The sequence below is a fragment of the Diuraphis noxia genome, unplaced genomic scaffold (assembly GCF_037042655.1).
Source record: "Diuraphis noxia isolate RWA-SAM2 unplaced genomic scaffold, SU_Dnox_SAM2 contig0003, whole genome shotgun sequence".
Taxonomy (NCBI): domain Eukaryota; kingdom Metazoa; phylum Arthropoda; class Insecta; order Hemiptera; family Aphididae; genus Diuraphis; species Diuraphis noxia.
The window spans coordinates 72,307,118-72,569,762 of record NW_028301713.1 but is presented as its reverse complement, the minus strand read 5'-3'; the positions used below and the strand labels follow the sequence as shown (position 1 = coordinate 72,569,762).

Below are 262,645 nucleotides of genomic sequence, written 5' to 3'. Positions count from 1 at the left end.
CTATAAAATTCTATATAGAATTCTATATTTCAACAAAATTGGTAATGTTATTTAAAGATCTTAGAGACGTATATGAAATTGATAAAAATAGTGGAACCAGCAGTGGCGGTTATAAGGGGGGGGGGGGCGATAGGTGGATCGCCCCCCCCCTGGTCCGTGTTTTTTTATAATAAATTATTGAAAGAAGTATTAATCTTGGTACTATTTTTTTGTGTTTCTAATTTATAGAAATAATATCAGCAATTTGTAAAGTTGTATTGCGCAATATAGTACGGTATATTTTTAAATAATTGTAGTACTTAGTATAGTACATTTTATTAATTTTTGTTATCATAGTATAATATGTACGACTACCTACGTAATATGTTATTCGGAAAGTTGCGTGCCATTGTTTATATATATATATATGGCTGCTAGGAATAATCTCAATAATGTAATAGATTTCCCATTCTGATATTACGATAATTTTAAGAGGACGCTACACCCGTATGTGTTGTCTCCGTCTTACAAGTGCGTAACATTGCAAAAACTGTTTCGCGCGGTAAAGAACCGAGAAAGATACAGTTATAACTAAGAAACGATATGCTCGACACATAAAAAGGAGAATTTTGACTGTGTAATATCGTTTTTATTTTTTCGATATCATTTATACAAAAAAAATTCTTATTGTTGTATAATATATTAATTTTGTGTTTTTTAAGCATGCATAACTTTTTTGTAGTTCGGATATCGAAAAAATAAAAACGATATTGCACAGACACAATCCTCCTTTTTATGTGGTGAAAATTTCGTTTCTTAGTTATAAGTTATAACTATATCTTTCTCGGTTCCTTCCCGCGCGAAATAGTTTTTGCAATGTTACGCACTTGTAAGACGGAGACAACACATGCGGGTGTAGCGTCCTCTTAATATAAATCTAAAAATATAATAAACGCTATATTATACTCATAAACTCACATATATTATTACACGTTTTGCTAAACAAAAAAAAAAGACATAATATGCTTGTATTGTAGATTTTTATTATTAAAATGGTTGATTAACTGTGCATCTGTGACTATACTTTTTTTTATTTAATTGTAAGTACAAGGTGAACCTATTTTGGATTATTTCAAAATATTGGGGAAAAATTCCAACGACTTATTACTGTCCTATGATTTTTATAATTTCCGCCCCCCCCCCTTAAAAGTCAGTTATAACCGCCACTGGGAACCAGTAGGTCTCTTTTAAAAATTACTGACAGTCATATGAACCCCAGCTCGTTTCAATTAATGTCGTGTAAATTGGCTATGCAGCTCTTTAGTAATTTGATGGCCACCGCTATGGAAACTTGCATAATGTCTAAACAACTGAAATCGAATACCTACTGCTTCTAATACACTTGATATGATTAAAGAGTTAAATAATTTATTAGACGTTTTGAATAGTAAATCATTATTCGACAAGAATCCTTACAAATGTGCAATATCCGAAGAGCGTCCTCAAGAATTGGAGTATTTACTCAAAACAAAATCTTGGATCGAAAACTTAAAAAAAGTGAAAACCAAATGTAGGCAAGACGATAGACCTCCGTGCTTTGGTGGGCCCTTGTGGACCATAAATTAAATCAAAATGCTCTATAACCAACAAAAAATTCAAGGATATACTTACCTTCTGACAAATCGATTGACGTCTGATGTTATTGAAAATACATTTTCAGTTTTTAGACAAAGAGGAGGATACAATCGGTAAATATTTTCATTTTTTAACAAATAAATTTAATTTCTGTACTATGTAATTATATGAACGTAACTTTTTTAGAAATCCAACAGCTCGTGTGTTTCGGACGACATTTCGTATGAATGTTAAAATAAATCTTATGAAACCGTCTATACATTCGAACTGTGAAGCAGATGTTGACACTCATTTATTAAACAATCATAACCGTGATGAAGCAGTCCAACATAATATTGAAAAACTTAATGAAAGTTCAGATTATGCTTCCTCTGAATCGAGTGTATCGTTGTCATCTACATCATTCACTGGGGAAAGTGATAATGGTTGTACACCTAACGTAACACTAGAACAATGTTCAAATATATATTTTTCAGGTTACTTGGGTAAAAAATGTGTAGAAAAATTTAAGTGTAGGTTATGTGAAAATGTCATGTTAAAAGAAACTAACGATGAGCAGTTTAATGAAAAAGAGTTCTTAATATTTTGTAAAAATTATGATTCGCAAAGTTCAAATTTATTTTTAAGAAGACCCACTGATTTATTTGAAAAGTTTATTTTCCACGCTCAAAAAATTATAAAAAAAATGATTGAAAAAATGCCTCACAAAAAAAATATTTCTAAATGTATACATCAAAAAATTAAAAATTTAACGGCAACTATAAGTTTTCGTACACACTGTGAGCCTCATACTGATTTTGTTATTCGACATTTAATTATGTGTAGACTTCTAAGAGACTTTAATTGGAACTCCAGAAATATAAAAAAAATAAGGTCTGAAAAATCGAAACATAAATTAAAAATTTTAAGTAACGAATAATCTTAATATTAAATATATAAGGTCATATTATATTAATCATTATAATTTTATAAGTATATACTATACATATAGTATATAAGTATCATAAGCTTATGACTTAAGATATTGTTTATTATATTATATTATTATATATAATTATAATATAATATAATTTATACTAATACATAATGTATTTATGGAAAGTGATAATATTATATTTGTTTGTTCGAAAAAAATATTACCTATAATCTGTGTATTTTACACATTACACATTTTATCTAACTTTATAATTAACTATGAATCATTTAAAAGAATAAAACAATATAGATAAACCAACTCGTGTGACACGTATAAATGTTTGAATCATTTATTTTATGTGTCATTTAATCCAACTTTTAATTGTTCTTAGAACGTAAGTACTTACACCTTTTCAATAACAGTCAAAGGGTCATACCCCCCCCCCCTGAAATATTCCCTGTACTGTTCAATAGTATAAACTATAAACTATTTATAAAAAAAAAGTAGTATAGCGATATTTAGTATATTTATTTCCAATGCGGTGAAATCTCATAATATGTGGTCAAAAAATAATTAAACATGAAAATATAAATTGTAATCTTGAAAAATAAATTAGACAAAGCGGTTTTTATTATCGTAATATCGCCCGATCGTCGGCAATGTGTTGCGCGGGCCGCGGGGCAGTGTTGTTAGCGGGGCAGTGCGGCGCGCGGGGCAGTTAGATGCTTTATTATTATTTCCTTCGATAATAAAAATAATATACATTGTTGCGCTATCTATTTACACGGCGGTGAATTATTTCATCGGTTTCCATATCGTGCATTGACATGAGCTATCTATGTATACTTAATCAATGACGTCACGAACTTAAGATATCCTAGCCCGTGGTTTACGGTCCTCCTTCCGTAATAGCAACTACAACTACTACTAACGTGTGCTGCCACAATATTTATAAGCGGTACAAGACTAGAGTGTAAGTTGTAGACGTTGTAGTGTAATAGTTGTACTGTTGACTGTTGTAGTACAAGTGTACAACTCCCAAGTTCTGACGTCGATCGCATAATTTGTACTCCGAGTAGACGGTCTTCCGCGTCACAGATCATAATGCGACATTGGCCGTTGACCCGTGGAAGCTACGTACAACCGGCAATAGACGGCCGTTAGGCCATTGACATTTTACACGGCCGACTACTATTTCTATATTATTATTATTACTATTTTTAAACCGTACCACTTCTACGACAATGACGTTTTTAATATTATATTTATTAATGCAGAGCGTTTCTATGAATTTTATAGATTTCTCCAACAAGAGGGATAAAGTTAACGTGACCATACGTCCCGCTGTTCTCTAAAATGTCCCGCTTTCAGAACAGTCGACTTGTGGTTGGTATTTATTGATCACATATTACAATCATACATTTATACTGTACCTATACAGTTTACAGTATATGTATATACCTATATATTTTACATACACTGTAAAACACTAAAACCCATAGCCCATAGATTGTTGAATGTTGGGAGTCTATTATGGTTAATATATTATCTGCGTTTTTCTGTTGTCATTTTTTATGAATCGTGGAAAAAAAGTCCAGAAATAAAACCTAACGGAAAAAAAGGCCCAAAAAATAAACACACCAAGAAAAAAAAGCATAACAATAACAAATATAGGCAATTTTATATACGAATTACGGATACTCAAATACCTAAAAAATTGTAGGTACATTAAATAGTCATATAATTTTAATAATAGTCACAGCAGGTCAATCGACGAAAAACATAACAATAATATAATACTATAAATATTTTGTTGGGTATATAGTGTAATATGATATTAAATATAGGAACAATTGCAGTTAAGCTCCCAAGCGATGTTTTCGATTTTTTAGTTTTGATTTTTGACTTCAGTATCCCGTTCAATCAGAAAGTGAATCTAGTTGGTACTTTGGGGAGTCAAAAGTAAAAAATTTTTAATACTTTTCTAAATAATCGAGAAAAACAAACTAAAAATTAAGGGAAAACGGGAAATTTTACGCAAAATCAGTTTTCGACAAAATCGATTTAGGTTTTTGATGTAACTTTAAAACAAATGACCATAGATACATGAAATTTCCACCGAATGTTTATATAAGTATATTCTATCCACCGTTCAATTTTCAAAAATTTTCGACTTAAGTTGAACTATTCATAGGCATTTGAAATTTTCGATCATTATTAGTTTTTTTTAAATTAATATCGATAAAAATTTATTTGTTAGGCAGAAAAGCTTGAGAATTTAATACAAGGCTCTTAACATATTGTTACAATAGCAGTTGAAAAATAAAAGAAATTCATAGTCACAATTTTTTTTTATAAGCATTCAAAGTTTGAATTTTGACAAAATACGTAAAAATCACGAAAATTCATAAATTATTTTATGCTAGAAATTCATTAACAATTTTCCTTTTATATCTAAGATTTGAAAATTTAATATAAGGCTCCTATCATATTTTTACAATAGCAGGTGAAAAATAAAATAAAAATATAGTCAGAATTCTAATTTACAAGCATTCAAATTTTGAATTTTGACAATATACGTAAAAAGGTGGATAAGTCATGGATGGTCGCTCTGCTGTACAGTAGGTCAGTAGATTACAAGTGGGTTACTGTAATGGATGGAATTAAATTTTAATCCAATGATATTATATCAATGTATACGAAAAACGATTCTGAGCGAAGACGGTTTATCTGTCTAGGATATATATAATATATTATAGATTATTAAACATTTTCAAATCTTAGGTATAAAAGGAAAATTTTTTATGAATTTTTAGCCTAAAATAATTTATGCATTTTCAAAATTTTTACGTATGTTGTCAAAATTCGAACTTTGAATGCTTGTAAAAAAAAATTGGGAATATGAATTTATTTTATTTTTCAACTTCTATTGTTAAAATGTGTTAGAAGCTTTGTATCAAATTTTCAAGATTTTCTACCGAACAAATAATTTTTTATCGATATTTATAGAAAAAAAATTAAAAAAGCTAAAAAAATAAAATGTCAGTAAACAGCTTTAAAACAAATCTAAATATTTTGAAAATTTCAAGTATCTGCTGTAATTTGTTTTAGAGTTACACCAAAATAAGGAAATCGCTAAAAGTGAAAATCCAATGTTGTAAAAATTTAAATTTCAAATGCTCATAAAAATGTAATTTGAATTTTCGGTGGAATTTTTTTTGTGATAAAGATTGAAAAACTTGTAAGGAATCTTGTATTAAATTTTTAAATCTTAGATTTAAAAAGAACATTTTTTATGAATTTCTACCTTAAAATAATTTGTGAATTTTCGTGATTTTTACGTATTTTGTCAAAATTCAAACTTTGAATGCTTATAAAAAAAAATTGTGACTATGAATTTATTTTATTTTTCAACTGCTATTGTAACAATATGTTAAGAGCCTTGTATTAAATTCTCAAGCTTTTCTGCCTAACAAATAAATTTTTATTGATATTAATTTTAAAAAAACTAATAATGATCGAAAATTTCAAATGCCTATGAATAGTTCAACTTAAGTCGAAAATTTTTGAAAATTGAACGGTGGATAGAATATACTTATATAAACATTCGGTGGAAATTTCATGTATCTATGGTCATTTGTTTTAAAGTTACATCAAAAACCTAAATCGATTTTGTCGAAAAATGAGTGTGCGTAAAATTTCCCGTTTTTCCCTTAATTTTTAGTTTGTTTTTCTCGATAATTTAGAAAAATATTAATAATTTTTCACTTTTGACCCCCCAAAGTACTAACTAGATTCACTTTCTGATCGAACGAGGTACTGAAGTCAAAAATCAAAGCACTTTTAATGAGAAAACATGAAAATTCATAAATTATTTTATGCTAGAAATTCATTAAAAATTTTCCTTTTATATCTAAGAATTTAAAATTTTATATAAGGCTCCTAACATATTTTTATAATAGCAGGTGAAAAATAAAAGAAATATATTGGCACAATTTTTTTTTACAAGCATTCAAAGTTTGAATTTTGACAACATATGTAAAAATCACGAAAATTACGAAAATTCGCAAATTATTTTAAGCTAGATATACATAAAAAAAGTTCTTTTTAAATCTAAGATTTGAAAATTTTTAATAATCTATAATATATCCTAGATAGATATAGTTAAACCGTTTCCTCCTAGAATCGTTTTTCGTATACAATGATATAATAGCATTGGATTCAAATTTAATTCCATCCATTACAGTAACCCACTTGTAACCTACTGTACAGCAGAGCGACATCCACTTTCCCGCTTTTTTTTTCAAGTAAAGTAACATAAATAGTATAATTTTTCACTTTTCACAATTTTAATTTTTCGCGTGTCAATGAAATTGGACAAACATGATACTCTTGACACGCGTGCTGTGTGTTCGCCACCATGGTGTATGTTAAGTGTGAATATTTGAAAATTCACATAACTCATTTAAAAATTAAAATATCGTAAAAAACCAACACGAGAACACAGATAATGTTCCTATCAAAAAGTTTGATAATGGGTCAATTCACTCTAATATCAAAACTAACAGCACAATATTAAATCTAGCGAATGAAGATTTGCTATGTGGTACGTGTGTAAGACGGAGACGACACATGCGGGTGTAGCGTCCTCTTATAGGTATTGGACATTAGTGCTGTTATGAAATAGAGTCAATAGAGACAAACATTTTATGGAAAAATTGAGTTTAAAATAATGGCAAATGAAAACATTTACTTAATAATTTTCTTTTTCTATTTGGATTTTGGCCATTTTGGGTTTTCACTAAATTTCAATCTGTACAGTTTTCATAAGAATTTTGAAAATGATATCTAGTCGTTTGTTGATGACATAAGTTATTTTAATATTTTAATTTTAAAATAGCAAATTATTTGCTAATTTTTAAATGCTCATAACTCGCTTTAAAATTAAAATATTTAGAAGAAAACCCTATTTCATCGACTAGATAATATTCCAACTACTAAATTTAATAAGTCAATTCACTATTAAATTTAAATTAAAAATATAATGGACTACAGAGTTAAATGAATTATTCAAAACGTACAATATCCTATGTTATACGTTTGTTAGATGGGGGAAACACGGGTATTGCGTCCTCTAAATTAGAAATTATATCTGCACATAATTGCACCAGGAGATATATTTCTTACTGCTTGTGTATAGTAAGTAAGATGGGGCTCATGTTCCAATTTCAAAATCGAAAATATGTAATTGATGATAAAACTACGATGTGTAAGGTTCAAGCTATTTATTTTATGCTTGTTTTGATTCAACACATGAGCCAATATACTGTATACAACTCTAGCAACTTAAATGGTGTGCTATAATAACTGCAGTATTTATAAATCACTTATAAAGTACCATGTATAATACGCTCAAAATTCCCATCATATTATTGAAATATTATTTAATGTTTATACATTTGGAAACATATCGTTATTTTGTCTGCAGTTTTGTCGTTTTTAGTGGTCTATTGACTATTATTAAACCATAATCATTCGCAATTGTGTTATAAGTCACCCTGATAAGAACTGTCCGCAACGTTTATCGAAAGCACAACGCGTGTGGCAGTGTGGCTTTCATTTTTTTTATATGCCGCCAAAGAAACGGAATGGTTAAAAAATATCTTATTAGTTCTTTTAAGTGCAAAAACCTTTGATGAAGCTGTCGTCTTTTTTATTTTTAACCCGTGCATACGAATTGTGTAAACCCAAGCCCAACGGCCAACACGAAATCCTGAAACTGAACTTATTTTAATGAACAGTAATCATTTTGTTTTATTATTTCGAATTTCGATTTACGTATTTTTGAAAATGAATTATTTAATATTTTGTATCACCTAATCCTGTCACAGCAAGGTCCAGCAGCTGCAAGTCACGTTAAACATTTTATGAATATGGTTTTTTACTATTACGCATTATTTTAGCATATTACATGAAATACACAATATATATATATTCGCATATATAAAATCGCATTATACAGTTAATATTTGATACAAATTTTGAATACACGTCCTAGATAGCCCATCTGGAGGAACCAGGGAAGTAATAGCATAATATTTTAATACTTGCATCTGATACTATTTATTATTATTCTATAGCACTTATATTAAGTATAAGAGTATTGAGACAATCATATATTGAGCCACAGAAGTTTTTATTTTTTTTTTAATTCAACACGACTTTAACCAACTAACAAAAGTGTTTTTATCTCCTTCATATTTACGTTATTAATTTGTTACTATAAGTAATAACTAATAAAGTAATAACACTATAACACGCAGTAATAATAGTAATAACGTAAATATAAATAATTGTAATAACTATTAACTTTAACTTATTACAATATAGGGCTCCCTAATTGAAATAATATGAAGCAAAAATTGAAACAAAACAGTGTAGGTAAATCATAGAAAATATTTTATTGTGTGTGCTCTATATGTATTATACACAGTATAATATATTATAGTAGGTATTTAATAATTATGTTACCAATTACTCAATAGTTATAAATTATGATATGTTACTATTATCTGTATTGACCACTAAATAGCAACATGGTAAAAAACAAAATCGAAACATTTTTACTCCCCCAAAACGTGATAACAGACACAAAAAAAACACACATCATTATAAAATCAATTCATGCCTCGCTCCGCTCAGAATCTAAAAATATACATTATAATAAGACTGTAAAAACTGCGAAAATAAATTTGTTGATAAGTATAGTTTTTTTTTTAAATCAAAGGTTACTCATCTGTATCCTATTATTCCTATACATATTTAAATAATAAATTAAAAAAAAAAAATACACATATCTAATATACCTAATACCCTAATTCTAATATCTTAAAGTTAAATTTATTTTGATTGTAACTATCTGTAAAAATATGTAAATAAACAATAATGTGTAGTTATACTTTTAGACATGGGTTAAAGTGGGGGGGTTGGACGCAGGAGGACTCAGTCCCCTTACCTCTGACGGCGGTTAAAAAGCGTCCCCTTTAACAAATTAGGATTTTATACATTAGACATCATACATAAAATTATATAATATGGAACGCTTAAAACTATATGGAGACATTAGTCCCCTCTGTAATATTTTCCCACTTTAACCTTTGCTTTTAGATTCTGAGCGGAGCGAGGAATGTACCTACTGATTTTACCATCATGGTGTGTGTTTTTTTTTTTGTGTCTGTCATCACGTTTCGGGCAGTAAAAATGCTTCGATTTTCGACTTCGGTACCTTGTTAGCTCAGAAAGTGAATCTAGTTGGTATTTCGGGAGGTCAAAAGTAAAAATTCTCAATATTTTTTTAAGTAATCGGGATAAACACAGGGGCATCATGCCGTAATTTAAGGTTTTTTTTCAGGTGTGCGAAGTTTCAAGCAGGCCATTTGAAATTTCACCAGGCCATATAAAAATAGATATACATACGTATATGTATAGTATCCTGCATTCAATTATTTCCATACATTATAGACCGGTTATTACAATTTGATTTTAATCATATAAATAATAGTTCATTTTGTGGCTCGTGCATTATTTTAGGCTTCAGCAAGGCGCAGGCCAATTGTAACATTCTAAAAGTAAGGGGTGCAACCGCACACCCTGACCCCCCCCCCCCCCCCCCCAAATAATACCCCTGGATAAACAAACTAAAAATTAAGGAAAAATCGGGATTTATTATAGTAGTTTCCAGCTATATTAAGAAGGATTAAAATATTTAGGACCAAGACTTGTATTTTATAGAATAAATATTAAAACTAAAGTAGTATAAACATATTTTTCTTCTTTTTTTTTTTAAGCAGTAAAATAACGACATCTCTACAACTACGATCTCGTGGAACTGTTAAAAGAGAAAGGTTCTGGTCGCCAGTATGCCTAGATTTCCTTTATTGTAGTTAATAGGATTTTGTTCGTAGGTAGTTAAAACTATTATATATTATTTAAAATAATACTTAATATAATGTAGGTATGGGTTTTTCTCTTACGTAAAGTTGGAATACTGTTATCAGACTTAATGTATTTCCATTACATTTTCGTATATTTTTACTTTAAATGAAGTGTATTTGAATGTATTTGATATTAGTGAAATTGTACTCATCTGCAGTGACATCAGTATATATATATAACTACTTAGTACTTCATCAATGTATACTGTATATACTTTTAGGGAAACTTAAACTGTTCTCGTGACCAGATTGTCCAGATTCTAATTTGTGCTTAATTGTATTTATAATACTAATTATAGGGCCTCTTTATAATATACAAGGTGAAAGGTGCTCCACAATTATAACTCTATGACACATATACACACGGAGCTTTAAAAATACTAGTTAGTCGACTTGGGTACTATTATTGTCACCAATAAAACAGCTTCCATCCTCATCTAAGGCCTGGTTTTTCATTCATCCAGTTATCCACCAGATACGTATCCGTCAGATTAACTTATCTGGCGGATAATCTTTCAGATAAAGTGATTCCGGAAGAAAATATTTATGCTGTATAATATTGATAAGGAACAATATTTTTATAATAATAATAATATGTTCTCTAAATCGTGATAATATTTATTAGTTATATCTTGGATCATATTCTATGGACGGAGCCATACCCAATTTCAACTTTGTAAACATTTGAAGCACATTTTTACACAGAATTATAGGTGAAGAAGTTTTGACCAACCGACCGTTTTTCATTCCCACATAAAATGACTGGTTTTGTCCACCAAGGACCAATATTGTTTATTTCATCAATCGTACTTCAAATATCGAGACATGGTTCCATACATCCAGCGCGACGGTAGTGGCGCGAAGCTAAGTAAAAAAAAAGCGAAGCGGTCACTACCGTAGTATATTACACGAGCCAGAGTTTGCCCATTGAATGTGTGTAAATTTGCCCGTTTTCTTTAGCCAGGGCTACAGACCTAATGAATGAACGGATTGGTCTGTGTGTGATATCAATAGATCGGGCATGATTTGTAGATTATACCTTTGTCATTTTCGAAAAAATTGGTTGAATAATAACGAATATATTAGCAAAAAAATCAAGTATTTTTGAAGCAAAAAGATATTGTGCTTGACCGTTTTTAGTTATTACGTTTCACGCAGCAGCGCACGAGACCGTATTACCCCCTCTATTCCGTATACATTTTCGTCGCGGTCGTACACTGGGCAGTGGGCAGCGGTTGCGACTTGCGGACTTGCGGACTTGCGGTTCCCGCCGTTGCCCGTGTCTTTGCTTATCGTATTCGTGATTTCTGTTATCGACATTCATCATGAAAAAATAAAAAATTTTTATTAAAATTATTTTGTCATGACATTCATATTTTTGGCGACGTTCGATGTAGATGCGTATAGCCGCCGCCGCCGCGCCGGTAGAAAAACTACGTTTTATTTGTCATCTCATTTTATTTGTTGTAATTGTAGTAGGCCATACTACCAGCTATACTACTATATTATTTATTTATATTATAATTTGTGATTCTTTATTTCTAAAATGGTTTCTAAAACATATAAACAGAAGTTACGAAAAAGGAGAAATTATTGAGAAAAAAAAATGACAAATACATTGTGTATGGATGAATGTTTAATTAAGATAATAAATAAATGGCTACGATGTAATTACACTGCAATACATTTTGAACGATGGCCTCGAGGGGTTAAAAATGTCATATTATAATAATGGAAAAAAAAAATTAGAGTGTATTAAACAAACAAACATAATAATAAAATAAATTAATAAAAACATAAAAAATTACATATTACATGCCAGTACATAAAAATATGTTATAAAAAAACTACTGATTTCCCAACAAAAACACTTCGTCGACTCTGTGTAAAAAATTGCTAAGTAAAAAAAAACTAGTAATCTATAAGACTTAAACATTATAAAGCTGTGATATCAAGAATAAATGCTAAGTAAATTAAATTTTAAATTAATTGATTCTATCTCAATCATTTATTTACTTGGCTAGAATTTATATATTTCGACGAATAAACATGTCTATTCATAACTGGACTATTTAAAAAATTTCCATGACAAATGATACTAAATTTGTTTTATAAAAAAGTCTTAGTTATTAATTTATAAAGAAAATAAATTCTAGCCAAGTAAATAAATGATTAAGATAGAATCAATTAATTTAAAATTTAATTTACTTGGCATTTATTCTTGATACCACAGCTTTATAATGTTTAAGTCTTATAGATGACTAGTTTTTTTTTACTTAGCAATTTTTTACACGGAGTCGACGAAGTGTTTTTGTTGGGATAGACATAATATAGAATATGGACTGCGCGTTTAGCCCTTATCATGTCAGCAATAATAAACATGGGTAGAAGGTAAATAATCATGGAAAAATTGTTCATCTCAACATTTTTCATCCATGATACGGAATTAATAGTTACCACGAGAGTTGCCGCGTTTTTTTGTTTTAAATTTTTCGATTTTTTGATTCCAGTTATAATAGCGTAATATTATCATAGACATAATATAGATCATAATCTTTATTACATGTATGAATATTATTATCTGTTATAATATTATATCATAGAATACATAATAAAGCATAATATTTTATATTATTAATTCAAGTTTTATTAGTTTATTTGTTTTGACTTTTGGTTGTTGATATTTTGTAAAACAGTGGTAAAATGGTAAATATATGTTCTATTAAAAGCTGTAGAAACATTGGTAAGGATGATGTGCATATGCATAAGTAAGTTAAAAAAGCGGGTAAGTCATGTATGTCGCTCTGCTGTACAGTAGGTTACAAGTGGGTTACTGTAATGGATGGAATTAAATTTGAATCCAATGATATTATATCATTGTATACGAAAAACGATTCTGAGCGAAGACGATTTATCTGTCTAGGATATATTATAGATTATTAAAAATTTTCAAATCTTAGATTTAAAAAGAAAATTTTTTATGAATTTCTAGTTTGAAAGGATTTGCGAATTTTCTTGATTTTTACATATGTTGTCAAAATTCAAACTTTGAATGCTTGTAAAAAAAAAATTGTGACTACGCATTTCTTTTATTTTTCAATTTCTATTGTAAAAATATATTATGAGCCTTGTATTAAATTTTCAAATCTTAGATATACAAGGAAAATTTTTTATGAATTTCTAGCTTAAAATAATTTCTGAATTTTCGTGATTTTTACATAATATGTTGTCAAAACTCAAACTTTAAATGCTTATAAAAAAAAATTGTGACTACAATGTGTATATATTTCTTTTATTTTTCAATTGCTATTGTTAAAATATATAATGAGCCTTGTATTAAATTTTCAAATCTTAGAATTAAAAAGAAAAACTTTTATGAATTTCAATCTAAGATAATTTGAACATTGCCGTAATTGTTCGTATTTAGTCAAAATTTAAACTTTAAATGCTTAAAAAAAAAAATCGTGCATAAGAATTTTTAATATTTTTTAACAGCAATTGTTAAAATGTGTTAGAAGCCTTGTATTAAATTTTCAAGCTTTTCTATCGAACAAATACATTTTTATCGATATTTATAGAAAAAAAAACTAAAAAAGTTGAAAAATTAAAATGTCAGTAAACAGCTCAAAACAAATCTAAATATTTTGAAAATTTTATCAAATATATAAAATGCCTATATAAACATTCAGTCAAAATTTCGAGTATCTGCGGTAATTTGTTTTAGAGTTACACCAAAATAAGGAAATCGCTAAAAGTGAAAATCCAATGTTGTAAAAATTTAAATTTCAAATGCTCATAAAAATGTAATTTGAATTTTCGGAGGAATTTTTATTTGTGATAAAGATTGAAAAACTTGTAAGGAATCTTGTATTAAATTTTTAAATCATAGATTTAAAAAGAACATTTTTTATGAATTTCTACCTTAAAATAATTTGTGAATTTTCGTGATTTTTACGTATTTTGTCAAAATTCAAACTTTGAATGCTTATAAAAAAAAATTGTGACTATGAATTTCTTTTATTTTTCAACTGCTATTGTAACAATATGTTAAGAGCCTTGTATTAAATTCTCAAGCTTTTCTGCCTAACAAATACATTTTTATTGATATTAATTTAAAAAAAACTAATAATGATCGAAAATTTCAAATGCCTATGAATAGTTCAACTTAAGTCGAAAATTTTTGAAAATTGAACGGTGGATAGAATATACTTATATAAACATTCGGTGGAAATTTCATGTATCTATGGTCATTTGTTCTCAAGTTACATCAAAAACCTAAATCGATTTTGTCGAAAAATGAGTGTGCGTAAAATTTCCCGTTTTCCCTTAATTTTTAGTTTGTTTTTCTCGATGATTTAGAAAAATATTAATAATTTTTCACTTTTGACCCCCCAAAGTACCAACTAGATTCACTTTCTGATCGAACAAGGTACTGAAGTCAAAAATCGAAGAATTTTTACCGCCCCAAAACGTGATGACAGACACAACAAAAAAAGAAAAAAAACACACATCATGGTAAAATCAATACATTCATCGCTCCGCTTAGAATCTAAAATTATAGAATTTTAATAACTTTTATATTTTTAATACGTTGAACTATTTGACATATTATGTTTTTAAGATTTCCGAGTAATGAACAAATTGCAGTGATATGGACTAACACAATTAAAAATATACAACCATCGTACATGCCTTTAATTTTTTTTTGATTCTTAAATAAATAAATAATAAATATTTAAATAATTAAGGTATATATTTTACATTTTACATGTCTATTGTTTTATCAGTTATCACTTGTATTTACACAAAATAATACCTTGGAATAAAAACAGTAAAAATGTCTTATCCATGCTATTTTACCTTCTCCGGTCTTGTTATTTAGGCTGAATTTATTGATGGCCATGGGGGAGGAACGCGTAGTCCATATTCTATATTATGTCTATGGTTCCATACTCCAGGGGCGGACTGGGAGGTTGTCGGCCCAGTGGGAAATACAACTTAGTGCCCCTAAATATTTTACTATATCAGTTGTGATTTTGTAAACAATATGAATGTTTTATTGACTAAATATATTACAATTTACAAGTTTATTGTTCGACGACCGGCCCAAATTTCATAATTTAGACCGGCCGAGGGGGATATTTCCCCCTAGCCCCCCTGGCCAGTCCGCCCCTGCCATATTCCGTAGACTATAGACATATTATAATATAATCTAAAGGCTAAAAGATTTATATAATCGTGATCATTGAACTATATTATACTTATAATAACTGGAACGCTCACGTCAAGTCGCAGCCCGTATGATTAATGTAAATAAGACCGAACGAGTGTTATTATTAGAAAGAGATAGCGAATATATACTTTAGGCCTAGACACGATGTAGATAAGATAAGTGACACCGCTCTTGTTCTTTCAATGGTACAATATTGACGCAAAAAACGAGGCAGTTTGGCAGTTCAGAATTCATCACCAGAGTACGCTGCTACTATTAGCACGAAGGCCGACTTTTATACGAGTCGTAATGTAGATTATTTATATTTTATATTTAAATTTTATTTATTTGTTATTCAAATGTCAATAATAATGTGCATGCCAATATAATATATTTTATGTTATATTGTATAGATTATTAAAATACACAATTGTTTGGGAATCGTGTACCAATTATTATGTAAAAATTGTAATAATATATGGTATTCAGCCATATCGTACAAATATATTGGTTTAAATAAAATGTATGATATTTACATATTCATTTATTACTTGATACATATATGTACAAAAATGGAATTAGTAAATAGGTACAATTTAGTACAAGGTATAAGGTACTGATACTAGTTCAAACTGCTAATAAAATCTCAAATATACTGCTATACTACCTACTAACCCAAGTCCCGAGTAGGTACACCCAAATATCCAAACAAAAAATCTTAATTATATTTATGTAGGTACCCATATAATATATAAGAAAAAAAAAATTTAATATTAAGTATGATGTAGAGAAGATAGATCTACAATAGAGAATTGAATACATTATCAATTAAAATAATAATCCAGCGACACGATAGTGTCGCGAGCTAAGTAAAAAAAAAAGGAAGGCGAAGCACTCGACCGTGTATATCTACAGAAACCTAAACATTCCCATTTAATACGTGTTAATATTTTGGTATTCTTTATTAAAGGCTGTAGGTCTAATAAATGAACCAAATAGTTAGAATGAGATATCAATCGATCGAGAAAATCATAGGCTACGTGCTTTTATAATTTTAAATAGAATCGGTTGAATAGTATTTTAGTTATGATCAAAAAACTGTGGATATTTAAGTGATCATTTTATATTACTTTCGCCGCCGGCTGCCGTATTAAACGCGTCATGTTGACGGGACGAGTGAGGGGATTCTTGTGACGGCGGCGTGTGTCTCCCACTACTATTGCTTCTCCCCACCGCTAGACACATACAACACACTAACACGCGAACATGGTCCACAATCGCTTATCAGTTATCGGTATCGGTGCATTCAGTTTTCGTAATTTCGATTTTCGTTCTTTCGTCTCGCGTCCTGCGTACGAGCTTGTTGTCGGCGTTATTGTCTCGTGTCCATAATATTATTATTCAATGCACGTGGTATCACCAAACCTAACCGTATCGACTATCTATCATTTTCCATTGAGCATTTTATTGTTAAATAATATATAGTCGTTATAATAATAATAATTATTATAACAGTCTTTATTATAATACTTTATTGTGACTGTCTTCATATTTGTGTCGAATTGTGTCTACATTAAAAATGGTAACTTAACTCCAAAAGGCGCGAGATATGAGGGAAAAAAATATCAGGAGTCTACTCAATCTAAAATTGTAGTTGAAAGTTATAATAGTACTACTATTAAACAGTGCAGTATTAACACGGTACATGAAGTACCACTAAAAAGAAAGAATCCAAAATCCAAACAGTTATTTCCATTTTATTAAATATTGAAAAATGTACCAATAGATCAATTGGTAAATTAAAAATGCCCCTGGTTCAAGGTAGGTGTACTGCAGATAGAGTATTAAAATGGGTGCTGAAGTATAGGAAACAAAATGTACTTTTGTACAGAACGATATATTTAAACATCTTAAAAAAATTATAAATAAGACATTACATCATAATAATGGGAAAAAAAAATAAAAAATATCTTGACCCTAATAAAAACTAATGATATCTCAACAAAAACACTACGTCAACTCCGTGTAAAAAAACGCTAAGTAAAAAAAAAAAAAAATATATAAATGTAATAAAATGTGTGATATAAGGTGGAATCTAAGTAAATAGTTTAATGAATAAAATGTATGTATAAATAATTAATTCAAATTTAATAAAAATTGGTTATTTATATTAATTTATAATATGAATTATTTTAACTCAAATTGATCCAATTTTGGTTTACTTGGCCGGAAGATTCAGTCTAAAAAATGTATAGCCAAGTACTAATAGTTTATGTAATAAATAATGAAAGCACCATTACAATAAATAAATTGTTTCCGGCTAAGTAAACCAAAATTGGATCAATTTGAGTTAAAATAATTCATATTATAAATTAATATAAATAACCAATTTTTATTAAATTTGAATTAATTATTTATACATACATTTTATTCATTAAACTATTTACTTAGATTCCACCTTATATCACACATTTTATTACATTTATATATTTTTTTTTTTTTTTACTTAGCGTTTTTTTACACGGAGTTGACGTAGTGTTTTTGTTGAGATATAATATACCTACATAATAATAATTAATAATACTTATAAATTGATAATATTCTATTTTTAATTCTCATTTAGGTACCTAATTAGTTATATTTACTTGTACCATCTAAAGAACTTTATGAAATTATTTACCAATTAATATAATAATATATGATAAATATAAATACGCAAACAATTTACATAGATTTAATATATTATGTATTTGTATATTACCTACCTAATTAATAATTATTATTATTAGTTTTAGCTCGAAGATGCTATTTGATTAATTATTGCAAAAACTAAAATAGGTACAAAAATAATTATTATTTTTAATATTAGATGAGCTAAAGGCAGACAAATTTAATATAAAATTACTCGGGTGTGATGAACATGCAAATGCATTAACCAAAAAATAATAATATTTTATTTACATTTCAGAATGTATTTTGAATGTGAAAAAAAATAAACTAAGCACTAAGCAGTCTAAACTCGTATAACAATTTAACATAATATAATTGTTAAAATATAATACTTTTAAAATTAAATTTTCTTCATAAAATCTATATTAAATTGTACATAATTGAAAAGAATAATTACTTACAATAAATTTTTACTTGGTTAATATCCTAAATTCTTAACTAATAGTATCGGAAACGACAAAAATGTATATAAAACCGGCCTTCAGGCGAATGGTGGCGCTACCTACCATAATTTGCGTCCGGAATATGTCTAGATTACATTAATATAATTGATCATTGATCATTTTTTAATATATTAATTTAAATAATAACTGTCCAATTCAATACTTGATATAGTGTTACTTTTTATACAAATGTTAAAAAACATGTCATTAGTCATTATTATTTGTCATCTCCATCTTACAAATACATAAAATACCAGCAAATTGTATGTTCTTAATAATTCACTAAACTCTGTTATACATAATGTTATTCTATTTAAAAGTAAGATTATAATGTAATGGATGTCATATTTTTAATTTTTTATTTTAATGCGAGTTATAAGCATTACAATTTCAATGATCTCAGAATTCGTTTTAAATTAAAGTATAAAAAAAAACTAAGAGATTCCTGAGATTATATATTCTTATTTTCCTCAATTATCTAATGATAACAATAATAATTTATTCGACAAAAAAAAAATAGCATACATACTAATTAGATACAATATACATACATAGTAATAAATTAGATTAAATTAGAATCAAAAAAATAATGATAATAATAATAAATATTTTAAATATTTTATCCCGCCAAATGTAGAACCAATGAGAAAGCTGTATTTTCATATGGGTTTTATTTCGTGTGCAGAATGGTAATATGCTACAAGTGGTGTCACCTTATCTTCTCTACATCATGGGCCTAGAATAGATCATAAAATACGCGATGTTAGTGATAACGTTATTACCGTCATTCCAAAGACATTGTAACAACTCGAAATCCAAACAAACATTTCACCCATAAGAAATATACAGTGAATAATTTGGACATTATTTGATTAATTAAAATATGTATATTTTAGCTACAATTTTAAGTGCATAATGTTCATCGTAGAAAGGGGAATTATAAGGTTAATTAATTCAAACTTAGTTATTGTAATTTCAAATTGCCTAAAGAAATTAATTTGGCTAGAAAAAATGTAATTACAAACTATATTACTATTTATTATTATATATATTTTTAACATTATGATGTACATTTTTGATTATACTGCAATTAGTGCAATTGTATATTGTAAACTGCATTTTGCATGTTATTAAATTATTTCTAGTTTTCAAAAATTATTAGATTATTTCAGTAAATTAAACATTCCTCAACTATTGTCTAAAGCCTTTTCATTTTTACTAAACTGTTATAATTACCTATTTTTATTCAAAAATATCTTATTGTATTTTATTATTTATACAAAGATTAATATGGGTTATTGTTGGACTGTTGGATGTAATCATCACAACCAAAGAGTGTACATTTTTGAACTCCCTAAAGATACAAAAACTCGTAACAAGTGGTTAAAATTACTGAGGTCAGTATTTTCTTCATATTTATAATACGTGTTACAAAATAATAATATATTCCAAATGGTACCTTATCTATACTTAATGTAAACAATTATAGGCGAAGTGACCAACCTGGTCGTGGATGCAGGCGCGTACTGGCCCACCGGCATACCGGGAAACTCCCGGTAGGCCCTCTAAAATATTTTAAGAGCTGGGCCCCCTATCAATTAAGTACTAGTATAAGTTTTATTTAGTAATTTTGTTGTTTTTAGCAATTTTAATTGAATAATTTTGAAAAGAGAAAATAACATAAAATGACAAATATCAATTTTGTTAGTAAGTTACTAATAATGCAATTTATTTTTGGTATACTAACTTTCAGATCATTCATTACTAATGCGTATGTCCGTCGCATATTTTTTTCTTTAGAATAACTCTTATGATTTATGAAAATAAACAGACAAAACAATATGTATATTATGTAGGTAATTCACTATACAGTAAACACCGACGCGCGACGTCCGACTGGTTTTGTTGATAATAAAGTTATTTTTAAATTGGTTTGATTTATATTTACTATCGTCAATAATATTAAACGTATTTTATTTCATTTATTTAAATTTCGTCATCAAGTGATCGTCGTTGTCGTTCGTATTACCATTGATTATAAATAGTATTTATAATCAATGGTATTACCTACCTACCTACTTATTTCCTACATATTCGCAAGGCTGGGCATTAACGCGTTAATAAGTTAAAGTTAAGTTAATTTAACTTTTTAACTTAATAAGTTATTTTTTTTTTATGTTTACTAACTTAATTAATAACTTTAGGAGCTTTTGAATTAACTTTTAATTAACTTGAGTTAATTTTACATTTAAACAAGTTAAGTTAATTTAATTTAATTTTGTGAACTATTGTAGGAATACAAATTGCTGGTAGGTACACATTTTATAAGGTTATAAGTATATGCTAACAAAATGTGTACTGTTAGCTTTTGCACACATAAAATAGTAATAGTTCTTTGGTCTAATAACATGAAAAATTTTAGGTACCGATTATTTTAATTTTATCTATAAGCAAACAAGAAACTTTTTTTAACTTAACTTGAGTTAAAAAGTTAATATTAAATTTTGGTTAACTCTTAACTTAATTCAATTGATGGAACATTTTGAATTAACTTTTAACAATTAACTTGATTTAGATTTTAATTTAACTTAACTTAACTGAGTTAAAAAAAATCATTAACTTGCCCAGCCTTGCATATTCGACAGATTATTTTGAAGACGATAACTTTGTGTGTAAAAAAGAAGAAAATTGTATGAAATGTTTATTGTGTGTGGCAAATATAATACACAAATAATACAATATTATGTATTCGTTAAAATACAAGGAGCTTTTTAAAGTATATTTATTTTTATTTACCATTCCATCAGTGCCGTAGAAACCGCGGTGCGGGCGGTTCATTGCACCGGGGCCCCGCGTTGCAATTATTTCTAATATGAGGCCCATACTTAAATAAAATAATATAAGAATTAAGAATCTATACTAATAACAATTTTCTTAATAAGATCATAATATAATGATAATGCCGTTCACATTTTGTTATTTTAGTATAATATAGCACCACCAGGCGCCAGGCTTCAAATTAGCACTCCCAGTTCCCATATAATAACATGTAGTAATATAATTATTTTTAAATGTTTTGAATACATAATATATTATGTAGGTACAGTATACTTGCTTAATAGCTTAAATAAATAAAGAGTAGCGGTTACATTAACATTTATACAATTTCAACTTTATTATTAGTTATTAATATTTGTCTATACAAAGTATTGAAGAAAAATTGATTAACATTTTAATTAATTATATTAGTATTATACTATTATAATTAAAAAAGTCAGAATATAAATAAGTGCAAAATTTAAAATTATTGCAATGCAGTTTATTATATTATAAGTGGAGTTGTGAACTGTGGGGGGGCTAAGCCTCCCACGAATCTGTGTACCATCAATTATATCAGCACCCCCTACATTCACACCAAATGTGCGCCTTTAAAGGGGTCACAGACTAAATTTGCACTGGGGCCCATCTATTTCTAGCTACGGCACTGCATTCCATTAACAATTAACACAAGTAACGTGCGAACGCTCATTTTCAAAATTAAAAATAATCAAAACTCGATTAAGAAGCTGTATAAACCAAGAAAACTTAGAAGCTCTGTTTTTAATGAATTGTGAAAGAGAATTATTATTAGACATATCGCCAGACGCAGTTATTGATTTCATGTGTGAAAAAAGCAGTAAAATGCTAAGGTTATTAAAAGTATGTTTTTTCTAATTTTATCCATTGTTTTTAAAAAGTATAAGTTAAGTTAAAATATGAATTAAATTGTTTCTTACTAGTTTAACAACAAACTTATTTTATGTTTTAATTGTATTAATCCAAGAAATAAAAACTGTTTATTTCTAATTATTATGTTTTTCTTTATTTTTACTTTGATCTGTTAAAAAAATGAATATAAAATATTATGGGCCCCACTTAAACATTTCCCGGTACAAAAAAAGGAGCCAGTACGCGCCTGCGTGGATGTGTTGTTTGTAGTTGTCATTTTAAAAATGGAATTCGAATTAACGTACCTGAGTTGCAAGAGCACTTAAAAAAGGCGTTTAATAATGATTTTCCACCACCCTCCAAAAAAATACAAAGAACCAAAAAAGTACCTCTACCGTCCATACCTATAGATATTCATCATGCGAGATTAATACACAAATTGCATTAGATGTTGATAGGTACCAATGCAATAAACTTTGTTATTTAAGGATATTAATTTTATTATTATAATATTATGTTCTAGGATATAATGTACATCATAATGTTAAAAATATACATAATAATATTATAGTTTGTAATTCACTTTTTTCCCGCCAAATTAATGTCTTTAGTAAATTTAAAATTTCATAAGAACTAAGTTTAAATTAATTAACCTTATAATTCCCTTTTCTACGATGAACATTATGTACTTAAAATTGAGGCTAAAATACACATATTTCAATTAATTAATGTACAAATTATTCACTGTATATTTCTTATGGGTGAAATGTTTGTTTGGGTTTCGAGTTGTTACAATGTCTTTGGAATGACGGTAATGACGTTATCACTAACATCGTGTATATGATGTTTGTTCATTGATATGATCATCACAGAATACGAGCGGATCACTGCAGCCTGCTAGTTCCAAGTTACGTACGCGCATGCGCACGCGCACCAATTCCTATTATCAACATATCTTATCAATAACTGATAAGCACTTCGAAATTTTACAACTGTCAAATGCACAATCCGATATTATTTCAATAATTATTTACAATTTATAAATAATATTATTACAGTTTTACAATAATATGTCTCATATTATTTATTTATTATTATCATTAATTAGTAAACAAGGTAGTCGTCAATAGTTAATCTGGTCATACTAATATAAAATAATATTAATATAAAATATTATTGTAACATTATTTATAATTTATTATACTTGTATGATAGATCTTCAAATTAAAAAAACCACTGGAAAAATGTATAATGAATCAAAAATAAGTTTGAGAGTTGCTATTGATAAAGCTTTACCTCATAATAATATATTAACTAAGGTGTTATAATTAAATGTTAATTCATAGGCATTTCAACATTAATAATGTCTTTTCTATTTATCATATAGGTATCATTATTTATTATTATTATAGTACTGTATAATAATGTGAAAATTACAAAATAATCTAGTATAATGTATAATATTTATGAAATTATTAAAAAAAACATAACACAGCAAAGATAATTTTTTCAGAATGTACAGACTTCTATTTATAAAATATTAAATTATAACAAAACTTCCAGCTATCAGTAGCTAATAACAAATAATAGAATAAAGATAAAGTTCAACTTGTTTTATGGATAATCTAATATTTTCATATATGAAAGATATTAGATTATTAGATTAAATTACGCAAAATCCAAATATAATATCAGCCATATAGTTTGTTTTGCAGTTGTGTGTACAATAGTGTTTCTTACAGTTTCAAATATTATATAAAAATGTCAGAAATAAACTTAAATAAACGAAAACGAAACGATGAAAAGGAGAAATGCTCTTTGTGCGATAGTATGTTTAGTAATATAGGTAATAGGAATAAACATATGCAAAAAGCCCACGGTGTGGATAATAGAAATAAATAATAATGTCCGTTTGGTGAAATGTCCTTTATGCGAAGCAGACTTTAAAACTCTCACAAATGTATGTGAACACATTTCCAACGAACATAATGTACAATTAATAAAAGAAACTACAGCGTTTGACTCTCTCCATGGTATTTATATTAATTTTGTAACTTATTAGTAATTACTATATATAATACAAAAAGGGATTTTTAAATTTTAAGCATACTCTCCACATTTTAAACCAAAAGGGTTTGCATAAGGATTTTTTTCTACAAAATACATACCATTGCAAATATATTAACTCGATTTACTCAGAATCTAGAATGAGAAGAGTATGCTTAAAAACTCACCTATATTGTCATTTTATATTGTATTATATAAAACTATTTATCTTATAGAATTTAAAACATGGAAAAGAAATATTGAAAAAGAGGATCTGTCTTTCTTTGTTGTTCAAAGGGTGGTTGGAAACAAAACGTATTACGTTTGTCACAGATCAGGTTCTTCCCGAACAACAGGTTCAGGAAAGAGAATGAAATGGTCACAAACATTCAAAACTGGTAAGATTTGTCCTGCTGGAATGAAGACAACTAATGTTGATGGTCACATAACAGTAGAATTTAGAAGAACCCATGTTGGCCATACATTAAATATGAAGTTTTATATTATTACCTGTAGTACCTATATATTATTAGTATGACCAGATTAACTATTGACGACTACCTTATTTACTAATTAATGATAATAATTAATAAATAATATGAGACATATTATTGTAAAACTGTAATAATATTATTTATAAATTGTAAATAATTATTAAAATAATATCGGATTGTGCATTTGACAGTTGTAAAATTTCGAAGTGCTTATCAGTTATTGATAAGATATGTTGATAATAGGAATTGGTGCGCGTGCGCATGCGCGTACGTAACTTGGAACTAGCTGCAGTGATCCGCTCGTCACAGAATGATATGGATAATAAACTAGATTGCTAACTTGTATAAATTGACAAGCAATCCGGGAGACGCCAATTTTCCGCCATGTTGCTTGTGGGCTATGGTATTTTATCAATTCTTATCGTTGTGATAATACCATAACATTTTATTGCACAGAACCTAACCTTTGTTCTGTGATTATTCTATGATAATACTAAAGATATAAAATAATTAATATTATTATTATTATTATGGTTCATGAACTCAGAAATATTTACAATTATTATTCAAAATTCAATATTCATACATCATTATTCATTATTATATTTGATTTACCCATAAAAAAAAAACTTTGAACTATATAATAAGCATTATAATACACAGGTAATATTTATCGATTTCCGATGAACAAAATATGTATAACTACAAGTTATTAAACAAAATTGACTTATGTAACTTTGTCTTTTGTTGACTTAACCTTTCAGAATAGAAGAACTTAAAATTGTGCTGTAAGAGTGTATACGAATATTTAAATACATACGAATTACTAGATTTATAATATTTATCTTGTGTGGACGTGAATGCACATCAATGTCTTCAAAACATTTATTTGTTTCAGCAAGAATATTACTGAACCATTACCATTATTTTTTGGTCCATATTTTTAATAAGTAATTGTCTTTTGTCAATAATTATACACCTAAAGTATTGTTCAGTTAGTTTGACAATTTTGATAACACTTTCAGATGCTAGTTGAAAACCTCGGTTTTTTTTATTTATTAAGTTATTAAATGCTTTTTTATTTTTTGACAATAGTCATGGTCATTTATGTTATTTGATACATCAAATCTTACACCACTTATTTTTTATACAATCATATTTTAATTAATTATATATAATTATACATGATATATTATGTATAATTCATTTTTCAATATATATTTTTAAAATATTATATTTATGATTGGATTTTAAATACCCGCCAAATGATATATTAGATGGGTATCACGTTAATCATATTCTATGATAACATTACAGAGCCCACAACCAAGACCAACATGACTTTTTTTGGCGTCGACTGTTATCACTAGTTAGCAATCTATATAGTTTATTATCTATATCTGTGATGATCATAGAATATTCTATGATATTATCTAAAGCTTAGGATATTTCTATCTCTGTCTTTATTGACAATACGCCGTATTGTATTAAATTTTCATTGCTTACCGGCTGGCAGATTGTAATCGACGAACGTTTTTTGAATCGTGTTTGTAGTATAATTTATAGTAATTTTTATATTATATAGACCATAGGTACCTACAATTCAGGAAACAATTAAACTTTGGTTAATTTTTGCAATGTTTTAATTGTTCCAGTATATAAGTGGTATAAAGAATGATTTATATTTCACAAATCACTAAATCAGTATGAATGTTAATTGTGATTGATTATTTCGTAATTTTATTATTGTACTATACTGAAAATAAAGTAACTTTTATAAAATTTAAATTGTTTATTATATTACATGAGAAATGTCAGGATCAATATACAATTCCCTATCCCCCCTGACATTTTTATATACGAGCATAAATTATTTTTCAACATACAATATCCATGAGTCATGACTAAATGTTAAACAATTCAATCTGTAATTTTAAAATTTTAATCATAAACCTAAATTACCATATTCTCCCCAACTCCCCTTCACCACCAAACGGCAAACACTAGTTGAAAATTAATTTTTTTCAAATGATTTCTTCCTCCACGCGCAGACACACACAAAATAAAAATTCTGGTTGTGCCACTTATATTAACTGTCCGTTCATTCAGTAAATCTAAACTTTGATTGAAAAAATATTTCCCTTTTCTTAAGATTTTTATGATAAAATTAATTATAAAATTTAATACAGTTTCTTGAAAACTAATAAATATTGAATGGAAAAGTAAATTTATCATAGTTATTTCATTTTTAAGACCATTGTGTTCCATTATGTTTGCGTATACTATGTTTTTAAGATAAATAAATAAGTAAATTATTAAAATACATACATCAACAACAGATTTTTATTGCTAAAAAAATATAAATTGGTGGCCAATTATCCGGCCAAAATAGCGAAACAATAACCGCGAATTAATAATGCCGAAAATATACGATTAGGCATCTAGTGACAAATTATATGTTACACCTTTTACAAAGTTATTATTATCATTAGTATTTAGTATTATAATTTGTAATTAACAAATTAGGTCTTTTAGCAGTTTTTTTTTGCTACACACCATTTTTCTAACCAACGAAAATATTAAAAACATAAAATACAAGCCACGAACTGCAGCTGAACTACAACTGTATGAGTGTATTAACTTGTCATGGCTCAAAATATAATAAAAATCTTATCTCGGTATATTTCCAATATGAAAATAGTTATAATAGTAATATTAAGATAATAAGATACCACATTGACGATAACCCGATATGTCCGTGGGTAGTGGGTATTGGGTGTCTGGGTATAGTGTACCAGAAATCCTAGGTAAAAATAAGTTTTATTAAGTTATATAATAAATTTTATGTTTTGAAGTTTATCGAAGTACCATATTAAAATTTAAAGTATTTGAAAAAGAAATTATAAAAGTGTGCAGTTTCGCTATTATGCATAATTGCTTATTTTAAAATTCGCTATTATCAATTTGCAATTTTTACATTCGTGGTAATTGTTTCGCCATTTTGGCCTAGATTCCAATTAATCTGAATTGGTTAATTTCTGAATGCAGGTAAGATTCAATGCTTATAAATCAAAATATGTATTTACATATTATGAATAAAGAATAAATATTTCGTAGTTCAATTAAATAATCAAGCATCAAGCCACATAAATAGTATTTACAATTAGTTATGTATTACTGTATTAGATTTTGACAATGACAAAGCAATGACCTAGAAAAATAAAATACGTTGGCACCATTTGTAAACAAAGAGAAACACTTAATATATTTACTATCTCTTTTTAACATTCTTGTTCGGGCAACACTGCGTGGTAACGGTTAACGTTCCAGGCTTCCAGCACACTAGACTTCCACACTCCATACTACAACCAGTACAACCATACTACCTATTTAGTACAGAACATAGATAAGTAAATGTATATGTCTGTCGTGCGTTCCAGTAACGACGATCGTGATTTGTACAAAATAATGTTATCACCAATATCACCTATCGTATCAATTTATTTTGTAAACAGTCGCCTCTTAGATAACGATTGACGTATTTTTTTTTAGAAACGTTGTCTAGGTATCTAGTAATTTTTATGTATTTGTGGATAACTAAAATACCTATGTTTTATGACTTGACTGTGAACATCACAGATTTAAATATTTAATAAAACCGACTTTAAATTGGCCTATACAACCCGTGTTCATGTATTTCATTGAAGCCAACAATCCTCCATTTTAATTAAGGCTAGAACTCCATATCAAATATTATCTATATTGAAAACAAATCACCATTTTTTTTGTTTTTAGTTATAATTTCATATTTAGATATTCATCTAAATCAAAAATTAAATAAAACGTAAAACAGGTCATCGTCAGTTTTTATAATTGTAGGTACCTATTCATATAAGATATTGTATACAATATGTTCTACATAAATTAATCATATTAAATTTAAATTATGGAAATGGATTGAAAATCTACTAAGTTAAAGCAAATTTATTTGTTGACTTCGTAGGAATGATAGTTATTTTAGCAAAACATGAATCGTATGATCTAATTAAACTCGATTGGAACGCGAATTTTTTTTATGACATTCTGTAAACATCTAATAGTAAGTGAAACTTTCTAAAAAACATTAATTGCGTAGGTAGCTAGAAGATAGGTAATTTAACTTGTTTTCAAAAATAAATGCAATAATTTGTTCATAAAACAACAGGTTGGTACACGAATTGAGTCCAGCCTTATCCAAACGACACGAACTGCGTCAATAGAAATCTTAACGATAAATCATCTAAACTTATGTATAGAGCAATGGGGCTTTATCCAGACATTCCGACAATTACGACTTATGATTTAATCTTAATGTGTACAATTTATACATCACGCTAGATCATCCTCAATTCAAAACTGCCAGACAATTTACCTGGTTTACATAATGTTTTATTGATAGAAAATATACTAACTAATCAAGATAACAATTTTACATTAAAGTACGAAAATGAAAATTATAAAGTATCTTTATTACTTATTAGTTATTAGTATTTTATAAACTATTTACAATTTAAATTAAAAAGTTTATTCAATATTTTACAACTTTTAAAAGTCGTAAAAAATAAAAATGATTACCACTGGTTAAAAGTTTATAATAGTATGTTATACTCAACATAGTAATACACCCAAATATATTTCAATTCATTCATGTTTTATAAATGTAAGAAAAGAAACCAATCAAACAATGTATTATTCGTGTAATTAAAAAAAGAGATGGTACGCGAAAAAGACAAAGTATGAAAATATCCAACTAATCCGTCTTGATTATAATGTTACTAAGGTATATCGTTTTACCAGTATTTTGATTTCTAATTTCATATTTACATTTTTTTTTTTTTTATAATTTATAATCTTATTACATTCATATAATTAAATTCACTTATAATTGCATAAGGCACATATCAATGAAAAAAGTTATTTTTATTAGCCTACCGATCAGTGGCATATCCAGCCCACCATAAGGTGGAAGAGGTGGAGGGCGAATATTAAAACCAACTTAAAATTTGTTAAGATTCTTTTTTCTAAGTATTTCTTCTTCAATAAACACCGCTTACGGGGAGGTGTCCATAAAAAGGTACCGCGGAAGCAAGTTTGGGAATCATTAAAATATAAGGTTCCTCGTAATAGTTGCAACATTTGTTCATTATAACATATTTTTTTTAATTATATAGGTAGACGCATTCGTTTTACAAGGATATCTAAGTATACTATGTTCAAATTTTAAAGATATTTTTCATTACGTAAATGAGTTAATTACTTTTTCCGTGAGCTGCATATTGATAAAATAACGTAGAAAATAAGTAATAACTATTATAATACATTTATATGCATAATACATATACATTTTATTTCATACAGTACATACATTACATCTACGATTATGATTTTAAAAGTTCAGATTTGAAGTTAATATGCTAAAAGAAAAGAAAATAATTCCAAAGAGGTTGTAAAGTTAAGCTATATGAATTACAAAAATGTAGATTAAAGCATAAAATATAATATGACGTACTGTTGTTGTCTGTCGAATACTATGGTATTCGTATTTCATTTTGTAAGAAATTACTTTGATTTGACAGTCAACAATAACATAAATGTCAGTAATTTTTACTCAAAATGGATATTGAGACCATGAAAATAGCATGAAAAATAAATAAGTATAAATTAAATCAAATTGATATCTTTCTACGTTAGTAGAATAGTATTTTAATTATTAGTGCTTAAAATATTTTCTAAAATGCATCACATTTAATTATATTTTGTTTTTCAAATGGCTGTATAATTGATCAATTGGGTATACAAAGTTGTGTTATTAAATTATACTATATCCTTACATAATTGTTTGTTACGTTGGTAACAACTATATTAAATGAAATACGTCACGACTAGATAAGACTATCATAGTATCATATTATTATCATTGCATGTGTGGTTCACAACTCCATGAGTTTCTACTAAAAAGCTTTCAAATGAATTTTTGATGTTTTAAAAATTATCAATTGAATCAAGTAAAAAATTGTTGTTTTTTAATTATGAATAAAGACATTGATATGTGATGTTAGCTGTCAACAATTCAAAATAGATTTTATGTGACGTAATATTTTTGATCTAATAAATTAGTGTAGGTATTGATAAGGTAAGGTATTTTTTAATATTACATTATTATTGTTATTTTTAACATTTTGTAGATAATCTAAGTTCTCTTCCTTCTCATATTTACCCATAGGTACTTTGAACTTATGCGCTAAAATTCAGAATTCTTGATATTTGTTAATAATTATCTGATCAGATAAACACAGTAATATTGAAAAAGGCAAAAATTTGAAATTTTTTTGTTTATTTTCAATAAAATTTAATTTGAATTATATACCGTTGGTTCATTGTTCAAATTATATAAATAATTTATGCATATTAGGAATAATTTTACCATGACTCGACTTATTATCGTAGTGATTTCCGATTGTACTTCTTTGTTCAACATAATATTATCATAGATCCTCTATTATCTCATTATTATCGTAATTAGTTATGTTGGTAGTATGATATTATTTTAACATCCTTGAAGATTATATGGAATCATAGATAATAAAAGAATGGATAGGCCATTCCTATATTAACATAGGGGTTTACGGGCCGGAATGTGGATGAGAGACAGATTGCTTTTTATATAGTGCTCTCACTTCATTAAGGGGTATTATCATTTATTTTATAGCAATTTTGATATTTTTATACTGATAAAAACCTTTGTAACCTCATTATTCATGTCTGTGCGATAAGGCCTGATGGCCTATTCATTCTTTTATTATCTATGTATGGAATAAGGAGACCAAACTCACACGACCGTCTCATGGATAATATAAGAATTGATATGCTATAGAGGACCCACTAAGATGGATAATGTATTATATATTATCCATCTCGGTGGAAGGACTCGACTTTATCACACGGGCTTTAAATGAACTATTATTTAAGATTACATTACTCATTAACATACATAAGATAACAAACGACTTCTTTTGCTAGTGAGAGACCACTTTCTCTCTTATACGTTAAAGATCACTACCCATATCGGTGCATGAATGTAGCCACGAGGAATATAACTTTTCGTTCCAAGAACATGAGCTACTAGCTGTGCTATCTATTCGCGATCATCGCAAACGTCCCGTAATGAACCGCACAAATAAACGGCCACAGGCTGCGCTGCAATCGCTAAAGTAGCTTTGTAGTATAATTATGTTTTAACTTTTCGGATTGTATGTACATGCATTATTTTTAACCATAACTCCATTTAAATTCAAATTTTATTGTTTGTACATTACGCATTTTTACATAAAGTACATATTATGTGTATAGTCATTTCATAAACAGTCCTTTTTTTACACTGTATTTAGTTATTTCATACCAATACTCTGTTAAAAATGAGATTGGTACACGGTGGTGACTGGTTTTCGCCGGCGGCGCGCAGATCATCTCAAGCTGTGTCGCGGAACAAAACCACGTCCGTGCGCAGTACGAAGCACCTGTACTTATCTCATTTTGAACAGACTATAATATATATCTGTGTACACAGTAAGATTGAGCTTGATGCTATTCGATGCACCATACATTTATGCTGTCACATCCTTGTTTCTTAAGAATTTTAATGAAATATATATGTATGTACAAGTATAAATGAGTAGTCGTACAAGCTATATAATTTAAAAAGGACCAGGGTTCAAAAAAATGCATATATATTTTCCTAAAAAACGTAAGGAAATGAATAATCATTATACTACATGGGTTAAAGTAGCAACATAGCGACTGCAGCACAGCCTGTGGCCGTTGAATTGTGTGACTCATTCAAGACGTTATCAGAAGCGGAGTTTGGTTTCCTTCACGTACCTACCTAGATAAAATGAATCACGATTAAAAACATGCGTTGTCCAAGAAATCTTGAATAGTGTCTCCGAAGTAAATTGCTGTAAATAGCTGTAAATTACCTACTAGTACTCAAATGTTAAAGTGACTATAAATGCAGTTATTATTTAAATATAAACTGTAATCGCGTGATAGTCGATATATGACATATAATCGCTATTGTGGCAATTTCCAGCTGTTTATAACGATTTATTTCGAAGATACTTTTCAAGTATGGAAATTATAGGTCGATTTAGGCTATTATTAGGTGCATGTAAGAATAAATGCTTGCAAAGGCGAATCTAGCGCTACTAATATTCATCTCCTAGTTTATAAAATGAATACAAATAGCGCAAGATTTGCACTTACATGCACTTTTCAGCTATTTAATATTGATTATAGAGATTCATTTCAGTAGATACTTTTTATGTATGGGAATCATGGGTCGATAGGCAATCATACTATCTACTGTCGTAGAATAGACTGGAAACGAACTAGCGGACGAGTGATAGGAGCCGGGCAGCTTAAGCTTTTGAGTAGATCTATGCAGGGAGAAATGCACGCAAGTAAGAATCTAGCGCTACCTATACTCATCAACTAGCTTATAAAATGAATATAGATAGCGCTAGATTCGCACTTGCAGCATACATTTCCCCGCGTGTAATTTTGATTATAACCTTAAGTGATCCGGTGATTAGGCTTTTTATTTCCACTTTTCAGTCTATTCAATCTTAGTTCGTGGTTTCTTTATTCTAGTCTGTAATGATAACATCACAATTATACAATTTATTTGTGTTTATAAAAAGTTTCCTTGTACACACTGTATAAATGTATAGATGTTTTTCGGTGTAACCCATTTACTATAATATTACCAATCGTATTTTGTTGAAATAATTGAATAATTAATTCAATTTTATTTTTTAATAACTGATTTAAATAACTAATTAAACTTATTTGTCAACCCATAGATAATAGAAGCATGAATAGGCTATGTAACCTTATTACACGGAAATTAATTCGTAAATTATTTGAGGTTACAAGAGGCAATAGATAGATGACATCATCATAATTTCAAATTTTTTTTGGAACATAACATAACAAACTTCCTCTTGTGGGAGTGAGAGACTTACTCTCTTCCCCATTAAAGGCCGTGTCTTCTTGTGTTGTGTGTATTAACATGGCTTATCCATTCTTCTATTATCTAATTATCAAACAAATACAATTAAATATCATTATTATTATTATATATGTATATTTATTTTCGATATTATTTCTGTACATTATAATCACAGTGTGGAATCAGACGATATTATGTTTAATTTTTAATTCATTATTATGTGTTATATTCATTATGCAGGTGATTATTTTAAGTGGGTACATTAATTATCTCGAAAATTATTTATTTATTTCAAAATATTTTTTTACATGGTTTCAAGTTGTTAAAAAACCAACGTTTTTATTAAAAAATTATATTTTTAAATATTTTTTATCCTTATCATTTTTAAGTTTTTTACTTTTTTGAATGACAACATAGAGTTTTAATTTCATATTCCAAAGCAGAATATTTTTCTTAGTATTTTGTTTCATAAAAATCGAATTTAGGACGAGTAGTTTATGAGTTATATGTATTTAAAGTTTAGACAAGCGGAATAGTGGACAAACATTTTGCGGGGTAACCATACTACTCCACTCTACCAATCTAAACTTTAAATACTTATAACTCAAAAACTACTTGCCATAAATTTGATTTTTATGAACCAAAATACTTAGAAAAATATTCTACTTTGGAATATGAAATTAAAACTCTATGTTGTCATTAAAAGTAAAAAACTTAAAAAATTATACCGATAAAAAATATTTTAAAATAATTTTTTAAATAAAAACGTTTGTTTTTTAACAACTTGAAGCCATGTAAAAAAATATTTTGGAAAAAGTAAATACTTTTCGAGATAATTAGTGTACCTCCTTAAAAGAAACACCCTGTATTTACCAAAAGGGTATTATATCTGTTGATTTATAAAAATAAATAAATCAATTAACCGTTTTCATATTTGTAATAAAATTAATTTCTATTTCAATTAATTTTGTAAAAGAGTTTTACTTAAATTATTTATTTATATTATTAAATACATTTTTTCTCCATATAACATTTAATTAATTATTAATTGTATCATTACTTTTGTTCAATTTTTAACATGGAACCAGTTAATAAAATAAGTATTCAAGTCCTTGGAAAAAAAACAGGGTAAACCTAAGCTTAAAAACTAAACCATAAGTATTTTTATCACAATGATATTAAATTATTTATTTTGTCCAGTACAAATTTTATTATATTACAGATATTTATTTTATTTACCCAATTTATACATATTATAATTACACATATAATGTAGAAATAACTACAAGCAGTATAATCACTAATTCAGAAATAGAAATTATACATCCTCTATATCTGTCGTTACACAATAATATGTAACTGAGTACATGATAGGATACAAATTATAATTTATAAATATACTTATAATTGATTTAACATTTAGAAAAATACTATTAGAACCCAGATCTAACAATTAACTAAATTATTCATATTTTATTTATTTGTTATAATTTATGTTTTAAATCATACAGTTTATATACCTGGTTTTTTCCATACTTTGAAATTTTCACTATTCATCTGCAAACAATTTTTAATTTTAGATGAAGTTAGTTGATTTATCTAAGTATCTAACTATTTTTATTATAAAAACACCTTTGTGCTAACCACAGTTTATGCCCAATATGGTAGCATTTAAAACTTTCTTGAACAGTAGTGCTTGTTTTAATTTTTTTTTTTTTATTGCCTTGATTTATTGCCTAGAACATCACCATAGAAAAATTGCGTTCAGCAGTATCGATTTTGTTTGTTTGATTGACTTTTCTAAAATTCTAAGGAAGGTTAGAACATGATTTGAATTTATAGTTAATGTGAGTTTTACTTTTTATGTTTTACAAAAGTACACTTATTAAAAATTTGATTAAAAGTTAAAAATATCATGAAAACCCACAAATGTTAACAAATATAATATTCTTACCTTTATCTTTGATTATATTTTGGTCCATTCATTTTTATATTAAAGCCAACAAAACAAAATTAGTTTTGTTGAATGTTTGAACCCAAGTTTCCTATAATGTACGTCAGGAGGACAGTACAGTAAACTACATGTATCTCACATAATATTAAATAGTAGGCACCTAGTTTATATTTTTTTTATTATAAAAAATGATTAAGTTTTTATTTATCCAATTCAATTTAAACACTTGCATCACATTTTATATACTATGATGATAATTTATGCCTATAAATTTATATTTCACAGTTTAAAACTAATACCAATATTATAATAATATACGAACCAGGTGTTATACCTTATAATAAAATCCAATATCCGATAATATGATAAATCAAATTAAATTTTTTTTGTTATTAGAATTATGGTGCCTATATCAGAAATATTAAGATAGTATTAAAATTGATTTATATAAGTTATATTATTTATATTCATTTTTATTTAATCGTTCATAATTTTTTTTTTTCAGTAAAGTATTTTTGAAGAATCTAAAATGTTAAATCTACGTATATAAAGAAATAATAAACAATTCAATTTGAATATGAATATAGTGTGTTTATGTAGATATTGTATTGCGATAGAATAACTATTATGGTTTATATCAGCGTATAAATTAGTTAACAGGTAAAAAAAAAAATTTAACTATATTTTTATCTTGTAACTTATAAAAAAATAAGATTTGTAAAAGCTATAATATATAAATAATGATTTAAAATCAAAATATGTAAATTAATATAGAATAAAAATTATTCTAAAAGAAAAAATTATGACAAAAAGAAAAAGACCTCAAGAAAAATCTCGTGAAATAACCAAAAATATTAAACTAAGTACAAGGAATAGTTATAATGTGATGCATGAACACAATTACTTTTATGATGTTGATAAAAAAAAATGCCGATGGCCTGATGAAAATGAATATTCAAATCATACTGAAATAATAACAGATAATCATGATGAATGTGATTCTATACCAGATTGGTGTATAGGTGAAAGTTCAAGTGATGAAGAGGATGATACTAAAGATATGCTTCTTTCTCATATATTAAAAAAAGAATTTGAAAAATACTTATTAAATGAGGTAAGATTTTATTAAATAATGTAATGTTTTAGATTACCTATCATAGTTATTGTTTATAATTTCTAAATTCCAGTACAAAAATAAGAATTGCACAAATGGTTTGTTTCCGTTTAATGAAGAAAAAATGTGTAACGAATCAAATAATATAAATAATCATGATTTGTCAAATGTCTCAAATGATTCAAGTAATATAATTAATTAAAATAATTTAATTAACTGTAGAAAACAATGTAAAATAATGCAAATAATTCCAACTTTTATACAAAATATAAATTTAAAAACTTAAATCCTTTTTCTAGGCACAGAATTTCAAGTTAATTTAAGTGATCAATCATGTATGACGCATATTGTTGAGAACAATTGTACACATGAAGAATTATTACCAAATGCTTCAATGAATATAAAAGCAAGAAAAGATTTATGTGATAATAATTTGCAAAATTATTTATTGAGCTCATCATTACATTTAAGCAATTCACTGTTAGTGATAAAAGCATGTCCTTCATTTAATAATGCTGATTTAACAAAAACAGATACACCTACAAACAATGTAATTATAAAATATAAACATATTTACTTATACATAGGTATTATTTATAACTACTGTTCTGTAGTATAGTATAGTAACTAGTCTAAGCAATGGTATACCATGGGCTTAGTGGTGCTGAGTTCCAAAATTTTACCTATGACATTAGACACCTCTACGTTAATGTTTTACATTCACCTATTTCTTAAACTTACCCTACCAAACATAAAACGCTAAGAATAGTTTTTATGTAATGATATCCACTTCTAGTTCAAAATTAACTATAATGTCTAATAATATTATCATAAAATATTTAGAATGACAAAGGCGACTTTCTTACCTAAAACAATTGTCATAGTTTATATTTTGGTGCCACTGGGTAGGCTCAAGGGTATGATTGAGAAGTCGCCCCAAGAGCCAAATTCTGAGTCCCATTCAGGGGTGCTTGTACTTGAGGTTCAAACTTTCAAAGTTCTTAACCCCGATGATGAATTTATATTTTACTATATGTTAAATTAACAATTTTATAGTTTATCATATTGTATTTATTAGGTAATAAAAATAAGTATCATAAATACTATTTTGGCTCCATACCATCAGTTGCACCTTAAATATAACTACTATTTAAATGGCCTAATCTGAAGTGCAGCTTGGATTTTATTATGTTATTTATATCATAGTTTATTTGCAAAATAAAAGTATTTAATTTTTCATAGCCTTTGTTCACTATAGATCTTAATCTGTGCCTGCTCACAATTTAAAACTTGAAAAAAGGATCAGTGATCTTTGTGCGTTGTTATATGGATAAACAATTTTATTAGTTAAATCTTAAAATCTTAAAATGTATAATATGTTATTTATTTTTTGAATTTTTCTCATATTATCCATGTATCTATTATCTAATAAAATCTGTGTTACTAGCTACCAAAAGTCATTTTTTTAAATAATCCTTCTATAAGTATTATATAAACACATAATATACCTACCTAGTTTATTGTTTTTTATTATTATTTAGTGTTTATTGTATATTATTTTATACATAATTATAATTATAAATATTTATTGCATGCACATTTTAGGTGTGTCCACCATTACATTGGATTCATTTAATATATTTAACTATAAAAAACTCTCCTACAGAGAATGTAACTTGTTATGATATACAACGTTCAGTCAGGTATTTTATTTTATTCAACTATTTTCTTTTGATATTAAATAATGTACATTATTATTTTTAGACGTTGGTTCCCCTATTATTGTTTAAGATCATATGTCAAATTTATTGGTGTAATATTAAGTCATATAAATCATAACTGTCAAAAATATTTTCACTGTAATTCATTTACAACTATTATACACCAAGATGATACATGGACAATTAATAGTATCTATATAAATACTTTGGAAGAAAGTTTAATGAAAACTGTAGAAACTTATGAAGATGAAATAAAATCAGCAATGATCCATCCTGGTGATTATATTGATCTATTGTGATATTAATACATTGTATGAGAAATGGGCAAACCATTTTTATTTGAGAGCCAATAAGTGTAAAATAAAATTTGGCTTATAATATTATTATGTTTATTAAATACTTATACAATATATGCTTTATATACACATAGTAATTGTTACTCTTTTTATTTAAGATAATATTTTATTTTATTATAATTTCAGAAGTTTGCCCATTCCTTTACTTTATAATATATTAAATTTTAAGTACTAGAATTTGATCAGAGGTACCAAAGTAAAAATTTTACTTAAGGTAACCCAAATATTTTTTATTGCATATACTGTATAGTGTATTTATTAAGTGAAAAATATGATGTATAATTACCTTGTATTTAATTTCAGATCAATTATCAGCAATACTTAATGGATATGGTGTACTTTATTTGGGGTGTGGCCAAAATGCTATTAAAAAATAACATTTTTTGATATAAAAATTATTTCAATTATAATTTAATACACAAAGAATTAATTTGATTATAATCCTGAAGCTACTTCTAAATGTTCCATGAAACTGTATTAAATTTAAAATTCTAAATATTTTTAAAATAGATTATATGTATAGATCTATAGTATGAAATATATGGCTGCCTAGTTATTAATAAAATACATTCTATATTTTATCTAAGACCTAAATCATGATTTATTATTGAACACAAATTTAAAACAACCATATTACAGTTACCTATTCAGTAAACTGAAGAGGTACTCTCGAAACAGCTTCTTTGGGGAAAATCAACTTTCTCTTTTTTTTCCTTTGTTTTACTCTTTGGTATTCTATTATAATATTCTATTATCTGTATTACTTTGAATTATATAGATCTAAAAAAATCATTTCAACTTAAATGTTCAAATTTAGAACATTATTTTTATATACTGTTCAATTAAAATATCAATACTTTATTATTTGTATTAGCAGTATACCAGTAACTATGCAATATGTCACATTTACATATAACTTGTGTTCAATTTTAAAGGTAACAAGAAATATTTTGAACGCATTACCTCTAGTTATCTTTCTACTAATTTTTACACGCTAGGTTAAAAGTTATTAGCAATTAGAGTAGCTCTTTAAAACCAACTGAAATTATTTGTATTCAATTAATTTGATATTGTAGTAAATACACTAATATAATTAATATAAGAATAGGTATAACACAGTATGTTTTATTCTTCTTGTGTTCATACTTATCATAAATTACGTCTATCTAGTCAATACATAAAACTCTTATTATAATCAAAGATATTGTTTGATATAAGAATTTAATTAGATATTTATTTTAACTGTGTAAAATTAAGGTAATACATTTTTTTATTAAGTCAAATTGTTTAATATTTAATATATTTTGACTGATTATGCATGTAATAACTATTATAAAATCGAGATTTTCATTTAGCATTGTAAAAGTTTTTACATTTTACTCTTATCTAAAACAATAGTTCGTTAAATTAAATTGGTATAATTTGTATAAAATAAATATATATATTTTTTGTAACTACCTAGTGCTAGAATGTTTTTTCTAATTAATAACATCATTTTGCATACCAATTTAATATATTTTTTATAATTATGGACTCAATCCATAGACCTATAAACTAGGTTATCTGAATCTGGAACCCAGTATGTTATTAAAATATATATATACCTAGATATATGAACTAAGTACTTTTCTAATAAAATATATGTTTAATAGTCTAAATTCAGTATCTAAGTAAAAATAAATGTTGAGTAATTTTTTTAAAATTGTTTGATCTATAGTTAGGCATACAGTTTAAATTTAAACCAATACCAATTACCTCCAGCAATGGTCTATGAACTATGACTGAAAAATGTATATAATAGTTTATGATTTGCCTAATAAATAACCCCGGAAAAAATAACCCCGAAAAAAAAACCCCCGAAAAATAACCACGGAAAAAATAACCCTATAATAAAAATGATTTGTAAGTAATAAAGTATAAATTTGTAAAACAATGTCAATAATATATAAATAAAAAATTCTCATTATAAACGTGGAATACAATACAATTTGTCAATTTATATAATATAATAATTTGGTAGTAAAGTATAAATTTGTAAAACAATGTCAATAATATACAAATAAAAAATTCTCATTATAAACTTATATTATGGGTTTATTTTTTCCGTGGTTATTTTTTCGCGTGGTTATTTTTTCGGGGGTTTTTTTCGGGGTCTAAATTTCCGGGGTTATTTTTTCCGTGGTTATTTTTTCGCGGTACCAATAGTTTATATAGATAGCCCAATAATAGAAAGATTGATGAGCATACTCTTCATCAATATTACTACTATTACTTCAAGGTTAATTATTTATTTCGTAACTATTATAGCTGAAAATTAGTTTCTAATCAATTGAACAATTTAGTAGATATTATAATAGGTTTCATATTTTTAAATACAAAAGGTACTATTATAATTTTAAAATTCATGGACATATAAATATAATAGATAGGTAGGTACCAATATATAATATTATGTTTATGGTAAAATTACATATGAGAATTTAAAGGTCATAAATATAATATTTAACCGCTGAACGATATTGGTTAATCAACCTTCAGAGAAATCATTTTTAAGAAAAGAGTTAATCGCTAGAAGAAGTAGAAGTCCTATCTCCTACATGTTGTAAGAAACAATAACCGTGTAAGGTGCAACTGCATGGAATTAAAACGGGCGTCAACGTTCTCTTATCACATAACACGCTCGACGATTATCCTCATTTCACCCACCTGCACTTAATCCAATGTATTACATCCATGCCAAAGTCCCCGTCCTTATTTACAAACGATCCTAAATATTTAAAGCTATCGACTTCACTTATCACATCACCATATATTGTCATTGTTTTCTTATCATCCTTTCAACTTCTTGGTCTCTTCCTCCAAATTCATACTCTATATGCTCTGTTTTATTTCTACTAATCCACAATTCTTTTTCTTCAAGGGCTAACCTATTATTAAAATTTTCTAGATTCTCTCCTACCAAAACTATATCATCAGTAAACAACATACACAATGGTATCTCGCCTTGTAACTTCATCACCACAGCTAGAGAACAAGTAGGGCCTTAGAGCTGACCTCTGACACTAGTACTCGATCCTTCGTACATAACTGAATCAAATCTATGTACATTTTTGAGATACCTTTTCTCATAAATGCCCTCTTTAAAACTTGGCACTCTGTCATACGTCATTTCTAAATCTATAAACACCATTAATAGCTTTTTATTCTTTTCTCTCATCTCTTTTTCTTACTTGCTACTACTCTCTGAATATCCTTATCCCACCACCATGTTTCCTTGTTTTCTGGCAAACTACTTTTAGTTTCACCAACAAGCTCTTTTGCTATATTCTTAAACAAAAGTCGCTATCCTTTTCCAAATATCATATGATGATGCAAAATCCAAAACTTTTTCTCCCGTCTTATGCTTCTCGCCAAAATCATGCCCTCCATGCATTCTTTCATACTTTACCTACTATTTACGTGTCCATTCATATTTCATATTACCATCAGTCACAGCATCTTCATATCCTGGTATTCCTTGCACAACTTCATCCATCTCTCTCCAAAACTCTTCTTTTTCACTTTATTCAGGCTATTGGTGCCTACGGACTTATTACGTTTAATACCTTGTGAGGATACCAACTTTACCGCAATAATTATTCATCACTTTCCCTTCCTACGCAGAAGGCAGACTACCTCAATTTTCATCTCCTCGACCAATATTACTCCAACATCACTTTTAATACTAGTATAGTATTATCTGAATATATTATCTTATACTCTTCTCCTATTTCTTTTGTTTTCTCTCCTTTCCTCTTACATTTCTGAACACGACAAATATTAACTTTCCTCCTCTTCAACACTTCTCTCTGTTAACGTTCCAAAATTCTATGTGCCTATCTCACTTTATACCTACCTCTCTTACGACATACATGGATTCAGATTTAACCTAGAGCGTAATGACGATGTATCTACACCGTTGACATTATCCGTGTTGGGTAGACCTGAACACATAACTGGTGAAACAGCTACCACACTTCAACATCCAGGCCTCTTCCACCTACGATATTTCCTCTCACTTGTCTCCCCAACGCTCATCTGGGATGGGACAAATCACCTATATGTTTCGATAAGAACTCTTCATCCTGTTTGACATAAATTTAACATCGGCTGTCAACCTGACGCAAACTCATAAGTCACCTCTTACGGTTGGTTGAGGAATTGTGGAAGTATTTTGATTCTCTTCCACAGGGAGATTATATTACAATATATATCTTTTATCCATGTTTACCATGTTTCCTCATCAGGCGTGAACGGCTGGACCAATTAAGGTATTTGGAGAGGTTGTTTTTAAATGGTTGCCATTGATTACAAAAAAATATTAGCTTTAGTAATTATTAATATATTATTATTTAGTTTATATTTTGCTGGACAGATGGCGCCACTGTAATTTAATCATCACCACATCATATTCCTCTAATCCTGTAACTGTTAATTTTTTCTCTCATTGGATCCATCTCCCGAGTTGATATCTTCGTACATTTCCAATGCATTATTCGTGAATATTGGACTGTTGCCCATGATAAAATTTAACTTCGTAGAGTTTTTATCGTCAATGAAACTAGAGTTGAACATATTTATTTACGGGTGATTAGTCCTAATCACCTATCATGTTATTTTTCAAAGCGTCAGGATCCCCTCAGCCATTTTTGTAGAAGATCCTGAAATATTGCATGTAAGTATACTATTTAGTTGATTTATGATATTTGAAATCACTGAAAGCTCCGATCTGGTGATTAAGTGTTTGTGAGTGAGCCACGTTATGTATATGGAGCAGCCTGTGCGTAGTCGATTTAAGACAACTTTCTGTCATTTGGGTAATGAAAAGGTTGGCCAAGTATGGATAATGTTTTTGATTTCGTTCAGTTTAGTACGTAGTGTTGCTCACATGCCTTGTCATTGGTTTAGAATTAAGGGTTGATTATTTTTTTTTTAATTTTGGTATGTGTGTAAACGAATTTAGAGCGAGTCAGGAAACGAAATGGCTTGTTTGAAGTAGATATCGGCCAATTCTTTCCCTGAATTCCGACTTGACTTGTTATCCAGATTAAGAGGATATTTTTTGAATTTTGTCTGAAAGAAGATATTTGATTTTAAATTTTTCTGGATGAGTTATTGGGCTGATGGAGTTTTCCATGTTAATAAGATCGCTTAAGGAATCGATGAGTATGATAGCTTTTTTACTTTGATTTAGTTTTATGATATTAAGGGAATGCGATATAAGCGAGAACTTTGGCCGTAAAAATTGAGTAAATTCAATGTAGAAAGTGCATGACTGTCTATTTCTATTTATACTGTTCGTATTTAGGAATGATTCATCATAGTTATTGTCGGAGTTATTAGTGAAGAAAAATTTTTCGAGAAAATTGGCAACTTCAACTGGATTGATATATAACGTGTTGTCGTTTAAGATATGGGTGTTTTTCTTTGATGAGACTCCGTAGGGTACTGTTTTGTTACAGACCGAAGTGGGGTCACTTTTGGATCCTATAGATAAGATGAATTTCTGCCATGAGTTTAATTTGTTTTTTTTTTAACTAAAAAACGATTTGTTGCGTGTAGCTGTTTGAGTCTTATGTGTTCATCAGTATTGATGGTTTTTGAAATATTTTTATAGAGCTGTTCTTGTTTTGGATATATATCTTTATTTTGAGGTTCTACCAGGGACTTTTGAACTTTTTGTTGTGGCTTTTGATTTACCTACTAATGTATTGGCCGCGTTTGTTACAGTGGCGGTCCTTGACCAATTCCGGGGGGGGGGGCGATCCACCCCCCACCGTAGAACCGCCACTGGTTTGTTATGAATTCTGTTATATGGGTAACATCGTTTTCGATAGATTAGTCTAAAGAAGGTGGATTTGTACAATTCTACAAGTTGTAAAAATACGTTCCGATTATTTGTGTACTCTAGTTTCAGTTTTATAAAATTTTATCGCATTATCAGGTTGATATCCGATCGGTAGGATGGATAAAAAGCATTTTACAAACGAGCATAAATTGTTTACCGCGCGGGAACGCTGATATTTTTTTTTTACATACAGTTACTCATTCTATTATTATAAGTTATAATGAATAATTATCACTTTGGTACTACACAAACATTAACAAGACCTAATGTATGTGATTTAAAAATTGCCCTATTCGAACTCCTTAACATTGGTAACACAGTAGGTTAAATTAATTTTTTTCCGAAAATATTCCATTTGAAAATATCATAGCGTCTATACAATAAAATATTATACTTTTAAAAAGGTTCAAGTACCCATGAATAATATTTTTAAATTAAAACAAAATATTAGATTTTTGGGTTACAATACGAAATACACTTGGAAAACTTTATTTTAAATTTTCAATCCTTAACCATTAAAATTTAAAATCTTATAAACATTTGAATAATTGTTAACTGCAATATAATTTGTAAATTTACAATTTGATAAATTTTTTTAACATTTGAACTTTAAATGCTCATAAAATAAAACCGTGCCTATGTATTTGTATTATTTTTAAACTGATAATGTAACAGTATGAACCAGGCACGCCCGCAGAGATGTAGCTCACTAGGTGCAAATATTTTTAATATCAATATAAGATGTGGGGGGCGAAGCCCCCCCCCCCTAAAACTCATTACATGGCATATATTATTTATCATCAATAATGGGTATAACAAAATATATTTAAAACATAACTCATTTTATTTATTACTTCTAATAAAATATAAAAATTAATGTAAACAATAATATACAATAGTCAATACTCAATACCTATTAATCATTGAAAAGCAATGCTAACCGCCTAGAACTCAATCCAAACTTTTCAATAATACTTTCTAATTGCTGTTCAAAAAATTCTTTATTTTCGTACCTTTGTCGATGAATATTAATCAGACCTAAACTACTTAATCTCTCATTGCCCATTCTGCTTCTCAGCCATGTCTTTAAACGACGTAATGTGCTAAAAATATAATGACAATTTATTTTTCAACAATAATATTATACCGAATAAAAAATACATATATAAATAATAGTGTACCACAGAATAGATGTCAGATACCGAAATTCATAATAATATTATTAATGACCAAAATAAATGTATTAATAGACGCGTGGTTAGACGTGACTGTACTCAGTACTAAAATGCGGCAGACGGTGATATCTCAGAAAAGCCAGATGCCAGAATAGCTAATAAGTATTACTATATTGGGAATAATCATGGGCATAAATTAAAAATTTACAGAGAAGGAATTTTTATATTTTATTATTTATTTGAAAAATCCAAATTTGCACTTGCACCACCTGCCCCCCCTCCGGGCGTGCCTGGTATGAACTATGGGTGTAACCACTGTAACCATAGCGGCTCGTGTATTGACTATTGGCACGAAGACCAAACAACCGGGATGCCGGGTGCTTGTCTGCGACGAAACGGTATCGGTGTTCGGATGTGTATTAAATAGTGACGCAGTAGAGCATTCATCGCTATTCGCTGTGCACATATTTTGTACAGTATAAAAATCAAAACACGTAACCGTCGTTATACAGGAAATGATAACACATTCGTTTTGTGCACAGTGCACAAATTAAATAACTTGTTTTCAGCGAATTATTTTCGCATTATAGTAAGTTAATTAGATTCTGAACGAAGTGATGAATGTATTGATATTACAATGATGTGTGTGTTTTTTTTTTTTTTTTGTGTCTGTGTACAGCATAACTAGTCGAAATAATGCTTCGATTTCAAACTTTGGGGATGGTTTCCGATGTAAAATTGAAGATCCTTGGTGCATTATAGAGGTCAAAAGTAAACATTTTCCAACAATTTTCAAAAAAATCAATCGAGAAAAACAAAAAAAAAAATGACAGAAAAACGGGAATTTTTACGCAAAACCAGTTTTCGACCAAATCGATTTTTTTATATGGTTGTAATTCAAAAACTTATCACTGTAAATACTTGATATTTTCACCAAATTTTTATGTTAGTGTTATCTATATACAGTTTAATTTTCAAAATTTTTTGACTTTTTTTGAGTTATATATAGACAACTGAAATTTTCAATTTTTTTTGAAGTGCCAGTAAAAAAATGTTGGACGACCAAAAAAACTTGAAAATGTAATACAAGGTTCCTTTTGAGTTGTTCTTATCGTAGCTAAAAAAAATTAAAAATCGTAAGTCACAATTTTTTTTTAATAAGCCTTATCAGTTCAAAATTTTACGAAATCTGTCGAAAACGCGAAAATTTGCAAGTAATTTTGAAGTTGAAAAATCATAAAATTACTTACGTTTATAACTAAGGATTAAAAATACAACACTAAGTTTTCCATAAGTTTTCCTTCAAGTAGCTACAGAGAAAACTCGAAGCGTTATTATAGGAAAAATTTTAAGTGCGTTTGAATTTTAAATTTTTACGAAATAGCGTAACGATAACGATTTATCCTCAAACGATTTTAAATATTTGTTATTATTCAAAAATTATAAGTCGCAGATACTTGAAAATTTTATCAGTTATTTAGATTGGCATTTTCTTTACATGATTTAATTTTCAAAATATTTTGACTTTTTTTGAGATATTTATAGACGACTGAAATTTTCAATTTGTCTGAAAATTTTTTTTTGAAATGTCGATAAAAATTTTTTGGCCCTATCAAAATACTTGAAAATTTAATACAAAGTTCCTGATAAGTTTAAGTGATTAAAAATTATAAGAATACATAGGCACGATTTTTTTTTATTAGCATTTGAAGTTCAAATATTGACTTATAAATACGTAAAAATTACGGCAATTTTCAAATTATCTTAGATCGAAATTCATAAAAGTTTTTCTTTTTAATTCTCAGATTTGAGAATTTAATACAAGGCTCATAATATAGTTTTACAATAGCAGTTGAAAAATAAAATAAATGTATAGCCACAATTTTTTTTTTACATGTATTCAAATTTTAATTTTGACAACATACGTAAAAATCACGAAAATTCGCAAATTATTATAAGCTAGAAATTATTATAAGCTTTTCTTTTTAAATTTAAGATTTGAAAATTTAATACAAGATTCCTTTCAAATTTGTTAATCTTTAATCACAAAAAAAATGTCCACCGGAAATTCAAATTAAATTTTTATTAGCATTTGAATTTCAAATATTGACAAAAATTTGTCAAAACCATGAATATTTGCAAATTATTTTGTAGTTCAAAATTCATAATATTGTTTGTATTTATATCTAAGGTCATAAAATTGAACTCCAAGTTTTCCACAAGTTTTGCTTCAAATAGCTATAGAGGAGATTTGAAGCGTCATTATAGGAAAAATGTTTTGAGCGTTTGAGTTTTAAATTTTTATGAAATCGCGTAATGATAACGATTTATCCTCAGACCAGGTATTCGTGTATATAAGGTATTATGAATTATGATAACTACACTAATTGATTATCCATGCCATATGCAAAATGCGTCTTAATTGAAAAATAAAATATTTGTTTCAAAATAGAATATATGACAATATTTAAATCTAATATTATATCCTAGACTGACAAATCATCTCCGTTCAGAATCGTTTTTCGTATACAATGATACCTATCATTGCATTCAAATTTAATCCCATCCATTACAGTAACCTACAGTACAGCAGAGCGACATCCACGACTTACCCGCTTTTTTTACTCGAATTTGTATATTATATTCCGATTATCAGCTGATAATGTTACTCGATCTTTATCATACATTTAAAACAAAATAAAAGGTAATTAAAGTAAATAGCCAAAATTTTTAAAAAACTATTTAATACAATTTATAAATATACATATATGTTATCGGAAATGTTGACAGTTCCTAGGAAATTATGTCAATTCCTAATAACTGAAAGAAATTATATCAATGCCTTGTCCATGTTATCATTTCCTAACGATATTAGACAAAGATGCCATAGGTATATATTTTTTTAGGTATTTTAATTTAATTTGTCATAATTATTAATTACCCTGTTATTACCCTAACACAGGGGTCGCCAACCAGTCGATCGCGATCGACTGGTCGATCTTTTTAGGAATATAGGTCAATCGTTATAAAAATTAATTTTACCACTATCGGTCGATCGCGTAATAAATGATCGGATAATGTAATTTTTTTACCATTCCTTGTGTATTATCAATATATTAAATTATTATTATTATTATTATTATCATCATGAAGAAACAACAAATATTTATTCTTTGGAGCTTAGACCTTTTTTTTTTTTGCTCATAAAACAAATCTCTTCCTAAAGACCTAAATTCTCCTAGATGTCGATCACCTGGGGCTAAAAATTTCAAATGTAGCTCACTTGTTTGAAAAGGTTGGCGGCCCTTGTTAGGGTCTAACAAATAATCAATGATCAATAATCAATAAAAAATCAAGTTTTGTCAACTATATTTATTTTAATCACTTTAATTTGTGTAATCCTTTTTGTTTTCACATGACAAACCTCTGTAACATTTAGAATTGCAAATTCTAAATGCAGATCTGCAAGCACACCTGTCCTGTTGGCTGTTTGTCTTACATTTTGTCTTATATTGACATCTGATGTCACATCCTTATGCCCCTGAAACACTATTTAGAGTAGCCTAACCTGGACAGATAGGGACACTTTTAATTAAACACGTAAATGCATGGTACGATAAACATATTATGCGATAGCCATGCCATTTTCCAACCAACCATTTTATCGATATCAGTCATTACCCACCTGATATTTATAGAACACGGACAATATTGACAGTAGTGGCAGTATAATGGTTTTTAGCATCTCACCATTGCGAGTTAGTTAATAGTTATCGTTATAACATTGATTACTTATTACTTAATCAATGGTTATAATATTTACATTGTAAGGCGGGTCCACATGACCTTCAACATCATAATCACAAATGCTTTCGTGTAAGAAACCAATACGAGATAACTGGGGCCGGATGTTTATGCACTTCAAACTACTGTAATATTAATGCATTTATGATCTACAAAATAACGAAGTATGCAATCAAAATATACACTAAAAATTATAAAATATGCATTTTTAGCCAATAAAAACACAAAAATATGCAAAATAAAAATTGTATTATTTGATTCAGTAAAACATGAATTAAATTTGTACCTAGGTTAGCATTAAATTGGATAAATAGAAAATATTCAATTTCATTAACATCCGATCCCTAGTGATAACATTAATGTGACAATAAAATTGTCTAATAAATAACGGAAATGATGACGATTCCTAGGCAATAATATCATTTCCTTCCGCTATTAGGAATTGTCATCATTTCCTAAATTGTCAACATTTCTGGTAACATATTTATAATATGTTATTGGTTTTTTTTTTTTTTTTGGATGTGCACTACTTCATTAAAAACCCACGAGACGACTTTGAACTTTGTACTAAAGGGATTCGGCATTATGATTTTTTGTTTTTGCCTAATTCATGCGATATCGGATTTTAGATAATATTATGTTCTTTGCCAAAATTATCGGTTAATCTAATGAAACGATAAGAATTCTAAAAATAAATTTAAATTTGTCGTCAAGAACTCAAGACTGTCTGAGAACGACTATTCTTTATATTTGATATTGTCTCCTAAATTTCTAAAACCATTAAACCTTATAAAAAAACGTAATCAAAATATTGTCATATTTTAAGTTTTGAAGAAGTATAAATAAAAACTCAGAATGTGAGAAAGGCGATTACAAATAGACTTGTCAAATTCAATTCTGTTTTCAGAATTCTTACCATTTCATCACTTCACTATATCAAATTTAAAAATTTAAAAATAAAGCGGGTAAGTCGGTAGTGTGGATGTCGCTCTGCTGTACTGTAGGTTACTGTAATGGATGGGATTAAATTTGAATGCAATGATAGGTATCATTGTATACGAAAAACGATTCTGAACGGAGATGATTTGTCAGTCTAGGATATATTATATTTAAATATTGTCATATATTCTATTTTGAAACAAATATTTTATTTTTCAATTAAGACGCATTTTGCATAAGGCACGGTTAATCAATTAGTATAGTTATCATAATTCATAATACCTTATATTATCATAGATATGAATACCTGGTTTGAGCATAAATCGTAATCATTACGCGATTTCATAAAAATTTAAAACTCAAACGCTCAAAACATTTTTCCTATAATGACGCTTCAAATCTCCTCTATAGCTATTTGAAGCAAAACTTGTGGAAAACTTGGAGTTCAATTTTATAACCTTAGATATAAATACAAACAATATTATGAATTTTGAACTACAAAATAATTTGCAAATATTCATGGTTTTGACGAATTTTTGTCAATATTTTAAATTCAAATGCTAATAAAAATTTAAATTGAATTTCCGGTGGACATTTTTTTTGTGATAAAGATTGACAAATTTGTAAGGAATCTTGTATTAAATTTTCAAATCTTAGATTTAAAAATAATTTTTTTTATGAATTTCTAGCTTAAAACAATTTGCGAATTTTTGTGATTATTACGTATTATGTCAAAATTCAAAATTTTAATGCTTGTAAAAAAAAAATCGTGACTATGAATTAGTCTTTTATTTTTCAACTGCTATTGTAACAATATATTAAGAGCCTTGTATTAAATCTTCAATATTTTCTACCCAAAAAATAAATGTTTATCGATATTAATTTTAAAAAACTAATAATGATCGAAAATTGCATATACCTAGGTATGAATAGTATAACATAAGTCAAAAATTTTTGAAAATTTCATGGCGGATAGAATTTAATTATAAAAATATTCGGTGAAAATTTCATGTATCAATAGTCATTTGTTTTAAAGTTACATTAATAATAAAAATCGATTTTGTCGAAAACTGATTGTGCGTAAAATTTCCCGTTTTCCCTTAATTTTTAGTTTGTTTATCCCGATTATTTAGAAAAATATATAAGAATTTTTTACTTTTTACCACCAAAGTACCAACTAGATTCACTTTCTGATCGAATAAGGTATTGAAGTCAAAAATCACTTTTACTGCCCCAAAACGAGATGACAGACACAAAAAAAAAAAGCGGGTAAGTCGTGGATGTCGCTCTGCTGTACTGTAGGTTACTGTAATGGATGGGATTAAATTTGAATGCAATGATAGGTATCATTGTATACGAAAAACGATTCTGAACGGAGATGATTTGTCAGTCTAGGATATATTATATTTAAATATTGTCATATATTCTATTTTGAAACAAATATTTTATTTTTCAATTAAGACGCATTTTGCATAAGGCACGGTTAATCAATTAGTATAGTTATCATAATTCATAATCATTACGCGATTTCATAAAAATTTAAAACTCAAACGCTCAAAACATTTTTCCTATAATGACGCTTCAAATTTTCTCTATAGCTATTTGAAGCAAAACTTATGAAAAACTTGGTGTTAAATTTTATAACCTTAGGTATAAATACAAACAATATTATGAATTTTGAACTACAAAATAATTTGCAAATATTCATGGTTTTGACGAATTTTTGTCAATATTTGAAATTCAAATGTTCATAAAAATGTAATTTGAATTGCCGGTGGACATTTTTTTTTGTGATAAATATAGCATGGACTTTCATGCACTAAAAAATCATCAAATATGCATTTAAAAATATGCACTTATGCATCAAAAAATTAAAAATATGCGGTTAAATATGCCCTTAAAAAAATTAATTTTATTATTATTCTATATAAGTTTTAACTAGATTTATATTATTATTTATTAAATTGATTTGGAATCTGTTTGGAATGATTGATGAATGATTTGATGAATGTTCTTTTTAATTATTATTCTGCACCTAATAAAACAAAAAAGGTATTTTAAAATAATTGATGAATTATTCTCAAATATTTACCTTACCTAAATTAGAATTGCACTGAATTATTAACATTTCTTTGATATTTTCAAATAGCAGAGAACGTCTTTTATCCGTCAGCAGGTTCTTATATTGCGAAAAACTTCGTTCGACGTCCACTGACGTGTCTGACGTGATCGGTGCATATTTGAAGTAAACCATTTCACTAGCATTCAAATCTCCTAATTCATCAATGTTTTCCTCAGTGCCATTTAAAATATTTGAAATTATACGAAGCGTATTGAAACCTTTGTTTTTTTCTATTACTTTTTTAAGTTTTTCCACTACTGATTTTATGCTCTTCGATTGTGTATCAATTATGTTCATATCGTCTATAATTTTGTTTAAAATGTTAATTGAATCGACTAGTTTTAATCCACGTTTTTCAAGCTGGGTAATCGATTTAGATATAATTCCAAAGTTCGCTGTAATACAAACCAAGTTTGCGTCTAATTGTTGGTCATCCAAAACACGAAACTTTAATACACACGCGGTAAATGTTCTAGAACTAATGCGAATCTAATCTACCCACTGACTGTAGACACTTGATACTATCGTGTTTATACCACGTACCTACTATTCGTAAAATACAAAAATAGACATAATAAATACCTACTGACCATTATTATTATTTCAAGATAACGTTTATCTTTATGAATTATGAGTGTATAACAATTGTTAACCTTAGTTCATGAAAAATATTCACCAAAGCGCTTGGTTTTCGACAAACCATCAAAATATGCACTAAAAGCTTAAAATATGCTCTTATAATCAAAAATATGCCCCTTAATCCAAAAAATGTCCAAATATGCTAAAATATGCACTAAAAACTTTGAGTATTTCATCATAAACGTTATGAAATGTATTTTTTATTTAACAAGCATACAATAAAGTTAACCAGAAAAAATATGCAAATGCATGAATGTCCTTGCTCTAGTGATAAAGATTGAAAAACTTGTAAGGAGCCTTGTATTAAATTTTCAAATCTTAGGTATAAAAGGAAAAATTTTTATGAATTTCTAGGATAAAATAATGTACGGAATTTTTGTGATTTTTACGTATGTTGTCAAAATTAAAATTTGAGTAGGTACCTACATGTAAAAAAAAATTGTGGCTATACATTTATTTTATTTTTCAACTGCTATTGTAAAAATATATTATGATATTATGAGCCTTGTATTAAATTCTCAAATCTTAGAATTAAAAAGAAAAACTTTTATGAATTTCGATCTAAGATAATTTGAAAATTGCCGTAATTTTTATGTATTAAGTCAATATTTGAACTTCAAATCCTAATAAAAAAAAAAATCGTGCCTATGTATTTTTATAATTTTTTAATCACTATAAGAATAACTTATGAGGAACTTTGCATTAAATTTTCAAGTATTTTGATAGGGCCATAAAAATTTTATCGACACTTCAAAAAAAAAATTTTCAGAAAAATTGAAAATTTCAGTTGTTTATAAATACTTCAAAAAGTCAAAATATTTTGAAAATTAAATCATTTAAAGAAAATGCCAATCTAAATAACTGGTAAAAATTTTCAAGTATCTATGACTTATATTTTTTGAATAATAACAAATGTTTAAAATCGTTTGAGGATAAATCGTTATCGTTACACTATTTCGTAAAAATTTAAAATTCAAACGCATTTAAAATTTTTCCTATAATGATGCTCCGAGTTTTCTCTATAGCTACTTGAAGGAAAACTTAGTTTTGTATTTTTAATCCTTAGTTATAAACGCAAACATTTTTATGATTTTTCAACTTAAAACTAATTTGCAAATATTCATGGTTTTGACGAATTTTTGCTAATATTTGAACTTAAAATACTAATGAAAAAAAATTGTGCCTATGTATTCTTATAATTTTTTAATCACTATAAGAATAACTTAAGAGGAACTTTGTATTAAATTTTCAAGTATTTTGATAGGGCCAAAAAATTTTTATCGACACTTCAAAAAAAAAATGCAATTATGACCTAAAAAATGTAATTAATGAAGTAAAAAAATTCTTTCAAAATGTGAAAAATTTAATTAATGACGTATATTATTATTTATTACTAATAAGTATCATATACTACATAAATACAAGTATATTAGTATACTATATAGGTAACCAGTATAGCCAGTGACGCCAATGTATTTTTGTAACACCCATGACAATTTTATTTTGAGTCAATAAACCAACCCACCCACCCTCCAGACCCACTTACAAAACAATATAGAAGACTAGAAGAGTTAATGATCTATTATTCCATTCTGTGGTCTCTATTTTTCTTAACATTATAACCACCCACCCATTTAATTACCTAACATTTGTCATAGGCAAAACCTATACTTTCGACGCCCATAGGCGCAATTTCAATTTTTTTCTTAGGGGGGCTTGTGAAAATGTACAACAATGGCTTGTGGGGGGCAAAGCCCCCCACACCCCCCTAGGCCTTTTAATTATCTTGTGTCACAAAATACTTATTATAATAATCTCATTATTATTTAATCACTTACACCGGTTTCAAATTTCAAGCATGGGTGTGATTTATAATTAATAACATAATAATAAATGTATTTATTTATTTTAAATATATATATCAGTAAGTCATAATTTAACACACTGCTGTACATTTTTTTTAATATTAAAACAAATTATAACTGTAACCTTTTGTTAGTCTTAGCATACTCAATTAATATATCCTCAGATTTAAGCTGATTTGATACTTCCCTTTCAATGTTTATTATTGCCAAACTAGAAAATCGCTCTTGATCCATTGATGTACGCAGCCAATTTTTAATTCTTCTCATAGTGGAGAAAGAACGCTCGCATGTGGCTGAACTAACAGGAATAGTAAGAGCCACTTTCAACAAAGTGTATAAATTTGGATAAATTTTGAAATTTCATGTCCTTGATTTTTTTTTTTTTTTGGGGGGGGGGGGGGGGGCTAAAGCGCTAAGCCCCCCCTGATTTGCGCCTATGTCGACGCCCCCGAGTGGTCCGAGTATAGCCACTAGCCAGTACAGGTTAGAAACACCACTACACTATTTTAGTCACTATAGAGTATAGACTATAGTTTATTATTTAATAACCGCTAATCACACGCGTTCCCATCTTCAGAAACGCGGAGATTTTTATCGCGAAATAAAGTACGTTTAAATTCGATGTGTATGTGTGTGTGCGTATTACTAAAATTAACACGCAACATAAATTTATAATACATTTCTCGTTAAACGTTCCCACGGACTTTGGAGACTAAAATTAAAGGGGACGCATAATAATATAATAATTTTCGCGTAAATAAGAAGCGGTACTTTGCCCCTCCACTTTAACCATTGAGTAAATTCCACTTTTGATATTATAATATTACCTTATCACACACAGATGTCTATTGACAATCGAGTTTCACGATCACTAAACTCTGACTATAATTCAGCTTCTTACGTACACTATTTAAACACGCTCGACAATTGAAAGGTACCTATAAGTTATAGGCTATAACACTTTATTAACAATTTCGTCCAACAGTGTCACAGTGACCGCATCAAGCGATCACCACTGAAGAACTCCCGTTTTACTAGTACTAGCTATTCCTAATTCCTATTATATAATATGTATTATCGTTTAACCTAGTTCTATTTTGCTTCATGTGATGTTAAAACCTTACTGTACTGTCAACTAAATATTGTTACTTATTACATATACGTTTATTTAACCAAGTTAACAGTTTTACTATTAATAATGTTTTTTCTTATATTAGGTATATATTATGTATTATGTAACAGTAGTTAATTCTGTAACCAAAAAGTCATAGAAAAATATATAAAAACAGATTTTTTTGTAGTTACTTCAAGTTTAAATTCAGACGAATTAGGTACATTACATTATTTAAATAACCAATAATAAGTAACGATTTTAGTTAGGCATGTAATTGTTGTAGTTGAAAAACGTTATTCGTGGATACTTGAAACTTAATATATTAATAACATTACGTACAAATATTTGTATGCAAATAATATTAATTCAACCTATTGGTTAAATTAGTAATATTAATAATATAAATATGATATAGGTAGGTAAAATGTCCTAGGCCGACAAACTGTTTCCACTAAAAATCGTTTTTCGTATACATGCAATTATATTATATTATTGAATTCAAATTGTACATCATCCATTCCAGTGATCCACATGACCACATGCAACATACAACAGAGCGTCACCCGCTGCTTTTTAGAGTTACTGTTATAATAATAAACGAAATTGATTTCATCGAAATTCATCAGGTTTTACGCAATAACCTTAGTTTTTTTAACGCTTTTGAAAAGTTTTTACCTTTGACATGATAGGACAACTATTGTCCAACATATATATCATTATTCATTATATTGCATATTGTATCATTGTGTATTAGAATTCAATATTTATCTTTTATACTCACTTATCAAAAGCAAGACAATTAAATTACTATAAAAAGTTAATTTATTAATCATTGTCATAGGTAAGTTAACACAAAATTTATTGTAAAATGGTATACTTATGACGAGTTGCATAAACAATCTATACACATTTATTTAGTTAATAGTGAGCCAATGGTCTTTAAACATGTTTTAGTAGCCTAGGATGGGTCCATTAAATAAATTAATGCTTCTTGGGACTCAGTATTAGTATTTTAAAGAAAGCGTACAAGTTAGTGTTAAACAATGATGTATAAAAGATAACAAACAACAGAAACATTAACTGTTAAGAATAATAATATAATTATGTACTTACCTTAGCATTGCATTTTGATTAGTAGTTTATACACATGTTTCAGATTTCATAAGTGCAGTATAAAGCTAAGGCGTTTATTTTATCCATAGAGAATACTGGGTTGAAAAAAATAAGTTTATATTTTTCTAGTTCTATATAGATTCACTACTGGTGAATGATGATGTGTGTCATTGTTTTTAAAATACCTACTGATGATAAATTAAAAAATGTTTATTAGTCAAATAAAATAAACCAGAGTTTAAGAATAATAAGAATACACTTTATTAGAACTAACAGGTTCTGTAAAATGTATGTAACTATTGTCATCCCTAATAGTTGATACATTTTCATTTAACACTAATTGAAACTGCACCTAATTTTGTCAATTTTCCAAAATAGTGTAACAGTTGATAAAACGTAATTAGACGACTTATTCAATATCCATATACTTACATTCAACTATTTTATGTTATTAGATTTGTAATATACGAATAAGTGAGACCTAACTACCTACCAATAAATATTTATTAACATTTTGGATAAAATTAAGTCAAGGAAAGTTTAAATTAAGTTCTAAAAATAAAATGATCATTAGGAGTGCCAATGTCACTTAAATATTCTATATAATAAATTCAATTTTTAAATATAAAATGTGTATTATTATAATATAAATATATACAATATTATTTACATACTATGAATAAAAAACAAATAGCAATTTTTACTACTACAATTTGGAGATAACTACCTTTTTAGAAATTTTTTATTGTTCCTTTTTAGTTTCTTGCTCAGTTGTCTGACCATCTCCACTTTGATTTTGATTGCCACTACTTTCTTGTTCACGTTTAGCAGCCATCTTCTTATAGGCAACTTCAAACATTTTCAATGAGGCTTGTTGTAATTTTTGTGTACTAGCTTTTAATTCTTCAGGATCTTGTTCACTTGCCTGTGCTTGTGCAATTTTTTCTCTAACTTCTTTTATTAGTTCACGAATATTGGTAGCATCTTCTTCAGGTATATGTACTTGGTATTCTGTTAATTTGCTTTCGGTATCATTAACAATAGAATCAGCTTGATTGAGGGCTTCAACACGATCTTTTTTAACTTGGTCTTGTTGGGCATATTGTTCAGCGTTCTTTACCATATTTTCTATTTCGTCCTTACTTAGACCACCAGATGATTGGATCGATATTTGTTGTTCACGACCAGTACCTTTGTCGCGGGCAGAAACATGAACTATACCGTTAGCATCAATATCAAATGTGACCTCTATTTGTGGAACACCTCTCGGTGCAGGTGGGATTCCAACCAATGAAAACTGACCAAGGAGCTTATTATCAGCAGCGATTGCTCTTTCTCCTTGGAATACTTTAATTTCTACCTGAGTCTGAGAGTCAGCAGCTGTAGAGAAAACTTGGCTTTTCTTGGTTGGAATGGTTGTATTACGTGAAATGAGGCTAGTGAAAACTCCTCCCATCGTTTCAATACCAAGAGATAATGGAGTGACATCGAGCAAAAGAACATCAGTTACACTTCCAGACAACACTCCACCTTGAATTGCAGCTCCAACAGCAACAGCTTCATCTGGATTTACTGCTTTACTAGGCTGTTTTCCAAATATTTCTTGTACCAATGACTGTACCTTTGGCATTCGAGTCATTCCACCAACCAACAATACGTCAGAAATATCAGAAAGTTTTATTTCAGCATCCTTAACAGCTTTTTGACATGGCCCTGTTGTTCTTTTAATCAAATCACCAACTAATCCTTCAAATTTGGCTCTTGTTAATTTTAAGTTTAAATGCTTTGGGCCAGAGCTATCAACTGTTATGTATGGTAAATTTATGTCAGTTTGAAGAGAAGAAGATAATTCAACTTTTGCCTTTTCAGCTGCCTCTTTTACACGTTGCATAGCCATAACATCTTTATTTAAATCCACACCTTGCTCTTTTTTGAATTCAGTTACTAAATAATTAACTAATAAATTATCAAAATCTTCACCACCAAGCAATGTGTCTCCATTAGTCGATTTGACCTCAAACACACCTTTTTGGATTTCCAAAATAGAAACATCAAAAGTTCCACCACCTAAATCATAAACAGCAATAAGTTTATCACTATCTTTCTCCATGCCATAGGCTAACGCAGCAGCAGTAGGTTCATTAATAACACGCAAGACATTAAGTCCTGCAATTTGTCCAGCGTCCTTTGTAGCTTGTCTCTGAGAATCATTGAAATATGCTGGAACAGTGATTACGGCATTTTTAACATTTGTTCCTAAGAAAGAGTCTGCTGTTTCTTTCATTTTAATTAAGACAAATGCTCCAATTTGACTAGGAGAATACATCTTGCCATCTGAACCTTGCACCCAAGCATCTCCATTAGTAGCTTTCACAATTTTAAAAGTCAAGTTTTTTAAGTCCTTTTGTATTTCAGGGTCGTCATAACGCCGACCAATTAGTCTTTTAGTAGCATAAAATGTATTTTGGGTGTTAGTTACAGCTTGTCTTTTAGCAGGAGTACCAGCTAACCTTTCTCCGTCTTTAGTGAAAGCCACAACTGAAGGTGTAGTTCTCGATCCTTCAGAGTTTTCAATTACTCTGGGTTGTTTTCCTTCCATAACAGCCACACAAGAGTTGGTTGTGCCAAGATCAATTCCAATAACATGACCTTGAACACCCTTAGATGATGATTGTCGAGTTTGAAATGGGCTAAGACATAAAGCTTTAGATATTATATCTTGTTTAACAAGGAGAGACTGCTCTGCAGCTCGACGTGCAACATATTTAGCGGCGCTCAACATTGTGATGTGATTTAAGTTCTACAGTTATCTGTAAAATAATAAGTTAAACAATAACATTAATTGAAAAATTCATGTATATGCTTCATAAAATAAATACAAAGACACAATTATAAAAATATTCAATAGAAAAAATGTTTTGGGAAAGAAAAATTAGTAAATTTAGGTGTGGGTTATTAAATAACTTGTAACACCTGAATAATTTTGTTCATTAAAAATGGTTATATAGAACATAATTTATATACATAATATTTTAAAGATAATCTCATCATGAATGAAAAATTAAATGGTAATATTTAAACAATTTTATATTCATATTGTTTATAACATATTATATTATTTTAAGTGTAATCAAATGACATCAGAAAAAATAGCAGCCAGTTGATATTTCATCACAAATGAAAATTTCAAACGGTAATTCCAATAGTATCATCATTGCCATTAAAATTATATCCATACAAAATAATTATTATTATAAGGGTTACATCAAGCTACACAGATAATTTTTAATAATGCTAAAATTGACATCAGATATAAATATAGCAGCCAGTTGATATTTCATCACAAATGAAAATTTCAAACGGTAATTCCAACAGTATCATCATTGTGAAAATATAATAAATCAGTTGCATGTAATATGATCATTTTCCATTGAAAATCAGATATAAATATAGCAGCCAGTTGATATTTCATCACAAATGAAAATTTCAAACGGTAATTCCAACAGTATCATCATTTTTGTTAAAACAGCGTTAATATAAAATTATAGTTTTTATGGACATTAAATCTAACTACAAAGATAATTTTTAACAATACTAAAACTGACATCAGATATAAATATAGCAGCCAGTTGATAATTCATCACAAATGAAAATTTCAAACGGTAATTCCAACAATATCATCATTGTGAAAATATAATAAATCAGTTGCATGTAATATGATCATTTTCCATTGAAAATCAGATATAAATATAGCAGCCAGTTGATATTTCATCACAAATGAAAATTTCAAACGGTAATTCCAACAATATCATCATTGTGAAAATATAATAAATCAGTTGCATGTAATATGATCATTTTCTATTAAAAATCAGATATAAATATAGCAGCCAGTTGATATTTCATCACAAATGAAAATTTCAAACGGTAATTCCAACAGTATCATCATTTTTGTTAAAACAGCGTTAATATAAAATTATAGTTTTTATGGACATTAAATCTAACTACAAAGATAATTTTTAACAATACTAAAACTGACATCAGATATAAATATAGCAGCCAGTTGATAATTCATCACAAATGAAAATTTCAAACGGTAATTCCAACAATATCATCATTGTGAAAATATAATAAATCAGTTGCATGTAATATGATCATTTTCCATTGAAAATCAGATATAAATATAGCAGCCAGTTGATATTTCATCACAAATGAAAATTTCAAACGGTAATTCCAACAATATCATCATTGTGAAAATATAATAAATCAGTTGCATGTAATATGATCATTTTCTATTAAAAATCAGATATAAATATAGCAGCCAGTTGATATTTCATCACAAATGAAAATTTCAAACGGTAATTCCAACAGTATCATCATTTTTGTTAAAACAGCGTTAATATAAAATTATAGTTTTTATGGACATTAAATCTAACTACAAAGATAATTTTTAACAATACTAAAACTGACATCAGATATAAATATAGCAGCCAGTTGATATTTCATCACAAATGAAAATTTCAAACGGTAATTCCAACAGTATCATCATTTCTGTTAAAACAGCGTTAATATAAAATTATAGTTATTATGGGCATTAAATCTAACTACAAAGATAATTTTTAACAATACTAAAACTGACATCAGATATAAATATAGCAGCCAGTTGATATTTCATCACAAATGAAAACTTCCAACAGTATCATCATTGTAGTTAAAATTGTCATATTAAATAATTTTTTCTATAGGCACAATATACAATATAAAGCTATACAGGGTATTTTTTAACAATACTGAAATTGACATAAACTGTAATTACAGCAGCCAATTGAAATGTCTAACAGCAATTCCAGCAGTTTCATTATTTTAATTAATTATGTTTTAAAATATATTTAATAGAATTGTTATGTAATAGAAATCAGGTATAAATAGCAGCCAGTTGATATTTCATCATAAATGAAAATTTCAAACGGTAATTCCAACAATATCATCATTTTAAAAATGTACTGGTGTTTCATGATGTGTTTTTGCAATAATTTCCAAATAAAAATCTGATACTATACCAGTCGCCTAAAATTTTAAGTTAAATATTTTTAAGGTAATTCCAGCTGTTATTATCAATAAGTCATGTAATTATATTTTTAATTGTATAGCAATGATATCAACTATTCGTACATATAAAATACACAATGCTTATTTTTCAGTCAACTTATATTAAAGGTTAATATATTTTAATTTCAGATATAAAATGTTTATCGTAGGTATTAAATTTTGGAACTTGGACTGTGTTTAATTGATTTACAACATATTCTATTATATACCTGAATAAAAAACATATAATTTAATAATAATTCAGTAGTAAGGCTTGATACAATGGTGAATAAAGAAGTAGGGAAAAATCACTTTTATAATAGATTTACTCCTAAAAACAATAAAATTACAAAATAAGTATATTACTTCAGACCACGTGACTTGATTAAGATGTGTTGGTTTTCAGTTATCAGTTAGGAGTAAGTACTAACAGTAGTTATCTAATTAAAGTTTGAATATTTTCAATAATTTGAACTCAAATTGTTGATAGGTACCTAAGTTTTCAATGTGTTAATACATTGTATACCAGAACAAAACTAATGTTGAGTTACATTGTACTATCAGTTAACATTTTTTGAATTAATAGTGAGCTTATGGTCCTTTAAACACTATTAAGTGGTCCACAATTGGTCATTAGACAAATAAATTTTTTATGCATCTCGGTATAAGTATTCTTCATATTGAAGTAATTATCATCATTATTAGGACAGAGGACTTGAAGCATTTGCAGATTTGTTTTATAGTTACAAAAATAGCAGAATACGATACAAACACATTTCCTGTTTTCACAAAGCTAGTTTTGAAATTTTATTGTGCATATAAATGCATAATTTGCGGTTTTTTGGTTTTTTAAGTCATATTTAACTTAAATCGAGTTTTTACACTGTAACATTTAACTTCAAACAATACAATCAAAAATTTTGGAGAAAAATTTATTTATTTTTTATTTTTGTCGTATAATATGGTTTTTGACTGTCCACAGGGACACATTTTTCATAGAAGCAATATTGATTTAACATCATACACACTATACCTATGACGTCACCACCACAGCTTTGTGCGCACCACGCGGGCTTTTATTCGGTTAGGATTTATTTATAAACCGTTTCTAGACATGACAATAATCCCGACAACAATCAATATTTTAGTATTTAGTCTCAGTCAGTTCTGCGGAATGTACATTTGTGTTTAAAAAAATGTTAAGAGCATATTATGCGGTTTTAAAGTGCACAAGTTATTTCAAATAAAATTAGTTAACAAGTACTTTGAATTTTATCATAATTATATTTAATAGTTAAGACATATTAATAACTACTATTTATTTTTAAATCTTAACAAACCTAAACTAAATTTAATAAACATAGATCTTTACATAAAATAAAAATAAATATATTAAAAATGTAAGTATAGCAAAATAATTCTAGACTAAATAAATAGGTTTAAAACACAAGTCCTCTTGAGTAATTAGTATTAAGCTGAGTAAATTAGATTTCTAAATCTTTCCCAAACAATACATATTTTTATTTAGTGTTAAGTTTAACAGATTGATAAAAAACAAATGTCACTCAACATGATTAAACCACATAATAAGGAAGAAAAATATTTTAGAACAAAATATACGAAAAAAAATTATAAAATATATAATATATATTCAATATTCTAGTGAAACTAAAAAAATAATTAAATTAAAAAAAAAAACTGAATTGTGTATATATATAAAAAAAAAATGATATATTTTAGATTAAAGAATGCCATTTCAAATGTACCGAGTATAGTATGTAATAATTGATGAACTATTAAACATTATATTTTTTTTTTAACATAAAACTTAATACACATTGGGATGGTTCAGGAATAACATTTTTATTTTCAACAGCCAATTTTAGAACTTCTAAACATCTACCAACATCTTTTCGTAGTTGGAAATTTTTATCTTCACTTTTAATTAATCCATGTTTTTCTAACAATAAATTTGTTAAGTCCACAAATTTTAATTCTCTGGTAGCATTAGTATAAGCTGTTTTATACAACTCAAAAGATTTATCCAATGTTAATTTATCACTTTCATTTTGATAATGACCAGCAATATCCATTAGTTGATCAACCACCTCTTCTAAACTAACATTATCCGTAGAATTTTTTACCAACTTAGTCTCGCCAACAGTCATTTCTTTCATTATATCAGCAGTTTTATCTGCATAAGAAGTAGAAATATCTTCATCTTCAGTATCTGTTGAACTTTCTTCAGCTTCTTCGTTTTCATTTTCTTCATCAGAAGAACATTCACCTTCATCACCACTGAATGATCCTAATGTTTTATCTTTGTTGGATTCTTTCAATGTATTTGAGATAATATCAATAGTTTCTATTCCAAATCTATTACCATTAATATTATACACTTTTAAGTTTACCTTGTCACATAGTGCTTTTGTTAGAATCATTCCACTTTCACCATTGATTTCATTATAACTTACATCCAAATTTTCAAGGGATTCATGAACATTTAAAGCTTCTGCTATGGCTAAAGCACCTTTAGATTTTATCAAACAATCAGCAATATTCAAATGTTTCAGATTTTTTAATTTTGGCAGAACATTGGCTAATGCCTCTGCCCCTAGTACAGTTAGTAAATTATCTTGAACATCCAAAACTTTTAAATTTGGATTTTGTAGTAAGCTTTCAGATAATGCTAATATTCCTTTGCAATAAATTCCATTTTGAGGAATTGTTATTTCTTCCATGGTTTTAACAAGACTAAAGAATTGAGACAAAGCTATGATACCTTCATTTTCTAACCGGTTTCTACCAGCTACTAGTACTTTAAGTTTAAATGGAGTACCAGCTGCAACACTAGCATGATGATTATCAATCAATGCTTTTGCAAGCATTTTTGCTCCACTAATCCCTAATCCATTATTCATTAAACGTAATGTTTGTAATTCATAACACACAGGTGAATTCAATAGCTTAACTAATCCTTTCATACCAATAGGTCCAAAAGCATTATTGCTTAAATCAAGTTCAGATAAACGTACATTTGCTGATAATAAACCAGCTGATAAATGTTCCAGAACTATTGGAATTTCAGATTTTAGTCGTCCAGTAAACATATCTTGCCATAATGCATGTTTAAGATGAGACCCGTGTTTAGCAATAGCAAGACCAATTTCTTTAGCAGCATCAATTCCTAAAGTGTTTCCTTGGAGATTGAGAAAAACCAGACTCTGACATTTTTCAATTGCTGAAACTATAGTTTTGGCATCTTCAGCAGAATTGAGTGAAAGAGATTGATCAGCAAAACTTAAGCCCATGTCTTCCATCTTTTAATTAGATTTGAGTTGAACAAAATGAAAAGATTTGTTGTCAACTAATGGATTTTGATTGTAGTTTTTATAAATCTGAAACGTACCAATGTCCTAAGTTGGTCGTTTGTACATTTAAACAATAATGCAAAAAGCTAATAACTAGGGCTAGGATTTGTATGTAAATACCGAGGTAAATACATATTTTTAGTAAAACATGATAAATTCATTTCACGTAATTTGCAATAAAATAAGACATATTTTATTTTACAGATTTGTAAATGTATAATAATGTATATAGGAAATAAGTAGGTAAAAATAAATATTAATAACTTGATTTTAGTTTATCTTATCTGATTCTGTCCGATAACCATATCTTAATGATCTTAGATTATATTTTATGTTTAACAATGTGACAAAATATATTTCCGAATTTACAAAAGTACCTATCAGACTACTAGTTCTTGTAGTCACGTGTTTATGAAAACATCTTCACCTAACATACATTTAATTTTGAAAATTTAAAACAATAGGTACATAGTTAGTTATTGTTTCAGTTTAAATTGATTAAACATCAATTGTATTTCAATTTAACAACATATTTATTTATTTTTTACCACAAATTATTATATTTTTTAAATTAAATTAATTAGAAATAAAAAAACAATAAATTGTATTATTCAAAAATTATTAATAATCTTATTTTAATTTGAGAATTTTAACATATTTTTAAAAATTTTCTTAGTAGGTACATATTATTTTTAATTTTACACTACATATTTTGGCAATTTTAATTACATATATATGTACATATTTTGGTTTTTTATTACATATAAATCCCAGCCCTACAAATAACCTAAAATTTTATTGAATGTGCTAATAAGATTTAAGCTGATTGTGAGTAAACAAAATAATCGATTACTTATAAATCACTAGGTACTTGAAAATAGAAATTGCAGGTACAAGCAGATAGAAATATAAAAAAGGCCAAAACCTTAATAAAGAAATACTAGATGCAATAGCTTACCCGAATCAGTAATTAAGTTATCGAGTATATACCTACTAAATTATACAAATATTAATAAAATGAGTATAACAAATATAACTTAATTGTGAGAAAAAGATTTTAAAAATATTTCATAATAATCTTATAATATTAAATAATAGATCAGCCAACAAATAGTTACACTAATATATACCTAGATTTTAGTTCTATTAAAATATTTTACACTTTTATAACATTTGAAATGTACCTAGAGTTATTACATATTTAATTTCTATCCTAAATAGTAATTTTTTTGGTATAATACCTAAGTTGGTATTGCATTTATAATTTTTAAGTTAATTCAATATTATTGTAACAATAAAATAAAATTGTCGTTTTTTTTTTGTGCAGGTAGATATCTAATTAATTCACATACGAAAAATCAAAAAAAAATCAGTTGGTATATTATCATCATTCAAATTTGATAACACAAATACAAAATATAGGTACAGAGGTAGTATGTTCTAGTACAATGTTATTAATATAGGTCTATTACCACACACTATTTTATTTATTTATTAGTTATGTGAATTTAATTTTTCCTAGATTTTAATAATGTGAGGATGAATTTCAAATATTTTAGTTTCATGAGAATATGACTGCAAGTACCTACTCAATGGGTTTTAATTATTTACTTTTTTTAAATTATAGAAATAGGTAAAAAGTCTATGAATGATTCATAAAACCTTGGTAGTAAATAATTTGTAAGTACCTAATAAAAAAAACTGACAATGCAGTTAAATGAGGACATGATATATTATATGAAACACACGAGTATTTATTAACGTTAAGTACCAAGCTAAAATGTGAAAAAAGTAATGAACAAAAAACAAAAATTATTTTGTGAAATTGAATAACTATTACTACAATTATTGTTTATTGCATAAGAGAAATAAGTAAAATATGTAAGTAATAATTAATATTTATTAATATGTTTCCATTAAGTTGTATAATTGAATTCAAGTGGAGTTGACAACAATCAGGTATAAATTAAAAACGGCGAAATTCACAAATTGTCTAAGTGAACATAAAAATTCTAACCTCAATTCATCAAAAAATTAAGATCGTATCATTCGTCACAACATACCCAATAGAAATATGAATTTGGTAAGGACTATTATAACACTAACGTTTAAGGAAGGTTGCACAATGTTCTTTACCTATTAAAATTAGTATGGTATCTGATAAAGAATAAGAACGTGGTGCGGCTTCTCGTGCACCGGCATGGAGGCCGGTACGAGAGCGTACGTAACTTAATGGAGCGCATTCCGAGTCAGTCTGCATGAAACACTATGATAATAAATGAAATTGATTTCCATTAGATTCAGTACAAACTTTGGTAACGATGAAATAACACTACCCAACATTTTCATTCTACCAATGGCTTATCTGGCTAACACGAGAACGTTCAATCAAAAATCTAAGAGTGTTTTTTTTCGTATAAATATGTTATTTTCATCGATTGAGTAAAGCTCACCTTAAGTAGACACCTTGAGAACCGTCGAGAAACTGGAATTCTGAAAATTTTTTGTGATGACGCCTCAGGAATTTTCTAGATGTGCTAACAGATACAGAATGCAAGCGGTAGCTCAACGCGGTTTCACGGAAATGAGTAAATGACAATCACTGTAGCCAGCGCTCGTGTCGACCACAGGCAAAGGGGCGACGTTATGCGTTATGTTCGCAAGTGGTGCAATAGGGTAATTATGATGATGAGGAAGTGGTAGGGTCAGGGGACCGGCTGTTGAGTGTGACCAACCTGCAGCTGTCCGAAAAACGTTTGGTAAGCACTGACTGACTGTCTAGACCACGAAAATTTTAGAAACATTATTTGCCCAGCCTGTCATCATCACGATAACCGAATAACGATATTATAATTATTATTAATATTGTACATATTTTAGAATTTGTACTCATAGACCTATTAAATTAACAAAAGTTGGTTTATTACACTACTTTATTAGTGTTTATGATTTTTATTAATTATGAATATTTATATTCTGTGCTATGATTATTTGACGTTGGATTGTATTTACAAACAATATTATTACTCAAAATTAATGTATAATATTCTGTTATAACAAATATGGTGGCACTGTTCTTGTCGGCGATCATCAATTCCGGGTTTTTTTTTTAGCGTCTCTGATCTATGTATAATTCCATATTCCATAATCTATTAAGTAATAATCTATAAGCGATTAACGTCCGCTGTACGCGTCCAAGCGTCTTCCTAAATCTTTTACATTATTTTGCTTTACCAAAATGTTATTGATACTCAGTTTTTCTAGCATAGTTGGTAAAATATGAATTGTATTTTTCGTTAGAAAAATATCGCGGTTTTAATCGAAACTTAATTTTTTGATGTTTATTATTTAATTTGTAAATATTACATTAAATTAATCAGCTGTTCTTTAACGTTTTTGTCGAGGACCATCGGTCACACTTGTGCTTTGATAAAACTTTCATTATACAAATATACAATTTGTAATTTGTATACACAATATTTTGTTGGCTAATAGGTACTCTTGTTCTTTTAGTGATTGTCTGTTTATTAATTAGAAATTAGAACTGTAGTATCCTCATTTTGAATTTGATTCAATTAGTTAAATTACTATAAAAAATCTAGAATCATGTACCTATTTTATAGTTTATTTTTTTTATCTTTTTAAATTGTAGGTTAAAAACTTGGAGATTCCCGATATATTTTATAATTGGTTAGCTCACAAAAACATGACTGAACAAGTAGAAGTTAAAGGTAAGTGACTGCACCAAACAATTTAAATATTTAACAAATTGATCTCTATTATGTATTATAGAATTAGTGACATAGTCATACATTGTACTTCTGTTTTATTGAAAAAGTATGCCTAAAATTATTGATTATTTAAATTTGATGTTTGGCTTCTAACCTAATAGGTATATTCGTTCTGTCTAGTAGAAACAATAAAAAGTTTTCTATACATTTATATCGTGAAAAATAAAATTAATATAACATGTCCAGGTCATTATGATTTATTTTTATCTTATAAGTATTTTTATCAAAATATTTTCTCTTTACTCAATTATATTAATGTATTATTTCTAAAAGCCCTATTTTTATGGTCTATCTATGACCATATCTAGTAAGTTTTAATTAATTTGTTGTAAAATGGTATAACTTTTTAATAGCATAATTCTTAATTTTAGATAGTGAAACAGTTTTTTAATTATTTTAAATAATTAATAGGTATATAAGCTTATAATAATTTTTATTTATTCACTTAACTTATGTATTCCTGAAATAATATTTTAATACATATTTGTTTTAAGACATAACCTTTTAACTTTAGATTCTAGAGAAACTAAATTTATTACCTCTGTGATGTTAATCAAACTAGTTATTTAAAATCTAAAAAAAGAACTTTATTTTGAAAATTATTAATTAGGTATTAGTACAATATAAAAGAAGCAATTTCATCCAAATAAAATATGGATTTAAAAAAGTTTATTATTTTACCTAATTAACATTTTTGTTCAAATAACAATATATGTGACTATTTTGTTATGTGCACTAGTGATTAAAATGATTGTATTTAATGTACGTCTTATCAATATTAGAGGTACCTACTTAATGTTAAATGGGTACTTAATATTGTAATTGTTAAGATAAATTATAAATTACGTAAAAGTAGTAGTTCTACCTACACAATTGTTTTTAAATGGTAATTAAAATATATTTTATGTAGGTATATCAATTATTTGAATTAATAATAACATAGGTATTCAATTTATTTATTAATATTTAATATGTTTGTATAATAATAATAATAATATTAAAGTTAAAACACAATAATTAAAGACGTAAGTGTCATCGGTGGGTGGCTTCTTCATTTAAAATGTCATTACATTGTCATTGTCATTAGCTCATACTCTTATTGTGCCCATTGTGTATTTATTAATAAAGTAAAAAAAAAAAATATGTTTGTTTAGATTTTGTATTTGTTTATATGCTGTAACTATATTTGAGGCTTAGGGCTATGTAAAAAATATATAACTAATAATTATTTAAATTGTAAATATTTCAGAAAACCTATTAACAAATGATCATGATACACCAGAAAGAGTGGTTAAGCCTTCTTCATCAATACCAAGATATCAACAAAAATCAGGTAAAAATATAAACTATTGAACAAAATATTGAATAAGTTCTTTCTTTTGTTTATTATAGTGCCTATTAGGTATGATTGTTGAACTCATTTAAATATTAAGTAAATAGATAACTTACATCATTGATGAAATTATTTATTTATTGAAAAATGACAATGAATTTTGTTTAATATAACCAAAATTATAATAAATTATAAAATATATAGGTACACACTTATTAATCATCTTTGTCAATCCTGGTTTATAGTGATTATCCATGCACCCTTATTGGATGCCTTAGAAATCATTTCATCACTAATCACTATTTCTTATATTCTAATTGTAGCCTATAGGCTTCCTATATAATTTTTACTTTGTAAATACCCTTGACTACCCTATGATTATTTATAATAATATAATATTAATAAATATTATATTAATAATAAAAATAAATAATATAATAATAATAATACCCTATATTCAAGCAAAACACTATATTTATGTTTATGTCAATATCTTTATTTTATTGATTCTTTTCCATAGAGCTCTTTACTCAGATATTATTCCCAATACCTATTTATTTGTTATTCTCCATAATATCAGCTTAACATATCCTGAACTTTATTCTGTAACGCCAGTGGCTAGCTATATTTAAAAAACTAAATTTATTTTTGGTGTTCTTTCTTGCATTTCATTGTTATATAAAGTGTAAAACTCCCAAAATAAGTTTTTGGATTTTTTTTTCTAACATGTAGACTAATATTTCTTGAAGTAAAACTTCCTAATTTCTATTTTAATATGCTATTTAAGCTTGACACAATTGTTTATTTATTTCATTTTTACTTCGACCATCCATATCCCATACTTATGATATTTTCCAAATATACAAACATGCTCTATTATTAGGTTTCCTCGTAGATGTATTCTTCTCCCTAACATTATTTTTTATGCTATACTAAAAACTTAAATCATAAACTTTGTTTTTTTCATAATTTCCATACAAAAAATAACATAATTAAAAACAAAAAATTGGTTTTGCATAAGTTTAATGTATAATATATTATAACCTATTTTTCAAACAATATAACTAAGTCAGTACTTTTATGTAAGATTTTAAAAACAATTGACTTATAATTATTATTTAAATAATGATAACCTAACATATAATACTTAAGTATTTCAAATATATTTTATATTATTGTTTTAAATTTTTTGTTACTACTTAGTGAATTAAAATAAAAATGTTTACAATTTTAAATGTTTATATAATTATTATTTTTACTATTTTGTAGACAGCCAGACAAGCAGTCCAATGTTCTTACGCCCGTCATTATTGCCATCTTCATCATCATTTTCTTTTGAGATAGGTCAAAGAAAACCGGATACTCCAAGACCTACTTCTAAGTCTTTCTGTTTAAATCCATCTAGATTAAGTTTAAGCACATCCACATCCACTTGTAAGTTGGTCATTATTTTTAAATGATAGATTTGGTAAATTATTTATTTATTTTAGTATGACTCAAAAAGAAAAATAGGAACAACAAACCAATAAAATCTTAATCTAATTTAATATATAGTTTAATTATAAATTAGTTACTGCCTGTTTGGTAATTTCAATATCTGGTGATGCCTGCCAAAATTGTTAGATTTCCAAATGCAGGTCTTTTTTATCCAATCCACAGTGTTCATGGTTGGAAGAACCAGCAGTCACGTTTTTTGGTATCACAGAGTTTACATTTACATTAGGCTGTTGCATCTTCCTTTTCCTTACTAAAACCAATCAACTTTATCCAATTTTTTTGACAGATTCATTGCTGATTGCTGGTTGGGATGTTTGGTTATTCATATTCCGCTCAAATTTCTAAATTGTAGTTTAGTTTAATAATATACTTCTAAGTAAATGTTTAAATGGCGTCAAAATGACTCAATTAGTTTATATATATATCTATATGACCATGTCAAATAGATGCATAAAAAATATAATAAGTGGTATAAGAAATTTACTTTTTTAAAACAGGTTGGTACTAGGTCAATAATAAAAATAATTAATCTTTTCTTAAATTTATAATTGAGAACATTATCAATGTTCTAACCTTTTTTTGAATTATAATATAAATTTTAAAATTATTTTGTCAATAATATTAATCTAGAGTTGTAGATAACTGCTGAATTTCTTTTGCTTCCCAGTTCCTATTATACATTTTCTTTTAGATTTTACCAAAATAACATAATTATAAAGATTATAGACAAATTTTAACATTAGACAGCTAATAAATTTTGAGTATTGATAAACAAATTTTAGATAATGTTATATATTAATGAGTATTTCATTATTTCATAAAATATAGCAAAATCTTCAAGTTCTTCCAATCAAAAAGATACAGAAACAGAAGAAACACAGACTAAAAAAGAGGTGCCTATTCCATCACCGCCAGCTGTGTTTGGTGCTGTTATTACCAAAAGTCGCACACAAAAACCTGATGAAATTTCATTAGCTAGTGGTTTTATATTTGGTCAAAATCTTCATGAACGTGTAGAATTAAATAAAGAAGCTGATTCAACTTCCGAAGATGATAAAAAACCTAACGATACTCAAGAAGCTGAAGTTTCATCATCTTCAAATGTTATTTCCCCTTCATTTGGCAATCTTAAAAATGAAGAACCTGAAGAAGTATAATTATTATATAAATATTTTTAATTGTATACTATTTGAACTATTATATTTTTATTTTTAGAATGGCAGACTAGATGAAACTGTAGAAGAATCTAAAAGAAGGTTAGTGGAAGCTGCTAAAGAATACGAAGAATCACGTGCAACTAAACGAAAATATGATGAAGTTGATTGTATGACTGGAGAAGAAAATGATGTCAACGTATTCCAGCTAAATATATGTAAATTATATGTGTATGATAATGCTAAATCTAACTGGGTGGAAAAAGGACGTGGACAATTACGTGTAAATGATATGGACGGAGGGCAGTCATCAAGAGTAGTTATGCGAAACAATGGAAACCTTAAAGTTATTTTGAATACTAAAGTAATATATATAATTAATTAAAATTGTTATGTATTATGATTATTTATTTTTTATTATTTATTTCATTAGATCTGGGCGGACATGAAAGTTGAAAAAGTTACTGAAAAAAGTGTTAGGCTCACTGCATTTGAAGAAGATTCAATTAAAGTATTTCTTATTCTTGGACCTGCAAAAAGTATTGATGAATTTATACATGTATTATTGACGCGTGTAGAAAGACATAAAGAAGCAGATAGAAAAAGAGATGCAACTACTAGTAAAGATGATGATTCATTAGAGGGTACACTTGTTTAATATGCTGATAATATTTTTTATCATAAATGTCAATATAAATTATATTTATGGTGAAAAATATTGTATTTCAGTTTTTTCCACAAAATATAATGTGTTGTATTTATAAAATTATATTTAAGAATAATTCATTTATAAGCAATCATCAATTTCTCGTATACCAGAAAAAAAATACACTAAAAACATTGTTAATGACTTAAATGATATTATTTATTTTTTGTTTTGTTTGCTCAAGTTTCAATTAGTTGAAACTTTAAATCAGTTGTTTAATGTGGTATAAAATGTATTTTACTAGTGTAAATCAAGTTCAACATAGATTTTGTACATATTTTTTGACTTTTGTTGATTAAAATACATTTTATATTTACTCTATCCATAATAAGAAAGCACCAGGCGACAGATGGTAACCGGTCGAAATTCGCGCATGCATGCAGGACCACAGGCCCTGTATGCTTTGCGGCAATTGTGTTGTTGTTGACTGCCGATAAATAGCCACCAATCACAGGGCCATTATACTCAGCTATAGCTGGAGTTCTGGACCATCGTCTTGCGTTTCATTCCGATACTATATAGAGATGCATTCTTATTTTGGATAGAGTATAAAGCTCTAGTCATCTAGATGTCAAAATAAAAAGTAATGTTTATATTTAACATTATATTTGGTTTATTATGTATTTATCAAACATACCAATTATATATTTAATAAGGTATGGCTATTATTGCTGAAGCTATTAATATTAATAAAATAAAAGATTATTCAGCTGACAAACTGTCCTAACTCGGTTAACATGGCTTAATTAAAATGAACATATTGGTATGATTGAAAAAATATTTGTAATAGTTATTTATATTCAATTAACTTGATTAATGACTAAAGAATGTTGTTAAAGTAAGTACATCATACTCTTATATAAATCAAATCGCATACATTGAGTATTTTATAATGTGTAAGAAATTGAAAAGTAAAATTTAGGAAGCCTTATAAAATATCAACAAATTAAAAACAATAATGTTATAACATTTATAATCTTAATTTTAATCAAAATTAATTGGTTATGATTTTTTTAAATTTTTAATAAGCTATTTTTAAAAAGATTAATTAATTAATAATGTTAATTTTTATAAAATAACTGTCGAAATTACTTCTTAGTTGTACAATAAAAGTATCAGATTATGTCTATAAAATGTAATATGGTACTAAATCTTATGAATAATTCATATTATTTTTGTAAATTGATGTTTGAAATGGTGATCATCATAATATAGGCTCACCACATTCTTACCATAAGAGTAACCTAACCTATCCAATTTTATGGTAGGAATAAGTTTAATGACATATGATAATTTTAATTAGCTTGTTACTTTATTAATCAACTCTTACTCTTTTAATATGATATAAAATGTACTTTACAAGTGCAGATTCAGATTTAAATATTGATTTTGTTCAAATTATATGACATTTGTTTATTAGTCAGGAACACACTTTTCCAAATTTTAAAGTTGTAACTAGTTGCTTTAATTTTTAATGAGTTCTGCCAAGTTTGAAAAGAGCTGCTTGATGATGTGTATCTCAAAAGTTGGCTAAAAAGCTAATTTGAGAGTATGTTACTTTCACATGAGCTGTTTCCGTCTTCCAAAAGAATAACATAACAAAATATACATTCTGAATAGTACATATTATAATTCTTTTAATTTTAAAGTGAGGTTATGGGCAGAACTCTTTAAAATTAAAACAAAAAAAAACCTATGAGAATATTGAGAATCACTATCGATAATATTATTAATAGAAAATTGATTATTAATATGTTAATTCACTCAAATAACAAACAACATGGTTAAATGGATACTCAGAACATACATTTTACAATTTTATTTGTTACATTTGTGTGATAGACAATATTTGAAGGTGTAGTATCCTTTTAAGTCATTTATGGGGCATAGAGAAATACTTTTTTATGTTGCAATCTAACAGTTAAATTGAAAAAATTTAATTTTTTTGATTCAGTTTTTAATTCACTTAATAAGGAGGAAAAAATCCTATGTTTTAAAAATATGGGATTTAGTCTGTATGTAGAATGACTAGATTTTTTAAAATTAATCATTATAATTATTAATTTAGTTAGATTTTAAATGAAATACATTATTTACCTTAACTGTTGAATAAAATGTACAGTCGTTGAACATTGTGACTGCATATCAAATGGAATTTTTCCATCAACCTGAATATTATTATTGATCTTCATGGACATATACTATAATGATGATTATTAATTATTATAAATTGATTTCACTAATGTATTATTGGGTTGAGTGCTTATCACAGAAATACTTGAAGTACAAGTTTTAACATCATTGGCACCTGGTTAATGGTTTAGTAGCTATCTGGATAAATTTTTACCTAAAACATTAGAACAAATATTTTATTGATCATTATATAATAAAATTTAGATAGATAACATATATATCTTGGCATATTGCTCTCGATACTATGAATATGATGTACAGAATAGATTCTTATTCAAGCAATCTCGTTCATTCATCATTAATAAAATACTTTACCTCAAAATGGGACGAACAAATAGGATAGTTATATTTAGTGAGTTTATTGGCGAGTAAATTATTTTTTTAAGAACAAAATTAATTAGCCACTTTCCTTATCATCGTGACCTTATATACTAGTATGACTAGTATAACAAAATAATCAAATTAATATCATATTTTTTATAAATGTTATAATTAAAAGTTAAAATTAATTTACTACTATTGTGTATGTTTAATTGTCTATCTAAACGCCGTTTATTTGTAAATTCTGTTTAAGGCCTAGGATATTATATATTTGAATTTACGAATATTTCAATTATTGTAAAAATGTTATTCATTTTTAAATAGTCTACTGTGGTATACCTGCTATGTGTACTTACCTATATTGTTCATCTGTTTGGTTTCATAACGATATTATACACAGTTGTATGGTGTAATATTTATCAGTGTTGAAATTGGAATTCAACTCGTTGGCCGTTACGAATACAGGACAAAAAAAGACGATCAGTCATAATCGCACTCATAACATTATTGTCGAACTGGTTTATAAATATATCATATATTGTTACAAATATTTTTAATTTGTACTATTTCATATTGTTATTGTACTTACGTAAAAAAACACTTATATGTACTTAATAATATACTTGCACGCATATTCTACGAACTTATGGCATCGACCCTATGTAACCGTTATGGACGATACATGGGAGTACTTACTGGTAGAATTACATTATTTCATTATACCTGTACAATTGTACACATATTATAATAAGTAATAACACTACACGTCAAGAATATTATGCTTTGCGCTTGATTACTTGAAACGATATTGTGAAGAAAAAAAAAGGGGCCACGCGTGGATGTATAGCGTGTAGTGTATACGCGGGTAACGCTGCAAGCTGTCGCCGGCATGCATCATGCCATCATGTCTTCCATCGGGTCACACCACAAGGTGGGGGTGCCAAAGGGACGGGGGAGGGGCAGGCGAAGTAGCCATCGGTGTCGCAGTCAAAACAACGGGCGCGAAATTCGGCCGGCGCGCACTCCAGTCATGATGCGACCGCGGTTCATCCGAGAATTTCTATTTTTAAAACGCGCGCGACCGACCACCACACGGCTGACGTCGTCGTCGTCGCCGCCGCCGTCGTTGTGCACGCGTGTCTCGTTTTTCGTAATTATTTTATAATATTCCTATTGTTGTTATAATCGTGCTGTGCATAATGTGTAACCACAACTGACCACAACAACAACAATAATTAACATTATAATAGTCGGCCAGCAAAAGGACGTAGGTACCTACTACTACGTAATTGAATATAATTAATTTTAATAGTCTATTAAACTGCACAGTTCGCTAGTTATAAAAATCCACCGTCGTCGGCGGTCCGCGTAATAATAATAATCACATTTTAAAATAAAAAAATCCGCTGGTCCCTTCCACGTCCATCCACCCACCCCATAGACATTGCGGGACCGAAAATAATCAGCCATAGATTTAAAATCGTGACCTATAAACAGACGCGGTCTCATCGACTTGGGCACGCGCTACTTCAATAATATATCGCTTATATCGTTTGGATACCTTTAAGTAATAATAACTGACATTTTTTTTTTTAAATTGATTTTAGCATCGTAATATTAATTTATTAATACCAAATATTATTATAGGTAGACCGGAAAGGTACCGGAGAGAAGTTAGAAACGTTTTAGGTACCTGCCTATATACATTACGTGGCGCAGGTGGTCGACCGCGTGCGCTAAAATACAAAATAGAGACGCCGGGCGGGCACATCGGTTCGCAGCTGATGAGGGCCGGAAAACCGTCGGTAGTCGCAGAATGAGAATACAACACGCCGACATCACGATGATGTTCACCGGCAACAGGAAGAGGAGTTGTAGCAACAACTCGCAAAAACGGCAGACGTCGGACAACCGGTCCCGCAGCAACCACCGTTCCGAGGTAATACATCAAAACTAATGTAATATATTATATTAATCCCTAAAACGCCGACAACAATGATAAATAGACATATTTTTGTGTAATATGTCAGAGTGAGGGAGAAGGGTATGCGTAATGGAGATTATGTGGTTTTCAATTTCTACGATTTGAAGATTTTTGAAGCCAATAGTTTGTTTCGCGGTATTTTTCAGAAGTAAATTATTCGTACCTATATATATACACGCTTATTATTCATAGACTGACGTCACAATGACAACTTTTAGCTTTAGACCTACAACTATACTTGAGTTGTTCTGATATGGTATCATTGGTATCACGAGATGTACTACCACAAATTCGACTACCATAATATTGTTTAAGTCGTATAATCCATAACGCAATGGTTACCTATATTAATCCATGTGTAATCATAAAAATGTGTGAAACACACCACCACTGACACATCCGGCGTCGCAACTAGAATTCTATATAGGTAAAGGCTCCAGATATAGATGACTCTGTATGGCTATTATACCATATATTGTGTTTGCATTACTAGGTGCTGGATTCTTACGAAAACGAGACACGTAGAAAAACATTTGAAATAAATGTTCGCGGAGCACAATGAAATTCAAAAGTTATGATATCTGCAGTTCTCAATATTATATTACTAAATAAAATTGTAAAAAATAAAATAAATAAATGTTAAAATGAAATTTTCTCACGATCAGTTAAATCATAGCACAAAATTTTCTTGGTAGCATGAGGCCCCAAGTTCGCATTAATGAGGCTTTTAAAGGGGATTGATTGACCCTGTGGTTTTTGCGGCTCTACAGGTTTGCACGGCGTGGTGCGGCGGGCGGACCTATCGTTTGATGTATATTTTTTTATAACGTCGGTTTTACTTTATTATTTCACGTGAAAAATTAATACGATATTTTAATTATAATAATAATAATATGACGACGCGGCGCGCACACCGCCGATGAAAATATTCGGACGATCCTCGGATGAGCCGGTGGACAAAAATAGAACGAAGACGAACGGACGGATATACTGCCGCACCCACCTCGCCTGCACTGTTCGGCACCGCACCTACGTATATTACTACACAATAATAAAGCAGTGGCGGTGCAGTCGCTGCCACCGGCGAACGCGTCATGTTATAAAATATGGGAAACTGTTCAGAAGGGACCTTTAAGAAGTTGAAATGCGCGGTTACCGCTATTAATGACGGACGACGCCCGTTGTTCCGCCCCCATCACCGTTTACTATAATATTACTATAATAATATTTTGATAGTCATATTATTATATTCAATGTTGTGCCTATAGTATTGGTGTCGCTACTGCAGCAGATGAGCAGATTATAATATTATTTCGTATCTAAATAATTGCCATGAAGTTATTACCTATCCCTATATTATAAATTATATTTTATCCTTTCGACTTTCAACGCTTAAGTTGTTTTTTTTTTTGACAATTATTTGAATTATTAAGATATAAAATAACTGTACATTTTACCCTATAAAACATTGTGTTATTTATTACTTATTCCTTAACTAATTATAATTATGTTTTGACTAACTTATAGAGCAGAGGCCGAAGTAAAATTCCACAAGGGTTACTTCCTACAAATTACAATTTAGCTGATGGAGATTTAGCAGATAGTTGTAAGTATATAGTATAATGAATATAATATATACCTATATAATACTGAGTATTATATAATTTTTACTAAACAAAGATTTTATTTTTCCGGTTTGTTAGTTTGAACTAAAGAAGATTTCTTTAAAATAAAAAATGATTTTTTTTTTTTGATAGTATCTAATGTATTTAAGTAAATATTTATTTAAAATCTTAATATTGGGTTTAATATTATGTCTATTATTTACATTAAAATAAATGTTTATCGTTGTAAATAGTAATTAACTATTTAATAGTCTTTAGAATTTATAGGTATAACTAAATTCTATACTTTTGTATTTACTAATACTTCACTGGATTTGTTTATTGGCTCGATTTTATAGACTAAAGCCTAAAGGAATTATGCCAAAACCTATAGCCAATCCACTTTGTTATAGACATTAGTATTATAATTAGTTATAGGCAATAAATCTTAAAAATTATTAATTCATTTTGCGATTCCGAGCTAGAGTTTCTAAAATCAGAATTTAAATAATATTAGCTAGGTATAGACGTATAGTTACAAAAACTTCTTTAGTCACTATTCTTCAATATTTTTCGTAATGAATACTGAAAGACAGTGAAAGTATATTTTGAAAAGTTTTTTTTTTTATTACGTGAAATTGAAAATTGTGGAAGATTTTTGTTTTAAGAAATATTAGTCTAATACTAGAAATATTGTATTCCAATTTATATTATTTATAATGTCAGGAACTGCGTCTTTCATGGATTGATATAAATATATTATATTATGTTAGGTACGTTGAGCGCTTAAAAATTTGACCATGTGAAATTATCGTAATTCTTTAGTGAATCATGTTAATATTATTAAAGTAAATGGGAAATGTTGATAATAATATATTTATGAATTATAATTATGATAATTATGATGTTATGTGTCATGAAAAAATTATTAATTACATTTATAGCATAAAATATATTCTAGAGACAAGTAACATATAACCGGAGGACTCACTTCTCCACTGACCACTACTATAAACGCAAATAGTGCTGGAGAAGGGGTGGGTTCAAAATCCTGCTTGAATTTGTATCAACTTTAATTTCCAACAATAAAATAGTTCTCGAATATAAGTATCTTACTCAGATTAGTTTAATTTTGTGCCAAGTAGTGCATAATTTATTCGCAAATCAAAACATCCGCCCCCTAAAGAGACAATTGCCTCTGAGATTACTCTTTGCCACGCCACTGATTTATAGTTTATACTATTCTGCATGACTGCACGAGTAAGGGTTCGTCAGTGGTCAGTCTACAGTCTACACTTACGTCCGCGAAAACTGGTTGTTCTCTTGTGGGTTGGAGTATAATTATTTATTGTTATAATATTGCTATTACAAGTCCGATCGCAACATTAAACGTTGTGCTGTTGTGCACATCTCGTGGGACTATTATTGTTGTATAATAAGACAACAGTAAATTAGTCACAACTCACAAGTATACTCCTCAAATAAGTTATGATTTAATAACTATAATTTATAATAATAAATTATTTTGAATTTTAAAAAAATTACTCACCATTTATGTTTCAATTATTAATATTATTTGGGAATAACGTGATCATCTGGTTTATAACCATATAATTACCTATCTGGCCTATTATGAGAATAACGTTTTCTTTCGTTATTATTACTAATTACTAATTACACTAGAGTTTAATATTAACTTATTTGTATAATTATAATATAATGATAATTGTTAAGGTCAGCACTTCATCAGTTTTTTAAAAAAATATTTCAAATAAATATTTAATTAATTGATTAATTTATGCATAATATATTGACACAGCTAATTTAAGATAATTAGAAGTAATTAATACTTTTTAAACTATTTATTGCTAGTATATATTTTTATAGATTTAAAATACTCAATTACGATTGTTTGTGTTTTTATAGTACAACAACGAGTTGATATAGCTAGGGGCCATGCGATTACTAGAAGACGTGGTGCGATTAAACACCAAAAAGTACACATCGTAAAAGGACATAAGTTTTTAGCTAAATTTTTCAGACAACCGACGTTTTGTGCCTTTTGCAAAGATTTTCTATGGTAAGAAATGGAAAATAAGATTTACCTTTATATATTGTATGGATAATATGTAAAATATAAAATCGAATACAAATCTTCCTTTAAGAAATTTATCATTTGTCATTTTAATATGTTATAGGGGCTTTGGAAAACAAGGATATCAATGTCAATGTAAGCACCAACATTTATATATTGTATATAGAACATAATAATGATAGTTTAACTTTGTCTATAGAGTTAATAAATTATTAAAATATAAGATAATATATTTCATTAAATATATTAAATAATTTTTTTCTAGCTTGTCAAACAGCTGTACATAAAAAATGTCACGACAAACTCCTCATACAATGTCCAGGCACCGGACGAGATACAGAAAGTACAGTGGTGAGTCAATAAAACTACAAATGAAATAGGCTATTATTGTTCATTTGTTAGAAGACACTAATAAAATTAATAATTATAAAATATTACAAAAGGTAGGTGTCTTGTAAAATGGTTAAATTACAGAAAATATTAGTTTTAGTTTTGATGAGATGATTCCAATAGAAAAAAAATTCTAAAAATTATCTTGTTTAGTATAGGTAGACATATTTATTTAACACTAAGCACGTGTTTACGATTTTGTCGTACTTATGAAATGACTATGGTCCATGACTAATGAAAAAACAAAGTAATAAAATATATAATATATCAACACGACAACACATGGCTAAAAGTTGTTAAATATCAGCAACAAATTACGTTTAGACTTTTATCGTTTATTTATCAAACATACATCTTGAATATATATAAATGGACATATCCTAGTAAATTAATTGAAATATAAATGTGTTACAGTTAAGTAATGTTATTAAAATGAGTATTATTTCCATCTATAAATCTTATATGTTATATGAGTTAATTTCTTTTTTTAATTATTAATAATTAATACATTATATTATTATACACCTATAATGACGCTCGTAACGACTGTAAGATAATGTCTTAGCCTCTTAGGAATAACTCTCGGTTGTTGGGAAGCAAAATCAGTAAAGATTTTGTTATAATTAAATATTAATTTATGTTTCTTGTTACTTTTTTATTTTTTCTCTAAATGCATTTCATTATTTAAATGCACAAATTATATCATTCAATGATGATACGCAGGTTAGTTTCTAAGGTTCTAACCCCCTGAAATATCTGTCTTTTACTGAGAAATTCTTATTTTCTATCTTAATCAATATTAAATACACTGAGTAGATTAATATTGTTGGTCATTTTTAATACATATAAAATAAATTGTAAAGTGACAATAACATAATTGTTTGAAGAATGTTGTTTTCAGATACCAGTTTCATAAACGCAGTCAAATTTTCTTGGTTTAATCTTGGTGTAACTGTATTTGTTCTTGACTCTACAACATTTTCAAAAAGTTTTTTTTTTTAAGTACATTTTTGTTTATTATTTTAATTTAAAATGTATAAGCTATGAATACAGTATGATGATTATTGATTCGAATATCGAAAATACGAGAGATATGAGTGGTGAGCATCAGCTAAACCTAATTGGCGGGCATCAACTAAACCAGTATGCCAGTTTTGAAAAAGCTCTTTCAGCTAAACAGTTTGAACTTGGTTTAGTTAAATACATTTTTTTGTTTTTATTTGTCTTGATTGACTGTATGTCTGTATATATTATTAAGTACTACTGTACTAGTCTATAGTGTTTAATATATTGTATAGGTATAAGGTATTTACTATGTACTTAAAATTTATTAGCTTATAACTATATTATAAATTGTGACAAATTTCGTTAGCAATAATCATAATTCATAGATTTTTTTATATGATTTATGAAATATTTTAGCCCATAACGAAATAAATAATGGAAAAAACTGAGGCGCCTTTAATAAATTTCAACTATGAGGTCCGGAGGCTACGACCTCCATGGACCCTTTCTTAATCCAGACATTGGAAAACTTGTGTGTCGTACCAATGATGAGCACTATCAATTTATCTTTCTATCTTCTCTAGATAAAAATAATTCAAAGTGTCTTTTTATCATATATTTAAATAAAATGGTTATCTGAGATGAAATAATATATATAAATAATATTTTTTGAAAAGATTTTTGATTTGATTTTTTCTTAACATTATTTTAATGTTCTTTTAGTTCTTTTTATGTATACTTTTTAAGTGTGTTTTAATGTGGTTGTTTGTAGTATATAGTCCATTATCTGTAAATAACGATGGATAATTGCATTAAAACACGTGTATTTTCTAGAGAAAAAATTTAAATTGTATTGTATTATATTCTATATAATATATTGTTATACTTATAGCAAGACTGTTAGGTATCTAATTTTATTTAGATAAACTTTGCTATCTTTTATGTTATATTAACTAGAAATTTTTTAATAAATTATAACTTAACTAGATAATTTTTGGGTTGTCTTTGTACCAAACAGTAAAATTTAACAGTTGTATATGTAGTCATAGGTACAAATAGGGGAGACTTTAGGAGGTATTAGCAATCCTAATTTTAAAATTATCACCCTTAATTAATGTTCGTGTTTATGTATCAAAAACTTCTTCTTACAAAAAAAAAAAACTAAACTAAAATTAGAAAATAGCTTAAGCACTTTTAGATTTCTTATTGAAATTGAGCCTACATGTATTTGGCGATGACTGATTGGTGAAATCGTACATTATAATATTACCTCCATGACTATATTGGATCTCAAATGTCCAATGTTCATGAGTTTTCGTTAAATATTAATGTGATGCACGCGTACCATTGTAGATACTGATGATAATTTTTTCGTCATAAAGCTGTTACTTTCTTCTTGTTAGTCGTTTGTGCTCATCATTTATGTAAAATGTGTTATACTTTGATGTATACAGAGTGTAACAGAAAGACCTGACAAAAAAAATATATATATACTAATTCATCGTATATGACAAAAATTGTTAACATTTTATGATAAGTAAATAATTTAGGAAATATACTCATGTCAGCAAATTTTCAAAAAATGTATTGTGTTCCAAATTAATTTAACCTAAAAGAATATTGAATTTAAAAAAAATAAACTACTTGACTTAGAAAAATTTTTTACCATCAAAACTGCTCTTATAATAAGATTCACAATAATTAGGCTATTTTGAATTTATCCAAACAATTTTTTTATTTTCAGTATTGAGAAATAAAAAAATAAAAAAAAGTATGATACATGTAGCGCTGGGGTCTCTTAATCAACAAAAAATAAAATAAATAAAAAATATTATTTTGAATTTGAACAAAAGCTATTCCAAAAGTCAGTTCTATCTGTTACACCTTGTATACCTATACCGTATAGTTACCTAATGGATAATAATATCTAATATTATATGTATACATATTATCAATTTCATAATTTATTATGAAAATCATTATTTATTTATTTCAAAATAATTCAATTATAATACAAAAGCCGATACGTATACCAACTGACCTATGTTCATTGTTCGTATCTGGTGTATGGAATTATATCGATGTATTATTACTTGTATAATGTAATAATTAATTAGTAATTGTCTGTATTTATAAGCTTACAACGTGCTTATAGTTCAATCTAATTAGTAACAGAATATACCTTGAACGTATCATTGATTTTAAAGACAGTTTATTGATCAATAGTCATTATTCATTATTCACTGACTGAGTTTTCGGTTAGTGAGTTACTCAATGCTGTAGGCGTTTAGAGGTTTGGTAGTTTGGTTAGTTGTGCCAATAAGTAAATAGATCAATTTATAACCAATAATCAACTTTAAATTTTAAAATTGAATCATATTTATGGCTCTGAAAGGTGATTACTGATACAATTTTTTTTTTAATACCTATTACTGTAAAATCAACACATTCATTGCTTCGTTCAGAATTTAAAAAATCGAAGAAAAATGTAATTAAATCAGTATCATGTAGGAACAAATGATAAAATCATTCAACGGAATTACAATTTACAATAAACGATAAAAATGTTTAGAAAATATAAATGGATGAATTACATAATAAAACATTTCAGCAAGTGACAATAAGCTACGCGTTTTAACATAATTTAGTTGGAACCTATAAATAATCATACATTATGATTTATGAATTTTAATTTTAAATCTTATTATATTTGATACTCTATTTTAAATTATAAATTATTTTTTAAATTAAATTTAATTAAATATATGACATCACTGTTAACAAAAAAAAATTCACAAAGGTAATATCGTATTTTTTTCTACTCTACTCGTATGTATATTTCGTTTGATCTTATTGTTTCAATTTTAAATCTGAAGATGAGATAAATTACCCGAACTTATGTAAATGAAATGGATAATTTTTTAAGCACCTTGATCAAAACTGTTGTAGTATGGTATACATAGTGGCTAAAATAAAATCCCATGTAGATCTCACGAGTTATATAAAATACAAATTTACTGATATTGTTAATTCTTTAGCCATATCAACCGAGAGTTGTATTGTACGTCATCAAAAAACCCCCAATATGAACAATCTATATAGTCTTTATTAAAGTTTGTTATCGATGGTAGTATAAATTTTAATTTATATTTTTGTCATTTGTCATGAGCGATATACGCTTTTCTGCTACCTTATATACGCAATGTAGTATTTAATGTTGAAGGGGAGGTGGCAAATACTTCAGGTGCTAAATTTAGAGACTGGAAAAATTAATCATCTGCCTAGTGACCAAAACACATGCGTGGTGATTGTGATTATGTAAAAAATTTTTTGGTGAGGCTGCAACTTATATTGATTTTGAGTGTACCTTGTTAATTGTAATTGTGTTAATCACTTTTGTGTTTGTGTTTAATTCAAATAAAATTATAAACCATTATATCCCTACAAAAATGATAAAACGATTCTGAGCGGAGATAGCATTGGCCAGCCTTTAATTATTTTCATCATTCAATTTATTAAACACCTATGTTCATATTTTTATTAAAAATGTATTTTTCTACTATTAATATAATATGCTGATATGATAGGTTGAATTTGAATAATTTTTGACAAAATGTCCTAGTAAAATGGTGTACCTAGTATCTACAACTGCTACAAATTTGAAAATAAAACTAAAAAAAATTCAACTTTACTTATCAAAAGTATAATTGTGATACTATTACCGCACTAGAGTAGTAGAGTACGAACAGTGATTTTACTGTTGTAAAACGCTTAGGCCGAAAACCACGATGATTTTACATAATCAACATAATTCTATATAATCAACATATAGTTTACCTAACCTTGTTAAGTAGAATTTAAAACTAGGAACTCGAATATTTTAGAAACATATGGTGAAATTTGATGAAAAATTAAAAAGTAACAATGAATCTAAGTAAATAGTATATAATAATATTGACTATATGATTCGGTACCAATTAAAATGTCATATTCACTTATAATTTGTTAGGTAAGTACCTAAAGTAAAATAGTGTATATAGTATATATAAATAATTTATTAGAAAACAAATAAAAAAGGTGCTTCAGCATTTTATCATTTTATCATTTTAGTTTTTTTTTTTTGTAAGGAGAAGTTTCTGATACATAAACGCGAACATTATTTGAGGGTGTTAATTTTAAAATTGGGGGTACTAATACAGTAATACCCCCTATAAACCCCCTCCTATTGCGCTTATGCCTAACAATAATTTATATATAATGAGACAATAAATGAAATGGGAATAGGTACGGCTAGTAATGCATAGTTTGTTTATTAGAAAACGTATTTAATTATTTTCACGGTGTTCATGCAGCTTGCATTAGATTTGAAAGTTATAAAATATTCATGATTTTTGATTAGTTATACTTTATAGATGTTTACTTCAATAATTATTTTTACAATAGAAATATTTTCTATAAAATATGATTGAATTTAAATTGCTGATAAACGGGCAATAACATTAATTTATATAACCAACGTCTAACTACATCAACGAGGGCCTTTTATTTTTTTCCCCTATTTGAACTGACAACGTGGTGGGGATCTACTATTTTTCTAATACTTGCATCACTACACCGTCATTGTTTATTAAATAATGATAAATTATAAATTATAACAAACATACATGGACTCGCAAGCGAACATGAGACATATGACACTTTAAATGACGCTTGCAGGGAGGGACTGCTACGCTGTTACAATTGAGAACCGTATACCAGCTAATAGTTATAAAATAAACATTACCTACCTAATAAAAACAAGGTAGTTTTTTTTGTGAAAATTATTTTTGATAGGAATTAGATAAACCATAAATGTATTTATTAATTATAAATAAATATTATAACATGATAATTGATATCTACATAATATTATATAGTAGCTAGGTATTTATAGTTAATACTATTAACTATTTGATTAAATTATAACCAACTTATTAAAATTAATTCAGCTCCATTTTGTGGATAAAATTAATATTTCTGATGCAAGTATTATTATTTTTTTTTTTGATTTTAAGATTTAAGATGAAACATTTTATGGTCCAGTAGTACCGTATAAAACTTGTCTAGTCGATTTAGATTAAGCTATGTATATTATTTGTTTTTATCTATAATAGTTAATTTTATATTATATTGCTTTACAGTATTTAAGAGAACGATTCAAAATAGATGTACCACATCGCTTCAAAGGATATAACTTCATGTCACCAACATTTTGTGATCACTGTGGTTCACTTTTGTACGGGTTGTTCAAACAAGGTCTCAAATGCGAAGGTATGACTTATTTATATTGATACACCTAAACACAGTACATACGTTATTATGAGTAAAACACACGATTAAAACATATGTTTGTTTTAATGTAACATTTAATATTCATCTGGTGGCTAGCTCGATTCATGGGAAAGATGTCGCTGTAGGTATGAAATATTTTTGTGGCAAATATCCAATCGAAAACGAAGTTCATTTGAATTTATTTTACTTAATATTATGCATTATTACAATTATTATGTCAAAGGCATTTATGTTTATTGTTTCGAAATAAATCAATGGATAAGGAAATATTGAAATAATTTACGACATGGTTCAATGTGTTTCCTATGTAAATAAACGCCACAAGAATTAGTATTATTGTTGTTGATTATCACTCGAAATTTAATTGCGAAAACAGTCCGCGTTCCGATGTGCCAAGAAAATGTTTTTATAATCAATCCGGACTAAGTCATTTTTAGCTTGACGTTTCGCCAAAACTTAATTTTTTCAAAAGCTATTCTGTACTTTATACTATGTCGATTAAAGATTATATATAATAATGATGATTTCAAACAAAAAATACAATCGTTTTTTAATCACCATCTTCTGACATATTTTACACTGGGATGTTATTACTATTATGTTTATTGGAAGATACCCAATCTGTCAATTCACCATAGCATAAATCTGACTACATTACGCTATTTTTTTTCAAGTCTATATGGTATTTGGCATAAACTAACATTCCTTATCGCCAAATTTCAAAGTTCACGTTGTTTAGGTAAACGAATTCAAAAGTATTTTGTTTGTAATGGACAAAACCGTATTGTACACTTAATAATAATAACATGTTCCTGGTAAAATTTTTCGGATTAGTTTATTATATTTATGTATAAGTAAATACTTATAAGTATAATATTTAGTATTTTAATGAAGGTATACCGTCAACTGCTTCATGGAACTTTAATATTTAAAAATATAAATTAAAATGTTCATTGTAGATAATCAAAAACTGAACTTAAATGAGTTATTGAAATTTAAGCGCACTATCATGTGCACTACGTAGTTGTACCATAGTTTATCGCAGTTGCCAAATTTAATCTATCAAAAATGTCATATGTATTAATAAGTATCCATTTTATTATGTTTGGTCCGCTTTTTAGACAATCTGGTGTTTTCAGGTTGGCGCTTTGGCAAAAAATGTTACACTTAAATCTTGTAATAATGCTTGGCCATGATGATAATTTTTTTTCATAGTACTATTGATTTTTGACCTTGATATAGTTTACAACGTGGGTGTAAAGTTTCGAGTAATTTACATTGCAATTGGGTACTTCTAATGATCCTTTTTTAAGTATGATGTGAACACATAAAGTTTGGTGTTCTAAAAAGTTAAATTTCTATGTCTACACATAAGTTGACCTTGATGTAAACTAGGTGAGACTAACTATTTTTGCACGGTGCAATGTTTCATCAATTTTTTTCAAATAGTCTTTAAGCCGTTGACGTGTGATGACTGCTGAGTGACGAGGTTTAATTTTAAATTTCTTAGTGATAGTAATATTGTTGTTGCCCATGAATAAGTTTTAAAATTATTTAAACAAATTGAAAATTGTGAAAAAAAAATTACAACATCCATAAACGGAATAACTGAAAAAATCATCGAAAAACCTTTACACCAATTTTGGGAAAAAAACAGAATGCGTGAAATTTGAAGATGAGTACCTACCTAAGGTTTATTGAAACTAATTTTTGTCATTTCAGAAATGTGTTTGTGTGTAAGCATTTCGTGTTTTAAATTTCTTTTGGCAGCCGTCCAAGCCGTTTAATTCGCTTTCGGAGCTTGCCAAACGTGCCAAGACATCAGCTCAGCCGTACGTTTGGTCGGGAAGCGCCTGTAGTCTTCAGCGCGCATTAATGTCGCATCAGTATCGTGTTCAAAATGTGCTTGTTATTATTTTTGAAAATCATCAAAGCCCGTAACTAATTCGGTCAGTACAAAACCCATATGCCGACTAATCGTAATAATGCATTTTTGATTAGAACTTAGCGTACATACTAATTATTTGCACAATTTGCACGATGCCGTTTTTTTCCGACTACGGCAATTACATGCACGGGTCGACTCCGTTCTCTTCGCAATATTACAGTCAGCTGCTGCCCTACCCTGGGTCCAATCCCGGTGGCCGGTCTGCATTCCGCGCGCATGCGGTCCGTAGTAACTACAACTCGATGGCGGTCGAACAGACACTGAGGGCCATACGCAGAGGCCCGGGCGCGTTGGCCGCCCGACACTACGCCCGACCGGTGCACGTAAACACATCGGAGATCGACGTTACGTCGCCCCGGCGGCCGCGGCCGACGGCCACGACTGAAACGGCTGTGGACAATAACGTCGGCGGCGGCGGCGGCGGCGGTGGCGGCAGCGTCATACACCGTGGCCGCACCGTGGTCCGGTTGCACACGAACAAAAACAATAACAACAATAAGAGGTCAGTTAAACCGCCCGAGAACCAGACGGCGCCGGCGGTCACCGTGACCGCGAGTTCGGCGCTGCAGTACGAGGAAGGGCTGGCGAAAAAGGGCACCATAAAGCGACACACGTCCGCGGGCGTCAAGGTGCCGGTGAACGATGACCGCCGACCGTCCGTCACCGATGAGATATTGCGCGAGCAGGAGGCGCTGTTCGACACAATGATCATGGAGGAGATGGAAGGGCAGGAGAAGAGGGTGCGGCGCAAGAGTTATCCAGTGGACATGGGTGGTGGTGGTGGTAGTGATGGTGGTGCAGGTGGTGTTGGGGGTGGTAAACAACCGCACAGGACCAGGGAAACGAGAAAAAAATCGGTGGCCGCGGCAATGATGTATAGCGAACACCCGGACAAACCGGCTAAGAACAAGACCGCGGGCACCAACTGGAAGCTGAACTACGACGTGATCATCGAAGAGAGCGGCATCGAACCGGTAAGTTTTACGTTCAAGCTGAACAATACGACGAAGAAAGAAAGCGACGGTCGAAGCGGCGATAACGGTAAGCTAGACGCTAACCATAACGTAGTCATCAGCAGATCGCATGATAACGATAATAAACGTGATCAAAAAAACAACAGCACCGAAAAGCATGCAAAAACTGTAATTAATAAAAATCAGTGTAATAATGATGATTCGGAAGGTGGTGTAGTAGGTGTGCCCATGAAGAAGACGAAAGTAGTGAAAAAGAAAATAATCGTCAAGAAGAAAGTGGTCAAGAAGAAGGAAAAAGAGGAGGACGCCGAAATCCAGCAGGACAAGCAGGAACTGCAGAAGAAAAAAACCCCTTCACCGCCGAAAAAAGGCGGTTCGACGAACGCTGGCGCAGCGTCCGCGGTTATAACACCGTTTGTACGCGCGTCCTTTGGCAAGACGTTCATATCGCCGTCACAAGTGAGCAGCACGAAGAGTAAGTTCGAAAAGCCAAAGCCCAAAATCAACCTGGAAACGCCACCACCGCCACCAACGGCCCCGAAAACGCCGCCCGCCGCCGACAGCGGATCGTCGTCTGACGAATCGTCCGATGAAGATGACACGTCTTCGTCGTCGTCGTCGTCAACGTCGTTGTGCAGCGGAAGCAGTGGCAGCACGTTCTACGACTCGGACGATTACGGTGACAAAAGAGTTGCATGCAGTAATTCTTCGTTCGATTCTGGTTTGCCATCCTCGCCCGTGCCCGCACAAGATCCCATAGGTAGAAATACAATAACACTAACACTGCATAATATATTAATAATATTAGATATTATATTATGTACTTCTACTGCTAAGTACTACTACTACTATTACTACTATTAATAATACTATATACTCAGTAATCAGTGTTGTAAAGGACAATTTGAAAATGTATTTAAAATACATATCGAATATTTATTTGTTGATGTATTTCAATAATACCCCCCCCCCTCCAACGAAAAAAATTCTGTTTGCTTATTCAAATATTATTATTTTTTATTTAGTCATTATTACACTATATAAATTATTAATTAATATAATTATTATTGGAAATATTTATCCGTTATCAGACAATATTTCTATGGAATAGCATTTTGATTTTTCAACATTATAAAATCGATAGTTGCATATTCAGCTGAAATCACAATTCTTAGTAAGCATTACACGAAATTTTTACCAAGAAATATAAATTTGAATAATCGACACAGATGTTATAAGTATATAAACTATATATTATTTAATTATTATACTCTATATCTGTGCCAATTAATGATAACAATAATCAATGAATTCATTAGAAATTAATTTTATTTGATACCATGCATAGATCAGTATTTTCAATACTTGATTATAAAAGTATTAAAATGCATTTACTCAAATACTTTAAAACACTGTTATACTACCTAAACTACGCGTATTATAATCGACTGCAGCATGCATGTTTTTTTTTGTTTGGTTTTTTCCGCAAATACGCTTCCCTAAACCGCGCGTATCGTAACCTCATTTGTGTAGATAAAACGAGCTAGCCACCGGGTGAAAATCCGACTGCCCGCAAAGTATATATTATATAATAAATTAAATATATATATTTTTGACATAATAATATACCGCGTGTCCTCAAAAAAGGGTGCATTATATTTATTTTTCAGTAATTACTGCAGTATACTTATTTTTAAATTCTGTTTGCGGGACATGAGACTTAACTGTCGGATCATAAATTCCGATACCTACATAATTTACAAATTTTTACTTGCTTACTTTTTTCGTACTCAGCACATGCGCAACAGCTTAACTTTTTCTGTGCACCCTGTTTTCGTGACACACGATATTATGTTATGTCGAATCTAAAACAATCCCCCTAAGTTGTACCACAACAACAATATAATAAATATACCTATTATATACTGTGTTATACGATATAATAATACGTATAGGACTGTGTTTAAATTTAATTTTTGATGTACCGGTTGGTCTGTAATATCAAAGAGGGTCGTCTGTGGGGGTTTGTGTGTGTATTGTGGATTAGATTGTGACGTCAACTGCCATAGGAAATGCGAGAAGCTGATGCCAAACCTCTGCGGCGTCAATCAAAAGTTGGTAGTCGAAGCACTAGCTACACTTAAACGAGGTAACCCCAACCAGATACCTATGTATAATCTATTATATTATATCTTATACTATAATATTCCCTGCAGTGAGGAGAAAACTAATACATTTTTTGGTGATTTTTTTTATCTCTCTTGTCCGCGTATTCTTAAATTACAGAAGCATGCGTACTTTTCATTGGCTGTATTTATTTAAAAGCAGTTTCAGTTTGCAAACACACACACACAAAAACATAACAGCGCAATTATATAGCGTTTATATAATATACAGAGTGATTCTTTTAACCCAAGGTACTCATTATATAATTAAAAACATTAATATTTTCCCTCATAATGTATTGTCCTCAGGGACGATGTCATCATATTACATTAAAAAATCGCTCTGTATACATTTAGACATTTAGGTATCTACATCCATTTTTTAATCATAATAACATTTTCAAAACTAGAAATAAATGTGAGAACAAATTTATGTAGTGTTAAATTACTAATGGGTTTTGTTTGTTTTTTTTTTAAAAATACATTGTAACTTTTGTTTTAAATTTTTTTATCCTAAGATTGTGATTTAGTACGATGCACGCCGTTGTATAATGTTTATTATGTGATTATTAGTATTACTATTAGTATTTTGAGTCACAGTCCAAACAAAAACAATCGTGTTTGATCCAAACACAAATGTGTGCGTTCTTTGACGTATTACCAAACTAGACTGCTGGACTTAAATAATCCGTGAAAATAACTTATTTATATATAAAATTGTGCATTAGTCTATGGCGGAAGGATAGTGTCATAAATTGTTCCGAAATCAGTGCCGACGTCGTTGCGGGCGTTGATATTTTTTTTTGGCATTTGTCCTCCTGAGTCTCGACGCTACTCTGTGTGTTATAAATATAAAAATTGTTTTAGATGTGCACCTTCGTGTTTCTCTCGAGTTTCCGTGTTCTTATAAAGTTGCAATTTTCACCTAAAAATAACATGCTTCTTTTAAAAATATTCAACTAATATTGTCTATATCTATCAACTATGTAGAATGTATAGGACGTAGGTAATTATACCAACTATAACTTATACTACCTTAGCCAATAATTTGTGTTTTAATTTTAACGACATTCACAAAATATATACTTGAAGTACATACTATAAGATAGTATTTAAAATAAAATTAGTACCTAATGCTTTAATACAGTGGTTATTATCTTAACGTGCTTAATTAAAAATATCATATTATGTTGATTCGTTTCTTTTAATTGCTTAACTTGCTAATATTATCATAAATGTATTGATAAGGATTTACAATATTTTATAACAAAAAGGATCCAAAATGGTATAAATAAATTTAAAAAAAAAGTATTAAACATTGTAAGTTGATATGAGCTCAAACTGTTTATCTTGGCGGACCACTTTTAAACTATAATTATCGTTCTAGTTAATTTTACTAAAATCTTTGTGACAATCGCATCATAGTTATGTATAAAAGTTTTACAGTTTATCCAGAATTTTTAGACGCGAACATTATATTTTATAACTTATCCGGTAATTACAATGTTCATTCTTCGCTACGAACCTATTAGGTACATAAATACGTAATATACATTCAGACTAAATTTTCTCGTTTCGTCTCTTGCAATTGGTAATTTTAACAACCTTAGCTATCTTTTTGAGTTTTTCTAGAACGGTTCTATGATGAAATAGGTAGAATATATTGTTCTAAAAATAAAAATAATAAAAATTGTTAAAAACGCCCATTACACAAACTTTTGTGGACGTCTCTAATAATTATTTATCGTTATACTTACACGAGTACGAATTACTTCAAATATAGGAATGGTGTGGGGAGAGGGGGTGGAATTCAAACATGACGGAGGCTATAGGTATACGTTATACGCAAATTCGTAATCAAATATAAAATCAATATAATATGCAACACTTTAACAATCGTTTTAACCATATGGCTTTTTTGATTCCAAATACTAAATAGTATTAGTATTTTGTATTTACTTCATAATAATAATAGTAATAATAATATATTATGAGAAACTCCGACTTATGTTGCACTGTTGTTTTTTGTTGCGTCACGTGTGGACTTAGACTCATCGTCGTCGTCGGACGCGGCCACCAATTCATATCAGATCGGCGGCGCTGGAAATGCGGACGGGGCCGAACGATCCCTTCGTTCCTACAGTTATCGGCACCACTCGAGGCCTAAACGTGTAGTGCCGCCGGCCACCAGCATACCGCGGTTCCGAAAGTATGCAGTTGACGACTTTAACTTCTTAAAAGTGCTCGGAAAAGGCAGCTTTGGAAAGGTACGGATGAGTGACGGGATAAATCATAAAATGTGTGTCATCATGTTTCTCGTGCGTTGCTATTACCTGCTATATCGCCATATACTTACCAATAATAATAATAATAATAATAATAATAATAATAATGACGATGATAATATGCGTTTTCAACGTGCGAACAACGTTTTATTAAAAATAGTAATAAAAATAGAGTGAGTCTGATAGTCTGCAGTTATCGATTCTGGTCTGGGACGTGAAAACGTGTGCAAAACGTAAAAGCTCTAGGACAGATGTTACAGAAAGATAACGTCTGCAAGATCGATATTATTGTAGTCACCGGAGCAATAATTTTAAGACGGAAGTGTGCAAAATCTTACTAAAACAATTCAAGGTTCTGTTGAAAACCTGTACAAACATTTTATCAAACCGAAAACAAATCTTTGTATTAATTACACCTATAAGATAGGTATGTGAATTATAAATATTTAATATATAGTATACTATGTACTACTAATTAAATAATTCTAAAAATCAATAAAATAATTATACACAAAATGTTAATAAAGGATTTAAGGATGGTACTTGGTAGGTACATTATATTTCCTTACAATTAATGCATAAACATATTTTGATTTTTTTTTAAAGTTTACATTTTTAAATTGGGGATGAGGAGGGATTTAATAATGGATCAATAATAATCAAATAACTCTAATGCAATGTTAACTCTGATATGAGACTAGCTGTCCCGTACGGTTTACTATTTCTACATATTAATTACAGTGAAATACTACATCTAATACATTATTATATTATTTATATTGTTCAAGTACGGATAATATATTAATATGTAGGTAGTAGGTATTTGGTATAGTAATCTTATCTATTTCGATGAGATTGGAAAATTTGGAATCCGAAATCGATTTTAAGCTTGGAAAGTTGGAACATAACTCATATTCGACATATTCATATTATATAGGGTTGCACAGACTTGATTCCAAGGTCACGCATTAAAAATAGAAACCCACAGAAACTTTTTAATGCTATTAAGAACATGCATTTTTTTTAATTTTAATAATAATTATTGTAGTGAAAATTTATCAAAAACTCAATTTAAAAAATCTATGTGTATGTAATATGTATAGGTAAACAAACTCGTATACTATTATACTAATAATAGTCAACTCGTCATTTTTGAGAGATTATTTACATTTCCAGTGAACTACTCCAACACATTCGGTTATTCGTTTTAGATGAAAAAACAATTGTTTTGTTGTTTCGGTTCAATGGCTTTCAACTCTAATTTATCGTTGGATTTGTGCTTTTAACAATCAATTTTTTATGTTGGTAGTAATAATTTTAAGTATAGCTTCAAAAACTCAGCACTTTAGAATAAAGTTTGATACAATTATCCACACCATGCAGAATACCTCAAACGAAAAAGTATGGAAAACTAACACATTCTATTATGGGCCTTATTTATTTATAAAATTTATTAAGAGCTTTCAGCGAAAGCTTCGGGGATGCCTGGACGCCCTTGTTGAAATCCATATATTATGTACCATTCTATATAACTGTCTTTATTTTTGTTCTTTAATATGTGTGTATGTTTGAAGTAATTTAATCTATATTATATTTAGTGTATAATGTTTGATGAATTTGCGCTTGTAGTGGTACCTAATTATAATAGTAATGCCAAATAATTAATTTGATCTATACCTACACTGCAGGTACTGATATTGTCGTAAACACGTAATATCTGTCATTTAGGTATTACTGGCCGAACTCAAAGGTACTGATTACTATTATGCGGTAAAATGCCTGAAAAAAGACGTAGTACTTGAGGATGACGATGTCGAATGTACACTCATCGAACGCAAAGTCCTCGCACTAGGAACAAATCATCCTTACTTGTGTCATTTGTTTTGCACCTTTCAGACCGAGGTAGGTGCATTATGCTTTAAATATTATGATATAGCCAATTTACCTGTCACAATTGGTAGTTCACAAAGGTTTTTCCTTTTTTTTCGTTTTATACCTAATGTGTGGACAAATATATTTTAACTTTAATTTTTAAATAAAAAAAAAAAAAAAATAAACCTTAATTTTGGTTCATCGTTCTACCGTTTTATGCAATTTTTACATATTTGAAATATTTACGTTTTTATAGTAAGCAGCCATTTTTATTAATTTAAAATTCAGTATCTAGTATCTACTTATATTATTTTGTGAAATAATTGAACACGATTAATACAAACAATTGTTATGTGTCAATAATGTACAATAATCAAATACATTTAAAAATTTTCATTTAAATGTATGTGTCATATTGCCTCATAATATAATAATATACCTGTTATAACTAATAAATAATATTATATTAAGACGTCAGCGCACTATTTGTTTTTCTCTAAGACCTGGCAATATGGCAACATTTTCAGTAACAAATATTGTGATTTTGGCTTTAATATCAAGAGTGAATTGAACTATTATCAGTCTTTAAGTTAAAAACACCATCTATCTAAATGTGCGTTGGTTTTTTACAATGTATAATGTATCAATGTGTATACAAGTTATGAGTTTGTAAAATAATATCATTTAAAAGTGCACTGCTCATTTAGTCATCTAGGTACGTTAAGAAAATTTAAATATCGCATTACAGCCAACGCATGCTAACACAAATAATGATCTTAATTTTAAATTTAACAAATAATAAATATTTAAAAAAAAAAAAATGTATAATAAGTCAATTTACTCATTTTAATATTAAAGCAAGAATGATTTTTTTAAAAACAAATTGCTTACCTATGTGGCTATGTAGTGCATGAGAGAGAAAATAAATATCTACAGGTACCTTGGTGGTACGCAAGTGCACTGAAATAGTGTAATACATATATTGGTGTTATATCTAGTGTTGAGTCGTTAAGATTCACACCAGACATATGTATGATTAAAAGTGGCTTTTCACTCAGTTTTGTTTAATTTCTTAGAGGTATTGTTTAAACATTAAAATAAAATCATCTATCAAATTTTGTTAAAATATTTCAGTGGTTTGTGTTCAACGCAATGTGACAATGTAGGTATTATAACTTATTAGTTATAAGTTTATTACTTAATACTCATAACAATAAGTATTATTTAAAAATGTTATCTTAGAACAAATTATTTTTTCTACAAATCAACAATTAAATCTGGTTTAAATATATGATTATATTAAACATTACCGAACGTCAATCAAAGAAGTCAATTAAATAGGTAGGTTGCAGAAATGCAGTTTCTGGGGTTTATTTTTTGAACATTTGCCAATTCTTAACAAAACGAAGATAAATTGTTTTTTAATGTAGCATGACCACAACCAAGGAATAATTTAAAAAATGTCGCCTTAAAAATGGCGCTCGTCGTTTACACTGTAAAATAAACAATTATTACGAAAGAAACACATTTTATATTAATTATTATACATTATACGTGGGTACTAAAAATAAAAAATAATATTCTTATATTAATACCTATTCATTATTTGTCGCGTACTCTTAGTTATTAATTTAATTTTGAATTATAAGAATATTATATAGGTATTTACAAAAATTAAATTGTCCACACAGTCTCATTTGTTCTTTGTCATGGAGTATCTGAATGGCGGCGATTTGATGTTCCACATACAACAGTCTGGACGATTTGACGAAGGCCGATCTCGATTTTATGCATCTGAAATAGTGTCAGGTCTAAAGTTCCTGCACAAAAAAGGCATCGTGTACAGGTGAGCACCTAGTCGCCAAGACATTAACATTAATAATTAGTGTTAAAATGGCGGGGAGGTGGCTGGCTAAATCCAGTGGCCAAAGGAGTGTATGTTGAATACTGACAGTATAATAAATTTACGAAATGGAAAAGACCAACACATCACGTTTTCAGGCGAAATAATTGACAGACTTTTATGTGGTATCGCTTTAAATTTTTATAGGTACCCAATAGTTTTACCATAATAAAAAAATGTATTTAAATTGCTAGTTTCTCAATAGTTGCCTATATCAATCCCCTTAAAAAGTTGTTGCTGTTTTTTAATCATAATGATCGAATCGCAGGGATTTGAAGTTGGACAACATATTGTTAGATTTCAACGGTCACGTACGTATCGCTGATTTTGGAATGTGTAAACTTCAGATATACTTGGACAAAACGGCGGATACATTTTGTGGCACGCCCGATTACATGGCGCCAGAGGTGAGACAACATTGTTTGTACATATTGCGTGGAAGGTATAACTGAGTTCAATCGCATATCCTCGCTGTTGATTTACTGTATAGATAATCAAAGGCCAGAAATACAATCAAAGTGTAGACTGGTGGTCTTTTGGCATTCTGCTGTACGAGATGTTGGTTGGCAAATCGCCATTCAGTGGTTGTGACGAGGACGCCCTGTTTTGGTCTATATGCAACGAACAACCTCAGTATCCAAGATACTTGTCGGTCGATTCTAAATCTGTTCTGGTAGCTGTAAGTTATCTTGACTAGGTTTTCCATGTTTTCAAACTATTAATTCATTGCGTTAATGTTTGGACATATAGTTACTAGATAAAGACGCAACTAAACGATTAGGGTCTTTAGAAGCTAACCATTCGGCCGAGGATGTGATCAGACATCCATTTTTCAGTTCAATGGACTGGTGTAAATTGGAGAGACGAGAGTTAGAACCTCCATACATGCCTAGAGTTGTAAGTACCAAGGATAATTAATTTTGTCAGTCAAAATTGTTTTCTTTAAGTGTAATACAATTTTTTTTTCTATTCAAGTATCATCCTTTGGACACTCATTATTTTGACAAGCACTTCACAAAAGAGAAACCGAGACTGACACCTGTTGATAAAACTATACTTCAGTCGATGGATCAGTCTCAATTTGATGGATTTACCTATACCAATCCAAATGTCACAGATTCATGAGTCATTATGCTACTCATTATTTTGTATAAATATATAAATATAACCACATCTTATAATTTTTGTATTTGATAAATTCTTATTCTTATTTTTATTTATTTATTTTTTTGTGTATAACTAAGCTCAGTCAGTACAAATAAGATTGATAGAAAATGTTTAAAATGTGATACATAAACATAATAATATTGTCACCACTTTTTAATTTGTATTTATTTTTTATTTTTATAACTATTGAGAATCACTGGACGAAGAACTGCTACTATCTGTTGACATAACTTCAACATCTTCCGCAACATCTTTAGAATGATTTCTAGTGTCTATGACTCCACTACTAACTCCCAAGTGCATATCACCGGTTGAATGCCAAGCAAATTGATTTTGCTGAGAGGTTTGACGATCTAAAAATTAAATGTTTTTTTAATAATTTAAAACAAATAACTAAAATATTTAAATTAAAAAAGGTACGTTTAAATGTAATTAAAATTTTGTAGTCCTAAAAAAAATGAATAGCAAACTAACAGACTTTCCAAACATTAATTGAGTTTACTAGACTATTATACATATGTCATATACAGTATACACATATATATATATATATATATATTAATTTAAGAATGTAAATATTATTTTTCAAATAAATAATTGTATATAGTATTTAAATTAAAAATATTGAATTTTTTATTTGAAAGGAAGTATTTTTTTTTAATCAAAATACTTTTCAATTTACAAATATGTTTATAGTTTGACGATTAACATAGACAAATTATAAAACATAGCATTAAGTTACAAAACTCTTTTAGGGTCGACATAAATAGTGTGTAATTTTACAAGACAGTAATATTGTGAATACACAAGTCAGTTGTATATATAAAAGTATATCACCATAAATCTAAAAACAATTATGAATTCATAATGTTCTGAATCAAATAGTATCAATATTAAGTTTAATATTAATACAAATACATTGCAAATAAATTACATTTAAAAATCTATTTAATCAGTACATAAGGCCATAAGTAAAAATAAAAAAACTAATGTTTGAGATGTTGATATTCCTCAATTCATAAAAGTTTCATATATATTCATATCACACACAACTATGAATATCGAAACAATATTGGTTATGGATAAAACTATGAATATATATTTAATTAATAATATGAGTTAATGATATAATTTTTTTTTTTTTTATGGTTAAGGCTTCGACAACTGAGGTCATTAGCCTGGGGAACTGTAGGGGAAGGAACTGTAAGGTTTTAACTCGTGGGTATTTGGCAGAATTTTGAATGGGCACCCGTGGTTTCTGCCATGCCCGGTTGGGGGCCGGCAGCCTCTCTCCAGACATCGCGAAATGCCCAAAGAGCGATGTCGCCCGTGACCAAGATTCGAACCGGCGACTGCGTGCGTCGCAATCGATGCCTTAGTCCGCTCGGCCACTCCACCCCCAATGATATAATCACTTCAATCATTGAACTTGATTTGATGAATTTGATTTCTAGAAAACTCACTGTTTATAGTTTATGACCTTATTATTGTATAAGTAGTGCTTGTTAGATATTCAGAAAAAAAATTGTTCTAAGATATCTAACTTGGATCAGAATGATGTTTTTTTTATTTAATTAAACTTTAAAATACATCTAATTTCTTGTCAGGTGGCACTGCTGGGAGCCTTCCTTTTCTGTAATTAATGTTATTTTTTTTTCTTTTTCTTTTTAAGTCACCACACTTATTATACACTGAATGTATAGATTGTAAATACACTTTTATCTTTAATAAAAAAATAAAATAATAAAATAAAAATACATCTAATCACATTATACTTCACTACAATTTGCAAAATAAGTTAATACCTACTCCAGTGGTTATTACTTACAATGATTTTAAATTGGTTACATTTTTTATGGATTCACAGTGATAGAATTGATAAACTAACATTGCTTATCGAAATATTAGCAATACTTATCAATAGTATATTTAATATATAATAATAGTTATCATTAAAAAGTGCAGACGAAAACTGCAAATAAAACAAAAAATATAAAAAATATAAACTATGAAATGAAATTATAAACACTAAGGATATCTGTCATTTTAATTCAACAACAAACGTAAAAATAAAAAAACAAATTATAATGTAGAATCCTTCTATATATTATATTCAACTAGAGGATCAATTGAAGTATTTTTTTAAATGCACTAAATACATAATATAATTAGTAAAATTAACTATCCATAGAGCAAAAGTTGGTAGAAAGTCTATGTGGAAAATAAATCATTCAAAACCTAGCGTAGATAATAAATAGAAAGATAAGGTAACTGTTTTTAATTAATATAAAACATAATAACAAATTACAACTGTTTGTGTTGAGATTTTGTAATGCATGTTATATTTAGCTTGGATTTTTTATTTAATTGTTTTATATTTATTGTAATTTAATATATACAAAACTAATTAAATTTAAGCTACATTTTATATGAATTAGAGAATATTCTAATTACAATGGGTTTATTTTGAAAAAACATTGATAAGTATCATAAGTGCCTATTAAAGAACATTTTGCATCTCAAGCAAAATTATTCAAAAAAATAATTTTTAATTAACTTCTACTAATATACCTATTTGATTATTTGATCGCACCATATCAGCCAGACCTTGTGGCTGCATTATATGTCCATTAAGTGGTAGATCACTTAATCTTCCCAAATAACCCATTCGCATTTCAATATCTGAAATATAGGGAAAAAATTTGAGAAAAATAAACATAATATTACAAATTACAAGATATTGGTTATATTACCGGTAGGATAAGGCCTGCGTGCATCACCCGGTTGCCATGTAAGTGGTGCACACACTGCATTAGAAGCACTTATTCTGTGCGCATATTTTATGAGATCTTCTGAAGATACAGGATGTTTACTTGCTTTATTGATGGATTGTAATTTTTGTTTTGCTTGAAATAAAGCTGTTGCCTAAAAAGATAAATCAATGTTAATATTTTAGGTCAAGATAAAAGATAATTACAGTATAATTACTAGTATATTTTCTGCTTCTTTGAAATGTTTTTGCATTTGTGTAATATGTTGGTCTTGTGTTTCTATTTCTTCCTTAATAGCATTTACTTTTTTTTCTACTTCTGCTTGGTGTTCTGCAACTTTTAAAGTAGCCTTTATTTCATTATCTGTGGCTACAAGCTGCTCTGTAAGGAGTAACTGATGTTGAACATTAATTTTTTGTTGTCGCCCAGCACTCAAGTTTTCAATCAGCTCTCTATATAATTTTAAATAAAAGGTTATTATAAATTTCATTTTTGAATAAATATTTCTACAATTTTAGAGGATATTTACCAAAGGATAAGTACCCAAGCAATATAATAAATTAAACATTATTCACACCAATCACTGTTATAAACTTCTCTGAGTAGTTGATATTTTGCATATAACTTACAGAATATGATTAACATTTAACTATATTAAACATTGTCATATAACATGGTATATTTTTTTTATCTGTGTAAACTAGTGTTAGTAGTTTTACACAAAATACAACATACAATCTAGCAAATAATTGTCTAGGTTTATTTGAATATCTCGGAACCAACTAATCATGCTGGATATTTATTTCTAATTCAAGAATCATTTCAGTAATAATTTATATAAAAGAAAATGTTGATATTAACAGTTGTAATTTGAATTTACATAGATTAGGTGAGTACAAAAAATCTGTATGTAATTCATTTCATTTGGAATACAAATAATCATACAAATACAGAATACAAATAAATTACTGAAAAGAGTACATTTAATATTACCTGCTTAAAAGTTCGAAGTCATCAAGCAAACCAAGTAGTTTATCCCGGGTGCTTGTGTTGGCTGACATCTTTCAATAATACTATAGGTGCTTAATTGAACATAAAAGGGTTCCAATTAAAATAGCACCTTTCCAGTTAGCAGTTTTTATCATCGAAACTGTTAATATAGCATTCGATTTTTAATACGGTTTAATATTTATGGATACAAAGAAGAATTATAATTTTTTTTATTATGTAATTATATACTAAATCAAATGCTTATACCTATTAAATTATATTAATAAATAATAACAGTATTTATAAAAATAATAATATTTATTATTTTTATCATCATAATTGAGAGTCCTTATGTTATTGCTTTTATCATTTATTCCATGGTTAGGTTAGGTTGGATACCATGATTGCAGATTGAAAGCTGTGGTGTTGCCATGACTATTAGTGCAATAATTATGGTCGAAAAGAGTGAATTTAATGTATTTCTGAGTTCAGAGGTGATCAAATTTGCTACATCCTACATTTTTATAAACAGATGTAAGATACAGAATAGATTAAATTTAACTAATTTAAGACTTAAGTTCAAGACTGAAGTAAATTCTTGCATTGATTATTCGGACATGCATAGTCTGTGATACTATAATCGTTTTGTGGTGATACATAATATTATTATTGATTATACCAGGTATATACCAGATGTTGTATGTGGTTGTATAGAATTCTGGAATATTCGATGGTAGTGTGTGTGGTGTGTGCATCGTTGTTTTGTTATTATTTTTGTGAATTCCATCTACTCACTAGTCTACTGTAGTAAGGTGTTAACACTGTCAACAGTAAAATAAAATAAAAAGGAGTAGTTTTGTATTTGTATGTTATTCTGTGGTTGTATCTATTCATTTTCATTCTATTCTGTGGTTGTATTGCCGCATAGGACGATTGAGTGCTTAATATTATAATATTATATAGAAGAATGAACCAATAACCGTTGATATAAGCTACTTTTGTTTTAAACTTTTACAATTTACAGTTGTGGATTGTCACTTAGTCAGTATTCACTGTAGACATTCAGCTTCAGTAATCAGTAATCAGTAATAGTCACTATTCAGTAGTTGGCCACCGTCTGTAATTTCGTTTCACTGCCGTGGACCACGAATTTCAAACATTAAAATTAAAGTACTGTTCACGTTAGAAAATTTGTCACCGTCCATAATTTGTGCCATCGTTCTCGAACGTTTCGTTTATAAATTTTCAGTGACCAAAAACCGTCCAAGTAAGTTGCTACCATTTAAAAGCCTCATACATTTTAGAACGTACACTTGGTTGACTTCGTTTGTTAAGTTTCAAAGTCAGTACTTTGTGTAATTTTTCTCTGTCCAGTCTGTCCACATCTTAACTCTATGTTATGTAAAGATTATACACCAGGATCAAAATTAAAGGAGAGTCTTCAGTTCAGATTTGAATTGTTAACCAATTGAAGATTGACCCACCCCTTACACCACCCAAGTGGCCTATATCATAAAATAATGTTATGTGATTTTATCCCTCATAATATTGTTATACCGACCTAAAAAATGTAATATTTTTCTTCCATAAACATCCACCTGCTCATGTTTAAGGTGTTGTCTGAGCAACACTTGCACCCTATGTTACATGCCAATGCCCCACTCAGTAACACATTTGTTATGTTTAGAATGAGTTTTAATTTTATAAAATAACTCATTGTTTCTACGTTATTATGTCATTGGTTGCATCTTCAAAGACTAAAAATCCAAAAATTAACTTGGAGCAGTTAGGGTTTTTATTGTAAATAAAACTACAGTACTTATTTTTTTTAATTCCTAAATCAACCGGTTACAGTTTGATTTAAATCTAATTGTAAAGTAGCTAATGTAATTATTTAAAAAAAAGGTAAACTATAAAATATGTAACCAGATTGTTGCTTATCAGCGTAAGACGATTGTGGTAATGGTGTTTTATTACAAAAATAATTTTGTGGTTCAAGCAAATTTGCTTTATTAGTCTGGCCTTATTAATAACTAATATAATTTTTAAATCCTTCATCCTTCTTCATATCTATTTGGTATATTAATAGAATTTCTAATAAGCATCAGTGGAGGTAATAAAAATACCTTATTTTTTCTGTGTAATTTACTGGTATTGCAACTGAAGTGGGAACAACAACATATTAATCCGTAATATAATTTTAGTTTATGCTTCCACCAACTTATTACTAACCTACTCAATCATAAATTATTAAAGGTATATAATATAATATAACTAAACTGATCTGTTAATAAGATATATGAATTAAATCCTAAATAAGTATAAAAATTTTAATTATATTGATTTGTTATGAGGAAATTAAACCTTTGTTATTAGATAGATTTGATCTGTAAATAAAAATAAAAATAATCATTTATTGTTTTCATTACTTAGGTAATTAGGTTATAATATTATACTAGGTAATAGTGTGGGGTTTTAGTTTAGTGCATTTATTTTTGAGTTTAAATTTTATAAATTATTACTATCTATTTATTTACAGAATGAAAACAGACAAAATTAAAATTGAATCTTCCGATGAATTAAAAAATCCTTATGTTCGTCTGGAGCGTTGCAGTTTAGAAGAAATTAATGGTTACAAGTCAGTATGATTTTAATAGTACTTTTAATTTCATTATTTGTAGTTACTAACTTTGTCTTTTACAAACATTCAATAAGTATAATAGGTATATGTTAATATTTTAAAATAAAATATTTACGATCATCTTGTCGTATGCACTCCACCTCTCAATATCAATGATTGTATTTTATGCACACACTTTAAGAGGACGTGATATTCGCATGTGTTGTCTTTGTCTAACAAGTGTGTTACATACCAAATTTTATGCTCAGCAGATCACATTTAGCTCCGTTAGTTTAATTTTTAGAGTGAATTGACCACTCATCAAAATTAAAGGTAATATTATCTTCTAGGGATTTTCATAGGCTTTTTATTATATTTTAATTTTAAAGTAAGTCATGAGTATTTAAAGATACACAAACAATTTACAATTTTAAAACTCTCATAATTTGCTTAAAAATTAAAATACAGTAAAAAGCCTCTAAACATGATCTGCTAAGCATAAAATTTGCTAAGTTATGCACTTGTTAGACGGAGACAACACATGCGGGTTCCACGTCCACTTAAGAATAGAAAGTTTGTGGAGCTCTGATACTAAAAATTGTAAAAATATATGTACTTCTTCTGATATGCATTTAAAGTATAATAAATAGGTATAACATATATATTATTGAAAAATTGTAAAAAGGCATGCATTCAACGTATTTTTAAGGTATATGGCACTAATATTTTAATGCTTTTAATAAATAATAGTTTTATCAAAACAATGCATTAATTAAAATTTAATTATTAAATGATAAACATTTTAATTCTCAGCAGATATTATTGCATTGCTCAATTAATGATTTAAATAAGTTAGCGATTAAGATAGTAATCAAACCTTATCTATTTTTATTAATTAGTTGAATTACCTATAATAACTTATTTGTATGATTGAAACTAATTAATATTTTTACTATAATAAATGTGATTTTCAATTTGTAGAGTCTTGAAAATCATAAATAAACTCTATAAATGTAAAACATCCTAAAATATACCCTGGAAGTGCAAAAATATACTAAATTTATATTCAGCATTCATAGGTTATGAAGCAAATTTCGATGTAAACTAGCTATTTTTTTTACCAACCAACAAAAATATGCAAATGCAATAATGCATACATGTGTTGGCCTTATTTTATAATATAAAATAAAATAATATTTTAATAACAATAAATAACTCAAAAGTAGCTAATATTACTTATGTACAAAAATATTGTATTAATTGATACATATTTTTGTTAGTTACATAACTATAATTTAGTAAATCATTTTACTTATGTAAGTAATATTAATATAAGGTATGGATTCAATAATTATTATTGTTAAAATTTTTTTTTAGCTTTTGTTAATCCTCATGAAATACCTGTTTCATGTATTATATTTTATTACACTGGTAGTATTTTCAACTATTTACTAATTTTTATGTGTATATTTTCATTCATGTAGACTGAAACCAGAAAGAAATGCTTACTATTTGATTGAATCTGGATCAGAAGAATCAAACAAAGGAGAAAGTGATGATAATATGGTATCACTTAACTTAGTGACATTAATAGGTGATGGGGAAAAATTGTACCGTTCCTATGTCTTGCTTGAACGATTATCTCCTCACGATATTCAACATTTATTGTAAGAAAATATATTTATAACTTGTAATAATTAGAACTAAAATGATTAAACATTTTTATACAGTTGACTATGTAACATTAGTTTGCTTGTAGTACTGAATAGCTTCATTATTTTCTATTTTTCTAATACTCTAGAATTTAGATAAATATATCTTCATTTTTATTGAATGTAAACTCAATTTATTTGACTTAATACTTAACCTAAATAAATATAGCTAGGTATTAGTGAGAATTAATTTAATTTATATCATTATAATATAAAATATTGTTATAATATATATATTTACAATGTAACCAAAAAGTGGAAATACTTTGATATATCATAGTACTATTGTATTATTATCAAAGTGTTTCTATTAGTTAATAATATCTTTCAAGTGCTCTTATTATTATTTGTATACATTGCTATTCATTAATTTATTTTTAATATTTGTTTTTTACAACTGAAATTAATTTTTATAAAACTTATATTGATCAGTAAACTGTTAAAATGCAGGTATACCTACTAAAAATTGATAAACACCGTTAAGAATAAAATAATTATATTTTAAAATATAATTGTTTTTTTAATAAGTAAAAATGCAGAGAAAAAAAGTACAAACCACTTTTAAAAAAAAATCAGTTTTATAACTTATTAAATATAAGCAGAAAACATATTTTAATTAATGTTTTGTAATAATCAGGTCTGGTTATTTACAATATGTATTTATGTATTTTGTTTTGTCAGCAGACATACTTAAATAATTTAAGTTAGTTCAATTGTAAACCATTGCTCATTAATACAATATTATATAAAACAAATAATGTGCCATAATCCAATTTAAAGTGTAAAAATCAGAATATTTTTTTAATTATGAGCCAGTAAATAAGATTTATGAATAGGTTTCATAGTTATCTAAAGAAATTTGTAAAAATGTCTAGCAAAGCTGGGCAATTTGACCAGTATTTAATATAGTATATTGTTCTTAATAGTTTTATTTTGTATGAAATAATTTACAAGATAAATAAATATGATTACTAACAAATAATATTTTTTTTCTAGGAATAAAAAGAATTAACTATACATATTCTTTCAATGGGACTTGAAAATGATAATAAATTTGTAAGTGCAATATATTGTTTAAGAATGTAGTTATAGGAATGTTATTAAAATTACTAAATCATTATTATAAATTTTCTCAATTATTATTATTATTAAGAATAGTTTCAAAGGTCTATCTAAAAATAATGGAAAAGATAAACCTATTTAGCCTTAAATTATACTCAAATGTTTATAGATAATAATCATGTTTGTTTATTGAGGTATATTGTTAGATTCCAAGTGGAGTGAGGGAGATATAGGTTTTACAGCGGGATATTTAATTATTATTTTTAAATATAATTTTGGTAGTATAAAAACATAAAAAGTTGTATTCAACATTCATTTTGATGAGAAAATCATTACTCAGAATCGTTCTTCAAATACAATTATATATTATCATGTTTGGTTACCTGTAATTATACTTAATATATTTTAATTTTTGATTTCAGTTGTATGGTATGGATTTAAGTTCTGAACGAAATTCAATTGAAGAACAAATATATTCCCCTGTTAAACATTACTTACATCGATGTATCAGTTAATTCTCCATCTTAATTTAAAGGATCAAATGGAATTTTTTGTGTTGATAAAATTAATCTCTCATGACATTTAATATTTTTCTGTAATGTGAGTTTTTTCTCACTTTGTATTTTGATTTTAATATGTTGCTAAATTTTTTCATCAAGGATTAATTCTGTCATTCTTTTTTTTGTGAATGTATCATATAACTGCCGGATTTTATTCCGGTTCAAATTAATAATTATCAATTATGTGTATGTGTATTTTAACATCAATGGACAAAGATTTGAAGCCTAGGTTGATGATATTCTAATTTATATTGAACCAATAAAATTAGTATTAAACTAGTTTAAAATGTTAAATTTGTTTATGTATTTGATTAATTATTATTGAAATTGATGTTTGATTTTTTTTTTTTTGATAATATTTACAAAGATTTCTTATAAGTATATTCAAACACTAAAAAATAAGATTTTGTTGGTAATGTTTCTCTAATAATATACTGCTAATATAAATTTTTTCTTGTACACAGTAAATTATTATATTAAATTATTAATTAATTATTATTCTAATATTTTAAATCAAATGACTTAAGAGTTGGCATTTATATAAAATAGTATTGATAGAAGTCATAATCATCTTAAGAATTGAAATTCATTAACAATGCATAATATATATTAAAAGGACTAACGACCAGTTTCATAATTTTCAAAATAGATTATCAGTTTGAGAAAATAATCTAAGTTCAAAATATCAGTTATTTGTTTATGGCGATACTTGATAATATTCCATAAATATAAAAAATTAAATTATTAGATAACTAAAATAATGATCCGAGTATTAAATTTATTTTTATTGTTTCATCATTTATTACCTGGTTATTAGCTCATATCAAATCCACATTATGTTAAATTATACATTTAAATTCTAATAAAATGACTATCTTTAAATGAATTGCTGTTACTTGAAGATCAAGTTAAGGTGACCTTTGCTGTAGAAGAATTGGTAATCAATAATTATCATTTTATTATCAATCATAACTTTAATTTCATTATAGATTCATTCTATATTAATTATGTTTGTGTAGATCTAAGATAACAAACTAAAACTAAATAATTGGTAATATTAATTGATTGCTGGTGCGGGTAACTCCCAGTTATAAAATTAATAATTTGTCACTATTTAATATACTCAACATTACATTTTAGAATTAAAAAATTACAATGTGCATACTGCATAAGTAGATAATCGATATATCACATTAAATTTATTATTAAATTGATTTATTGTATTACTACTATTATCAAGATTTTTATTTTATTATTGCTTTGGAAAACCATAGAATTACACTGATAACATTTTTTAAAGCAATAGTTTTGCTTGAGTATTAGATTAATGTCACTGATTAGATTAGGTCTTAGATAGAAATTGTTGTGTACCTATTAGAATTTTTATTGTGTTTGTAGTTACTAGAAATTTTGTAATTACAACATGATATTATATTGAATAACTTACTTTAATTTTCAATATTACATGTGAAATTTGTATTTTCAAACCATTATTTTGCTTTTTATTTTCCATTTTTATGTTAGGTTAATAAACAATACTGTATAACCTTCAGTGCTCGACTTGACAAAATTAAAGTAGGGAGAGTCTGTTAACTTTTAAAAAAAGAGCGTCCCCACCACTTGTCAAATGTTACAAAGCCGTGGGGGCTATGCCACACCCCCTTATACACCTCTTTGAATCATATAGGAAATATTTATGAATAATTAAATTTAAAAAAAAAAAATTATGTAAATATTATATTGTATATTATATTTTTAACTTATAAAATCAAATATAACAAACTCAAGAACAATTGAAACAAAACAAAAAAAAAAACTATTTATTTATATATGTTAACACTTAACACGTACATTTTGATAAAAATTAAAAATTCAGAATGATGGTAATGATGGCATGATTTAGCGTCCCATGCGTTACCCTTAAAAATAAAAGTAGGGGTACGCTGAAATTTCTGAATAATTAGTTAGGGTACTCCGTTCCCCTGCGCCCCCCCCCCCCCCAAGTCGAGCACTGATAACCTTTCTAACTATTTTCTAAATAATAAATAAATATCAATGTAATAATTGAAAGAAGTATTTATTTAGTTAATTAATTAATTTTAATGTTATAAAAATTAAAATAATACATTTTAATCTTACGTTGTCTATTGTTTTTTTTTAGTAAATCTGAATGTCACTCTTTTGGCATTATTGCATTAATAGTTTTCACCCAAACAATCATAGATAATCAGTTTTATCTTTTATGTGAGTTGTGTAAAAGAATATTTTGATTAGGATTGTTATAAACATAAGTTTTATTTTTATGTAGGTACATAATATAATCATCTTATAATACATAACATAATATTGGATCGAAGTATAGAAAAATCTTAGATTTTCAACTTTTTTTGTTATCTAAAATATTTAATTAAATCTTTCACAAAAATATGAATAATTAGAGAGCGTTATACATGTATCTGTTGCCTCCGTCTTACAAGTGCGTAACATAGCAAATTTACGGTTAGCGGATCACGTTTGATTCCGTTAGTTTAAAAATTAGAGTAAATTGACCTATAATAAAACTTTATGGTAAGAACATTATCTGTGTTTGTATGTGGGTTTTCACGATAACTTAATTTTTAAATTTTAAGTGAGTTATGAGCATTTTTAATTTACGCTTTTTATATGCGCGTAACTTGGTACAAAATTGAAGTATCGTAAAAAATCTCACACACAAACACAGATAATGTTATCAACAATTCAACATCAAGTTTCACAATTGGTCGATTCACTCTGATTTTTAAACTAACGGAGCTAAACGTGATCTGCTGAGCGTAAATTTGGAATTTTATGCACTAGCTAGTAAGACGGAAACAACAAACGGTTGTGCAGCGTCCTAATAAGAACAGTCGAGGAAGTAAATATATTGTAAAAAAAGCAAATAGGTAAGGATGACAAATTAAACAGAGTGTAGACGCCGTGGAGGTACTTAGATTAAAAAAAAAAAACACGAGTATTAAAATTGAATATCAGTGTGTCTGTAGTCCTGTAGGTTTCTACACCATTTTCGCTTGTGTCGTTCGGGTGGATTTCCAGGGATATCCGAGGAAGAGATATTATCGTGCATGGTGCATGAGTGGGTTTCTGTGGTTTTTAAAAGGCCAAGGCGATTATGGATCTTTTGTAGTGTATTTTAGCCACGTCTGCAACAAAGTGTATGGAGAGATCGTGATGGATTGTGTGATTGGAAACAATGGAAAAGTAATAATGTGGCGCTTTGGTGATTTTTCTTTGAGTTTTGGATTGATAGGTTTGTATTCTATTGATGTTAGTAGGTTTTGCTGAACTCCAGAGCTGTATACTATAGACCCATATCATAGGCACAAATAATGTTTGAAATCTGGGGGGGGGGCTGAAGCTGTAGCTCAGATCAGGATACTGAATAGGTAGGTACTCTTATGATGCTTTTAAATTAAATAATGTGTATAATGTAGTAAAATAATTTTTTTTTTGGGGGGGGGCTATAGAAATTCTTAGGGGGCTAATCCCCCTAAGTCCCCCCTATTTGCGTCTCTGAACCATATTGATTTAAGTAGCATTTTGTATATTAGGAGCTCGTTGTTCAGATGAATATGTTTAGAGGTCAGTAGGTGTCGCAGCTGGCGGCTACGATCATTGAGCGTTATAAACGTTTGGAGTGTATATGAGGAGAATATATTGACGTTTTGAGAGTAGAGTAGAGGTTGATTATTGAGGAAAAGTTGTAGACGGTTTCTGGGACGTAGGTAGTGTGAAGGTAGAGCGGAGCGATTTCGTTTGGTATAATTTCAGGTGATCAGGTCCCATTCTGTGTACTATGAGGTTAGTAAGCCAAGATGGATTTGTATGCTATGTCAGAGTGGCATGCAAGTAGTGCTTTGTCGTCCGCAAAGTCGGCTACTATTGTGTTTTGACCTAACCTTGTTGGTTGGTCGGCGGTGTAGATGTTAAAAAGGAGTGGTGCAATTATTACTGCATTTGCGGGACCTCAGCTTCTATTTTAGAAATATTTGAAAAGGGGATTTTTAACATTAACATTTTTCTGGTCAAAAAGTCAATCTTGTTGGTATTTTTTTTAAATAATTGGGATAAAAATTAATTTTATTGTTTAATTGTGTTGTAATCAAAAACTAATTACTAGATATCGATAAGCAGTGGCGTAGCCAAGAATTGTGTATGGGGGCTAAGTCTCACAAAATAATAGAAAAAATACAAATACAATATTTTTTTTATTTACTCAATTTAACTATTTACAATTATGTGTATAGGTATACATTTTAAAATTTATTTTCTTATTGTTGTATTAAATTATTGTTAGTGCAGAAAATTAATATTTAATCCTGAAAAAATTCTAAGGTTGACACAGTCAATGGGGAGGGCTATAGCCCTCTCAGCCCTCCCCTGGCTATGCCACTATCAATAGGTACTTGAAATTTTCATCAAATGTTTTTAGAATATTTTTCTATTCATGCCATAAATTTCAAAATATTTAATTATATTTGAACATTAAGTCATGTGAAATTATTTTTTTATATAATAATATTATTTCGGTCAAAAATATTAATGAAATATCAGCTCAATTTTTTATAAGCATTTGAAGTTCAAACACTAATCATCAAAATCACATACATTTGTAGCAGTTAAATAGTGTATTAAATGTTCAATATTTATAAGCCTTGTCAACTTAATACAAGGTTCCTTAGTTTCAGTTGATGATGGAATCAAAAAAATCTAAAAAAAAATACATACCTAATTAATTTTTTTTATTGACATTTTAAGTCTAACCAGGACGAATTATGTCTCAACATAATCAAAACGTCATGTCTCTTCTTGGAGAAGGGGGGTAATATAATGTATATAGTGATAAATATATATATATATAGATAAATAGATCACATGATCTCTCTACTGTCCTCTTGTGATACGCATTGACAAAGACCTTAAGGTCGTTTCAATGAACAAATACAGAGAAAAAAAATCATATGCGAAATATGTGGCTAAGCCCCCCCCCTCCCCAAAAAATAGAATAAAAATCTAGGACATACAATTTTAAAATGCTATATTATAAATGTCTGCTTATCTTTTAATATATTTAGCCCCCCTCCCCCCTCAAGTCTAAAGTTGAAATTACGCCTACGCCACCCATTCAAATTGGTTAATGTCTGTTGTACAAATATAGGTACCACTTATTATTACTTTTGATCATAAGCATAGATACTTATTGTACCTATAACCATCATCGAAATAATTAGATAAAAATGATAGGTACCATCCTTGCAAGTTGCAATTTACGCAACTTATTGGAGCGCACCACTTGGGCTAAACCGATTTTTGCACGATATTGTACCATACCTATATATGTTTATTTATTTTTTCGTTTCGGAAAATTCGTTTGAAACGTGGCCAAAATAACGGAGAAAAAAATAGTGTTCATCTGTAAGTCACTGCGCCGGCGGGTATCGACGATACCGATCATCTAAAATCGCAAGACTCGAGATAAAAAAAAAAAAACCCGAGTGACCCACAGCCGACTACTGCTTGCAAAAGTATTACGGACAAATCTCGGCAATTTATCTCGGTTTAGGCGAGAAGAGCGTTAACGACGGTGCGATTTATATATTGTATACAGTGGTTTTATGGTCAATCGCCGTCGAGACCGCAGTGACAAATGGGTGGGACGACACTAAAAATCGATTTGAATGATAAATTCAACAAGAAACGGTGGTATATATATATAGGGGTAGACACTTACACAAAAAGCGAACAACCATGATTAGCCGTGCAAAGGCAGACAACACTGAGTATTACTTGAAGTGTAGGTACAGTTTATTATATAATATATATAGACACACGTTTAAATGTTTACAAACTATAAGGTATTACCAGGTACTTCTAGTAATACTCAGAAAAAACCTCCTTATAACGGACCCCACGTATCTTGCAACATTCCAACCCGATAACACTATGAGGATGTAAAAATAAAAATTCTGTTCTTTTAAAAACAACTTGGAAAAACAAAAAATATAATTCGACAGAATATATTTTATTATATTGTTATAATTCAAAAATAAATAATTTTAGAGACTAGAAATGTTCACAAAATATTCATATATATTAGTATCTACTTGATATAACATCATTTTCAAAACAATTTGACTCTTTTTGTAAAATTGATAGAAATTCGTAATTCTTTCTTCTGGACATCAGACATATTTTTGTTTTTAGGTAAAAAAAAAAATTGAGGTTTCTTATAAGATGTTCTTAGCACATTGAAAATAAAAAAAGATTATTTTTACAGGCGTCAATGTACAAATGTTAACGAAATTGATTACAATGGTAATACATTTTCAAATTATTTTGTTGTTAAAAACTCTTTGATATAAAATTCTGTAATAAGTTAATTTATTGGAAATCAAAAAAAAAAAAAAAAAAAAAAATGGTGTAACATCACAACAATTGTTGAAGTTAACATTTTTACAACATTGGATATTCAATCGTTTAGTTGTATAGGTATAATAATAATTTAACCTCAACTGATTTTTATCATTTAGTTATTATTAAAAAATTACAATTGGGCAAATTGTCTATATTAAAATATTTTTTTTAAATATTTAGACACATTTTAAGCTATTTGCTTCAAATTTCATGACATTCATTTTATGTTTTCATAAAACTTCATTTTCATTATAAATATTAAAATATCTATAACATTGTTGGCCTTCTTTAATATTGTAGTCTAACTACAGTATATGTATATTATTTGACTGATTTTAGAAGTAGATATTTTTTTATTTTTTTTTACTAAACAAAATATGCCCTTGGCGACATAGGCCTAGAAGTAGATATTGTAGTGTAGGTAATTGGTAGAAAGTAGTATCCAGTAATTTTAATAATATATTAGATTCATTGTACAGTAAAAAATTTTATAATTGACGTACATTTCGAGCCCCCCCCCCCTCAACCAGTATGAACATTTCTCCAGCTCCCCTTATATATTTTTGAATTTACGGTTAAACCAGAATCTCACAAATTCTGAAATTAGTCTCACAAATTCACACTAATGGCACACTAAAGTTTAACAAAAAAAAAAATTCAAAAAATCATACTTGGGGGGCTGACGAAATGTACGTTTATAATTGTATTAAAGTTTTAAATCCTACAAGAATTATACCAGGGGATTCTTTTATCATTGAACACTCATTATTTCAAAAATTATTAATGTTTTAGAAAATATTATTTTACATAGTTTCAAGTTGTTCAAAAACCAACGTTTTATAAAAAAAAATTATTTTAAAATATTTTTTATCCTTATAATTTTTTAATTGTTTTACTTTTTTGAATGACAACATAGAGTTTTAATTTCATATTCTAAAGCAGAATATTTTTCTAAGTATTTTGATTCATAAAAATCGAATTTAGGACGAGAAGTTTATGAGTTATAAGTATTTAAAGTTTAGACAAGCGGAGTAGTGGACAAACATTTTGCTGGGTAAACTACTCGTCCTAAATTTAATTTTTATGAATCAAAATACTTAGAAAAATATTCTGCTTTGGAATATGAAATTAAAACTCTATGTTGTCATTCAAAAAAGTAAAAAAATGATAAGGATTAAAAATATTTTAAAATAAATTTTTTTAATAAAACCGTTGGTTTTTGAACAACTTGAAACTATGTAAAAAAATATTTTGAAAAACATTAGTAATTTTTGAAATAATGATTGTTCAATGATAAAAGAGTCACCCGGTATATAATAACATAGGTATTATTAGTTTATAAATAATTTAATATTATCGCCGAACGGATAGGTACCTAAATAAAATTACAGTCAGCACGGTGCAATGGTACATTCTATATTTTTACGTATGCGAAAAAAAAAATTCAGAAAGAACAAAATACATTTATTTAACGAAGTTTGACTAATAACACTTACAAATCGAATATTTAATAATTAACTATTATTAAAAATTCTCAAAATATCATAGGTTCTGATACGATTGAAACTGTTAAAGATCATAATTGATCTAATGGAAATATATGAAATGTAAGAAGTAGACACCTGAGTACATTTTGATAAAAAAAATCATGGTATGTGCAACATTTAATATGATTAAGTAAATTGTGTAGAACAAAACTTGAATTGCAGTCAATTTAATAACGGTAGTGTAATAAATTAAGTTATTAAGCAGAACTTCAAAATAAAATATAAACACTGCAAAATAATATAGTTGTCAATGTAAATACAACCCAATATAATTTAAATTTTGTCACCCAATGGCGTATGTCACCGAGGATATATTTCGTGTAAAAAAAAAAAATAATTTATAAAAATTATAAAAATGTAAAAATTACTCAACAAGGCGACACCAGTGAATTTCCTTCAACATCAAAATCTATTATTAGGTATTCAAAAAAACAATTAAGGGCCACCCGACGAAGGATTAATAATGACCTATACTTTAAGTCGAACAAAAGCTGCCACATTAAACATAAAATCTTATTAAAATCGGTTGAGTAGTTTCATTAGCATTGGTATTTTTTTATTATATCATGTTATCTGACTTAAATGAAAATATAAACAGCATAATATTTATAAATACATCACTAGGTATCCAAAAATATATTATCTGCATAACAATTAAAATATTCATTTGACAATTTAACGCCTACGCGGACCGTTACGTTATTTCTATAGTGCGGTTTGTATTAGTAAATAAATCAATAAACGTATAGATCTTTAAAATATTTTAGCATTAAAAAACCTGTTGTTATTGCGCTTGAAGAATTAACTATTTAAAAATTGTATATTGAATATACTTTCATACAAAAAACTTTTTAAATTTGTACATCACAAGTAAATTATTAGGATTTTAATTGTAGTTTATTGGAGTAAAAAATGTATGCGATAAATACTACTTAGGTACGGTTTTAAAAAATCAATACATCAACAACTAAATCGATATAATCTTAAGTGCAAATCTTTAATCAGCGTGTACCTATAATAATATACTAATTTTGTTATTGTTTACACATAAATTTATAACAACTAATAAGGATGTGGGTGCTACCTGGTGGTATACTACTCGCATATACTTTCTAATACACCATCACGGCATTTAAGTTACATTATAATATAATTATTCTGATAAAAATATAATTAATATAAAATAATAACACGTGTTGTCTTGATCACTTGCCGTAATGATTTGTCTGGAGTTTGTTGTCGCCGTCGTCATATATGGAGCAAACTAGGAGAAATTCAAAATGTCGTGTAATTTATTATTTAATTTGAATATACTTTAAACGAGGGTTCACGCCCCATGTCAGAGATTGTAAGTTTATAGCACACTTAAGGAGTTCGGGTTTAAGTATTCAATCTTACGGTCTGACGGCTCCAAGACGGGCGAGAGATACCTCTCAAAAGCGTAACAATGTTTGCGAACGCAATTTCAAAGAGTTTGTCGGCGTATATGATGACAAAAAGGTTGACCTCGCCTATATGGTTCGCATCAGTGGACGATCAACGCTTTTTTTACTAAGTTGAAATCATAATTTAAATATATATACATCGTATTTTGTGATATAATGGTGTATCATCGCTACCTACGATATTATTATAACCGATGGCTATAATAATAATATGTGTCGTCTGAAAATGTCACGTGTGTACTGACTATTGGTATACAACGAGGGATATGTGTGAGTTATTGTAAAAAAAAATACTTTTTTGTAAAATTCGTTGTATTTATGCCTCATTTTTTTGTTCTAAAATTCATAGCTACTTAAAGTAACTTTACATATTAATATATTATATTATATATCAACACTGTTAAACGTGTAAAACATTTTTAAAATATTCACATGCATTTTGTGTGGGGGGGAGGGTGAAGGTGGCTACAATCCACCATCCACCTAATCTGCCAACCTGATATATTATATTTTCCTATTATATGAATACATATTTATATAATATAGGTACGTTTTAGAATTAAAAGTTTAACTGGTTAATCATGAAATATTACATACTATAATATAATGATTTCAGATAATATAACACATTAAATACGAAGCGGGATATTGGTCGTCATATTTTTCAAGCTTTATGTGAGTAAGGGTATCGGATAGAGACAAATCATCAAACTCACTGATAAATTATGGACCGAGATGATACCTAAAGCGTCGTGCTGGTGGCGATCTTTCAGGTAATTGGATCGGGATGTGCGTGTTTATGTGCAATATATAATATTTGAAGTACAGTTATGATGATATTATATATTACACTATAGTCGCGTTATAGTTGTAGTTTAATATTACAAATTATTTTATATTTGAGATTTAGTTTTAAACATTTATTTTTTATTTTTGATCAGTTTGCTCTTCTGAATCGCGATAATATCAAAACACGGCATAGTCGTCAATATCTGGTGGATCAACACGCGTAAGCAAGTTTAGTTCATTTCGATGACGAGACAGGCGTGAACACTTCGTAATCGGCCACGGTGAAATTGTAGTCGCCCATCAGTGAGTTGGTCGACGCGTTTTCACCGTCGTACGAGTGCGGCAGGTTGCTGTAGCTGTCCATATTTGCGTTGCAATTGTTGGCGATCAGCAAGTCGGCGCCGGCCCCGAATATCGGACCTATCCTGTAATCGTATGTGGTTTATTTCAATAAAATTATTATTGTACTTTACGATAATACCTAGTATAAAATACCGATTGATAAAGAAAACTCGGAGGAAAAACTTTCCAAGCATAGGTATTTGTTAAATAAGAATTTATTTTGTGAAGTATGAAAAACTAAACCTTCTAAAAAAATCATTTATTGGTTTTTAATAATTATTTTATGATTGGAACAAAAAAAATATATTTACCAGTTTTTAATTAGAAATAACATGAATTATGTTTCACACACGAAATAAAATGTCAAATAGTTTAAAAAACAAAGATATTTAAATAGTTACCTATATCAGTTTAGATATCAATACGTTATATAATAATTAGTTTTAATCAAAAACCGCATAAATGCATGCCATTTTACACATTTTTAAATGTCAATGTTTTAATCTCTTCGCTGCACGATATGGTACGCGGTCTGCTTCTACATAATGTTATAAATATTAAAGTAAAATTTATTGTTCACCAACATTTTTATCATCACTCATTTCTCTTTCCACCCCTTCTCATTTATTTATTTTTTATCATTATTACTTTGGACAGGAAATTATAATTTTTTAAGTGTAGGGTAAAGAGTTTTGAATGCAATACAATCAGTAGGTATAGAAATTAAATTTGTATACTTACTCTTGATGGTAGCAAATAGCGTACGGTTTTTTAACAATATCGTATTTTATCGGTGGGGTGTCTTGAGTGGTGCTGAGCGAAAATAGGAAGCTCTTATCGGACACCATGTAAGCACCCTTAGTGTGACTCTTACCCCACGGCACGTCGCTGTATCCTCCGCACAGCCAGCCATTCACACCCTGTATATGGAAATAAAAAAAATCCATTTAAAACTCGTTAAGGACGATGATTCCGGGTTGCACCTATGTGTGTGTAAATGTAAGATTTTAAAATACACATGTATAATTATTGTATATAAATATGTATTAATGATTTCCGTGTACATTTAATTCATACATCATTCGAACCACTCGATGTCATAAAGATTTTAAAAACGACAAACTAAATCTGAGGTAATGGTTATGCTATAGCTATCAGTGGCGTGGCGAACTCGAATATTTTCAGAGGCAAGTATATTTTGCGATACCCACCCACCCATCAACCATAATTTTGTCTCTCAATTGGAAATAGAGTGGGGGGGGGGTGATTGCTTTTCACAGACAGTTGTACTTATAAGGTAGGTATTATTACCAACTAATGGTTAGTAACCACTGCCTACTGGATACTAGCTTTCGTTTATATCTATATTAGACAGTATTAAAATATCATTTTATGTGTTATTATCCTAAATTCGTTATTATGAATTTAAATTATTTCCCATCCACCCAGTGTCACCCATCACCCACCAAAAAAAAAAAACTGAGAGGCGGCCGCATCTCGATTACCCCCATCGCCACGCCACTGATAGCTATTTTATATTAAATTATTATGATATACATAGCAAGTGTACAAAATAAGGTTAAGTGATATTCTATAGAATATTTTTTCCAGGCATAGTGCATACACTATTAAACAGTGATTTTTATTGAAATACAAAAATCCAAGTGACACGCTCATATTTTATATAAGTACCTAATATTTAAACGCGAACGTTTTTAATGGACCGGTTATTACTGCGGGGAAATTTTTTTATAAAAACGAATTCCTCCAGTAGAACATGCACGGAGAATCTACTACCTATTCTACTATAATATAAAATGTAGTTATTCGCATGGATCTTAAAAATTTTATCGAGTGAACACAAATAATCAAATGTATTTCGTTGTTATTGATTTTGACCACATGACGCACAAATGACGTGTTAATTATTATCAAAGAAAAAGTAGGGTAATTTATGTTATTGATATTTTTATTTAATTGATAAATTTTAATTTTCCCTTGTTTATTTCAAAGACCATATCACGTATTTTTTTGTTTTGTTTTGAATTTTACAGATCAAACAAAAAAACTAACGCGCAATAAAAACTTGTAAAGATCAAGAGACCATCAATTGCATAAAGCAACGGGGTGCACCCGTTATGACGAGGGTGTAGACATTTAAAGGGAGAATAATTTAAAGGTTTTTGTTTGTCTGTTGGATTGTGATGACGTTTATAATAACTAATAACATAATGAAGCCGCCAATTTGCGCATATGATTTGCATTTGCGTAATTACAATGAATACAATATTTCGACGAACTTTTATAATGACTATTTTATTCGGAGGTGTATTAAAATAATTTCTATGCGTGAAAAATTTGAACAGTTAAAATATTTGTTCTTGTGAGAACAATAAGGAAAATTAGACTAAACATTTTCAAAGGCCCATAAATTACACTTCTTGATCAAAATATTATTTTATAGTTGGTCAATTTTTGTAATTTATTTTAATTTCTAGAGGTTATTCAATGTGAAAAGCAAAGCTAATATATTAATTATAGGTATAATTAATATGCATCGAATAAAAAGTTCAGAATAATTTGCATTAGTAGGTATCTGTATGTATAACAGAATAATTATAAATAAATTGATATTGAGAATATGGTTAAATAATATAATTTACCAATACTAAAACGTAGGTAGGAGACACGCCATCACAGTGCTTGTGAAACGATTCGGCGGAAAACCCGTCGGTGGATGCTCTGTAGATCAACCTCCAACACTGTTTCACACTGCCATACCACTGATTTAATACGCGTTGCAGGTGGGTTTTATCCTAAAAATACCACATGGTATAATAATTAATAATACAAGTGTACTTTGTAAGTGATATTAGTAAGGTGGTGGGATAGTTTGACCATTGATTTTAAAATCAATGATGTGACATACTGTTTTTAAGACACGTATGTGACAATAAAAATTGTTTATTATAATTTCATTTTTAGGTAGAAATTACAAGCGACAGCTTTAGTACTGACACAAACTCACTTGACTTAAAATATGAGACCCCGAAAAGAACTTGAGCATGACTCGTGGTTGAAGACGATGGTCATCCGATATCTCTTTGAACTTGTTTGGTAACGCTGCGAAACGGTACCGTTCAAGAGACATTTCTATTGGCACGGCACCCGTTGGTTCCACTTCTTCGGCAAATACCTGAGAGTCTGTAAGTCGTCAATAAGAACGTAAAAACAATCATTTGTGAAATGAATTTCAACCACTGTAAATTACAATGGTCGATTATCACAATATCAGCAACGCTTACGAGTTACGATGTAGTATATTGTATAATATGTCAAGAGCTGTGAAGTTAAATCAGACTTACTGATAACGTTAAATAATACGCGAAGATAGCTTTACTTATATTTAATCGTATATTTGTTTAAATCTATCATATAAAATCATGTGCATAATAGTTTGCTCCAACAAACCTCGAAGAAAAAATGATAATATTATTCAACGTGCATGACCGAACAGATTACCTATATAATAAAGCACATCGAATATCGATATCGTGCTAGTATAATAACATTAATAACGCCAAGACAGGACTAACGTGCAATGTCTAGTCGAAATAATTTAATATTATTTTAATAGTTAGTATTATTATGATATTGTGAAAAGAAATAAGAAAACGTTTCACCTATCAATAATAATCTGACGTGATTAATGACTCCGGATAAATGTTGGCACACCCTGGCCCGTTCCTCTTCGGTCCAGTGAGCTGTCCGCTGCACCACACCAGCGTGAAATTTCGCCCAGTTCACCACGGCTCGCCATACGTCCTCCTCTTCGAGCGCTAACTGTAAGAAAATCACACACACATGATAACATCAGTCACCTACTTACAAGTGACCCGAAGCTAATTGTTGGATACTATTTTGTAAAAGGTTAAAAAAAATAATAGTATGTATTATAGTTGTATAAGTAGCCTAGCTTACACAATCTGATGATATGAGTTTGATCAGCGATTCCTTGGGTAGGTTCAGGAACGAATTGGTTTTCACGCATTTTGCTGCGTTTTCGCCCACAAACGAAACACATCGATCAACGAAAGACTTTGCGCCCTTTCCACCTGCTAACATTTCATCATAAGTATACCAACTGAACCTTGTACTTTATAGTCTACAGTGCCTCTATACATTATACATGACAGCGTATGGTACACCAAAAGTAGCAAAGTTTAGTTTGTAATTATTGAGAATTGTTAGTTTGAATATTTTATATCTATAATTGATGAATTTCAAGAAATTAATCAATAGTTAAAAATCTGATAGTTGTATCACTAATATTATATCACTATAGTCTATAATATTATAACATTTATAATGTAGATATATGTATAATATCATTTATTTTATGATATAAAACTAGACTATATTTTAAAAAAGATAAAAAGTTTTCAATACTTTATAATATTATTATATCTAATACTGTTGGGATGATATTCATACGATATGATACCATAATCAAAGTCTGACCATTAGCCAAAGGCCAATTCTATTTTTTTTGCTTATTAATATGCAAGGATTAGGTACATAAACAAACATAATCAGTTAAAGTTAAATATGTTTGTTTTTAATAAACAGCATACTTAAAAAAATATAATTTTTTGCTTCAATTGAGTTTGATTACATTTTAAACATTTTAACATAAATTAGTAAGATGTAGCTTTGACTACTTATTTACGGTTTTGCAGAAACACGCATATACATTTAACATCTGTGTATAATATATGAAAGCCTATGGAAAAATCGTGAGACATATATAGGTATATTTACTGGAAGCTCTGTCTTGTATGTCCATCGCTGCAGCCAAAAATGTGCAAGCATTCAGCACGGACATAGTTGAAGTTACGTGCTCTTCACAAATGTTTTGCAGGTCTTCTACACCCAGTTCTTGAGCCAGCGTGAGCATTTCGAAAACTCCGCCATCTTGCAACACGATCTATATAAATGTAACATGCCAACGATGATCAAACACGACGGAAAACAAATCATTATGATAATAATAATACATCGACACATCGTATTCGAGTGGTGCACATCAATGCCAAACACATTGCTTGGTTAGCCCCAGCAGAAATAAAGATAAGTTTTTGGATTTTACGTTTAGCGTGTGGATGACAAGTTTTGTTTATAAAATATATACAGCAAGCATTTACAGCTGAGGACACTCGATGCACCACTTGAGTATGGCGAGACAGGTGTACTCGAAATTACATTACAGTTTGGTTAAAACATTTTTACACTCTTTTGTTTAGCAACAGACATTTAAAAGTAGGAGTGATTTTTGCAAATATTTGACAAATGTAATCTATTTATTTGCTCAAGTCACGAGAAACCAGAGTAGAGGACATACACTTTTTAATCTAACATTATAAATTCGAAGCTTGAGAGGTATTTAAGCATTTATTATGGCAATAACATGACTTAGCTATATAATAACGGCTAACGAGTGAATTTGATCGATATTTTTAAATAAACACAAAAATAACACGGTTTTGCCACTTTAGTTGTTTACTGTCAATAATAAATAATAGGTAATAAAAACACACATATTATATTATGTATGTTACAAAAAGTTTATATATATATTATATATATGGTATGAATCCACATTCATGAATTCAGAAATTAATTTTTTTTTCAATCGTAGAAATTTCAAATGTCAATGTTCAATGAACTGGGTTTTAGCATGATATTTATTGATGTGTTTTTAAGAGAAGTGAATATATTAATAAAAAAAAAAATAATAATAATAAAAATTTGAAATTTTGACAGCTATTTGAAATTTGCATACAATTGCTTTGGTTAAAATCGTAAATCGTTGATACTCGGCTGGCATATGCTCGTATCATAATATACGAATATAAAGTACACCTTATTATTATTTATTTCCGAACAATGAACTAAACATCAAGCACAGTGAACTTTCACATCTAGAGCGGAAAAAAATGTGTATAATTTTTCATGGGTATAAGCTTGAACTTGTGACAGTATACCATGCAGTCGTAAATCACTATGGTACCGGAATAATAATTATGAGGGTTAAAGCATACTTTTTGGGGCCCTGGAAGTTCCACTACAACGTAATAAATAAACACGATTATAATTTTAATGAAAGTATAAATTTATTACTTTACTGGGCCACTGTAGCTGTATATGCGTGTATTATATACACTCGTTTTTCGTAAATAAATATTGTTTAGGTAAATATTAGAATACGTTCTCCGCATATAAATCGGACAAAACAAATAATATTTAAATCTAAAAAAAATCTTACACGTTTTTTATACCAGAAGTCTGTGACTAGGTTAATATACCTAGTGGTTAGATACCAACCCAAGGTTTTTATTCTTAAATTTTTATGTACGCACCTTTTCGTGTGCTCAACGTTTCGCAAAGGAAGAAGCGATTATCCCCATTTCAAACGCGTAAGTGAAGGGGTACCTTCGTTACATTCGTAGTTTAAAAATTAATTATCGAAAATCAATTATCTGGAGATATTTTTTTTTTGCTTTCTGTGATAAGAGCCGATACTATAAGGTTTCTAATAATAGCCAGGTATAGCCTTAGCGAAGAAGCGTTATATTTTTCTTGGGTGTGAGTTTATGTTATGTTTATAATTATTGTATAAGTACGCGTTTTATTAATGAACAATTTTTAGATTTAATTTCTCAGTATCTCGAGGTGAAGGGTGAACAGTAAATTAAGTGTGTTAACCTTATAATACAAATGAAATTGGAGTAAAAATGTTGCATTGAGTCAGCATCTAGTTGCTAACATCAATGTATTTGCGGAACACTTGGCATGTCGTGAAAATTTGAATTTTTCTATGTAGACCCATACAAAAATATTATTAAAAACAATTTTGAGTTATTGATAAATATAAAATATTTATCTTAATTGGTCCGTGACTTTCAGTAGCTATAGATAATAACAATGCATGTGCCATCCGAAAAATAGGTTTGGGAACCACTGCTAGATACATATTTTCCACTCTAAAAGCGAAAAAATATATACAAAAAAAGAAAGTTATGTTTTAAGTCGAAAATATTGCGTATAGAAAGTTTTCAAAAAAAATTTAAAATACACGCACACGTCAAGATAATACTAATTAAAAACGTCCATCTAGATTTTTACTATTATTTTTATTATAGGTAGGTTATAGGTTAGGAACACAATGTAGTGGCATTAAACATTATGCTCGACGTAGTTATATATTATGTAGTCTTATATCACACGTACCTTGCCCGTGTAAACATAATTGATGAACTGTTTGAAAGTCTCACCCTGGAACTGTGGCAACCGGATGGGAGTTGGCGTCCCGGGAGCGGAAGGCGATACGGAACAACCGGGTATGCGACATATCTCACTCCGCTTCACAGACTGGAAGCTTTTGCACCTGTAACGGCATATTTTATATCAATAAATACTCTAAGTTAAATATAATTACATATAAATTGATTATGGGTAATATGGTAGTTAAATAGATTAATAATTCTAACGCTAAAAAATGTTTTTTTTTTTTTTTAAAATAGGCACTATCATAGGTTAGGTTAGTAACTATAGTAAGTAAGTAGTATACTAGTAAGTAGTATACTTATTATTATAAATAACCTATAATTACTTTTACTTCAACAGAATTTGTATAAAATTTAAGCTTTAAAAATAATATAACTCTAAGGATTAGTGATAATTGATAAACAAAATTACGAACGTCTTAGGTTTAATCAGAGTTAGGTACGATAGATTATCGACTATTATAGTGCTTTATTCTTTCTTATTAAATACACAACATAACAGTTATATGGTTGAATTTATCGATATTTTTTTTATATTTGATGGAAAATGGAAATTAACCTTTCTTATGGAAGAAAAATGTACATAATTTTTGGTGGAAAATAATTCCACCGCCATAGTAATTGGAGCATACTGTCATAATAAATGTCTACCATTGAACCATAAACGCTTATTATAAGTATACAATAAAACAGATATAATACAGTAAATTTAAGGTTTATTAGATTATTTATAAGAAGGGCATTTTTTTTTAATAATAAAAAAAATACAAATCACTTTTAATCATTTTCTAACTAAAAAAAAAACATCAATAACTATTCACGAGTACCTTTATACAGCTTTTAGCGAGTTAAAAAAGCAAATAATTTATGTAAGAATACGAAAAAATGAATTTTTTTTATTGAAGTAAATTTACAATCTATACATAATTTTTTTACATTGAGTAGGTTTGATAAGTGACAAATAAAAGTAATTAACATCATTGATTATAGAATAGATCTATTCTATAATCAATGTTAACATGAATCGTGTGATTAGGGAGTATACCCAGTGGTAAGACGCTATAAAGTGACAGTAATAACAATTATAATTTTTTAATTCTTAAAGGTGTTACCTAACATCCAGCACTTATTCAGCTCGCTTACTGAAAAATAATGTCTATACATCATTGCCTTTTAAGTTTACGGCGTGGGTTACCAAGAAGTGTGTTCGTTGATAATTTAGAGATTAAAATGAATAATTTTAAATTTTAATTATTAGTAAGTGACAATGAAAAATTTATATTTTTAGTTGTATAATACATTTATATAAGTATAGGTATTGTTATTTATTTGAATTTTATTGTTTAAAAACAATTTTTATTTATTGTAAAAATGTAATTTACCTTTTTAATAGATATACAAGGGAAGTATGGAAACCAGTTAGTGGTAAACATTTTATTCTTAAAGGAATCGAATAAATAACATGCAAATATATATTCTAAGTACACAATTAGTAAGTACTATAATTTTTAAATTTGGAGGATGACAATGATGATTATGTACATATAAAAAAATGATCTAGTTGTCTCGAATATTATAGTATTTTATAATAATAATTTTTGGTCAGTATGGATTTAAGAATATTTAGAACTAAATGTGTATTAAATATCAATTATTGTATATCAATGCATCATTTTTATTTTAATAAGGTATTCAATCAAACGATTTAATTACTTAATTCATATTTGCTTGATACTACTATTGTTGGTTTGCATATTTTTCAATGGGACTCATAATAATATACTTATTTATATCTACACATACTACAAGCAATTGATGTTAACAGCGAATCGAATGAATACGGATCGACGAAATATTATATATGGGAGATAGGAATAAACATAATAATTATTTTTCATTTTCTTATATATATATAATATATATAATGTATAGTGTACACACATACACACACGGATGTATTATACTCTAACTTATTATTGTTTAGGTACATGGACACTCGAAGAGGCGTAAGGGCGTAAAAATTAACCCAGGCGGTTTATATATGTATTATATGTATACGAATAAGTATAGTGGTGTGTATGCGTGTAAGAGCGGAAACTCACCGAGCTTGGAGAACCCAAGTGGTAAATGAATGGCTCTTTGCATGGTGCGCTGTGTTTCACTAAAAGCAATATTTCACAGGCTTATACACACACACACCCACGCGTGTTGGCTTGTTCTTATAGTGTGGTATACATACTATATACATATATACATACATAATACATATATATATATATATATATGGCCGGGTCGGGTCGGGACCATTCATCATTTAAAACGTTCGAAATACACGACCGTAATCCGACTAGAAGCTGCAGCAGCACCGAGGACACCCTGGCCCGGAGCCCGCGAGCACATCGGAAAATGCCCACTTCTAACCCTTTCCTCGGGGCACACTCACTCGTCCCGCGAACACGCATCACCGCCAAACCAACGACGAAGACGAGGTGGCTACCGCGTGCTCATCTGTCGCCGGGGTTGAGTTATTATTATTACTATACATATATCTATGTTAATGTTATAATATTATTATTGTTATCATAAGTATACAAATGTATTCCGGGACGTTATATTTATGTCGGGTTTTCGTTGTGCGATCGTGTTTTTATATTCTTTATTACAATTTATACACACTTTTCGTGATGACAAAAAAGAAAGAATACCAAAAAAACAAAAAACAAATGCTCTACTCTTGAAAAGAAAAAATTACAATTGTCTACGAAATTAGAACTCTTGATTTTCGAAACGCGCGTTCACCTATATACAAAACAACTATATCTACTATTTTTGTGCGTACCTATGTATGTGCAGTGACCTTAACTACTAGGCTATTATTATTATATCTATTATATGTATTTATAACATGGGATATGACATGTGTGATTTAATGCATAATACTCGTATATACATTACATGTGCTCGTGTATAAAACGGAAAAATATTTTCTTGTACATAATGTATGTATATATACGTATAACATATTATATTTTGTGTAATGTGTATAGTGTGTATAAAATGTCGTTTTTTTACGCGTAACACAGCATCAGTGCTCTACTTTACATAAACACATTCGTACACACACATACGCGTGTACGCATAATGCCGACGGGCCGTGAGTTTTTCTTTACGATCTAAGTAGCAGGTCGAAGGGGTTGCCATGTGTGCGTGTGTGTGGGCGCGCGTGCCTAGGCATGTATGCCCGAGAACAAAAAGATCCTTATTATAACTTATTCCTTTGACTTTGACGGGAGCCGCGTCATTATCATTGAAAAGAGGTATTAAAAAACTTGCGATTTTTTACAAGAGCCCCGAGGGAAATATATATATATGAATATCTGCGTGTGCAGTGTGCGGGTGTGCGTGTAATGATACTCAGTGGAGCTTTTGTTCCCCGCTCTTTGCGTAAAAATCTTTTGATCTCTCAAAGGTGACAGTGCACTTCGCCCCGGTCGGGTGCGTATTTCGAAAATAATCAGACTTGGTTCAATTAGCTAGTGGTCTTGAAATTGCTACCAACAACGTTAATTATCGTATATAGACGTCGCATAAAAATAAAAATAAATAAATGAAACGACGCACAACCCTTTTGTGCGAGTGGTACACTTTGTTGACATCGGTATTGTAAGTAGGCGCGTTTGTCTTCGTTTGATTTTAAAGTAGGTTTTTCAATCTTTTTTCTATGCCGCTTTTGTACGCACTTGTGTTATAAAAAATGTATAGCACACATTGTTACAATATATCAAACAAACTAATCTATTGACTAATAGTAAACTGTGTACAACCTTTGACAGGCATTTTAAAAAATATAACAAATCCATTGTTTTAGAATATTTTAATTTTAGATACTGAGCGAGACTGAAATAGGAAATTATTTATCTTACAGTGATGTGTGAATTATGTCTGATGGAATATCACTCTTTACATCAGTATAAAAAGCTTATTTTAAAGTACGAGTATATTACGGAACTATACCAAACATAGTGTTAATGTCATCTACCTCTTTCGATTGAAAATTAAATGCGTTTTTTATATTATTAAATATTTGTAAGAATTTTTGAAATTTAAATCTTATACCTACAAATTTTAATTAATAAGGTATATTTTTTTAAATTAAAGATTTTCAAAGATAAAGATAAATTTATCAAAGTAAAAATTTTTAAATCAGTATTGTGAATTTTATATATAATAGATTATATTCTATAGATTTATACTTATAATAAATTCTTGGCGTGGTTCGATTGTGGTATGCTAATCACATTAAACATCTACTGTTGTTACTAAACTGTAATAATTCTTCTACATGGGGTATTAAGTTTAATTATTATTTAAAATGGTTTTTGTCGATTATAATGATGAGACATTTAGTAAAATGTTATTTACTGCTTTATTCAAAATCTTTGCAAAGTAATTTTTTTTATAAGGATTTAAAAAAATATCGTTTCATAGGCTCACAACCACTATATTTTTTGCGCATGTATCTTGTTCGTCATTATTTTATATTATATTTTAACGCCAATGATAATTATTTATGCTTTCTGGTCCATACTATATTTTTCTTGTACCTACATAAGAATTACAACCAATAATGTACTTGGAAATACGATTTCCTTTCGACATTCCCTCCGAGTTGGATGTGTGCCGAGAAAATTAAACTCGATAGTTGAATTATTAGATGTACGCATTTACGGTAGAAAAAACATCATATTTGTTGATTAAACACTCGCTGTTGACGTTTTGAATTACGCTCGTATTTTATTCAACGCCGGTAATCTAAATCCTTGTAGTTGAAGCACACTGGTGACGGCGGTGGTGGCGCAGCGGAAAGGTAAACTTCACTAATCACTTTTTATTGCCATTCGGTGGGTTTATTTATTTTAATCAAATCATTTGTCACACTCATTTCCGCGGAGCGGTGTCTCGACGAGCGTTACGTTACGGTGCGCAGAGACTATAATATAAACGACCTGCCCATTTTCTCTCATTGTCTCGGATTTATCACTGTCGAAATAAACGAGGATCGAGTACAAAAGAGAAGCAGAAATCGCAAACGAGTTTGTTGGCTACGATTTTTTCCCTGGTTACATGGTGTATATTTGTATTTCCATTGTTTATCATCTGGCGACTGGCACGTTGGTTTTTACAGACGTTGGAAAGACAAACAAATACCTATAAGTATTTGATGTTATACGGTTTCCGACAATCCTACACGCACGACTCCCGATCGATTGATTATAACACGAGGATAAAAAAGTGTTGCGCTCACTGATATTATTAAATAGGTACTCTCATCAAACTAAATAAACGTAAAATGCCAAAGCACTCATTGCTTATTGTCGTATACGCAAATGTGCTATAAGGACCAATATAATTTTTTTGTCTTAAGCCGCGTCTGTTTTTGCAATTCATTCAAATCAAAACGATTTTTTTGTTCAAAATCTTTAGAAAAAGTAATCAGTCAAATTATCTATCAGAAACCATTCCGAAAGTTTAATAATTCTATGAAACTTCATAACGATAAAGATGGATAGATATTAAAAACATATCATTGTAAAATCAATACATTAAGAGGACGACATATAAAAAATGTTTTGCGTGGGATAGAATTACTCAGAATGCTGTTTAAGCGAAGTAATCAAACTTTCACACTATCAAGAATAGGCCATTGACTGTGCAGTATCATTTTTATTTTTGGATATCACTAATATGAAAAAACTTCTTATTGTTTAAAAATACATTATTTCAAACATAAGTAACTAAAAACTCAACACAGTGTAGTTCCTTCCTTTCCTCTTAATGACCCAGAATCTAAAAGGATGGTTATAATTTTGAAAAGAATTAAGTTGATAACGTTATATGACATAACTTATAGAAGAAATATAGGTACTAAAATCTAATTATTTGAAAATATGATCCTTCAATTATTAAACTTGAAATTCTAATAATCATAATAAATTCATTATTAAAGTAAAAATAGGAATGAACATGTACCTATAGTGAATAACTTATTGTACAACGTATGCGCCTAATCTATAACAATTAACATTATGTATCATGTGGGCAGCGATCGGAGAATTTTTTACGTTTGATTTACATTTTAGATTCTGAGCGGAGCGAGGAATGTATTGATTTCACCATGATGTGAGTGTGTTTTTTTGTGTTTGTTATCATGTTTTGGTGTAGTAAAAGTGCTTCGATTTTCGACTTCAGTACCTCATTCGATTAGAAAGTGAATCTAGTCGGTAATTTGAGGGATCAAAAGTAAATATTCTCAATATTTTTCTAAATAATCGGGATAAACAAACTAAAAATTAAGGAAAAAACGGGGATTTTTATTTATAACTTCAAAACAAATGACAAATTTCTCCAAATGTTTATATAAGTATATTCTCTTCACCATGCAATGTTCAAAAAATTTCGGCTCAAGTTGAACTATTTATAGGCATATGAAATTAGTTTTTTTTAGATTAGTATCGATAACAATTTATTTGTTGGGTAGAAAAGTTTGAAAATTTAATACAATAAGGCTCCTAGTATATTTTTACATTATCAGTTGAAAAATAAAAGAAATATGTAGCCACAATTTTTTTTTATAAGCATTCAAAGTTTAACAACATACGTAAAAATAATGAAAATTTGCAAATTATTTTAAGTTAGAAATTCATAAAAAAATTTCTTTTTAAATCTAAGATTTGAAAATTTTTAATAATCTATAATATATCCTAGAAAGATAAATCGTCTCCGTTCAGAATCGTTTTTCGTATACCACCACAGTGTTCAATTAAAAACCTTTTTGAGTTTAGCGAATAGGAACTTACAATATCTATCTTATTAAATTTAAAAGTCATTGCAATAATAAATACACCACAATAAAAATCTATATTTTGATATGTTATTCGATTTTTGAGAATCGCTGACCCTCAATAGTACCTTTGCAGTATATTGTTTGAATTTATTCTGAAATGTTTATAACATTCTGAATTAGAATAAAAAGTTGTTATGATATAATTATAAAAGATGTATGTAAAAAAAATAAAACACAAAATATTATATCCATAACCCAATACTACCTATAATAAAATTAAAATAGCGATTAGTTGTTATGATTATACCTAATAAGAACAGTTAAATTAAGCCGATGAATAATAGTCAAAATGGGTAGTATCCTATATTCAAAGATGATTATTTAATGCAACTTAAAATAACTATTACCGTTGGATACATCTCTTTTATGAAAAGATATAGGAGTTAAGAGAAAGAAGGATAGATTTGCTACATGATAGCATCCCATTCCTTTTCTATCGTTTAGATGCTACGATCCTATTATGGCGAAAGTACATAATTAACCATTATGTTAATACGTTATACGTATGGATATATAATAACATAAGAATAGGGTACATGAGTAGTAAAATATTACTTAGATATTTTATTGAATACATATTATAATTATAATTACATCAATATTAAAGGTATTACTTATTAGTGATTATGATATTATGCATTTACTTATATTGTATAATTAAGCGTTATTATTGTGTTTGGTATTTTTTTATCATTCAAATAAATAAATCTAGAGTATAATATCTGCGCATCTCAAACAAAAATAAATTATTGATAAATCGTAAATAATAATAAAAAAAAATCGAGATAAGTTCTCAGAGCCTCTAGATTCATGTGAAACCAGCCACATTACAATGATATCGAGAATATCATACTAAGCCGATTACATCAAAGAAAATTTAATTAATTCCATACAAAATGCAATTCAACAGAAAAAGCTCTACATAACAAAATTGAAAAAATATTCAACAAACCACTTCTACTTCAAGATAATATGTTACATTTATCATCATCATCTGAAGATATGACCTAAATACAAGTAATTCAATAATATTTATATAGGATGACCTCGTAGGTACTTATTATTTTAAAAAACAATTATTCAAACAAATAATAATGGGCAATCATAAAAAATATGTACATAATAATATATTATGTCACCTGAAAATTGACTTTTTGATCCACGAGATATTGCTTTTTCACCACTACATAATATATTTGTCTTATTTATTTCTCATGAACACCTCATATAAACAAATATTTATTAATGTAGGTAATAATTTTCTTAACGAAATAAACATAAATGGTTAATTCAGTTATGTATTTTAATATAATTAAGTAACTGTAACTGCGAATAGTAACCACTTACAATTTACAACTCATTATAAGTAACCGGTCCATCCCCATACATTTTTAAAAAATATATTTTATTTATAACTTATAACTTATACTAGTATATAAGTGATACAGCTATCGGTTAATATCATGCGTGATTTATTTATTTGTTCATTTATTGAAATCCGAGGGACGGGACGTAATATTAAATACATTGACTGGATATGAAAATATAAAAATCAGTATCTGCAATTCCGAGGTTAGGTATATTTGCGTCAGCGTTTCCGGACTTTACACCGTATTTGCTCGAATGGGAGGAAATTATAAATTTCCCCGTGTGTAAATATTGAATCGCGACTTGTTCCGACGGAAAAATATTTCCACAAACGCAAAACACACACACATAATATATGTATATACATATATATATGTGTGTATATATATATAAGTACGGTGTTTTTCACGCACGCACAATTTATTCGACGTGTTTGCTTTTACGCTGCAGCGTATACAGGGGTTAGATTTGTCAACCCTCTAGCAGGCGGAGTATAATATACAATATTATAGTCAACGGACCAAATGGGTTTTTTGCTTTAGACGTTGTTGCCGGTGATTTTTTTTTTTTTTGATTTTATTCTGCCTGGCAAGAACCAGCGAAAATGAGTATGTCGTCTTGAACGGAAATCGGTTTTCCACAGGAAAAAAAACCAATTCGGTCTAGCGGTATATTATATTACGTACACGGGTTACAACCCGTAATACGAGGTAATGGGAATCGATGAAGTACTACTATAGTACGACATAATAATATATTGGTTTTGACAACCGTCATCTTTTCCGAGGCGCACTACTGTTACACCACGGAATGCAGAGATCGACAAGTCGATATATTATACTATTATATTCTACATGATATGTACCTAACCTAATTACGTTTTGTTATTATGGTAGGTACACAGATTCTTTTTTTGATAAAAAAGTTTGAAATATGAGGACATTTGAAGCAGTATACATATAGGTAGGCAGCAAGTACGTTACTAACGCTTTATATATGTCGTAACCACTTCGTGAAATCGATTTTTTCACGAAAAGATGACCATTTCGTGAAATGGAAACAGTGAAACACGTGTTTTACACTTTTGTGAAATTCAAAAATATTTCACGAAATGGTCAATCAATTTTAACATCGTATATTATTTTTTTTCACAAAGTTGTCGTTCACTTAGTGTACTGAAACACAACATTTAACAACTTATTCTACCCTTGTAAATTTAACTTAAATAGTTATATATAGTAATAAAGTTTATTTATATAATTAATATTAATTTATTAACTATATTGTGAACATTATTTATTTATTAGAGCAGGAAAATAAATTATGACAACGAGTGTTACATTTTAGACTACCTTCAAATCAAACACATCTTTTGGTTTGACAAGCACTTTTATACTAACAACTTAATGGAAACGTCAAGTTTGATTATATCCATATTAACCTCGTCAAATAATACAATAAATATTTCAATAATATCTAAATTATTCTATACGACTATTATACTTCAATTACTAGACTATCTGAAATGTGTAGATGATATTTATTGGTTTTTATAAAAGTCATAATCATAATGATGATCATAAAGAATTAACCTTGCATGAAACTGTCCAAATTGTATTTGGAGGTCAGGAATTTTTAAGTTGTTCGTATAAAAGTGTTTGTCAAGGCAAAAGATGTGTTTGTTTTAAAGATATATAGTCTAAAATGTAACAGTCATCGTCACAATTCATTTTCCTGCTGTATTTAATAAAAAATGTTCACAATACGGTTAATAAATTAATATGATATAAATAAACTTTATTACTATACATAATTATTATTATTTAAGTTAAATCTATAAGGGTAGAAAGGTAGAATAAGTTGTTAAATATTGTATTTTAGTACACAAAGTGAACGACCACTTAGTGAAAAAAATTGCACGATGTTAAATTTGAGTGACCATTTCGTGAAATATTTTTGAATTTCCCAAAGTGTAAAAAACGTGTTTCCGTTTCACGAAATGGTCATCTTTTCATGAAAAGATTGATTTCACGAAGTGGCTACGATATATATATATGTAGTTGAAATTAAAGACACGTATGAAGCAACATAATATATGATAATATATGATTCAAGAAAAACATAGAAAATAAAGTGGTAATCCAATTGCCTATTAAATTGTTCACACAACTTCACGATAGATAAAACCTAAGACTATGATCCGAATAAATACTAAAATAATGAACTTTTAAATATTTACTAACCTATAACTTTTATTACTAAATTGAAATTTTTCTCATTAAATGATATGTATATATGTATATAATTATATAAACTTACAATATTAATAACATTATTATACCTATTAACTATAAGATATACATACATTTTGCTTAAAAATACTCAAATTTTTAATATCATAATAATACAGTATTAATTATATGTAAACATAGAAAATTAGAAAATAATATATAATAATATTTTTTAATGTATTGTACTTTATTGCCAAGTATATCAATTCCGTATAAATTTCAAAGCCTGTATTATATTATAACCTACTTCTTTGAAAGGCGTAGTGCCATAATATATTTCGTTGATTAAAAAATTACATTTTGTATTTTTGATTAAGTTTAAGTTATAATTTATAACATAAATTACATGCGTGACTGAGAAGACGTACAAAACATATTATTATTTACATCATCTCATTCATTGCCTTATTCGGATAATTGTCACTATAAATATTGTACTGGTACGTTAGTGACCAACAGAAATACGAATAGGAAATTTTTGGTGGGGCTGTGCTAACATTAATTTTCTTAGAATTACATATTTTTGATACTTAATATATATTTTAGAAACACTTTTCGCGGGGAGGGTGTGTTGTTGATATAGCCTCGTAATGACGCCACGTCTAACCAGTCCTTGACGGACCACTTTGGGAACCATTTCATTACATACAAATTATTATACAATATTACACAAATTAAGTAAATGATAAATCCATTAAAGCTATTTTTTATTTCATAAATATATTGAACAATAAGTAAATGTGATGTGTATTCAAAAAAACATAATTTGCAATGAAGAATATTATCGAATAGGATTTTTGGAGGAACTTCGATTAATAAAAGATAAGTACGTTTTATATTTTTTGATTTAAGCTTTTTAAACAATTAATTGTATATGTAAGTACTTAATATAATTACTAGTTTGCCACTTATTATAGTTTTGTTAAATAAAATAAGTATTGTACAGATATGTCTGTTTCTGATGAATATTGTACACTTGTAATTTGTTAAATTTGTTTTAGATAACACTTACCTTGTCATTAAGATAATTCGATGGGCATAAACGGGTACTTCCTCCCGACCAATAAGGAAGACAATATCAGCTGATTCATGATCGTCGGCCAATTTTTGTAGGTCCTCTAGCAGCTGTGGCACCCCGACGAACGTCTTGTCCGAGAAATGTGCTGCTGCCACTCTTGTGCCCATGTTAACGTATTATTCCGTTAAAATACCCTGCTAAGTCCGTTTCGACGCCATTCGATCGTTCGATCCAGTGAATACTAAAAAACCATTAAGATTAGTCTAGAGTTTTTTTTTTGACCCAACGCAGCGGGGTTCCTTACAAATAAGTAGATCTGAAAAATGCATTAAACCTTTTTTGTAACGTTTAAATACGTGTAAAATATTTCAGAATTCTGGTAAAATGTTTTCCATAGTAAATTGTATAGGTCTTAGACAAAATTGTTCAGTGATAATAATATACAGTAATATTATACTTGTGAACCTCGAGTTTTCTGAATAATGTTAGAGATTTTACACTGTGGTTACATAAAATCGAACTAAATAAGTACAGTTTACTCACGAAGAAAAATATTACATCGACTATCTCGAAAAACTTCCGTAAATTGAAGTAGCTTAATATCAGATGGATATTCTATTCTCATCCGATTTACCAAAATACCATTCTATAACGACGGAGGAATAAAACATGATACATTTAATACATTTAAGCGCTATAATTTCATTCGAGGGCTGCCGAGTTAGGTTACACGTTGCTCGGCTTAACGCTATACATTTCCGAGATTTATGACCAGATGCGAATATGAATATGATGAAAACATAGTACGCCGTTGACGTGTTCATCTGTTATCGATCTGAAAAATTCGTAAATATGCGATAAAAATATAGAAAACCAGAAAAAGGAAGATCTCGAATATACAATGGGAAGGCGGAAAAACGTTTGCCACCAATTTACTCGATTATAAATTGACAACAATGAATTAATTTAATATTATTGTTACAATAACACCTACAATATTGTATAATGTTCGACGATCGGCATAATTATGTTGCTATTCATCGGAATGGTTTCAGCCCCGTCTTAGGGCATCGAAACGTTTTCGTTGTTATCAGTAGGTACTTATTATAATTTTCATAATATATCTATAGCTATATTAATATTGTTGGTTCAGTGCATACATGTTGTATATGAAATATCGTCTAAAAACGTTGTTACTTAGATCGAATGGCGCGTTTAGAAAACAAAAATTGTGCTGTTTATATACGTAAAATAATATTATACCGTAATATCACTCACCAAAATCGGAGAATACCGCGCACGTTGTGGAGTAGTCGGCACGCGAATGACGAAAACTGTTCGTTTAGAGCGACCAGTGACGACGCGCGTGGTACGAGAGTGCCGGACGCCGGTTTTACTGCCCGCTCGGTTGCTCCGACGTCGGATCCGAAAAAAATAACGTAATATTTCTTCTTCTTCTTCTTCTTCTTCTTCTTACTATTATTATTATTATTATTATTATTATTATTACTATGTCTTACAACCGGTCTTGCAGTGTAGCCTTACGACGGGATCTCCACCGGTCGCGTGATTTCCGAAAACACCGTATTTCGTTTATACTATAGATCCCCTACCGGCCATAGTGGCGTCGAATTTGAAAACTCTGAGTTACTCTTATTCTTACTCTATGGTTAATCTCCGTCTACCGCCAATTTGACGATAATATAATAATAATAATAATATGATATTATTATATATTAATATGCACCGCGATGCCGATGCTCCTTTGCCATAAGCGATGCTCTGGTCGTGCACATGCAATTTACTCGTATAATATCGCAACAATATTAGTGGATAATAATATTATTATGGTCGATTGGTCGGGACGCGGTCTGCAAAACGGACGAAAAAACCTCGTTCGGGATATTTTGCGAACACGGCCGACGGTCGGACATCACTGTGCGGTGCGGTGGGGCCGGAGCCCAATCCGGTTTTGTTGTCGTCCGCCGCCGGAACAATAAACGCAGCCCCGGGGAGATGATGATGGTAATAATAATAATATAAGCCATTAACCGTCGTTGGAATGTTTGGGTCTCTCGGCCGCGTAATACATAATATAATATACTTACAGGTTATATGTGCGTGTGTCTCGTTTTTATGTATGTATATATAGTAGTACGTATATATGTCTTATATACAGCGAGTATACTTAATATATAGTAATAATATTACATAACATGTGCGCGTGCATAATTCATATTTCATTATTATTACAGGTCACGCGAGTGATTTACACTTGACACTTATATACTCGCATACGGGATTGCCAATTTAACTGGCTCACACTAATTTTCCTGATTTTCCAATTCAAATTTTGTATTTAAAAAAAAAACCTAATTTTTTTGTTTGGTACCTATCTCTTCATTTCAAGTTTTTATTTTTTTTTTAAATTTACAAATCCATATTACCTATATTTAATTCCTGGAGCAAAATATAAATAATTAATAATCAAAAACTATTTTAACCAATATTTAAAGTCAAAGAAATTTTTAGAGAATTATTCTAATTTCGATTGTGAATTAAAAATATATAAGTTGTAAAGCAATTCAGAACACTTAAAAATTAATATGATAAGAATCATAAAACTGATCTGCTGTACAATAGGTGTCAACTATCGAGTGTATCTTGTAATTGAGTACCTATATCAATTATCATTGTATATTTGGATGTATTGTGTAAAAATTCAACTTATGGATGTTCGAGTTAATGAGGTTTCGCTGTATTTTGTTGAATTTAAATTCAACATGTCTACAACTTTAACCCGAGTCTTGTATAATTAACCATTAACGGTTGACTTCTATATCTCACGTTAGAAGCTTTTCACTCACACATTTTTATAATCATCTAACAACATAATCACGTACATTATACTCATTGTGTTAATGGTGCATATTATTGTGTATTCCAAATAAAAAAAAATTAAATTACACGGATTGGCAAACTGAATGCCGAGTTAAATAATATAAATATGTGTTTAAATGTTTTGTATAGATATACGAGTATAATATATTAAATACCTAAATCGTACATGTATATGTGCAGATAATAGTTATAGTGTAATATAATAAATACGAGTATTCGAGTATAGTTTACTATAATAAAGTTGTTCTTCGTTTAAACATCACGAGAGTTGGTGTGTATAGGTATATATAATATTTTGGGTCCCCGAGACGATGGCGACTGTACCGGAAACCACACCGGACCGGTCGTACCGAATAAAGTTTAAGCGGAAGCTTCCTCGCACGCCCTTTTACAGCAGGCCTCGGGATTAATAATGCTGCGGTATGGTATGATGTATATATATATGCGAAAACGGTGACTCCACCACCCCCGTTCGCTGTAATTAGACGGGCAAAGTTCTACGCTAAGGTCCTCGTATAGTATATATACATCAAAACGCCCCCGTTCGTAGATTTATGTTCTGCTCGTAAACCTTCCCTCCCCATACCAGCCTACCACAGTCCATCCCAGTCTATCGCAACTCGTCGTCGCTACCCTCTATCAGGCCGTGGTGTAGTATAAGACACGACTGCATAAAAGACCCTTTTGTTCGACTACCGATCATTTCGTCAAAATTGTAGTCTTAATACACATTGTTTTCTTTTTTGTTCATTAACAGAAGATTTCCAACAATATTTAATTATCATTATTATAATTGAATTAAAGGCGACTTAATTGCATATATTATGCACAAAATTGGCGTGAACAATCGACCATTAAAATTATGAATAGGTACCTAAAAAAAACTAATTTGAAAATCACTTTATTGGATAATATGTTTCGATTGAACACTATTATTGAGTGGATATAGAAGCCTCTTTAATGTATGGTGGCATGTCGATGTGTTGGTATATCTACCTATTTAGTAGGTCCTATTATAATTTATAAGCTCAACGCAATAGAAAACATATTTGACAAAACTAAAACCATTAGGTTTCATTATCAAAATGTTTTTGTTATTTAATCATGAAAACAATAATATTATTATTATAATATTATTTAAATAATTAAAATAACCTTAGTCATTATTACTATTTGTCTATTTACACATTTTGTAATTTTTAATTGAAGAAAAAGTAAACTAGTTTATAATATATTCGTATATATTATAACATGTCTAGTAAACTTGTACTTCTTGTTATATATTTTTAGCAATTTTATATTTCATATTTCGGATTTAAATGCTCGTACGCATACATTCGAGTCCAATGATAATAACTAATGAATAATGATTGATATCGTTTGGAAAAAATATTTTATTCTGTTACTTATACGCACCAAGGTAGATTTTCATATAAGTGTATTGCTTAGCGATGATCAAAGAGATGAACTTTACGTTTTTACGGCCAAATTTCATTATAAATAGCTTTTATCGTTTCGACTGTGAACGCAAAATCTTATATAGGGTCTAATATCCAATCAGTTTAATAATGCCAATTCTATAATGGAAATTGTGCATGTATGGATAATTGATACTATATTAACACGATAACGTTATCAACATTTTGATTCTTGACAATGTTTATAAACTATATATAAACTAAAACATTGATAGTAGGTACATTACTCCACAGATAGTTATACAATTCTATATTACAGTAGGAACAGGAACAAAGGTACCACAGTGACGTATTGCTGTGCCTTATGGTATTTCATTGCGTATTTTAAATGATGTTTTTTGTATTCAAGTATCGGTGAATACTAAGGGAGTAGTGTAGTAGTAACGTAATTTAGTAGAGTAGTAGTGTAGTAATGTAATCGACATGTAAAAACGTATTTTATCAAATAGGTATATAACCAAAAACTATATAATAATGTAAGTATTTTAGATTTACATTCAATAGATAAAAAAAAAAAAAAAACAAAAATAAATATAGTACTGTATACACTTATGTTTTTCAGCTTTAATATTTTATCACTCGAATCGGTGTTATAATCAGTTCATTACAAAATAATTCATACTACCTATATGACACAAATAAAAAAATTTAAAATTATATGATAAATATGAAAATAATATGATTCAAACTTATAATTTGTAACTCAACGGTTAAAAAGGTTAGTAGTAAATTTACTCGTATAAATAATTTTTGAAAATTTCCAATGAATATCTGATTTATTAATTCTCAAAATGGCATAGTCATACAGTATTAAATAATAGTATGACTCGTACTATTATTTAAACATCTCGATCGATTTTTACCAATTTTTTCTCATCATATAAAGTGTCCGTCGTGGTACATAATTCAAACAATAAATATAGTACAAAGTGTCCGTTTATCAATAATTGTGTTGTTTTTTTTAGGAGGGGGGGATTGATTTCGTTCGATGCGAATTCATAGAGATAATAAAACATTGTAATGCCCATTCAGGAATTTGAACCTTGACCATCGTTATTATATTTATTCGTTTCCGTGAACTTGGATGAGCGTGTAATACATTTTAATAGTTGTGGAATACGATTGGAGGAAACCATTAGAAATCGATAACTACATTAACATCGAAATAATAAATTAAGATTTTGAGAGATTTTAAGTGGTTAATTATGATAAATTAATAATGGCATAAACATAATAATTATTCCACAGCACTACAACAGTATAGCATTACGCCATTACATAAATGTTATATCCCATAAATTACCTACCTACATATTTTGGCTATATCATTACTTCTAATCTTGATACAATCGCTTATTTACGATTTAATTATATATGTATCTAAGAATTATTTCCTATACACATTTTAACCGAATTTTATATTTCTATTTATTAATATCAATTAGCTTAAAAAAATATTCTATATTTACATTGTACTATCATGTTTGTATTGAGTATTCTAATTATTAAGCTATTATAGTTATGTGCCTATTTACTGTAGAAGCTAATCATAATAATAATAAAAATATTAATTAAAAGTGATATGGCGTAATATTTTATAAAGTGGAAAAAGAGGGACTTTAAGTTAGCTGATTATATTTTAGTACTACATTTATTATGTTATAGTACTATAGTGCATTACCTATGTGGTAAGGCAATTTAATCGCAATCTGCCGTTTTATCAGTTATCACTGTCGGATGCTCTAAGGAACAGTTTTTTTTTCGAGATCATTTGTCAACCTAATTTTATGTTATTCGTAAAATAACACAACGCATAATATTGGGTTTATTACAATATACATGATGACGAATTTGTGGTTTTTGTTGCTGTCGTTGCTGATCTTTTGCATAGCTATGGTAGCGTATGGGACAGATTTCATACGAACTCCGACTAGGAATCAGCTGCAAATATCACCCACAAATTTTAACATGGGTTTTGAAGGTAAAAATACTATCAATAATTATTTATTAAATTCACGAAAAAACAGTATTGCAAAAACAACTGTCGACGCCATGAACAAAAATTGGATACGGAAACTTTCAACGCAAAAAGTTAAGGGATCAAATAAGATAATCGAGAACGGTGAAAACATTCAAAATCGTTTCGTAAATGATACCTTTCTAATTAAAAACGTTCAAATGGTTTTGATAAGACCCAAGTTGAGGCAGTGTCCAGAAGGAATGGTTCGAGACAATAGAGGAAAATGTGCTCTTAAGTTTTCGGATGGTTGAAAATATGGTACCTATCTGCATATACAATAAAAATATTAATAAAAAATTATTAATTATAAATAGGAAACTGTAATCTATTTACATCTAAAACAAATTAATTTTTTTTTTGTAAATTTTCTATCGAAATCGTTAAAATGTCTAGCAACTCATTCAATTATAATAAAACCCGATTCCATACTGAACATTTTTGGATATTTTTATTTGTACATGATGTACTGAATAAGCGATGAATATAAAATAACGATGAAATAATTTATTTATATTAAAAAATAACGATGAATATCGTTGATACCACAAATTCACTGTCTACATTTTTTTACTTAATCAATAGTTGGTATCTAATTTAAAATATGATAAAAACGTGAATCTTATATATTTTAATTTTAATTCGTAATCATTATGAATTTGGATAAGGTATAATATAGAGTTTTAATGTTTTATTGTTTTCGATCATATTCATAGTATGATATTATAATCTTGCGTGTAAATAACATTAAAATGATTGTGCGCATTACTGCAGAAGTGTAAACAATTTGTTCAACACTATTGAAGTTGTTATAAGTCAAAAAAATAACGTGGTACAGTAGTAAAAAGTCATTTTTATTTGATCTAAATAGATAAAATGATAAAATTTCAACGCTTTATATTAATATAATAATATATTGTGTTAAATTAAATTCTGTTTTAATTATATTCTGATTTGTTATTATATTTTCAGGAATATATTTGATAAATTGAACATTTTTTAGGTAGATATTGAGTGGATATAAACATTTTTATAGGATATAGCTATATATAGTGGTATAGCTGTAAAACTCTACGCGATCTATAATTATATTTGCTGTGTAGTCTGTGTTCATGATATTATATCGTACGTTGACTTTGGGCAGCGGAAATCGGACAAAATCGTCTACAAATAATATGAAATAATTAGACACATAGGTACTAAAAAAAATTTCTTAATCTCATGTTATCACCGTACCCACCTATATTTTAAATTAGTATCAATGGTATAATTATTGTATAGTTATTGTATAATATTTTGTTGCAATTAGTCTATAAAAAGGAGGGAGACCGCGTTCTCTACTGCGTATATTGTACATTCATTAGCTGGTTCAAATACTTATGCGCAGTATAGTAGCATTAATTTTAAATCAGTCTTGTTTTTGATCGCCACATAGTGAATATTATGTAAAAGTAGCTGGTTAACAAATATCGCACATCACAGTATTATTGTGATAATGAAATTATCAATTTTTTTATTGTTGCTGACTTTCGTAGTTACCTCATTATACGCGAGACACGTGCATCAAACGTCGACTAATAGAAGTCCCAATTACAAACACCAAAATCGGATCAATAGTACCACAAAAATCAACATTACCACTTTGGTCAATCCTGTAGGACGAAATTCCAAGCCGTTTCCTGCCTGCAATACAACGAAAACATGTATAAGATCAAACAGCACTGCCACAAATGGCAAAAAATTTCATACGAGTAGTACAACACAGAAGTATACTGGTACTAAGTCAAACGGTGTTGATTCTATAACCAAGAAAGTTGTGATCGTAGATGACCATACAACAACCGAATCAGATCGAATTCATTCAAGATTTTTTATAAATCCTCCAGTTAAGATTAAGGAATCTGATTGTACGGATGGACTAACCAGATCCGTTAACGGAAACTGTGTTTTCAAGTTTTCAGATGATTGAAATGGTATTAATTTAATAAATTAGCTTGATTGGATTACTTATATGTCTTATATGTTTGCAGTATTATTATTTAAATGCATTTTTTAAACATTTTAATTACAAAATTAAATTATTATGAAAGCTATAAATGCTTAAATGTTATTTGTGATTATTTGTCTTAATTTTCTAAATAGATAATAATTATTACAATAAAGCAGAAAAAAAATGTAGTCAAAAATATTGATTACCTAAATATACAGTTACATAAAATCTATTTTTTTTTTTCAAGATATGATTATTTAATTTTGGTCAAAATTGTTTTAACCAATTAAATATGTTTATATACACTATACACCTATATAAAGTTTTTATTTAATTTTGTAGTTTTCCCTTAAAAAAAAATAAGTAGTTTAATTTTTAGTTACAAATGCATATTAGTTTATAAGTCTGTATAAATAAATTCATTGATGAAATTTAATACATATACATACATTAGTATAATATAATTTATAAAATCAAAATTGTTGGCCTTTCTAAGAGAAGTGGACTTATATGATAATATTACAAAAAAAAAAAAAAAAAATGGTGTATGATATCATTTACAACTCACACTTAACAAAATATGTAACCCTTTTTTCTCCATTATTAGTAAGATAAAATGACTATTAATAATATGTATACCTTTTCATAATTTATCATGCCAAATAACCAAATAACTAATAACTTTTGTTGTTGTTGATGTTATTAAGTTTAATAAAAAAATTTTTATAAATATATTAATTTGTCATATTTTTTTAGTTTGTACGCATAAATCAACATTATTAGTTGTTACTGTTTGAAATATAAATTTATGATTGCAAACAGTATTGTCCAAATCAAAAATTCGAAAATGTAAAGTATTCATCTTATATTTGCATATTAATATAATATCATGTACTTTGAAGAATTATTTTGTGTGGGTACTTTTATTTATGGAAAAAGAAAAAAGTTGATATATGTTTTTGCTTGTATTTAGTACAATATGCTGCATAGCGCCATAGTCTACAATAAATTAAAAAACAAAAACATACAATTTAGCAGTTCTAGCTATTTCAGGTATGTATATTTTACATTATATATTTTGTATGTATTATTTTCTATAATTTATTCAATTATAATAATAGGGAAATTGACAAGACTAATACGTTTATTTAAAATCTAAGAAAACAATTGTTATATCGCTCAAAATGGCAATGTGAACAGTGATATCTGTAATATTTTGTAAACTTAAATAAATTCTAATATCTTCTTACAAATTTAAATTTTGTTACGTATTATTACAACGAATGAAAGAGGTGTTGTATTCATTACATTTTTTAATCTTAGTACCACATATTAATATTAATTTATGATGACTACATGAAAATTTATCATTTTTGCTACTATTTTTTTTTTCAAAACTAAAAATTCAATTCATTACCTATTTCTTCGGGATATAAGTAATATAGTTTTTATTTTTATGACAACATTATTAATCATAGCCTATCAGTAAAATAAAACAACACCAAAACAAAATATTAAAAATATTATTTACTGTATATTATTTAGGACTTACATAATTATAGTATACTTATTACTAAATATTATTTTTCTCAATGTTTTTTCAGATTTCTTTTCACATGAAAAAACAAAACATCTTCAACAATAAATAACTCAAATAAGTAATAGTTGAGTATACATCATTTAAAAAATAAAATATATTATTAAACAAAATATAACAATAAGTACATAATCAGTGAGATAGTAAAGAAATTTAACTAAATAGTATAAGTAAAAATAATTTTTATCATACAAAAAAATCTTAGAAAGGGACTATTTTGTGTAAGTTTGATCAATCTGTCACATCCAAGCATAAATAAAATATATAAGATATATACTACATAATACAAAATGAATTTTGACGGATCTATGATGAAAATATAAGCATATAAATACATTTTAAAGATTTGTATTTCATATGTACATAAAAAAACGAATGTGTGTAAAATACTATTGTACAACCAATAAATGTTCGCACTAAGTTCATTACTGGTTGAAATATAGAGATACAATAGGGATTATTGATCTGAATGGACTTGGTTGTTTGTTCTATCCGACCAAGGTGAACTTGGAACTTTAATAATATAGACTTTGATCAGTGGAAACTGTTAAAATCAATAACAAATATTAAAGAGATAATGTGTTAAGGTCAGAATAATAATGGAGATAAACTTTTATAATGATAATTTATATTAAAATACAGTTATTAGTGATCAGTGTATGTTAATGTGATAAGAACATATTAAAAATCTCCAGATATGAGGCACGTACACAATGAAGCTAAAGATGTTTAGATAGCGAGTTCTGTGCGATTTGTGTACCTAGGTATTCACAGTTGTGAGAATTTTAAAACAATCTTGTGTTCGATACCAATTCTTTTATAATCACTGAACACAAATAATCTATAAATCACAAATAGCAGTCTTTCAAAGCTCGGTCAGGAATTTTATCATCGTGGTCGAGTGTAAACAGTACAAGTAGAAAAAACACACAAAGTATGCCGGACGTAAATGGCGAGGCGATTACATATTAGCATGTTTCACATTCCGAATATACCATACAATCGTGTTATTTTCACTGACGGATTGGTTAATTTTTGCTTAAGTTCTGCTGAAATCATACTATGTTGAATATAGTTGTACTATTGCTCAGTACAACATTTATCAAGATAAAAGCATTCATAGTTGTAAAATGAGAGTAACAAGAACCAGAATCATTCAAGTGTTCAGCGTATCATTAAAGTATTTTTAGTGTACAAGTGCGTTATTTTAAAATTTTAGAGAATTTATGCATTTTTATATGCCATTTTCTTGGTATTTTTTTTCTTTGGGTATATAACTCGTAGACGTTTATTTTCACATTGACAAGTAAGCTTACATAACAACGTAGAAATCAATTAGTTGCCCCGTTGGAATGACTAAGTATAGTGATTAGTGACTTCAAAGACGAATGTTTCTGCGTTTTAGAAAACAATATTTTAGATAAACATGTTAAAATATAGCTTATTAGTTGTACTCTTATTTAATTGTTAGTAAAAATTATTGATTAATAATATTATTAGTACATTTTTTTTTTATCGAAAGAATATAATACATTATCTTATATTATTATTTTAATATTTAAATAGCTGAAGTGCCTTCGCTGGTTGGTTCTTCCCTCGAGACACTCAAGCTAATACATATATATAATTTTAGAAAAATAACATCATTTATGCTTATTGTACTTTTTTTTTATATACAGATTGTATAAAATCTAAATAAAAAGTAAAAAAAATAAATATTTAAATATAATTAACGTAACGTAAATTTGATAATTCTTATACCTATAGTTTATCATTATACCACTGACAGTAATTATTGATAATCAGCGTATAAGACTGAATTAAGAGAACCAAACTCTTGAGCTTTACGGTCTCAGCTCAAAATGTATATTATATTCATGAAAAAAATAATTTTAGTATGTTTAAAATGTGAACTTTGATAACATTTACATTAACTATTTTTAGTTAGATACATTTTTCATTTTTAAATCACATTTTAGAAACATTTATTTTAGCATAATAACAAAACCATCATATATATTGCATCCAATGTTATAGTTTTTAAATAGATATTTTATTATTATATTATAATAGTTAGTTAAAATTAATAATAATATATATATTTATAAATATTATGTTATGAACAATTTTTTCAGATTATATAATTATATAACACAAAATATATTAATTACTGTATAAGGCAAAGAGTGTTTAAAAAGAATAATAATTTAATATATCATATTTTCTACTGCTGCAATTAAAAAAATATCTAATTTTGTTTTCAAATATATCTAACTCTAAAAATATTTAATTGAAAAAAAATAATTTTAATTATAATAATATTCTGATATTTTGACGTTAGATATTGTTGTACACGATATTTTATCCCAATATCCTTGCATATATTATATACATATATGTACAGTGAAACCTCACTAAACGGACATCTCCAAATAGTGGATATTTTTTCGGGACCGGGGACATTTTCACTATTATTATACAGGAAAATCCCTAAATACCGGACACTCTAAATAACAGACGCTTTTATGGTGATTTCATTTTGATTTTGATAATTCTAAAATATAGAATAATCATGGAATGGCTTTACAAATATCTATCTATATATTATGGTTTTAACTTAATCTAATTTGTCCATCATCGCGTCGCTTAAACTTTTTTCTAGTTTATGTGCTGTGAAGTATTTTACATTACTATTTCTTACTCGTATTTAGTTGTTTTGGTGATTCCATTATATACGAACGTATTGCCTCCAACGTAGTTAAATTAGAAAATGCCTTGATACACGAAATTACTATGCATCAAGGTCTAAACAAGTTAAAGTAACTGAATTTTTCATAAAATTTTTCATAATAATATTTACAATTAATATTGGCATTAAAATAATAGAAATATAGAAATATCATTAATCATAAATATTATATAAATAATAAAATATGTTGTAAATATGTAATTATTAATTTATCTGAGTTATTTCCGAGAATTTACTCCCCCCCTTCCCTGAATAGCGGACATCTCTAAATAACAGACAAAATTACGGCGACCGAGAGTATTCGGTATTTAGAGGTTTCACTATATATATATATATATAGATTATTAGAATATTAACAACAACAATTTATTCTTAATAATAATAAAGCTAGAGCTGTTCGATTATTTCGATTAATCGATTATTACGATCATAATTATTTTTCTCATCGATTATTTTACAGTTTGTACAAATTCGATTAATCGCCAAATATTCCCGTATCTCATATTGAGACCCAACAAAATTCCACGACTGTCACCATCTCAACGATAACTTTTGTGACGTCTATGACAAATACCACTACGGTATAACACTTACGCCCACAAACACCACCTTAACAACGTCTACCAAGAGAACGGTCAACAACACCATTGCGACAACGCCTATCAAGGAAACGGTAACAAGGACGATGTCTATTGAGGGAACGATCGCGCCACAGGCGGTGATAATCTCCAACGTAGACATGGTAATCAAAAACCAAATCTTCGAAAATAAATTTTTGTTTGATGGATAAATCCTTATATATATAAGACAAAACGTCAAACTGGTAAAGTTCAATGTCCGAAGGGATACGTTTTAATTTCTTGCAGAGATTGTTAACTATTTTCGTTAGGCAAATATTATTGACGCGTAGTTACATCACTGATAAATTTTGAGTTTAAAATAATAGGCAGCGTGATTAACTAAGCTGCATATGCGCCACTTTTTTTAACTTTATATTCAGCTATTTAAAATATGATTTTTAGAATTTTTTAATACATTCAATGACCATATTTTTTAATTCTTAAGATTTTTGTATTACTTTAGGATTGTAATGAAGGGGTACAAAATTTTGTAAATGAGAACTCCTCTTATTTTTTATGTTTATTATTAAGCGTATAGTTCTTCTGAATATTTTGATTCACTTAATTCAATCGTTTTTTGAGTATTTAGAATGTATAATGTACTTAGAAAATTGATAGTTATTTGAAAATGGTTTTAAAAAATTATAAAATATATGTTGTAATAATTAATCTATAGTATCTATGTATTAAACTCGGACAATTTTTGAACTGAAGTATCGACATACTATAATAAGTATTTACTATTTACATTGCAAATTTGTATGATAAAAATATAAAATTTCATACATTCATAATGTTATGAAGAATTGTAAATCGTATGTTATTTTGTCGAAGATATTTTCAAATGTAGATATATTGTATCAATGATGTGTGATTTTTTTTTAACAGACTGCGAAATCGTCAGATATTTCCTTGTGAGAATACACGTTTAACAGTGGGGCGAAATCAATTTTAAGGCAAGGTTAAAATCAGTGGACCGCATACCAAAGCTGGTAGGTTTCACTAGTCATATTTGAAAGCCAGTATGTAATGTGCACCTGTAGCGTGCACGTTCATCGTGGATAGTAACGATAATTTACAGACACATTAAAGTTTTCCATTTAATATTTATATTGAATATAATAGTCTCGTCCGTTAACAGACTATTAATTGTCGTGTGTAATAATAAATACTTTAGTTTGGTACACGATGGATATTCGGTTTAATCCCGTTATTTCGGTCGCCGTCGCCATTGTTTTTGTCGTTACTTCGGCGAACGCAAATAATGTCCCACAGAATCCGGTTGCAAATAATCAGTCAGGACCGGCCAAACCCAGTACAAAATTGTCGTCTAATAGAATATATTTCCCCGACTCTCATATTGAGGCCCCACAAAAGTCCACGGCCGTAACTACCGTCAATACCACTACAGTAACGTCTACATACATAAACACCACCACGACGCCTACGAAGGAAACGGCCACCGCGATGACATCAATTGAGGTAACGGTTGCCACAATCGGTAACATAGAAACGACAACTGAAAACCAGACGGATGAAAATGGATCTTTGATCAATAGATTTATCGTTAAACCCATAAGAAACGATGGCCCAAGCCGTAATCTGTGTCCCAAGGGATACGTTATGCTGCCTAACGGAGATTGCAAACCAATATTTTCAGACAGTTAAGATTGATGCGGTGTCAACGTCAACGAGATTCAAGCTTAGAATAATTTACAGAGTAATTTACTAAGTATTTAACCTAGCCCTTTTTTAATTCAATGACGCAGTTATTCAAAATCTGATTTTTAGAATTTTATTTACACTCAAAGACTATTTTTTCAAATTCTTTGGATTTTTTTGTATTACCTACTTAAGAAGTGTCATGTAGAGATACAAAATTCTGCTTTTAAAATGAGAACCTCTCACTAATAGCTTATAATTTTATTTTTCTGAACATTTTGATTCACTTACTTCAAATATAATTTTTACAGTTTTGAATAAAAATTTGAACGAGTTTTTAATGTTGAGAAATTTAACTTGTATACTTATATTTTTTATTTACTATTTATAAAGTTTTCCTGACAAAGTCATCTAATCTTAGGTATAATGTACGAAATTTTTAGCTATTTATAAAAACAATATCAACATAATATGTAGTAAATAACTAGGTTAACAAATTAGTGATACATTAATAGATTTAAGGTAGTGTTACAAGCAATGGACGATCTACTTGTATACTAAGGATAATAGGAGTAGAAGATATGGAGACTATGGTAGTTTTAACATTTTAGTGGTAATTTGTAAAAAATGGTCAAAGTATATTAAATACTTAGATCCTGAAACATTACATATATTTTATATTTTTCTAAAACCACTTTAAAGACAATATTATACTTAGTAAAAATATTTTGATTAACTAAGTTCAACAAGTTCAAATTTACATAAAGAATACCACAAATTAAAAAAAAAAAATTTATCCACAAAATAATGTAATGCAAAAAAAGGGGGGGGGGTCATAATTGAAAAACAAAAGTTAATGTCCTCGCAGGACAACAAATTCAAGAATTTGGAAAATGGGCTTCGAGAATATTTTGAAATTCTAAAAATCAGAATTTTAATGAATAAGTTATTTAAGGAAAAATGGAGGGTGAGCATGGTTGGTGAATAACTCTGAATATAAGTAAGATCATTACTTATTTATTGTATATCAAATGTGTTATGTAATATTTTTCATTGTTACATTATATTTCGAGGACCAAAATCATTTGTTTCATTGATATGATTTTATGAATACTGAACAAATAGAAAATCATTATATAAAGTTCAGCGACCTTTTGAATTTATTTAAAACACGTTAATAACATTTGGTTTAAATAAAAGAATGTTTCAAAATGTTATTGAAAAAAAATCTGATGTTTACGTTTTGTACCAAATTATAATACTAGGTATAAGTGTATATGGTTTAAAGTTTAAATATAAAAATAATGTTTATCCATGACATTTGTAAACAATTTTGCTCAAGTTAAAATTATTTAAAATAATATTAGTGTAATAATATAATATTTTGTGGGTGTGTGGCTGAGATAAACAGTCGGTCATGAAATCAAAGATTAATATTTTTTGATTAAATAGTGTAATGTGTAAAAAAATTATGGGCTATTAATAATAATTATTACAATAATATAAAAAGGTAGGTATACCTAATTTAACAGTGTATGTGTGAATTAAAAAAATTTCGCAAACGGTTCAAACCTTACATAGAGCTTGTGAGATAAAATGTTGTCGTCTTTTACTAATTATACTTTAACCAGAAAACAAAAAACAACGTCAGCACAACTTATCACAGGCTGGCCGCAATAAAGTGAAATTCGGTTTCGTTTGCTGAAAGTACCTACTTGAACTCGGGCATTCGAAAAGGTAGAACGAAAAAGTTATTCAATTTATGAACTTTCCATCATATACCTACTTTAAGTTTAGAAATTAATTAAAGGTTTCTTGTAATTTTTAAATAATGAGAGAGATTTTTTTCTAAACCAATATATGAGTAAAGTAACAACGAACTGCTACAGCAATAGCAACGTGTACGGTGTACGGGTCCATACATTATTATAAGATATACATTTGTTTTAAACGAAATATTATATCTGACAAAAGCAGAATAATAAAAAATAACTTATAAGAACCTACATATTATATTGAAATAGATACTATATAATTATTATTTATTATACTCACAAAAATAAACCAAAATCAGCATAGTATAAGATGCATTGTCATTTTGGTAATTCCTATTGGTTCGTCTAGAATATTAAAAAAAATATTTTAAATGATCAATTATTTAATAAAAGTGTTATTCTTTTTATAAAACCGTTACAATTTCAAATATTGTTTCAACGCTTTTTTCACTGATACCGTTATCGGAATAATAATAATAATAATAATAATAATAATATGTTATTTAACTCAGTTATGTCGATGATGATCTAATGATAGTAGTTTTAACTATGGTGTTACATAAAAATAAAAATAAAATTAGATTAAATAAAATAAATAAAGTTATAGGTGCCACCAATATTTTTTTTTCAAACAGACGCAGTACAACTAAAACACGAAAAGACTAATGCAAATTACTTATATTCAAATAGGCAATAGCTATAACATAAGTCTTGTTATAGTAGTTTAGCTGCTAAAAGAAATGTAATATAGTATTAGCCATTAAGCAATAGATATAAGTAAGTTTTACTATGTACTAATTATTACATACTATTGATTACGTTATTAGATGGTTAAAACTTTTAATGTTATTAGATGTAAAATTTTTAGAAATTCCATCAAAATTAAATTTATATTCAATTTATTTGTCGTGCACAAGTAAACGAAAAATGAATGTTCTAATATAAAAAAATAGTGCTTGTCAGCGTTTAGGAATTCAATTAGTTTAGTCTCAAAAATGAATTATGTAACAATCACAAAAACATATTTAGTTGACATCAGCTGGCCTTTAAATTGTCATGTCAATTTATTGGTCAGGTGAAATTAAGAATAAACATGTGTACATTATGTATTATTTATAGTATAATTAAAATGGGCGGGAGAATTTCTATAACTGTATTGATTTTCCATGCCTGGGATTAATTTTTTCGAGAAATTAATTTCTAGAATTACGTCTTGAGTTGAATGAACCCATATTTAAATTGTAATAAAAAAAAAATAATAATATTTAAGGATACAACTGTGTTTTATCAATTGTTCGATACAATTCGGATTTATAAAAACAATTTTTGTATCGTAGGTTTGTTCTAAGTCTTTTGTTTTTGATTCAACAGCAAAACAATTTAATTAATGTTTAATAACGATTTGAACGTGCCAAAGCACATTACACATTAAATTTCCAGACTTGCATGTGCTAGCCGCTAGGTATATAACACGTAACGCAATGTATGTGTGAATTAATTTGTTAGATGTCACAATGTGCAGAAATGCGATTTAATATGCCCTACGAAACATTGTTTATTAACCATGACCCCGAGTTCGTGGAAACGAGATACAAGTAGGTAATAGGATAATGTACTCAGTCTCAAACTCTGATCTAGTGCTCATCATTAGATGTACTATTAGAAAATTGCTGTTATCTCTAAAGTCAAATCAGACTTTGCTGGAATTTAATATTAGTTTTATGAAATATATTATTCAACCATGAGATGCATTTTTATTGTTTTTGTTATCATATTATAATAATTTAATTGAATGAATTTTCTGAACGTTTAAACGTTTAAACTTTGGATTGTTTAGTTCTTTTCTTTATAAATAAAAAGGAGAGTTATATAACTGGTTGTTTAGGTACGTGGCACATTAACCATTTAACTCACGTATCACGTGAAATGTTTAGATTTTGTTTGATAGGAGAGGGGGCTATGAGTTCACAGTTTGAAATAAAAACTCATTAAATAGTTATAAATTATAATTAGGTAGAATTGTATAGCACTAAAATAATTGAAATATGCGCTATATAATATGAACTAAAAATCTTAAAATAAGAGCTTCAATATGTCTTAAGACATGAAAAATATCAACAATGAATTTATCATGTTCACAACTAAAAAAAAAACATCAGATGTATGACAGAATATTTTATATTATATAATATAATATATAGAGTAATAATTGTTCATTATTCGATAGACCAATTCACTGAACTACATTATTATCGATTTTAATCAGGCTTTATTGTAAGGTGCAGTAGGACACTAATTGTGAATTAGGAAATATACGATGTGCAGTTGGCTCAGCGAATATGTGCACTGGAGAAATGCAACAAAAATTACTTTGCCAAAATTATTTAAATAATGCATGTATTATTTAGTAGGTACGTGAATCAGTCACACCCGACATCGAATGACGATTGACGACTAGGCGCTCGCTATAGGCGTTGCACGTGTTAAAAGTAGATTATTGACAGCAGGCGCGTCCAGTTTTAAATATTTTTGTTTACTATTTATATTATGATTTTATATTTATATAATATAATTATTAATTACCATTTACCATAATATCACATTATCGTCATTATCACCGAACGTTGCCGATTATCTACGACTTTACATTTTATTTCTTGAAACTGTACGTGTGTATATCATACATGCTTTTATTTTTTTGATTTACTTTGCATTATTCACGGGCTTGTCATCATCGGATCGTTATTAAGGTAAAATTATTAATTAATATTAATAAGTAGATACTTACTCTCATATCGATGGCTCAATGCAAACTTGTTATAAGTTAATTTTTTCCGAAAAACACTTTTTGATACTAATCGTTAGAAAATTGAATTTTCTTCGTTTTTTACAAGGAGTTTGTATTCTATAACCATTAATTAATTATTCATGTGATATTTACTATTTTCACTTATCATGAATGGCAGTTAGCTATATTTATTTTTGCTCTAATGTATTAAGTCTTCGACTCTCAATGATAAATCCTTAAATTTTGTACTTGTACTGCTATTTAAATGCACACTTGTTATATATCCGTACTTAACATAAATTTGATTTATATTATCCAATTTATTAACTGCTTACATGTTATAAGTCCGGACATATTATATGAGTGCAGTAAAAATATTTTAGTTGTAGGACTTATTTAATTTTTAAGGTTTTACGAAAAGAAAATATAATAATTTCTTTGTAGGTCCATTTAATATTTTAAGTCCATGTCTATCCAAATTTATTTTGTCATAATTACTAAGTCCGCATATTTTTTTAAAAAACGTCGTTAAAATAAATAAATACATTTATATATTATGTTATATGAATTAAACTTATATATTAAAAGGAAACTACATAGTGCATATTATAGTATTAAGTAAATATAAATTTAGAAAAATAGATTAAATATTATTTAAGTTAAGCGGGTTTAAAAAAGTTAATATTTAAAATAGCTTTCCTGTACAATTTAAATTTTGTGACTAAGCACAGTGTGCACTAAGCCATCGATATGCTATAAAGTTATATTATTTTTATTTTTAATTTGTGATGGCTTGTGTACAAATGACTGTGTGAATAGTGCATCACTGCATTATATATCTATAATAAATCTCTAAATATCTAATATATATATTATAAATAACTCATAATAAAATTACTTTGACAATTTTTCGTGTAGTTTTTTTTTTTATAGTTTAAATACTGTATTTAATGTGCAGCCCCTTATTACTGTAACATATATTTTATTTGTATAGTTGGAAAATATCCTTACAATAAAGCCTGATTTTAATATGAATGCAGGGTATTTACATTTTTCCTATGAATTCAAGCAAAATATAGTTAAAATAAATAAGAAACATTTTTTATTTTTCATATCACATAATATAAACTAGATTCATAAAAATATAAAATAAAATGCTATTGAATGCAAATTAGCAAAAAAATGGCATCAAAACTTGAAAATAGTACTAAAAATCTAAAATACTCCAAACATGCAAAAAAATAGTATTATACAATTTTGTATTTGGAGTCCACTATTAATTTTAAATAATTTGTATATTAATCAAAATAATGGTATTATATGAATATGTATTGTATGAAAAATAGAAAGGTAATAAATTTTATATGCAAGATACGTGGTTGATTATTATAGTGTATATCAGCAGAAGTTTGATGTTGATTTAAATAATTAATTATTATAAATTGCGTTTTTTTTATATAGTGTAGAAAATACTATACCCCTATGGAAAAATATATCCAAAAGTGTCCAATTAACATAATATGCCGTTGTAAGCTTTTATGTGTATATTGTATACAACTTTATTAATGTTTTTAATTTTATGACCTATTTATGAATCGTAAATAAACCATAACTATTGTTAAACCAAATTGATCGGTTAAAAACATGGTTACAACAACAAAATAAAAATGTTCTTGACACCACAATAGTATTTAAAAAGCAGATTTAACTGATTTAAGTAACTTAAAAAAAATCTCTGTGTTAAACGTATTATTTATTACCCAATTAAACCAGAAATTAGTTAAATTTACCTTGGAAGCTAAAATATAACAAATTAAAACAATGAATGAATATTCTTAGATATTTTTTATTAGCGTTTTTAGGCCATTTCATTTTTTTTTTGCAGAAGATCCTTTGTGTGATTATTTTAATTTATGTAAAAACTGTTGTTTTGCTATGTTTATTATTACTCCGTTAAGAATTCAATTGTTAATTATTTAAATACATTTGTATACCTTTATTCAATTTTAAAATGTTACGGATCCGAAATCGTTAATCTTGAGCTGATTGATTAGACCTACAATGATCATGAAACTTTCTTTTTGGAGACCTGTCCGGTGAGGTACAGTTATTTGGGCGGACTATTTTAGAGGTGATAAAACTAAATAATCATGGTATACCTACACATTTAAGACTAATACTGTAAATATGATAAAATTAATTTAATTATATCTACTGACAGACCGTCTACATTCTACATTCGTAATTACAATTACGTGGTACACTCGAGGGTCGACTTTTTCATATCAAATATTATTAAGACCTACTAGCTGATGTTTATAGATTTTCATTTTATCAAATCATTATGGTTTAAGTTATCCAATATAAACAGTCATCAATTCAAATGCACGACGGTTGACGATATGAATCAACGTATGATTGATGTATTTAAAGTTTCCGGACTTTAGAGTGCTTAGACAACAACAGAAGCCGTGATGAAAAGGTTAAATCGTTTGAATTGTGGTTGGAATAATAATTTATACAAAAGGGGAAAATTCTAATTTGAATAATCAAACTTACAAAGTCGAAACAAATTTCTCGATATTTCTGTTGTTCTTGTTCATTAAGTATTCAAATGATTCACAAATGGTCTTTAGATAAACATTTTCATCAACTTTTAAGCTTAGCAATGTATCTTCCTTTGTGCTCACTTGTACACACACACCATTTATAAAGATATTTAAATGTGCCCATAGCCACAAGCAAGAAATAAACCAACAAAATGAAGAAATAAGAAAACAAAAACAGGTATCTATAAATTATTATCCGACCACTATATAATTGGCAATTGGCCAACTATTGAAGTAGGGTTAATATACACTGTATATTATACAGAGTGATTCACCAAGAATGCTCAACCTCCTCCTATCCATATATCCTGGAATAATGAATTTATCCAGATTCAAATTTTTTGAATATTTAATTCTAAGGAATTTATTTTTGGTTACTTAAAATTGTTAATGTCGTCAAAGTCTAATAAACACTAGATATAATTGTAGAGTTTTTTAAATTAAATTTTAAAGACTATTATCCTTAGAATATACAATTTAATAACTCAGAAATAAATAAACTATATTACAATTTAAATAATCAATTGACTAAACATTAAGAAAAAAAAATCATCTGCTTAAAAAAAGCTGGAATAGGCCGGTTCTTATAAAAAACAAACAAATAAATACCGTTTATCGTTACTTTAATGGTAAGAAAGTCTAAGTATTAAAAAAAGTATGTAAATATAATTAAAAAACCTCAAAATCAGAATTTAAATTAATTATTTATCAAAGGATAAAAAGAGGTGAGCCTGCTTGGTTATCTCTCTGTATATTCGCACAGTCACATTTATCAAACACTATTTTCTGATCATCCTAAAAAATTACTGAATAAACATCGAGCCAAGTTTTATACCTACTTGAGATCGTGGAACGTTTATACTGTACATATTTTAGTAGTGAAAAAAATATTTTTATCATATAAAAAATCCGATTAGGTACTCGTTTTGCCGTTTATCATTAAAATATCTGTTTGATAAATTATGCATATATTATACTTGTGCGTTGTATAAGTATGTCATGATGATAATGTATAAATAAATGTATTCTCATTTCAATTTAACTATTTTAAAATTATTGAAGGTAACAAATAATTGTTTAAGTGTAATATTTTTGAATTTAATTTAATGCGTTTATAACATAAATATTATATATTATAACTATTAACAATATATATATATATATACTTAGTTTATAAACAAAACTAATTATAATTATGACAGAAACGAAAAAACACGTGTAAAGCTTATACGTGAAATCAAATTATTAAACCTGTCTGAAATATAATATTATAGATGGATTTTATGTTTTAATACTCAAATTTTTGGAGGAAAGTACATTAAAATAGGAAAAACTGAGACCTTGAAAAGACTAGAGGAGTAATCCGAGTAAAGGTAATTTTAATAAAATCAGTCACATCAGAAAAAGAGTTATAATATTAATGAGTACTGAGTAGTTGTTGAAGGTCACATATTTAGGTAGTTATCCATTTCCACCATCACCAAAAGTATACATACCTTTTTCCACCAACTTACTATTTCACCAAATCATAAGTTTTCGGATATCTTTTCCGATATTTACGGCATTTCAAAAACTTCAAACACCTATTGTAAAGTATTTGAATAATATTGAATTTTGGTGTTGGAGGTATGGCAAAATTAGTAATTATTGGATAAATAAGTAGATAAAAATAAGCAGATAAATCTTCAATTTGTGAGCATCAACATTTATTTTATTTTATTGATCTAACTATTATATCAGCAGCAGCGGCCATTAGTAAGTTATTATACTAATTACAATTTTTATCAATGAATAAAGTTTTAAATTATGTTATTAAATTTTAAATAAAATTTTAAATTTATATTTTCTTAACAATATTAAAACTTGATTGGTGGTGTATTCGTCGGTCCGAGTTCGGCTTAAAGTGTTAGGAATGTTGAGGTTGTTGAGTTCATCTGTATACTGGAGGCATATTATGTTTTAACATTTTTGTTTGTAAACGAAAAGATTAATATAAATATTATAAATTGAATACAATGTGTTTTATATAAGTTGCAGCAAGTTCTTACCACAACTATAACCATAAAAAAAAAAAAAAATAAAAGTTCTAGTTATATTATTATTTCAAGCGTACATGCGTATCTATATAGGTTAAAACCTTAACGAAATTCGTCAAAATTAAATACTTCTTTTGATCCATATAATGATCAAATATTGTAGGAAATAATTTTTGTATGTTAATATTTGTAATACTGTAATAAGTACATATAGGGATGCGTTAAGTGAACTACGATTATGAATTTAAATGTTTTAAGATATAAGTTATACATATGACGTCGGAAAGTGATTATAGTATGGTTTTGGAGTATTAGAGTATTTTTATATACTAGGTGTAATGTAAAGTAGAATAATATTATAAACCCTGAAAACAACTGAGCGCAATTGGTAAACTCCCTAAAATATAATCGACTAATTTATGATTTGGTGGAAAAATGCATCAGGGGAAAAGGAAAAGGTGTATTTTTGGCGGTAACCGGCTATGCCTCACGTATATTCCCTCCTTAGTTAGGTAGGGTAGAGTCGGTATGGACTATAATTATTGAGACCCGATTAATAGGAATTAGGAATGTGATACGTTACAGGTTGTGACTATTGTATAACCCGGTTAATTTGACAATAATAACAACACGATTAATCTCTAGTGATAGAAACCAATGTAATACAATATGTTTTTGAATATTTTTGTATATCTAGAGGTGAAAGATTCTGGAAGGCCTTTCCATACCAAATCCACAGTTTATGAAGGTGATCATTTTAAATGCTATAAAGTTTAATTTCTTCAAACAATACTAATGCTTTTGGAAATATTTGTTTTACATAATTTCTAGTCACAAACTTTTAAATTTTTAAATATTCATTATCGTTATCGTTTTATAAATTTTTACATTTATGAATAATCTGACCTCATATACATTTTTAATGTCATGTTCTAAGTCACAATATTTTTCTGAAAATTTCAATCTATAAAAACGAATTTTGAATGATAAGTTAATCATCCATAAACAATTTAAAATAAGATTTGTTGTGTAATAGATCATTATTTTGTGGGGTTCCTGTGTCACTTCTATTATTTTATTATGAATATTTTATTTGAATAAATTGACCTAATTTGATTTGTGTAATATTAAAAAAAAATATACAAAAAGATGTTCTGTTGTAGAATATTAAATATGCTCTCTTTGAAAAAAATATATTGGACAAGATAAAAAAGAAAATATAATTTTTTTGAAAAGGTTTTTTTTTTTTTTTTTTTTTTATTAGGAAAGAACCCTCGGCAGCATAGGCCATTGGGCTTACAAAATATGAATAGCTTAAATTAAATATTTACAATAAGAAACGTACAAGAGAGAACTTAATTCTAGATTTTGGATTGAAGGTTTGCTGTTGTGATGAATTGGATGATGTCTGTTATGGCCTTGGGATGATTTTGAAGTATTTCGGAGAGTGATTCGGAAAGGTTGAGGCTTGATCGGATGTTGTGGTATGTGCGGCATTCGGTGAGTAAGTGTTTAATGGTAATTTGGACGCCGCATGATGCGCATGTTGGAGGATCTTCTTTAGCCATTAAAAAACTGTGCGAAATTTGAGAGTGGCCGATTCTCAGTCTCGTTATGATGACTTCGAATTTTCTGGGTGTTTCGATGGGAAATGTCCAATTGTCTGTGTTGTGTTTTATTTGATTAAGTTTGGTGGAGTAAGATAACCATTGCTGGTGCCATCTTAGATGACATTTGTTTGAAAAGGTTTTATAATGACTTTAAATCATTTAAAATTATAATATATAAATATAGCTTATTTCCATAAAATATAAAATATAAATGTTAACACGTTTCAATAAAATTATAAAGTACTTATGGACTTTTAAAATAATTAACTTGTATAATATATTATTTACTAGGTAGGTATTATAATTAATGATCGTACATAAGTATATAGTATATCACTATGCTAGAATAGTAATAATAATAAATAATAAAATACAATAAAATAAATTAAAATAATTTTATTATTTTAAAACTTAAAAATGTATCATAATGCATTAATCATTTTTTTATGTAAACCTATTAAAAAAAATTTTTTTTTGAAATGAGACTGAAAATTTTACTTATCTTGAATGAAACGTTAATGTATTCACAAATAGAACAATAAAGTACATTATGTTTTATTAAAAATGATCATTTTTATAGAGTGGTAGAAGAGAAAAGAATAATAAAAATAGATCAAGGAGGTAGAAACCCTAACAAACAATGTATTCTTATAACTTAATAAAAGATATAACATAACATTATTTTTTACAATAAAACCAATTATACAACATTAATGAAAATATGTAACGATATTTTTAAGAGATAGACACAATATAATAGTTACAATATGCTTGATTAAAATAAATATTGTTCTCAAATAAATGTGTTGGACGCCATTTAAATAATATTTAAAATAAGAAACAAAATTATTATTAAATTTGTATAATATTCAACACGTATAATTAAATAAATACAGATTTCATGATATTATACACATGTATAGAATATGCATAATAATTTGGATTTTTTCTATTACATTATAGGTAGTTTAGTTATTTTATTTAATATATTATGCCAGATAACGATCAACAATACTGACGAAACGGACTTTCAATTAACGATACACTATTACACTACCTCTATCACGATTGTTTGGAAAATTATCTGTAAAGATCAAATACCAGAAAAGTAATTTATTAGTTAAAACTATTTAAAGTTTAGATAAGCATTAAGCAGAGTTGCTGACCAACATTTTACGAGATATCTCTGCTGTATAACTTCACTCGGTTCATCAAAACTTTGAAATAAACTTAGGTGTAACTCAAACTATAATTCATCCGCAGTTCGATTTTTATACATAAGGAAATATATAATAAATTATGAATAAGGAATACTGTTGCATATATCATGGTATCATATTTAAAATATTAAAATATTTGATAAAAACCTTTTAAATGTAATGTATTTCAGAAACGCCACTAACCTTAGAATTTGAAGTGCATATTCATATATATATAAATTATACAAATACATATAAATGTATGCTTTCTTTAAAAAATGGAAAACAAATATTTGTTTTAGAAATTTTTTTATTTTTTAACTTTACTTCGATGTGATTTTCAAAAGGCAATTAAAATTTTAATTGAATGACATCAAAACATGTTTATTATACATTTGAAAAAATCAATGGTTAATCTACAGCTTAAATATCAAAATTACTGTCATTATAATTTCATGTAAATAATTATATCATAAAAATAAGTTTTAATTCCTATTAGAATATCAAGATTGATTTTAACTGACCCCCGTACTCCAAGACCAACCGTCACCTCTCCTTTTTAAGAGCTCTTGACATACACATACACGAACGGCACAGTTTTCTATCTTCCTTACAGAAATATAGTATTGAAATAATTCAATTTCCTTTTTGATTTACATCAAAATTGCCTATATTAAACCCCTTGAATAGTGTTATTATTGGGTTTGCTTACACTTTAGAGACTAATCTATACCTTAGATCACATCATGATGTATGATTTATACTCTAAAATTACATTAATTGCTATATGTGAAATAACTAAAAAGTATATTGTCACAATAAAGAGATTTGAGTTTGCACTGTCACCTCTTCTCAAAAAAGTACTTTAGGTTTTTCAATTAGTTATTATATGTATCTACATGTGTACGTAATCGTTTATTGATCATTAATTTTAAATTATATTGGCACAAGATTATTTGATTTACTTGCTTCAGGATTGAGATTCTGATATAATATAGGTAGGATAATTATTTTTCCTTTTACTTAATGAGTAAAGTAACTTATAAGTTCTTATGAAATAGTAACCAGCACTCAAACCATTTTCAGCAATAAAATAATACATCTATCTATCTAGATATAAATTATAATCACGTTCCTAGATATTATATTGTTACTTTAACTTTTATAACTATAGACTTTATGAGTTTTGTATTTAATCTTCAGATTATGTGAACACAATTGTTCACGGTCAGTGGTTGAGCCATGTAAAAGAAAAAAATTGAATTAGTGAACCAGATAGGGTACATAGTCAATCAATTATTTAGAGGTGAGTGGGGTGGTTGAAAAGAAAGCCATTTTATACGATATAAATTTAATAATACTAACCTTCGCTGTTATATTCTATTTACAGGTAAAAACCGCACAATATTCCATTTAAATTATATTATCAGATTCAACCCAATTGTAATACACCAATTATAGTGAATAATATAATATTATGCATTATATATTTATATTATTATGTAATTATATATTGTAAGGTATAAGAGTTTGAAATCTAAAAAAAATTCCTGATATAAACATCATTTAATCAATAGTATTAATAATAGTCAGGTATATTATAGTATAGTTCGAGTTTTAAGATAACGTTAACCTAAATTGAATTTATTATAATTTATGTTTGAGTTGGAATTGCACATTTTAATATATTACTATCTATTTTAATCGTATGGATTAAATAAATGCGTAAGTTAAATTCATACAAACTATATTTAAAAAAATAGAACCATCATGAGACACCTGGCAGAAGTGAAACATTGAAATTATTTTGTATAGCAAATGTGCATGAAAATGGCATAGACAAAACCGACAAAATATTTCTGATTTTTTTAAACAACAATATTTTTATTTTAAAGGTTTATCAGATGTTCTACATAAAAAAAAAAAATAGAAAAACAGTTTTTATACAACGGTCAACGATCGATCTGAGTTTAACAAATGAAGAATATTGAAAGACAACAAAACAACATAATGTTGTGGTTAATGATTAGTTATCGTATAAATATAAAATAATAATGTTTTTAGTAGCGTTTTAATAAAATATTGAATGTGTGAATATTAAAAGAAGTCAATAGGTAATTATGTACACATATATGTAAGAACAATAAAATTCAAATAAAGTATTTTTATGATGTTGTTTTTTTGTTCTACGTTATGTAGGAAAGAGTTTTAGGCTCCAATTAAGCTAATTAAGTGGCTAGGAAATTAAATACGATTTGTTTTATTTTTATTATGTAATGAAAATCATACGGTTCGACTCAGAAAATAATTAAGGCAAGGTTGCATCTAGAATATTAGAATAGAAAAAAATCTAACGGTGATAAAATAATATGTAGAATTCCTCATACAGTATATATTTTCTTACATTCAAAATTATATTCAATCAAACAGTTAAATTAAACCTACATTTATTTTTAAAAAAAATGTATTAGTTTTTTAACATCTATTTCTTGTTCATATGTTCATCATGAATTCATGAATAATCATAAAATAATAAAACAAAATATAAACATCATCAATGTATTTCTATTTTAAAGATCAATTTTCTTATGCTATAATAATATATAGTTATTAGTATTTATTTTTATCAATGCAAAATTTTTGTAATCTCCCTCTCCTCCAATTCACGAGAATTCGAAGCATTAACCAAAAAAATAAATAAATGATAAAGATAATAATTACACGCATGTTATTGTAGAAAATTAAATTTTTGTAGTCCATTTGTCTTAATATTTTGCGTCTTTACATATTTTTTCCTCTTTATTGAGCATTAAAAATATTTTATCTACGATTGTTAGCTACTCTTGTATTTATATTAAGATTGTTTTTTACCAACACATTATAAACTTTCCTAATTCATCTATAGATACTATAACCTTGTAGTTATAACTTAAAACAGTAAATTACATTATAGAATTATCTGTTATAATTAATCCTAAAGCCATCAAAATTACATATTGTATATATTGATTACAGATTGTATATTTTATCTTTTCTAAAATAAAAAAAAATTAATGTTAAGTTTTAAATTACGTATTATTATATTATTTTCACTCAAATGTTTTGTTAATGGATTTATTGTCCTAGACATAATTAATCAAATCTTAGACGCATTTATTGCATTCGTTGTCTGATCGGCACACAAAGAAATTTATAAATCCTGTGCTAATAATTAAATCAAAGTAGACATGCATACTTAACTGATGAGTACATCGAATTCGATGAGTCACAAATATTGTCACTCTTCATTGTCTGGTGTGCGTATATTATAATATACAATTAACTGTGTAAAATCATATCAATCTTTTTACCTATATTTAATCAATACTATAATTTATACTATTAATATTTTATTATGATATTTAAAAAAAATATAGTCTATAGACTTAAAGTAGTAATATAATAAAAAAAAAAACTAACTAAAAAATAAATAAACTAAAGAAAATCATACTCGTATGTACGTTTGAATGACTCGAATTTATAAAAACATTCAGATTAAATTTAAAAAAGTCACATTTTAGTAATAATTTAATATAATGTATAAGGTAATATTTTCAATTATGTCCCACGAGCTCGTATGATAGAAAATTGTGTACAACAATACATAACATAGATAGCAATAAATATTTATATAATAATAATAATAACAATTAATATACCGTCTTTTTTTTTATGAGATTATAAACGATGAATATTACATGGTCATCAAATATCGTAATAACACAAAGATGACATATTCACAGACATATTATTATTGTTAATATACTATACATGGAGATAATATAGCTGCACAATAGGCCAGTGAATTGATCAGTCATTTCTGGATACTCTCGCCTAAAAATTACAAATTATAATTTTTGTTTCAAACCTATTTATTATTGTCAAATCGTACTATTATTTCAACATTCACCAAAAGCAATTTATCATTTAAAATACCAATACTGAAATACTTTTCTTGGGGGGGGGGGGGTGTTTCAGAACTCAACCCACTCCAGATTTTGGACCTGTGGTACATTTGCAATCATTTTTTTCCTTATAGCACCACTCACACGTGGCCCAAACTGTCTACATATTGCTTGGTACAGGTATTTGAAGTTTTAACTAATTTTTAATCACGCCGTGCATAATTGTATACATACAGTACGTAAACACTCTGAAAATGATTTAAGAAGAATCTGATAAGGTGATAGCAAATGCGCGAAGGTATTAATATGACGTCGCGTCGTAAAAATTATGTCATATTATTGTTGGATGACGATTTTCACCAACAACTTCGTCAGCACCACACAAATATACGTAAAATGTGTGTGCGTATTGCGTATAATGAACCTTGAAATAGCTGGAATAATGTATTAATATAATATAGGCACGCGTGTCATTGAGCGCACCAGCGGGTATCAAAATCGCCGAATACTTTTTATACGCGTTTGGCCTGCCGACAATAATATTATTAGAGGTAGGTTATCATACTACGCGTATCGTAGGTAGGTATACATAAATTATTATGATATTATGCACGAGGCATAGAAACGGATATCCGTCAGCGGATTTAATTATTATTTTTTTTTTTTAGAGGGCGGGGGTTATTTTATTTAAATTTAATACCGACTCTAATTGATATATACGCCGCAAAAATCGCGTACAAGAGAAACGTGAATATAAAATATATATATAAGCAGCTTATAATAAGCTATATTTTTAGACGTCTTTGCAGAATTTTCGACAGTTTCGTAGACTCGTTATTTTTGCTGAGTGGTATGGCAATAATAATTATGGAAAATATTATTGATATCAAAATTTTAGTGATAAATATTTTTTATTTCGTTTGTTCATAATTCGTCACACGTAAACGTTTTCTAACTGGAATAAATCGTGGGTTACACTTAATACAAACATAAATATATAAATACATGATAATATGATTATGTATATTACACTTAGTACTGGGAGGGGGGGATAAAAACAATATGTCTGTAAAGCAAATCGCGTATAAAAATAATAATAGCAATGTCGACGTATAGTGTTATATAGTAAATTCACTATGAAAGTGGCGCAGTTCGGTCGATCGACTATTTGGATTGGTCGCCCTCGGGGTCTGGAAAGTCGGGTCTGCAGTTCCGGTCGGGTCCCATCCGTTGACCGTCGGGGCAAGCTTTCAACGGCACAGTGATGATGGCCCGATCTTGGGTGGTCGTCTCCACCTTCGGTCTCTGCGAAGTCGTCATCACGGATGCGTTTGCCGACGACGACTGGTGCGGTTGATCCCGTCCACCCGGCCGTTCGTCCACCGTCGTCGGTTTTGGCGGTCGTTTCTGGGGCTTAGACGGCTGTTGTGGCTGTTGCTGAGGTGATGGTCGCTGCGACGGCTGCTGTTTGTTGACCGGATAAGTTGGAGGATTCGTCGTAGATGACTGATGTTTCCCGTACGTGTAGATCACCGACAATTTCGGTAACTGCGGTTGCGGTAACTTGGTCAGTAGCGACGACGGGGCTGAGGCGGCGGTGTTACCTGGACTCGGTCCGGTCCTGCCGCCCACCGCGGCCGCACAGCACAGCGCGACCGCCACGACTGTCGTCGCCACTGCCAACGAGTGACGAGCGGATCCTGCACTGTCCATGTCCGCCGACCGTTTGTATATTATTATTATTATTATTATTAATTATTTATGTCGTTTTTCGAACCGATTAGGAAGTAGAATACTCGGTGGATTTCACGCACATGCGCGGCATAAAGAGTCGTATCCGCTCTCGAGACCGGTACGGGTGGTACTGTCCGTGGTACAGTCGTGCTGATTTCGCGCAGTGAAAAAAGGTCTTTGTCTCTTCTCCTACTCTTCCGAGCGCTACTACCGTCAGTACCCTCCACCTGAGATCGGTCGAATCGTGTTACACCGCCGCCGAACCTAACAATATTTACGTTATTTTATTGGTACCCGTTTTATACAGCACGCGGAGTGTACAATTTATACAGAACGAGTGCGAACCGTACGCGAAACATGGAAAAAATTCCAATGCGATAACCGACCGACGTCCTCCACAACCCGCGCAGGTACTTATGTAGACTATTATTATTATGACATACTCATTTGGTTTATTTAAACAACAATATAAGTGTATAGGTAGCGTTCGTGATCATCTATAATACGAGTACAACTACTGTTGTTTGCCCATACGTAAATTTACGTAAATTTTACGAACGTCACAAAACGGAAACGTTGCACACGTCTTTGGGTGACAGTAATTCGTCCGTTTTTATTTTTTTTTCAATTGTTCGTTGACAATAGGTTTGAAAATCAGCTGTTTGACGTGCTGGTACCTATACCTACTACATACTTATACACACATATTTTGACCATTTTTAATCTCTCAACCTAGCTCCCCGCTCAAACATTCTGTATGAAACATATAGGTTAGTCATGTTTTTTGGTACGTCAATATTTACTTACGCAATAAAGTTTCCCAGTGCTTATCAATTTTTAATATTCGATGTCTACTTCATATCTATTAAAACGTTTTAATGATAATATAGTTCAATACTGCGTGGGTATATTATGATATTAATAAATATTATAATGATTTGATATATTAGTTCATAATAATTATTAATGTTAACATGTGTTACTAGTCATTTTATAATTCATTATAGTTGTTCAATGAATAATATGATTGATTCGCTGTTAGAAATAGGTAAACCCATATTTGGAAGTAAATATTAATAGCTAACATAGTGTTTTCAAATAATTTTAGTTAAGTATTGTCATATAAAAACATCGACAACTAACTGTTAGCATTTTTTTATAACTGTGAGGGATCAAATTCGAATGAGGCTGTGTTTTAATATTTTGAAAAGCCAAGCACCCAATTTGAGGAGAAAATCATTTACGTACGTTGAGAAATTGATAATATAAAAACTAAAATCTTATGGAAAAATGATAAGTGATAACATTATAATATATCATGCTATACACACTATGATTATAACTATGTAGTGTATAGTATAAGTACTTATATGATATAATATATTATTTATTATGAATTGCATATTACAATTTTATTAATTTTCACTCAGCAATAATACTTAATTACACTCACTTATTAATCATTGCAGTTATCGGAAATTATAGACTAAAATGTATAAAGTAAATGTATAAGCTTCCCTGTGATACAGGTAATATTTACACCCACCCTCATCGATAGTACATGTAGTTGCAATACTTGCTAACCTGTCTAGACGCCACCAAATTAACTTTTAAAATATAAAAAAACAATTATAGTTGTGTCAATTGAAACCACCTTTTTTGGATTTGTTATTCGTTGTGAAATAAAAAAAAAACTGTAGATATAAAATATAAATACGTGGTAATGTACACTTTTATTAAATATTCAAAATCTTTATTCTGTAAGTAATCATATACAGTTATACTGAATTTATAAGTGTATAAAGTCGTCAAGTTATGTTGTTCTTAGGTGTATTTAATTTTTTAAATTATTAAAGTAACTTTTACAATATACTATTATATAAATAATATTACACGATGGTAATATAAAATAATTAACATTACCCCATTTTACGTTATCGTTAAATTTGATGTATTATTTTATGTTATGGTCATAAAGTTGTTTTAACTAATGGTGTATTTTGGTACTACGGACATTTTACGAGCTCAGTAAGTGCATTAGCAATATTATTTATTTAAATTACTACTCGTATCGTCTTAATAAAAAATATTCTGTCGGATTTATTGTAAGTTTTAGACGTCAACGTAGTAATCGAACGAGTATAGTGAAAAACTCGCATATACCTACTTATACTATACTCATTAGTTATCATAACATATATTATAGGCGCTTAATCAATGCATGGATATAAATTTTTTTGTTAATAATAACATTAACTTTCCTTGATATAACTATACAAGTATATTAAATGCTTATAGGTATATAAATAATATAAATATATTTAGTATTATATATTATATTTTGTGGTTGTGTGAGACCACCGTTAGTTTATCAGGTTTATTTTTAAACGGCGATGTAAATATTTTTCTGAATATCACAACGTTGCACTTTTTAATTTTTCGACATGGTAGGATACCTATGGAGAATAAAAACAAATTATCTGCCTCGAATGTTAATACGAATGATTAATTGTACAAAAAATTACACGAGAACCACCTTCCATACCAAATTTAATAATCCCATCCTCGATTTTCTCTCTCTGCAACTCAGAACTTTACAAATGAAACATTTTAGTTTGTGTGTACGTATGCATAAAACAGGGTACTGGATCGAAAAAAGGTATTTCATACAATATTTTTCAATTAGATGTTGATTACGCTTTTTGTTAGGTGTTCAAACGGAAGAGCAAATTTTAAATATGACCACTTTATAGTTTTTTAATTATTCTATTAGACGTTATATTTCGATACCAATGGAAATACATACATTTTATGCATCGGTATTAAATATATCTAAATTTTCAATAATCCAAACGGAATAATTAGTAATATTATAGACAACCCATTATAGCCAATATTTTTAATTTCATTGCATAATTTAGTATGTTACATGAATGCTCGATGCAGAATAATAAACATATATTATTGGTCAGTAGTCAATTTAAATCATTCAACATTTGTCCTTATATCACCAATAATGTTTTGATTTCTAGTAATACCATTAAACTAAACTCTACGGTATAGTCATTTGTAGAAATGATAAAAAAATTTTATTTGAAAGATTGAAAGCTAATGATTTTTAGCCTAAACATAGAGCTGCCAATCAACTATTAAAAATAAAAAACGTAAATTTATTAAAAGTAAAAAAAAATATTAAATAAGTAAGAACAGAGGTAATCATTTTAATGTTCAGTAAGCGTCGATTATACCCATAGATAATATATACATGGATAGGACATACCATGTATTCAAGTGTGACCAAAATGGTTAATTAAAATTAAGGTGTGGTATCAACCATAGGTGATAACGAAAACGCAATTTTTGGCGCACATCGAAGAGAAAAATCTGGATAGTGATATTATTTATTATTTGTATTTTGCATTAAGTTGCTTATACGTTATAACATGTTCGATAGTTTACATTTAATTGGTCAAAGAAATATTAAATAACTGTTAAAAAAATTATTGGTGTTTAAATAAAATTAATTTAGTGAACTTTTATCTAATTTTTGATTGTTTGTTCATTTTTTTTATTTCTTGAAACATTCTGATGTCCAAGTATTTGTATATCACTAAATTTGTTAACTTACTGGTCTCTATGAGTATTTTAAATAAATAATATTAATAAATAAATAAATAATGAATTAAGATGAAATTAATAATTGTATTGATTCAAAAATTGGCACAAATCAGATTGATAAAAATGTTATTTATCATAAACCAGTATCTGTAATCGCATATAACCAATATGGTAACGAGTAGACTCTTCACTCACAGCATACCGTGTATAATAGGTATAGAGATGTCCTATCCATTTATATATTATCTATGATTATACCTCGTCATTGACTAAGTCATTGTAATGGACTCATGTGTTTTGAAATGTATAAGCTTTTTAAATGGCAAAACATATATTCATTTCGTAATGATAGATTTTTAAACAAAATTTTCTGCGTAGGTACCTATATATCAGCATATAGCGTGTAATATATTGTCTCTGTAAATTTCATTTAATTCCTTCGATGTTTATATCTAATGATACTTAAGTTTGTTTTAAGAACGCTGCTGATCTATTTTGCTTCTTGGATATATATTTTTTTAATTTTCACATGAATGAAATATATTATGGATGAACTCATATAGGGATAGACAATACAGTTTAATACAACATTAATATTATAATACAAATGGAATTTAAGACAAGAACAAACATGTAAAGTGATAATAAATTCTTAAAAAATAAAATTATATTTCTTAAAACAGTATTTGAAATTATAAAGACAAGAAACTCTGAGCGCATAAATAAATTCAAGTTAGTTAATTAGTTTTTTCCGCTAACGCCTCTATGGGATCGCCGCCATTCGTCGTAAGAATCGAACGTATAATACACCATTAAATAGGTACATTGGTACATACCATTAAATACACACAATTAATAATTTATGAAAGTATTTAATGCGTGAAAAATAATTAGAATATTTTGAAAATTGATAATCTGATTGTTTATTATTTATAGTGTCTAAAATTTGACACATTTAATTTATAAAACAACAAATTTTTTTTTCATTATTGACGTGATGTGTGTTACACATAATGCGTTATATTTACATATTTACAGGTTACAGGTGATGTACAATTATAACTTATATTAATTAAATTCATTTACATATGACTTTGATGAATATATTATTAACCGCATAAATGTATAATAATTATCCAAGAGAAAACAAAAGAAGTGGCCTCAATAATTTCTGTGAATAAAATTAATTATTTGAGGACATTTTGAATTTCTGAAATAGTATTATATGCCTAAAAACAGAATTAGCTTCATTAGATTTTAAAACAAAAATAATAATAATTTACTTAAAAATAGTTATTGCAAACTTTAATTACATAATTTTTTTTTTAAGTTTCTACTAAATGCATTCATTATTTTTTGATAATAAGTAGGTAATACTATTAAGTTTATATTGTACTGAGTGCAATTAATACATATATGCAGCAACATGATTACATACACATGCATTCATTATTAATTATTACTTATAATCTATGCAATTTTTTAATAACAATACTTTGACATGGCGGAACATGCGTATATTTATTTAACATTATTATTTTTGATTAGTTGAAATAGTAAAGATGAAATGAAAATTCTAACATTTTCTTATTTAACTTTTTTTTGTGTGTGTAGTTTTATGAAATGAAATAACGATATTGTTATTATGACAATGGAAAGTTTCTGTGTATATTGTTGGGAAAAATTTTAATATTATTTTTAAAAATGTATCAAAGCTGAAAGCTTTAGCTTTTTTTAGGTTCCTCGTTGCTTTTACTGTTATTGTGTATTATATATACAGACATTGTTTATCCATTTACACGTAGCAACAATGTAACGTTTATAAAATTAAATTATAAAAATAATTACTATATAAATTTATTGCAGAGATGTTATATTATACAATTACATAAATTTGGCTAAAGTATTTTACGTCACCACGATAAAAGTTCACTACACATCGAACAACACTTGAAGCAGTTGAAATATACCACTGCAGCGTTGGTTTGTGTCAATTAAATACATTTCATATTATATAATAATATACTATCAGGTATTGAGGTATGTTTAACCGTCAAAAGCACGTGGTTGTTATGACGATACCTATATGTTCATTTGAATGACTAGTCACAATTGAATTCAAAACGATGAGTTTGCGATCTTTTGGAAAATCAAGGAAACCGGAAATACCCTCAGTGATATGACTAACTTTATATATATATATATATATATATATATATATATACCTATACCTCCCGAAGTCACACGAAGCCCATTTTGAAATTCATGGACGTGTAATATCTCGCCAAAACATTTTCTGTCTGGTTTTTGTTATATTCTCATTCGCTCCGCCAGCCGACAGCCGATCAATATTTATCGAGTCCCCGAGCTACGATTCCAGAAAAACAACATAACTAATAACTATATATATATATATTATGTATAGACCAATCCGCATCGTCGTAGTGATATATAATTCTTTTGACCACGCACACTAACTACCTTTTACAGTTTCGTTCAAGTATGATGACACCATGTATTTTATATTACATAGTGATTATTTGTTTTTCATCAATCAAAGTAATCGGAGAACCATAAAAAAGTTCTTATATAAAAAAAAATTTAAATCGTGCAAAAACATCAAAGATTAACTTTGTTAACAAATTAATTATTTATAGGTAATCAATCCAATCAAAAATATGTACAACATAATACGGTGCGTGGACAAACTGACCATATTTATTGGAAAAGTTATTTTTTTTTTTAAGATTTCTAGTTTTGACTTTCCCGTTCAATTTAATTTTAATTCCTACTGTTAAACAGTAGTAATAACATTGTGTAGTGTACATCGTTATAACGTTACCATCAAAACGATTCTAATGGTATGTATGCTGATTGCAAGTACATAAATTGTACATAACTCTAGAAGTTTAAGGAACATTAATTATTCACGAGGCGCTTGTTTGCAAAATATTTTCAGTGAACATTTCAGAAGATTGATATAATGAAATCAAAAAGGCACTATATAGTCTATAATATAGTTTAGACTATATATGCACTTGAAAGCAGCTTTAAGTGTATTTACGCAAAACACCTAATTGGAATTCAATTTAGTGAAAAGTTTATGTATTCCCTTACGAGTACCTACTCCGTTAAACAAACACTAAAAGTGAAGATTTTTCGTATACATATTATGTAATATAATATTCAATATCGTTTATAAATTATATCAATACATATATATTATATTGTACTATTGTATCATGTACCTACGTATTTTAAAATTTTTTGGTTGATAATAAATACGTAAATACTAAATAGATCTTAATCGCTGTTTGATTCTTGGTTATTGCAGGCGTTACTTCCGTGATTTTACATACATTATGATATACAGTGAAACCTCTAAATGTTGGAACTCTGGTCACTGAAGTTTTGTCCGCTATTTGGAGGTGTTTTGTAATCAGAGGGAGGAAAAATGTATGTACCAATTAACAGCTATGTATAACATACAGAGCACAAATATAACATAAAATATTTATTCAATGTAAATATGTAATAATGATAAAGTAATGTATTTGTATTATTTGTATACATGTATATATTTATTATTTAATAACGTATGAAAAAGTTAAAAAATGACTTATATTTCAGCAAAAACTAATTTATGAGAAAAATCAGTCACTGTTTAGCTAATTTGACGGAAAGTTATTCCGTATTATGTCAAGGCAATCTCCAGTTTGACTGCACTGATGAAGAATTAAATAAAATAAAATTCAATAACTCTAGTGGCCATTGTGCAATATAATATATTTCGTGTATCATAAACGTAACTAAATATGAACAGATCAATTTTACATGACATAAACTAAAAAAAATAAATATTTTTGTCGAAGCGGTAACATTTCAACGACTTAACGGATACGATTTTTAAATTTGATGAAAAGTTGATTACCTCCAAATGCTAGTTGAATATACTATACTATTATCATATACTTAAATGAAAATTATTCATAACTCTATATTGCAATAAAAGATTTGGGTACGGTTTATGCATAGTGTTTTTTGTCTCTGCTAAAAAAATGTATGTATGAGAGATAGATAGATAGAGAGAGAATTTCAAGAGGGATTTATCGCGTGAACCATTTTAGACCGATGGCGGCGGGATAGGATCACGGATTTATACCCTAAGAGATGCAGACAGCGGCCCAAGCGTTTATACAGCGTGCGGGATGACGGAAGAGTTTTGAGCTCTTATGCGGGGTGTTGTGAAGGAAAAATTAATGCGAACGGACGTGTCCCGGCGACGCGTTTTCTCTCCGGTCTTTTATGTGCATATTACGCAGCCCATAATTCATTGGCAACGTTTACGAATCGCTTAAACGACGTGCAAATAATAAACTGCGGAAAAATACCGCCGCACCGTCGTCCACACAGAGTGTGTCTCGCGTTAAAAAAAAAAAAAAACCTTAAAAGGTCGCTTGACGAAAAAAACAACTATTGTATGTTTATGCGCACTAACTACTTTTATAATATGCACACATTCAGAGGCGTTGTGTATGCAGACTACGATCGTTTAAAAACCAATAAATAAGCGTTATATCAAAGCTCCCGTCGAGTCTCCGGACGTGTTTTCAGAGCAGCCGAAATAAAATATAATTACAAAAATGTTTATTCAACCTAGATTTGAAAACTTTGTTTGAAACTTTTTTTTTATCTTCATATTGTATTATAGTGTTTGACCAAAAACGTTTCACTCTACATATTATTGAACAGTCCATCCATTATCGTCAAATTACACACGTGACTTTATGTATCCAGTATAAGTGATGTGAATTTTTTTCAATTATCTACCAACTTATATGCTCATATTATTATGCACCTATCAGTATAGTTGTTTTTGTTTAAGTAGGACTTTGTATTGCGCTTGGCTCTCACAATCCTATTTAATAATACACTAAGAGACGCTTTAAAAGTGTTCTGAAAAATATTTTTCAAAAATCAAACGATGACAAAAAGGTTAGTGATTAGATAAAATTATAATTATAATTTTCTTATGTTGAAACAAAATTGAATGCGTCTAACGAGTAACTGATATTTTTTCCTTTTTATATTTCACTATTTATTGAATTTCAAATCTTAACATGTAAAAGAAACTGATTAAACTCAATGCAACTATTTTTTTTTTTGACGAGTTACAGTATAAGCAGATATTATAATGATGATTGAATCATATTATTCGAGAATTAGGCCAATTATACACCCGTTCTTTTTCAGATATCTCATTATATTTTGTGTTTTACCTTAACTTAATAAATTCTATTTGTTATAAAAATTTTTTAAAATTTATAATTTCGATCTATATTAATAAACAGTTCTAAGTTGATATTTTCAAAAATATGTCATACAATTAAAATATTTTAATTAAATTTAGTCTGCGTTCAACGGTTTTTTAAAGCTAAAGATTGTTTTTTTGGCTGTTCTTAAGCTTTAAAAGACGTGTAAAACAATCCATTTCATTTAAAATAGTCGGAGTATTTGGTCAGTGTATTAAATTTATAACTAGTTTTGGATTAAAAACTTATCTCGCTGAAGTTTATACCGAAACCACGGTGCAGATCAGAGCTTGGGAAGTTTGATAATCTGTTATCTTAAACTATCAGTGGTTTTCAACCTGTGGTTTGTGAGTAATAGTTGGGGTTCCCTAGAATTAATGATCTATTTATAGTTGTTCATACATAATAGTAAATAACATTATTCAAATATATTATTGTAGAGCGATGTTGGAATTGGAAAATTTTATTTATCTGATTGAATATTAATTGTACCTGCTTAGATGTGCAAATGTTTATCAGCAAATATTACAAATCGTATAGTTGTGATTATTAGATTAAAACAAGTTTGTAAGTGAATCACATATCAGTCAATTTAAAACACGAGGATTGTGTATGGCCTGTATGAGTATACTATAGTTTGTGTTATAATATTAGATGATGTAATCACGGAAACCTAATGTTCAAAAAATCCGTTTGTGTTGGGTAAGAATATGTCACTATAAAAATCTGGGAGGTCACCCATCCGGTAGGTCACGCATTCGGTAGGCCACTTATCCGGGAACTAGCGACGCCGGCCAATGCTTGATCGAAGAACACGTTATGGTCAACAAGCCACACCATGCAGATCCCACTATTTTATTTTTGTTTCATTGTAACGGAATTGTATTAAATTAGAATTGTTTTAACAATTTCTTTGTAACCTCTTCTGAAAGTTCATAATTATCGTCTGAATTCAATACAATTATATTAAGCCGGGTGAGTAAGCATTAGACATAATATTATATAGTATTGGTAACGACATCTCGGTAACGCTTACTTCGAGTTGAATATTCGACACGATTTAATATGAACTCGGTCTAAGACTTATTAATTCGGCTTGTGCCGCGTAAGTGAAACGGAGTGTACGGCAGTTAGAACAAGTTTCGAGTGAAGATATCATCATTTTCCGATAACACTAAAGAGCAGGGATTTGAACAACACGCTGGGAGTTAACCTAACCCGGGAGTGACGAGATTTGACGATTTCCTCGGGGATCGCATGTCGTCGCCAACATACTACGTAGGTACTATGCTAATGTGAATGTAAAATCTTACAAGTATGCGGCAAACATAATAGCTGGAAGACGTTTAAACTTTGTAATGATATGAAGTCTCTGCGGCGTCTCAACGGTCGCGGGCCCGAACATCCAAACATCGTTTGCGCGAATATCACATGTGGTCCCGCTTCTATGACAATATGACGATAATTATTGCGAGATTACATTATACGCACATAGTCTCAAACGTCTCGTTTAATAGTCTCGTGCGAGTTGAACTCGAAACTTTGGACATATTATTATTATTATTATCATCATTATCTCGGCGGTTTGCGAAATCGTAGCCAAGGCTAGTATACCTATACCTATATATGCGGTACCAGGTCTACGACAACCCGTTGGTTATTGTATTTAAGTATATTGTACGTACGGTACTATTGCCGTTCGTCTGAAATGTGTTCCCATTCTAACGGAGACAAAAGCACTCGAAAATTATTACAAAAAAAATTTCAAATGTTTTTGCATTCGGTGTAAAATATATAATGATAAAAATAAAAAAAGTCACTATTTTTTCGTGCTCTATATTTTTTTGCAAACAAACAATGTTGTAATTATTCTAAAAGTCCCGCACGACAAAAGTTCTATTGTTCAAATGCGCTTAACCCTTTACGCAGAACGCACCGAGCGATTTCTGCGGGTCACGTGTGTCGTGTGTGTGTGTGTGTGTGTGTGTGTGTGTGTGTGTGTGTGTGTGTGTGTGTTATATACGTTATATTATTATAATTTTCGTTTACAAAACACATGCACGTTCAAAATATTATGTAGTGACGCGAAAGAACAACGCGTTTTGCATTTGGCACGTCGAACGATGGTGAATTTGAAAAAAATGACGTACATTAAAAAATTATTACGGTTTACCGCTAAAAATACACAGTCGGCCATGGCGCGGGTACCCGTGCCGTCGTTTGTATTTATAATCTTGCAGTTTTAGGACTATCGCTTTTGCCAAATCGTCCGTACGCCGCCGTTTGTGACCACATTTACGTAGGTAAGTACCTATATAGCTACACATTTATGCGCCGACGACCATTAATGTAATAATATTATATCGGTGCGGCAACTCGACGACGACACTATAATATTATTATCTTTGAAATATTATAGTGATGCAGTATAAATAATATATCGATGTGGATGTGACGCACACGCCGCGAACCCGTGAAGGAAGATCGTGGCAAGATTCGGCGTTTATATATTATGTTAATCGGCTGAATAAAACGGAATAAAATCTCACAGTAGGATTTTTCTCCGGTCCGGACGTAATTCCATAGTTTTGTGTGAGATGCACAATCTATTAAATTTTCGCGGGAATGCAAAGAGTTTTGTATAGCAGTCGAACACTCATCATTTAAAACGTCCGCTCGAATAATAAAAAATAACACCTATTGATATAAGAACATAAAACGAGTAGTCAAATATTAATAATTTGTTTATAGGTATCCAAAGAAATTGTTAACCTTAAAACTCTTTGTATGCCAATGATCATATTATAGACGTCGAGGCTTATTTATTTAAGTAATAATAATAAAAGAAAAAACATAAATATTTACATTACAATACTACATATTTGTAATACAACATTAATGATGTAGCAGTTGAAAACTATACGGTTGGTTATCTAGTTGCGGAATAACCTATTCACTAAGATATTATAGAACATATACGTTCAATATTTGAGTGAGTCATAACACTTTTAATAGAACAGTATATGAATGAAAGAAAAAATGGAACACATTTAGAAGATAGTGAAGTAAAATAATATTTTCAATATATTAGTGCGATTCACTATAAAATATTAAAACTTAACTATTTATTAACTTTCTCCACACTTGAGCTTTATCTAGGTAACTACGACTTGGAGATTTTTGAAAAGCCAATCGGTGTTTCATTTTTTTTGATTAAAATTAAATAATATTAAATAATTACGGACTACGTTTTCTACCAGAAATATTGCTACAAATGAAAAATGACAAGAGATCTTTTTTGTTGTGTATAAATTCTGTTTCTTACGGTTTAAACTTTAAAGTTCAGAAAATTTTTGCTATTTTTGAGCTATTTATAGACATTTTAATTTTAGGAGTTTTTTGTTGTAATTCGGTTAAAACATTCGTAAAAACTTGAAATTTGGGTTGTTTACTTATATTAGCCTTACCTAGATGTGGTAAAATTTTCAAACAATTTTAGTGACTTTTGAGCTTTTTCTTTTTTTTTTCATTTTTACGATGTTTCCTAATTATAATTATATAAATCACCTATTTATATAAATCGTTCTTAAGCTGTTCTTATAACGCTTTGTATATCACCATAGAAACAAATAAAATTAAATAAAAAAGATTCTCTCATCCGCTCAGAATCGTTTTTTATCGAATGCAATCATTGCATTCAAATCGAATACAATAAAATTACACTATGCTGTCCGAGGACCAAAGGGACAATGGACAAAGATCCACCACCGAAATGCTGACCTACTTTTTTTTCTTATAGCTTTTAACAGACACCTAGTTACGAGTATATATTAATACATTTTAACTTACGCGAAAAATTAAAACACTACAATACAAAAATAGTTTAGAAGATACTAAAAAAATACTATGGATTCGCATATTGTTCCATTTGGTTTCTAAGAGACTGTCCAATTAGGATTTTAATAATTTTTAATGGTGTAATATTAAAGCTAACGATATAGGGTTTTAAAAATTTTAAAAATAAAGAGTTCTATTGATGCGCATAGTCTCCCTCCTCGAAATAATCAAGTCCTGCAATTTGTTCTTAATGTAATTATCACATTTGTTTATTGTACACAAGCTATACAGATTGTAAATACTCATTTTAAAATTTAAATAAATAAAAAAAAAAAACAGAAAATCTTTTGAAATCGAATCAATATATCAATAATGGATGTTAGAATACTGTATAAAATGAAAAAAAATTATATATTTGGGTCTGACGTTTGCTTTATGGAATATATATAACAAAACAAAATATTAATCAAATAAATCTGAGACTTTAATTGATAATCAGATTTATAAATAAATAAAAAAATTAATTTAATCTTAACAGTTAAGAATAAAATTGGTGATGACAAAATGATATTATCTATTCAATTAAGAATTTGATTGTAATTCATCCGGTTATCTTTTATTTTTAACAAAAATTAAATATATACAACACGACACAAAGCTACGTGTCCCATATTGCTATATAATAATGTCGTTATTGAACGCAAACAATATATTACAATATTAATATGTTATGCAAATGTGCTTGCACGACAGAACATGTAGATTATTCTATATAGACACGTTAATAATAACGGTGAGGAAGTTAATGTATACATAAATTTATACGCATATTATATTTTAATAGTAAAATAGCAAATACTTATGTTTTATTATATATTTATCTCAAAATGTATTATATAGGAGTTAACGTTTTCAAAATTCTTTTTACACATTTTCAAGTTAACGATTATTAACAATAAAAAATTAAAATATTTTCATAAATATGGCTCTGTAAATTATATTATCATCAAATCATGACGAAAAAAATTTTTAGAAAAAACTTTAGTAGTTTTTTGTTGAGATAATGTGTGTTTGCCATTGAAAGAGTTATTTAAAAAACATCTATATTATATACACTTGATTTAACATACGCAGTATGAATTGTATGATATACCTTGACGCACGATAATTTTATTTGTATCCCTTTAGTTGCGTAACAATTCGATGAATCCGTCAATGAGTCGGCGTTCATGGCGTCAATGTTGTGCGTTGAACAATACGATTTACTGCGTATTGTCTTTGTAAAAATATAATACATATATGTATATAAAAATTACTTGTCCGTGATAAATTTGTACCTAAATATTACGTCTCAAACTCGATGGTAGATTCTGGGCTAGATTATATATTTTTGGAAGGGGATCTGAAGGCCATTGCTCACATAAAACCTTTTAACAGATGTTCTTTTGATATATCGTTCAAAGGTGCTGATATGTGAATTAATTAGCTCCCTAATTTTAATTTATTATATTAATATATTATATATTATAGTCAAATATATTTAATATAATATGCTTTTTCATTGAGTTTGTAGAAAATTAAACTTTTTTTTTACCATAGATATAGATGTCTCTCACATCATTGTAACTACGGTACCTAAATAATGAAAATATATATGGTAATTAGTTCTATGTTGGTACTTATATAATATATTGGCTATAAGACATATATTTGATGATTCATGTATTAGGGTGTATAATTTTAAAGCGTATGATATATTATTATTTAGTGTTTCCATTTTGTACTGTTATGTTATGTTCCCGTCGGTCTATCCCGTCTCCGTCGCTTTTGATCGTTTCCAGCAGTCATGCGTGTAAAATATATCTTATGTAGGTTATCATGCAAAGCTTTCAAAATCCGTTATTTATCACTATAAATTTAACGTGACGATAATTAATAACCAGCTGTGCTGTAATGTGTGAGGTTAGGTACCAATACAATTCACTCAGACCGATAAATTATCGTAGGTAATTTGGTGCCAGAATAGCAACTTCCCCCTCTTTTCTGATTAGAAATATAAAAGAATTCGTTTCTTCGCACGCGATATAATTCATCGAACGGACGAGGAGAGTTGAACGCCTCGTGCTACATACTTTATACCTTGTAGTGCTTGGAAGTTTACCTTAAGTCCTGCAAAATCGATTTAACATTATTATTTCGCGTATCTATATATTAAAGAATATTGTAATTTACTGCCTTAATAATAATTTACGGTATAAAAATGTGGAAATGTATTCAAACATTTGAATATAGTGGTATGTGTATTTATAATAACTCGTTCTCCAAACTTATTGATTAGGGGAAGAAGCCCTAATAGCTTCAAGTATAATTATTTGAAAACAATAATTTCAAAAATTAAGTCATTATTCACTTTTTCCCTGTGACCACTGAAATACCTACATAATCTTACGTTGAAGTTGCGTCTAAAAATAATATATAGTACAAATCAAATGAATGAAATGCGTTTTATTTTTTTTTTATTTTTAAACGAAATATACCCTCGGTGACATAGGCCATTGGGTTACAAAATTTTAGTTACATTGGGTTGAGTTTACATTGACAACTATATTATTTTGCAAGAAATGCGTTTTGTTACCAACAATAGTAGAGGTATAGTATAAAACTAAAAAAAACTATTTAACTAATAGTTTTAGCGTAATTTAATCAAATTCTAGATATTTGAGAATAATAACAGTTAAAATAAATATAATTTATTAATTTACTTATATACTCATATTTATATAGTGTTCTTTGAGTTGCCTAACTCTGAACTTTTTATTATGGTTGTCATATAAATATCGTCCAGAACAAAATATAAAATATATTAAAATTACAACTAAATATTGTAGTTATAACTACGTTTATATAAGTCTACGATCAACGGCTCATTGAAATATTAATTATTCAATAATTAAAAAAATGCCTGAGTTTTTAAATACTTATTTTAGTTAGTACAATGATGGTCACGTATATATGCATAAAAATAAATTAGTTTGAAAAAAATATCAAAATTTACTGTTGCAGTGATTTCAAAAACTAAAACAAAGTTTACTTTACAATTGTCTTTTATCTGTCATTATAATGTGTTGTTTATACTTCCTGGTATAACGATATGTGATAGTTTTCGAGTCATTTAATTTTGTATACTAGGAATAAGAAGTATGGAAAATATATCGTCTATGATACATGAACATGTATAGTAGTTAATTATTAGTATTAATAGTTAGTTATTAATAATTATAGAATTATATTTTATAATTTGTAAAAATAATCTGGTTATTAAACATGTAATATTTTATATTTTTTTAGAGGGCTATTCTCGTTGAAAGTATCCTTACTTTTAGCAAACATATTTTAATAATTAAGAAACCATTTTTATTTATTTGTATGTATTTTTTATTCTATAAGCTATTAAGATTAAAACAAATAAATAATTTTCTTAACAATTTACTTTAAAGAAGGTCGATTTTTATTCAAACCATTTTATCCATTGTTAACCATGTGACCACTACAATCAAAATATAATATAAATGTTAATATATAAATATAAAAAGATGTTCATCAATCTTGTAAATCTAAGTTTGTATATACTAGAATGTGACTCCAAGTACAATCATTTAAAGTGGTTTGTATGATCAAATATATTATTTCATAATTCAGTTTAATAAAATATGAATATACACAAAATTACAACACACATTTAGTTCTCACATAACCTTACTATTTTGAACGGCGCTTTATATAGGCAATTTAGAGGCATATGCATGTTTAATGCAAATTGCTTATATCATCTGGCGTTAGGAATAGGAAGCGATCAACGTATAAAATCATTTCAATAAATTAATAAAATACAATACTTACCATCAGTATAGTATGATATTGCATAGTTCATAATATTTTAAAACTAGTTTGTTTTAGTGGAATATATGCACTTTGTACATGGAAATTCTATGTAGGTATTATACGTTCACGACAATTGAAAACCTGAAGCTATTATATACATTCTATATAAATTAAAAAAGTACGCTCATATATTTTTACATGATACAACATTTTGAACATCAATCCAATTTAATTTACTTAGCCTCATTTTATCATATTATCATGCATCGTAATGTAATTTGTAAAAAATCGTATTTAATAACGATGTCGAACGAGTTCTTTATATAAGTCAGAAAATTACGGTTCATTCCAATAAGCCTCAACGTTGTATTAATTATTTCGTCTTATAAAACGAGAAGCTGGCTATATTGGATTAAGCCGTTATTGCATAGTAATCTCAAAGTACCTTTGAAATTAATAACATAGCCCCTGATGAGTTAAATAAATCCCGAAGGGTATAGTCGTAATAAGGCGGACGATTTATAAACATATATATATATATATATATATAAATTGTAAAGCGTCCGTCTAAATATATATATATATATATATATATATATATATTGGTAAACGCGTACGCCTGAAAATCAGAAAAAAGCAGACGGTTTTAAGCTTTAAAATTACGCTGCAATACTCAAGTAAGATTTTAGATTGGTAAGTATAGTCAGAACTAATTTTTCATCATATTATAATTTTAGATATGAAAAGTAAATAAAAATCATAATTAATTTTTAATTATGATACATGTGTATTGAATAATTCGGCATATAATTGTTTAGGAAAAATTAATCTTGCAAAATTGTAAAAAGATATTTTGTTTAGAATATTTACTTATATAGTACTAAAATAATAATTTGTAAACATTTTTGTAATTTGAGCAATAATTTAAAAGAAAAGCGGGTAAGTCGTGGATGTCCCTCTGCTGTACAACGGGTTACGAGTGGATTACTGTAATGGATGGAATTAAATTTGAATCCAATGATATATTGTATACGAAAAACGATCCTGAGCGGAGATGGTTTATCTGTTTGTGTTATATTTTATAGATTCTTAAAATTTTTCAAATCTTAGATTTAAAAAAAAAAACTTTTATGAATTTCTATCTAAGATAATTTGAAAATTGCCGTAATTTTTACGTATTTAGTCAAAATTTGAACTTTAAATGCTTATAAAAAAAAAATGACCTGTTTAAAGTATCAGCTCGAGAACATTACCTTTCATAAAAGATGCTGCACTTGATACTTTTGAGGGAGAAAAAGTGTTAACAGAATAAAAAAGAAAAAGAAAAAGAAATAATAACATCATTGTAAAACCAATACATTCCTCGCTCCGCTTAGAATCTAAAACAATTTTTAATATTCCATAGAATGTTTGAGCTTAAAGTTTGTTTGTCAATTATTATATGTGATCTAGTCCAAATTGTTTGGAATTTATTATAGTATGGATACATTTATCAAATTTTCGATTAATACTTAAAATTCTACAAAAATCATATAAATATATCTAACATTTAACGCTTATTAAGCTATTTTAAAAATATGATTTAAATACAATAATATGCTTTTATCGATTATAAACTTGGGATTAAATTTAAGGTAGTAATAAACTATACTGTTTTTGTATAATAATCACAATAGATACTATAAAAATTACTAAAAATTATATAACAATATACGGTGTTACGGATAGTTTCTTAATGATTAAAATTATGTAGATATAGTTATAATTTTATGACTTTATCTATCCGTTTATTGTAATAGTCACATTACTTAACGTATCGTATATTTTTATATATATTTTATTTTTTGTAATAAACGATGGTGACGCTGTCGACGTAATGCGCAAGCAGTTCAGGCAGCGTCGTCGATATCACGAAAAAAAAAGTATAATTTTATGAATAAAATTAATATTTTAATTATAATAAAATGATAACTATGTAATTACATTAATATAATAATACAATAATGTGTTTACACAGATTTGGTTTAACTAAAGTCTCCCAAAGGTTTAACTGACGCTAGGTTTTATTATAAGATTCGGTTCTTGTACGGCTACACAAGTTTATATTGGCAGTTATTTTAAATTTTAACAGACCATTGAAATAATTGTTTTATTTTTTCGAAATTTCAGGGGATCACTGATATATTATAAAATGTACAAGGAATGTCCAGCCAACCGGAGTCGTTTAAAATGCATGATCTAGCATCCGATATTTTTACCGAGAAGTTCGCTGCTTATGAAGTTATAATTAACCAGAAAAGATTAAATATGCAATGCTGAAACCAAAAGCTATTTTCAAATCACCATTGCAGTATTACCGTGGTTTGATCGCATAACAGCATATTGATTGTAGGTATACCTATACTATTAGAATATGCATTTTAAATTTAAATTCGTTCGTCCGTATTTAATTTATTTAGTTCATTCAAAATAGGTGTGATAAACAACAAAGTTTTAATCTTATTTATACATTTAAAAAAAAAAAAAAAAACGTTTTCGGGAAAAGATTTCATTTGAAATCCAATTGATAAAATACTTTTTATACGTTATTTATTTATTATTATTATTTTTTATTTTTAGTAAAAGTTCGTTTGTTTATTTTATTAAGTGGTATGTGAAAATTAAACACGATGGTTAAAAATACTATACCAATGTTGATTGTTTTTTTAATTACATCGAATTTCAAATTAAACGTTAAAATAAAATGCAATTTTATAATTATTACGTACGACACCTTAGTACATTACACACGTATCAATATTATACTTAATAAAAACATTTATATTTAATAATAAAATATATGCATATAAGTTATGTTACTTAATTTTCTAAGCTCGGTTGAAAAAAAAATAGTTGGGTGATTTTGCAGTTTATGTGAAAAAAATTGTTTTTACAACCTTATATTTTCTCATCTATACATTATTATTCTCTCTATATGAGTAAATAATATGGTGATATAATAGATCAAAAATATTGTTTGAATGTTTATTTTTAATTTTAGATTCTGAGCGGAGCGAGGAATTTATTGTTTTTACAATGATGTTTATTTCTTTTTTATTCTGTAAACAGTTTTTCTCCCTCTAAACTTGCTCAAAAGTATCAAGTGTAGCATCGTTTCTGAAAGGTAATGTTCTTGGCCTAGTACTTTAGAGAGGTATTTTTCGATTTTCGAAACGGTGCTCGAAATAAAAGCGGTTAAAGGAGAAAATACGTATGATTTCATGATTTTATAATATTAAATAATTAGGAACGATGTTTTCTACCAGAAATATTGCTTCAGATGAAAAATGACAAGAGATCTTTTTCGTTGTGTTTTGGATTTTGTTTTTTAGTTTAAAGTTTGGAAAACATTAGCCATTTTTGAGCTATTTATAAACATTTTAATTTTGGGAGTTATTTTGTTGTAATTTGGTTAAAAACATTCGTAAAAACTTGAAATTTGGGATGTTTACTTATATTAGCCTTACCAAGATATGGTTAGATAAAACATTTGAGCAACTTTTTCTTTTTAAATCTAAGATTTGAAAATTTTTAATAATCTATAATATATCCTTGACAGATAAACCGTCTCCGCTCAGAATCGTTTTTCGTTTACAATGATATAATATCATTGGATTCAAATTTAATTCCATCTATTACAGTAACTCATTTTTAACCTAAACCTACTGTACAGCAGAGCGACATCCATGACTTACCCGCTTTTTTTTATTATTATTAAAAATATTATATTTACAATCTGTGTTATCACAATAAGTAAATCTGATTTATTTACAATAATTAAAATGGATAATATAAAGAGGGGAAGAGGGAGGTCAACGACTATTGTAACCCAATGTGAAATAATTTTAGATTTGAAAATCTCTGCCGTATTTTCTCTTGAGCCTGTGTATGGGATTAATGGGTTGAGTATTAGATGAGATTTACGACACTAGGTAATGGGTTAGTATGGGTGTATGGGAAGGTTGTTTGGAAGATCTGTGGTGTTTTGTGGCTAATTGGTCGACTGACTCAAGTTTTAGGCCAGAGTGTAGTGCAGAGTTGGATACAAACCAGGGTGCAGACGTTAACATACGAGGAGTAATGGATTGGAAGCTTGTATAGTACAAATTTGGGACGGCTTAGCGCAGCCCCAGATTTGAATTGCATATGCGCATATTGGTTGCAAGATAGATTTATACATAATAAGCTCGGTGTGTATTGGGAGTTTTGATATTAAAATCGGACGAAGTAGATGTAGTCAGCTGTTTAGGATTTTTCTTAAAACATTAATGTTAATATTGAAAAGTTACATAAATATAATAGAAAATTATAATGATCTAAATCAATAATATTTCAACATGATTTAATTTTAAAAAATTTGTGAAAATATTTAAAAAATATATAAATTTTCAGATGATATTGAAAAATAGAAAATATAATATTTTAACTAATGGAAAATTAAGTTTTGGAGTTTTTGTTTTAACTAAATGGGGAAATTAATTAGGTAGATACTTTTGTTAAATTCTCATTCTACACTCACAACACTCTGCAACCATAAAATCCAATTTTGGTGTAGTTTCGTCGTGTTAATTATTAAGGTTTATGTTTCTGACTGTCTAAAATCAGTTAATTAAATTCTTACACAAAGTTTGCTTACATTTTTGATTTTAACATAATTTCATATTATTCTTCGTAGGAAACATGTTTTCTTATATGTTTACATAAAAATAATAAAACAAATTAGGTAACTTATTAAGATTGTATATAAATTATGGCCCAGTAAAGCTTATATTAGACCGAACGTTGAAAAAATACTTAAAATTATATTTAAGTCAAATACTTTTTGATGTTTTTTGTTGTTGTTGTTTTTTTCAGCTTTTCATTCCCTAATTTTTTATACATAATGCGTTGTACAAAATGTATATATTATATTCTTTTGTTATTTATGATACAGCTGGGTAGAATAAAATAAACGAAAAACCATAAAAGTCATTTTTGGTATAAAATACATTCTAAAATATTTTTTTGATAATATTGTCGGTCAATCCAATCACCGGATACAGCAATAATGTAGAGTATTGAGCGTATTTTCATTTGCTAATAATAAAAAAGGAGAGCCAATAGAATATACGTAATGATATTATTACACGTCGCACTAGGTACTCGGGAAGGCGTATATTATTATTTTTTAGTTCATATTATATATTATATTTTTCGAAACAAATCGTTGTCGGTGCAAAAAATAAAAAGAAGAAGAAAAATCGTTCGGAAAAAGCCATATACAAAACTGCGTTATTCCTTTTATCCGTGATTGGCCCGCGGAGATTATATTTATACACTTACGTGCGTTTTATGCGTTTATTTCTTTATTGACCAATAAATCTCGTAAACGTGTATAATTCCATTTTGTATATATATAGGCTGTGTAGCTTCAAACGGTTGAATTTATAGTGTATATATGTAAGAAATATCGAAACGACGTCGATTAAAAACGATATAAAGCGATTAACTGCTCTTGGAATAACGGTTGAATCGCCGAAATCAAAAAGATTAGTAGCCATTATTATTGTCGTCGGTAAGGTTTGATTTGATCACGCGCTGAGTCCGGAAAAAGTGTTCAAATGACGAATTTTGTTCACCGAGCGGACAATAATAAGTTATTGATCGTTGCGTTGCAGGCATAGTATTATATACGAGAGCCTAACAATTATATTTATTTATTTTTATTTTTTTATTGTTCTTTGAGGTTTGGCAATTAAGGTCATTCCGGATTTTTGTGGAAGATTATGGTTTGTTGAGGGACCCGTGTTTTATGTGGAGCAAGGATTCGTCGTCAAGAATACGAGCGGTCACCCATCTGGAACTCAATCATCTACTCAACATATATGCACTCGATAGTGACTGTAGCTAATACCGCCCCACACTAGTAGGTCCTTCGTCCTTATATCATTTAATTATATATTATTAATTATTATACGTTGTCACTTTGGTGGATTTTTGTATTTAAGTATTTTAAGCCATCTATCCCAAAATACGACGATAGACACGAAAAATAAAATAAGTACCTTCACATTATTGTAAAATTGCTCCACTGAAAATTAAATATCATTAGCTTATTTTACTAAGTGCAGTTAATATGTCCTGGTGATGCATGCATAATTTATGTATAGCAATTTTATTATTAATTTAAAAATAATAATATTTACTACATTTTTTATTTATCAATATGTTTATAGTTTAAAATAAAATATAAATTTACTCGTTGATAATACTTAGTATACAGTCAAAATCGTAGTACGATAGCAAAAAACGCAAACACGCAGTTTACTATTATCAAATAATTTTAGATTCAAGTACATCCCCTTATTCCGCCTATCCCCCGGGCACGCCACGCTTACTGTCGTCATCCACACATTTTCTAGACTTCGGCTGACAGTAAAAAATAATGCGTAAGCCCGCGGAGCGATGTTTCATGAAACTTCCATTGTACCTAACCCTTATCATGTGCGTACAAATAATTGCGACCCCCACTGTGATACATCCTTATTACAAGACTGCTGCAGGCAGTGAACGTCGAGCCGATACGGTTTTTGGACTACAGAAAAAGAGTGATCGTCTCCTCAGATGACGTTTGATGGGGTTGTTTCCGTTGTCTCTACCCCCTCTTAAACCTCTTCCCAACCATCATCCGATTATATGCACCAATGGCTAAAGATTCAAAGACCGTTCGCCATTTGAAACGTCATGTGAATAGAACGAGGACGATGAGAGCCACTAATTATCGTATTACACGATATGTCATATCTTCGACAAAATTAGCGTACGGTATTATATTTGCAATTGGTGTATACACGGTTCTTGATAAACGATGAGGGAAAATGCAAACTTTCGCAATATAGATAACCATTTGAGGTGAAAATGTTCGGTGAAACTGTGACTCTTAAGAGTAATGACTTATGATGATAAAATTCATGCTAATATGCTTATCGCAATCAAAATGTCAAATCGATTTTATTTTCCAAATATAAAATTCCGTTATAAAATTCAAATTGTGTATAGACAATTCTGTGCAGACATATTATATTATACTTTCCTCTTTGTGCACGCCATCACTTATATCTAAAAGGAGGTGCTATGATAGTGCTACAGTATAATTTTATGAATATCCCAGTGTGTGCAAAACTTTGTCTGATGTCAGATGAGTACTGTTACAGGTGATCTGGTTTGTAAGATTTTGTTTGTGACTGAAGATATTTTTTATAGTATTAAAAAACGCTTCAACCTTAAACTGCAATATATTTTCGGATAAGAAAGTGAATCTAGTTGATATTTGACGGTAAAAACTAAAAAGGGGGATGATACTCGGCAAGCGTATTGTATATAAATATAATATGTACCTATCTGAGTGTTTTGTTCGACCTTGTCACCCTGCTGGCTGTGTTCTACGTTAGCAGCTGTTACAGTTTATGCAAATAATTGGGGACCATAGTCGTTGAACCCATATCGATTTACATGAAAAAAATGTATGGATAATGTGTTTATACAATATACATAGATTTATGTATTTTTCACGGTCCAGCCAAGTTGACCCGAATTAATCTAACAATATACGGTCAGGTCTAACAGTTACCTAACTACAGATACCAAATTCCAATGCGTTTGATAATACAGAATACTCAAATAATATTGATAACAATAAAAATAAATCCGTATAGGTATATATATATATTTATATAATATTATTATTCTGTAGTTCATGTGTTGATTTCACTGTAGCTAAAAATAAAAACAAAATGTTTTCATTTATGGTAGGGGAAAACTTTTACAACGGTTTTCCTCGAAAACTTGCAGAACCATTGTATAGTTGCGCGTGCGCCATTTCCTCCCTAAAACTCACGAATATAATATAGCGACGAGCTGCAGCCTCGAAACCTCAACCCCACCACCACTTCTCCTCCCTCATTGGTCATCCCCTCCAGGTTTTCTGCGTGCCGTTTGATTTTCCGGACGCGCGTATAGTCACATAAATTATTCACCCTCTCCAACCATCCCTTCTCTTCCAACCAACGTATCCGCCTATCTCCGAAATCCTACCCCAGACCATTTCGTGTCTCCCCTAAAAACTTCAGCCGCCGCATTCTTTCACCCTGAGGGTATATATATTGTACACCACCACTGCCGACACATGCACTTCCGGCGTCACCTGTTCGACAGATAATTTTAGGTGATCGATACGCACAATATAACTTCCACCACCGCTTGCCAAAGTCGAAACCACAACGAAACCGATAAAAATACTGTGACCATATTATTTTTATTACTCGGGTGACGTTCTATCATAAACGGTGAATGCTCATATAAATCATAATAATATACAAACATAAAGCGTGCCATTGTGGTGCTTTAAACATCCATTCTTACACCATCAGGCACCAAAATTCTTCAGATCAATTTGTAGTGTGTACGATGACCATAGCTCTTCATTTCCACGTACACGCCATAAGGAATACCAACGTCGGTAGCGGCACGTCCGTCAATATACGTATTAAATTATTATTGTCTTATATGCTAGAAAATGTCAAATTTGTTATTTCCGTCCCGGAAAATATTATTATCGTCGTAATGTTGTGACGTATTCATTGTCGTTTCTTTACTTTCAGCCGGAGGACATAAATTATTTTACTGTTGTAACAATAATAACGACCACTGCGTAGACAAGAATTCCGGTAGTCCGGTTCTGTTTAAGACACTCCGTGTAGACTATGTTTCAATGATCTTTTTTTTCCTATACAACCAACAGCATAGGGAGCTCTGTCTGAACATTACTACTTCTCTTCTACTGTCGTTTATTGATGCACACATTTTGCCGAAATAGAGTAGTACAAAACAGCACACATATTATACATGTGACGTCATCGGGTGATTGCAGGTTGTGCTACATCACTTTACAAAGTAAGGATTAATTTTAACAATACCTTTACACGGACGGACAAAGATCCATGAAAATCGTACACGGCACAAGACAATACATATTATGTAATTTTATATAATAATATTAAACCGATGTATTATAGGTTGATAGGTATATTATAATGCCCTTTTGAAAATTTTTGAAGTATACAATATTTAATTTTTAAATTTCAATATTACCGATTGAGATAAAAACAATAAATAATTGATACTATCTCATACTTAATTCAAATGTAAAAAACCTATAGTTTTTTTTTTTTATTATTTATAAAGTTTTCCTGAAAAAGTCATCGAAACTTAGGTATAATGTACAAAATTGTTAACTATTTATAAAAATGATATTAACATAATATGTAGTGAAATAATTAGGTTAACAAATAAAAAAAAACCTGTAGTAGGAATTTAGATTATCCTCACATATTTCTCAGTACTTATATAACTATACAGAGTGTCTCGCGAGGATTTACCCATAGCGATATCTCCCGAAATAATAGAGATATCGAAATTATAGTTTTGTAATAAGAATCACAAGGAAAAGAACTACAATTATTTCATATTAATTTATTTTAATGTTTTGGTAAAAAAGTTAAAAAATAATTTTTTCATTTAATTATTTCCAAAAAAGTTGACCATAGCAATTTTGTAGTTTTTTTTTCTGAAAATAGAAAATTTTTTCAGTTTCGAAAAATATCTTTCGAATTATTTAACACGTAGTGTTATCAAACATGTGACCAGCCGCGCCGTGCGCGTTCTTGTATGACCAACCAAACATTTTCAGTGTGCATAGTTGTAATCACTTTTTATTTCTTAAAAACTAGAAAAAAATATTAAAAATCAGGAAATTATGAAAATAAAATTTTGAAACGTCAGATTTTCAGAAAAATAAACTCTATAAAATGGCTATCTTTAATTTTTCCCGAAATATAAATGTCTTAACTATACGTAACAAAAATACTGTTATAATAACGACAATAATAAAACTAATAATTATTATATAATTAATAATAATTAGGGCTGTGAATTTAATGCACTAAAAAACCTTAAAAAATGCATTAAAAATGTCAAAAATATGCAATAAAATATGCACTTAAAATGCAAAATATGCACTTAAAATGAAAAAAAAGGAATATAAAATGTCAAAAATTAGAGTATAAAATTTATTAAAAATGGTTTCTAATTTAATTTTTATATTTATATTAATATTGGATGTAGGATATTAAACATTAGTACAAAAAAGTGTTTAAAAAAAAAATAAATATCTTTACCTAACCCGTATATAGCGTGTGACTTGTGTAAAATATTATTTAATAAAATATAAATTTGACATAATACGTATATACAGCCCGTGTAAAATAAAAAAAAAAATGTTTTCAAACAAGTCAATTGACGGAATTTGATTAAAAATACTAGAAAATGAACTAAAAAAGCAAAATATGACCTAAAAATGCGAAAAAATGACCTAAAAAATTAAAAACGTCAAAAAATGCAAAAATATGCAAAATAAAAGTTTCATAGATGTATTCGTTATTACATAATTCAAATTATGTACTCACAAAGCTATGTTTTACAATCACCAAAAAAAATGCACTTTCCTATGAATTCACAGCCCTAATAATAATTAATATTATATATAACTTGTCATAATCGAATTATACATTGCAACCACCTCAAACATGAATAACCCCGTTTGTTATATTTATAACGATATTAAATAGTTTTTGTTCTATCTTAACATATAATCTACTGCAGTGTTTGTAATTGTGTATATAGTAATTACTTCAAGTTGAAGAAACATAAATCGAATTCAACATTTGTGCATTTAATTATCACGTGAAATAATGCTATCATTTTTGTATATTCGTAATTCTTAACTTTCCACATGAAATATAACATTTCAAAACAATATGCTGAAAAACATAATTTTCACGAAATGAGTTACTTTTATTGAATAATATACTTACTAGTAATTATAATTTTGTATAAAAGCACTACAAGAACTCTTTTAATAAGTTTTTCAGAAATAATCACATTGCTTGTTTATAGTTTATAGGTACATAATGCATACGTATTATCGATTAAACAGTCATCAACACTTAAAATAATATAATCATAAAAATATTACATAAAATACAATTTTATTATACGATTAATGAGTAATAATATTACCATCAAAATGAGCTTGATTCATCAAACACATTCACCACTTTTTTTTTCAATAATGTAGAAATTCAAAATATGATTTTTGGAATTTTTAAGTATACTTTAAGACCATATTTTTGAATTCTTGATATTTGTTGTACTACTTAAGGAGTTTCCTCTGGAGACTAAATATACTCACTTATTCTATTTTTTTAATTAAAACACCTCTATTGTCATGTCAGAAATGAAATGCATTGTAGAGGGTACCTACATAGTTTTTGAGGTTTTTTAACCCCATGTTCTAAGGTTTAAGGTCCATGACAGTATGTTTATAAGATATGGGAGGTATATGAAGACTTGACAATTTCAGTAATTAATAACTATTCACCAATATTAATATTTTATAAAAGAGGCTCAAGTATCTAAGGCTCAATTTTACACCTATTAAACACAAGAAATGCACAAAAAACAAATCCTATTCAACCATCACATCATAATTTTAAAGCCATTGACATTTTTTTCAAACATGAAAATATTTTCTTAACTCGGATGCGTGGAGTTTTCGTGAATTTCTACTATATGTACATAAATATGAATATCATATATACAGGGTGATTCTTTTAAGTGGGTACTGGGTACACTAATTATCTCGAAAAATATTTACTTTTTTACATGGTTTCAAGTTGTAAAAAAACCAACGTTTTTATTAAAAAAATATATTTTTTATCCTTATCACTTTTTAAGTTTTTTACTTTTTTGAATGACAACATAGAGTTTTAATTTCATATTCCTAAGCAGAATATTTTTCTAAGTATTTTGAATCATAAAAATCGAATTTAGGGCTACTAGTTTTTGAGTTATAAGTATTTAAATTTTAGATTGGCAGAGTGGAGTGGTACGGGGTCACCCCGCAAAATGTTTGCCCACCACTCCGCTTGTCTAATCTTTAAATACATATAACTCATAAACTACTCGTCCTAAATTCGATTTTTATGAATCAAAATACTTAGAAAAATATTCTGCTTTGGAATATGAAATTAAAATTCTATGTTGTTTTTCAAAAAAGTAAAAAACTTAAAAAATGATAAGGATAAAAAATATTTAAAAATATAATTTTTTAATAAAAACGTTGGTTTTTTACAACTTGAAACCATGTAAAAAAATATTTTGAAAAATGTAAATACTTTTCGAGATAATTAATGTACCCACTTAAAAGAATCACCCTGTATAAAGGAATCCAAACGGATGAGAAATGCGTAACTCAGTCTATGTAACAGAAATACGTAAAGAAAATGTTTCACCAATGTTAATTTTAAACTTGAAAGATGTAACAAACAGAATTTTGTGAATCAGTCTTGTGAAAAATCGTATCCACACATCACACGCACACGAAAATCAATATAATATAAAATAATGTGTATTGTCAATACGCCAAAAATACAGAAAACAAATTCCGCTGGATAGGACCTGAAATTTCGACGTCCCGGAAAATAAAATACAATATGTAATTCGGTGAATGCTGTGGATCTCTGGTGTGGGGTGGGGGGGGGGGGAGATTGATAACGTTAAATTGGCTGGTAAACAAGCGATACGTGAGAACAATATTAATCGTCCACGAGACTATGAGCAAACGTCGTCGTTGGCAGTAAAAATAATAACAATAACAATAATAAAACGTTCGGCGCGCCTCTGATTGCCCCACCGGGAGCAGTCGTTCTGAAACTATTCGACAGTAATGATAATTGAAATCAAGTGTGACGCGAAAACCACGTGAATTTTGCAACGTCGTGGTTTCTGTACGACTAATAATTCAATAATATATTACATATTACTACGTGTTATGCGGCCTCGTGAAATATCGAATTTTATAGCCTCATCATGGCAGTGTCGGCAAAGTTCCCTTTTAAAAGGATCTCGTTCCATATCCCGTTAATTTCTGAACACAAGAACTCGTCCCGCAGCCCTGGTTTTTATTCAAAAATGAATCCATTCCAAATCAATATCCTTTTTTGAAAAATTACAGTTATAGTGAACACTGTTTATCTTTTGATTATAAATGCTATGGACATTACACTTTTAACTTATACTATACCTTATGCTTTTTTTATGACTAACCTAACTTTTAAAAGGCAACGTCCAATTATTAATAAAACATCAACCAACTAAGAATACCTACTTATTTATTAACGTGTAACAAAAGATATAACCTTATTAAAATTTACAATTTGCTTTAAACATTTTAAATGTGATTTTCGTTTACGTGTTTCAAAAAAAAAAAAAATTGATTCTATTTATTTATTTTTAAAGAAGTCGGATTCAAACACTTCGTTTGTACAAAAGAACTCATACCAAGAACCCATTATTTTTGGAACAACCTCCTTTTCAATATTTTCTCATAGCCCCATAGGTACATTAAAATGTATGTTATTATACACGATAATCGATAAATAGTCATGTAGACTTTGATTTTTCGATTCGTTCATACGTGACATATATTATTTTTTTGATTGAAGCAACAATCATTCATATTTGGAACTACCACACTCGTTTTTATCACCTACTACAACAATTACAAGCTGTCAGAAACCATTTGTGTTCCGCTTATTTGTTTTTGTGGTATTGCATTTAACCGGCATTTATTTTTAAGTGTTTTACTATTAAAAGTAAGTGTTATTTAAATGTCGTATGACGTTATAATTTTCTTTAAGTTGAGTTAATTAAAAACCGTTTATTTTTTAGTATTTGAGAGGAGAGATACTTTAGCCTTTAGGGAGTGTAAAAATACTTCAATCTTAAACTTTAAGGGTGGATTATGGTTGAAAATTGCTAAACAAAATAACAGAAAACCTGGAATATTTATTTATTTATTTATTTATTTTTTTTATTATTAAATTAAAGTGTTTCTGACATACAAGGTCATCTAACTTATTGATATAATAAAGAATTTTTAACATCATTAAGTTGTTAAGCGTAAATTAATTACAATATATACAGTAAATTACAAAGATGAATAAATAAATAATAAAATATGACATCATAATATTAGTTAATCTAAGTGTATTTTTTTATTTTTTTTTTTTGTAAATCTTATTGGTGATGAGAAAGGGCATCATGAGGACGTCCGTGCTTGAGACGCCGGAGGGTAGGCTTATCGCTGAGTTTGAAATATTTTGCACTTTTGGCGTTGTTTAGTTGGCTAAAAATATTTATTGAGAGATACTGTATGTAGGATTCAACCATCGGGAGTCTGAAGTCTGTATGAAGTGCTTCGTTTCTGACGAACCACGGCGCGTTGGATATTATGCGTAGAATCTTGGACTGGAAGACTTGAATTTTATTTATGTGAGTTTTGGCACAGTTACCCCAGATGGAGGATTAATTGTCGTAGAATTTGCTTATAAAAAAGCATGGAGCACTTCCAGTTTAAGGCGGTTTGACGGTTGATTAAGGGGTAAAGAATTTTGAGTCGTTGGTAGCCTTGTTGGAGTTTCGAAGAAACGTGAGGGTTCCAAGTTAATTTTTTATCTAAGATAACGCCTAGATATTTTATAGTTGGAGACCAGGATATGTAGTCGCCATTAAGTACTAGGGAGGGAGGGGTATTGGGGCGACGAAGTGTAAATAATACTGCTGTACTTTTTGAGGGGTTTAAGATAATTTTTCATTTTTACGCCTAGCACTTTATTTTGTTTAAGTGGCACTGTATATTATTAGTAGCAATGTGTACGTCACTGGAGCTTGAATAGACAACACTGTCGTCAGCGTAAAGAGAAACTTCTGTGTTAGGTGTAGTGGGAAACTCCGCGATGTATAAATTAAAAAGCAGGGGAGAAATTTTTGATCCTTGGGGAACACCGGCTGTTATTTTTTTTCTTGATGAACTGGTTTCATTTATGCGAACTGTAAAACAACGGTCAGAGAGGAAGGATTTAATTATATTAAAGATTGCAGGATGGGTCATGCCAGACACGATCAAAAGCTTGCGCAATATCTAAAAAACTGCACCAGTGTGAAGTTTTTCTTCAAAACTATTATTTATGTGTTCAGTTAGGCGGAGGAGTTGTTGCGTAGTTGAGTGTTTCGGTTTAAAACCAAATTGATGATGTGGAATGGCTTCAGTTGCATCTAGATGTTTTGTTAACCTGTTGTATATGATTTTTTCAAATATTTTGGAAACTGAAGATAGTAGACTTATGGGCCGGTAACTGTTAGGGTTTGTGTTATCTTTTCCCGGTTTTTTTATCATTATAATTGAGGCTTTCTTCCAGTCAGTTGGAAAGTAGCCGATTCTTCGAATATTTATGCACAACCAACATTTGACAATATTTTTGTAAAAAAAAAATTTTATTTTATAGTAATTTAAAAACAAAATTATGATGTATATATAAATATTTTAAGATGTACCAAGAAAGAAATTAATCATTTATAAATATATGTAATAGATATAATGAGGATCAAGTATGTATTTAAGCATATGTGTAATCTGGGGGGGGCAAGAGGGGGCAACTGCCCTCCAGATATTTTATTGAGGGGGCAATAGTAACGTTTTGCCCCCCTTTAAAAGTTATAATTTATAATTCAATTTCTATTTTATCATAGAAAAATTAAACAAAATAATGGATTGTATAATAATTAATAATAATAGATTTATCGTTTTGACTTTTTGAGCGCCTCAGTTTATTATTTATTAATAGTATGATTATAAATCAAGCGCCTTCATATCGTAATACGAGGAATTGCAGAGAGATGTCAGTGATGACATGGCGAGTTATTACCACAATAGCACAATGCGAACTAAAATTATTATCATGTTTATTTTTACCATTTATAAGTGTAAAGGCCAATTTTATTGTACCAGTTATTAACTGACTACAATCAAATTTGCATAAATAAGTATAATTTTTAATAATTTTGTCGAGTTTTATATTTTTTTTTATCAGTTTTATAATTTAAAATAAAAAAAAATTAGTTGTAAGTTTTTTTTTTATTTATTAATTTTTACTGACGCGATTTTAGTTTTACTACTGCTTGCCCTACCCCCTCCCCCCAGGATTGATTCCAAGTTACGCCACTGTATTTAAGTATTACTAAAGAATAAAGATAAACTCATAATACACATTGATGAAAATAATATTACAATTTTGAATACCTAAAGAAATATTCAAAACCATGTTGAACAACAAACGAAAACCGATCGATCGCCGGCACACCGTCGTATTACCGCACAGAAGAACGCGAATTTTCGGGTGACTAACAGAGTTGCAATATTCCTGGTTTCAGTTGACGAGGAGCAAGCCTAGAGGCCAACAAAAATTGAGTGAGTGGGTGAGAGATAGGCGGTGGTAGAGTAAAAAAAATCAGCACGTCCCGCCGGAAGCTGGTCGGACTATAATACAGAATATTAAATGTATTATATATACCTACCCGTACAAGGTGTATATATATTACTATGTGTATATAACCTCATAGTGCGATTTGACGATAGCAAATATTAAAACCCGGATCGCAGACTTATCCGACCGGAGGCTAGAGAAACCGTAGCGTGTGTGTGATCGAGTATACGCCGCACCAGATGAGTAGCAAACGAAGTTAGACCAAAATTTCGCTGGCGATACTCCTCAACGTATAACCCCATTTTGCCGGCGGCGTCGGAATAAGTGACGTGTGTGCGAACGCTATGTATAATATGTATCCATGGATGTTTATTACACTCACACATTTCTTAACGCTTCACCCCGGCACATATACACTGCAAACGCGGACGTGCGATATAATGTGGAGCTGTAGTGGACTAGAGAAATTTACCAGACACATGGCGGTGATGTAATAATATAATATATATATAGAGTCAAACCGCCGAAGAGTTTCTTATTTCGGCGACCCCTCCGTATTTATATATATATATATATATATATGTCTAGTAATATAATATATTGTGCGCGGGATCCTCGCGACAGCGGTGCTTTACCCTCATTTTGGGGGTGACTTTTTTTCTTTCGCCTGCCGGAGAATTCACCGCGGAAAACGACGCATATACCATCAGCGTGTGTATAGAATAATATACGTATACGTGTGCGATGATTCACTGCGTATAATGTGTGTACTGCCCGTGCATGGTCTGAGCTCGTGTCCCGGGGCAACGGTCAGCTAAATTAACGACGGGTCTCCACTTCGTCGTCGTCGTCGTCTCTAGTGTACGCATCACGTCTCCGTGGACAATGGATCGCAATTATTACTCGAGGACATGCGGCGACCGTCTTCTACTCCTCTTCGTTCTGCTGCGACGTGTGTACTATATACAGTGTTTTAAATTGATATTGCTATCATGATCAAGACGTGTTGCAAAATTTGTGCCCCCCCCCCCCGATTTTTGCCTCCCCGAACGCGCTTTCAAGTAGAGGCGATATCAATGACCCCACGCTGCTGACTTTTTATTTTTTGTTTAGAACATAATATTATTATATGATGAGTTTAAGCCTTAATTGTACCACCGGTTAGGTATTGTTTTTTTTCTTCAGATGATCACTACAAATATTATATTTATATTATCGATGTATCAATAATATTAATCTATTCTTAGTGAAACTATAAATGCTTATTTTTCTCAGGCAATGGTTTATCGTCGATAACGATAAAAAATATGGTGTAAATTATTGCGCTATACATTTTGTTATTTACTTGTCAAACATGTTTTAATATAAGATTATAAAAAAATGATAATTAATATTTACTTGGAAAAAGGTAAATATCGTAAATATCATTTCACATGGTCAATGGGGGGTGGGTACTCCATAACTTAACTCTAACTGATACATCTGCGCACCGGTACCGGTATATATATGTCTACTCGCATAATAATAATATTACTGTTTGATGCAACGTTTGAATATAATGTATTGTGTAGTAAGTATATATATATATATACATATATTATGTAAGTAGACGATTTTATATGTCACATGTATAATAATTGTCATGTATGCACGTGTGTTTGTGTGTGTGTGTATAATGTTTTTTACGACGATTAAAAATTGAAGTAGGTACACTATGTTATGCTATATATATTTGAGATGACAAATACAATTAAAACTCGCTGTTGATAGAAAATATTATATTCGTGTGCACGGCGTTTCTGGTTGTGATCAATATTGCACGTTACTCTAAAGCTGTGGATGCACACATTGGACATATCATGATTTCGTATTGTTAAAATTTTTCATATCGAGTGGAATAACAACAGTATGAGTAAAAGAAATTTCTTAACCGTTACATATTTGTATAAAGTGGTTGAAACATTTCATAAACGCGATGATAACGTATTTTCAATAATAAAAATGGTAAACAGTGTTTAAAATTTGCGAGCATCACAAAATACACAGAGGTACTTGAGTATTAAAGTGCTACGAATTGAAATACTCAATATAATATAATTTTTTTCTGGTATTTTTAGAAATCATACAATTTTAGTTTTACTCAAATATTAACGACTAGAAATGAATATACACAATATGCGCTAAAACGAAATATTTTCAAAGCTCGATTAAACAATAAAAACAATTGAAATTGTATTTTTAATAAAAAAAAAATATATTAATTATGTTTTATTATGTTTTCATATTTTTTGAATTAAGTAAGTACATAACACACAAATTCTTAAAAAAAAATATTTGCTCAAGCTTAAAAAATACAAAATTAATACAAAAATTAACTTTATAAGAGATAATAGGCTGCAATCACTATTAAACATAACAACATATAACATCATATTTTTGTAGGATAAATATTGCTGACCACTAAACGCTTAAAAAGCGGTGTATTTTTTGTAGACTAATAATATTTTAATGAACATTTTTATCTTTTACCATTATTGAAAAAAAATTTTAAAAATCTCAATACCCAACCCTATATTATGTAACATTACATTGTATACATTATACCTTGAACATTATTCGCATAATTTATTTGCAATGAATTATATTTATAAACTACATTAACTTACCGATGGTTTAATTTAAATATGCTCGAAGGAAAACGCTGAGTGCGTTATTGCTGATGGCAATTTGAATTTATGAATAACTAAACCTTTGATTTAAATACAAATTAGAAGGTATTATGCTGAAATATTATTGTGCATCAGAGAAAATATTTTTCACGTCAGAGTATAATAATAATATTATGTCGTATTATAGGCTTGTGGTTTCAGAAATGTTTTTATAGTATGTAAATTATTTAATATTGAGTTGATAGTATTTTAAGCATTGCAGGAAATAAAATATTTATTTTTTTATAAGAGTTTTATATTTTACGATATAACTTCTCCTGTAAAGTCATTGAATTGCATCGTAATAACTATAGTGTTGCGTGTTAACTATAAGCACTTGCTTGCAGATTAACTCTAGACTGTTAACCTTAAATTAAATCAGCTGTAAAGTATATCATTTTTAAACTATAAACTCTACACCCAAAATTATAATGTATTTTATTGTATTTTTCTATGTACATGCACTAGGCGGAGTCAGACTAGTGACACTTGACCAAGCACGGAAATTATTCATAAAGTCTAAACTCCTAATTTACAATATAAGTTATATATTTTAAGTATGACGGATGTTGGTGATCGGAGGCCGAAGATTGAACAAGGACGCCGGATGGGAAAGTCACGGATGTTAAATCTACAAAGGGCTTTTTTATCAGAAAAAATTTAAAATTCGATTTTTATAGAGTTATTACGGAATTGAATCTGTTATTTATTATGTATTGAATTATAAAATCCAATAAAAAGTCATAGCCTTCCTCCATCTATAATTCAATCTTATAACTCGTAAGGTATTAATTCAAAGTATTTTTTTTTCAGTCATTATAATTTTAAATCTAACCAATTCGCATTGACGTTATATTATTGAATTATAACTCAAGCGTGCATCTAACAGACAAATTTTGTTTATTAATCTGGTTACTAGAATATACTTTTTATTAAGCATTATATAAAAGGATATTAATATTAATCATTTTTTTTTTCAAATCACTATTTCCATTTCTTTTTCAATTTGTATGGTATTCTTATTTTTTTACGAAAAAAGTGATTTCCTTTTTAGAAATCAAAACTTCAAAGTTTATGCAAATTATAATTTTAAGTATACGACTATCATTTGAAATAGGCTATTTAATAAAATGTATATTAATTTTATATGGAGATGTGTTCGCCCAGTGACATAAATATATTATGTAAACTCTTATAACATAATATATTGGTTGGAAGTTTAAGCAATGTAATCTACAACATTTTAATAATTTTGTAAAAATTAAGTAAAGTAAAATTTGATTATCAAATCGTTAAAAATTTGTTTTAGTAAATAATAATCATACAATCAAAATTGAGAAAGGATTTTTTAAATTTTCTAATAATTAATTTTCAAACTTTAAAGTGACACAAATTTAAGGTTGCCGTATTCACCTGAATTTGTATTTGAATGGTGTAAGTTATAAGCTTCTTAGAATTATATTATTTCATGGTTTTTCAAACCATTTACAGTGAAGGTAACATTAATGGACTGGAACTACTTAGAATTATTGTGGAATACTTTGCAGTTTACACTCACGTTGTGATCATATGTCACTAATGTGGGTTTCACTATTCTGAAATGAGAAAAATTGAATAATTCTCAAAAATAAATAATTCGTTAAGGGCGTTAGGGCACACCTATTCTAACTGGCCTAGCAGAGAGCACATTTTGTTGGAGTTCTTAGAAAAAAAAACCATTTCGCCGGTGGCGTCGGTGAATCCATATTATATGCACACGTCGTATACACATGTATAATATATACATAAATATATATATATATACATAGCAATAAAATATACAAAGACGAGGTTGTCCCGCGACAACGTTGTTTATTGATCTAAACGGGGCTGGGGACACCCTATATATTCCTGTCGGAAAAAGGTCGCCGTCAACCAAAATATCGCAATATCTCTGCGCCAAGCTGATCGACAAATTTACAAAAACTACTGCAATATCATATAGTGTACAAAAACTTACTACGCGTGCTATGTTAAATCGGTGGAAACCGATAGTGACATAATATTGTTGTCCGAGGCAATCTTCTTAAGTATTCATCACTGTATCAGCGATTCCCAACATTTTTTTCCTGAGATACCTACTTATTTTTTAAACCGAATTCAGCCAGGGTTCTCTGCTATGAATAGGTACCATGAAGAAATATAAAATATTTTATTGTTGAGCACTAATTATTCTCCTCGATAATCATCAGTCATAATTTTACTGGATATAATATAATAAATTAGATATATTGGCATACCTAAATTTATCACACATTTTTATATTTATGAGAAATTATGAAAAATATTTTGAAAAGAGAAAAATCACTTGTAGCTAGAAACATTGTAACTATAATGAGATTTAAAAAACTACCAACGTTTGCAAAGTTTGGAAATGTTAGGTTTTATCATTGTTATCAAGTCAAGTCGGAAATCAGGTTCTTCGCATGAGATGATTGCAGTATTTGATTTTAGTGACAGTGTAGGTATGTCGAATTTCGTGACTTGTATTTTTACGTGATTCGATTTAATTTAACGAAAAATCATATAATTATTTCTGATCAACCACGGTGCATAGTTCGGGAACCGCTACACTGCATAATATATATAAATGAAAATTACAATTGCATTAACTTAAAAAAAAAAAAAATGTTTTTATTTATTAGCGATCCGATAACAATTGTTTAGTTTCATAAATTGTTAAATACAGTAAAAAAATAGACAGTTTTAGTTTTCTTCGCGCCAATTTCGAAACGAATGCAGTGCCGATAAGCCTATACAAAATCATATATTATATCGTGTGCATTAATATTAGGTTATCGTATACTAACAATGCTTATCATTACGTACAAAAATTCCCATTTTATTTTTCCTTAAACATTTTGTCTGACAAATTTATTACAAGACATAACTACCTCGAACGCGTCAAAAAAGCGGTAAAAAGTCTGTAAAAAACACAATAAGTTCAACAATTTTTCGGCTAATCGCATTTTTTATTACCTACATTTACTATACGTTTTGTCGTTTTTATATTCCTTTTTTTTATACAGTTTCCGAGTTTAAAATGTATATTATATATAAACATATAACTCCACAACACTATAATACGCCTCACATCATATTCCCTGTCGGATCCGTCACGGCTTTCGTTGCCGTAGTTACGTATAATACCTGTATAATACAGCTGTTGACGTAATAAAAATACTGGCCATTTTTTTTCGTTTTTTTAATAATATTAACAGTTGGTATTTTTATTATCAATTATTAAAAATATAATTTATAAATTGACAACATATTGTATATTAACTATGTCATAAGTAACTTTCATTAATATTTTATGCCTTACCTTTAGTATTATATATTTAAAATGGTAATTGACATTTTTGTGTTAACAAAAATACCTACAAAAATGTTTAAATGATACAGCATAATATTGTATAATATAATAAACCTCGTAATGAACCGTGTATAATTTTCTTATCATAAAATCATACCTAAGTTATTACTTTAGAACTACAACGTTTGAATTAAGATAATGATAATAAAATATTGACTTCAATAACAGTGTAATAAAGTTTAAATTTATAATATTCAATCACAATAATAGTAACATCAACGATAAGCCATTTCCGGGATTTTTGAAAAAATCGAGTTTTGCTTTAAAATATAGTAGAATATACGACTGGATATGTCTCGCTTAACCTCACTTAACTGACTTAGTGCTTGGAATATTGTTATATGTCCACCATGGCACTTGAACCTAGGTCCTAGAACTCGTGGATCTTATAATTAATAATTGATAAATAACCATCATTAATGAATAGTTGAGATGAGATAATGGTTGCCCTTTTATCGTTTAAAGAAATTTGGGAGATAAATGTATTTTTAGTTAACAGAAAAATTACATAATATTATAGCTGAATAGTTCAAATTTTTCAGCATAATTTATCACATTTTTTAAAATGAATGTTTGATTTTAGTGGGGATTTTACGACTAATCAAATTAATAATTAATTTAAAAAATGTATAAATATTTCAATAAAATGTGTATGAGTGTACAAAATTTAAAAGTACTTGCATTCGATTTCATAATAATTACAACACTAGTGTGAAATATCTATTATAATATAGTTCAATAGTTGACCTTTAATATCAAAACGTTGACGATTAAGTATTGTATCATTGTTGAGGTATACATACCTTATAGTATACAAATACTGCAGAATACATCTGTCTAGGTTAGGTTAGGTTAACCACTGTGATTACACCTGTATATAACGGTATGGTCTTACTTTCACCGCAGTAGTCAAGAGTAATTAGTCCGTGAAATTGCGAATCAAGGTTTGTACACGTGGTGAGTTTAACATGTTATTTAGCTGTGAAATCCTGACGTCAACCATCGAATAAATTTTGGTCTTTGGCTTACTTGCTATTATACATAAACGTTTTGTAATAGATATTAAATATGTGAATTTTTGTATTGCAATCGTTGAACTATATTTAATAATAAAAGCTAAAAAAAAACTATATTTATATGCATGTTAAGTCGACCGATCAGATTTTTTTGCATAAAAATGTCAACAATAAACATCACTAGTTTTAGACTCGTGTCGTACGGTTTATTGAATATACTAGACGTATAAACTCGACAATATACACGTACAAAACTCGTTAACAGAGACACTACATACCTAACTATGTCCGTCACAAGGGTACAAGTAAGTCATTAGCTGCTTTATGGCAGCATAAAATTTTAAAGAAATTAAAGGATAATAATTTAAAAAAATATATCGATAAAAAAAGAACGGCGTTAAAATGTTTGTTTTAGGACAGAAAATATCGAACGACGGGTCTATACATCACCGTGTTTATTTCAGAACGGGCAAAAAAGCACAAAAAAATATTCGTCGTACCATAGTGATAATAATATAACAAAATCGTAACATTTGATTTATATAATATTTTTAATAGCTGTTTTAACGTTTTGTCGCTAAATATAAATATTGATCAATAAAATATATTTACCTAAAACAATATTAATTGATAGGTATGGTAAGTTACCTGTATCGATAGACTGACATTGAAAGCGAATATCTGTTTAGGTGTACGCCTTATTAAGTTGAATAGTATACTAAAATTTATAATAGTCTTGTTTGGTCCTCGAGAGATAAACTTTTCACTGGAATTTTTTCTAGTTGACAGACTGCAATAATTCGCTTGCAATGTTCCGCGTGCATATCTAGTTTTGTTTGTTCACGAATGTGTGTAAACAAATTCGACTGGAAACTTACATAGTTAGGGTGAAAAGTTATTGAAGAAAATAATATATATTTATATAATATCCCATGGGACATCATAAAAACACGACTACGGTGTATATGTATATGTACCCATTTTGCCTATCCAAGACGCCGTGTCAAATATAATATTATTCTATTACAATATTATTATACTAATATTATGTTATTCATTAATCATTATTACTCATTGAAACTAATTAAAATAATACACTTATGAAAAACAAAAAAATAATTCTTATGGTGGGAAATGTTATTAACAGCGCAAAAACATAAGTGAAAATACCTTCACTGAGTATAACTATGCCGATTGTCAATAGTATTTAATTTTGAAATGGCATACAATCATAAATATTGCAATTTCAGTTTAAGTTAATTAGAAATGTCAGGGCTTGCAGTATATCACATAATAATTTAAAATCATATTTAAAAGATAAAAATAAATTGCGAAATTGTGTTAGTAATAAATTTATGTGAAATAATATTACCATTTTTTACGTTTTGTATTTGCTTAAAAAAATATTATGTAGGCTAACGACCATGAAGTCGATGCCTTAAAAAATTAAAATTACAATATTATTTGATAGCTATTTTATTTGTTAATATTACCATTAATTTAAGTTTTTGATTTTTGATTTTTCTTTAGGAAATTTATTTTTAATAATTGTTATTAATTAAAAAAAAAAGTTAAATAAAGACATAATTAATCATATGAATACAGTTTTATAGCAAACATTTTTCATTTAAGTTGACTCTGGCTATATACAAGGTGTCCCGTGAGGATTTACCCATTGCAATATCTCCCGAAATAATGGTGATATTGAAATTCTGATTTTGTAATAAGACTCACAGGGATAAGAACTACAATTATTTCATCCTTTAATTGATTTTAATGTTTTGGTAAAAAAGTAAAAAAAATATATTTTTTTATTTAATTATTTCCATAAAAATTAAAGATAGCCATTTTGGAGAGTTTATTTTTCTGAAGATATTGATGTTTCAAAAATTTATTTTCATTAATTTCCTGATTTTTAATATTTTTTTTAGTTTCGAGAAAAATTGCGAATTATTAATTAACACCGTAATATTATCAAACATGTGACCCGCCGCGCCGCGCACATTCCCATACGGCCGGCTGAATACCTTCCGTGCTCCTAATAGTCATACATTATAATTATATTTTAAAACTAGAAAAAATATTAAAAATCAGGAAATTAATGAAAATAAAATTTTGAAACGTTAATATTTTCAGAAAAATAAACTCTACAAAACGGCGATCTTTAATATTTTTGGAAATAATTAAATAAAAATATATATTTTTTACATTTTTTACAAAAACATTAAAATAAATTAAAAAATGAAATAATTGTAGTTCTTATCCCAGTTAATCATATTATAAAACCAGAATTTTGATATCTCCATTATTTCGTGAGATATCACAATGGGTAAATCCTCGCGGGACACCCTGTATATGTAGAGAGAGATAGAGAGAGATCGTAACCACGTTTTTAGTTTCAATTCTATTTGCGAAAATTAAGTGTTAATTCAACCACTCGTGGATACAACCAATATTACTTTTATATCGGCCAGCCTCAAAGATTTCTGAACGTATTTGGCGATCACCAATACACCCACCCCTCCCAAGCGATCTCTATTTTGCGAGCGGCAACAAATAGAATTCGTCAGACCTTGCCAAATACTTGAATTTATTGGTCTTAGAGCTAACGACCGACTTAACGTTTATGCGATATATTTTAACGGTATGAGATCAAGCTTAAAACGTTTTGTTATCTGCGGCCACAAAATGGCAATCTGAAATATTTTGAATACTCCCCCTCAAATATTTAAACAAAAACAATTTAATTTTTAGTCATTATCTTGGTACTGTAACTTATATTTAACTATTTCTATATTGTAATATAATAACTATATTATATCTGATATAAGTTCCATAGTATATGAGAGTTATCAAGTTAATTTAAATTATATTTTATCTCATTTCAACGAATATTAACTGAAATAGTTTTTTTAAATGTATTTTTTTCAATCATGATACAATATTTCCTCTTGCGTCGCATATTTCACAACGTGCCATTCATATGGATTTTCGAATAAATCTTATATTTTAATTTATTTTTTGTACATATTTGTAACTGCATAAATTTAAAATCAATAAAAATAAGGGATTCATATTTATAAATTTTAAACATATTTCGTACAAATTATTTTATAGTGACGAATTATAATGAAATTCACTGGCATTTTAATAATACGAATAACGTATTGTCTGGTGAAAATTATAGCATACAACAATTTTCAGGTATATAATATATCAATAAATTTTTATTTAAAAAAAATATATTGTTTTTATAAATTGAAATTATTATTAAACAGGTAAATATGATGTCGAGGACATTTTAGTTGATTATTATATATTTTATTGTTTTTATTTGTTTTTTTTTTTATATTACATAAAATATAAACTTTGGTTGTGATATTAATATAATTACGATGTACGTTGCGATAACTTAAACTTCGTAGCGTACACGACAAACTAAAGTTTTTTTCTATGTTTTGTTGTATTCTGTCGTAAGTAGAAATATTAATGCCGTACCTTTACAAGTGTATAGTCATTAATATAAATTACCGACTTCAAAATCCGATCTTTGATCGGACTTTCTTCATGTAAATGATAATAAACCCAATCATTAATCGCTATTGCACAATATGCGTTGTAGGATAAAGTCATTAAATTTTTTCACAATTTGTCTGTTTTAATTATTCATTTTGTAATTTGTGATGTATAATGTTTATACGAGAGTCCGAGAATTCCGTTTTTCATTCAACAAAATACTATTATATTATTTAAAAAATTAAGGATTAAACATTAATGATTTAAATGCTTTTGTTTGTCAATTGGTAATGTTTTATAATCGCAATTTTTCTCTAATAAATTAAAAAGTAAATATTTTCCATCATTACTTCCCGAGATGGTAAAAAATTGCAAAGTTTACCTAAACATTTTGTAAGAACAATTTTGGTTTAAACGGAAAAGCCTTAAATTTATCGCAATCGTTTGTGATTTCCATTTTTTATTCATTGTATAATCATATTATTTTTGTATAATAATAATAATAAAATATTGTATAATATAATATATCATTTCTATGTTGTCACCCGTGAAGTTTTTCACGCTGTTCCGTTGTCTTGCTGCCTCGCAGTCTCGCATTCTCACTACCTTGTTTTTAGGAACACGAAACAGTAATTTGACGGTGCGCTTATTAACGAAAAAACTTCTGATATAAATATTGACTGTTTTCATTTTTCACAACTATAACTTAAGATAAGAAATAATCAACAATAATTATTACATATCTGTCGGAAAATTACACAGAAAAATGAGGGTTCTATGACGAAAATGGCACGGAATAAACGATAATCATCAAACTGTACACTTTTTATCTGTCTGTTTCTGTCTGTCTATCCGTCTGTCTTTCTATCTCTGGTCTCTGTCTCTTCTTCTATCTGCTTCTCTCCATATTTTAATATACTAAAAACTGTCAAAAGTTCATCATTAAAATCGTCGAATCACCAATCGTCGTCGTTTCGTCGGTTTTTGATTTCAAAGCAATCGAATAACCCGGGAACCGTTTTTTCTTTCCGTGTTTGTTTTATCACTACTATTACCATGCACGCGTAGTCCATTGAGATTAACCTATACAAACATAGCACGAGGTAAACATACTGTATTGCAAAGAAGCGTGGAGGAGGTACATATAGGTAATAATGACTGCTGATGATTAAATATGTATCTTACACTCAAATATACCGTAAAACATAAATGTATATATTATTTTTTTTTTTGGTCGTCTTTAAATATTTGTACTCGTGTTGGATATAAGTAGGCGTATGCACGAGAGTGAGTATATATGTGCGTGTTATCTAAGATATACGCGACAACAGCATCCATTCTTGCTGGGTGGGTTATTTATAAAATGTTAAGAGGAAAAAAACAGTTGGGCAATTGTCTTGAGAATAAACATCGTCCACACGACACACCGATAGAGGAAAATAAACCACTATTCTTGAAATGAAAAACATAAAAAATATAAAAATAAAAATCGGTAACTACCAGCTGGAGAGAGAATGTTTTCTCGATGTAAATAAATGTTTGTTGAATCAATTCCTACATAATAATATATCATTGTATTTGTATAAGAACATCGTAAGCCACAAAAAAATAAAAATAAAAATCATCTTATCCTATTTCTCATAAATATATATAAATATATAAGATATGATAAATCTATCCACATTATTGTATACAGTACGGCGTATACCTTTTGTGCCTATATATCATACAAAAAATAATAAGCAACATATAATCATCGTGCCGATCATTGTTACATTTACATTATATTGTGTGATTGACATGCTGTGTGTAATAATAATTTGAAGGAAATAATCGCATGGTTGAAACACGTAAAGATTAAACTCATGTAGGATTATTGAAAAAATCCCTTACATATTTTATTCAATCGTATTACCGATATATATTTTTTTATAAATATACGTATTTAGGTACGAACACTGCGCACTTTATGGAGTGATTCTTCAAGTATACGCATACCCATTTTTCCTTTGATAATAAATTAATTTAAATTCACCTTTTAATTTTTCGATTTTTTAAGTATACTCAAGGACCATAATATTTTTCAATACCATGGTTTTGTAAAAATTTTAAAAAGTATCTTGTGATGGGTGATCCAAAACTTACTATTCTCAAAATGAGGATACCTCGTATTTTTTTGTAAAATATAAAGAAAATTACTTTTGAAAATGTTAATACTTGAGACTTACTAGTTATTAATAATAACTATAATAATTTATTATATATATATTTTGTTATATTTGAAAAAGATAATTTTTACATAGTTATATTAAAATAAAAGTAATTGGAACCAATTAAAAACAATTCTTGGATAATCTTCAGATGCAAGTAAAATCTGTACCAGAAATCTATTAGTTTCAACCCTGAAACGATTTGAATTTGGTCGGAATATCTTTTATACTTATTTGTTCAAATATTAATGTGACAATAAATTGAATCGTCAATTTTAAGTCCTACGAATTCTCATCATGAATTTTATTATGATTATGATATTTTTTAAAGAAAGACTACACATTTTAATAATAGGTATTGTATTATTAAATTTTATAGTTATATTGCCTATATATAGAATAATATCTAATTGAAAACATTCTTTAATTTTTCTATTTTTTTTTTCTTAGGAGAAGCATATTTAACGCTTCGATAATAGTTAAACATTGTTCTGCTCACCTAATCATTTAAAATCATTTAACGCCGATCAATAAAAACATTTTATACTTGATAGTTGATTCGCAGGCTAAACAAATTAAAGACAATTTAAAATGTAGGGCGGTCTTAAATATTAAACAAAAGTTATTATAACTATACTTTTTGAAATATTGAGCGAATGATATTTAAATTTTAAATACATAAACTATGTGCAGTTAAATGATTTTTTGTTTATGTTCGAGGATGTTTGTTCACTGCTACACCAAAGTTTTTGTCAACAACGGGCTAATAAATTATATTCGAAATAATCTGCAAAACAAATTGTTTTTTTTTTCATTCTGTTTTTGACCAGTTGGTACCTATACACAATGTTTTCTCACATTGTATTTCCACATAACATACATGCGAGAACAAATAAATCAACCGAAATTATTAGGAAAATATGTTTTTTTTTTTTAAAACAATAGAATATTGATATGTTTCAAAATATTGAGACTATATTATAATAATATATTATATTATCTAACGATCAATATTTTTTCGTTAATCATGGTTTCCATAATAATGGCTAAATTTGTCCATTGAGAATTTATCTTAACGTTAGTTTTATAGCTTCTTTAAACTTTAAAGCGTTTATAAGAATGGTGACTATAATATTGTATGCGTAAATTATATTTATTTATTATTAAATGATTTAGTGGTGTGGAGTGATTTTGTCAAATTGTAAACTGAAATTTATGCTACTCATTCTAATCCATACGTCATATAATATTAATTCGCAGGATTCTTTAAAAATGTTAGTTTGTTATTTTTATATTTAGGCATCTAGCTATCAAAGTCTGCTTTGCAATTGAATTAAACTCGTGCATATATTAAAATCACTTGACGTGTATGATTACAGTCTACTTAGTTTTATTTTAATTTAGATAGTTTAAAAATAATGTTATATTTATTTAGTATGTATTACAATATCCATCAAAATATATGACATGTTTTATTTAATCATCCATAAATGTTCATTCCTGATTAATTAAAATATCAAATATTTATAATTAAAAATTTAAAAAGTTCATTAATAAAAACAGATTTTAAAATTGTTAATTTATCATAATATTTAGTTATAATCAATTTGAAAACTGCTGACATGATTTGTTTAAAAATTTAGTTTTTTTTTCTAACTGATCTGCAAATTTAATGTAGGATCAATCTTTTAGTTGGATATTTTGAAGGAGTTCTATTTATTGATGTTTAAAAATAGTTAATTGCATTAGTTATCTAACCTGTGTATTATTTAATTAACATTTAATAAATATAATAAATATGTATGGAAAATTTGCAAATGCATATTAAAGAAATCTTAAATGAATAGTGATTAAAAATTAGTAATATGTAGCTTATTTTAATATGACACCTGAAATTTTGATATTTTGATTAGTAGGTATTAACTCGTATCTATTCTTCGAGGGGATTTTAAACCATTTCATATGGTTATTATTCGCCGATTGCAGTCGTGGTTCTTATTGTTCATTATTGTGAGATTTCTTCTCTGCTTCATATTATATGTTGACTGATAAAGTGATGCCATTTCTTTTTTTTAATAAATACATAAATATTTTAACAATATTACACAATTTAAACATGAATTATTTCCTTTGTTTTTGTTCGTCACTATTGATGACGGCTTTGATTATGGTTTACTATAATTATATTTTTTTATTATTAAAAATGTAAGATTAAAAAAAGTGTACAAAAAGTAATTATTGAGATGAGAGTGGGAGTGGCGTAAAAGAGAAGTTATCAATTGGTAATCGGTACCGCAATTTAATTTAATTTAATAGTTTAATAAATTTCGTTTCCAAGGTTTAAAATAATGTAGATGTACCTGCTATAGCTTCACAAGACATATTATTAAATTTGGTCTGTGGACTGCGGTAGAGGACTTAATTGAAAAACAAATTCACAATAGGCGGGGTTTATTATACTTTTTAGATTTCAGTACCATTGATTGACCTAAAAAGTATTTAAAAAAATAAAACAATATTTATTTATTCTATATTTTTTCAATAGAATGTAATACTCAATAACATGGCTATTGGCTTGTAACTTAAATTTCTTAAACTAAATTATACAATTTCATATATTTCATAAAGAAAAACATTTTTTTAATGGAAACTTCATGCGTCGTGAAGGTTTTTGAGTATATCGTACTTTTGTCTGGCATCTTGCGTGTTTGCATTCTGTGAAAACGAGATTGAAGGTAGATAACCGATAACCATATGTTTGACATGTTCCGGGTGGCTCTTCTTTCATGAGATGTGCATATTCGTAGTGTGTACCTATGATCTATTCAGTGAAGATTTAATACAACTTCGTCTCTTCGTCTGAGAAACGTAGGATCATTCCATTTTTCTGTTGTTCTTTTAATTTCATTTATTTAGTATCCATTTTTAACCATTCATTTTGACATTTATTTTTAAGTAGGCTGTAAATAATTTTATTTTTAAATTATTTCTATTTTCATTCAAATGTATATATAATTTACAAAGGTGAATAAAAACTACTTATGCAGTACCTGTGCTATAAGTTAAATAACATATTTTCACATATACAACAGTTTTCGATAGTACTTTAATAATGCAGTTAATTTACTTAAATAAGCTTATGTGACCACTCTTAAAATCAAAACTCTCTTTTTCCAATAAACTTGTCATACACAAGTCAAAAACTCGACTAGTTTGGACATATATTATTTAGCAATGGAACTCTGCAAATCTATCTAAAAAATATTTTATGACTGGTTACGTTTTCTCCTTGGTAATTTACGAACAAAAATTTTCATAAAGACCTAAAAATGTCTACCCTTAGTCGATTTGCGAAATTATATAACTTAAAATTTTATTCTAACTTAAGCTCTCACAGAGACAACTATCGTCCATTTCACTTACCAATATTATACGTAGAAAACTCAAAAGAGAGTGACCTAAAGCAAACCAAAATAAACTACGATAAAATAAAAATGACAAAAACAATAATACCTAAAAAATACCAGTTCAGGTCACTACTGACTGTCTTTCCATAAATGGTAACGTCCTATCAATGGCCATTTATATCAAATTTACTTATTATACAATTTTTAAATAATTTTAAAAAATATATGAAAATACAACAAAATTGTACACAACCGCTACGAAAACAAAATCCAGTTATACTCTCATACTTAATAAGTTATGCTCGAATGTTACATCTAAAATCAAATACAGAATATGAAAATATCGACAAGATAGTTAATATGTGGTTTTAAGTTTAGAAACAATAATAAATCATCTAACCCGATAAAAGAGATTCCGAGAAACTTAATAAATCACATGTGCAAGAAACTATATATATAAGCTTAATATATTAAACTGCATGACTTGTGTGATATCTCATGGGTATTTTACATAGAAATCTAAGACGATAATATAAAATGAACACCCAAAGCCTTTTATACTTTTATATCTTGTCTAAACAATTTTTCAATAAATGAATGATTAAAAATTAAGAACAAATTGCATTCAAACGTGGATACACACATTTTTTTTCAAAATTTATTTATATTTTTACTTTAGATAAAAAACATTTTTTTAAATTAAAAAAAAAAATTTCAAAGTTTCGAAATAGCTGAATTTTTAATCTGGGAATCAAAAATATTTTTAACAATATTAACAACTAAAACTTAGAAACGTAATTTAATCAAACTATTAAAATATTATTATTAATTATAATACGGTTTTACAAACTATATAGACGGGATTTACGTATTACGAAAAAACGATCACTAAAAATGTTGTTTAAATAGAACAAATAATAAAATCTGAATGATATCTCTGAATCGTTAGCTTGAAACGAAAAAAAAATAATTGGAAATCAAACTACTGTGTCAAAATAGTATAATGTAAATAAAAAAACAAAAAATGAAAATAACCAACATAATCCGAACAAGGCATTCCGTGGATTAAAATGGACAGGTTACATTGTTCCACTTTTATTTAAACAACATTCTGTAGGTACATAAAACAACAAGGTGTCTTTTAATCTAAGTCTTAGGCATCTTGCAGGTATGCTCTGGCTCGTTGACATCTTCGTTTAAACGCCTTCAGACGTGTATTTATTAAAATATGTACAGCACAGGATGACGCATTGACACAAGCATGCATTCTCGTTCTTTTGTGTAGCTGATTTCTAATTATATTATATAAAAATAATACTACACTTTTTATTATGATTAAATTTGTTTGAAAAACGTAATCACAGAGTAAATCTTCACTTGCTTTAGTTTAGTACTTCGAATAAACATTTTTTTTTTTTTTTAATCCTGATATAATTATAAAAACAATGAATTATTAATATTTTATAGGGAAAACTAATATGTGTTTAATATTATTTTGCGATTTTATCCAAAAGTATTTTAAATATTAGTTTTAAAAGCTCGCTCAAAGTAAAATATACATACAATTTTTGATGTATTATAGGTACATCAAAGGTTTATCCATTAATCCAATTACCAACCACAAAAGACTTATTATTGTGGTATAAAATAGTTATAATTATGTTATATAAATTCAAAATTATAGCCTATGGGCTATGGGTGATGCATTTTTTTTATAAAGTCACTGATAATGAATAATACAATTTTTTTCTAACATAAGTTAGAATTATTGTTAAAGTTATACAATGAAAAATTGTATTATAAAAAATTTAAATGCTAAGCTTACATTTAATTAGTTTAAAATTGAATACATGTGTACATGTTTAATGCACTATATAGTTTTACATGTATATAGTATGTTGTTAATATTAATAATTTTACTTGTTTTATGCTGTAACACAATATCATATTTTTAGTTATCAGCTGTACAACTACTTCGGCTTGAGCAATATCAACTCATTACATTAATAAAATCCACGTCTTTTTTCCATTAGTAAAACAGTAACAATAAATTCAAGTATGATAACATATTATTAGTCATTTACGCATTGCGTTTAGCTACTCGATATAGATATTAAGTTCATTCAGACTCGTTAAGACGTAATCTTCAAACAAGTTTGCGCGCGTGAGAACGAAAAAAAAAATGTTATAATATTTTTACGTTGCATCATAAGCTCCAAGTCTTAAAGTAGGGTGTAATTGTATATTAGATAATTCCGTTGAATTCCATGAGAGATTATGTTAAATATCACGAAGAAGTTTTTAATAAATAATGTTGGTCATTAACGATAAGATAATGCGGCAGGCAAGCACGGCGAGTCAGTACGACTATATCCCGACAAAAAAAATAAAAATATATATTAAATAAATAAATACCACAAGACAATTATTGTTCGGTGGGATGATTACAATTTGAAAAATAAATAAACAAATCGTCTTCTACTGAGTTTTGCCGACTCGTTTCATCCATATATCATACAAACGCGTATTGCGCGTGAAAATTACTGCAAATTTTATATTTGCGAGGGGCATTACTAATAATGTCTAAGTACAGCATTTGAAAACCATAATGTTATTACAATTATTCAAAACCATTCTAAAAATCTTCTAATTACGAGCATTTAAAAATATTTTCCAAAGATTTCAGAAACCTTAATTGGATCTTATTCTGACGGTTATGTTATCATATAATACAACAATATTCAACAATACCTAACAATATAAAACAATATAAGTGTTAAAATATAGTTAACAAAATTAATATATTAAATTATTACCATCAGGGTTGCATTAATGTTATTTTAACGATAAAGTAATTGCGGAACGCAGACCAAATGGATTTTATTGCTTTGCAACCCTCTTCCACACACTCAACCACCCACCCACAATTAAGTCAATTCTATTAAGCGAAACAACTACCGAAAAATAAAAATACCGACTACAATAGACAGAAATGTTAATCGTCTAAAAGTGACTCAATAAAATATATATATGGAAATCGTAAAAATTTTACCGGCATGATTACGGACTTGCGCGTTATTTTCGTCCAGCGGAAAACTCGTCGATCATAGCACGACAATTAATACTGGTGGTGCAGTTATTGACAAACTAAATATAACTGCAGAGGTCACGGTTGGCCGACCAGCTGATGCAATATAATATATACATATATTAAAGGCGCCTACATGATATGATAGGTATTCAAGCGTTGCTGGATGGGCGCGTTCCCGAAAACAACCCTCCGATCGTTATGTAGGTTAACGGTTTGTTTACGGAAATAAATATAAATTTGGGGTGGAAGTATTGAAATCCAACGACTACGTTCGCGCGCGACCCCGCATCACCGACGACGCATCGACTGCTTTTCAGGCAGGGATGATTTGGCGAAAAATTGGTTGAAAAAAAAATTGCAAAAAACATTTAGGATGGTTGTCATAACATTTAGGCATCATGAAATGTATTGACTTTTTTCAACATTTTCTTTTTGAAAATTTAAGATGCGCTATTTTAAAAGACAACAATTTATATTGCCTTGATTTATACTACCTCTATTAATAGAAGTAATATGTAATTATTATGTATTGATACTCGTATTTTATATTAAATTGGTATACTACTATTAATTTTAATAAGTCATGAATATGCTTTAAATTTCTAATAATCTGAAAAATAACTATATTTTTGAAAATAATATCTGTGTAGAAGTATCTATAGAATTAATGAAATAGTTTTTATTTATATTGTCAGTTACTATCCTTTATTATTCTTTTGATTTTAGATATAAGAGAAATGGAGTGGTGCTACTCGATATCCACCTGGTAAAATTTATAGACTTATTAATAATAATAAAAAAAAATTCTTTTAATAATCAGTATTTCTATTTTATACACATTGAAAAATCATCTACTACTCAAATTTTAAAGTTTTAAAATAAAAGCTTTAGACAAACACAAGGGCTAGGGGAAGAAAGCGAGAGAATAAATGTTAAAATATTTCAAACGAAATATATATTAGAAAATCTTAATGATGTAATATAATATATATTGTTCCAAATATAATGATTGCTCGAAGAAATAATTGCCCTATAAATAATATATATATCAATGCGTTACGCACAGTAAAATAGTTTAGCATAGTAAACTGTCAAGAGTTTTTCATAAGTAGAGTCTTACAAAGTTGTTTTTATTTCACAGTGGTGTATATAATACTGTGTGACCGATTTTTTCACGATATCATACGTGTGCGCGTGAGTGTATGGATGGTTAAAACTTTTCGTATAGCGCTTGAAAAGAAAACGTTTGCTCAGAACGCGACAGGCGAAAAACTTTTTTTTTATCTCTGTCAAATCCCTTTTCGGCGTAGTATTGTTTGCACTACGCCTAATAGCGAGGTGATGTGCGATTGACGGGCCCGTCATCGGATCGGTAGGACGAGGTGAGGTGGAAATGGAAAACGAAGGGGAAAAAACCATTTCAGTTCGAAGCGTACAATAATAGTTTTTTTTTTCACGGAGTCGTCGTGAGGTTGGTAGGGCGTCTGCAGAAGGGGAGAATTACACGTTTCGTCGAACGCATCCATCCTTGTTCGGGGTGATCGCGACCATAGTAATAATAATAATATAAAGCGTAAAATATAATAATAATAATAATATATAATATTGTACACTCACCTCGTCTTTCGTTGTCACCGCGACGGTCAAACTCGGCGAGGATCATGTATTGTTGTCACTGACAGACGTCGAAAAAGTGTCCTACTTGTTAAGAATAAGAATAATTTATTGTCAAAGATATTCACGTATTACTGTAAATAATCCGAAACTTCCAATGACTGATGGATTGACGATATTATAAGTGTGTGGACCGAATTTTCAATGTCCAAGTGCATAGGGATAAAAAGAAATGTAATTAATTTTCAGATTATTTAACTGATATCTATAGCAGTTAGCAGCACTACTAGCTATGATCATTTCCAGTTTTTTCACACGTCATAAATTTCATTTTATACAAACATTTTGATTTGCAATTAGAATTATTTTAAACGAAATATTTTTATATTAGAGAAATTTAAAGTTAATTATATGTATATAATATTATATTGTTTATACTTTATGTATATATCATCATATTATTTTCCGTATCATTTTCATCTATTTAAAGAAAGTAGAAGAAAGACCGTTTTCAATCCCATGCTTAGGTACTGCCTAATATTTAATAAACAGCTAACATTTTTATCATAAAAATAATTTGTCTATTACCTATCTATACACTATACAGCGTAACAAACCTTCTCATAAATAAACGACTTAAATTCTTTTACATCGAAAATGAGTCAAATAACATGAAAACATTGAAAAACATAATTCCATCGTTCCGGGAGCAGTGAAACACTTTTTTCCGATATCTCTTAACCTCGTGCCATAGCCCACCCATTGCTATTACTTATCATTATTTTTACGAGCACCGCGCCTTCGGACGTGGTCCAATTTCACGGGACCCCGCACTACAAAATTTACGAAATAATAATAATAATAATATACCTCTCGCCCACAAACGTCAAAATTGTTCTAATTAATTGCAAGCGACTATTATTATATAACTCGTTATATCACATAATAATACGTACTCACATACACGGCCTAGTTTATCCAATTTACTAAACTAATATTATTATGATATATATCTGTCGGCCACCATTGTCGCGCCGGCACACAGCCAGCTGTGAACTTTTATCACCCAAACTTTACTCCAGACTTTTGGGCGACACTAATCATGGCCGACACAAATACGATTGCGTGCATGCGGGTCGAAGACGATTGTATAGTATTAATAATAATAATAATGTTAATATGATGTTATTTTGTTCATCTGTAAATATACGCGAATCGGCCACGATTAAAACTTTAATTAGACCGCCACACCTAATCAATAATAATCTAACAGCATTTATAATCTTATGAAAAATCGGTCAGAAATAAAAAACGTGATGTGTCTATCCTACAAACATATTTAAGTTACAAATGTTTCATCTGTGATACCAGAGATTTTTTTTAATTACTTCCTTGAAAGTAATATGATATCACTTAGGTTTGAACGATTTCGTGATTAATCTACTGCCTGCCCGGTATCTATTTAGGAGGGGGGGATTTATACGATGAATTATATCAACAAAAATGATTTTATAGGAAAAAAATTTAACGATTCATTGATATTTTTAATTTTGACTTTTATTTTTATCAGGAAGTTAAGAACTTTTTTCCAGTTGTATCAAAGCCCAAATTTTTATTCTACTTTGAATAATTTAAAAACAAAAAAGTTTAAAAAATATATTGTGTATTATTCAAATGTATATACTTATACTATTATAATTTTGAAAATCAAGCTGTAATCTGACGAGAAAAATATTCTCTTCATTTAAATATAAAAAATAACGAAATCCGATAGTTCCACTCGGTGTGAGAGTTACTCCTATAGGAGAATATGTTTTCGTACTAAAATTGCATCGTCTCCAACGCATCTTTAATCACGAATCTCAGCTCGTTTTTCGTTTTATATATTTCACGTTTTCACTATATATAGAGCAGTTGCAGATAATAAAATAATATTTCACCATATTAGGACAATATTATACGAATATCGTTCGTTATTATTGTTTCTTATTCGGAAATAAGCGTCATTTATACGTTGTATATTATTTTTTTACCATCAAACGAACACAGCTTTGTCGTCGTATTCGTCGTGCAAAGAGAAAAATAGTTATTATAATTTGCGAACGGTCCGTCATTTAGAGTCGTACGCATTGTCAGTCGTCGTAAAACGACAAGCGACAAAGACTCGCATGCTCTGTGATTACATATTAAAAGAGTTTTTTTTATTTTTACTTATATTACGTATCATAGAGGTATACCTCATAATACATAGTACTCATTATATATATGTACATACATATATATATATTTATGTTGAGCGATTCATTTACACCAAACACTCATTATTATCTCAAAACGTATATTAACTTTTATAAACATTTTTTTTTTTTTTATGAGAATTTTTAAATACATAAAAAAACTAATTTACGTACATGCGCATATGATTTTTCTATATTTTAGATTTATATTTTCGGTATATACTTTGGAGTTAGTGGAACGGCATCTCCACTCCTAGTGTTTTTCTTCGAACGTACGAGATTCCGTCGAACAAACAACGAAAATATGCCTTTCAACACTTTAAATTACACATTATATACTTAATAAACTTCTACAAATACTGTTAATAAATGTACCTTTTCATATGGGGATGGGGAACTTTGTATTAATATAACATTTTTACTTTTTCAGCATTGCTTTATGCTCACTGGGCGCTTATAAATAAATATAAATATAAACTAATACCCATATACAAAAGTATGATCCTATGTAAATACATTTATAATGTCAATAAATAGTAAAAAAATATAATAAAATGATAGCATATTATGAAAAAAATACAAAATTTAAATATAAATACTTGGCTAAAATATCAAAATCACTTTCATCATTTATTTTTGTAGTAGGTACAATGTACAACTGTACCTGGCACATACTATATATATTAGATTAAAATAACAAAATCAATTTTGTTAAAAACTCAATTTGCGGGAAAAATCTGTACTTTTTTCACCCAATTATTTTACAAAGCATACCTGCCCTCATAAAAAATCACCTGGATTAAATTTTCTGTGTAGAAACAACCATCCTCTGAAGTTTAATGTCGAAACATTTTTACTATTTTCCAAAAGTGTTTAAGACGTTATGTTTATGAATAAATAATATGAATTGTATTTTTAAAGTATTTTCTAAACTTTTTAAAATAACGATTATTTACTTAGAAGACTATTATAACACTCAGCATAATACATATATTTTAATAAAACATCATAGTACTTTGGTTGACCAGAATCGTTGTTTCAAATAGGATTAAAAAATGAAAAATGGTATTCAAAGACACAATATGAGCACGAAAATGTCGATAAGAACGGAAAAGTTCACTGCTGCATCGAGTTCAACGTAGATACGATAAATATTATTTGAAAATGCCATTGAATGCGGTTTCATCAACACAATATTATATGAGTGATTTCGACGGATACAAGTGAACAATCTAAAAATATGCCCGCAAGAGACCCAACCCAATCCAGAGAGGGATGTCTGGCCAGACTTATAATTTCTGAGAAACGAACTCACCCTGACGACGGATATTTCATTATGGTAATGGAATTTCACTTTTTCCCCGCTTACAACTCAATTGAATAAAATCGCGTCAGAGCGATGTCAGTCAGTGTATGCCTCTCCAAATGCGTATTATAATACGTTTATTAATATTTTTATTATTATATACACGCGAGATCGACAATAAGGATTAATCAGTGCCTTTGCAGGGTCTACGACACACAATTCACCCCACCAAAGCTTTCTCAACGGCGATCAGATTTTTTTATTATTGTTGTGGTTTTACAATTATTCCGTCTTTATGTGAAAATTCGATTTTACAAACCGTCGACGATGAATATTATAATTATAACACCATGGCACGATGCACGACGTTTCGCATCAGACACAAATAATTATTTTATGGGTATTCAAACTAATCTAACTACTGAGTGATCATTCTTTTAGCAGTATAAACATTCATAACTTATCGTGTTTTTGGAATTATTTTGCTTGCATATAATTTGTATTCATAACGCGAATGAACAATTTTTGTCGTTATAATTATTATTAGACTACGCAAACCGAATCATATAATATTATAGGTACCTAGTATAAAAACCATCATTGATATTATAATTAATTAGGTATGTATATTTTTTTTATTTTTTTTATCCTCGTAATTAGTTTTAATGGTTTGCTTTTTAAACAACAATATCGGTACATTTTTATTTCTACATCCTAGAGCCGAATAGTTTTCTGGATAATTTGTTTTTTAAAACTCGAATTTGGAACAAGTATTGAATTAACTATATTTTTATTAGTACCTATTTGTAAATTTAGACAAGCCAATTAGTAAACAACATTTTGCTGTATTGGGCGCCATAATACCCGCAGGGAATTTAAACTTTAGTTAGTAAATAATCATCAAAATTTTCAAAGTTATAAACTAAAATTAGAAGAAAAATATTCTTCTTCGGGATATAAAATTAAAAATATATTTTGCCCATCCAAAAAAATTAAAACAGGTAGTTAATTTTGTTTTTTAATGACTTGAAATTGTGTAAGAAAAAATTGTTCACAAACGTTTTACCCTTTCAAGTTAATGATTAGTGCTCATATTATTAAAAGATTCACTCTATATTTTTTGTTTCTTTTATATTTATATTTTGTAATATTCTTTAAAGAAAGAAATCTTAAACGATATAATATGTATTACCCAAATTAATAATTTTAATTATGAATTATGCCTGTTCATAAATCATTAGTTTTTGAAACAAAAAAAAAGTATTGTCTGAAAGAACTAAAACGATTATATTATTATTGAATAGTTTCTTTTTGAAAAAAAATAACTAATATTTTCGTTTGAATTTAAAATTGATATATTTACAATTAAACAAGAGCGTATAAAATAATAATATATAGAAGTCACTGAAATTTATGAGCTCGCTGTAGTTAATTCCTGTAAACTTAATTGTAACTGTTAGTAATTGTTGGTAATTATATAATTTAAAAAATTTAAAATAAAATAAAAACACTCATTTGAAATTATACCGAGCAAAAACAAACCATCCAGTAGTTTTGCGAGATAAGTTAAAGCGATCTAGAATAAATATATATATATATGTATTATATGAAGTAACATTATTAAGCCCGTGCAAGCTCTCGTGACTTGTATACACTAACCTAAATATGCTCTTCATCCTACAATAAGGGATCAAATGACGGTTTCGTGGAGAACTCCACTGCTGAATTTAATATGTGGATACAGTGTATAAAGTCTGACTCGAATAAATACGGTGTGTTTGAACGTAGAAGGCGGGTGAGTTTAATTAATCACACTGTGTTATTTATTTCACGAAGTGAATCGAGTTTGAAACGATACCCTGCAAACATATTATTATGCTCGCACACTTACACATATATGCATATAAATGTATATTGCTTAAAAATAATTTACCACTCGATTGGTGGTATTATACGAGCACAATGGGAATGTTTAAACAATAGCGTATTATTAGTTTTATTGTTATTGCGCGAATAAATACAGATTCACGATGAGTACGACAGACGATAAGTAGCTTCAATAGTTCAATATTAACATTCAGATAATATTACCAAATCAATTTAACAAGTGAGTTGGTTGATATGATTATATCAGTTAACGCTTCCTTTGCGAATATTGTTTACTCGTGATTTAAGAACACTCTCTTGGAATATTATTACAATATAACAATATTGAAATACAGTATTTTAATCATTTACTAAGAAATCGCTTTCAGTTAAGCCACCAGGCAACCTTTATACAACCACGAGTCAACGATATTTATAGTTTATGCATGATTGTAAGATATTATATAATATAATTGTTTAATACAATGAGTGGATTCGAATGTATAGAAACATCAAAGTAAATAAGTCGACATCGAAATCGAAATTTTTTCTTCTAATACGACGAAAGTTGAATACACCAAAATATCATCAAAAATTGAAATCCAAAATTAATGAACCAAGGAATATTTAATATTTACCAACAGTCATTCGACTGAGCTGATTATACAAATACCAAGAGCGAACATCAATTAATACGTCTTTGAAATGTATCATTATTTATAATATAAACTGGAAATAAGTTACATATTAAAACATAAAACTCGACGACTGGGAATCACGATTCTTGTCTTCGAATTGTGTAAACTATAATCCGTCTGAAACAACGATCAAGAATACGAACTAATGGCTTATAAACAAGTCACTTTAAATAATTCCTTCTTTACTAAAATAATATCATTGTATATTGCTAGTAAAAAGAAAAAAAAATACATTTAAAAACTTACACTGTGATTTTTAATCAAAAACTATATACATTTAATAGGAACGTAATTGTTAAAATATCGTAAATTGAGGTAAGCGAGTTTTAAAATAGGTATATTTTATAACCAATCATATCAAATTAAAACAGTTTGTATTTAATACAAATATTAAATGAAAATATTGTATACTTATTTATTTAATTTCCACATTTAAAACTGAAATAAAAAAAATAAACATAAAATATTGGTTTGAGAATATACTTATAACTGTCATAATTACGAAGTACCTAGGTGTGTAAAAATCAACATGTCATTAAAATGTTTGACGAAAAATAAGAATAATAATAACTAATAAGACTCTCGACACTGATTCACTTACAAAAATATATATCATACAAACTAGTAAATAATTTAATTTTTAATTACTATCAACGTTCTTCAATTATTATTATAACAGAAAAAATTGTTATTTAGTATGATTTTTAATGTTCATCATTATTAATGTAACCATGTACATTTGTAATGAGTATGATAACAAATTAAATTAAAAATATTATTTGAATTGGTACCTATGTAATAATATTCCATACAAATAATAATTACGAATACCGCGGTGTGATCACAAAAAGTGTTTTATTTTTTTTTATATACTAAGCACTCATTATACTCAAAAATTGTATTTCGTTGTAAATAATAGTGTAATGATGATTATTTATTAATCATTGGTTATTAATCACACATTTGTTTCATTTTCATTTAATACGTAACTACATTGATTTATTATCAATGGTAACATTATATAAACGCTACTATAATATTTTACGTAATGATATATTTTTATTTTAGTCATATTCACGCGTAACAAATTGTGTCATTTTATTTTAAAAATAATTACTTATACTAAAATGAAATACAGAAGTTAAAAAACATTGATCGGGTTTTATTTGGTCGAGAAAAGAGTAAATATTACGTTTCATGAAACACGAACTTATACAAAGTACGAAGTACCTATACAAGTAAGTTTAACGAATTATATGATTTGGTTAACTCTATATAGATATACATAAATAATAAATAAAGTGCGCGGTGTGTGATGTATAATATGATAAAACTTGATGACATAAATTTACTGAAAAAAACGTTGCGTATTTCGTTTCACAAATCATAAGCTGAATAACAACTTTGAAGTGAGTAAAAACTTTACAGACAAGAAAAAAATTGAATTCAAAAAATCATAATAACTTATTCTGAATACCTTGATAATAACTGCAAGTGCGTGTATTATCTGTTTTTTTTTTTAAATTACCAGACTTTGATTGTTTACAATTTAACAATATAGAAGTAGGTACAATTAGATAGGTATTATAATAACGAATCACATACAGCGAATAAGTCTCGTCATTATTGTCAACTATAGAATATAGTATACTATAATGTAAGAGATATCGCATTAAACATTTTTTTTACGAATTAACTTTAAAGGGGATCAGTGCCGGTCAATTGTTTAAGAATTCGAATTAGACAATTAAAAATTGTCAAATTCTAACCGAATTGTGAGTAATCATTTTTCGAAAACGAATCGTTGCGATCAGATTGTATAAATTATATTATTATTTTAAGTTGTATTTGTGTGCGTTCATCAAATTGTGTATACCTTACACTCTGAAAAACTACGACACATATATACAATCACATTAGATTTGTTGTTCAGTTGTTGTAATATAGAGCTGCTAACTGTCAGGCCGTTAAGAAATTAATAGTGTTTGTAACATCACATTATATTATGATACCGTATAACAATTCACTCGTCTGTTATGAAGAACGAATGAAAGACGCACTTGATTGATGACTACCTGTTGTTCGTCGAACGGCGTATACATATTATATTTATATGTACGATATTATTTTGATGTGTTCTTTCGGTGGTTGTTATTACGTCAGCCGTCGAGGTGCGAATGTGCTGCAAAACTGTCGGGAAATACATGTTCAAGACCCAGTTCAAGTTTCGCGTTTGATTCCAGTGCAATTATATTAACATATTGTATAATATATTATTTCATTATACCCGTTTCCATCCGCAAATACGACTTTTTAAATAATAATACCTCAACATAATCGGATGTATAGCTGAACTCTGGCGAACGGATTTCTCGCAGGCCGGCAAACGCCGGCTAGACTGTCCACCTATTTCCCGCGATTGAATGTAAATTTTGTAATTAGACTGCAGCATTCAGATTTTAATAATTGATACCCGTGAAGTTTTTAAGTGTTACGGTTTAAGAATTTCTTTTTATTTGAAACCTGCAAATTAGGTATTGTCTGTAAGTCTGAAGGTAATACGCATTAATAAGTCGATCGTCATCGAAAAACAAAACTGTAATACTCGTATATATTTCATTCAATCTATTATCACGAAAAACGTTTAGAAAAAACATCATCAGCGTTAGTTGTACTTCGACAGCTATACCAATGACGGAAAAAAATTTCGTATCAGACGGACACAACCGTTTAAATAAGTTCGCTATAGCATTTATAACAATAATTACTATATTGAATTCGTTTATATTATAATAGGTAGGTATTAAGTTACAAATTAATGTCGTTTCCTGCTATAATAGTATGAAATTATTTACGCATAAAATATAATACAATGTTACGACTGCGAAAAGAAACGAAAAATGATGCTCGAAAAAAAATAAATATAATATGCATACATATAGATTAACAAAATTTCATTGTCACACACACGCACATAGTGCATATTATTACGCAGTGCCTAAGGGCATCACAGTATTAGACTTTGAATTATTATATTACTGTATATAATATGTATATTATATTATAATATTACTCGTGGTTTACAGAATATTATCTTAGGGACTCGTTTCGGGACCGGTTAGCAAACATCAGCTGGTCCACGTGGGTCTGAACCCATTGCGCGGCGAACGGTCTGTATAACATACAATAGAAAATTATACATAAATGAGCACACTCATATTATAGGTACGACGACGTATATACCGACCGATCATATTGTCGTACAACAAAATATCGCATTATTATACACGCGAAAAAAACGGTAGCGATTGAACGGGCGTGTATACACTTTATATTGTGGTGCGTTCGTTTCGGAATCGGAATTGAATTTCACCGCCGACAAACAATTTCCGTAAAGTCCGACCCGGGACGAGCCTATCTAGCTCTTGTGTCTCCTCCATCCGGGCGGTCCATGAATGTTTGATAAACCGCCGCCGCCGGCATAACGCGTTTTCAACCACACGCATTAACGTCGGTTAAGAAAGATAATTTAGGAAGTTTTAGACAAACGTCTATAGGGTGCACTTAGATAAACATTTATAGTTCCGGGTTAGCTACGCGCGGAGTTTTAAAATATAACGCGTTCACCGAGACCCCGCCGCAGTGTCACACATCGTCTACAGCTATTATTCATAATAATAATTATTAACGTTATCGTTTCGGAGATAATTATTACAATATTTGGAAAATGTTGAGCAGCCTAGTCGCTTTTATAGTGGCAGAAAAACGTGGCTCTGCGGGCGTTATCGCTGCATATGGCTTATGAAAATTTCAAGAAACACATACCTACTACCCTTAAGTTTTTCCATTTATATAACACTACCCTACTGCCCCAGTCACAGGTATACTTTACAAACAATGACCTCAACAAAAATAATCGTAAAAAGTAATCGACTACTGTGGAGTAATTTGTAAAGTTTTTCTCGTACTTGGGCGAACCGATAAAATTATAAATTTATTTCAAATTAAAAACGCAATTGCCTCTAAATAAATCATACTTAGTAATACACAATATTATTATATATAATAAAGTAAGTATATATTTTATTATAATGTTATATTATATTATTATGTTGTACACAGTATTCGTGTTTTCGCTTTTATCCAAACTTCGATAACGAATAAATCGTCAAACGATTATAATGCATATCAACCAGTATACTTTATAAGAAATAGTTTAGTATCTACGTCTTCATAATACTATAGTGTATATACCATTATGATATATACTTAAATTGAATTTGTTGAAAAAAATATTTTATTGTTTTATATTGAGACTTTATTTTTATCTTACAACACGAATCGAATCCATTTCAACAAGACAATATAGTACAAAGATAGCAATATATAGTTGCAAACAAAAACTTAACTGACTCATACAGGAGAGGAAAAAAACAACTAGTATTCGAAATGAACGTGAGGCGAATAATTGGTGTGTTAAGAATTCATGTAAAAGTAGAGAGAGCTATATATATTATGTGGAAATAAGGGACCAAAAACGAGTACAGCGCGTGGTGGCAGTGACATTGAAATTGACACGAAGATGGTTGAAATTCAGGACAAGTTGATTAGAAGTTAATTATTTTCCGAACGTCTACGATCCACAAGACTTCCCGAGGAATGGATAGGTAACACTATAGTGATTAGCCGTGAAGGAGAATAGAATATGTTTTAGTTTATGTGCAGCATGATGAAGACATTTCCTGTATAATATTTAGATTATATTACGATCTGTGGGTAGGCGCCAAATAACAAGAGTTATACTCAAGGATAATAAAAACTATGGAAGTTCCATGCGTATAATATAGGTGACCTGCCAATCTTTTACTAAATAATATTGTTATGGTGTCTTAGTAATTTAATATTTTTAATTTAATGACAAAAAGATCTTATTTTATCGTCAGTAAAAATATTTTAAACATTATATTAAATATTTTCGTTGTCTCAGCTTGAAGCTGTTGCTATATACTACCCATATTCAATTAAGGCAAAAATGTAGAGAAATATTCGCTATATTTTTCATACAAAAAAACATTGGTGCCATGAATTTAAAAATTAAATTACCGACCTATATGTAAACGTGAGTGTATACATAAATTTATTTGCATGTGGTTTTATTTAATGAAGGGTATACGAATAATACAATGATAGATTAAAATAAAACAAAAAAACACATTCATAAATCATAAGAATAACAATACCAGTAACAGTAATAAAACATTAGAAAAACACCTCAATAAAACATATAATCTAAGTGTCAACGTTTGAATACATGTATAAAGATACCTACAATATACAGGTAGTATCCAATGGATACCTGAAATAAAAAAAATCTGTTTATTTCCGCATGTAGTCTATGTTTATATCATAAACGGCGTTTACATGCGTCGTTTTTTTATATTATATCAATATCATAATAATATTATATTTCAAAGTAAGTGGTGGGATACAAAATATTTTGCGGTTGAAATAATATTATGCAGATTATATTATAATAACGGAACATCTATTTTATCGTATAGTATAGTGTATATAGCTTTGACATTGAACAACAAAAATAAATAAATTCATAACATAATCGTTTAAAAAACTATAATCGAGATCTAAAAGCGACAAACTTACCAATATTGTGTGGCCCATTGAAAACGAGTTGATATATCATACGACATCACGACATACTTTTAAAAAAGCCAACGGTACCTACAAATACAATTGAATATGCCATATAGTAGTATCAAGAACCATTTTTAAAATTTTTTTTATTACACTCTGAGTAAATTAAAGTAAGTAATAAAAAATTGTACACATGTTATTGGAAAAACCAATATTTCTTCAAAACAATAATGCAAATTGGAAAAATCATTTTTTTTCTAAAAATTATTTTTTTTCATTATATACCTACTTAATTTTGATCTCTATAATACATTAACGTCTAATAAAAAAAAAAATTATTCATTATATTATTATACACTACTCTTCGAAAAAAAAACTTATATTTTCATTCATATAAATTTAATAGAAATAAAAAATAATATCCATCACGATTCACCGAGTGTGTGCTACTGTCATAGTGCACGCAATCGATTTTCTTGTCGTTTGCAAAGGTTGTCGGTATATTGCGAATTTGCGATCGGCTTTGGAAACATCTTCGAACGTATAATATACATCCACATCACAATAAACTTTTAATACATATTGTATGTCCTATTTGTGCAAATATATATATACTAAATGTTATGTGCCACTGCAGCACAGCGCACTTGTGCATTATATATTATAATAATATACATGATGCATTTCTATGCGCACACTGACGGCTGCACCCGACACGTCCGGAAATACGTCGCATACGATTTCGCGTCCGGATGTAAAAATGCTGAATAAATTAAAAGCGAAATGTAAATCTGTTCGGAACGAGCGCATGTCTGTGAGTGGGTCTGCGAGGATAAGGCACAACCGCATCTCGTCCGTCGATAAAAAAAAAATAATATTTTAAAAAAAAGTGACGGAAATTTATGAAAATCATTCGATTCGACTTTTTTCCATCCCGTCACGTCTTGACGCCGAGTGGTTTCGTAAAATTAAATTCATCCTCACCGTTTCTCGAGGGATCTCACACCGCACGGTCTAGACGATAAATCTGTTGTGCAAGAATCGCGGCGAGGTGGTCGGGAAATACGAGAGAACGAATTTTTAAAAATGAAAATTATGAAAAAAATATGAAACGACGACCTCTCGCCGAGCTCTTAACTTGATTAACAAAAATTTTAATAAACCATATCTTAAACGCTGTGATTTATTTTCATAAAAATAATATGTAACACTTTCTTGAGTGTGTGTGTGTGTGTGTTGACGAATAATTTTTGACGCATACACGGCGTAAATATTGTACTTTGATAATATGCATAGTACATAATAATATGATATAATATCCAACAGACACTTTAGTAATGATTGTTTGGGGTTTGAGACTATTCCACTTGAGCGAAATAATCAATTTATTATTATGCCAATTGAATGTCAGCCGGTCTACATAATAATAATAACAATAATAACACAATGACAAGGCTGTGGATCACGATGGACGTACGTAATTAATTATAATCGTAATAATAATATATAATTTAGTTACCATAGTGCGATAACGAATCGAAAATTACCCTACTGTTGTCAGTGGGCCGTCTCATAATCGTAAAATATCATGTTAACACGAATATTCATTACAGTATATAATTATTATTATAATAATGACCAATATATTGTTTGTGTAAAAAGTTATTTACCGTTATAAATTATATACCCCTTGAAGTTGTAACCTGTTATAATATTCTATGTGTACCTGTTATAATATTCTAAGTGTACCTGTTGCACAGTTACGATAGGTCATCACCTTTGAATACTAAAATAATAGTTTCGTCACATTTTATAAAATTAGTTAATATTTTACTAGCACAGTAGCACATATTATTGAAGTAGCGTATATCATATAATAGGTATAATAATTAAGTAGTAAATTAGATTTCTACTTTTTTTTTTAATATTCGTTTGAAAAAATAGCTATAATATCTTTGAATATACTAATCCGTATCAAACGTGCATAATATTATTGTGTATTAGCTGCTCAATTTAGTCGCTCAGTTGGATTCAGAAATAATATAAATTGCAGTAACTATAATAATATGATGTATTGTGTATGAAGTATGATATAGTTCACAAATATAGTACCAATCAATAGTATATCGATGAACAATAGTACAGTGCCATAAATACCTATTCTTTCAAAACGAATATGAAAAATCAATGAAAAAGTGTCTTTTACTTTTAACTACCTATAGTTAGTATTATTAATAATAATATAGCTAAAAAAAAATATGTTCAGAAATTACGCGTAATTGCCTAAAAGTTTTTAAAATTTACGTGTTCTACCAATGGGAAATAAAAACAACTAAATAATTTTTCTGATCTCGATAAAAATATTTGATAGATATTATAAAACAAACATGAACTACAAACTACAGTAAAAACTTCCATATTGTTTCTTAGTATACAAAATAGTAAATAACTCCAATAAGATGACTGTTTATCTCTGAGGTGCACTAATTAATGAATATATATAATATAGATAAATTAAATTTCATAAACTCATAATCTTATTCTGTTTCAAAGTTATAGTAGATAATAAAGCCGTATTAGTGTTATTATTATGCAATATTAGAATAAATAAAATTTAAATTAGCGAACCACAATAATAATATTATAGAGTATATTCGGTAAATACATTTCCTCACGAACTTCATAAGCCTGTAGTGTTTGTACTAATATCAATACCCAATTATAACTATAGGTACAGTGTATATATTATAATTTATTATAATATTGTCATTATTCAGTGTACGGTTGATGTTATAATATTGTACCCCATGCCCGATTATCACTTCACCACTCTATTGGGTAGAAAATGGGTTAGGACGATGATCACCGACCAATATACACACTACGCACATCCACAATTTTAATTAATTTTAATATTTGCAAATTTTCCGTCCGTATAATATCGATATTAATTATTCTATTTGTTTAATCGTGAATGCCACTCTAATAGATCCGTAATAAATTATGCAATTCATAAATAAATTCAATAAATACTTATACACAGCGTAGCATAACTATAATAACCAATAATAGATACATGTTTTGTATTTGTATTTGAATTTAATATAGTAACCCTAACGCTCATAATATGAGTATATTGCAACAATTCTAAAACTTGAAGTGTATTATTGAGTATATCATTATATAAGCTGGAAAGTTTAACAATTAATTACTATAATTAAATTCACAAGAGCCACATAAATCGTATATTTATATTAATTTTTGTGTTTTTTTATGAAAAATTTGCACAGAATTTAGGCAACAGCTACCTCTTTCTGGTCCAAATATTATGAAACAACTACCTATGTATAGTTTTTATATAAATACCTATTTCATTTAATATTTTAAGGCAAAAAGGAGGTTCTCATCGTATTTATTAGTGAATATTTTATTATTACATATTATTCTTATTGCTATTGTTATACAACAATGAAAAATACAATTGTTTTAATTATTTTTAATATGTTTAAAGAGTAGATACACATAAGCACCTGTAAGTTTTCTTTAAATTATAATGTTATATGTAGAGCATAGATAACCCTGATAACCTACAAACTACACAGGTAGCTCATCAGCATTAGCCCGACAACCTCAAACACTGTTTTTGATTGAGTGGCTTACACTGAGCTATAAGAGCACTGAATACAGTTAGTACTTGTCAAAGTATAATTAACTGTAATGGCTAATAGTGTAAATAAACGTACATTTTTAGTTTAGTTTTTACACCGTACACACGCAAATATGAAATTATAATATTATAATTATTATTAATATTTTCAACAAGCACGGATTAGTTGCAACCACTTACAGGTGACCGGGCGCGTGTAATGTCAATATTATAACACAGAATAAATTACATTTAAAACTATAAAATTCATTAATTCTGTGAATTTAAACTTTTTTAATTGAATATAATGAAATATGCTAACAGAAGTTCATATATGGAGGATAATTGAATTTCCATCAAATATATTTATTAAACAATTATAACAAAAAAAAAAACTTCAAAAAACATAAGTTCAAATTGTAATTATTACATTGATTGACTTGGATAAAATGAGAATAATAATAATATACGAGTTAATCAATTGTTATTTAAATAGAAACTCTTTACAAATTCCATTCAAGCTCAGAAAACTATGAATCGGCAATTATTATTACCTGCATAAATTGGCACAACAATTAAATGATAAAAAAGAAATCAAAATTTAAATTACCAACAGAAATAATATAAATTTAAATCAAATCCCACAAAATAATGTGAAAATAAAATAAAATATAAAACCACGTGATCGAGATTGAAAAAATATATGGTCCGGCGGATGCAATATAATAAAATTGAGTACAATATTATATAAATGTCCACGTTTGCACGAACTGTAAGACCTTCCAATCCCGAAAAGGAACAGCAGAGAGCTGGTAAGGAATGGTTGTCAGATGCGATGATGTACGTATATAATAGTATCCAAAGGCGGAAAACAGGAGATAAGATAATATGGATGTGAAAATATATAGGAAATATGTAGGATATTATCATTGATTTATAAATATTAATAAGTACAAGTAGCAAGTACACAGAAAAATGTCGTTGGGGGAAGGAGTCCTTATAAATTACAACCGATATAAATTATTACAAATTTAAATTTATGTAATATATATTATGAGTAAAAATAATTATCATACAACAATGGGGGGGAGAGTTAACCCTAAGTGATCATTATATGCATACTGTAAAGTATTGATGTTGTTATTTGTTTTAAATTAAAATTTAGTGACCTAAGTAAAAACTGCAGTTTCGCCATACTCATTTGCACCACAAAGGGACTGCGGTCTGCAAATTACATATATATTATACATACTTGCGTACCTATTCAAACTTTTTTCAAGTATAGATATAATAGTATTTTTGTTTACATAGACATGTCCAGACGGAAAACGAGTGAATATATGAACAATAATTATAATATATTATATTGGTATATTGTCATCAAAACACTCTGCGGATACGCGTGTCAGAAAGTAGTGTCTAGGTAGAAGTGGTAGAATGTGATGACTGTCATTGGCAAAATGTTTCGCCGTACATGTATGAAATTATATGGAAACGGAGGTATGAAGTTAAAAATAATATGTAATTCATAATATAAAATCTTTTTCTCGCCAGACATACGAACTTGTGGTTTTTGATTTGCTATTTACCGATAGCAACCACACGCGCAACGCTAACGACTTTCTTTTATATTATTATAGTACAAAGTTAATACCTATTATAGTTCAAATGTTGTGATGTGAATTGTATCAAAAACACAAACTCATTTCATACCACGATATATTAATGGACAGTATGTAGTCTGTGTATGCAGTGTACAGTTGGTGTGGCATTTCACTCTCAAGCCAAGTTGGATTTACAGGGATTTTTTTCATGAATTTATATAAACACTAAATCGATTTTGAAATATGTTACTCAGACATGTAGTTGGATACGGTGAGCTTGTGAATTTAGCCTACCCAAGTTATTTACATTCTTATTTTTTGGATATTTCAAAAATAGGGAAGTTTCTAACTATGGCACATTTTTAAAATACCTCGAAGTGGGTTTCAACACTTTTATATTAATTTACTACACCATTTTGAATTTGCTACTTTCTGAATCCTAAAAAACAATCAATTATGAAACCAGTACTTTGTAAAAATATAAATATAAATTCTGTCGTATGATACGTGTTCGTGTGATATATGCCTTTGAATACACCTGTCATGGTATATACCATATTTGGAAAAATATCAGTAAGAACGTTTTAGAACGTCATCATACTAAATATGTTATTCATAATTCATATTTATGTTTTTTCTATGGAAGTAATAAAAAATATCTATTATAATATAATATGATTGGCATCGACACCAAAATCTATTACTATAAAAAATCTCACTACTAACAACTGTATTGTAAATATTGTATAAAACTGTAAAAACTACCAACCCATAATCATGTAATTCCCAACTATAACTTAATTGTTTATAACAATTTAAACCTACCGCAGGCTAATGACGTTGTTGTTGAAGCCTTATTATCAATAAATATATGATATATATTTAGTTAAATATAATTTAATAATAATTTAATATATTATGATATTTAGATAAATATTATGAAAATCAAGATTAGGTCCGGCCGTCCGGGCCTTAATTGTGGTGATGTCATACCATCAATAACGTATATCACTTATTTTACACAAAATTTACATACCTACCTAATATTTTTATGGTTTTTCGATGAATTATTTAAGAAAATATTTATATAAATAGAGCAGAAATATATTGGTCACTATAAATTGGAAATGCGACGATGTTATTGTATATTGTATAATATAATTTTATTGGAGTGTGTATGAATATCAAGACAACCAATATATAATGCACTAACATCCTCTTAAAACACACTCAATGGTGTTTATTGTACCCAACGATAAACCAAATGGCCGATCATTCACATATGGTGTTGAAAATCAAACATAAGCACAGGACCACAGCGTATTCATATTGCAACGTTGACATTTGAATATTAAACATATTTTACCGTAACAGGACACCGTCATACCGGGATACAACTGCAACGATTTGAACCTTTTAAATCAAAACATATGTACTCATATAGGTGCATCATACAATATACATTTATATATAATATGTGTATATATATATATATATGCATTCAAGTAGAATTTAGATAGTTTAAGGTATATACATATCATAAGCGTGCGCAGAATTCCTGGCAGGGTAGTCATAATATAAGACATAAGTACATAAACATAATACATTAACACACACACACACATATTACATATATATATATATATATATATATATATATATATATTCATATTCACACCGAAGTTATACAAACTAATTTTGATGGGGTTACCTAATTTAACTACATTTACCATAGTAAAAAGTATTTTATGATTGACTATCAATTATTATGATAATAGTTAATATTAAGGGAAGGGAAGTTCGCTGAGTAGTCAAGTGCCTACCATGACTACCCCGTGCGCACGCTTATGATACATATAATCTATAATATATAAGCTATTAAAAGATATATGAGTGCATGAAATTTGGTCACTAGTTTCGTTTTATAATGTATAAACCTACTAAGAAAAGTTTTTTCTAAAATTCGCATTTGAAATAAGTCCTCAAACAAGAATTTTGAGATTCACAGTGGAAAACGGAACTTTTTTGTTTATAAATGGTTGTCATTGGTCGCAGATTATATACAATATTAATAATAGAAATCAGTATATTAATTACTCGTTGTCTTAAGCAGATCAGGTGACAGGTACCAAAGTATGCATCAAATCAACGAGCTTAAAAATTGCCTCGATTAAAGAGAATAAGCATTTAACACCTTAAAACCAAATGTATGAAGCTTATATAATATATACTTATAAAAAACTACTCGATTGAACTTGATGATTATCTCAAAGATTGTTTTTAGATGTCTCAGAAAACTTTATCATGTAATTAGCTTAAGCCAAGTAGAATAAAATATGTACCAAATGCTAAATACAATTCCGTAGCTTCCGGTTGCACTTCTAGCCATCTAGGTCAAATTATTTTACAAAACTAGGTACATTGATGCCTGACTTGTCTGTGAACTGGGGGTACACTAAAACTGAGATAAACTTATACTGAGATCCACCACAAAAAAAAAGATTGTACACTGGTGAAGTCGGGCTATTCACTAATAAAATATTCAGTAATAGGCTCAAAAGTACTTTTAATTATAATATACTCAATCATAGGTGCAGTATGGTCACGTTTACTACATTCGAAATACTATTTCTTCCAAATGAAAATCGGTAACTGTAAAAACTAAAGATAAAATTATCAATTGGAAATTTTAAGTGTTTGCTACTTTTTTTTTTTCAATAGAAATTTCATATTATGCAGTAGGTCGTTTACCTCTGACAACGACGATTTTTTCGCGCAGTACTCATACCGTAAGTAATATATTTATACGATATATCGACATATACACGATAATCGTATAGGAATATTATATGGTTATTAAAGCATATAATATACAAACTATTATACATAATATATATAATATTTTATGTTCATACCGACAGCTTAATATAAAACGAAATGTATATGTTATGTGTAAAGAAAGCGATTTTATTACGATCGGAAAAAAAAACGATTGCGAGTTCATTATACACGCATGTGTGGTGTATTATAATGTACTATACAATATTAATACGCGCGTGTACATTATAACCGACACCCCTATGGCACAGCAGTGATTTCAGGTCGGTTGTCACCCCCAAAACGTCGGGAATAGGGTGCGAAGGGGTCGCGGTCATATTGAATAAAAAAAAAAACTGTGTTCATTTAAAGCACAAGCGGGACACTGTTGCCGCCGCCAACACTGAGTGTGTTATATATATATTATATTCGTCATTATTCGACGGTGACACGAATGCTCACGGCTCACCCCTCACCCCAATTCGTTATTATTATTACGTTTTTTTCCCGCACACTACATGTCACGATGTATACGAAAGGAGACGCGCAAACGCAATTATCGGAATATTATGTGTCTTCTCCTTTCTCTCTCTTAATAATAATGTGCGATAGGGGTAGTGAGAGTTCAAAATTTGGTGCATAGTAACGGGTCGTATGTGTATATTTTATATTATCATACCGAAAAGAAAATATATATATATATAACGAGCAAACAATTATTTTGACCATCTTCCACTTCCGGTGTAAGAGGTGGTACATACCCCCTGTAAGTGGTACATACCCAATCCTGCAATCGATAAGCAATGATGGATATTTAATACACCCGACGAGTTTAAAGGACAAAGTTTTCATTTTTCTTTTTCCTTTTGTTTCGACGAAAAATATAACGATTCGATATTTTTCGGTATACAATTACAATATTATGTAGCTACACACACACTTCATATATGCCTGTTGTATATTATATTCTTATACGCTAAAAGCTTAATGGTTTCCGAAAAGAAATCCATTAGTGTCCGCGCACGTTTATAACGATCATCTCGTTTTTCGATTTTATTTACTCGCGTCCGCATCGACATTATAATAATAACAGTATATTATATACGCCAATACGGTTATCGCTATAATGTTACACTAATAATATATTATTATTACAACTCCATTGATTTTATTCGCAACAACACACCAGTCAGGATTTCAATAACTTAACGATTTTACAATCTAACCGATAAAGCTATACTGTTATTTTATACAATTTTAGTAGGTACAGTTTAGATACCTATCCATACTGATTACAAACGTTTTTATGTAAAACTTGACCTATATTATGGGTTAGCCTATTAAAAATCTGTTCAATTAGTGATTACTTGAATGTGATTTAGCATTAGAGTCGCGTATCTATCTCATATTTTTTTTTTTTTTAAGGGGAACGCGTGGAAACATTGGGCGTGGGGTTATTTTTGTATTTTTTGTTTGTAGGTTTTTGAGTCAATTTTGTAACAGATGTTTGTGTATGTATGGCAAAGATATGTTGCTAAAAATTCTGGGTGGTCACCCATCCGAGAGCTAACAACTGCGGTCGGTACGTACGCTCAATGCGTTTCAACAGATTGAGCGTACAACCACTCCTCACCAAGCCATCTATCTCATTTTATAATAAACGATGTTGACGAATAATTTTCAACACCTTGAAATTGTATTAAATAAATTATCGCTTACACCCGATAATATGACATTTATTTGAATTTCAAAGGGAATCACGTGTTAATATTTTAATTTTACAGATTATATTAAATTAGAATAGTTACCTACTGTTATTTGGAAGATGAAAAAACTTAAGTTGACTGTAATCATATTATAACTTAAATACGATTATGGTCTGTTAGAAGTAATTATGTATTATACTACTACTATGACCATTTATCAACATGACAGGTTTTTTACTTCGTCCGAAATTCTTTAAAACCACAATATTTATGTATTTGAATTCATTTTCCATCCAATCGGATCTCGATGTAAAAAAAAGACCTAATACGATGTTTCTCTTCGTCTGTTCACACAAACAGCATATTTTTGTGCAACTTCGGTTTAGAATGTTCCAAAAAAAATCAAACTTTAAACGAAACTGTACAAACTCGAAAATTTATACACATCGAGTGCACATGAAAAACAATCTTTACTCCGCGGTATACTAGTATTTTAAATAATTTATGTCGATGTATTTCACAAGCAGAATCCTTAATACCGTATTAGCTCACTATACATTCAAAAAGTATCATGTCATATTATAATTTTAAAGAAAAAAAAAATGTTCAAAAAAATATTATATATGTCATGAAAAAATAGATAGATATTATTATATAATAATACGGTTGTAGGTAATAGTTTTTTTTCCGTATGCGATTTCCTTCACCTTCGGTCCATGTTGTAGTAATTCTCAACTTTTATTGATTGATTTTTATACATGTCATACACATAACATATTTATGTATGATTGACATCCAGTAACAAGTGGGAAGTACGGTATAAGTGAAGTTATGAGCGGGGGATGCGTATCAAAAATCTGTGATGATGCCTATCTATTGTATCCTGTATTGAATATACTGCACATTTTTTATAAAAAAATAATTCATCGTAATACTATTTAATAGGTTAACGACAACACCACGATTTTATCGAAATACAAAATAATTATATCATCCATATTTATATACATACATAGTTCTAAAAAGCGCCTAGTATTCAAATCCCGAACGGATTAAAAGTTATATTCAAGAGGGATAAACGGTTCGCAGACATTTGATATATATATATATAGGTAAATATTGTGATATAGTTTGTTGCTGAGTTTTAACATATTTAATTTGATTAAATTACGAATAAATATAATAAAATCTATCAGTTAAATACACAGATAAATAATAATACATAATCTCGACTCTTCGTGAAGTCGAGTAAAACAAAAATATTACGAATAATATACAGAACTAGAGATTGTATGATTTATTTTACATTAATATATTATGCCTACCAGGTTTAAGGTTATCCATTATAATTGTATACCTACCTACAACACATTTTTGCTATTAATAAACCCAGCTGCAGAAGTACCTATTTGGTTTATAAATTTCTAATTATCAAACATAAATATTTTACGGTATTTATTTTTTTTCGGTTTAGTTGATGTTATCTTCGATTGGGCCAAAGGCTTCGAAGGAGTTGTAGACATTCTTAAGCTATTTCTGGTTTTTATGAGGTATGACATTTTTCTTTTTCGCGTTTCCACGACAGATGAAATTTTTGTATTGAATAATAATTTTACGGACACATTTTTACTGAATAGGTTATAATTGTTGAAAAAATAAATAATTTCAGTATGATTATTAAAATAAACAAAAATCATTTTCGCTACTGCCTATTGAAAAATTGTGCGGCCCCACCAAACAATGTGCGTCATAAATAATACATGGGTTCAGCGCGGTCATATAATACTATATAGACATTTTATACGTGAATCGATTTGATCAGTAGACGGCGGCGGCAATAGCGTCGACGAGAATGATAACAACAGCATCTAGCCTGCTGTATATAGTATTAGGTATAATATATTATATAATACAAATACACAATAGTATATCATTATTATTATTGTGTATGTAACGCACAAAATCGTGGGCAATAATAAAAAATAAAAATACGATATTATACATATTAATCGGGGTGGAGGAAAAATAAAATATAAAAGAACCTATATATATATATTATTTGCAATAAAATGTTTTCATGTGTATACGATATTATTTGCAACGGAATTTATATTGCGGTTTACGCCCGAGGTGTACGAGTATTTATATTTATGGGATATGGAGACATTCTCACGAAATACGCGTAGTTTTCGGCAATTATCACGTACGTTGGCCGATAAAATCTGACGTTCAACGGTCCTTACAAGTGGCATTAAACAGCGTATGTATATGTATATGATTATGGATTCAGTATATATATATACAAGATAGTGCTTTCGCAGTATTATGTATATGTAATAAGGACCGTATAATACTATATTTATTCGCGATGACCCTTCGGGTAGAAAATTACTACTCGGCGGCAGCGCTCGCGAGTATGGCCCGACCAACTACGACCGGCTCGGGAGGGATGAGATTCGCAAACGGGAGATGTGGGTGAGCGTTTTACGTACCCTACGTGTTTTTCCTACCAAATGTTTACGTTATGGTATATTATTATATTTTTTGGTGTATAAATATATAAATATGTACGGTATATATAATAATAATATATTCTTGTCCGCCGGAAAACCCTCTCGAGACAAGTCGTAAACCGACTAAATATATATATGTGTGTGTTCGTTTCCGGCGCATTGTTTTGTTTTTCGTTTCACCATCGTGGCTGCATTCTTAATGTAGATTTAGGTACATTGTGACAGAATCATTCGACTTTTTTTATCGATGTTAACATCTTTGCGGATATTGTAGTGTAATTAATTTAGGGCCCGGATTGATATAGTATTTATTTGTATTTTTTTTCTAAACAGTCTAAAAAATAACTAGTTAAGCTACAAGTTTTAATTATAGCTAATAGATATACTATACAATGTTTTACTCTTCATATTTTCCCATCTTTTGACTTTTGCTGCATATTTCTGTATTTTAAAGTATTTTATTGCATACCCAAATATACGAAATATACGGTTTTTAAATGCATAATAATATGTTATATTTTGCTCATATTCATTAAAACAACGTATTTATAGTACATGTAATTTGAGAAAGTAATTTATTTTATTTTATCTGATACTTGTCGAGACCAGTAGTAATCTGTTATTGAGGAGGTTTTCGTGAATCATACATTGTAGTCGTGATTGTATCTTCGTGTTTTTCGTGTCCCGAGTGCGTATAAATTTCATTCGGTTTTATTTATTTATTTTAAAAATATCAAAAATGAATCATATAAAACATAATATAATTTTATGTAAAAATATAAAAATAATAAAAATAAAAGACTTTTTTTATTTTATAGTGTAATTCCTACAAAATAAGAACATAAATGCATATTTTATGGTGCATATTTCTGAGGTTTTTAGAGCATATAAATCCGGGCCCTAGACTAATTATTATAGTCTTGTGCAATGTATAATGGCGCAATTTCTTCGCGTACGCGTCATGTTAATATATCTGTTATATACTGCTCTCACATCACGAAGTATCACGTTTGGCAAGTACCTATTTTATAATATAGCTATAACCTAAACGATGGTTTCAATAGGTTTTCTCAATTTTTAGGAGAACAAATAAAAATAATAATAACCAACGGTAGGATACTCACCGATCCTCTTTTGGCCTTTGTATGTATGTTCTCATATATAAAATTACAGCGGAGGGGTGCGTGAAAAAAGGCGATTCCTCAGCATTATATTTTACTATTATATCGCGAAGAATCGTCGTCGCTTGCGACACGTAGAGAGATAAAACCTCGTGTATGTATTTGTGTGTGTGTGTGTGTGTGACAATGACGTTTGTTCGTACTTTTAACGATCTCCACTCGGATGACGCCCTACGCGACCGCCAGCAGAGGCGATACTTATAATGTGCAAGGGCAAAAAAAGAAGCACTTTTAATGTGTTTATACGTGTTACGCCATTATAAAGGTGTCTGGACCGCACCCGCCGACCGACGGGAACTTAATACTTGTATTATATATAAATGAGTGCGTATGCTACTGCAGTGAGTGTGTGTGTGTGTGTGAACATCAACAGAGTTTCGCATTACCCTTCACGGAGAAAGGACCCATGTAATATAACGACATTCAGACTTAACCTTTGGGAATTTTTTAGCTTTAATTTTTGCACCATCACACGATTTATCGTTTTAGTACATTCCGCTAGACTTGAGCATTTATATTTTATGTTATATATAGTGACATTCCCGAAAACTAAACGACTTCGAAGTACTATGAGAATTATTATATCGTTATCTGACCCGATCGATTGCAGGTTTTACAATGGTGTGTTTTATACTTTTATGAGTATTTTTTTTTTATTCAACACTTTGAAGGACAGTAAAAACTAAAATAGTTTCATAAAGTATACCTCTTTGAATTGGAAATTTAACACAAATCATTGCCATTGCTGCATTAAAGAAGTAATTTTCCGCATTATTCTCTTATACTTTTCGACGAAGTCGTGAAAGAAGAAAAACCCAAAGAATATTATAATATATCATACCACCTCCTCTGAATTTCACCAATTATACAAGTAAGATGTTGATAATATGTTGGTAAATAAAAGTATTACCTAGAGAAATATATTATATATTTATATACAAAGTACACAGAACAGGAAATTTAATTTGAAAAATAATCATATTATTATTACGTGTTTTTGTGTAATCATGACGCTTCACCGAAGTTATATAAATTCACAATGTTAACCTAAAGATGTATCTTCTGCATCCTCAAAACGGCAATGAAATTTTTTATCATAACTACTTATATTACATGAGATCTGCGTACGCAATCAATGAGCGTCACGTCCGTAGATGTCGATTGCTTCAGTTTTTGTATCAGGTTTGTCGAAGCTAAAAAATGTGTACCGTTCGTGCGACGACATTTGGTGATAACAATTTAAAATACAAAACCATTCGTTTGATGTATACCTACAAATGTATACATACGTATACTGAATAATGTATAATATGTATGGTGGCTATACAAATATATAATATGGTTGCTATATTTTCACTCGTACGTATCTTCTTTTCGTTTATTTTATATACGAGGATATATTAAACATTTTCCTATGCCAGAAACAAACAAAAAATGTTTAAAAATTTAAAAAATTGTATTTAATATTGGATGTAAAATATTTTTCCACATAATAACCGTTCATATCCATACATTTTTAAGGTAGCGTAGAACAAGTTTCATAAAACTAAAATCCTTCAGTAAAAGGATATGTCATTTCTGCGAAACCAGTCGTTAGATCGAAGATGACTTAAGTTTAACATCTGAACCGTTCTCCTTCCAGAAAAGTTTTTGATGGCAAAAAAAAACCAAACAATAGTAAATTGTCTTTTTCCAAAAAAGAACAACTTTTCTGGGAAGAAAATCGTTTTGAATTGAAACTGAAGTCACCACCGTGAATACCAACTTGTTACGCAGAAATGACGGCCATTTTACTGAGAAGGTTTTAGGAAACTTGCGGACCTAAATGCACGAGAAAAAACGGTGGTTATGTGGAAAAATCGTTTAGGTATGTACTATATCTTGCTGTAAGAAAAATAAAAACACGGTATCTTTACCGCTAGAAACCCAAGTCACAGATACCTAATGTATTATTGTATATTATTTAGGTACACAACTGCAGTGTTTTTGGAGTGAAACCTTGGAATTGCATAATGTCGATCAGTGAGTGACTTAATTTGAGTCTACATCATATCATATCATATCATTATAAAATTGCATTACTATTACGGCTAGAGAGTGTCACATATGACTTTGTAGAAGTTTGTACAATATTTTTTTGTACGTCGTTTCACGTATTTAACCGTTTGATGACGGCTTCGGAAAAGTCGATATTGTTATATAGTTCTACGCCTTTTGTATATAATTTATAGCGTTGTACTTGTTATTTTAATCCAAATCCAGAATAATAACGATAATACACAGCTCTTCCTGTGTCCAGATGGATTTTCTTTTCGTATCATCAATAAAGTCTATCCTTTGTCCTTGTAGCCTTTTGTCCCTCGCGCGTCGTCTCTTTGTGTGCAACTTGCGATTTATTGCTCGTCGGTGGTTTTCCAACGCGTACGTATATAAAATATACTTTGGATTTCGGAAGTTTATCTTTCCCTACATGGCGACATCATTATACGCACTTCGAGACGAAAAATCAACGAGTTTGTTCCTGAAATGATGTACTATAGTAAAGTTGATTATAAAACGTACATATATCAGCATATAATATGTTTATATACACTTTCCGACTTTCCGTGAAATTGATTAACACGCGTTGGTTATTTACTATGAAATATCTTATCTAGATTTTAGATACCTAAAATATATTTTATTCCAATAATATTCTATAATAATTTAATGACGTTATTTTTAGGTCTACTCGATTAAGAACAGCTTATTTAGAATTTTTTAGAGGATTTCGTTTTATTAGAAGAGGCTGATAAAAACCTGAACTAGATAACATTGTTTTAAATGAGTTAATAACTTTATGTTTAAATATTATTACACACAACTGACAACTGTACAACAGAAAAGTATAATAAGTTGTTGTAATTCATGCATTTTGTTTATATTAGCAGATATGAAAGTATTATACCGGATGATTTTTGAGCATACTCACCCTATTTTTATGCTTAAATTATTCATATATTCAAATTCAAATGTTTGGAATTTTTAAATACCGTAAAATGGGGTGAATAGAAAAACTTTTGAACTTTGAAGTATTATAACAACTTTTATATTCGGGCTTTGTAAATATGATAAATACATCAAAATATTGATCTCGTCGAGCATATTTAGTATGTATATTCAAATTGTCTTAATTTTCAACAAATCATTGTATGTATTTTTTTTTGTAGGTGCTCTGTTTCTATTCCTCCGAAAGATGGATTCAATAGAAAAATTTATGATTTTTATGTATTTTTTTTAATTTTGGATAAAAAAGGGTTCTAATTTGAAAAACACAAGTTCGAATACTAAGTACAAACATATCAAGAATTTGAGAATATAATAAAATTACCTTGAAAAAATCACCTTGTAATTTTTGGTTATTAATTTGAAAAAAAAATAAAACTATAGATATTAAAATAAAATTTATATACGATATTGAAGTAGTAAATATGTTTTGATAATATTCTACAAATTTTGTATTTTTAATAATATTCTACAATGGCAATAACGTACCCGCGACAAAAACGGGACATGGTTTAGAAATGTATTGGAAATTATTTAATGCAATTTTAACGAGCTTGTGTTTTTGATACAATAAAACAAATGTACAATTTATTATACGTCCATAAATCATATAGTATGTTATGTAGAGTAACAGCGTGTGTTATAAATTTTTCCTCGTTTTCAAATCGCTCTCGAGCGTCCAAATATTAAAAAGTACTTTACGTACGCAATATGAAATCAGAAATCTTTTTTTTATCGCTTTTACATTATTTTATCTTCGATGTTAGGTTGCTCTTCTCTCTTCGATTTGCACCTACATAACTCAAATGGTGAAAATAGATATAATTGTATGTCACACGTATATCAGTGAGATTTTTGTTTATCGAAACGGTGTTTAAAAAACGTTTGGCGAATCGGCTGTGGTAATAAATCATTTATTAATAGTTTACACTAACATTGCAGTGCATGTTTTTTTTTTACCATCCATATTATTATCGCTTTAAGAATTTCCAAAAAATCAATATTGGTATACTGATCAAATATAATTATTTATGTATCATCATCTTCTTGGATGTGCGAAATAAACACTGTAGCCACTAGATATTATATACAGTGAAATGCGAATACAATATCACTTATATTTAGCTCATCATTATCTCATTTTTTGATATATCGAAAATAATATAAGACTGTGGGAACGCGCGCAGATATGGTGTCGGTTTGAAATAAAAACCTAACTCGAAAATGCAATAATGTCGTCTGCGTCGCCAGAAATAAAATATCTATCGACTCGTGTGTATTTTGAGGGTGCGACGAATTCTCCGAGAAATTAATTAAAAGTTTATTCGGACGGAATTTAATTTCGCTTTTGCTATAAGTCAGGCTATTATTTAGGTCTTTTGGTCCGTTTTAAAAACTTTTTCTACTCAATAAAATGTTTGGAGTTTGTAAAATAAACAAGGCAATGACGATTGCACTTGATTATAATCATGTGTGTAATATTATAATCCTATACTCGTTGTTTCATTTTTTCAACGAGTATCGCCGAAATAACTTCCATCATCGATTAAACGCTTGATGCGAAAATCACAACATACTATGATTATATTTGACCACTCATACGCGTTTGTATCGTATTGAAGTTAGACAACTGTATAACAACTAACGATCCTCTCAGTTAAGTGTAAGTGTATAGTATTGGGAGGTGGTATTTTCGTTAACTTTAATTCTTGTAATTTATGCCATCAATGGATACATTTAAGTGGCACAAATGTTACAACTTTTGCAGGTTGCGCAGATTATACAGAATGCCCTTTTTTCTAGTTTTATGTGGCGCTAATTACTTTTTTTATGTACATTAATAAATATATTTTCTAATATTATTATTATGATATCTTAAAAAAAAAAACTGTAATAATATTTTCTTTTTTATCATATTATAATAAAGCAGCTGATTCAAGAACCGAACCATGGCGGTAAGATTTCCAGGTGATGCCTAATCCGCTTCTGAGCCGTACTCACTGCAGCTCGAGTTAGGAAGACGACCGCCACATATAATAATATAATGAAAATAATATATTATAATATAACTGATAGCAAATGAGCTAGGTTTTTTGATATCGAATTATAAAAATAATAATATAAAAGCCGAGGAGAATTATCTCGGTATGGTAGTGGCAACGGGGAACGGGGTAGATGTAATGGTTAAATAGATTGATAGCAATTCTACTAGGTTGGTCGCCATTACGATCACATGTAGACGAATACGTCTTGCTCACTAAGTAAGACGTGAAGTCATACTATCCGGCAATCTATTCATTTCTTATCTATTACGTACGGCTTGATGTTTCCATTTTCCGGTCCTTTGCTATCTGCTGCGCTGTCATACACGCCAGCGTGGGACCGTATTATATATAATGTATAATGTTCAACATCATCTTACTACCATGCATGAATCAACTATATTATACACACACGAATACTCCTCTGTGTGATATTATATACGTATAGTGTGCAAATTGCTTCTAATAATGCGTCTTGGAAAACCATCCTCTGCGTTATTCGTATTTGTTTTTTGTTTTAATTATACGGCACTCAATCGAGTCCGAGCGTCTTCCTACTTTAAGGACTCCCCGAGTACTTTCTACAGTTTTTTTTTTTTATTTTATACAGTCAACCTTAAACTTGTGACGGTTAAGATCATAAGAACGATAAAAAAAGACTAACGGTCCTTATTATGTTATTATAATTTTACACACACGGCTGATGATTAATGCGTAAAATATTCGGTGATACGTCGTCCTTTTAATGGTTTAATCAATGACAATATTCTAAGCACTCAACTATACCTATTCGTCCTATACCACATACTTATACGTATTCGTGCACACGCAATATTTTTATTTCATATTAAATTAATAGTCATGTGGCTTCGTTCAAAATTTGAGGACCGCTTTAGGGAGATGGTCATTCAGTAGGTACTGATAATAATATCATATCATCAAAGATTTATTGGGGAAAAAAGATTTATTTTTTATTATGATTACTTATATAATTTTAAAAGTATGAAGCTAATAAGGTATATAAATTAACATAATATTATGTATGAAAATTTTTGTTGATCATTGTTATGAATAATTATTGAAATCAATACTTTATTTTGATTGGTTTATTATACGTTTGGTAACAATTAAATTAATTAAACCATTATTCTAATATTATGGACCAGAAATAAAATTAGTATTTAATATCAAAATTTTAAAATGAAATTATTCTTCATGATACAAAATGTATAAATATATAGGTCATAAGCCATAATATATAATATACTTAATATACCACTATTATATACTATAGTCTACAGTTATTATTATTATTATTAATTAGTGAAAATGTATTCAGCCAATAAAAAGACATACATTTTACACCCTCGTCACAATATAATTACTGAGTTATTATACTAGCTCTAATCACGATAGGGATCGAAATATATAGAGTGTGAAGGTATAACATGGTGAATAATTAAATTAAAATAAAATAATATTTACATGATTCAGTTATTTATTAAAATCAATTATTTCCCACTTAGTAAATTGTTATATGCTTAAAAATGATATTTAACATACATAATATTTTTATCGTATTATCACTAAAATATCTCAATAGTTTTTCTTAAGCTATATAGCTTTATAACAAGTGTTACAATTTACTATTTAAAATTTCAAGTTTACGAGTAATATAGGATAATACATTTGTAAAAATAACATCCTATGTATAGGTATATATTTAATATTTATATTATATCTAGTGGAATATATTTTTTTATTCAAATGGCCAGTAATATGATTTTTGCTATAAATACATATTATGTATATAAGTATATGAACATTTAGAAGTAGCAATGAGTGTCCACAGGGGAGAGAATATTAGCACCTCACCTTCAAAGTTGGACTACAGAATCCTATAGAGTGTAGAAAAGTACAACTAACACACAACTTCGTACGTTTAAACATTAATAAACACATAAAATGTTTTACCGTTTAAAATTATTAATAACTTTATAGATAAGTAATGTTTGACTTGATGTTGAATTCCATCACATCGAATGTTACGCAAGCTCATACTATGTACCTATATATTATGTATATCTTCTGATGAATACCATCATTACTGGTAGTGGTTCGTATAAGGTAACTCATTTCAGACGATTGAGCACATTACATACGGTTATCCCATCCGTATTAGATATAAACAACAAAGTTACATATATACCATTTCCGTTTATAGTTAACTCATCATTTATTTATCTTGTTGAAGCAATATTTAAGCGTTCTATTTGGCCATAACCTTATGTTTAATGCCAGTATGCCATCATAATAGAAGATATCTATGAATTGATGATACGATTTATTTTTCAAATTTGTAATATCAATAATATGAGTCAAATATAGTTTTCGTATTTTTTGAACAACAATTAAGCGCTAATTATAAAATCACTATACCATCTATACAATAGGTATGGATGTAAATAATATAAACATTAATTTTTATAAGTCTAACACAGGGCTTTCTTCACTTTCATAACCATGATAGTTATTGCAATAGCATCATTATTATTTAAACCTACTGGCAACCACTGTTTTCGAACAAAAGAATGCGAACGAAGAAATTGAGTCATCTGTTTACATGTTTCTATTAAAATAATGATAAACATTTTCTTCAGATCAATACTAAATAATGTTATTAATTATTAGTTATTAGATAAATTTAATTATATTATTTTTATTTAAAAATATTTTAGTATTATTCTCTTTTTATTTCAAAAAAAAAAAAAAAAAATACTGATTAATTTAACTAAATAATTTTTTATTTGTCCTTGTAAAATGAAAAATAAAAATAAAATCAAAAATTATTATTTTTCGTGTTCAATATTTTTCCCTGAAACTGTGTTGCTTTTGTGGAACACATTTTTTTTTCTACGAAAGTCGTACCTATTTTAACTGAAACATTTTTTTTTTTGTGAAAACTTACAATACGTTCACTATTTATAAAACACTTATAACAGATATTTGAAAACTACGAGATGTTTGTATGTTCTTTTTCTAACAGATATTTATTTTCATACATTATAAATCTAAAAACGAATTTAACAATACTACACAAAAACACTTTAAGTATAAAATATTTAGTTATATGCCTAAAGCTTTAAGTATTCCGGTTATACATGGACTATATATTATAGAGGTGGGCCGTAGGCGTCTACTTTATATTATATTTAAAGTATACAACTTTAAACGGTAATAATATTTTATCATCAGGTTTTTCGTATATATATACGATGCACATACAATCTGTACGTAGCTAATGCACGTTTGAATTAATAATGGCTCGTCCTTAAATGATAAATTCATTGAAGTATAAAGTTTTTGTTTTCCTTTGTCTTTATATAATATACAATATTATATTATGTAAGTATAATAATGCTTTAGACCGGTATAATAATAAGTTTTCTACGCCCATCACCTAATAATTCTGTCATTTTTCTATAAACACTTTGAGTGTAAATCGTCCGTTTCACATGTTTTCCAGAATAATTTATTCAAGAGATACAATGGCATTTTGACTGCTGCACGGTTTGCCACTTCATTATCATGCATTCATTACAATAAATTCCACAGTGAATTAAAAACAATATTCACAAGAATAATTTTGCTACGAACACCGCGGCACTTAGCACACCTATTACAGCCATTCATAATAATGGAATACCTGTAATATAACATTCATTCGGCTGTAAAACTATTCGGTTATGTTGAGCCGCAGTTTAGTACTCAGCTATTTATGGACTGAAATATATAATTATTAGTCTCGTATTGCATTGATGCGTTACAATTTTAGGTGCTCCCAACAATGATAATAATAACATCAAATAAATAATCGGACTCGTAAAGAATTATCGTTGGATTTAATTGTGTTGTAAACGCGTCACTACGCGAAATTTGTCCCATTTCAATTTGCTAGTTCCAAATCGTTCCGGAATCAGTCGACCGGACCGGAACAAGCTGCGCGATGTAGGTACGACTCGTGTGTGAACACATTAACGACCGGTATACAACGGTGCTGTTTTTTATTGTTGTAATAATAAACTGCGACGAGGTGTCGGCCGATAAACCGTTTTGTGCACAACACGATAATAATA

At 28.6% G+C, this 262,645-nt stretch overlaps 11 protein-coding genes and 3 long non-coding RNA genes across 19 annotated transcripts; 9 read left to right on the top strand and 5 right to left on the bottom strand.

The window, feature by feature from the left end:
* The first annotated feature begins 31,114 nt into the window (after positions 1-31,114).
* LOC107171620 (uncharacterized) lies at positions 31,115-39,916 on the top strand. The gene is made up of 8 exons (XM_015521868.2): positions 31,115-31,329; positions 36,666-36,820; positions 36,935-37,274; positions 37,348-37,459; positions 37,574-37,824; positions 38,880-38,977; positions 39,039-39,271; positions 39,655-39,916. The coding sequence occupies exons 3-8, from the start codon at positions 36,963-36,965 to the stop codon at positions 39,726-39,728; spliced, it is 1,080 nt and encodes a 359-aa protein (XP_015377354.2). The 5' UTR covers positions 31,115-31,329; positions 36,666-36,820; positions 36,935-36,962; the 3' UTR covers positions 39,729-39,916.
* An 18,708-nt stretch (positions 39,917-58,624) lies between these two features.
* On the bottom strand, positions 58,625-69,121 carry Hsc70-5 (Heat shock protein 70 cognate 5). The gene is made up of 2 exons (XM_015518870.2): positions 68,919-69,121; positions 58,625-60,819 (listed from the first exon to the last, which is right to left on the bottom strand). The coding sequence occupies exon 2, from the start codon at positions 60,789-60,791 to the stop codon at positions 58,752-58,754; it is 2,040 nt and encodes a 679-aa protein (XP_015374356.2). The 5' UTR covers positions 60,792-60,819; positions 68,919-69,121; the 3' UTR covers positions 58,625-58,751.
* Positions 69,122-69,777: 656 nt separating this feature from the next.
* Positions 69,778-75,096, top strand: RanBP3 (ran-binding protein 3). 2 transcript variants are annotated; one of them, XM_015518874.2, is made up of 7 exons: positions 69,778-69,960; positions 70,118-70,196; positions 71,506-71,589; positions 72,859-73,023; positions 73,915-74,237; positions 74,302-74,604; positions 74,674-75,096. In XM_015518874.2, exons 2-7 carry the CDS (start codon positions 70,172-70,174, stop codon positions 74,896-74,898), a joined length of 1,125 nt encoding a protein of 374 aa, XP_015374360.1. In that variant the 5' UTR covers positions 69,778-69,960; positions 70,118-70,171; the 3' UTR covers positions 74,899-75,096. The 2 variants fall into 2 exon arrangements, with proteins under 2 accessions (XP_015374360.1, XP_015374359.1); XM_015518873.2 differs by lacking the exon at positions 69,778-69,960 and having other exon boundaries at positions 69,978-70,196.
* Positions 75,081-78,345, bottom strand: LOC107169204 (uncharacterized). Its single transcript, XR_001506242.2, has 4 exons — positions 78,050-78,345; positions 77,817-77,975; positions 77,044-77,293; positions 75,081-75,510 (listed from the first exon to the last, which is right to left on the bottom strand). It is a non-coding gene; the product is annotated as an uncharacterized LOC107169204 (long non-coding RNA).
* A 137-nt stretch (positions 78,346-78,482) lies between these two features.
* Positions 78,483-91,728, top strand: LOC149057731 (protein kinase C-like 1). The gene is made up of 8 exons (XM_089223761.1): positions 78,483-79,027; positions 79,108-79,399; positions 80,972-81,050; positions 82,975-83,128; positions 83,247-83,278; positions 83,409-83,494; positions 89,719-89,848; positions 91,592-91,728. The coding sequence occupies exons 2-8, from the start codon at positions 79,277-79,279 to the stop codon at positions 91,654-91,656; spliced, it is 669 nt and encodes a 222-aa protein (XP_089079887.1). The 5' UTR covers positions 78,483-79,027; positions 79,108-79,276; the 3' UTR covers positions 91,657-91,728.
* Positions 79,437-80,095, top strand: LOC149057732 (uncharacterized). The gene is made up of 2 exons (XR_016190991.1): positions 79,437-79,871; positions 79,938-80,095. It is a non-coding gene; the product is annotated as an uncharacterized LOC149057732 (long non-coding RNA).
* Positions 91,729-91,745: 17 nt separating the features above from the next.
* Positions 91,746-102,340, top strand: LOC107169197 (Protein kinase C delta). 2 transcript variants are annotated; one of them, XM_015518864.2, is made up of 8 exons: positions 91,746-93,470; positions 97,006-97,223; positions 98,970-99,143; positions 100,805-100,959; positions 101,285-101,423; positions 101,507-101,695; positions 101,767-101,913; positions 101,992-102,340. In XM_015518864.2, the coding sequence occupies exons 1-8, from the start codon at positions 91,910-91,912 to the stop codon at positions 102,139-102,141; spliced, it is 2,733 nt and encodes a 910-aa protein (XP_015374350.2). In that variant the 5' UTR covers positions 91,746-91,909; the 3' UTR covers positions 102,142-102,340. The 2 variants fall into 2 exon arrangements, with proteins under 2 accessions (XP_015374350.2, XP_015374349.2); XM_015518863.2 differs by having other exon boundaries at positions 91,746-93,551.
* On the bottom strand, positions 102,192-106,257 carry MED4 (mediator complex subunit 4). Its single transcript, XM_015518868.2, has 5 exons — positions 105,948-106,257; positions 105,172-105,406; positions 104,937-105,108; positions 104,755-104,865; positions 102,192-102,536 (listed from the first exon to the last, which is right to left on the bottom strand). The coding sequence occupies exons 1-5, from the start codon at positions 106,013-106,015 to the stop codon at positions 102,367-102,369; spliced, it is 756 nt and encodes a 251-aa protein (XP_015374354.1). The 5' UTR covers positions 106,016-106,257; the 3' UTR covers positions 102,192-102,366.
* A 429-nt stretch (positions 106,258-106,686) lies between these two features.
* LOC107169199 (uncharacterized) lies at positions 106,687-114,036 on the top strand. Its single transcript, XM_015518869.2, has 5 exons — positions 106,687-107,211; positions 108,484-108,582; positions 110,049-110,231; positions 111,273-111,332; positions 111,761-114,036. The coding sequence occupies exons 2-4, from the start codon at positions 108,485-108,487 to the stop codon at positions 111,286-111,288; spliced, it is 297 nt and encodes a 98-aa protein (XP_015374355.1). The 5' UTR covers positions 106,687-107,211; position 108,484; the 3' UTR covers positions 111,289-111,332; positions 111,761-114,036.
* Positions 114,037-122,166: 8,130 nt separating this feature from the next.
* On the bottom strand, positions 122,167-142,841 carry LOC107169201 (serine-enriched protein). 3 transcript variants are annotated; one of them, XM_015518871.2, is made up of 10 exons: positions 142,680-142,841; positions 141,396-141,642; positions 129,765-129,921; positions 127,296-127,461; positions 126,456-126,592; positions 126,158-126,317; positions 125,503-125,678; positions 125,138-125,290; positions 123,216-123,394; positions 122,167-122,557 (listed from the first exon to the last, which is right to left on the bottom strand). In XM_015518871.2, exons 2-10 carry the CDS (start codon positions 141,566-141,568, stop codon positions 122,368-122,370), a joined length of 1,491 nt encoding a protein of 496 aa, XP_015374357.1. In that variant the 5' UTR covers positions 141,569-141,642; positions 142,680-142,841; the 3' UTR covers positions 122,167-122,367. The 3 variants fall into 3 exon arrangements, with proteins under 3 accessions (XP_015374357.1, XP_089079778.1, XP_015374358.1); XM_089223652.1 differs by having other exon boundaries at positions 126,456-126,589; XM_015518872.2 differs by lacking the exon at positions 142,680-142,841 and adding an exon at positions 142,396-142,565.
* A 5,613-nt stretch (positions 142,842-148,454) lies between these two features.
* Positions 148,455-150,521, top strand: LOC107169194 (uncharacterized). The gene has a single exon (XM_015518861.2). The coding sequence runs from the start codon at positions 149,293-149,295 to the stop codon at positions 149,764-149,766; it is 474 nt and encodes a 157-aa protein (XP_015374347.1). The 5' UTR covers positions 148,455-149,292; the 3' UTR covers positions 149,767-150,521.
* A 5,232-nt stretch (positions 150,522-155,753) lies between these two features.
* Positions 155,754-157,733, top strand: LOC107169193 (uncharacterized). Its single transcript, XM_015518860.2, has one exon. The coding sequence runs from the start codon at positions 155,942-155,944 to the stop codon at positions 156,419-156,421; it is 480 nt and encodes a 159-aa protein (XP_015374346.1). The 5' UTR covers positions 155,754-155,941; the 3' UTR covers positions 156,422-157,733.
* Positions 157,734-173,268: 15,535 nt separating this feature from the next.
* On the bottom strand, positions 173,269-174,444 carry LOC107169192 (uncharacterized). The gene has a single exon (XM_015518859.2). It carries the CDS (start codon positions 174,087-174,089, stop codon positions 173,541-173,543), a length of 549 nt encoding a protein of 182 aa, XP_015374345.2. The 5' UTR covers positions 174,090-174,444; the 3' UTR covers positions 173,269-173,540.
* Positions 174,445-185,060: 10,616 nt separating this feature from the next.
* LOC149057730 (uncharacterized) lies at positions 185,061-196,918 on the top strand. Of its 2 annotated transcripts, XR_016190969.1 has the most exons (4): positions 185,061-185,343; positions 185,460-185,632; positions 192,929-193,147; positions 196,524-196,918. It is a non-coding gene; the product is annotated as an uncharacterized LOC149057730 (long non-coding RNA). The 2 variants fall into 2 exon arrangements; XR_016190970.1 differs by lacking the exon at positions 185,460-185,632.
* Positions 196,919-262,645: the final 65,727 nt, after the last annotated feature.

Coding starts and splice junctions, on each gene's coding strand:
- LOC107169194 (XM_015518861.2), top strand. CDS start 149,293: ATGAAATTATCAATTTTTTTATTGTTGCTGACTTTCGTAGTTACCTCA.
- LOC107169193 (XM_015518860.2), top strand. CDS start 155,942: ATGGATATTCGGTTTAATCCCGTTATTTCGGTCGCCGTCGCCATTGTT.
- LOC107169201 (XM_015518871.2), bottom strand. CDS start 141,568: ATGGGCACAAGAGTGGCAGCAGCACATTTCTCGGACAAGACGTTCGTC. Junction 126,593..127,295: donor CATACAAGACAGAGCTTCCA/GTAAATATACCT, acceptor ATGAAATGTTAG/CAGGTGGAAAGGGCGCAAAG. Junction 125,291..125,502: donor GGTCTCATATTTTAAGTCAA/GTGAGTTTGTGT, acceptor TGGTATTTTTAG/GATAAAACCCACCTGCAACG.
- LOC107169199 (XM_015518869.2), top strand. CDS start 108,485: ATGAAAACAGACAAAATTAAAATTGAATCTTCCGATGAATTAAAAAAT. Junction 108,583..110,048: donor GAAGAAATTAATGGTTACAA/GTCAGTATGATT, acceptor TCATTCATGTAG/ACTGAAACCAGAAAGAAATG.
- LOC149057731 (XM_089223761.1), top strand. CDS start 79,277: ATGAGAATACAACACGCCGACATCACGATGATGTTCACCGGCAACAGG. Junction 81,051..82,974: donor TGGAGATTTAGCAGATAGTT/GTAAGTATATAG, acceptor GTGTTTTTATAG/TACAACAACGAGTTGATATA. Junction 83,129..83,246: donor TTTTGCAAAGATTTTCTATG/GTAAGAAATGGA, acceptor AATATGTTATAG/GGGCTTTGGAAAACAAGGAT.
- LOC107169192 (XM_015518859.2), bottom strand. CDS start 174,089: ATGGACAGTGCAGGATCCGCTCGTCACTCGTTGGCAGTGGCGACGACA.
- RanBP3 (XM_015518874.2), top strand. CDS start 70,172: ATGACTGAACAAGTAGAAGTTAAAG. Junction 71,590..72,858: donor AAGATATCAACAAAAATCAG/GTAAAAATATAA, acceptor ACTATTTTGTAG/ACAGCCAGACAAGCAGTCCA. Junction 74,238..74,301: donor AAAATGAAGAACCTGAAGAA/GTATAATTATTA, acceptor TTTTATTTTTAG/AATGGCAGACTAGATGAAAC.
- LOC107169197 (XM_015518863.2), top strand. CDS start 91,910: ATGCCGTTTTTTTCCGACTACGGCAATTACATGCACGGGTCGACTCCG. Junction 93,552..97,005: donor GCCCGCACAAGATCCCATAG/GTAGAAATACAA, acceptor GTGTGGACTTAG/ACTCATCGTCGTCGTCGGAC. Junction 99,144..100,804: donor TTTGCACCTTTCAGACCGAG/GTAGGTGCATTA, acceptor TTGTCCACACAG/TCTCATTTGTTCTTTGTCAT.
- LOC107171620 (XM_015521868.2), top strand. CDS start 36,963: ATGACAAAAAGAAAAAGACCTCAAGAAAAATCTCGTGAAATAACCAAA. Junction 37,460..37,573: donor AAATGTCTCAAATGATTCAA/GTAATATAATTA, acceptor TCCTTTTTCTAG/GCACAGAATTTCAAGTTAAT. Junction 38,978..39,038: donor GATATACAACGTTCAGTCAG/GTATTTTATTTT, acceptor TATTATTTTTAG/ACGTTGGTTCCCCTATTATT.
- Hsc70-5 (XM_015518870.2), bottom strand. CDS start 60,791: ATGTTGAGCGCCGCTAAATATGTTGCACGTCGAGCTGCAGAGCAGTCT.
- MED4 (XM_015518868.2), bottom strand. CDS start 106,015: ATGTCAGCCAACACAAGCACCCGGGATAAACTACTTGGTTTGCTTGAT. Junction 105,407..105,947: donor GACTTCGAACTTTTAAGCAG/GTAATATTAAAT, acceptor AAAATTATATAG/AGAGCTGATTGAAAACTTGA. Junction 104,866..104,936: donor ACGCAGGCCTTATCCTACCG/GTAATATAACCA, acceptor CCTATATTTCAG/ATATTGAAATGCGAATGGGT.